The 252,973-nt window shown below is 46.3% G+C and overlaps 1 protein-coding gene across 1 annotated transcript; it reads left to right on the top strand.

The window, feature by feature from the left end:
* Positions 1-15,756: 15,756 nt before the first annotated feature.
* On the top strand, positions 15,757-218,765 carry NUP43 (nucleoporin 43). Its single transcript, XM_085612218.1, has 8 exons — positions 15,757-16,023; positions 63,479-63,601; positions 94,209-94,283; positions 94,720-94,900; positions 109,026-109,161; positions 178,872-179,023; positions 191,666-191,788; positions 218,255-218,765. Exons 1-8 carry the CDS (start codon positions 15,901-15,903, stop codon positions 218,470-218,472), a joined length of 1,131 nt encoding a protein of 376 aa, XP_085468344.1. The 5' UTR covers positions 15,757-15,900; the 3' UTR covers positions 218,473-218,765.
* Positions 218,766-252,973: the final 34,208 nt, after the last annotated feature.

The raw sequence follows: 252,973 nt of genomic DNA, 5'->3' as shown, positions 1-252,973 counted from the left end.
CCAAGTCAACATGGCAGTTACAAACTGCGCGCAGACTCTGCATTGGTAAGTCTGGGTTACCTTTTCAGGGCTACGTACGTGGGTGACACAATTAGTGCTGCCGGCCTACTTGTAGCATTTGGTTTACAGGCCCTGGAACACTCAGTGCACTTTACTAGGGACTAACAAGTAAATCAAACATCCAGTCATGGAAACACAAATCCATAACACAATTTACCTCAGGAGCACTTGCACTTTACTACTGATCAGCAGTGAGAAACGTGCGCAGAAACGCTAAGCCAGCACAAACAGAGTAAAAAACCCGGGAGGTCACAAAGCAAAAACTCAGGGGAAACACGCCAAAAGATGCCAAGCCTAACACCTGTTGTCCTGTAGTACCAAACCCAGAAGTGATTCTTTATCAGATACCATGGAATGCTCATTGGTATACTGTGATTGATTTGTGCCAAGCCTTCTTTTCAATTCCACTGCACCCGTATAGCCAATATCTTTTTGCTTTTGGGTTTGAAGACCGTGTCTTGGCATGGTGCCGAGTTCCTCAAGGATACATTGAAAGTCCGTCAATTTTCAATCAGATTTTGAAAAAGTGGTTAGAGACATAGGTAATGCCAGGAAATTCAGTCTTGGTTCAATACATTGATGACCTATTGGTGGCATCAAAAACAAGAGAGGCTTGTGTCACTGACACAATAGCTTTACTGAACCATTTGGCTGAAGGAGGACACAAGGTGTCCCCAGACAAATTACAATTTTATAAACAAGAAGTTGAATATCTTGGACATAAGATAGAGAAAGGAGTCAGAAAGGTGACACCAGAAAGAATAAAAGTGATTCGACAAATGAGTATGCCTAAAACTAAGAAAGAAGCGCAAATGTTTTTGGGAGTGGTTGGATATTGTCACCAAAGGATAAGTGGATTTTCACTACTGGTGAAACCATTAATAAGGTTGACACGAAAGGAGATGACAGATCCGATTGAGTGGGATGATGAAAGTGAAGAGGCGTTCATAAATCTGAAATGTTTGTGTCAGGCCCCAGCCTTAGGAATGCTAGACTGTACAAAATAATTTGCATTGTTTTGTTGTGAAAGAGAAGGGTGTGCACTTTCTGTGTTAACCCAGAGACATGGATTGTCTCGACGTCCTATAGCATACTTCTCTTCCGCTCTTGATCCTGTGGCTGCAGCATTACCTGGCTGTTTAAAAGCAGTAGCTGCTACTTGTGTTAGTTTGGAGCAAAGTGAATCAATTGTGATGGGACATTCCATCAAAGTGTATGTACCACATTCAGTCGAGATCCTTTTAACAAGGACTCGTTCTCAACATTTGACCCCTAGTCAGCTGACTAAGAATGAAAGAGTAATCTTTGGTGCTGAGAATGTAAGTGTAATAAGATGTACCATGGTGAATCCAGCAACCTTGTTGCCTGATTTCTATTGTGAACAAGTGAAAGAAGAAGTGGATCACGATTGTCTGGATGTGACAGAGATGTGTACCAAGCCCAGGCTTGACCTCCTTGACGTTCCCCTAGAAGACTCAGATTTTGTACTGTTTGTTGATGGGTCATGTTTGAGAAGAGAACATGGAGAGTTGATGTCTGGCTATGCTGTATGTACTGTGTCAGGTATTATAGAAGCTTCCTTTCTAAGAGGAGTCAAGTCCGCTCAAATTGCTGAGTTGTTTGCATTGACAAAGGCTTGCAAATTTGGGAAAAATTGAGAGTAACCATATTTACGGACACTCAATATGGTTTCGGGGTGGTACATGATTTTGACCAATTGTGGCTACAAAGGGAATTTCTGACTTCTTCAGGATCTCCTATACGAAATGGCAAAGATGTTAAAGAACTATTGCAGTGGTCAAATGTGCCGCACATAAGTCAGGAAATGATTATGTGACACTGGGTAATCGGTACGCTGACCAAGTGGCACAATTTTGTGCAAGAAATAAAATGTATTTGAACAAAGGGATGGAAAAGGAAGTTACCAACTGCCAACAAATGTTTTTCCATGCCTTTGAAACATGGGATGAAGTTAGACAATTACCGAATGAAGCAGACATGAAAGAAAAGGAACGTTGGATCAAAACAGGTTGCACAAAAAGGGCTGATGATGAAATATGGGTATGTCCAGATGGTAGACCAATAATGCCAGATAGCTTGTTGTCACAAATGGCTAGGGTGTATCATGGAGTTGCACACGTTGGGAGGGATGCCATGATCAGACAGTTCAGACAGATGTGATTTAATCCCAAGTTCAGGATAGTTGCAGAGAGCCTCTGCCAAAGATGTTTGACTTGCCAATTGCAAAACCCAGGAAGGGAAACAGTGGTTAGTTGGGGTAAAATTAGAAAAGCAGAGGGACCATTCACAAGATTGTAACTAGACTTCACCGAGTTGCCACCTTGCAACGGTTTGAAGTATGCCCTTTTCATTGTTTGTTTGTTTTCTCGATGGGTAGAAGCCTATCCCACGAGAAGAAACAACAGACTCACAGTTGCTGAACTATTGATAAGAGAGCTTATTCCAAGATTCGGATTTCCAGTCACTTTAGAATCAGATAGAAGACTTAAATTGATTTGTGAAGCTTTCAAAATTGAGCAGAAGTTACATTGTGCCTACCGACCAGAAGCCTCTGGAGTGGTCGAGCAGCTCAATGGGACAATAAAATCCAGGTTAGGAAAAGTGTGTGCATCCACTTCACTGAAATGGCCTCATGCTTTGCCCATTGTATTGATGAGTCTTAGGAGCATTCCTGACCAAAGAACAGTACTATGTCCGCAAGAAATCCTCATGGGAAGAGCAATGAGACAAGCATTTATACCGGGGAAAAAATTGATGAATATAACTGATGATTTAATATTGGACTATTGCAAAGGGCTGGCTGATCTAGTACGTTCTGTGTCTCACCAGGTTAGAGAAGATCCAAACGCAGCACAGCCAAATCAAGCTCATGATTTGTTTCCTGGAGACTGGGTCATGATAAACAAGCATACGAGGAAATCGTGCTTGGAACCCAGGTGGAAAGGACCTCATCAAGTCATATTGGTCACGACAACAGCAGTAAAGTGTGCTGGGATTCCGAACTGGATCCATGCAAGTCATACTCAAAGTGTCCCAAGTCCGCCTGATTGACCAAAGCAGCAACTGGTAGAACAAAGGAAATTGTGAAGTCGAAGAAATCAGAGAACCAGACTCTGAAGAACGCATTGACAATGAACAACCAAGTACAAGTCACGTAGAGTGGGCACCAGTTACTGGGACTTAAGAGACTGCTGTAAAGACCAGAAGAAAGCTTGAACTTGAAAGACCAGAACAAAGTACGCAAAATCCAGAAGAAACTGTTGCAGAAATCCCATATTCAGCCCAGTAAGCAATAGAGGAGAAGAACTCATTGTAGGAAACTTAGATCAGGTTCAGTTACAAGAAGAAAAAGAAGGATAGACTATTACTGAAAATTCAAATCCAGCCCAGTTAGAAAAAGAGACAGCATTAGCCAAAGAAAAGTTAGATCAGAGTCAGTCAGAAGAAGAAGAAAGGAGAGTAGAAAGTCAAGAACAGAAACAAACAGAAGAAGAAAAAGTAATGAATCCAGAACAAAACCAACAAAATGAAAGAGAAAATAAAAGAACACTTGAAATAGGTGAGGAAGGTGAAAGGGCAGTACAGACAAAGAGAGTTAGAAAAGAAGATTGCTGGCCAAGTGGAGTGAAAAGACTAAGATACATCCTGAGAAGAAAACCAGAGAAAAAATTAGAACAAATAGATGGGGTATCAAGTCAGGCTGAACAAGAACATACAAGAAGAAAATCATTAAGGTCATCAAAAAGAGTAAAGGTTCCAAGCAGAAAGTATAAGGCTCCAGAGTGGACATACATCATTCTTGAAGATTTTGAAAAGCTTGATCTAAATGAAGAACCAAAAAGTGGCACTTTTGAAGGGTCTGATTAAAGGGAATTGAGACCACCTTAAAGAAAGACTTTTCCTTTTACATAAAAGGTGGATTATATTGAAAAGATATTTAAACAAGGACCCTGAAGGTAAAGCTAATTAAAGTGGAAGGCCTTTTTGAAGTGTGGGATCACACAAAGATTTTATATATTTTATCTTAGAAGGAAACTAATTTTAGAATTAACTTTAGAAATTTAAAAAATGGCAGAAGTAAAAGTGACTGAACATCCGAAATCTAACCTAAAACAATGATGTGTTAAATGTTGTCTATGTAGTATTACAATATTAATATTGATGTGGTTGTTGTTAACACTTGTAATACCTGTCCTAATGATAACTAATAATAAGAATAACACAAATGTAAGTGCGAGAGTAAGTGTGGTTACTAAGAAAGCTACTACTACAGAATTAACACAAGCGGATAAAAGCATGTATTATCATGATAAATCAAATAGTGATTTGTCATTAAATGTATTCACTAAACTCCTCTATCACTATGTAGAGACAATGGATGTGAGTGATTGTTATGTTTGCATGAAACTTCCTAATTCCGTCTCAGAAGGTGTAACGTATCACCACCTTCCATTAACCTATGGTGTGTCTTGTAGTGTTGTAACTAGGTTGTTTTATGTTACTGGTAAGTTGCAATATTTCTATAGTAACAAGGATTTAGCCTTTTCTGAAATTCCTATTAAAAGAAATATGAATCCAGTACTTAGTGCTAGAAATGCAGAGTTTATGGGAGAATTATTTCTAACAACAAACCCCATAGACATAACATACGCACACAGAAATAATCTAACATGTCTTTTGCGTGATGAAGAAAAAGATTTTCTGAATTTAGTAGAAGAAAGAAGGCAGGATTTTCAAAAGAAAGCGGTTGAGCAAAGGTCTCATATACCTTCATGGGTTGTTTTAGAAGGGGAATATAGGAAAGGCGATGCTCATGCTGCAAAGTCCCTGGACTTGGAAAAAATTGGGAAATTCTGTCTTCATAGATTAAGAACCGAGTATAATAATATATTCATTGGTACTAGTAAATGTGAACATACCTTCCTAATAATGGGGGGATGGGGACTAAAAGTAGGAACTGATCCTCTATTTCCAGGAATTTACTATGTGTGCGGTAAAAATGCCTATTATAGGTTACCTGCACAATGGTATGGCAGTTGTTACATTGCCATTGTATTTCCAAAGGTATACCACATTACTAAGAACAATGAAATCAGTGATATAAGCAAAGGACTAACAAGAAATAGGAGAGCAAGTTTTACCGAAATAGTAGGTGATATATTTGGTGCATTGATACCGTCAGTTGAAGTCACCTTAAATTCTCATAAGTCTGTTGTCCACTGTCGTTGACCGTTTATCAACAGATACTGCTGGAGGATTTTTGATGATCAAATGGTGGCGATCAGATCTATGGTTTAACAAAATACACTTGCCTTTGATATACTTTTGGCAAAGGAGGGTGGAGTTTGTGGCATGTTGAAAGTTCAACACTGCTGTACATATATTCCGGATAAAAAGTAAAGGCATTGAGGGATATATCAAGAATATTTCGAAGATCCATAATGATTTAACCCAACTGGAGGTTGGCGTTTCATGGGAAGGATTTAGTAAAAGTCTTTCTAAATCAAGTAATTGGTTTTCCGCTTTTGGAAGTAGTTTATTAGGGAAAATAGTGATACCAATGATTTCAATAGCATTAGTGATATTAATGATAGTAATGACTTATAAATGTTGCAAGAGAAAATTGAAGACAAAGTCAATGGTTGAAATGAAGAACAAGAGAATGGGAAGAAAAAGAAAGTGGGAAGAGATTAAGTTAGAGGAAATGACAGACAATTTGTATGGAAGAAGGAAAGGGATGAACATAAAAGAAAGAAATAAAGAATGTGTAAAAACAAATCTAGACAGTAAGATCTGATTGGCAATTGGTAATGATGGGTATTTTATGATGGCTCAAAAATGCCATCAGATGGGGGATTGATGGAGCAAGGATTCAAAGAAAAGAAACTTGCTTGAATCAACCTCTCATTAACAAGTACTAACAAGTAGGAATAGAAACTTGAAAGAAATGTCATATGTACACGACATTAACATACAGTAAAAAGGTTATCTGCTTGCTTAATTCCCAAATAATAATGTGCCACGGAACTGAAATCCCACTTGAAACGAAAATCGCCTTGCGCATGTGCGAACTCGTCCCGCGTAAATAACCACTTGATCAACCCATGTGAGAGGAAAAGTCTCACGCATGCGCAAGGAGTTGCTAACTGTAGGTCAAGAAGTAGTGCATGCCTGGCATATGCTTGCCTGGATTTAAAAGAGCTGCCGCTGATAATGCTTTCGCTTCATGAAGAAGAAAATAACATGGGCTAGAGAAGAAGGGGGAGATAAACGGTGATAATAACATATTTGAGAAATTAACATCTGTTTATGGTTCTTTCGTCAATAGTGAACGATTTGGGCCTGATGTGCTAAGCCAAAAGAAAAGATGCCGGGTGAAACGTAACGCAAGTTGAGTCTGCGCACTAAGATCTGGGAATGACCTGCTGACCGGAACATTGACTGGCTGCCAAGAACCAAGGACGGATGCTTGGGAAAGTTCTTCAATTGTATCTATCTGCTTCGTGAATGCATGTGAAGAGAAGTGTTCTAAAAAATTGAATAAATTAAGTGGAAGGGTTTACTAAACAAAGAATTAGTGAGGAATTTTGGGAAGACCACATGAGGTGATGACAACTCCCCTGCCCCGGCCCAATCACAGTTCATGATTCACAGATATTTGCAGCCTTTGAGGGTAGGAAATGCAAAATTAAAGGGTATAACTTGAGTGACTTAAGATAGAGAGAGCTGCTACAAAGAGACATTGATGCTGAGTGAGGAGTGGGCGAGAACTGCTGCTGGGAACAACAGACTGAGAAGATTCAATGCTTAAGACAGCCTGATTAGATTGAAGATTTGCGGAAGAATATCGAGGAGGGAGAGAGTGTAAGAGAGGGATGCGCTCCGGTGCGTCGGGTTCTAGAGAAGTGTAGTAAGTATAATCCTATCCTGTACCTGTCCTATAGTCTTTGTCTCCTGACTCTTAAATCAGGCGACCTCCACCAATCCTTTTGGCCAGGGGTTGGGTTTCCCGTTTTCACCTAGGTAATTATCTTTCTATCTTAAATGTTTGCATATTTCTTGCAAAGGGTGAGTTATTGTGTCTTTTGTATCTTCATCTATCATTCCTAATGTGTTGGGATTGTTGAAAGTATGTGTGTATCTAAATGTTATTTGATAAATGAATTTTCTCTCCCATGAAAGTTGCTGGAGTTTGCACTGTGAATCTGAACAAATGAGCGTTCATTTTGAATGAGTTATTAGATAACATTTATTGAATCTTACTTGGAGTCTGTGACTATTTTTTATAAAAATTTATAAAATAGATTAATGAATTTGTTAATATCACCATCAACTACTCGACTAATGGTCCATTGACCAAAGGAAGAGTGTTGATCTGTGAAGATTAGTTAAGTATTGACTAATTCAGATCAAAGTGAAATAAAACTTGACCCCCAGCAAAACAGTCAGGAAAATCTGAAGGTGTATATGGGCCCATTGTGAATGATACGTGGATTGTGAAATGTTTATCCTGGCCTTTCACTGGATCAATACCATGCAGCCTACCACCTTTTGGTCTTAAATGACTGGTGGTATGGTAATACCAATGATCTGGTATATCTGATAGAAAAATGGCTGATGGGTGATATGTTGTCACCCAGATTGCTCTATAAGCTGAGAGAGCAACATAACCTGCCGCCAGCAACTCGAGTTATCTTTGGTGTGTGGGCTGACTTGCTGCGTTGGGTGGAGTGGTTGCGGCACTTGAGGGGGGAGACCCCTCTCTGGCAAAGCGGCCTTATGCCACAAGTAACCGCGTTAGTAGGATTTAAACAGTGGGAAGCTATAGGTATGTCTACCTTGGGCAACGTTCTACATGGCACCACGATGAAATCTTTTCAGGACCTCAGACATGAATATGACATGCCACATGCTCAATTTTACAAATATCTGCAGCTGAGACATGCCTTATTCCCATATATTGCTCACCTAGACTTCCTTCCCGAATTCAACCCTATCGAGGCCAATGTTTTTATGGGGTATTTAGGTGATCATAAAACCAAGAAGATCTACCAAACGCTAGTGACAAATCTTTCCACGACTCTAGATCCCCTCCGAGATACATGGCAGACGGACTTGGACCCTCGGACGGTGATGACTGGAGAGAAGCCCTGGAGTCCCCGAGATACGCTGCAATTGCATCCTGTCTCAGGCTTATTCAATTCAAGTATTTGCACTGCACTTATTTCACTAGATATTGGCTTTGGAGGGCTGGGCTGATAGACTCCCCCAGGTGCCTAAGATGTAATAGCGAGGAGGGTACACTACTGCATACAGTTTGGAGCTGTGATACACTGGGACGGTTTTGGAGGGGGGTTATTCGATGTTTATCTGAAGTGTTAGGCTGGTTATACCTCTTTCGTCTAGGCTAGTCCTTCTGCATATTACGGATGAAATTGGGGGCAACATCTATAAAAGACATTTACTGTTCTTGGGTCTTACCCTAGCTAAGACGGATATTGCAAGGGCATGGAAGGATCTGGCTCCACCCAATTGAGTGCTTGGCGGGCAGGCTGCGACTGGTGTATGGGGCAGGAACAACCCATTTTTAAAGCGTGAGGGTGCCCTCAGAAACACTTTAAAATATGGAAACGGTGGGCAGACTATAGGGGCCTTTTATTGGACCCACCTCCGCCACACCCTGTGGAAATAGAAAACGTATAGAGACGCACCTCAGGGCAGTAAGGCTGTTCAATTAAGATATGCTGTATGTAGATGGGCTTGAAGGGCATGACCGGGATTTTGTTTTGCAGTATGACACAGAGCTTTAAAATGTTTAGGGCTGTCGTTTACGGACCTGAATGGTTTATCTTTTTGTTTTACAACAGTTATATAACAGTCACCTGCTCAGCATTCAATATATGGACATTTGTATGCTTTAACAACTTTGTAATGCCTGCAATTACTGTATCTGTTGACTCAATAAAAAGAGTTTTAAAAAAAAACAAATTTTGCCTCCATTTCCTTTAAAAAGTATCCAGGAAGAAAATAAGTAGTTAAAATAATCTTAATAGTTTTCGTTTTTTATTTGTTAACTTAAGCAAAGATTTTGAAGAGGAAAAAGAGAAGATGTTGATGATTTCCAGTATTTTAACCTGTTTAAGCATGAAAATGTCTGCCAAGCTAGTAAAAAAAGTAGTCAGTTGGCAACCCTACCAAGTAGTATGATGGTCAAAATACCATTCAAGATCCTCCCGCACCCCAGTTAGAATCAATCCACCTGAGACATTAGTGAAACTTTCTTGGTGATGCCACTCCTATCTCTAATTTGCTTGTTGAATAAAATTTGGAGGCATGTTATGTACAAGACAGGTGCAGCTCGGTCCTTTGAAATAGGCTTAAGCAACTCCCTAGGTGTCATGTTAGTCATGCCGCGTAGGTCCGCAAAGATGTTTTTGGAATGTGGAAGTACAATTAATGATTTTCCTGGCATCAATAGCACTATCTGGACTGACAGGCATCCTTTGCTCAACATGTAGGAACTAATTGCTCTTTCTCTCTTCTCTCTTCTGTTCCTCCCACAGAGCAGGGACTTAGTACTGTCTCATTCGACTCTGGTTCTTTATCTGTTCTCTGGTGGATTATTTTTTAATGAAATTTTCACACCAAAACACAGAATCCTTCGAGATGATATCCATTGACTTATTTGCATTATGTACATTTGAGTCCTAAACAAATTTCACAATTAGATATACTTTACATTTTCACGGCACAGCAGCAAGCCCAGCATCAAACACAATTAGGGTTGTCACAAACACCAATATTTACATGCTACTGCTACTATCAGACTCACCATCCTGCTCCCTGCCAGTCTTCGTTGGATTTAACAATTCCCTACATCACTCTCTCCAGATCTCCGGGATTACAATGTACTCCTCTAGCTTTTCATCCCTACAACAGGCTTTCGTATGTAGTTCCTCCACCAGGGACCACTCTCCCACATCCCTCATCCAACTCACGAACGATGGAGCCAGGTCACCCATGCAGCAAATGTCCACCCTCCGTTTGGCCAACACCAACGCTAGACGTAATAATTTATTGGCCATTTTCTTATTCTTTCGTTGCGGTACCAGCCCCAAGAAACACTGATCTGGCGTAACCTCTAGTAAGATTCCCACCCCTTCACGGAGTCTTGCTACTATAGTAACCCAATACTGGTGGACTTCTGGGCATTCCTACGCTAGGTGTATGAACACTGAATGGGCCCTGTGACATCTAGGGCATTCATATGACCGGGTGGTGTCTATACGGTGTAGCCTCACAGGGGTCATATACACCCGCTGTAAAAAGTTATAGTGCAGTAGCTTAAGCAGGGCATTACAAGACACCTTACGTGTTAGAATACATATCCTCATCCAATCTTTATCCGTCAACGGTGCCTGTAGGTCCTCAATCCAGGCGTCCCATGCCCTATGGGCTAGAGACCCCAAATCCACCCTCATGGCCTTATACAACAATGACACCAGCCAACGTCGACCGCCACACGTTAGCAATATGTTTAGAGTCTCAGTGGTCCGGGGCATGTCTGGGTAAGTGGGCCATGTGACTTTGGCCAGCTCCAACAGGTCTGCGTATTGAAGATATTGCCCCTGCCCCAAATCAAACCTGTCGCACTCCTGCTCAAAGGTAAGGAAGGTGTCATTCACGTACAAGTCCGCCAAAACCATGCAGCCACCATCCCTCCAAGCCTGGAAAGACCTGCTCTCCACCATCCTTCACACTGAAACTAACTGCCAAATGGGCAACTCCGGGTGAAAGGGAGCCTGCCCCAACACTCGTTCCACAACTTTCTGTCACAGGAAGGCCGTTTGCCTAACCACATATGGTAGTTCTGCACTCACCCCAGCACCCTCCATCAAATCGCAGGTAGGTTCTCTGGTTGCACCCTGCCACCAAGTAAGCACTTTTCACAATTATCACCCTCATCCAACCATTCATTGCACAGCACGCTGAAGGTGCGCCACATAATAATGGAGATCAAACCTAGGCACCCCGAGCTCCCCCTCCTCATACCACTTGGAAAGCACCTGCCAAGCTACTCTGGAGCGCTTCCCCGCCCAAAACAGTGTTACCGACAGGGAGTTCAGCTGTCGAAACACCTTCGCAGGAATTGGGCTAAATGCATTCTGCAGGACATACAAACCTCTTGGCAGCATCACGATCTTTGTCACAGCTATTCTACCCATTAGGGACAGTAGTAGCGTATTCCAAAAGGTCACAGAGTGCCTCAGTGACTCAACTACCCTGGTTATATTCAGCTGAAGTAACTTCGCATTCCTGTGGGCCACCTGCACTCCTGGGTATCTAAAGTAGTCTGTCTCACAACCAGACTAGGCAGCTCCTCTGCCCTACACTCTCTCAGTCCTGCCAGGGGGAATGCCAAGGACTTACGCCTATTGATGCACAATCCTGAGTATACTGCAAAGTGGTCCAACAACAGCAGAAATTTCGGTATAGCCTCACGCTGGGACATAAGATAGAACAGCGCCTCATCCGAATACAACAAGATAAGGTGTGTACCATTCCTGATTTGTATGCCCCAACAACCTAGACCTTGTCTTGCCCATACCGCCATAGGCTCAATGGCCAGAGCAAAGAGAAGCGGCAACAGAGGGCATCCCTGCCGCGTACTTAGCCCCAGCAACCACTGCATTGACCTGGTATGGCCCAACCGCACATGTATCATGGGGTTCGTATATAATATTTTGACCCACCTACAAAAGCTTGGTCTAACCCCAATCTTCTGAGAATTTCCAACAGATATCCCGAGTCGACCGTGTCAAACGCATTTTCAAGGTCAACTGAGACCAGTGCCATCTCCTCAGGGGCTACCTGCGTCTCATGGACGTGCTCGGCCCAGGATAAAACTGCACTGGTCCTCCTGAACTTGGTAGCGAATGTGTGGTCTCAGTCGTGTGGCCAGCACTTTGCACAGAATTTTAAAATATGTGTTGATCATTGTCAATGGTCGGTATGCCGTCGGGTCCTGAACATCCCCACCCAGCTTCTGGATCATACAAATTTTACCCTCGCGCATCATAGGGGCCAATATTCCACTATCAAATGACTCATTAAATGTCTGCAACAATGGCTGAACCAACTTTGCTGAGTATGCCTGGTAATACTCGATTGGCAGCAAGTCACCCCCCGGAGCCTTGGCACTAGGGATGTCTGCTATTACCTCTGCCAACTCCTCTCCAGTAATCTGCACATCCAGCTCCGCCCTAACTTCTTCAGACAGTTTCCTCAGCTGGAGACCCTGCAAGAGGAATGTAAAGGTCAGCTCTGACCAAGGGGTCAGCCCCGTACACTTTCTCCCGGTGTTGCGGAAACAATTTCAGCATATCTACCCGAGTATAGACCAGCTCACCCGACTGGCTGCGGAGGCTAGTAATCAATGGGGGGCATGTTCCTTATGCAATATCCATGCCAATAATCGGCTGGACATGTCTTCCTCTGCATGCAGCCGTTGTCGATACTTAGTAAGCGTATACTTGTCCAGCCTATCCCACGTATCAGCAACCTGCTCACGCAGTGCACGCTCTCACTCCTGGGTATCATCTTGACCCTGCGGCCCTGACTGGAGCTCTGCCAGCAATTTCTCCCTATCCCGCAGCTCGGACTGCAATTGCTTCTGAATGCCATACGTCAATCCCATTGCCACCCCCCAGCCCATCGCCTTCATCGAGTCCCACTCATTGGCTCTATTACTTACAGTGCCCCAATTAAGAGATATGTACTCTGTCAATGTGTTCGAGATTGCCTCTCTCCCAACTTGATCTTCCAGTAACTGCCAGCTACAGGGGCCATGCACCCCGGCCGCCCACTGAACCGAACAGCACACTTGTACATGATTGGACAGAAAATGTGCCAAATGAGTAATCTCCACTGCCATAAACGCGGGGTACACAATCGCCAGCACCCTGTCTAACCGGCTATGTGTATTATGAGTGGTCGTGTAACAAGTAAATATTTTCTGAGTCATATGGTGATCTCTCCGAACAACCCGGAAGCCCAGGTCACTCATCAGCCTCTGCAATTGCTTGGTCATACGTGGCTTGGTACCCCTTTTGGGCGGACATCTGTCCAGCTCATGGTCCAGCACACAGTTAAAGTCTCCTAACCACAGCATTGAGATGTCCAAGTCTGCGGTGATCATATCCTGCAGGGCCACAAAAAAGTTTGGTTTATCAATATTGGGGGCATAAGTATTTAGTATACTAACGTCTCTACCATCCAGCTTGCCCCTTAATAACACATAGTGGCCCTCTACGTCTGCTTCGGTATACTGTAGAGTAAAGAAGGCACCGGGTGCCACCCAAATCAGAGCCCCCATAGCATAAGTAGAGTACGACGAGTGAAACACCTGACCCCTCCATTTTTTTGGCAGATGTGCAGCCCCAGCATCATCCAGATGCGTCTCTTGCAGGCATGCAAACTTTATGTTATGCCGCTTAAGGAATGAGAGGACTCTATGTCGCTTAGTGCAGGTGCCCAACCCCCTGACATTCCAACTGAGAATCTTTACATCGCGCACCATAGTTAGTCACTCGTACACACTGTCTGGCCGTGTAAGACTCATCACTCTCCTGCAATGACACGCCCTTCTTCGTAACACAACGTATGGTCACACAACAACAACTATCACATTTAAAAATCTGTCAAAAAGTTGGCTTTGCAGGAGAAACAGAAGGGGGATGGGAGCACACTGCTACCTCCCAGCACAGTTCGCCCCTTTGCATCCTGGTACATGCAGTTCAATTTAAATGCTTACTTGAAATTTTGCAGAGTGTCTCACCAAAGTTGGTGCAGGTTAGTGCTGTTAATCTCTAGACACATGTGTTTCTGGATTTCATCCTTCTTGCAGGAGAAACCCTTCCATAAAATATACTTTTTTTGCAGGAGGTTTATTCGGTGGAAAACAAGTTTTAGCGTGAAACTTCTCCAAGTTCGTTTACAGGAAACTTGATCTGCTGAAATATGTTGGAAAATTCACAAACTTTGCAACTACATACATTTCGCACAAACCTGCCACCAGAAAAGGAATTGCACACAGCCCTCGTGTCTATGTGGTGAGACAGACGAGAAGCTTGCAATGGAAGAACAGACATCATGTTGATAAACAGAGTTTTCTCAAAGGCTAGGAAAGAAGAGGGTCGTGACCCTCCAGAGTCCCTCGTGGATCCCTCAAAGATCATCATCACATTTAGGCAGCTGGAGTTTGAATGGAAGAACCAAGGAGGCAGTTAGTAGAGATGTCGGAAGCAACCAAGCTGCAGTTTATGCTAAGCCGGAACCCAATCCACAGTGGTGCGTTAACCGACTCATCTAACCATTCAGGTGCATCCGGAACGGAGAGGCCAGTGAATGACAGGCAGTGCAGCACATCTCCTCTAACTCCGTGCACACTAGACAATAGTGAAGCAAAATTTTAATTTTCTTGTTTAAGAGCAGTTTCTGTCCTTTAATATATATTAATAGAGCGGTGCTTTAAAACAGATTCCCCCACCAGCTCCAATTATGTTTTTAGGTCGAGCCTGGGCAGCGCATGCGCGGCTCTGCAAGCCATACTGTATTAATGTATGGATGTGAATCTCCGCCTGCTCCATGACGAGTTTTTTCATTGGCTTGTGTCATTGTCCATTGTAAACTGTGGCTTTTCATTAGTCAATATGCTTAGAAGTCCCTCCTTAGTACCATCTTTCCCATTTTGTAACCTCACGAGGACACCCCGTTATGTGTGTTGTTGCTCAGTAGGCTTTAATTACAGCCTCAGAGCACTTATTTCTTAAAGAGCTTTGTCCAGCCCGGTCTTGCCGGCAGGACACGCTCTCTTCCTAACGCATTTGCAATGCAATAGGTCTCACATTTGCGAGAGTTCAAGCTATTGGCATTGTAAATGACTGCCTTTTATTTAGCTGTTTTTGAATTTAAAAAAACACATGAATAAAAGTCATTGTCATTCACAATGCCAATATCTCAAAATCTCGTAAATGCTAGACCTATTGAATTGCAAATGCTTGTTTATTTGTTACACATCTCTATCCGCTTTCCCAGTGCTGGCACGTGTGGTAGAACGAATGTTATAGGAATGCTAGGATTTGATAATTAACGATGTAGGGGATAACGAGGAAAGAGATGTGCCGATATAGCTAGCAGGGTTAATTTATGGATCTAACAGTAAGATTTGTCGACTTTGAAGCCGGGGAACCAGGTTCGAGTTTCGGCGTCGGCTCAACAGCCTGCGATTCTGGGCAAATCACTTTATCTTCCCGTGCCTACCAACAATAAATGTATCCTTGTGGGAGGCAATTGATACTCATGTAAAGCGCTCCAAAACTACCAGGTCGTGTGCGCGAAATAAAAAGTGGCAAAAAAAAATGTCAACTTGGAAAATGCGATGATTTTAAATCTGACCCACGAAACCACCATGTACGATATTTTTGTAGAAAAGTGGGCGGGCAAAGCTGCCATCGCCCATGCTATTGGCTAATAAATACAGGGGGTTTGACCTGCTTATCGATCTTATTGGCTCACTGCTCTGTTGTTTCGTTTTGTCGGATTGGGTCATTGAGTATCTTCAGAATGAAACAGACCCGACTATTTATTGTTACGACTATCTGCACTAAAGCAAACCAATGTGAAGGCAGGAGCAGGGACCGGTGCGTGTGCAGACTGGTCCGTACGTCCTGTCACGTGACTTGGGCGCGCAGTTTGCCTACTTTTCTGACAGTCCCGCGCCCTGGCGGGTTGGTGTGGTTGTTAAACTCTGCTGGGGAGATGGAAGACTCGTTCAATGTGAAGTTTGTGTCCCAGAAAATCAGCAAGACTCGCTGGCGCCCCGTACCATCGGCATCCCTGCAGCAGCCGAAAGTGTTCGCCACCGGTTCATGGGACAACGAGGTACTGCTCATGCTTTTGTTATACTTTTGTGTATACGACCATGCCTCTTCTAGCAACATAAAAGCACAAGTTCCAGCACACAAACATCGTATGGCTACAAAGTTTGGAAGGGCTGAAAGTGGCACATACTGTCGTAAAACTTGACAGCTATGAACTCGGTCCACTGCCTCCCAACCTAATTTGCAACTCTGTAGTGGTGGCTAGCTCCTAATGGACCACTGCAGTGGTCGAAGTGGGGAAAAAAAAGTAGGGGAACTGTGGGCGGAGCATCAGGGGGCGGGAATATTCCGAGGATTGGGTCAGTGGGCGGAGTCAGAGGTGTGGCTAGAAAGAGCAAAACATCCCAATTTTTAGTATGTTTGGCATTTCACTGACGAGTTACAGCTTATAATGTTATTTAATGCAACCAATAGATACACGTTTATTTGAGGTTTAATAGATGAGTTATTGACATTAAAATACATTTGCAATTTGGGATACGTATTCAATCACAGAATGTCCCAAATACGCATATAGGTGGAATCATAAGCCATTTGTGTCCGAGCCATGCAGTTTCTTTCATTAGCACTTCTCCCTTTTTCTAACCAATTCTGAACATAACATTTGGCTTTAGATTCGATGACAGGAAGCCCCACGTGTTGGGGAGCACTGTTGATGACATCATTCTGTGCCCCACGGTCAATGCAAAATTGTATTCATGTGTTTTTACATGCTTCAAGCAACATGTCATGAAGCCAGCATTAGATGCCTCTTAGTTTCCTGTTATTGTATCTAGACCTAGCACTCTAAAACAACCCAGACCTGTTGGTTTTGCAGATGTTTTTAGCGGTATCAGATGAATGAGATACAACTATTTTATGAGTAGTTTGTGTAATTACCACTCAAGTTAGATAGCAATCAGAATTGCAAATGCATCAATTCTGAAATTATGAGACTCAAACATTGGTACAGTCAAAAATAGGTAGTGGTCCTCAGATTATTTCAATCAGTTATTTTCTCCCCTACAGGCTACTATCCTCTGCAATCACTATTAGACACCTTCCTCCTTTGTCTCTCCATTAGCACTGTAGGTGTCTAGGAATACCACCCACCAGACACTGCATGAGAGAAGTTCAAACATGAATGGCAAAATATCCTAGTTTGCAAATGTTTTCCACATAATTATAACTCTGCCGTGTTTGCCACATAAAGCACCATCTGCTTCATAAGCTGATGGTTTTACCTAAAAATTTGTTTGTATCTCAAATGGATCAAAACAACGTGACTTGTGTTGCTGTGAAGTGGAGGGCCCTTTACAAAGGTTGACTGGTCACGTTCTCAGGGCTGCTATTAATGAGGCGAAAGCTTTGCAGAGACTGTTAGTATGTGTAAAAATTTCAAAATAACAAAGTATCAGAAAATGTACCACATTAAGCTGCAGTCTTTCATTGCTGCATAATTTAGTCAACACTGGAACATAATTTTGCCCTCCATTACTGCGTAATTGCAGCAGCCCAAAAGCAGGCAGCACATGTTAAAAGTGATGGCTGCTTGAAGCAAAGAGACACCGTGAAGTTTGAGAACTTAGGGACATATTTACGGGAATGGTGGTGCAACGCATCAAGTTACTTTGCTGCCCTGCGTCACAGGGAAAGGGCAGAAATGCACCGTCTTTATCCAATACGGTGCATTCCTGCCTTTGCCAAGTGTGCTGGTGCCGTTTCGTCAGCCTAGCGCCAACGCAGGCACCCTTGCACCATGGTGCAAGGGTACCTCCGTTGCATGCAGCATTGTTTTTGTGCACAAAAGCAAACCTGAGAGGCTTTTTCCTCTTTGTATGTGTGCTGCACATATAGAAAGAGGAAAACAGGGAGAAATAAAGATGTTTCTCCTTGTTGTGCCTCCCTTGGGGAGGCGTAAGATTTTGAATCAGTCCCAGGTTTAAAAGTCCTTGTAAATCTGGGAATGCATAAAAAACGTGAGAGTTGAGTGGGAACACCCACTGCAACGCCTCCCTTGTGCAGAGTAAGTCAAAGCAGCAATGAGTGTTTTTTGCCTCAAACGTTGAGGACATGAAAACTGTGCTCTTAGTGTACACAGGTAAGCCTTTGGTGTACTCGTGGACAGCAAGGAAGGGCATAAGCAGGGCTCAGAAGATTAAGGGATTCTTGAGGAAAATCTGATCTGACTCACAGAAACCCACAGGGCTCCTCCACATTCATGTCAGCCAGCAAGCTGCTCAAACATCGACATTATGTATTCAAGTGTCCTGCTAACTATACCTTTTGAACTGTCTGGCTTGCTAACTCTCCTACCCACAAAAAACTTGAAAGAGCTCTTGAGGGCTGAAGGCAAAATTATATTTTCATTCGGGAAGTGAAGGATACATCCAACTTTATTTTTTGTGGTGACACAATCGTACATTAGTTAGGCTGTAATGCATTGCTAAAACAAAATCACAAACCTAAGAGGTCCCAAGGGCAAGACCTATTGGCTTTGCCAATGCTTGTTTAGATATCTCATTTACTAAATGGGGCACTTTTAGTTTGGTGCCAGACAGGGCCAAACTGGGAACCCAAAGCAGCCCTGGGAAATTTGTGTCCATCCCCTGCACAGTGTGATGCATGTGAACGCAGCAAGCAAGGCTGATGACTGCACAAGGGACACGGGGAGAGGGTGTTCTCTCCCCTAGAAAATTTTGGAAAAAATTACATAAATGGTGCATTCTACAACACATTGTATTATGTATTCCATTGTATTAGCTTTTAGAGAACAGTAAATGATGACCTTACGGTGCACCAGGATACGACAATCTTGTTGGGGCCCTTCAAGGATTCCCTCACTATCACCCTCCAACAGCGCCCCTCATCTCTCCACTGCCCCTCTCTCACATGTATTTAAATTGTTTGATAGTGCCTCTCATACCAGTGAGGGACTTGGAGCACTTTACATCATGCACACATACAGAGACAATTAATCATACGTGTGTAAATCAATGTTTAGAAAATGTTTACAACACAAAAAGGGCTACAAGGTGTTAGGATTCACATGCCATCAATTCTGGTTGGCATTTTTTTAAGATCTGGAACACAACCCGAGGTTTCAAAATGTAACACAGTAGTTGGATTTTCTAAAAAGAATGTATTTCTTCCCAAACAAACCAATTTTAGCAGTATTAGGATAATGAATGACTGGGGAAAAAACATAACTTCCAAACCCTCACCATGCAGTTTGCATGTAGCTCTCTGTGACAAAAGCAGCAACCCACTGAGCTTTGCCCATTAAATACAGTTCTGTGATTTGTATGGTACAGGTTCTTTGCAGCGGGCATTTTAACCCTCTTTGCTACAATGGATGGGTCAAAACTGGCAATAGACAATACTCCAATCTCTCTCCAACAGGAAGATCAACCACCAGAGATATAAATCTTGACTCTTGTATTGTTGCCTGAAATCTGCTGGGCTTACAAGGAATCCTGCAGTGATTTTTGCGTTTTTGAGAGTGAGAAGTGAGTCATTGTGCTGGACAGCCCTGCGGGTTTTGTTACTGGGGGTCGATTTTGCAGCCTCCAGTAATAAAACCAGATGCCCAGTACACCAGCCCGGCCTTGGAGCCAGGGCTTATTTGTTTTCACAGTCAGACCCTGGATGGGGCTCACAAGGGGCTCTGGTGTCACAGAAATGGACACCTCGGGCTGCTTTTATGTTATATCCTTGGAAAAGGGTAAACCGTATTTTCAAAAAGACCACATCCCTGAACATAGACAGAGAAGCAGTACACATTTTATAAAATATAATACGGAAAACAGCAGATAAGACATTAAACATTTTCCACATTTATTTTTAAAACGCGCCAAGGTTTGAGCACAGTCTGCCACGAATTCCAGTCCTCTTCCTTTCCGTGTGGTATTGTCAGTCTGGGTGCAGGGCCGGCTTTAGAGCTGGTGGCGCCCTGTGCGACAATGTTTGTTGGCGCCCCCCCAATGACCACCTCCACCACGGATTCTCTCACTAGCACCCTTTAACAGTGACCAAGTCTCCATAACCACAGTCTCTCAGATGCATTGAATTAGTTATATAGCGCCACTCATACCAGTGTAGGGTGTCCAAGCACTTTGTCTCTGTGTAATGTGTGTGTGATGCAATCAATCATACGTGTGTAAATCAGTGTATAGGAAATGTTACATAACCCAAAGGACTAAAAGTGTAGGAGTCACATGTCATCCATACTAGTATAGTTTAAGAGTTCTTGGTGTGGAGAAGCACAAACTCGGAGTCGAACAAGAAACAGCATAGTTGGGAGTTTTCTTTAATAACAAGAATCGATTTCTAGCCAAATTAAATCTTTTTGCAACATTAATCAATGTTCTAATAATGTATACTTTGCAGTGTGTATGCAGTTCTAGGAAGAAAGTTAGTAGCTCACTATTCTATATTAGGACTTTAAGTTATAAATTGCAAGTAACAAAAAAGATGTCTCTTTTGAAAGCAGTAACCTGCTGATCTGTTTACATCATACCCACTCTGTAATCTACTTGGTACACGTTCTTTGCAGCAGGCATATTAACCCTCTGCACTAACTTCACCGAAGTCAAAACCTCAACTATAGAAAATGCTCATCTCTCTCCAGGAAGATAATTAATCACACGAGTTTTATTGACATTTATGTGAGGCCTGGTAATTGTGGAGGAAAGAAACGCTGCAGCAGGTGCTTCAAAAGCACAATAAACTTTCAAACACGGCGCCCCCAGGAAGCCAGCACCCAGTGAGTGGGTCGCACCGCCCTAAAACCGGCCCTGTCTGGGTGAGCTCGAAAATAAAGGGCAGATGAGGTCAAGGGCGGGGCCGCCAATGCGTCCTAATGTGTCCATTGTATTGGTCACAGTGGGGGCAGGCGGGTGGCCTCCTCACTAAATGAGGTGTAAATCACTGCACAGCCCGGCCCATCAGAGGTAGCCGGGTTTTTGTGCTGATTGATTGCTCCTCCAGTGCACCACGGCTCCTACAGTGTTGCTGGGCAGGTCCCTGCCCACAGATACAGGGGGGAAGGGGGAGGGGGTCCTGGCAACTGCAGAGGTTTCCTCGCTATGCAGCACACCGGCCTGGATGATGCTGTAGTATTTCTTTTAAGCTCAGAGCATTCCTGCCGTCCCGGGACGCATTTTTGAAACGAAGAAGTAGGGGAACGGACTTGGTTAAATTAAATAAGTAGGGGCACGCCGTGCCCCTCCGTTCCCGCCCACTTCGACCACTGGACCACTGCCATACCTAGAGGACCTTGCTCTAGCCACCCCTTGCCTCCATATTCCAAGCACGCTTCTGAAGTACGCAGCTATATTTATTTTTTATTTATTTATTAAATGCATTTTTATAAAGCGCGGACTTTACCCGAAGGCTTCAGAGCGCTGTGCAATAGAACCAGTTACGTTACTTTTGAGAAATGTTACAAAATAGAATGTTACAAAAATGAACAGGAGACTAGAAAAGGTAGGGTGAAGGCAAGAACACAATATCAAACACAGCAAGCAAGGGTGAGGAATGTACAAGACAATATTACAAATTTACAATGATGAACGAACTTCCCAGTGGCGTCTGAGAATGAAGGTATTATTACAGAAAGTGTCTTTGGAAGAGAAGAGATTTGAGGTCAGCTTTGAAGATCCAGATAGAGGTGGTGGCACGGAGCAATGGAGGAAGCGAGTTCCAGATTCTCACCGCATTATCTGAGAACGATTGAGCCACCAATCTTTCCTTTTTGAAAGAGGGGGGCTCAAGCAGAAACAGGTCTCGAGCCTCCAGACATTTTCAGTTTATTCGCCAGGTAACGAGGGGAGGAAGTGTGCAAGGCTTTGTGGGTGATGCAGGCTGTTTTGTAAATAGATCTTGCCTCGATGGGAGCCATCGAAGAGAAGCCAGGATAGGAGTGATGTAGTCACTTAGTTTGGACCCTGAAATAAAGCGAGCTGCTGAATGGGGGACGGATTTGAGGGGGGAGAGGTGAGATTTGGGTAGGCCAGTCAGAAGAGAATTGCAGTAATCCAGTCTAGAGAGAACTAGCGATTGGACCAAGGTTTTTAGGTCTTTCTCCGGGAAGAACCGACAAATCCCCCACAGAAGGCACAGCTGGTAACGTGCGTTCTTGGAAATGGAGTTGATGTGGGAGATTAGGTTGAGACTTTTGTCAAGTATGATACCTAGTGATTTAGCGCTGTCGACGATGATGGGTTTATTGTTGAGTAAATTCAGCTGATCCATCCTGGATTGAACAGGAGGTGGGGAGAGATAGGTAGATAGGAGGAGGAATTCAGTTTTGGAGGGATTGAGAATGAGTTGGTGAACTAACATCCAGTTGTGAATTGAGTTGAGTAGTGAGAGATCTTGTGAGGAAGACACCTTGAGGTAGATTTGAGTGTCCTCTGCATAGAGATGGTAGTGGATCCCAGATTTACTTAGGAGGTTCCCTAATGGTTCCAGATAGCGATTAAACAAAGTGGGTGCAAGGATAGAACTTTAAGGGACGCCTTGACCAACCGCCAATGGAGACGAAAGACTGTTAGCTATCTTGATCATTTGGGTTCTGTCTGAGAGGAATGAGGCAAACCATGTAAGTACTGTACCTTCCACGCCCATTCTCTGTTGAGGAGTGTTAAGGAGGGTGTTGTGATTAACAGTGTCAAAGGCTGCAGAGAGGTTAAGAAGAATCAGAAGGCACGATTCCCCAGAATCGAGTATATGCAGCGCATCATCAATCACTTGCAGCAGGGCTGTTTCAGTGCTGCAATTTTGAATGAAGCCAGACTGGAACACATCAAGGAGATTATTGTCCATAATATGTAGGGAAAGTTGTTTCGCAATACATTTTTCTGTGATTTCTTTTGAAAGAAAAGAGAGGTTGGTGATGGGGTGGAAGTTGTTGAGGTCGTTCGCATCTGCGGAGGTTTTTTTTAGAAGAGGGGTAACCGGTCCTGTCCTGTTTTGAGGGCAGCTGGGAGGGAGCCTTGACTGAGGAAGAGATTAACTAGCTTGGTCCAGGTGGAGAGAGTATTGGTGTAGAAATCCATGGCGATGACACTAGGGATGGGGTCAGAACAATGGTTGGAAGGTTTGGTTTCGAGGATGCATTTGAGGAGGCGGCAAAGTTCTGCCAAGTGAGTAAGGATTTTCGCTCCTCAATGGGGGTGGGGTGAGTGACCTGATCCACCAGTGATTTGACCTTTTCATCAAAGGATATAGCGAATTCTGCTGATTTTCTTTGAAGAATCCTCAGGCGTGGTGGTTTGGGGAGAGCAGTTAGGGTTTTTGATGAGGTCAAAAAGTGTTTTGCGTCTGTTTTTGGCTGAGTCGAGGAGGGATCTGAAATGTGATGCTTTTTCATGGAAGATGTGCTTGTGGTATTTGGATCTTAGCGAACGTAAATGAGAGAGATTGGAGGTGGATGGAGATTGTCTCCAATGTTTCTCCAAGATTCTAAGGTTCTTCCTTTCATCATAGAGAGCTTTATTGAACCAAGGTGCTGAGGGGGTGGGTCTTTTCCTTTTGATTTGGAGTGGAGCGACTATCGATTTTGACTGCTAGGACTTGGAGGCAATGGGAGGTGAGATTGTTGACATCCATGTTAGGGTCTTGTCTAGGAAGTGAACGCATAGCAGAATCGCAGTGTGTCAAGATCCATGTTTTTAGTGTTGCGGAACCAGGTAGAAGCCCTTTTAGGTTGGCCGAGAGTTATAACGTGCGAAAGGTGAAAACGGAAGGGAATGAGGAAGTGGTCTGACCAGTCTACATGGATAGGGGGAGCAATAGTAAGCAGGTCTGCTTTAGAAATAACAAGGTCCAGAATTGAGCCCTTAGTGTGTAATTTCCGAGCTGTATTGGAAAAGATCATTGGCTGAGAGAAAGGTGGCAAGCTTGTTGGCAGCCAAGTCTTCCAAGCAGTCCCAGTGGAGATAGAAGTCACCCAGGAAGATCTGCCTGTCACTTTGAGAATATTGGTCACTGATGAAGTCGGTGAGTTGCTCCAAAAAGGAACAACAGTTACCGGGTGGGTGGTAGATGGCATGGAACCTGAAGGGTGAGCCGTGATGTACTTGAAGTTCTAGGGATAGGCATTAGAATATACGGAAGATGGTATGAAAGGCTTTAATTTGAAGGGAGTTTCAGAAGATGATAGCGACACCTCCCCCAATTTTGTCTGTTCTGTTGTTTCTGAGGATAGAGTAGTCGGTAGGTAGCAGAAGATCAAACCAAGTTTGAGAGGAGTCATTAAACCAGGTGAGGAAGAGTATGTCAAGATTGTAGTGGGCGATAGTGTCAGAGATTTCCAGTTTGTGTTTGTTTGCAGAGCCGCAGTTGTGTAGTAAACCATGCAGCTCTGAGAACTGTTTTGGTGATGGGGGTGTTTGGGCTGTGGATAGGGATAACATTCTTGTATGAGGGTGCCAGGGAAGAAGAAAACTGGTTAGTTCTGACAGAAGAGATTGTCTGAATAGTGAATTGAGTAGAATTTTTGCAGAGGAAAGTGGATGGGGATTGTTGTTGGTAGTCTTGTAGCTAGCCAGTAGGTTGCCGATGTCTGCGGAGGACACTGTGGTTGGCTTTATTGGGGCGCAGAAGCAAGGAACTCCTTGGGAGGTTGTTAGGGAAGGGGGGTATCCTAGCACTTAAAAGTGAGATGAACGCTTCAAGCTGGGAAATGGAAGCGATGAGAGAATCAAGCTTATTTTCCAGGGAGCAGAGGGCTGAGCATGGAGTGTTGGGTGGCGAGATGGTTAAGGGAGGGAGTGCAGTAGGTGAAGGAGGACAGGGAGAGTTGGGGCAACGGGGGGGGGTATTGGGGTGCAAGGGTAGAAGGTGGGGAAAGATGTGATAGAAAGGAGTGTAGGGTGTTAAAGTAATATTTTTACTGGTGTTTAGAGGGGAAGAGTAGAGATCACAAGTAGGAGGAGGAGACCGTTGAGGAGTAGAGAGGGAGGGCGGGAGGTGGAGGGGGGTCAAAGGAGGGCTGGAGATACGGAAAGATGAGAGGAGAAGGGGCTGTACAGGGAGGGGAAAAATGGGATTCTCCTCCTGTGGTAGGATCCCTCCCATTAGTCATAATTATGCAAGCAGGAATAATTGCGTAATTAACTGTAATTTCACTTCAAAGAGCAATGTGGAATTATCAAAATTACTCCGATTACTCCAGCGTAATTGAAATTGCGCCCTGGTCTACTTACCACCCATCGTACTACGCTTAATTAGAGTTGGGGAAATTGCCTTTTTTTTCCACCAGCGGTACATACGTTTGAAACTACATTCCTTGTTGCCATTTTAGTCTCCGGTGGTTTGGAATTGGGTGGGAATACGAATAAAATCCACCTCAAAACAAAAATTCCTCATTCTGGGCATTGGGGAATGCAAGGAATGAAGAACTCTTATGCTGCTTCCCTCTGTCAGGGACTAACCATTGTAATTGACTTGGTTGTTCCTTGGCAGTCTTCTTCAAAGTAAGTTCACCCTTAGGGGAGCTTGAGTGTGATGCCTACCTGCCAAGAAATCTCTGAAGGCAGACATTTATGCCACCATTTTAGGCCGCGACAGTTGGCGATTTTGAAAAATAAAAATGGGGGGGGGGGGGGGTATATTTTCTCCCATTGACTTTTATTGAGATAGAGACACTTTAATGTTGGTTTTAATCTGGACTTTCCAGACTGAATCATGTCTTGGCATGTATGCAGGTGCTGCATAAATTCCCTGTATGGAAAGTTGCTTTGGAGTGTACTGTGAGCCTGTGTTCAGTGTATTTACCATAATCTCTTCACTGCCCTAAGTATAAATAAAAACATCCAGAGGCGTTTCTAGGATTCCCCTATGAAAGATGTATATCCCTCAAGGTTCCTCTGCAGTCCTGAGTGCATTATACTTGTCCAGCATATCCCTAATGTGTTTCTTAAGGGTAGTTTGTAGATTCGTGTGTTTGTGCCTGCTAAAGGCAGAATTCCACATGTCCCTTAAGGCTGCCTTGCCCGCTGCCCAAAAGGTTTGCACAGCGGTCACCAAGCCTTTGTTCATGTCTAAATGGCCTCATAGGAGATAGCCAGAAACCATTTTTTTGTTTGGAAGCTTATGCCTGAAGAAGTTCGTCCATCGGTTTGATACTGGGGAGAAATGGCCTATTTACAAGGTCTAATCAATCCAGTAAGTTGTCTGATATACCACCTTCCAGTATGAAACGATCGGACGGTGTTAATTGGGCTCATTGGATGTAAGAAAAAGTTTATTCTAGTGCACAGTCGTGAACACTGTTTAGACTTTACCATTTCTATCATTTTGTCTTTAGAGATTCTGTTTATTTCCATTCTTTGTCTTATTCAGACTTTTTGGTTTACTTCATAGAGTGAGTTTTTTTAACATGCGTCAACTGTTAGAAATGCCTGCACCCTATGCACTGGTTTTATCATTACGAAAATTGAGCTGATGCATTTTGTTGTCTTACCGCTGGTTTTAATGTCAGCTAGTCCCATCATTGTTTTCAAAATATAAAATAAGAACTATTATCAGGTGCTAAAAAAATTCAGGTATCGGAACTTATTTCAGAAATGCATATTGCACTAGGTCTATCGAGAAAGAGGCCACACCAGTTTGTAGCATCAACTTTTGACAGCGGCGATAGCGGGAAGAAGTGGCCTTCAGCCTGTCACTATGTATGTTCCACCCTCGAACAAGCTGCAATAGGAAATAGTTAGCTTACTTTTTCATAACAAAAAAAGAGGTATGCTGTGCGAACCAGCTATGAAACACTAGGCTTGTGTATTCATACAGGTAAATAGCATAATTTTTAGAAATAGTTTGAGGGTGTTGAGACCATATCAACTCGGTTACAATATGTTTTTGCTGTTTTCATTTTCCATAACAAGCTTCACTGCAGTACTTTTCATAATCTCTGTGTTTACGAATCCTCATGTTTTAAGCAGCAGTTTAGAATTTTAAAATGCATTTTCTGCCTCTTAGTGCCAATCTTGAGGGTGATAGCCATTAATGACGGAGGGTTTGGTGTTCCACTGTGTCCCTGAACTCATCTTGTGGCACTGATTATTATTAGGAAACATTTCCTACGCAGTATTGCTCAATGGATTTTATATGGATTGCAGTCAAACTGGTTTTCTAATTCACATTGGCACATTGACTACGTCCTTGGTTGGGGAGGAGTGTTAGAAATCCGACGCAACTGTTCTGCGGGCGGGGGTGGTGGGTGTTATGGACGCATGTCTTGAAGATAAATTGCCAGCTGTCCACTTGACGATAGTCACCCACGATGTCAAACGGGTCGATGCATTTGTGTTTTTTAAAAGGGAAATTCCTGTTCACGATTGGGTCAAGCACCAGTGTCTCTCGAGCAATGTCTTTATAGACTCAGTTTCCTTAAGGATTCTTGAGAAGGCAGTCAAAAGGTCTAGCAGGTGCCCCAGCTGAAGCTCCACTTCAGTAAAGCACAAATGATCCAGACTTCTTGGACTTTGCAAGGGCAAGTATGTTTCCTCTTGTATTCTATGAAAAACACAATATGAAATCTTAAATAGAGGTGAATGAATTATTGATCTATTGTAGTGTAATCTGAGTCCATGGTTCTCCCTTTGTTAAATACCCTAAGTATGCAAATGCCCAAAATGCATAGCACCAATCGCAGACCTACACATGCACCCACACACCCACTGACAGATGTGCACAGACACTTACACCCACTCACAGATCAATAGTGCCGCTAACAGATCCACTCACAAACATGCACTCACACACCCACTCACAGAGCCACACAGGCACTCACAACCCCACAGAGCCACACAGTCACTAGCCCACCTACCCACACAGACTCCTAGCGCCACTCACACATACACTCACACACCTACACAGGTAGTCAGACACCCACGTAGGTAGTCAGTGTCACACTCCCATTCACAGGCCCACACAGCCACTCACCGGCCCATAGTGCCACTAACAGACCCACTCATAGACACATACAGCCACTCATAGACACAGCCACTCACATACCCACTCACTGACTGGTATCGCCACTCACAGACCCACACAGGCACTCATACATCCGCTCAGGCACTCGCGCACCTACTCATACACAGACAAGCAGTCACATACCCACTCACAGATCCATACATGCACTCTCACACCCATTCTCAAAAGTTACAGGCTACAGTTAGGAAATACAATTTTAAAAAACCTTGAGAATGCACGTAAAAACCAAAGGTTTAGGGACTTTATAGTTAGGAAATGGATTTAAACAAAGTTATAAATTCACTGAAAAACCCAAAGGTTACAGGGATGTTCTATTTAGGCTCAGATTTCACTCGGACAAAACCATAGAAATTCAGCAGTTATAGTTACCTGAGCTAATTATAACGTATGCACCCGAATGCACAGCTTATAACCTCCACATATTGCATCACTCATGACCTGGTCAGTGACATCACTGATGATATCCACAGAACCACTTGCACACCCCTAAACAAGTACTCACATTCCCAGTCGCTGATCCATAGAGCCTCTCACACATCCACTCACTTATAATTCCACTCATGCAAGCACTAATTAACCAATACAGCTATTCACACACCTACTCACTCACACACACCTACTCACTCACTCATAGTCACTCTTGTAGCCACTCACCCATACAGTTAACACATCCACTCACACATACATCTACAAAAACATGTACTCACTCAACTGTACACTCACTGACACAAGCACACACTCCCTCATATAGCCACTCACATTTACTCACTCACTCAGTCACTTACACATCCACTCATTCGCCCACCCCTACAGCTACTCGCACCCACCATCACTCACTTATCCAACCTCTCACATGCATACTCACCTACCCATACACCACTGACGCACACCAATAGAGCCACACACCCACCAATACAACCACTTGCCCACCCATAGAGCCACACGCATACCTACTCACACAGCCACTCACTTAATGTGTTACAAATAGTATCACTCAGTAGTACACATAGTATACTCTGAACTTTTGAAATATCTTTGTGTATATCTTTCACACTAATAATCCCTGGATGATGAGCCTATAAAACATCTCATACACCCACTCTCATACAAGTACTCACTCACTCCTCCATAGAGCTAGTCACATACTCACTCATACAGCCACTCATACAACCACTCACCCATACAGCTACTCATACAACCAGTCACTTACCTATACAGCCGCTCAAAAAATCACACTCCCCCCATACATCCTCTCAACACAGCCACTCACTCACCCATACAAGCACCTACACAACCACTTTCAAGCACATTCCGCTCACTCACCCATTCACACAGACAATTGCTCTACAGTACAGCTACTCACACCAACTCAGCAAACCAAACACCCACTCAAACAGCCATTCACTTATTCTTACGGCCACTTACACAATCACTCATACAGCCATTCAGTAACCCACCCATACAGTCACTTACACGCCCTTTTCACCCTCCCATATAGCCACTCACACAACCACCCACATAATGTATGTTAGAAATAGTATTACTCGTTAGTATTACTTCTAGTATACTAATTTAACTATTTTAGTACCTTTTTAATAATGATGTTTTCATAAACTCTTACAAAATACTTCAACCCACTGGGTGATGTCATCAGTGATGTCACTCACCATGTCATGAGTGGTGTAATATGTGAGGTCATAATTAAGTTTTGGGGTTATATGTCAAGCGAAGGGGGGGGGTAAGAAAAGGAGGCACAAAAAAGCAAATTTTCCCTTGCATTTTCTGGGGACTTATTTAGGCAGGGCTACAGCAAAAACTGCTGAACGGAATGACATCAAATTTAACAGGAAGCTAGATCTCGTTTTACAGATCATGCTGTATGTGAATAGGTGTAAATCCATTCAGTAGTTTTTGAAAAATTATGAATTAAAAATATTTATATATTTGGACAGTTGGGTCCACAACAGTCTCTCTATAGCGCCAATTTAAAAACAGAGCATCCAGATTGGCCCAGGGAGCTTTTTCCCCCCCGTGGGCCATCTAGCTTCTCTGATTGGCTGCCAGCAACATGAGAGAAATTTTGCTGGCAGCCATTACAGGAATTTGGGACTTAGTTCCCCAATCCTGAGGCCAAAATAAAACAAAAAGCCATTTTATAATTTGTATAAGGGGAGAGGGGCGTCAGTAGGGCCCCCTCGCAGTGCATTTAAACCCTGAGACCCCATCCCTCGGGGCTGTGGATATTTAAAGTTAGGGAAGGGTCCGTGCGTAGCCCTCATCCCGAGCCGTTTTAGTCCCGTGGATCTCATCCCTCTTGACATTTCCCATTACATAATTTAACTAAAAAGTCCTTGGGGACCACATCCCCCTACCCCCCCTCGCCCCACCCCCTCAGAGCTGTCATTTTAACTAAAGGGATAGGGGCACACAGACAACCTCCCAAGTCTAATGGCCCCTGGAACCCCATCCCCTAGATCCGACTCACTTGCTGTGGACCAGGAAGCCCACCCCCGGGGCACAGTGGTTTCCCTGCCCTCACTGGCACAGTGACATGTCTGGCAGAAGCATTTTCAAATCTCCTGCCAAACTGGAGCAAACACCAAAGTCTGCTCCTAGTGGACGGTAGCTTTAAAAATGCTCAAGCTAGCTGAGATCAAGCTTATGATCTGTTTCACTTCCCACACTGATGCTAGCAAGGAAACAGAGCAACAGATTGCTCCTGGTGAGGTAGCCGCATCAACAGTTGCTCCATTCGATTAAGAGCAATGCCGGAACCCGCACCTTATGGGAAACTGGCTCTGGGGGATCGTGCCCCAAGAATGCTTGGAAGGGGGACCACGTGGCCTCCTCCGCCCTCCCATATTTTGTATTTGGCTCTGGGGAATGTGGTCCCCGGGGGCCTAATAAAGCACAGGGAGTGGGGGCTGCAAGCTCTCCTCCCCAGTTTAATTGTATTTGGTTCCAGGGGATAGGGTCCCCGGAGCCTTTAAAGGCTTGGGGAGGAGGCCACGTGGTCCCCCGTCTCCTTTTTATTGAAACTAGCCCCAGAGTATGGGGTGACTAGGGCAATTAAGCATTGGGGAGGGGACTGCACTCTCACTCCACTTTATGCACTTGCACCTGTAAACTGCAATAAAGGATTTATTTATCTCTACATCGTGGTCCGTACCTGTTTGATTGCTGAAGGAGGAACCGATTACAGGATTGTGGTTAATATATAAATATATATGTATATATTGTTTTGGCCCAAGGAATGCGGTACCCGGGGCCCAAAGATCAACCGTACGCTGCACACGCCAAACGCAGTGCATGGTATGGGGTTGGCAGCCTGCTGGGGGATTGGCCACAGGCCAAGCCCTGTGGTCGACCCCCGCTATGCATGGCCAAAGGCTGTGCCCAAAATGAGGTTGGCTGCTTGCAGGAAGTTGGAATAAGGGCCTGGCTGCAACACAGGCCCTGCGTCTAACCACACACGACCAGAGGCTTGGGATTGCCTGCCTCCGGGTGGCTGCCTGCGCTTGCGGGTAGTTGGACGCAGTGCCTGGTTCCCTGCAGGCCAAATCCACCCCATGCGCTACGAAAGGCTGAGCGCAGCGTGGGGTTGGCTGCCTGCGGGGGGGATTGGCCACTAGGCCTGACTCCAAGCCAGGTCCAGTTGTCAACCCACTGCTGTGCACTGTTACAGGGCATGCGCAGTGTGGGGCTGGCTGCCTCCGTGGGGGGGGGGGGAGGGTTGCCACAGGGCCTGGCCCGGCGCTGCGGACATCCCCTGTGCTTGGCGGGGGGGGGGTTGGATTTACATATGGTAATAAAATATTACTTTACGTTAAAATACCTAGATATTCACTGAAAAAAAACAAAGGTTCATTTAACGTTATAGTTAGGTGTGATTTTTAAAAATCTGTTTTTGTATAATTTTTTTTAAAAAAAAGACAAACAATAAAACAAATGTAGAAATTCACTGAAAAAAAACAGATTTAAGTGACCTACTTAGGTGAATGTTTCAGTGACAACATTAATGTTTTGAGCTGACAAACGCAGAGAAATTCACCAGTTGTAGTTATGATTTGCGCCTTTCCTTGCACTTCTCATGATCTCACATATTGCATTGCTCATGACCTGTTCTGTGACATCTCAAATGACATAATTGATGACCTCATACAAGCTGCTTTTACATATGCTGCTCTATAAAAGAGTATGGCATAAGAGTCCTGAAAGGAAGTACAGAATAGATCATAATATAAAGCATCATTAATGCCACCATATGTACACCCCTTAGGTGACCCAAGCCATGTGCAACACTGACCCTGACCATACACTTGCTGGGTAGCAGAGTTCATGTTGGCTATTAACCAGAGATACAGGTAACTACTCCTGCACATGGTGTTCAATATGTATACGGCTTTTCAGAGAAAACCCAAGTTTCTCCGGATACTCTGTTACTAATGCCCTTCTACAGATAGCCTTTATCTGTATCAAACCCGTCAGTCATTAAACCTTCATTGAGAAACTAAGTTGGTATGACTAGATAGAAAGTCGGTAGTGTAAACTGTGTTTACTCTATTGAGAGCATTTACTCTGTACTACACTGTTAGCAGAGAGTGAAACTCTCATGGGAAATACACCACAGAGTATTACAAGAACTACTAAGAACAGTGTACACTGAATGCATAACTTGTCCAAGGAGAGACTCTTCACTTATAATAACCAAGGTGTGAAGGTGCTAATGATTATACTACCATCAGCCTTAAGACTGTGGTGAATACTTTACAGATAGCCTTTCTTCTGAAGCAAACCAAGCACATGTATGTACCTGGTGCATACAGACTATCATGTTATGTAGAAATTGTCATGCTGAGACGATTCTAATAACTCATGACTTACATTACTTAGTATGTAGTACGATGAATCTTCGACTTACTGGAAACTGTTTCTGTAGAACCCAAAAACTTTGCACTGTACTGGACACACGTTTTTAAACGTCACCTGCACACAGTTGATCTTCAAAACAAAGATTTAGAATGCGTTAAATACCGCTACACACCTATGATTCATTAGCACCACATGTGATTTGTAAACTCTTCAACGCATTCAAGGCAGGACTGGGAACCCAAATCAGCCCTGACAATTTTGTTGGACCAGCCCCTCAGGGGTGTGGAGGTGCTAGTTTGAAGCACTGCTGCTTTTGTTACTAGGGTACCATATTGCAGCAGTGCTGCAGAACCAGTCCCCAGTAAAAAAAAAAAAAGCAAGCATTTGCAATGCAATAGGTCTTGCATTTACACGTGTTTGAGCTATTAACATTGTAAATGACTGTCTTTTATTTTCGTTTTTAAAACCTAAATTAAAGGCATCGTCATTTACAATGCCGAAAGCTTAAACTCGCGTAAATGCGAGACCTATTGCATTGCAAATGCTTTTTTTGTGTGTATGTGTATATATGTGAGTGTGTGTGAGTGAGTGTGTGTGTGTGTGTGTGTGTACGTATGTGTGTGTGTGTGTGTGTATATATATATATATGTGTGTGTAGGAGAGTAGGGTCTGCTATCCTATGGTCACCCCAAATTTTTGCTTTTTGCTTCACTGGTTTTTGACATATTGAGGCTGTGGGCCTGCCAATCAGTCCCCCAGCCTGCTGTTCTCTCTACTAAATTAAAACTATGCACCCTAGGTGCATAACCAATTGGAAGTGGATCACCCTGTGAGCCCCTGTACCAGTGTACACTAGGTACCCAGGGCATTGGTGTATCTAAGGCCTGCCAGGGGCTGAAGCATGTATTATGCCACCCCAGGCTTGGCCTAACAAATTTGACACAACTGGCTGATCACTCAGCTGGGGTAAGTTGGTGTAACCACCTCTTACTTAGGTGTAGTATACCTATACCTAACCTTAAATGGGACACCTGGTAACCTATAAGTCACTCCTATGGCAGGCCTTAACAATCCTGAAGGCAGAGTGCTTGGTTCCATGTGAGATGGTGCTCTGGCATGAGCTGAGCCTGTCTGCAGTGGTCGGAACAACTTCCTTCTACTGTTTCCAGATATCGTCATACCATATACTCTTAAGTGCATTATGAACCTCGCGGTTAAATGCTAACTTTGGTTTGGCTTTATCAAAACATGTCGAGTAAGGTGTCATACGAATTAGAATACTAACCCCTCCCCAATTCTGGCGACGGGGTTAGCATTCCACCCTTCTAGAGGGACACGACATGTACAGTACCTGAAACCCGGGTAAAATCAGACATAGCCTCAGCTCCACAAAATGGATGCTGCCACCACAGACACAAGTCTGCCCTCCTGCTGCTGGGAGTCCTTCCAGCTTGGGAGGTGTGGACAAAGGGTTTCCTGCCAGGGGAGGTGCGTGCACCACCCCAGACAGGATTTTGTGTATTGGTCAGGTAGGGCTTGAAAGAAACCAGACATGCCTGAGGCTCACAAGGAGCCTCGGTGCATATGCCAGTTCAATCCGGTCCTGGGGCATACCAGTCCCGGGCCTGGGGCGAGCTGGACAAAGGATTGGGGGTGTAACCACCCCCCTTCCTGGTCCCACCCTTAGGGAGGGACCTAGCAGGTAGTCCGGCCCCTAGAATCCGCTTAAAGGTAGGAGCTGTGTCCTAAGACTTCAGACATCCTGGAATCAACTTGAAACTAAGAAGAAGACGGGAACTTCGACGCTCTGCCGCACAGAGGACTGAAGCCAATCTCCCCTGTGGTCAGGGAGTGACCACCTTGCTAACGCAAGCACCATCCAGCGAATCAACGTCTGCTTTGCCGCCGCCTCCCGCCGGAGCCCGAGCCCAGAGACTGACAAGACCTGGACCTCCAGACCTCTCACCGCCCGATCCACAGTCCCTGAGAAGAGGAGACCCGTGGAGGCACCGAGACACGTGGAGCCAGCCATCTTGAAAAGACCACGACAAGCTGCAAGCGCAACAACCGAGGCTCCCTCCAAGTTGTGCTTTGGGATCTGAGAAGCCCAATACCCGAGCAGCATCTGCACCAAAGGTGAGCCCTCCAGCATCTCCACGATCTGCGTGGGGCCCTTCTGCATTTTGCCACTCGACGCGCCTAACCGGTTGCTGGCCCGCTGGCTAGTGGCCATCTTGGCGACGAACTTCAAGAAATACACCGCTGGTCTGGTTGCTCCAGACTGGCCCTTGCTCCCCTCCAAAGGAGCAGTCCCTCTGACCTTGCTGGTCAGAACCATCAGCTTATTTAGTTTTCCACAACAATTGCTTTTGCCAAGGCTTGTTTGCTTCGATCAAGTCGCCGACAGCGAGAGCCTGCGTGGGACAGCTCGTGAACCGACTCCTGGACGTCGTCGACCTTCAGGGACCACGTGGCTGCAGAGACAAGCTACACCTTCCTTCCTGTTTGCACCCGACATCGCCTGGTACCCACCTGGTGCCATGCTGGTCACTGGCTAGTGACTGTGAACACTGTCCCCTCTGCTTACAGGTCTTCAACATCTCCGATCCACTCTTGGATCCACCGCATCTCTCCCGGACCGACCGCCTGCAGCATCTTTGTCTTCAGGCTCCATTGAACAGATAGAAGAAACCCGACGCACTTAGACGCCTATGCACCCGCTTCCTGTGGGTGAGGTAAAGCTGGCACTCCGGTGCCCAAGTGTAGAGAATCATCTCTAGTGTCTGTGTTTCCAATCTTGAGTTCATAGTCCATCCGGAAGATTCCTTTTGCAGTAACTTTGTACTTTTTACGCACCCATTGAAAACCTATGGGAGCTCGCGTGTGACTATTTGCTCTGCACACGCAACCCGTGGACCTCTTGGTCACTAACTGAAGTTAGCTCCTTGTAGGCCCAGCGATTCTAGAGGCCCTAGGCCTTTTCCCTTTTCTGTTCGTGGTACTTATACCACTATTTTAGTATATGGTTTGAGCGGCCACCAGGGCCTATCCATATAAAGTGCAACTTCTGTGTATTCTACTGTAATCTTGTTTAACGATTTGTGCTCCTGTGCTCATAAAGAGACTAGGGGTTACTTTGAGAAATAAATACATATATATTTTCAATATATATCTGTGTGGTGTCCTTTCATTGGTATAAAAGGGGGTTGCATTTGGTAAAACAGCTTGCTTAACACGCTTCACGAGTTTAGCCTCAAAGACTGCTTAACCTACGCTACCACTAGGGCAGCTAGTCCGAAAAGGTTGACTTACAACCACACCATAAGGGTTGCTTGGCATGGTACAAGGTGGTCACTTTAACTAGTGAACATCATATACCAGGCCAACTTCTCACATAAATGTTTTCAGTCACTGTCTTGAATTGTTCTGTGACCGGAGGTCATTCTACAAGATAGCATGTCCATCAAAAGTGTACGTTTTATTTGATTACTCTCTGTAGGCGATGTATGTGATCGTCGGACTATAAACATCATACTAGGTAACGTTAAACTAAGAATTGTATTCGCATTATGAGTTTGTAAATATTGAGTTAGGCTCAAGGTCGTTCTTCCGTCTAGTTCCTTCTTTCCTGTGGAGTGGACGTGAAGGAGCCTTGCTTTAGCTATCGTGTACTCTACTAGCGGGAAACTAAACAGAAAACAGGAGGCCGATGCCCTGCCAGGAAATCGGGGGAACGCCCAGACACTGACACAGAGCTTCAAATACCTGGATAGCAGCGGTCTTAACTTCACACTCCTAGGAAGCGGCTGCCAATAGTTAAAACATCCACACAGAAGCGGTCTGTACTGCACACACCACCTGACAGCGGCGTCTGTACTTTAAACAATGGGGCAGAAGCAGCCTGTAGTGCACTCCAGGCACCTGGCATCGGCAGCATGTAATGCAAACACCGGGATAAGAGCGACCTGTACTGCACACACCGGTCTGCAGGCAAATAAGAAACCTCTTGCCTCATGTTGCGCGTTCTTTCCCACAAGTGGTGCGTGCGCGCTGCAAGGAAGAAAAAAAATGAGGAGTGCAGCTGCCACCATGCGTGCCGCTGCTCGCTCCCGCAAGCAAAACGCTGAGGGAGTGTTCATTTGCCAAAAAGGTGGGACATGCGCCCGCCTTTAGCCATTTGCAGGCAACAAAATGACACAGGCAACAGCCAACCAAATGCGTTGGGGGAGTTAGACCCACACAAAGAAGGTTAGAGTGATTACAAGAAGCCTCAGGCTCGACCAAAAAACGACCCCCACGGCTGCAAAACTGGCCCTCACCCTTCCGACCCTGCACGCACTAGCTGGACGCAGGCTGGGCAAAATTAGGTAGAGAAGTAGTTACCCGCTACTATGTAAACTATAAAAAAAAAAAAAAAAAAGTAATCCTTGGTCAGCAGTGATGTCATAGAACATGGCTTGACTGGCTCTGCTAACTATAACTGTCGAATTTCCGTCTACTTTTTTTTATATTTTAAAATATTAATGTTGACACTGAGATATTTACTTTCTTATAACGTTGTTTATATATGTGTGTGTGTGTATATATGTATGTGTGTATACATTTGATGTGTGACCAAGGCCGCCATGTTTGGCCGAAAAGTGTAATGGCGGACGATTAAACTAGCATAACACAACTGCACGGGTTGTCTGCTTCAGTCTTTTGGAGTAACGAGATCGCGGGAGATTATTTTATATTCGCCAGGTTGTGTCCTTCCGGGATCAGTCCCTGAGTCAGGTGGTGGGTCTTACCGATAAACCCAAGGCCGGTTCGTCAATGTCCAGAATTGCAAAGAGTAAATTACGCACTCTCAGAGGTATGTTTGCTTAAACTGTTTTATTCCTTAACCGCTACGCGTTTCGACACCAGATGTGTCTTGATCACACCTGATCAAGATACATCTGGTGTCGAAACGCATAGCGGTTAAGGAATAAAACTTATAGTTTAAGCAAACTGACCTCTGAGAGTGCGTAATTTACTCTTTGCAATTCTGGATATATATATATAATATTAGTTTCAAAACTAGTTTAGCAGTCAATTCAGTTGATGCCAGGAAAGGTTTGGGGTGATCCGTCATGTGGGGACCCAGAAAAAGTGGGGCTCCAAAAACTCGTGCCCTAAGATAACTAACTCGCACCTTCGCCATGCACTGCTAACTACCCCACATATTACATCACTCTTGACATTTATTATATCAATGATATCCCTGCAACATTTGCAGTGAAATTGTTGATGGGAAAACTGTGCATAGTGGGGCGCGAGTTATAGTTACTTGAGAACTGTGAATTTGTATGGTTTTGTGTGTGTGTGTGTGTGTGTGTGTGTAATTTGAATCCAACTATAACTTCCCTGTTACCTTTGATTTTTTTCAGTGAATGTTTTTTTTTTCTTTAAATTCATGAAATCTCATAACTAGAACGTCCATTTAACCCTTTTTTTTTTTTTTAGTGTACACACACACACGTCGTTTTAGGGTGTAGTGGCAAAGGGTGGTAAGGGTAATTTTAGGATTTGGAGGGGTAGTACTAAAGGTAATTTTAGGGCTTAGGGGCGGGTAGTGGTATGTTCAGGTTAGGAGTAAAGTGTGAAATTGTGTTTGAGGGTTCCCCCAATTAAAATTTAAAAAAAAACTAGATTTAAGATTAAAATTAAAATCATAGTATATTGTGTGTGTGTATATTTATCGCCAGTGGCCTACATCATGTACTATTCTATATAGGGTTCTTCATAATTAATTTCATGTGGTGTTTGATAAAAACACTTCAAAAAAAGAGTACATGATCTCCCTTACGTAAGGGGTCAAAAACCAACTAGGAAAGAATGTTTAAATATTTTCCATACAAAAAAACACTTGCAATATTGTGTGCACTTGGAAAGAAGTTAGCATTATTAAAACAAAACAATATGCATTAATGCGATTATTGTATTAACCCCTTCCATGCCCATGACGGAACGGTTCCGTCATGAGCATCGGTTGCGCTGTGCTCATGACGGAACCGTTCCGTCATGGCCCCGCCCGCGCTTGAACCCTTCAGCACCGCGGGGGAATTCCCGCCGCGCTGAAGGGGTTAAATGCAGAAGGACAAACACTCTGCATATTCAATTGCCAAACTGCAAATAAAAGTAACTGAGTTATCAAGCTTATACTAAAGGCTTGTACATATTGGAAAGCACATTCTAAGAGGTCAAAGGAGCGCTTGCACATAGTATTTAAGCATCAGGCAGAAAGGCATCACAGGCCTCGAAAAATCATAAACTGTGACTAGACCTGCATATCTATTAACTTTAATAATCTACTCAACCTGACTGTAATGCTCTTGACCCATAAACTGGTCTCATTAAGTCATCCTAGGCTTATATTTTATTTTGCAGAGCCACCTTTTTAGGTCTCGGCTAGCGAAGGCTGCGCTTGCGCAGTCTCGCTCGCGAGATTTAATGACTTGGAGAAGAGGGGCTTGAAACCGCCCCTCTTCTCCCCTCTTCTCCATTGGCTGGCCTCTTGAATGCTGGCCAGCCATTGGAGAAGAGGTTTGTCTCTCCGAACAGGCCCCGTCCTTTTCGGATTCGGGGGCGTGTTTTTTGCTACTTTTCTCATTTTGGCTGCCCGGCCCCTTTTTTCGCTGGTGGGCGTGTTTGTTTTTTGTTTTTTTTGCATCCGAAGGTTCGGCCATTTCGTGCGCGGTGGGACTGGGAACGGAGCAGCTGATCCTTGTCTTGGTTCGATTATGTGGAAGCTTTCGTTAGAGAGCCCCCAGGTCATCCAGGTATTTCATCAGCCCTCCGAGGATCCGCTGCCTTTCTCCGAGGCATTTCTGCTTCGCCTCTGAGAAAGGCAGTTGTCTCTCTCTGATTCTGTTGTGTTTTCTTTTTTTTTTTTTTTTTTTTTTTTTTTTACTTTTGAGCGCGTGGCGCGCGCTTGTTTCCTTGTTTTAATTTACTTTCTCGTTGTTTCCTTTCCCATTTCTCTCTTCCCCTTTCTCTTTTACACTCTATTTTCTCCTTTTCCGTTTCAGGTGGCTTGCTTTTGATCCTGGCTGATGCATTGTGTGACCGTGGGCTCCATCCGCCATTTTTTAGCTTTCGTCTGTCCTAGCAGACGGAGCCCGAGGCTGGAACGGTGTGCGCTGGCGGGGCTGGGGGACTGCAGCTGAAGGGGGCTCGAAGAGAGGCTGAAATCAGAGGCGTCGGGGAAGCTGCACCTGGAGCTCGGTCAGCAGTGACTAGAGCGCCTTCGAAACGTGGAGCGACGGGAGGAGCGGCAGCTTGCAGCTGGACAGGAGACACTGAAGCCGGAAGGGCTGAGACAGGTGGTGGTGGAGCATCAAAGAGCACGACCTGGGATCCTGGAGCCCGACGGAGGCAGCCAGCACCGGAGCAGGATGAGGGACCTCTGGGTCTGCGCGCTCCTGCTGTTCGCATCCCTCCTGCCCGGCCCGGACCGCGGATCGCCCAAGAGCACTGAAGGTGAGGACCGCGCCGAGGGGTGGTGGTGTTTCAGGCCACTCCCGGGTCAGCGGAACCACACTTCGAGCACTGCCAGCCACCCGCAGCCTAGGGTGTAACGGGGGAGAGCCAGGGGTTTATAACTTTTTCGTGTTTGATGGTATCAAGGAATCGAGAGCCGTCCCTCTGCAGATACAGGTGCATGCTGCTTTGCTGTTAGGGTATAGACATATAGTTGAATCATTAAGTAGCCCCAACAGCCTAAGAAATGAACGGTGCCCACCTAGCATGGAGACATATATATTGTGTATATCGCAATATATGACGCTTCCCACGTTAATTTTTCAGTTTTTTTAACTTCACAAAGGGGTGTCTGTGGGGAAGCAGTGCTCTCGCGTCATTGATTTTTATCTGAAATAATCACAGGCGGTCGGAAGTTGAGGGCTCGCGCATACCACGCTGGGTCCACGTTTGCTGATCTGTGTCAGCACGTCGGCCTATTTGCCTTTGTGTACAACAGGCTGGGTCAGCAACTACTTCGGGTCTTGGTGGCAACATTCACCACGGGGACATATGACGCTTTGGATTGGTAGTTGTCCGGCTTTAGTTCAGAGGGCCAGCTGTGCGTGGGGTCTCGGGTGTCTCATTGGCTCTGAAGACATTTTGGCTCGGTTGGCGCTGTTGCGTGGGTGAAACGTTGCTTCGGTTGTAGCCGGTTGGCAGGCGAATAGTGTTTGTAGTTGGTGCTTGCTTGATGGTTTCTGCATACGCTTTAGGCTGTGTGTTTCTGCTTCACGGTGATGTCCATTTGCTGACTCCTCTCTGCTTAACTTCTCAGCGTAGGAGATACCAAAGTTTCCCAGGGTTTTTTTTTTAATGGCATAAGCCCTGTGGAGCGGCGTTGGGCGTTCTCTGCCCAGTCGAAGAGGTAATAAAACAGACCTAATAATATATTTTTCATACTGTAGTTGCCTTGACACGTCTGTTTTTCGGTGGCTGCTGTACCGGCTTCAGAGGTGAGAAACTAACTTGTGTGTGTGGCTCTGTGTGTGGGTGCAAATTGGCATTGCTCATGACATTATTTTTGTTTGTTTTTGTTTTTAAAACATTTAAAGAAACTGCATTGTTATTTACAATGTCAATAGCTTAATCACTCTCAAATGCAAGAGCTATTGCATTTGCACCCACAGACAGCCATCTACACACACACTGATTAAGCTATTGACATTGTAAATAACAATGCCGTTTCTTTACATGTTTTAAAAACAAAAACATAAACAAAAAAAAGTCATGAGCAATGCCAATAGCTCTAACTTTAATAATGCCGAGACCGTTGCATTGTAAATGCTTGTTCTTAATTATTGCGAGATCACCTTCCAATTTATGAGTTTAGCATTCTTGCTGTACAAAAAAGCCCATTTGGTTTGATCTAATAAACGTTTGCTCCAGCATAGTAAGGATCTAGCCCACATATAGGGCCACATGACCCCTGACTTGCCTCTTAGTTCAATAATGGCATTGTCATCAGGTCAAGGGCACAAATGTTTCTCATTTAATCTTTAAAAACTCTCCTTTAAATAAATCTATTACTAAAGCATGAGGTGGTTGTCCACTGTCATTTACAGACCGCAAATCTTCCATTGAAATGGCTAAAAACGTTCCCACTAACATGCAGTTTTACTTCTAAAACAATATAGTGTATAAACAATCTGTGGAAATTGGGTTTTAGAAAACATATTTGTCATTTGCACATCACAAGGTAAAGTGTTCCGATTTTGTTTTCGTCCTATTAAAATATATTTTTTTCACCACCCAGAGTTTCAAAACAAGGGCTTTCATAACTACTGAAATATATTTTGAAATGTTTGTACAGTTCACTTTTCAGCTATTTAAATGACACCCTAAAGCTTTTCATCTCACACGTTTTGTACAGTACATTTGTTAGACAGTACACTTTTAAAACATCCACAAACCTTGAATTCAGAGGGAAAAAAGTAAATGTAAACTGACCTCTGTCTCTGAACACAGAATAAAAATGACAATATAAAAACAACATTTAAAGGCATCTTTAATGCTCCTTCACTTGTCAGCGCGCCAAAAGAGGCGAGTAGGCCCTAAATATAGCTCGCCCTGATTAAATCTGACTCGCCAGAGCAAGTAGATTTGTTGAGGCCTCCATCACAATAGAAAAGTAAATTGAACTGTTAATCATTGCAGAGTATTGGTAGATATCCCAAAGACATTAAAACGTGTGCTGAGATGCTTTTTTTCATGTTAGAGGAACAAATGTAATTACCAGTGTTAAGAACTTTAAGAGCAGACAAAAGTAGAAACAGAAAACATTTGGTCGGTTAAAAAGTTACTGTCCGTTCCATCCCCAGGTCAATCAGCAAATGGAAAAACTAAAGGAAATGATGGACGGAGTGTTGAACATTGCAAGCACTCACCCCCAGTCAACTGATCTGGGTTTAATCCACCACCGTTCTTTTGCCCACTCTGCCACCCCAGTTCAGACATGGCCATATGCAAATCAGTCTGTCAGTCAGTTCGGGCTGGACTGTTCCTATGAGGCACAGGGTCAGACTGATTTGCATATGGCCATGTCTGAACTGGGGTGGCAGAGTGGGCTAAAGAACGGTGATGGATTAAACCCAGATCAGTTGACTGGGGGTGAGTGCTTACAATGTTCAACACTCCGTCCATCATTTCCTTTGGTTTTTGCTTTGTTCGCGATAAGTTGGCAGGGTATGCTCAGACGTGAGTCCCTTGCTCACTTTGCCACTGGATTCAAGCAAGCCTGGCTGAAGACGGCTGAAATGCCAGAAACCGGTCCTAGGAAGCTTGTTTCCGGTCCAGGGAAGACATGGCTTGGCAGTTCGGGCTGGACTGTTCCCATGAGGCACAGGGTCAGACTGATTTGCACATGCCCATGTCTGATCTGGGGTGGCAGAGTGGGCTAAAGAACGGTGATGGATTAAACCCAGATCAGTTGACTGGGGGTGAGTGCTTGCAATGTTCAACACTCCGTCCATCGTTTCCTTTGGTTTTTGCAATCAGCAAATGGGACAGGTATGTTTGTGGGCATGCTATAAAGATAATGCTACGCTCTCTTCACAGGCTAATTGACCTACAAATCTTTGCAATTTTCAGAACAAAGTAACAGCTTCTGCATCCCAGTGGAGGGCGTACTTTGGGAGCTAGTGAAGCAGGCCCTGTGAAAAGCTACCCCTAAACAAAATATGCACATTCATGCATGAAAATGTGCTTCAAAAACAAAGGCACCCCATAGCAACTACTGGTAAAAGTGACTGCAGAAACCACAAAATGCCTTACAGATGCCATACAAAGAGCAGTGGGTAGCATGCAAGGAGAAACTGCTTTCAAACTTGCGTTCTCATGAATTGTTTACAAGAAAGAAAGTTTACAAAAAGCGAGCAGTCGTGAAAGAATAGGAGCCTATCAGGGAGATTGTAAAAATGCTATGCTCTACTAGAGGCACTAACTCAAACCTAAAACAAATAAAGCCAACAAACAGTAGGCATGCAAATGTGAGTGACAAAAGGTAAAGCCAATGGTAAGCAATAGGCAGAATGCATTTCTATGCCAGCTTCCAGTATGTAACCAATATGTCTTTGCAACCAGACGGCTGCACTGTATGGTAGTTCTCTGTAAGCAGTGGATGAATACATGCCATCCAATCAAAAGCATGGTAAAGAAGAAGAACAATACAAATAAAATTGACAAGATAACCTACCACTTGGCAAGGAATTGAGTGAGCAAAAGCCCCTGTAAATACTGGTTTATTACACAATTGTTCTTTGACAGGTCAACAAAAAGTATTCAGTAGGTGAGAAATAAAAATGTAAAATAAGATTGCAATGCAGGATTATTACATATAGCAGTTAGCCGACTATTTTTCACTGGACTTTCATGCAGAGGACCACCGCTAAATCTGAACGAAAACCTAATTAAGAAGTTCATATTCAGATGTAGCATAAATGGCTGAGTTATAGGTCGAGTCTTGAAAATTGGTCTTAGACTTCCTTCTCAGATCTGTATAACCAGTGTGATCCATGGCTGAGTTGAAGCTCTGAATCACTCATGTTTCGTGTTGGCATATGTGCCTCTATTATCTGTATAATCTTTCCTATATTAACCGCCGATCGTGGCTGTTACCTTTCCTGAACATTACCAGTTTGTCTTTGAAAGTTTAAGCAAGACGTAGCTTCCCTAAGTAGCAGTTTGCACTTGGTCTGATTTGGATTCTTTTTGGGGTTTCAGCTGATTAAAACTGTGATGTCGGCACATAGCAGTGAGGTACATGACGCCGCCTTTAGTGATGAATAATAGTAGGCTGCATCCTGGAGGTAAAAATAATTTGTTGCAAATTGGGCAGAAAAGCATGAACAGTTGGGGCTTGATAGATGATAAATTAGTTAGTGGTACTGTCAGGCATTGCCGATGCTCAGGGGTGCAGAATTTCGTTTTATAAAATATCGATCTATGGAACCTGTGCTTTAGCAATCTACGTGTCTGCCCAAAAATTCCACTTGTCCGAATTTGTGACTTTCAGTGAGGTGGCAAATTATAACTGTGCTCGCAGTAGATTGGGGCTTTCATGAAATCTTCTGTTTTTTTTCTGGGGGTTATATTTGGTCAGTCTTTGAATTCTAGCATGGCTCTGATTATTCCACTTGGTAATTATGCCAAACTCTGGATATCCATTCATGTAATCTCTTTGAATATTCAGACTCTGCATATTTAGCAGCTGTGTTGATCAATTGCCTGGGTTAGAGCAGCTTTCTGACTATGCCAGACTTCAGATTGCAGTAGATGGGGAAAATGTTTTGGTTTTAATTGTGCCAGTGCACTGTTTTCCACTTTCTGAGCAAGCAACTTGCTCTGGCATTTACTTTCAAGCATTCAGTCAGTACCACAAAATGTTACTGTAATTGAACCCAGACTACACTTGTGGCCCAGTGCCTAGGTAGCCAGCTGAAGATCTGCAACACTGCTAACATTCTGACATCCTCTCCTTTGCCGCATTGTGTACATCCTGGGCAAATCACTTCATCTCACTACGACCCAGTTTTCTAACCCCTTTATCAATGATTGGACATTCATTCACATTAAGACTCTGGAAGGCGTTGTTAGATACTTAATATTATGGGCCCAATTCCTAAAGCTATTTACGCATGTCTGACATGTTTCCTCGAGTTGTGAAAGCAGTGCGCCTATTTAGAAAGTAAAATTTGTGCTGTTTTATGCCTGTTGCACATGGGGGAGACCTGTATGGGATGGTTTTTAAAGTAATATTATTTACAGTAACTTTCACTAGTGAAATATTAGTTTTTGTTTTGTCCTGCGTATAAGAAAATATGTAGTGACACAATAGTTTTTGTGGATGCTTAGGATGAGTGGGCATGCTGTTGAATGTTGATCGTGATCTCTATGGAGTGTGGTGAACTGAATGGTGGTGTTGTGTGTGCTGGGGAACGTCTGGCAGCTAAGGACAGTTGGAGGGCGAATGGAGTCCTAACAACAAATGTCAGGGTGAGACTGTAAACTAATGAGCGTAAACATGAAATAAAGAAATTGGCTCGTACCTGAATGGCTTAAGACTCTTAGTAGGAAGGCAGGTTCTTCACATAAAACACTCCCTCGCCCTCTTTCTCTATGTGACTTGACCTTGTATGTTGATGTTCTATTGGATTTAGTGAGCCATTATTAAGCTTGTTCCATGTTTCATCCTATGCATTAATTCTATTGGATTTAGTGAGCCATTATTAAGCTTGTTCCATGTTTCATCCTATGCATTATCAGTACTGTCAGCCCTGCCGCTATCACCTGACTATCCTTGCTATCACCAACCGTCATTCGCATATAGCGGATGCAACCTTAACCTGTTTAACAGTATCAGTTACTACACTCACTACATGCCTGAAGCAGGCATGTAGTGAGAGCTAGTAACAAGTTATCGTACAAAGTCATTGAATAAAGATAGAGCAAATGCTTAGATTGAGCCTGTACTCTTCTCCGGTAGCATTGAATCAGTCTAGAGCCCAAAAACATGGCAGTGAAGACAAACTGAAAGAAGATCAAAACTTGTAGTGCAGTCATCTGTTGTTTTCTTGGATATAAACAGGTGGAGCCCAGATATGTCAAATTCTTGAATGTGATGATTGGGCATTTAGGTTATTGTTGTGTTCTCATTCCTATGGTTTGTGGAATGTGCTGGTGGAACCTACGTGAGGTTGCAGTTGGAGGGTTCGGCGTCAGGCAGTTGGAGGGAGACCAATGAAGCTGTCAGATGTATCGGAGTGTGTCTGTGTGCTTATCAAAATAAAGGACTCCTCTACATCTCTTCTGAGCGTTCTTCCGTGTGAGACCTTCACACTTCATTTAGCGACGCGGATGGGATGAAAAATCTACATTCCACAGTGCGAGTGAGAGAAGGTGAGCGCTCGCGGAGAGGCAGTATGATGAACTTTTCAAATGGAGCCCCTGTGTATACTTCTTAGGAAGGGTGAACAATTTGTATGGAAAGAGGCTGAGTCTTCAGCTTTCAGCAATTTAAAAAATCTTATTGTTAATGCACCTGCATTACATGCCTTCATGGATGATGTCCAATCCATTGTCACAGTGGATGCTAGTGGAGTTAGTTTAGGCGCAGTTCTTACACAGTTAGTTGATGGTGTAGAATAGACAGTGAGTGGGCTTCGCCTCTAGATCCCTTTCTCCTACTGAACGCCACTATAATACCATTGAAAGGGAAGCCTTAGCCTGTGTTTGGGCGACCAAACACTTTGAAACCTTTCTATGGGGCAGGAAGTTTGTGTTAATCACTGATCATATGCCCCTTGTTTTTTTGTTGTCAAAGAACTATCATGACCAGGTCAGTCCTAGGCTAGTAAGGTTGCTGTCCAGGATGTTTTGAATTTAATTTTGTTATCATGCACATTCCTGGAGGGAAAAATGCTTGTGCTGATATCTTGTCAAGGTGTCCTTTGCATGAACTATGCACCAATCCTCTTGATGATGACCTAGAGTGTGTGGTTGGTCTGGTTGATGGGTTGGTTGTTTTGGAAGGAGTTATCAGCAAATCTGAATGGGTGGAATGTTCGAAGATGATCAATCACAAGAGCTGATTAAAAGCTTCATTACCAAGGTTTGGCCTGATGAAAAGGAACTTGTGTGAAGGGTTACGTCCCTTTCATAAGGTAAAAGATGAACTTGCCATTAAAAATGACACCATCTTGAGAGGAAATTTGTCTGTTCCTCCAGGGGAATTTAGGTCAATACTGATTAGTTTTGCCCATCAAGGCCATCTTGGCACGACTGGCACAAAGAAACGGTTGCGACTTTACTATCGGTGGCCAGGTATGGATGTTGCATTGGAGAGTTTTGTGGGACGTTGTGCCAGTTGTTTGTTGTAGATTACTTGTTAGCTTTTCTCTACTGCACAGCTCTGTTGGAGTTGGAATGTTGCATGACATCATGGAATGCCTGGGTGTCTCTCCAGAGGAGTTTGGCAGTTGGTGTACTCAGGCTGAGCTGAATGGAGCTTGCTCCTGGTGGGGCTAATCTTGTACTATCTAACTTCCTCCTGTTATCCTGACCACCTGTGATGGAACTAAGCTACCATTAAAGAAGTATCTTACATGAACTAATGGACTCCCGTACTTCTTTATAACATTTTGGCGACGATCTTAAGGACTGACGCGTGCACTAAGGAGTAAGGACTTCTAGGAACTAAGGAACCAAAAGAAAAGGAACTAAGGACTTTAAGGACTTTCAAGACGTCAATTGAAACGCAAAAGTAACGCCCTGGTCAGCCCCACCAGTGTCCTGTACCATCTGGACAGCCTGCAGCCTGGGCGTTTAGTCTACTGTCACTCATCTGTCTGCTGTCATCTGGAGCTTTCAACAGTGCCCAGCTACACACTTCTCACAAGCGCTACGAGTTTCTCTGTTTGACACTCTCTCCACAGACGACGTTACTTAGTGGTCTGGCTGTGAAGCTTGCTCGTGAGCAACCGTCAGAGCTGCAGAGGACTAGAAAGCATCCAGAAAGCGGCACCGTTGGTAAGCCTATGCGCATTCTTGGACAAGCTGTCCAGTGTCTCTGGGTGCTTTGCTTGCAGTACCGGCGTATTGTGGTGTGCTGTTGTGCTGCGGGGAGTATCTTTGACGGGCTGACGCGCATGTGTGGAGAAGCAATGACCGGTGCTGCGTTATACCGTTAGTGGGCACTTTACATGGTTGTTTTGGGATGTTTGGACATGGTCTTTGCTTCATGGCAGTTTGACCACTGCCTTCCAAATGCCCCACGAGCTTCACCTCGCGCATACACTCGACGCCTGCAGCCTTACCGTCATGCCTGCAATTTTTCTTCTGTGACGTCTTACTCCTTCCAGTGACTGTCTGCGGTGGACGCTTTGGTGTACGCTTCTGCCGTGAGCCTCTCTGCACAGCGTCAGGGTTGCGTGCCACCATCTTGTGTATGGCTCCGTGTTAGGGTTGCGACGCTATGCTGCTTGAACGGGTTGAGAGTCATCCGGCGTGGCGTTACCATGCCAACTGCATTTTGTTCGTGAACAAACCGAGGAAGAGAACTTTGCGGTCTTCGCGGCATTTTCATATTGTTGTCCTAATTGTCTACCAAGCAAAACTTACTTCAGGAATCAGGGCAACTGGTTGTTATGTCGTTGAAAGGACATGGAACATTAACCTTGAGGGAGTCTCTGTGCTACATCGCTGCTGATGTCGACGACCATATCGAGCTTCGTGGGAGGACTTCGGGTGAGAGATAGCTCACCAGAGTTTGTTTTTTTTCTCTTCCTTTTATTATAATAATTGTCATCTTAATGCATGTCAAATTTTAGGGTGACTGTTTTTATGGTCATGTTTTGTTTTTGGATCTAAAACTGTTGTATGGTGCTCACTTTTCAGTTCACAAGTTTGAGTGTGTACCCATTTATGGGGAGGTCTGGGGGGCGCTGTACCCAGTCATGAGGGGGTTGGTGGAGCAGTCCGTGCTCAAATTCAAGTTTTGTTTTTTGGGTGACGTATACTCTGCGATGTACCCTGGTACAAGGGTATTGTACCTGGCAATGGGGAGGTCAGTTGGTATGCTGTTGTACCTAATTTAGGAGAGGTTGTAGCTTTTCTTTAACTGGGTGTCTACCCTGTGGTGTCAGTTCCCAGGGTGATTGTCCTGTGGTGTACCCTACCTAGGGGATATTGTGTGTTCTGAAGGGTTTGTTTTGTAGTGTTCCTGTCTCTGTGGGCAGGTCTTGGGGGTAATCTATGCCTCTAATTTAGTTTTCGGTGTACTGGGGTTAGTACTCTGTGTACCCTTCTAGGTGTAAACTAGTTAGGGGTTGTGGTTTAGGTTTCGTTTGCAGGTTGTCAATGTCTCTAAGTTGTTGTCTGTGTACTTAGAGTGTACCCATTTCTTTGGGGAGGTTGTGGGGGTAGGCAATGCCTCTATTTTAGTTTTTTTTAGTTTTCTTGGGTTTGTGTACTCTATGGTGTACCCTATTTAGGGCAGGTTGGTTTTTTTCAAGGGTTAGTACTCTGTGTTTTTGGCGTGTTTGACTAATTTCCAGTGCTATCAATGGGTCTTCTTTTCTAGTTGACACTGTGTTCCAGTCGAAGTCCGCCTCCATGGAACTCGTGGCCAAGGGTTTCATGTTTGGAGGACTTGGAGTGTGCAGTTTTGTGTTTAGATCTTTGTTACTCTTGGTGAATCTTAAGAGTCAGCATGTTTTCTAGCCTAATTAGGGGAATTTTTGTGTCTTTCCAACATGTTTTCTCTCTAGTGTCTTTCTGGTTGTGGTTGCTCTCTTTGGGCTAACTAGAGTGATTCTAATCCTTGATGTTGTTTTCTTTCAAGGGTCTGTATTTACATCCACTTGGTTACAGGGTGTTTTCCCTGGGTGTACCCACTTTTGGGGAGGTTGGGTGGGTGTTTGTCTTTCTTGTTGCATTGTGTTTTTCATCTGTGCTTTGCATTATTTTCCCTAAGGGAGGGGGATGGGGCGTAAAGTGATGTTGTTTGTGATCTTTAACATATGTCTGTTCATGCCAGTCGTTTTGTGATACCTCGTGCATTACTCCCAAGGATAGGTGCACTTTATTGCTGCACCTTCTTGCCTAAGGTTTATGGGGTATCTTACTTTACTTCTTTTGTTCCCTAAGGGAAGAGGATGTGTTGTAGATTACTTGTTAGCTTTTCTCTACTGCACAGCTCTGTTGGAGTCGGAATGTTGCATGACATCATGGAATGCCTGGGTGTCTCTCCAGAGGAGTTTGGCAGTTGGTGTACTCCGGCTGAGCTGAATGGAGCTTGCTCCTGGTGGGGCTAATCTTGTACTATCTAACTTCCTCCTGTTATCCTGACCACCTGTGATGGAACTAAGCTACCATTAAAGAAGTATCTTACATGAACTAATGGACTCCCGTACTTTATAACATTGTTCCATGGCTGACAAAACTCTGAAGGCACGCACCACTCCCCTTCATCCCGTTATCTTTCCCAATGGTCCATGGGAGAAACTGGGAATTGACTTTATTGGTCCAGTGTACGATCTTGGAGCTAATATGAGATATGCTTTAGTTCTAGTTGATTATTATTCGAGATGGGTGAAATGTAGTTTTTTTGTCCGAACCTTCCACCTCTGCTGTGATTGAAATGCTTAATAATTTGTTTCGCAGGGAAGGCGTTCCCAAAGTTCTAGTCTCTGACAATGGGGTCCAATTGAAATCTCATTCCATGCAATCCTTTTTAAAAACCATGGGGTCAAGCATTTAACTGTGGCTCTTTATAGTCCCCAAGGGAATGGTATGGTGGGGAGAGCGAACAGGATGTTGAAGGAGACTATTCAGGTAGCTTCTGTGCAGGGGGAGTTGGGCTCTGAAGCTGTTCAAGAGAGATTGTGGAGTTATCACAATACCCCACATTCGTTAACTGGCATTTCACCTTTTGTCCTTTTAAAATGACGTTTTGGTTCTTCCAAATTGAGCCCCAACTGGGTCCTGGAGCAAACCAAGTGTGCCAATAGGATCCCTGATACTAAGCTTTTGTGTGACACAGTTGAAAAGGCTCAATTAAAGATGAAACTAAGCTATGACATAGAAAAGAAAGTAAAGGATGTTCAGCTTCAAGCTGGTGATCTGGTCAAGGTGAAGAGACCTATTGGTGCCAGAAAGCATAATTCTAAGTTTTATCCCACGACACGCATTGTTGGGTTTCTAAACATGTAGTCTTAGTGGAGAATGAGAAATGGTGGAGTAAGAGAAATGTAGTGTTGGTGAGGAATTATGTGCATGTGGGCTCTGACCTTGAAGTTGACATCGGGGAGAACTGTTCTTTCGATTTGGGTGTTCCTTACGTTCCTCTAACCAGTAAGCCATGTGAGACTATTCCTCATAGCACTGGTAGTGGGGATGCCACTTCTCAAGTGTGTGTAAATGAGAGTTGATCTTCAGGTGGGAGTGTACAAATTGACTCCAATCCGTTGGAAAGGGGAGGAAGTGTCTGCAATGGTACAGCTGCTCTTTCTAGTAGTGCAGTTGTTGTTCTAAGGGAAAATCAAAGAAATATACGCACTCCTTATTGATGGATTATGTTTTACAATGAGTTTGTTGTTGTTTTCTTCTGTTCACTATGTAGAGTTGTTTTTATGCCCGCATGTTTTTCCTTTTGTTAGACTGTATTCCTTTGTAGTTTCTTCTCTGTTGTTTTAAGGGGGAAGATGTTGTGTGTTCTCATTCCTATGGTTTGTGGAATGCGCTGGTGGAACCTATGTGAGGTTCCAGTTGGAGGGTTCGGCGTCGGGCAGTTTTCGGGAGACCACTGAAGCTGTCCGATGTATCAGAGTGTCTGTGTGCTTATCGAAATAAAGGACTCTTCTACATCTCTTCTGAGCATCCTTCCTTGTGAGACCTTCACACTTCAGTTATGTTTTGTCCTTGATGGAATAATAACCTTTTGAGAGCTAATACATCATTTTGATTACAAGCGGTCTCTCCCCCTTTTGTTATTTTGTGATTGAAAGGGTGTTTGCCATGTGAAGCTGATCATGTGACCCAACCTCATAGAGCAGCCTCTGTGACCTCACACATGGAATGCTGAGGCTGGTTTGGTCGGCTTCTTGGGCAGCCAATGTGTAGTTGGTGTGAGGAGCTGGAGGACGAAGGGTGGCTGGTAATCGGTCTTCTCATGTGTCTCTGAAGAGACCTTCATTCCAGAGACTGGGTACATCTTAATTTTCTAGCACTATCCAGGCCCCTCTCACGGTTAACCAGTGAGAGGTCGAGGCATTCTGGAGTCATGTCTCACCCAGTTGAACCAGCCTCCTGGGGCAGTGAATCCCCAGTGGTGAGAGTTGGACCTATGAAACTCGGGCCTCTGGGATGAGGGGGTAGGGAGCCACAGGATCCAAGGAGGTGGCGCTGTCTTTACAGGCTCCCTGCTGTGGACTGGCCTCATGTAGGATAGGTGAGTGAGTGAATGGCGACTAACTGTATTCTGAAAGAGACCTGGGTACAACTAACAGCATGGTGATGGAAAGATGGATTTTTTTCGATAGTGAAGGGTGAGATGTTTTCATGTGACACCTCTACCGCCCTTTGGGAAACTGCTACAGCAGCTGCTGGGGGCAAGCAAGGAGTCAAGGAGCCCATAGCTCAATTGAATTTCTGTTTTGGGGAAGGTTATGCTCAAAACTCGCACAGGTTCTTCGGGACACTTAAGAAGTTGAAAGTGAATACGCCCCCATGGGGTTCATCTATTGCATGCGTCTACCTAGGTGTGATACTTTAAGGGAAGGAAAGGTTTATTTAGTGTAGTCAGTCCCTGCCTCGACACTGAAGCCTCAACACCATAGGAGATGAAATGAGGAAGGTATTTGGTCGATATACAAATGAAGTTGTATGTTCATGTCACAAAAGGGGATGTAAATAAATACATTTTTTGAGGGGTACCTGAAATGATAGGACGTACGCGGTTAATTATAAACTTTCGAAAATCCTCCTTTGCGTGGGCATGTGGGTGGAGTCGCTCGTCGCCAAATGAAATGATGGGACGTACGCGGTTTTCAGGTAAATGATTTCTGAGTTTATTCTTCAACTCCACCCAACACACGGAGCGTCCTCCCAGGGCTGACAACTAACGGCAACCGAGTTACCGACATCGAATCCCCACCAGTGAACGCTCCATGCATCAGACTACATTCAAATGAACACAGGCTACTATTACATTCGTGAGCATCGCGCGCTAACCACGCGATGCTCCACATGTCCACCACTACAGCGTCCTAGGTGGTCAATAAGACCACACATGGACCAAAGTAAATGAAATACAGAACAAAGACAGTCGACCATCGCCGCATGCACCTGCCAGTAGCGTAATCTGTGCTCAAGGAATCCCAAGGAGGCAAAATGTTTCACCATGATGTAATCACACCATGCACAAAACACCAAAATGCAAGGCACTTTAAAGTAATGCATTCTGTTTTAGGAGGTACGGGGTAAGCAGGAGACTCGTGTCTAAGGTTTGCCAAGAATGGATAAAATTTATAGCGGTCATCTTAGTCATGTAGACCTGTGGCCTTTAATGTAAATCTGTTTAAAGTTCTGTGAACAAATGGAATATTGTACATCCATTCATTGTGTGGACATTTGAAGTAAGAATACTTTTACAAGTGGCAATCTGGTAAGTAGATAAATGTATTCAAAGTACTTGACACCCAGGGCCAGGCGCTCCCGCTGTATACCAGGATCTCCACCAACTGATTAGCATTGGTGGAATCCTGGCGCACATCGTTCTGCTCCCGATCATGTAATGAATTTTAACCATATACAAACAGCTCGAGTCACTCTTGTGCCATCAGAACGAGAGTCCTCTAAATATAAATGCACAATATTACAACTTCTCTCTTTCCACAACAATACAAGAGAAATTATGACAATGCAAAGTTAAACGAAAACCTGAAAAGAAAAACAAATGATGAATAAAAGTGAAATAATGTAACAACAAGAAAATATTTTTTTTTAAAGACATTACATAGTCGTTCTATTTGGCAGGCAATCTCCTTTGACGAGTACTCAAATCAACATGTGAAGAAGATGCCAACCTAGTCATATCAAGAGAAGTAGAATCCTGCAAAGTGGTTTGTGTATTAAAACACTGACCAGTAGATTTCGTAGAATCCTCTTGAGATGAAGGGTCATGCAACCAGTTTGACCAGTCACATTGTTCCACTTCCTGTTTGGATAACTTGAGTAAAGAGGTAACTTGTGAGTCTGAAAGCCGCACAAGGGATCTCTTGTTCCACCACCCCCTAGAACCAAGTAGTGCCGAGCCTTTGCTCACATTTCTGACTTGTACAGGAGAGGAAAACTTAGACATCCCCTAAATGACTTTTTTAAAATTTTTAACCCAATCATTTGGTTTCAAATCTGTTTTGTTTAAAATTTTCCCTTGATCATGAACAGATTTCATGTAACTTTGTTTTTCTAAAACTCCAGATACAAGATGTTTGTTAATAGGTGTACTCTTGACGTGTTTACTTTGCAACCAACTGGGACACAAAGTAGTGTGAACATTTCTACCTCTTAACAAAGAAAACGGAGGAAGACCAGTGGTGTTATGTGGCGAAATGTTATACGATCATAACTTGTCATCAAGAAAATCTTGAGCATCCCTCCCTGAGGAAAGAGCTGCTTGAATGGCATCCTTAACTAATCTATTTACTCTTTCCACCAGACCATTTGAAGATGGTGATTATAATGCAACTTTAAAATGATTAACATCCTTCTCTGCTAAAAATGCAGAAAATGTCTGAGAAATGAAATGTGAACCATTGTCTGTAACCACAACGGAAGGTGAACCTTCATTGGAAAACACTTTCCTCAAAATTTTTATTGCATTGGTGGAACTGGGATAATCACAAAACATATGATAAATCCATTTGGAATGATAATCAATCAATAAAATCAAAAACTTTAAGTCATGAGATAAAAGGTCATATGGACCTGAAAAGTCAACTCCAACCTTGTCCCAAGGTTTGTTCGGAAATGGAACAGGATGCAGAGGCGTATTCATGACTTTCCGTTTTTTATCTGACAAAAGGCATTCTGGACATTAATCAATATAAAAATTGACTTGGGCTTCTAAAGAAGGCCATCAATAATACAACTTAATGAGTTGCGAGGTTTTTGAAATACCTAGGTGACCATGATGTGCACATTTAATGATGTCCTCTCTTAAGCTTGATGGGGGAATTAAAACCTCATGTCTCATAACCATGCCATTGACCAAGGAGAGTTCAGAGGCAACCATTGAAAATGCTTTTAACTCATTGCAAAGTTTCCTGCTTTCAGGCCAACCCTTTACGATATATTGCATGACAAGTTTAAGAATATCGTCCTTGCTATAAGCTTCTAACCAAACTTGTTCAGAAATATTTGGGCATTCTCTAACAGCATCAAGTGCCGCTACAACACACTGTCTTCGACAGTTTCAACATCTTAATTATCTTGAAATGCCATGCGTGAAAGGCAATCGGCCCTGAAATTCTTTCCACCAGAAATATGCTTGATTGAAACATGAAATTCTTGTAATTTTAAAAGTAATCTGACCAATCTGGCTTAGGTCCTCCCAAGCCCATTGCCATTGAGTGAATGTGTAAGGGGTTTGTGGTCGGTGAATAATTCAAATTCACGCCCCCAAATGTAATTTCTAAATTTCTCAATTGCCCAAACGCAGGCGAGTGCCTCGCGTTCAATTGTACTGTAATGAGTCTCAGAAGACTTGAGCATTCTCGATGAAAATGCTACAGTGTGTTCCTTTCCAGCAACCCACTGACCAAGAACTGCACCCAACCCTGTGAGACTGGCATCCACCATAATGAAACATTTGGAATCCTCTTGAAAAGCATGAAGTGCGGGTGCTTCAACAAGGAGTTTTTTGGTTTGATCAAATGAAGAAGATACTTCATCAGACCAAAGAAACTTCGAACCCTTGCGCAATAAGGCACGCAAAGGCTCAACAGTTTGTGCATATCCCTTAACAAAACGAGCATAATACTCTGCTAATCCCAAACATGATCGAAGGGAATCTGTCTTAAGGAGAAACAGCATGACTGATGGCCTTAATGAGTGACGACTTTGGTTTGATTCCTTGAGATGGCAAAAGTATGACCCAAGTAATCTAACTGTTGTGTACCAAATTGAAATTTATCCGATCTAATGGTCATGCCTGCATCGTTCAATTTGCCTAAAACACAAGTAAGGTTTTTCAAATGTGTTTCCCAATCTTTAGCAAAAACTAAAATGTGGTCTTGATAGGCCTGGACCCCCGGCATGTCCTGAAAAAGATTGTCCATCATCGTCTGAAAAACACTAGCCGCGGAGGCCAGGCCAAAAGGAAGTCTAAGGTATTTGTAGACCCCAAAGGGTGTGACGAAAGTGGTGAAATCTTGTGAATCGTTTGTCAATTGAATCTGGTGATCAGCTGAGCGAAGGTCTATTATGGAGAAAAATTTGGCACCCCCTAAGCTGGCCAGAAGTTAATGAATTTTGGGAAGGGGATGACAATCAATTAGAATGTTTTTATTTAAGGTGCATACGTCCGCACATAGCCTGACCTAACCAGATTTTTTCTGGGCAATAACGATGGGGAAACCCATTCTGAAGAATCACATGGTGCAATGACCCCTTCATCACATAATTTCTTTAGTACTGACTTAAGTTCATCCCTGGCACTAAGGGGTAAAGAGCGGACCTTGTGTACAAAAGGTTGGGCATTAGGCTTAAGTTTTATTTGATGTTTAAATCCTTTGACAGTGCCTAACTTGTTGGAAAACAAATTGGGAAACGAGTCCACATTTTTTGTACATCGTGTGAATGATCAGTACTATTGATACAATTTTTAATGTGTGTTCTTCCTTTTCTGACCAACCAGCTGGGGAATAACCTTGAGGAGGATCGCCAAGTACAATGGGGTTGTCTGACCCAGTAACAAGGTGCAAACCCATTCCAGCCAGACCCTGCCAACCAACTATATTACGTCCTCTAACTGCGACATAGACTTTTGTATAGATAGACCTTCCTAGACATTTTGACCTTGAATTAAAGTAACCCATCATTTCAATATCGAATTCTCCGAATGGCTTTGGATTGATGTCAGTTTTGGTTAATTCAATGGAACCTTGCCATTTCTCAAGAAACATGACATCAGATAAAATAGTTATAGGCGAACCCGAATCTGCCATAATAGGGATCTCAATTTTCCCAAATAATTCAACACCTAATGGACCTTTGAGGTAGTGGGTATTAACAATTTAATTGCATTCAATTGAAACAATCATGTCATGAAATTGCTCTGTACAATCTTAAATAGACTCTGTAAATTCCACACTATTAACTCTGGTAGGTCTCTTAGCAGATCTACAAACACCTTGAAAGTGACCAATTTTTGTGCATAAAACACATTTATTTCCTGAGGCAGGACACATGGGATAGTTGCCAAGGTGTGATCTGCAACCACATCTGTAGCAAATTGTGGTCACTTTTTTAAAAGGTTGTTTAAATGATTTGTTCATGTTAACAGCGTTGATGGAGTTTCCAGAATCGGATGAAGTAGACTTGAAAGAGTTGATAAATTGATCTGTTGAAGGACTTTGGAAGTAACAATCGACCTCTCAATGCTTTTTGCAATGTCAATTGTATCTTGTAAAGAAGGTTTTCTACAGTTGAGAAGACGCTCCTTGTATTTGTCTGGAATGACAAGATAAAACAAGTTGATTACGGGTATAGATCTGCCTCAAACTCACAAGTTGACGCGAGGACTCGTAAGGCTGCAATGTATTCATCCACTGATTCATCCTCGCGTTGTTTTCTTCTATGAAAGTTAGGTCTTTCAAGCATAATGTATGGTTCTTGATCATAATGTCTTGCGAGGCGAGATAAAGCTTCTTTGTAAGGATTCCAATGATCTGTATCCCTAGCTTCACCAGGAGGAGTGGGAAACTTTGGTAAGTTTTCAAACACATGTAGTCCTAAACCTCCATAAAGAATTGCAACCTTGCGATCAGGAGAAGTTTACAGCATCTATGGCAACAATATGGTTTTCAAAAGCTTTAACCCATTGACGCCAAGGAATACTGGGTTTGCCAGGATGTTGTAAAAATGGAGGAGGTTGAGCAAATTGTTAAGTAGCCATAACGTTTAGAGAATAAGCAATAAATAAGAGTAGCTGTGTGGGTGGAAGTCTCTGGATTTCTGGTGCTACAGCTTTAAATGCCCATAGTTTATAGGTGGCACATTCCTCGTAAATGGCTACACCCAAGAGCCATTGTGGAAATAGGTATATAGAAGGATGGAGGATTGTGCCCTCTTAATATGTCAAAATGAGTCCGGATAAATTGTCAAACGTCTTCTTGTGTTGTTCGTGCTTGGTTTTTATTAGACTTTTTTTTCGTGAAAAAGAGAAACAGACTGTTGAAAGTCTGTTTCTCTTTTTCACGAAAAAAAAGTCTAATAAAAACCAAGCACGAACAACACAAGAAGACGTTTGACAATTTATCCGGACTCATTTTGACATATTAAGAGGGCACAATCCTCCATCCTTCTATAATAAGCAATAAATAACAATAAAGAGCAAGTGATTTGTACATAAAAATTATTGTAAATGCAATTTTACCAACTAATATCATGAAGGTGAGCCTATCACTGAAAATGAAGGATCCAATGTGAGTAAACAGTAAAATAATAGATAAATAAGGTGAGGCTATCGCCGTGTGAAGGCTCAATGAACAGTCATTTTGTAAATGATGAATAAGGTGAGCCTATCACTGTGTAATAATAGTCAAATGGCTGAATAAATTCTGTAAATAATGAAGACTAAAAGGTGTGCCCGTCACCGTTTAAGTAAACAGGCTGGATCACACCTGTGTCAGAATCAGCTGTGAAATTGGCAAGGAGCGTCTGTGGGACCCAGAAGTGTTGCCGCTTTAACTCTATGGATTGAATGTTGTATGGCCACTTTAAGTTGTAAGCAGGTTAAGCCTTGATTATGGACAACTGGAGAGGTCTCTAGCACAAGCGCATCGTTGCCCTTTTAAATTAAAATGACTTTGGCAGTCGCGCGGCATAACCTCCTCCTTAGGCAAAGTGCGGCGTGGGAAAGATATTGCGCCTGAGCAGATAACTTCAAATGAGGTGGCGCAACATACCACAATCCCCAATGTAAGCCGCTAAAATATACAAACGATCGTCAAGGTGATCCACGCTGGGATGCAGTCAGGTTGCTCGTGTCTTCCCTTCGTGAAAGACAACCCTCGTGTGGAGAGTGCAGGTCACCGAAACCAGGAAAAAGCGGAGGTCAGCTGGTGGGTGTCAGATGCGCAGGTGGATTCCCGATCGTCGCCAAATGAAGTAAGAATGCTTTTACAAGTGGCAATCTGGTAAGTAGAGAAATTTATTCAAAGTACTTGACACCCACAGCCAGGTGCTCCCGCTGTATACCAGGATCTCCAACTGATTAACGTTGGTGGAATTCTGGCACACGTCGTTCTGCGCCCGATCATAGAATGAATTTTAACCATATACAAACAGCTCTAGCTGATGGCGCGAGAGTGCTCCAAATATAAATGCACAATATTACAACATTGCTTTGCAAGCAAAGAAACTACATATGTAATGATGCATATGTGTATCAAGGACGACATTACCTGTTCCCGGGCCAGATATATTAGAGCGTGAAGTGGAGGTACTTGAAACTAAACAAACGTGGGGTAAATACTAATTGGGGCCAGCAATATGATCCTTAGTTAAAGCTGGGCCTGGTACCCAGTTACCCTGACACTTAAATGCGGTCATCAACCTGTCAAGCATTCAGGTCACTGATCCCCAGTCCGCTGAGAGAGAGAACCGCTTTCCTGTTTACTTTATACAGCAGCAATATCCACAATAGGATATCGACAAGGGAGGCGTACCCTGAAGTGGTGCCAGTAAGGGGTTACACCTATGCTACATGTTCATATTATCTTTGCCTCGTTTGTTACTCCCCCGCCCACATCAATTGCATGGCGTAGATCAAAGCTAACGTTTTATCTAGGCCACATAACTAGTTGGCCACAAACTACTGCTAGAAGAAAAGGCAGCCGCAAGAAGTAACGACGGCAACACAGTTGGAGCACTAAACTTCGGCTTGGTTTTGAATACATTTTGGTTTCTCTTGTACATATGAAAGTCCCAGCTCAACATGCACCACTCGTCATCCAAAGCTGCGTCTATTGAGTCACCGTCCTTTGTTAGTATCCCCGCATGACTTACACACTTTGTTTCTTGGATCTTACTACTACCCAGGCCCGTACATACTGGTTCATTGTCCCTCCTTATCTTTTTCTGGACCCCCTGAGACTTTCATGTTCTTTCATTTTATGTTGTTGTATTTCCAGTGCTCACTAACCAGTAACTAGTGTTCATAGATGATAAATAGATTAATGGGTATGATATTTTTAAATCTACCTGTCTAAATGACATGGGTATGCAGAAATCAGCAAGTCCTGTAAAGTAACCCACCTGCCCTACCTTCTTAAATGAATTATTTGGGTCAGCACAGACCCATAGATAGACTTTTATTTTGTTGTAATGAAACTGGCAAACAAACTGAATGACAGCCCAGGCTGAGGTGCCAAAACAACTAGGGAACAGGAAACAAGGACCCCTGCATTGACATTGCTTACCTAGGAAAAGCGGATGACTATTCTGTTGCATGCGCGCAAGGGTAACACGCTGTTTATATTTGTACATGTTTGCTCCATTGACATTTAGTAGACACGAGCTGACACAACCTTGTGTCGCACATGTCTTATTTCATGATAGGCCTTCCGTTTGTGAATGAGCTCCTTTGCTCGTAGGAGGTGGTTATATTGATTCAAGCGGGGTGGAGAGTGTATATATTCTTATGGGGTGGCTGTTTTGTGAGATTCAACTACTGGCCTCCTACTTGACAACTTGTGTTGCTGCACTAGTAAACGCGGAACTTAAGAACTGGACCATTCCGTGTGTAAAGGTTAATTTGTGTGTGCTCTCTTTCCCCTTTTGCTACATTGGCAACAATTGTTGGGGTGGGCTTTAAGTTTCCCCCTTACCGAATCCAAGCATGGATTCTAGTCTTGGGTGCTAAACTAGTCACAGCCCTCTACATTTGCCATAGTAATGGGATACTTTTCAGATGGCCGAGTTGCTGAGCACGAGAGTACCAGCAGCCTTACTCCTGCGCATGGTCATGTATCGGCTTAAAGTCTATTGGGCAACATAGACCACCTTTTCATCTTGAAAATTGATCTTCTAGTAGCTGTTGCTTGCAGTTCTAACTAGTGATGACAACTGCAACAGTGTTTTTCACCTTTTTGTGGAGAGTAAGTGCACCAGCCTTTTGCAGGTGTAACTTTCACTTTTATTCCAGTGATTTTATGTATTGTGCATTAACAATTTTCTAAATGGCTTTGGTTGAAACACGATTAAAAGCACTTGATTGAAACCTCTTTCTGGTCGTAACAGTGTATGGGTAACTCCAATGTTGCATTGGGCAACCTAGAAAGGTAGCAGTGTGTACACAATCTGAGAAGTTGTGAACATAAACCAGTGTAGAATGTAGCCTCAGCTTAATTATGTATAATGAATGCGTCAAATGTTTGTGCGCCAGTTTCCTTTAACGCTTGAGGTCCCTATTCAACATAAATTGTCCTACCATCGTGTTTCTACAACTCCAAATTAAACATAAAATTACCTTCTATAGTTCTGTTATCTGTAAATCGCCACTAGTTTGGTTTTATCACCTCAACATCAGCACTGGCGTTCGACCTTAACCGGTTCTACTATGGTCTGGGTTCTTATCTAGGACCATGAGTGCACGTGTTTGTTGACGTCTTTGTCTGCCAGCTTACTTTAGCTCTGTCTGTACATCTGTGAATCTATTCAAAAGCTTTTATTGATGGGGAATTCAAATGGCTACTCATTGAATGTTTATATTTCCTGACAACCTTACATAATAGCCATTTTTTTATGGCGAGCCTGGGCTGCTTATGCGCTGCTCTGCGAGGCATGCTGTATTAGAGTATAGACTTGAAGCTCCGCCCATATTTTTTATTGGTTTGTCATTGTCCTTTGTAAATTCTGTCTTCTAATTAGTTAATAGGCTTGTTAGTCCCTCCTTAGTATCGTCTTGTCTTCATTTGTAACCTCCCATAAGGACTGACCCTTTTACTTCTGTTACACTATGTCTTATTTAGTCTGTAAGCACTATTTTCCTTAACATGCTTTCCTGCAACATTCAGCACGCCATGCTCTTTCACTTTCCAAGCAGCCCAGGACAATAGCGGCCGCTTCTTCGAAATGAAATGGGTCTTGCAATTACAAGAATTTCAGCTATTGGCATTGTACATGACAATACATTTTATTAATGTGTTAATTATCAAAACAGATAAATAAGTCATTTTCATTTACAATGTCAATAGCTTAAACTCTCGCAAATGCGAGACCTATTGAATTGCAAATGGTTATTCTTTCCTTAGTGTTTGCACTACCAGTGAGAGAATCTCTGGAAATCCCCTTTAGTCAGCAGTGGGTCATTGATGGCACCCTAGGATTACAATGGTGGTTTGAAAACCCAAGGGTGTTTGGAGGGCTAGGGAAACTCCCTGGGATTCCAGTTCACCATTTCTGTGCAAATGTTGCCGTAGCAGTGAGTGGAATGAGATCCTGTGGGTTCCACAGGTGCCAGAGATCTCTAGAGGTGCGGCTCGGTGAAGAGAGAGGTGTACAAGGTGGCGCTTGCACAGCTTTGCCAATATCTGCCACAGCTACTATTTTGGTGCCATGGGCGACTGCCCCTCTAATCTACTGCTACTCCTAGTGGCCGTGAAGGGTGGTGGGTTAGCGGGGAAGCAGTGCTTTTAGCCCGGTCTAAATCAAGGCCCAGGGTTAAAAACCATTAGATTGAAAGATTCATGAAGATTCTCCGTCGCCATATGAGTGACACATTGGAGGGATTTTTTTTTTTCTGCTTCTGTCATTTGACCTAACTGTTTTCTCGTTCCCAGGAGAATAAAGTTTCTGTTTGGTCTACTGGCGAATTTGAAGGCGTGGGACCAGATGGGCTGTATGAAGGTGATCATCAGCTACTGTGCGACATTGCACACGATGGCGATGTCTTGGACATGCAGGTAATGCAGTGTGAGTAGCAGCAGGGCAGACCTCACCCATTCTCCTCTCTTGCTGTTTATTTTTCAGATTGTTTTACACTTTTATAGAGCATAGCCAAGGTCATGGAAGCCTCTGCTCTGTGCAAACTGATTACACAAATAGTTATCTTAAAACTGCAAACACATAATTTCTTCCATCAATAATCTTTATCTGTTCATGACCAGAGAAGATCAAAAACTAGAAATTGTATTTAGTTAACTCCTACTTTATTTGTCTGAATTTTCCAAGTTTCTTCATTTATGATTTTCCAGGAATGTACCCTTTTTTGGTGTCAAATGTAAAGTAGCAATTAATATTTTACCTTTATGTTTGGGGAAATGATACTCTTCCTCTACAATACTTACAGGGTTTCTGTGCTATATTAAGTAGCCGAATAAAAAAATAATTGTTTTTTTGTTATACCTAGATCTTTCAATTTTATTGGGCGGTTACAGCACTTGAGCCAGCACTTCCAATATTTGTGTTCATGTGAAAGTTGACAGATTAGGAGCTCTGAAAATTTGAGGCCTCTGTAAAAGTGCAGGCTATGCACACTGCTTACCAATATGCGGACAGTCAGCTTCTGCTATCGGGAAGGTAGTTGTAAATCAGCAGACTCGCAAGCAAAATCATAAGGAAAAATTATTTTTGTTCCCTCATTTACAAACCTAAAATATAGCAGATTTTCTTTCCTGCGGTGAAGAAGGGGTTTTGTTAATAGAGTAAAAACAAAGGAGGTTTTGGTGATGACATGCCAAAATGTATCCATCCACTGTTGATGTCCCAGCCTGTGTTGTTGCAACCAGTCTGCATGGCCATTATGCTGGAAGACTTGGAGCCAGCATGAGGTTATCCAAAGACCTATTTTTATAAATGAATAATTACAGACAGCCAAGCTAATTGTTTACATCTATAGTTACTTCTAAAAAGCATTTAAAAACGTAGCCTTTGGCTCAGCATCAGTTTACGTGGGGCCATATTTCACATTGGGCAAAAATGTAGTTTTACCTGTGAGGGAAGAGAAGTTGTAATTCTTGTAAAGGAATGAGACCATGTAATTTTGCAGAACATAGTTGCCTGGCAGTGAAAGGTACAGGAAATCTTTGGGCCTAATTGGTAAGGGTGTGGCAGTATTTCTGACAAAGGTATTTTAGTACATAACCTACATTTATCCTGAATTTTATTTATATTTTAAATTAATTGCAAGTAGTTTGTGTTTCGTCTTTAATGTGGTAGCTGCATGTGCTTTGTGTGGTGTCATGCTAGAATGCATGAAAATCTGTGAAATAGGTGAAGAGAGCCACAAAGTAAGATTTGAAGATTGGGTAGATTGCACCATGCCTCTGGTGGTACATTTGTTCCTAAGTAACCCATTTAGCCTATTGCTGATTAATGCCAATTTACCTGGCTCTGTTCTGCCTTGTATTTCTTTGGAAAGCGCTGTTTGCTACCTTCTGCAGCCCCGAAGTGCTTTCATGGAGACTGGGCAATGAGGTAATTTGTAAAGGTTTGTTGCAGAAGATCTTAATGTTACGGGCTCTTGTCCTTGTAATATCCATGCATTGGATAGCTTCGAAGCAGTTGGTGACCTTGCTGGGTGAGTATTCATAATGGTGAGAAGGTGCTTGGATACAAGTGGCCTCCTACCCCAAAAAGTATTGCAAGGCCTTGAAGAGACAGCCAGGTGAGCAAAGTGCCAGCTCCTAGGTAGAGAAGAATCTGTGTATTTTCAAGTCATTCTGGAAATTCAGGAACTATTTGAAGCCAAAGTAGGAGGGCATTCAGGTGGGATGGACTTTAGCATGGGACAAAATACCCAGTATTCAGCTTTTTTGTTGGCAGGATAGAACAATCAGTGAGTTTTCTTATGCGGTATACCTCTGTATTGCATACTACAGTGTTTCAAGGTGTATTCTTTGTTTGGGAGCTAGTAGCTGACCTTTTGTGACCGATGTGTGCTTAGAGCAGAGTATCTGAGTTAAAGTCTTTGGACTCTGTTGTCAAAAGAGGGCCAGCGAACAGTTTTGTATTGTAAGTCAATTTTTATAGCCCTTCTTATCCTTAAGTTGTTGCAGACTGGTAGCCCTCTCTGGGTTGTCTGAGTGAAAGTATATCTGTCATTCGGCTAATTTGTAGAGTATATGTCCTGCTTAAGGACCAGAGCTTTAGTTTTATCTTTTGTTGCTACTTCTGTGAAATGAATTTGAAGCAAAAGAGTGGGAAAGAAGCACTTGAGCGTAAGATAGTCATGCAAGTGTATACTTAACATTTGATACTGCAACCTAGAACTAGTGCTACAGCTGTGTCCAGCAGCAAAAGTAGACCGTTCAGGGAAAACATGGGAAGTTTAATATATTTTCATTACTGTTTGGTCTTAGCATGGTTAACATACTAGGAGTTCTAGAGTGAATACAGATTTCCCCGTGGTCTGTTTGAAGCAGCAGTTTAATTGCATTTCATTTTTATTGGGCCTTAGCAGGGAAAACCTAGTGAGAGTAGTACAGTATATTGTACCTTTTTCCTGTTGGTTGGACACAAGAGGAATACACAGTTTAGGATTGTAACTTTTTATTGATTTCAGAAAGGGGGAATAAGGAACATCCATTGGCCGGCGAGGAATAAGCAGTAAAGTATTGATTTAGGTTACATCGCCCTGCACCTACGTCCATTGGCTGGTGCGGTAGTCCTGAGATCAAACAGAAAGCGAGGGAATGGGGGTGCAGGAGGGGAAAAATGGGAGGGAAAACATAATCCAGATTCACATCAAACCCTAAACAGGAAACAACGTGTGCTCATGTTGCTAAAATGTAGACTCACTCTTTCTTTTCCCCTAGGTCCTCTGGGGGTGTAATCTGCAGTATTCGTAGGTTTATGGGCAGGTTAGTTGAAATTCTCCCGAGACGTGTGTAATACAGGTGCCCCATCTTTTGTCAAATTTGGGTAATGTGTGGCTAACCGTAACTGTCAATTTCTCCATCCCTAATGGGTCCCAAAGTCTGTGGAGCCAATCCGCGTGGGTCGTAACCACATCAGTGCCTCCCCCTTAGACAACAGGACTGGCTTCGCAGCACACAGCGCCAGTGTAATAGCTTTAGCTCGTTCGGAATGTAGTGGATAAGTTAAGGCGTTGGGCAACCCCAGTAGGACGTAGGCCGAAAAGCGGGGTATTTCGGTGTTGAACTTTGTGTCAATATCAGTCTGGTCTTCTGTCCAATACCTATGGAGTTTGGGGCAGTGCCACAGTAAGTGGGTGAGTGTGCCTGAATGTGCGCAGTGCCTACAACACCCATCCGGCTTCCCCCTCTGCCACTGAGCCAAGCGGGCCTGGGTATAATACCAGTAGTGTGCCAACTTAAATAGAGTTTTTTTGCCTGCTGCATTTGTGGCGGATGTACGTACTCGGTGTAGTATGTCTAGCCACTCCTTGTCAGTGAAGCTGCGTTCGCATTCCCGCTCCCATCTCTTTCGAGCTTGAGTGCGTAGCTGTGTAGGCAGTGTATTTAAAAAGGAGTATATATCTGACAAAATTGGAGTCGTCTTTACAAGTGAAAAGCCAGCGTTCAAACAACGTTAGTCTTCTGTTAGCATGTGGCTTAACCGTAGGTAGAGACACCCAGTGTCGGACCACTAAGTAATGCCAATGTTCCTAGTCCGGGAGCCCAAAATCCTGTCGGAGGGCCTTCAAATCCAACAGGCCTTGTGCATCAAACGGGTTCCCAATCCGCTTACATTGTGCTTCCTGCCAGGACGCAAACGCTTTCTCTGACATTGCCGGCGGGAAATCCAGATTCCCTATGATTGGCGTAAGTGGCGATATACATGTGGAAAGCTGGTAGGATGAGTACACTTTGTCCAAAACCTCAACAGTTGCTCTAACCACCGGCGAGATTTATACGCCTGGCGGGCGATGTTTACGCTGTAGCCACGGAATCTTCCAAATATGGATGCCCGCTACTGCTTGGTCCGGGAAGCACCAGTGTTTTTCGGTCATCAGACGCTGCCATTTGACTATATATCGTAGTTGAGCGCCTGAAAATATTTCTTCAGGTTTGGTATTCCCAGTCCCCTCTTGGCCAACGGCAGGTATGTGCGCTCCTTCACCATCTGAGCCCTCTTACCCACCCATATGAAGGCCTCCAGTGCATCCTGCAATTTCCTCAAGATAGCTGGGGGAGGCGGCAACGGCATCACCTGCATCAGATACAGAATTTTATTAACCGGGTAATTTTCACGGCCACGAGGGGGCCCTCCCACCATGATTGAATGAGGGCTCTCACGGTATGCAACAGAGCCTCGTAGTTAAGGGTGATCGAACTTTCTATTGTGGGCAGTATTTGAATGCCAAGGTATTGGATACCCTGCTGTGACCACTGAAAGGGAAATATGGCTTCTGAGTGGGCTTATTCCGCTTGTGGGATAGTGATGTTCAGGGCTTGTGTTTTGGCTGTGTTCACCTTAAAGCCAGAGACCTCCCCAAACCGAGCCAGCTCCTCTAGATGGGGAGGCAAGGAGCCACGCGGATTAGTGACAGTCAATAAGACGTCGTCTGCGTACAGGGCTATTTTGTGAGATTGGCCCCCCCCATCCAAACGCCCTCTATCTGCGGGTGACGGATGCGTTCCGCCAGGGGCTCCATGTAGAGTGCAAATAGAAGGGGCAAAAGAGGGCAGCCCTGGCGCGTCCCCCTTGCAACCGGAAAGATCAGGGATTGCATGTTATTTACCCTTACCCGCGCTTTGGGATCCGCATAACCCGCCCCGACGCAACGCTGGAAACTAGGTCCGAAGCCCACCGTTTTCAGCACCCCATGTAAGAAGGGCCAATGGTTGCGGTTGAAGGCCTTTTCGGCGTTGATGGACAGAAACCACGACGGGACACGAGAACGCAGAGTCTTATCCAATAGATGGAAAAGCCGCTTAGTATTGTCGCTGCAGGTTCGACCCGGTATAAAGCCAGACTGGGAGGGCTCTTTCAAGCCAGGCATGTGCCTACCCAGTCTCCCTGCCAAGATCCCAGTGAATATCTTGGCGTCGACGTTCAAGAGGTAAATGGGGCGGTAGGAGATGCAGAGTTGGGGGTCTTTCCCCGGCTTTGGTAACACCGTGATGACCGCCATGCGCATTGATTCTGAAAGTTCCCCCGATTCGCTAAATAAGTTATAAAGGAGAGTCCAAATGGGGGCTAGAAGGGGTGCGTATTGCTTGTAAAAAGCAGCTATAAACACGTCTTGCCCTGGCGCTTTCTCTTCTTGCAAACGACATATCTCATCTAACACCTCCCTCTCAGTGATATCCTTCTCCAATTGTTAAGCATGAAAGGGCAGTAGTTTTGTGACAGGAGCCTGTTCGATGTATAAATGGGCAAGCATCTGTGGGACTGTCCCCCGCTGTGTATAGTTGTGCATAAAAGTGGCCGAATTCCGCTACTATATCTTCATCCTTCGTGAGATGGCGTCCGCTGCTATCTATGACCGCCTGTACACGTCTAGAGTGCACCTGCGCCCTCAGCCTATGTGCCAATAGTTTCCCTGCCTTGCTGCCCCCTGCATAATACTTCTGCTGTGTTCGCAGCAAGGCATACGCAGCTGCATCCATATCTAGCGCCCTAAGCTGTTTCTGCGCTACATTTTAATTGCTGCCTATTTTTGTGTGGCTACACGTCGGTGCACATCCTCCAGCTCTTTCACACTGGCTTCGAGAGCAGCTCGCTTCGAGGCTCGGTCCCTGTTAAGCCTGGCCGCTATCGCAATGTATGTCCCTCTAATGACCGCCTTAAGGGTTTCCCAAAGCGTCGTAATAGCAGTGTCTGGTGTGTTGTTGATGGAGATGTATTTCACTATGGCCTTCTCTACCTCCTTTGCCGTAGCATCATAAGTTAGTAGTTTTGTTGGTCTGATGTGCAGTCGGAAGGTGAATATCTAGCTGACTCGGGGCATGGTCAGATATGGCTGCCACGTCAATCGCGGCCCCAACGACTCTCGGGCATAAAGGGGCCGGGACCAGGAAGTAATCTATTCTAGTGTGAGATTGGTGGGCCGCAAAGGAGTAGGACCGTGACTGTGGATTCAATGCCTGCCACATATCAGTATGCCCTGCCGCTGCAATCCAGCTTACCCCCTGTGGAGAGAACATCCCTGTAGGCAGTGAACGTGAAGTGGACCCGTCTACAGCCGCGTCCATAACCAGATTAAAATCGCCCCCTATTACCAGGTTAGGGTCTGGAGACGTCAGTACTTCCCCTAGTGCCTGGCGAATAAAGGGTTCCTGCTTTTCATTGGGAGCATAGAGGGTAGCTATAGTGAATGTATGGTGAGCCAAAGACACCCTCAAGGACAACAGCCGTCCGGGAATCTCGGATTGTACCCCTTCAACCCTCCCTTGAAAGTGTGTGGCCACGAGGATCCTACTCCTGCTTTCTTCCCCAGTCCCGGGGACCAATACTGGCGATCAAACCATCTCGACCGCATTCTGTGAGAATCCTGCTTTAACGGGTGTGTCTCTTTCACATCGGGCCGTCCTAAGCTGGTTGAGAATTGCTGTTCTTATGGCTGTTAAGTTGAGACCTCGAACATTCAAACTAAGTACCTTCACCATGATGCATTAAGGACAGGGCTGCTGTATGAGCTCCCAACCACCCCTGCATAACCCCTACCCCCAACCCAAATACACAGTGAGCCTGTCTGAGGAAGAATGGAGCACAAAAACATTAAAAAAAATAACAAGAACAAAAGCACCGAGTGGTGCACAACTTGCGATTGTGTAGAGAGGGTCCATGTCGCTGGTCGTCCGCGGGAGAGGGGTGAAGGGGTGGAAAATCACTGCCCCTGCCGCTACCGGTCAAGTAGAAAGGCACACATGTGCCCCAGGAGGGGCACCCGCCCCTTTCCCTTAAGGCTGAGTGGAGTGCCGCTAGTCGTCCTCTCGGTCTGGGGACTGGTGGTGTTCCGAAAGTTGCCGTAGTAAGTCTGAGTGTTCTTTGATGCTTTCAGTTTCCGTGGGCTTCGAGAGCTGCAACAGGGGAGAGTTCCTGATACGGCGCTGCTTTTGGGTGTCCGCAGTTGATAGTTGTGAGCTAGTGCGCGGTGTGGAAAAATTCTGATCCAGACCTAGAATGTCTACGGCCTCCAAGGGTGTCCGTATCACTCGCGTCTCCCTTTGCCATGCGTATAGTAGCCGGAATGGGTGGCCCCATCTGTACCTCACTCCTTTGTCCCTCAGGAATGCTGTTACAGGTCGCCTCTGGAGTGTAATGAGAGACAAGTCCTGGTACAAGTGGACCTTGTGACCTTCAAAGAGAACATGTGGTTGGTCCCGCACTGCTGCCATAATTGGCTCCTTTTTGAGTATAGTTATGGAGACACATCAGAATGTCCTGTGGTGCACCTGGGGAGTTAGAGGACCGCCCGCCCTGTGCGTTCGATCCAGAAGAAGGTCTTTCCCCTCCAGAGCCGGCATAATGTGTTGGAAGAGGCGCAGAACATAGTCATCTAGGCGTCCTGCGTCTGCCTGAAAAGGCACCCCTATAATGCGGACGTTAGACCTACGTGACCTGGTTTCCAAGTCCTCCAGATGCAGGTTGAGGTCCGCGTTGTGGTCATTAAGTTCCAAGATCTTCCTGCGACACTCCTCCATCCCTTCTTCTCTGGAGTCTGCGGTGAGCTCCACCAGGTCTACCCTCTGCTCTAGTTCTCCCAGGTCATGTCGCAAATCTTTAATTTTAGTTGCCATATCGTTTCGGAGGGCCACGTTGTTGCTTCACAGCGTGCTGATAAGTGCTTCCATGAAGCCCCTAGTGATTGATGCCTCCTCATCCGCCTCGGGGTGTGGCGGTGAGCCTGCTCCACTTGCGTCCTGGAGGGTCGCCGTAGTCCCGGTTTCTTGGTAGACCCCTTACTCAGGGGATCTTTGATGGTGGCAGTGTCCTTCTTTGACCGTGATGTGACCATGGTGGGTCGGGGGAGGCACCACAGGTGTCTCACTCCAGGCGATCCCGGTGCAGGAAAGGACCACCCAGAAGGCCGTGGCCGGCAGCCTCCCAGATACAAAGGTGAAGTCCCTCTACTCTTATTTCCCACCGGGAGGGCCCAGAAGTAATAACCACACCCGCCGGTGGTCGCGGTCCCGCGGTCCACCCCCCGCGGGGTCAGTAGTTAGTGGCTCTACAACGTAATGCCACTATGTCCAACAAGGGTCTACCTCCTCAAGGGTCTTCCTCGGGCTGTTCACCGTCATCCACTTTGACCGGGGGCTTAGGCGCGGTTTCCAATCGGGGTGGCTCGGCTTCTACCATCACCAGTCCCCCTCAGTCAGCCTGTTGCAGCCAGGTTTGGGGGAGATATGCCGATCAAATTCGCCGAGGCCCCCGGGAGTCCCAGGTGACACCGCTCACCCAGTGTCTTCACCCACTACATTCAAGGCACTGCTGGAGGAGGGGACTGCTCACCGGTCTCTGGCGTGGAGGTTCATCCGCCCCTGACGCTCGCAGGCACTGTCGGCGGCTCCGCGCAGTCCCCCGTGCTCAGGGCCCCGACAACAAAGCCCGGTCCGAAGTGGCAATGCTGTCCGGATCTCAGCCTGGAGAAGGGCACACACCCGCAACTTCTGCTGCTTTCCTGGGCCCCAGCTGATCTGCTCGATTAGCCGCTCCCTGAACTCGGCGAGCTTGGAGCTCAAGCGGTCGCCATTTTATCTTCACCTCGCTGGCAGCGTGGGTGCGGGTTTTACTCTGTGGCGGCCCCAGCCTCCACCGCTGGGGTCGCCGAACACGGGGGCCTCTTCCACGACCTTTGGCCCACTGTGCCACAAATTGGAGGCAGCAACTCCCCCGGGAACCGCCAAAGAGTAATCCGGCAAGGCGGAGCTCCGTGACTTTGCTACCGCACGGGCACTAACTTGGACACGCCCCCCCCCCCCCACCTCCCCCCCGGAATACACAGTTTAGTTTTACTTTCATCGTAACCAGGTGCCACCAGACACATTTCAGAACATACTTTTAGGTGAAAATGTGTGCCGCACACCACAGCACATTTTTTAAAAGTTTACCACCGCTCCCTGTGGCACGTTCTTCCAAACACAAATGGGCCAGAATAGCAGTCAGTCAAAAATAGTTCAGCTTGCGAAAGCACAGTTGCAAGAAAGTCCCCATCTGGACTGACGCATTGGATTCAAAGCTGGATTATCGATCTTGTAATGGCTTCAGTTGGTGTTGGCTAGGTTTGTAGTGAATGACTGTTGGGTGAGCTTTCTCAAGTGCTTTATCTGATTCAGGTGTAGGACCTCCCCAGACATCTGTTTAATAGGGAACTCCTAAGAGAAGGTCTTGTAAAGTATGACATTCTTACAATTAGCATGTCATTCTAATAAATCCTTAGGCAAACAAATAAGCATGAGTACTCCGAATTGCTTTATACCGATTTTTTTTTAAAAAAAAGGAAAAAAAAATAGCAATACTCACATACCCATGTGGCTGGATTTGCTGGAATCAAAATGGCAATCTTAAAATTCTACACGAGAGCAGTTTGAAATTACTTGTCTCTAGTTTTATTCGTGCAGCAGGGGTACTTGTGTAGAGAAATGCTAATTAAATTTAGTGCTTGAATCAAGTAGGGGAATAATAATTAAATAGTAGTAAAGAAGTAAAAAGTGTACCACACGTCCTAACTGTTTTCTGTGTGGATGATGACACTGTGCACAAGCAAAATGCTGTCTAGCTAAAACATGGGCTGAACCATTGCTTATACTTTAAAGTGTTGGTAGGAAGCAAAATGGGACTGAGAGTTGAACAGACCAGTAGATGAATATTGGTGGCCTAATTCCCCTATATGTATGTGTAATGGTAATGGTCCAGTTCTAGGCAGTCGCCGGAAACGCGTTGACCGTCCATGCTCGCACTTATGGTGTACTAAAATAAAGTACTTTTTTTTATTTTTTTATTTTTTGTTTGAAAAACCTTTATTCATTTAAGTCGGGGACACAGCTATTCAGCCGACAACCCGGAGGTACGGCAGCTTTAGAAGCGCAACACAAGCGAACGTCCACATTTCACTGATAGGAGAATCAAAAGGTTTTGTTTTAAATAAACACAAACCCAAACACAAGCAAGGCGATAAGTACTTAAAGCACAAAAAGGGTTCCCATCAGGGGGAGCGAGCCCCATTTCGTCCATCAGACACAGGTCTATAGTAAGAGAAAGGAGGGGAAGGCAGAGACCCAAGAAGGCAAACACATACCAGCAAAGAATACAAAGCCGGAAAGAATGCTAAGGGGAGAGCTGCTCCTCAGGCGGGTCCGGGTCTGGGGGCAGGCATATGCCCCCTCTGTACTGGTTCCATCGCCCCCATACGGTGTGCCATTTCCGGGGGCGCCCTCGAGCACAATACACTGTCTTCTCCCTAAACATGCTCCAATCCATGTTTTCCATCCACGCTGTCAATGTAGGAGGCCTAGTAGAGCCCCACAGGCGAGCGATGTCGCGCTTAGCTACCATGTTCCCTAGGGTCACCCACTGAGTCTGTGCCGCGTCGTGGTCAGTAGGACCCCAAACATTCAGGAGACAACACTGCGCCTCCGGCTGCATGACGATGCCCGTCACCTCCCCCATCACATCGTGGATTCGCTTCCAGAACTCCATGATCGCACCGCATTCCCAAATAATATGTAGGAAGGTGCCCACCATACCACAGCCTCTCTTACATAAGCCCTCCTCAGAGAAACCCATATGGACCAGCCTAGGCCCTGTCACGTAAACTCTATGGAGTATTTTAAGCTGCACCAGCCGCAGGCGCGCAGGGATCGCGACCTCTTTGGGAGAAGAAACTGCATACTGCCAATCCTCATCATCTAATTCGAGGCCATCCCTAGTCCATTGATCGCGCAACCCTAGAAGAAGATCTGCCCGAACATTAATTAGTTTCTTATAAATGAGAGAGATCGTACTCTCTGGCATATGGCCACCCAGGATCCGGTCCTCTAATGGAGAGGACTCAGGCACCGTCTCCCCCTCTACAAGGACTGACCGCAAGGCGTGACACACTTGAGCGTATCGGAAGAACTCCGTGCTCCCTAGCTCATATTCCTTCTGCAGCTCCTCGAATGACTTCACCCTACCCTTAACCAAAAGGTCTCCAACCCTGGATATACCGATCAGGTCCCATTTCTCAAACCCTGTTGTATGCCAAAGCTTGCCCAGAATATCGTAGTCAAACAACGGGGTGGCAAGGGTAAGCTTACCCTTCCAGCCCAGTGAGTCCGTCTCCACCTTCCACATGTGCACGGCCACCCTGGTGGGCCCCGTAAGGGTTAAGTCCAACGACTTCGAGTACAACGCTCTGTGGTAATTACCCCCGCGCAGCAACCACCGGTCCATGACGTAGCGGGGCTCAGCGCCGGACCATAGACACCATGGTTAATCGCGCTCAACTGAGTGGCCCAATAGTAACGTCGAATGTCTGGAAGCGCGATACCCCGTCATACCACAGAAGCGTCAACTTAGCAATCGCTATGTGCGGTCGCCCTTCCCACAATAGCGCGCGCTGGAGGCTTTCGACCTCTCGGAAATAACTGGCCGGGACCAAGTCAAGGGTATTCTGCAAGGCATAGAGGAAACGGGGAAGAGACATCATTTTAAACAGGGCGGCGCGGCCAAGGAGGGAAAGTGGCAACCGCCGCCAGCCCGCCACGTCCCGCCGCAACCGTGCCAAGGGAGGGAGCAAGTTTCTCTCGTATCGTAAAGTGGGGTCAGTGGAAATATAGATCCCTAAATACAAAAAGCCCTGCCGGGCGATCTGGATCGAGCAGTTGCGCGGGACGGGCGTGACATCACCACACAGGACATACAAGTATGACTTTCCCCAATTAATAACAAGACCAGAATTCCTACCGAAAGAAGTCAAGACGTCACAAACCACTATGAGAGATTTCTTAGGCGAGGTGAGGTATAACAAAATATCGTTGGCGTAAAGCGAAATACGGTCCTCGTGGTCAGGCGACCATCGAATCCCACGTATATCCGGGTGCCATCGTATCCACGCCGCCAGCGGTTCGAGAGCAAGGGCGAACAACAACGGCTACATGGGACAGCCCTGCCGGGTGCCCCTCCCAAGCTCGAACGGTGTCGACGCCCGCCCGTTCACCACGACGCTAGCAAGGGGCCCCTCATAAAGCAACCTCACCCAGCCTACACAGCCAGGCCCGAAGCCGAACTTGGCTAGCACAGCCCACAGGTACGCCCACTCCACCGTTTTGAAAGCCATTGTGGCATCGAGGGCCGCCACAATGGCCGGCTCTCGCATCGTGCCCGTCCTAGCAATCACTCCATGAAGGCGTCTAAGATTCAGTGCAGTGTTACGGTGCGGAATAAAGCCCGACTGGTCCGGGTGGATCAAATCTCCAAGCACCCGGACCAGGCGGTTAGCAAGGATCTTGGCAAGGATTTTCGGCTCGGCGTTGAGAAGTGATATCGGCCGATAGGAACCACACTTATCCCGGGGCTTACCGTCTTTGTGTATTACCACAATCGTCGCCATTCGTTGATCGAGCGGAAGAAACCCATTCACTCGCGCCTCCACGAACATGGCGCGCAGGTGAGGAGCAAACTTATCCGGACGAAGCTTATACAACTCAATCGGCAAACCATTTGGGCCCGAGGCCTTACCCGATCGCAACGCACGGATAGCACACGCTACGTCAACAGTTATATCTCCATCGAGGTCATCCCTATCTATGGCAGAAAGGCAGGGCAGAGCAATAGCACGCAGAAGGTCGCAGGAGTCCTCAGTCGGCCTATCCGAAACAGAGGTGTATACCGTACGAAAATAGTCCGAGAAACACTGGACTATATCGTCGGGGTCAGCGACAACCTCTCCCCCATCCATCGACAACTCCGGCACCACTCGATTAACACGCTCTTTTTTATCCAACCACGCCAGCAGTTTCCCGGCCTTATCACCAACATCGTACAATCGACCCTGCTGCTCCCTACTGAGGGTCTTGGCAGCGTTCGTCACCAGATCCCTGTATTCCAATGGCTTCAAGCTCAAATTATGCAGTGTGGCCGCTGCAACCTCCTCCTACAAGGCCACGTCTAAAGCCGCAATCTCGTCCTCAACTTGTGTCACCTCGGCGTCTCTCCGCCGCTTGGCGGCCACTACCAAGGAAAGGGCCTCCCCTCTCAATACAGTCTTAAAAGCTTCCCACAAGGACACCGCAGATTCAACTGAACCCTGATTATCTTGAAAATAGTGGTCAACTGTCTTCAGCAACGCACTGCGCAGCTTGGGGTCACGAAAGTACCAGGGGTTAATGGGAGCCACCCTGCCCCCCACTACCCGGCCAATATCCAGACGGGCCCACACTGGCGAGTGATCGGATATACCGCGTGCCATGTGCCTAGCCTCAGATACCAATGAGGCGTGCGCAGCCAGAGTGAGCAAGTAATTAATCCGAGAGAGACTACCGTGGGCCCCGGAGTGAAAGGTATATTGTCTCTGAGTGGGGTGCCGTAGCCTCCAACAGTCTACCAGGCCAAAGGTATCTATAAAGTCGGGAAGCCACTTCTGGGCCCCCCCCCCGGTGTCCCTGGGCGGGTACCTATCGAACAATCCAGATCCAACCGCATTGAAGTCTCCTCCCACCACCAGCATCCCCTCAGGGAGTTCCAACAAGGCCTTGCCCAGATCAGCAAACGTGGAGGCCTGCAGGGCAGGAGGGACAAACAGAAACCAATACCAACGTTCTGCCCTCCCACCTCCCCGCCACAGCCACAAAGCGCCCCCTATCATCAGCAATGGTGGAGTCAACCTCGAATGGTAGGGAAGCTCTAACAAGTATGCCCGCACCCCTGGAGCCCGAGGAGAACCCCGAGTGAGCAATGAATTTATAACCCTTTCTATTAAGTGCATAACACGTATTCCCTATAAGGTGGGTCTCCTGCAAGAGGACCACATCTGGCGATGTCCGTTTCAAGAATTGTAGGACTATCCCCCGTTTAATGCGATCCCCTAAGCCATTAACATTCCAGCTAATTATATTTAAGCCCCTACCCCCCCATCCCCAAACACAAGGAGACCTCCACCCCCCCCCCCCCCCCCCCCCCCCGGAGAACCACAACCGGACAATACTGACAACAATTACTACGCCTTGCAAGAAAAAAAACCCCAACAACAACCCCAACATCCCAAATCCCCCCCCCCTCCCTGCACCCCTGCGTCAGCTTGCAAAGCCCCCCCAACTTGCAGTGTGCCTGTCGCCCTATCAAAAACAAATCTACAAAAAGTACCCCAAGGGAGGAAAGAGCTCCCATCTTCCCCCCGCCGCCCTCCCATTACTGCAGTAGGGTGTTAGTCACTGTCTGGGGCTGAGTCAAAACAGACCAACACCGGAGGTATCACTCCTGTCCATCCCGGTCGCCTTCCGCTCCAACCACACGGTCCCCGCCGGGCTGTCGCCGAGGGAGCGCATCCAACCAGTCCCCTGCCATGTCCGGCGATTCGAAGAAGAAAGTCCGATCCTCATACACCACACGTAACCTGGCGGGGAAAAGCATGGCGTATTTCAGGTCCATCTCCCTAAGCCGCCTCTTCACCCCCAGGAAACTCTGCCTTTGCTTCTGCACCATCTGGGTGAAGTCAGGATAAAAGCTCACAGAGGCATTCTTAAAAGGCACCGGGCCTGTCACCCTCGATGCTTGCAGGATAGCGTCTCGATCTCGAAAATGAAAGATCCGGGCGACAATCGGTCGCGGGGGGGCTCCCACCTTAGGCCTTCCGCCAGGCACTCGGTGAGCCCGCTCAACCGCAAAAAACTTGCCGAGGCCCTTAGGCGCAAGATGGTTCACCACCAAGTCCTCGATGAGTAAATCCACGGAGAGCTCCTCCGAAGTTTCCGGGACCCCAATAAGGCGCACATTGTTGCGCCGGGCCCGACCTTCAAAGTCTTCGAGCCGGCGGGCGGAGAGGTCATTCGCGGTCCGTAACTTACGAACCTCAACCTGGAGTTCCGAGACCTCATCCGCGAGGCCAGTGGTCTTGAGATCCAGGGACTTGACCCGCTCATTGGTTTTACCCAGGTCCGCGCGAATCAAGTTGACATCAACCAAAATCGTGTCCACCTTGTGCGCCAGGGTCTCGAACTGTCGCCCAATCGATGATTGCATCCCCTCAATCGCCCCCATGATATCCTGCAATGATAACTCCGAGGCTGGGAATGGATCGGCCTTCTGTACTTCCAGCGACTGTCCCGATCCACCAGGCGACCGCTTCTGCTGGGCATAGCGATCCATATTGTTGGATTGGGTATAGCCTCCCCGCCTGGTAGCCTTAGACTTCGGCTTGTCTACCTCCGATTTGGCCGACATCTCGAACAGCAGGGCGATCAGTTACAAAAGACGTCCCTCGCTCAGCCAGAGGAATCAGAGTCAACCAGAACTTCAACAGCCAGCCAGGGTCGGGTGCAGGTCTTCCAGATATCAGGGGATCGGCATGAAGCACTCCCGGGCCAGAGCAAGCAAAGGGCGAGAAAGCGAAAGTGAAAGTGCAGCGGCACCCGTCCGCCAGTTCACACCTTCCAAGGCCGCTGTTGTTCAATTAGTGGCCGGGCATCCTGCCAGCGCGAGCCCCTGGCATCCTTCGGAGGTAGGCCGCAATCTTCCGCAATGCACAACTTCGGTTCCCGGTGGGCGATCTTAGCCCGGACAACGTCAATCGCCCCAGCTGTGACTCATCTGCAGGATTCCGTGCATGAAGGACAGGATAATTGCAGGAGGGGGCGAGGGTCGCGGGAGCTCAGGGCTCACGCGGCCATCTTGGTCAAGCGCTAGGCTCCTCCCCCCAATAAAGTACTTTTTTTTTTTTTTTTTTTTTTTTAAAAGACCTTTATTGTTGTGATTGCCAATACACAGCTTTGGCCTACAACCCCTCGGGCCGGCCGCGTAGTTGCATACATGTACGTTGTCTCATCTTAACACAGCCCATTGCCGTCAACCCGGGGGTACAGCGGCGCTAGCAGGTGCATTAGTATCACCAGTTAGGGAAGGAGAATGCAGGCCTCATTTTTCAGTGTGCAGCCATAAACAAGCGGAGAACCCCCAATGGCGCCAGCGCCTAACGATCAACTAATCCCCCCCCTCCCCCCCCAAACTCCCTAAAACCATTCACCACTCGAACCGCATAAACACTCCGTACCCATGGGCGCCCGCGGCACCCGCTTTCAGCACCAGGAGCAACAACATCGTGTGAGTCCTATATAGCCCCTGCGTCATCCTGCTCGACGGCAGGCGGCTCGCAAATGCCACCCCTAAAGTCATTCCATTTGGACCATACTCCCCCCCCCCCCCCCCCCCCCCCCCCATTTCCTGGGGCACCCTCTTGCCATATATACAGTCTTTTCTCGCAGCATGCACCAGTCCATGTCACCTTGCCAGTCCGAGAGTTTTGGTGGAGTAGGGCTTCCCCAGAGTCTGGCAATGTTCCTTTTTGCCACCATTTGACCAAGCGTCGCCCAAAGCCTTCCCTTCGGTGGCAGGTCCGTTGGCTCCCATATGTTAAGGAGACACCTCTTGGCCTCCGGGCGAATTTCCACCTCCCATACCTCTTCCATCCACTTTACCACCCTTCTCCAATAACGTTGAATCTGAGGGCAGTCCCACAACACATGGAAAAAGGTACCCGTACCCCCACATCCCCTCCTACAAAGAACTGTGTCCGCCCTACCCATTTTGTGTAGCCTAGTACAGGAGAAATAAATTCTGTGTAAAAGCTTGAGTTGGATCAGGCGCAGCCGGGCAGATATCGCGACCTAATAAAGTACTTTTTAATCGAAAAAATACTTGCGGACTCTCTGTGCTGTGGAGACTCTGGCTGAATGGTGAGAACTGTGAGGAGTTCTGTCCGAAGATAGAGAGATATATATATCTCCATATATCCAAGCTCCAAAGTTGCCCATTGCAACAAGAAGCACTCGGGTCAATGCGGTGTTGAGAAACCTTTTAATGGTATGGGCAGCCACAGACGTCGATCACTGCAGGCAGCTTCACCTAAAGCCTGACGCGTTTCGAAAATGAATTTTCTTCCTCAGAGGCATCTCAGGATCAAAGGGTGCAGGTACGGCAATCTCAGAGTCATTCATGCGTTATGCCACGCCCTAAATAGGCATTCCAATTGGCAGCTGTGCCATGCATGCTGGGATATGTAGTTGCCAATATTACTCCTGAATGGCTACACCCCAATTTCTGCCAATATTAAGCTCTTCATGAGCTTCGAAGTCCGGTGCTGTCCTCAATCCACGCAATGGCCCCGTATTACCGGCTCAATTATTTTCTTGCCGGTCGCGGCCCTCGTTGTGAGGTGGTGCATTCTTCGCGGCAGGGCGGCCGCGTAATATCCAAGCTCCAAAGTTGCCCATTGCAACAAGAAGCACTCGGGTCAATGCGGTGTTGAGAAAGCTGCTGGCAGTGATCGACGTCTGTGGCTGCCCATTCCAATAAAGGTTTCTCAACACCGCATTGACCCGAGGGCTTCTTGAAATTTCGATCTCGAAAATGAAAGATCCGGGCGACAATCAGTCGCGGGGGGGCTCCCACCTTAGGCCTTCCGCCAGGCACTCGGTGAGCCCGCTCCAAAGTTGCCCATTGCAACAAGAAGCACTCGGGTCAATGCTGTGTTGAGAAACCTTTATTGGTATGGGCAGCCACAGACGTCGATCACTGCCCGCAGCTTTCTCAACACCGCATTGACCCGAGTGCTTCTTGTTGCAATGGGCAACTTTGGAGCTTGGATATTACGCGGCCGCCCTGCCGCGAAGAATGCACCACCTCACAACGAGGGCCGCGACCGGCAAGAAAGTAATTGAGCCGGTAATGCGGGGCCATTGCGTGGATTGAGGACAGCACCGGACTTCGAAGCTCATGAAGAGCTTAATATTGGCAGAAATTGGGGTGTAGCCATTCAGGAGTAATATTGGCAACTACATATCCCAGCATGCATGGCACAGCTGCCAATTGGACTGCCTATTTAGGGCGTGGCATAACGCATGAATGACTCTGAGATTGCCGTACCTGCACCCTTTGATCCTGAGATGCCTCTGAGGAAGAAAATTCATTTTCGAAACGCGTCAGGCTTTAGGTGAAGCTGCCTGCAGTGATCGACGTCTGTGGCTGCCCATACCAATAAAGGTTTCTCAACACCGCATTGACCCGAGTGCTTCTTGGACCTCTACTTAAAAAGGATAATGTGGACAAGTTGATAGCCAGAACTTAGATGACATGCTGTAGACACAGTGTTTGATATCTACAAAGTAATTGGTTGTAACACTTTTTTATTCCATAGCACCAGTGAAAAACATGTTTCTAAAGGGAGCTTCCTCTACCCAGCACTATTTTTCTTGTAATGAAACCGCCATATTGTGGCTTCTGGTGTTTTGCGACAATCCAACATCAGTTTAAACATGGTCAAAACAAATGCAGCGTGAAGCAAAAATATAACATTTTCAACATAAAAGTAGCAGAATTTTAATATGGTATAGTGAGGCCAAGAACATTTTGGAAACCAAGCTGTTACAAAATGTATACTATTTACCTGATGCAGTGTAAATATGGCTGCCACTATTTCACTCACCCAGCTCAGACAACAAATGTACTCCTTTCTGTTGTGCTATATAGTAGCGTAGCGAGAGAAGCACACTGTTTACAAATCACTATAGCTAGAGTGGACATAATTGTATCCATGGACAAGGTAGCGCCTGTTAGTTCTTATTCTAAAACTAGACTTTAAAATATTCTTACACATTGGGGAACCAGCCTCCTACCTACTCACACGGGTTGGCTGCATCGCATGTAGTACATTCTCGGTATGGAGAGGATATCCCTTTCCCTTGTTGACAATAGTGCTTCCTTCCCCATCCTCTGGGAACCCTTTCTATCCCTGCTATCTACCGAATTTAACAAAATCACCTACCCTAAATATCTGAGGTTACTGCGCCTTTCTGCACGGACACAAGAAGGCCCTCAGGGCACATAATACATGTGGTGGACCTTTTATAGCTGAACATGGGGGTGGGAGTAGAAGCTGTTAACTTAATGATACAATAGCTCCCCCACATTGCGGGAGGTCTGGACAAACATTTCGTATTGCAGATGTTGTATTGGTTGAATGTATAAAATTCAATAAAGGAACTTCAACCCAAAACCAGACTTTTATGTGCATCCAACAATTGGTAAGGGTTAGGCACAGGGAATATCTGTGTTTAAAGAGTGCATATTTTTTTATCCATACCTACAACTCGACTTGTTTGTTCGAATAAGAACGGTTTCTGGACGTCATTTCGATATCGCCAATGGTAGCAGCTGTATTGTCTTGCTGGTCTCACGGCGCTCCTGGTTCTGTTTGTGCGACCGCTGGCCTCTACAGACCTGCCAACTCGCGGGGTACCACTGTGTGTAACAAGATATGTGCTCCCATAGTCAGTCTCCTTGTGAAGAGCAGATATGATATGGTGGCACGGAAGACGAGCTGGAAACGCCTGCATCCAGCGGGTTCCCAGCTGAACTTTGGGGGTTACAAACAGCTGATGCCCAAAATGGGGTGTGAAAATACCCAATGGCATTGGCAATAGCCTTAACAGACTTTTGTCCTTGGACGGGGAAGGAGGTGGATTGGGGGGGGGGGTGCAGTAGACTGATGCAGGAGGGCCTCAGGCAGTTCTCGACATAAGGCCCTGCATGTCCAAGGCCACGTCCCCTTTTCACATGGTGAATTGTCTTTTCAAGATGGCAGGTCTGCATCTGAGGTAGCAGGGCAGCATGATGTGAAGTGCAGCAAGATGGGGTTGTAGTTGCCCCTTTTTATGCACCTCAGTAAATGGGTTCACACATCTGTTCATGAGGGTGGCAACAATGTCCTGACCTGGTGTGCCACCGCTGGTTGGTACACTGCTGCTGTGCGTAGAAGGGAATTTATAATGAATACTTTTTCTCTCCCCAAGAATATGGCACTGGCTGCACTGCCCTTATAGCATTATGAATTCCTGTACTGTCAGGCTGTGCAGTAAGACTACAGATCGAGTCCAAAGTTAGTCTGAGCAAAGCTTGGCTAGGCCATCCACTCCTGCTTTTCTTTACACGCTGGTGGTTGCAGTATTACTTTTGATTTAATGGGGGGAAAAACACCAGCCTGAATGCAAGGGAAAAGTCCTGATCTACCACTGCAAGAGAAGTCTTCTTTGTGGAAAGAAGTGTGCACTAGTCTTGTGCATTCATGTGTTTATTTTGTGGTGCAATTTAGTTTCAGTATCTCCAGTATATACATACCATGAGATTGGTCTCCGTAACTATGGTGGGTATGACTGAGCTTACTCTCTCAGCTGTAACATTTTGAATTGGAGGAAAAAAAGCACAATGTTCACATTGAAAAAATAATAATTGGGCAGACCTTGCATAACATCTCCACAACTGCCTTTATGTCTCTTAACAGTGCTCCCATTTGTTGAGAGAGGTTTTAAGCTGCTCTTCTTCCGGACGAGCAGTGTTGTAAAGCTTTGTTTACGCTCTGGTACTTGCTTTGTTTTCTCCGACATGGATGCAGTACACAGACTAGGTTTAATTAAAAAATAAGGCTGAGTGATGGAGCAGTGCTTTCCAAATCATAACCATGTAATTGATGAGGTCAGGCAAGCACTGCATCGCTATGCACTTTTCGTTTGCACAAGTTCAACAACCATAACTTTTGGTAAAATCACTCGATAACTTTGCCAAGGTCCTCTGAACAGAAGGAAGTACTTCTCTAATGCTCCTCCTTGACGAAGCGTGAATTAGTAGCTTATTATGCTTCCGCTGCTTCTGTGTGAAGAGTGCAGTGATGCCTTCAAATGCATGGTTTATAGATTATGCTTCAAACAACACTTCTGAATTGATACCCATCAAGTGTTTATCTGTGATGTGGAGCTGCTTTCAGCGTTTGGACATTCTCATTCAGGTCATGTCCCAGAGTGCTTCATCACTGCTCTTTGAGTTTGCCCTCTTAGTTACGTCTGTGGTCTCTTGAGATACTTCTGCCTGCTACTTTACACAGATTGATGCTTCATGGTGCCAGGCTACCCTACCCTCTGAGCTGTTTGCCTGGCAGAGACATATATTAGAATTACAGAGGTAGCCACAAGTCTTTTTTTTATATCAAATTCTGTTTATTGGATTTTTCTTTGAGATTGATACAGAAATGCAGTACACATGCAACAGTTGTCAAAAAGAAGCTGAGTTACAGATCTCACATGTAGGCTACAACTTGTTCACGAGGTCTGTGGCATAGAAATCTTATAAATTGTTACAATCATAACCTGTTGCATTTAGTATTCCGCAACTGTCTGTCAATCCACCCTCTGAAGAGAGTAACATGAAAAGGAAACTTAACATACCTAAAAAACTAACACAACCGTGATGTCATGGTGCACATAATAATGAGGTGGTCATGAGGGTTGGGCTACTGGGCCCCTACTAAGGTGACCTCCGAGCTGCCTGTTGCCAACTGTGCTGCTCTAGAATTAGATATGGAACAGGTTGAGGGCCCTAAGCCGTTGGGTGCAAGCCTTCAGTGGAAGCTCCTCCGACAAGTAGCTCACCAGCGGGGACCATATATATTCGAAGACTTTTCTGGTGTCGTCTACTATGTCGGCCATGCGCTCCAGCGCCAATGCCCTCCACAGCCTCGCGTGCTATTGTGTTAAAGATGTTGCCTCTTGTTTTTTTCCAAGCAACAGCAACTGCCATTTTAGCTGCCCCCAGGCAAAGCCACATAACAGACCTATCTCTGTTTGGCGTTTCAGGGTTGGGTCTCTCACTCCCAGCAAGGTGTGTTCCAGGGATTTAGGAATTGGGTAGCAGAGAATGAGTTTAATTTGCGACATTTCTTTCCAAAAAGGCTCTATGGAGGGACAGTCCCACCAGATGTGTCAAATAACCCAGCAGACCACATCCCCACCAACACCTATTCGAAGTGTTGGGGAAGATCTTATGAATTTTCTGAGGGTATAGGTACCAATCATACATGATCTTATAGTGCGCCTCCCTTAGGTACATCCAGCGGTTAAATTTCACTATATCCTTACTTAAATGCTCCCACTGATTGTCCGCTAGAGGGATATCCAAAAGTGCATCCCAAAAGTGTTTATAACTGGGAGTCGATCTGGGGCTCAGAGCTTGTATGAGAGCATACAGAAAGGAAGTGCATCCCTTGGAGGTGGACCCAGATTGGGCAAACTTCTCTGTGGGGAGCAGGACGGTTGCTGTACCCAATGTTTAAGCTGCAAATAATGGTATTCTTCCTTGGCAGCAAAACACAAGATGATGGACGGAATGTTGCACATTGGCAAAACATTCACCCCATTCTTCTTTGGCAGTCTCCGCAAATTGTTTCTTACATTCTCGGAAGGTGAGAAGTTCGCCCTTATCAAATAAATGAGAAATGATGTGACAACCTCCCTCCAAGCCTGGAAGGGTCCCTCTCGTAGGGCAGGGGGGAAGGCGGCATTAAAATGTATGGTCGTGTAGAGGGAGGGTAAGGTAGTGAGCTATAACCTCCTAGTAAGAACATCCCATACCCGTAATGTGGTGGATGTGGGTGTGCTGATGTAAGCGTTGGGCAGTCTGTCATGTTCTGGCTTCCATAAAAGGTCCCAAATGGTGCGACCAGTTATCTGTCTGTCTATAGGAAGCCAGTGCTTCTCTGAGGCCCACAGCAACCCTTCTGTGATTACGTGCAGTTGAGCCGCTCTATAGTATTCCTGAAAATCCGGCAGCGCCAGGCCCCCTTCCTTGCGTGGCCGCGTGAGCAGGCGGTGGGGCAATCGAGCCCTTTTCCCCAACCAGATAAATTTAGTAAGCATTTGTCGCAACGCCCAAAAGAAACCCTCTGCTACTGGAATGGGCAACCCCTGAAAGAGGTAAAGCTAGTGGGGGATTGTAATCATCTTGATGGCATTAATCCTGCCCAGCCAGGAAATGTATGCAGCACTCCATTTACCCAGGTAAATCTTTAACTGGCGTACAAGGGGATGGAAGTTGGCCTTGTAGAGATCTGAGATACGGGGGTGAGCTTGACACCCAAATAGGTGAACTCCTTAGTTGTGGAGCTAAAGGGTGACTCGCCCACTACCCGCCGCCACTCCTCTTTAGATAGGGACATATACAATAGAAAGGACTTGGCAGATTAATCTTAAACCCCCCCGCCTGCTCCAACAGCATGAGCTCCTCTTGGATAGCCGGGAGAAAGATCAATTGGTCTGTGACCGGGAGAAGCATGTCGTCGGCAAAGAGCGATATCTTGTGACCATCTCTGCCAAATCGTATCCCCCCCCCCCCCCCCCCCCCCCCCCGAATGTCTGGGTTTCCTCTAATTTTATGTGCCAGGGGTTCTATGCTCCAGGCAAAAAGGAGGGGGGACAATGGACATCCCTGCCTCGTCCCGCGCGCCAAGCCAAAGGAGGGGGGGAACCACGCCATTGACCAGGACCCGGGAGCTAGGAGAGTGATAATTGGTGCGAATCATCCCTATGAAGGTCTCATTAAATCCAAAGCGCTGGAGCACTTGGAATTAAAACGCCCACACTACGCGGTCAAATGCTTTCTCCGCGTCTAGCGAGAGAACAGCCGCTGGGATTTTTTTCTTCCGGACCTTCTCAATTAAATGGCTAATGCGCCGCAAATTATCGTGAGTCTGCCGGCCCTTTATAAAGCCTGATTAGTCCGGGTCAATAAGGCCGGGGAGCTCAAATTCGAGACGAGTAGCTAGGATTTTGGCGTTAATCTTGGCGTCTAGGTTCAGAAGAGCTATCTGGCGATAAGAGGAACAGGCTGTGGGGTCCTTACCGGGTCTGGGAATCCCTGCCACAATCGCCTCACCCATGGAGGGGGTGACCTGCTGCGTAGAGGCAATGACGTTAAATAAAATAGTTAAAAAGGGCACTATCTCCGGTGTGAAGGTACGGTAGAAATGTGCCTAAAAGCTGCCTGGCCTCGGTGCTTTTTGGAGTTTAAGTGCGTCAATCGCCTTCTGCGCTTCCTCTGAATTTATGGCTTTCGCCAAGTCCTCATTGGTATTAGCCGGGACCTGTGGGAGGTTTAAGGGATCCAAGTACCCCATTTGGTCTTCCGCCCTTGGGAGTCCCGAAGAATAAAGAGTACGGTAAAATTTCTCGAAGGTCTGCGCTTTCCCCTCCACTGCCCTATGTGAGGCGCACGCATCATCTACGATACGTTTTATGTATTCCCTTTCCTGTTTGGCCCTTAGTTGACGTGCGAGCAGGGACACCACTTTGTTCCCTACCTCATACCCCCTGGTCTGTAGGCGTAGGATGATTCTTTCCGCCCTGTTAGTATATATGGCCTGTAACTTCCCTTTGAGGGCTGTGACTTTCCTCAGCGCCTGGACCGAGGGGCTAGCCTTATGAGCCTGCTCTGCAGACAGTAAACCCCGTTCTAACATGAGGGGCTCCTCGCGCTGCTGCGTTCTCAGGTTAGTAGCCAACTCGATGCATTTACTTCGGACTACCGCTTTAAGTGCATCCCAGGTAGTGGCATGGGAAGTAGTCTCCGGGTCATTCTGCTCAATGAATTACTTAGTAGTTTTCCTGAGGTCATCACGTAGAAGTCTATCCCTGCAGAGGAAGTTGGGGAAATACCAGCGCGCATGTTTTGGACGTGGGTTCGGCCAGTTAAGTGTCATCTCTAGGGGGGGCATGGTCAGACAGGTATATCGGGTGAAAGTGTGTTTGCAGCACCGAGGGTAGCAGAGACTGGCTCATAAAGATGTGATTAATGCGGGAGTATGTTCTGTGGGAGTGGGAGAAGGAGTAATCACAAACAGTAGGATTCGGATCTCTCCATAGTTCACCAAACCCAGGAGTTGTGACTTGAGTGCCTTGCCAAAAACCCCTCCCGACGCCCTATGTGGATGAGTCGTGTGCAGCCCATGATCCCTGACGAGGTTGAAGTTTCCCAAGAGCAGTATGTTCCCCTGTGCAAAGCTATCCAAAGCCATAAGGAAGGAGAGAATAAAGTCCTGTTGGCCCATATTAGGTGCATAGATAACTGCAAATGTACACTGCCGGCCCCTTAGGTCCCCCCGATCCATAACGTACCTCCCTGCTTTGTCAGCTTTGGTGTCCTGTGCCTGAAACGGGACCCCCACGTGGAAAAGTAGATCCACCCCATTTTGTTTTGAGGCGTGAGAGGATTTAAATACAAGAGGCTAAGCTTTATGGTGCAAACGATGTTCCTTTTATTTTTTTTGAGGTGCGTCTCTTGAAGGGCCGCCACTTGGACATTATGGTCAAGCAAGTATTTCCAAAAGCGTTGTTGCTTGTTACGGGAATTTAAACCCCAAACATTCCAGGTTATCGTCCTGACAGGCAATAGGTATCTGGATGGGACTTTGCCCCCCTCGCGAGGACCTCTGCATGTAATGAGCTCCCGAACCCTCCTCCCGCTCCCCCCCCAGCACATAAACAATATAAAAAAAGCCCCATGACATCTAACTAAATTAGCAAAACAGAACAACCAATAAGATTGAGTGTGGAGAGTCCCCCTCCCAGAGGGGAACCTCCTTACCAGGACAGACTCTAGGAACGTAACCATTCCCGTTCCCCCAGCCCCTACAACATCAACTGGTAAAGCATATGCTGTGTGAAATTATACAGCCAGTTAGTGACTATCATTTTGCTAAACACCCCTGCATGAGCTATTCAAGTCTTAGTCCCGGTGGCATTGCATGTGTCCAGGAGAGTGCAAGTCCTCAGCTCCAACCACCCCCCCTTTGGAATCTCCCTACCACAGTACAGACGGGTCGCTCCACACACCACTCACAACAAGTGTAGCTCGCCCATGTGGCTCTGGGGGCCCAGCCCCTAATCCAGGGCCACATAAAATGACCAGACCCGTGCTTGCCCCACAGACTTGTGAATTGCAAGTCCACCGTTCCATCTATCTCTCCATACCAACATCTGGCTGCCCCCAAGCGGCGGGAAGGGGGGGTGGGTTAGAGTATCTTGTCTGCTGAAGAAAGCTTGATTGCAGGATCCACTGGTCGTGAAGCTCAATCCGGAATTTAGTTGGTCCTGAGGCCCACTCTCCTCCACTGGCTGCCCCCCAGTTGCTCTCGCTGCTTTTCCCCTTCTGTGGCCTTTGAAGTTGCAGCACCATTAGGCATAGGAGCCGTGATTCCCCGGGTGTCCGCCGCCTCCGTCAACTCTGCGCAGTGCACATGTTTGTTTTCCCATTTGAGGCAATCCCAAACGGGTAAGTCCACCTGTACTTTACCTTCCTCTCTCTGAGGCAGTTGGTGATCGGGCGGAACTGCTGTCGGCGGGCAAGAGTGGCCTGTGCCTCATCTTAGAAGAGCGTACACGAGGCATTCTGAAAAGAGACTTTATCAGTGTTTTCTAGCTTTTTGTAGGACCAATTCTTTGATTTTAAAGGAGCTGAACTTTGCCAGAACGTCTCGGGGTCTCCTGCCAAACCCAGGAAGTCGCAGTCCCACATGGTGTACTCTTTCCACCTGGATTTCGGGGCCGCGTTCCCCCACAACTGAGGAGAAGAGGCCCACCATGAAGGCCCCTCGCAGTCTTCCTCCAGGCCACGGACTCGGATATTATCACGGCGGGACCTGTTTTCTAAATCCTCACACTTGAGCAAGGTGGCACGCAGCTGTCCCCTTAGGTCCGTGGAGCCGTCTTCCAGGGGCTGAATGTGATCCGTCAGTTCCTGCACTTTTGCCTCGAGGTCAAGCGTTCTGGTGCCAACCGAGTCTACATCTGCCTGTAGGGTCGTCGTTTTCTCCCTCATTTCCGCCCGAAATGCATCAAGGAGGTGTCCATGTCAGATTGTATGTCTGCTCTGAGGTCCTTTTTAAATTCTCGGAGAGAAGCCAGCAGGTCCTCCCTGGTGAGTGCCATTGCTCCTGTGGGTTGCGTCCTCACTGGACGACTCCGCTGCAGCAAAGTAGTTGGAGACCTTAATGTTGGGGTCCTTTTTCGGTGGCATAGGTGGATGCTTTTCTTAGTCTGCTCTTGGCCGCCCCTGCTACAGCGCAGAACCAGGCCGTGCGCTCATCGGACACCCAAGGGCCCAACTCTGTGTTGCAAGTTCTTGCGGGTATACCCCTGGAGCTGATTGTCAGGGCTACCAGAGCTGGTCAGAGGGTTCACTTGGTGATGACAACCTGTGGGTTAATGTTGGGTCATTGCTAGAAAGGTGGCGGCCTCTGGCGGTACTCTCCCCAAACCGTGGTCTCCGTGCTGTATGTAATGGGGAAAGGGGCCAGTAGAGTAGCACTGATAGGGCTGCCGGAGCACTCCGATGAGTATCCTTAGTGGTTGGCGGCCATTCTGGGGTGAGGCAACCAGTGCCCAGAATCTCGCATAAGAGTTGGCCTCAGGGCCCCTCCAATGTATGCCGTTCACGCTGGGAACTCACAGTAAAGCTTATGGAAGGGTGACCCAGTCCCCCGCTGCTCCTCTTCTCCCAGATGCTGCATTGATCAAGCTGTTATCCTGGCGGCCATCGTAAAGCCATGCGCCTCATAGTTGAGGCTGCTGAATGGCTCCTATTCGGTCATCCTTGTGGTCCCCCCTGTAATGGCAGTCTCAAATCGACCGCCAGGCACCCCCCTCCCCCTACGCCCCCCCTCCCCCCACCCTGGCTGGTGTGAACTCCTGCGAGGGAAAGAAAGAGGGGGCAATGTCTCGGGGGGGGCTTAGCACCTCCCGCGGCCTCATGCAGTGGTTCCGAATGCAGCCACCAGTCTCCCGTCTTGGCCCCCTGGACTAATCAGGGGTCCCCTTCTGCTGTGCTCACCTGATGATACCAAAGGGGGGATGATGGACAGAGCATTTGAGCAAATCAAACACTCGCCCCCAGTCAACTGATCTGGGTTTAATCCATCATCATTCTTTAGCTCACTCCACCACCCCAGTTCAGACATGGCCATATGCAAATCGGTCTGACCCTGTGCCTCATGGGAACAGTCCAGCCCAAGTCTTCCCTGGACCGGAAACAAGCATCATGGGACCGGTTTCGGGTTCATAACCCTCATCAGCCAGGCTATCTTGAATCCAGTGGCAAAGTGAGCAAGGGACCCACGTCTGGGCATACCCTGCCAACTTAGGGCGAATACCAAAGGGGATGATGGACAGAGCGTTTGAGCAAATCAAACACTCACCCCCCCAGTCAACTGATCTGGGTTTAATCCATCATCATTCTTTAGCTCACTCCACCACCCCAGTTCAGACATGGCTCACCTGATGGCCTCGGTGGGGGGGGGGCTGGGGGGCTCCACTGCCAGGACCTCCGCAGTCCGCTGGGAAAGGCCGCACAATCTTCGGTAGCCCGGTGTCTGGCAGTCACAGCCTCATGCACGCTCACCTCAACGCCGCAGGGGCTCAGCTCGGCCAATCTGACATCCCGCAGTTTTTAGGTCTCGCCTGACCCAGCGCATGCGCTGGTCTGGCGAGACTTATTGAGAGGGCTCCAAAAAGTGCTACCAGGCCAGCCTAGAGCTACAGTGCATGTGCGCGGGCGCGCGCGCCGCACTTTACCACGATTACTTTCACTTTCGCGGCCACACGGCCGATTGGCATAGCCAATAGGTCTCGCTTTTGGGACCTTATAAGTATTTAGTTATGCAACTGTTGCATGGCTAAACACTTATAAGGACCCGAAGGCGAGACCTATTGGCTATGCCAATGCTTGTTCTATATGCAGGCTCCGGAGGGATCCCGGGGACCCCCCACTGGTCGTCCAATGCGCCTCCGTCCCGCTATATCAAGTGGTAGCGCTCAAAGAGACTCCATCGGAGCCAACAGTGCACCGTGCACCTCAATCGATCCCCCGGGGTTCAGCTGCACGGCGCAACGGCCCGTCTGATGGGAAGGGCTGCCATTTTGTGGAGTACGCCCCTGGGCGGCCTCAGTCCATTGAGGGTCAGTCGCTGCCCCCCGTGGGCTCTCCTGGGCTCGAAACCAATGCACAGCAGTTCCCCCACGCCTGGTTGCTCCGTGGGGTAGTTAGGGTTCGCTGCAAAACGCCCCGGGCCCTATAAATTACGGGGCTTGGGACGGGGCCGGTCCGAGTAGTGTCCGATTGGCCATGATGGCTGGCCACGCCCCACCCAGCCTTTTTTTATATGCTTTTTTTATTTTAGCTAAATGTTCTTTCACTGATGCAGTAGGCACATCTTGCAAGGAAATGGAAGCCTTAACGAGACTTGTGATCTTTAAGGAACTAACCGTTTCAATGTTTGCAGATAATCGCTGAAATCATTACCACTATACCACATTGACCACCCAATACCGTTGTGGAACTTGTTCCGTGCTAGTTAGGGTTACCAGATGACTGTGCTGCTTGGGACACCATAATGTTCTCCTGAGCATTCATTTAACGATGTTTGCAGTCTTGGCTCATCCCAATTGAACTATGTGAACTAAAATTCTGGATTACAGTGGGGTGAAAGGAAATGCAAGACTGCAACATGGTGTCTCTTTTGAAGTTCACCTGTGGTAGCCTTTGAAATTGTTGAACAGTTTTGAGATCAGTTTGCTTTTGCTAGTGTGTTCCAGTCTGTTTTTTTCAGCTGATGATGCTGGAGTTGCTAGAACGTGTTGTTTTCCTTTTTATAAGTGTGTGCCTGTTGGTCAAGGCATAGCTGCAACTTTTGGCTGGTAGAGGTGGCAGTGGGTAACCTACATGTCTTATGCCCAGTTGAACTCTATGAAGATGTAAGAATCTCTTTAGCCAATTTCTGCTTCACTGAATTTAGGTTTTATGATTTTGTTTTTCTTGTTGGTGAGAGGGAAATAAACCAACACTGTCTGGGTAAATCAGGCTTGATGTCCATGTCCTGAGATATTTTGGTAAAATAAGGGTACATTTGATTAACACTATGATTGCCACTTACTCTATATTGTCTGGGTGCCGGGCTTTGAGTCCTGGAGTTTCATTTTCAGGCTAATGCATTCTGCGATTTGTCATACCATTCATCACAAATGACAGCCACACTAGCCGCAGGTGCAACATGAGTGGATTGATGTGTGAATGAATTAATTCCTTAAAAGGCCAGATCTGTTGGCTTTGCCAGTGGTTGTTTCTTTCTGGTTGCAAGCTGGATGTGCTTGTCATTAAAGGATTTCACATCCTGCTTAATTTTGCACAACGCGCAGTTAGTGGCTGCTTTCCTGAAGAGAATGGTATCCAACAGACATGCATTCTATAAACAAGCCCTGTTGTAGCATGGGAAGTCTATAAAAAACACTGACTTTCTGGTAAAGAGGTTCTGGTTAATGAATGATTCTTTTCACATAAGTAGACTCCAAGCAAGTTCGTGCTACACATTGCAACACCATCTCTTGCTCATTCTCTTGCACACACAACAAAATAATCCACATGAACATTTCTGCGAATTGCTGCCCTTTCCCTCCCTCTTATCTTATTTTGTCCTCAACCGCCATATTACTCGTAACCATTGTCGATAGATAATAATTTGTGTTTATCTGGTTCATTAAGGTTGATTTAAGATTGCTGAAGTAACTAATACTTTGTTTTCTTTTTCATTCAAAGTTTTTGGACCAGGAAAGAATTGTAACTGCCTCATCAACAGGAAGTGTAACAATCTTTCGACATCAGAACAATCAGGTGATTAGTGTGAATGTGTGACATTGTGCGAAGTATTGGTAAGGAGGGCTCCAAATGTAACATCAGTTTAGTGGGTTTACTAGGCCTTACAGCTGTGGTCTGTTTTGAAACCTATTCTTTTTGCGCAAAATGTTTGCCTCTGTGCAGACTCTAAGATTCAGTTCCCTTTGATATTATGATTGTTTTTGTGATGTAGACACCTACCTTGTGGATAGACCGTATGCCACAAATTCAGGCTCCAGAAAGTGATTACACATTTAAAAAAATGACTGCGACCCAGAATGACGGTGATCAAAAGTAAAGTGCTCTAACCATTTTATGTTGTATTATGTTTTCACAGCGGATGGCCAAATAGAGGTCCAATAGCATCCTCTTTTTTTGTGTGTTCTTGATTGAATGTTCTTGTGGTGTAATTGCTCCGTTTATGTCCTCCTAGACTTTATCAATAAACCAGAAGTGGAAGCGGGCTCATCATCACATGGGCTCCGATAGCCCTGCATATGGAAGTGCTCCATGCACAGGCATTGCCTGCAACAACCCGGAAATAGTTACAGTGGGAGAAGATGGTAGAATCAACCTTTTCAGAGCAGACAACAAAGAAGCCTTGCGCACTGTAGGTAAGGTGTTTCTTGACTAGATATATTTCTTGATTAAAATTGCCCCACCTTAAGCCCAAAAAATGGTCATCTACCCTTTCATGATTTGTATGCTCTCTTGGCTTTCCCAATTTAAAATGGCATGCATTTGAATACCTAAAGCTTCGTGAATGATGTCATCAATTCAAAGGACCATCCCTTACTCCTCTGTTTACTTTTGTAGTAAATTTCTCCTTCAGTTAAGATGGAATCAAGCCGACATAGCAGTACCGAAAACAAAGCAAAGTGGCGATTAAAACAAAATAGTGAGATGCATGCTGCTGCCAAAAGAGGTGGGCCCTTAGACTAATCTGACCTGTAGCTACGGCAAACCGCACAGCTTTCCAGAGTATAGTATGAAATGTTAATCTGGAAATGTGTAGTTGAATTTATATGGAATTTATTATACCTCGCTGTTGTGTAAAAGGTCAAATGGCCCCACAAAAACCACCAGCAAAGCTCCATAATGATTTAGAAACCCTGACATCTGTGGGAGCCTGTGCAGTCTAAAGGATGGGAGTTACATCTCATTTTACTTCTTGCTGTTGCTGAAAGTCTCTTTCCCTTGACGCTGAAGTTTTGTTTGGCAGGCATTTGTCTTGGCTCATCACATTGATATACAATGATGAAGCGTTGCTGAACAAAAGTACATCTGTGGCAGAATTTCTGACCCTCAAGGCTTTGGTTCTTAAAACAAAGGGTGTGAGGTAGTATCTACATATTTGGGTGAAGTTGTTTACAAACTGGAGTAAATTGAGGTACTGCACACTTATCTAATCCGGGTTTGTAGTATGAAAAACAATTGTATAGTCTGTTTCTCCAGTATTGGATCTTTCATACCATTCCTGTTGTTGTAGTGGGAGTCCCATGCTATACTTATAAAAGCAGTTGTTAATATTACCATAGGCTACAATGCAGTGAACAGCCACTGCAATAGCCTATCTAATTTATTTTGTAAAAAGAACCAAACTTAAGTAGCAACCAATCCGGTGACAGCACCCTGTAGAACACTCCCAAGAGAGGCTAGGTTCCTGAGATATTCTACCGCACATCGTGTGACGGGAAGTTTCCGTGAGGTCTGCTCAGTTTCTTCAGTTTATCAAATATCTTCTTAAAATGTTGGATCCTTCAAAGAAAGGTCTCTTCAGTTCGTATGGAACATGCGGTAAGAAGAGACTGCATGCTGTAGACCCCCTTAAGAACTGTATCTACTGTCTCTACCCCCAGCATAAGGTTAAGGACTGCAAGATTTGTAGAACCTTCTCAACCAAAACCCTTAAAGATCGAGAGAGTAGGTTGTTAGTTTGGCTACAGAGACTGAAAAATAAGTCTGATGTCGTTTCTGAGGATGAGGAGAGCTTTTTTGTGGGACTCTGCTGAAGGAGGGTCCCAAGATGACTGCCAACATGGTTGAAGTGTTGGCAGCCAATCAGAGCTCTGCATTTCCCTGCACAAGCTCGTAATTATTTGCGAATTAGCTGCAATAGTAGATGGACAAATTCGGGTTTTTTAAATCTCTCAAGCTACTGAACGGATTTACAATGAATAACAAAGCACAATCTGTGTACAAAAAGCCAGCTTTCTGCCACATTTGGTGTTATTCCGGTCAACAGTTTGGGCTGTAGTCTTGTTTTAAACTCCTATGTGAATTAACATGAGAAACCTATTTTTTTGGACCCACCACCCTTTTTCTTGGTTCGCTTGATACATCACTCCCAAAACTTTTCATGCACAACTAGAATCGCTGGGGTGATATATCAAGCGGGGGCTGAGGGGGAAAAAAAGGCGTCAAAAGTGTTTTTTTCTATGTTAATTTCCATAGATTTTAGACATGACTGCATTCCAAACCGCTGGCTTGAATTACACCACATTTGGCATAAAGGTAGCTCTTGATCTAGAAAGAACCCTTTTGTAATTTGGTGTAATTCTGTTGAGTAGTTTGGAAAATTTTAAAGAAACCTCAAATTTGTATATCTAGGGACGCGAAAGCTCGGCGAACCCTCCCGATTTCATGCTAGGATCTGATTGGCTGCCAACACTTAAACTAGGAAGTGTTAATGGCCATCCTGGGATTCGGCTTTAGCTGAGTCTCTGAAGAAAGGTTAAAAAAAGGAGGGAAAAATAGAGGGAAATAAAACTAGCAGAAAAAGGCAAAAGAAAGGGCAGAAAATCCTCAAAGAGCAAAACAGAGGGTAGAGAAATAAGCAGAAAGGCAAAACAGAGGGTAGAGACCTGAGCAGAAAAGGCAAGGGAGCAAAATCGAGAGCACTCGCGCACCCACTCGGAGACTCGCTCACCTAACCACTCAGACTCACGCACTCGCAAACCCTCTTTAACTTGCGCACTCATACACTTAGGCTTATGCACACATTCACCAACCCACTCGAGAGTCATGCACTCACAGACCCACTCAGACTCAATCACTCACAGACCCGCACTCCGACTTACACACCCACTTACTTCCACACCCACTTACTTACACACCCACTAAGACTGCCACTTGCTCATAGTTAGGGAATTACATTTAAAAACATAGTCACTAAAAAAACAGGTTACAGGGACGTTATAATTGGGAAATAGAATTTTTTTTAAACTTAGAAGTTCACTGAAAAAACAAAGATTACAGGGACGTTGTAGTTGGGCTCAGATTTCACTTGTACAAAATCATAGACATTCAGCAGTTTTAGTTTGACCGAATTATAACTTATGCCCCTGTGATGCACTGCTTATCACTCATCATAGTCAGTGATGACATCATGCCCACAACCTCTCACAGACCCACACAACCACTCACACATAGTTATTCAAACAACCACTCGCTCACTCACTTACATACACATCCATACAACCACTCACCCGCTCACTCACCCATGCAACCAGTCACACACACTCACTCTCCAATATAGACACTCACACACCAACTCACTTAAACACCCACTCACTTACATCCACTTACATAACCAGTCACTTACCCATACGGCCACTTACAGACTAAGTCACCCATGCAACCTCTCACACAACCAGTTTCAGACCCAATGGCACTAAAGTATTAGTCCTCTGAAAGCCAGAACGATCAAAATGTTATAATCAAACTCTAGAAGGAAAATGTCTTTCGACCTACATGGTCTTGGTCCCAGCTCTCCTTGTCCTGTTTTCATCGTCCATTTAAATACCGCTGTTCATGCTCATTAAAGGGCATTTAGGGAGGCGGGGGGGAAGGGAATCCATTATACATGTCGTCATAAACACCACAGTATCCATTAAGATATCTGGCACAGTTAGACTGCACCAAACGAATAATCTTCACATTTGCACATCATGATTTCACTCTGGCCATTGGAAGATTTAAAATCCTATTGTTGTCTGTTTCATTGTTGCCTCAGTAGCCTTCCACCATTTGCAGAATATTTATATGTATGTGTGTCTGCAGTGTTACTGCCGTTGTGAAGGAAAATAACAATGTTGTCCATGTGCACTGTAGAAACCACTGCATTTTCAGTTGTGTTAAAAGCTCTTGATGGGTCCTACATGTGATGTTGAAAAGTAGCAGCAGAAAGTTATGTATCAAATAAGTTTATGCTCTCATAGCTGCATGCTGAGTACTTCAAATCCTTGTTCTGCAGGAGAAGGTATACTTTAATGAACCCTGAAATTGATGACATTGCTTTAGCACATAATCCTCAACATCAAAGTAACGTTGGGACAGAAATATTAATCCTTGCACATGAATCGCACAACTTGTATTAGGTTATATGATCTGCTTCACTCTATACCTGCTTTTGTTCTGCCCCCATAAATTCTCTAGGGATTTGTAGTGCTAGCGGCACAATGGTTGCAACCTCCAGCTGTATTCTCTAAAATATTTATTCATGGCTGTTTTATAAAGTTCTTGTTTTGTTTTTTAAAAAAAATTTTTTTTACTTGTTTGTACTTTAAGGGACGCGATTGTCCAAATAAAGTAAATTGCCGATTTATAAAGTTCTGACCTAACTCACATGAGTTTCAGAGCACTGTACATATAATGAAATATGGAACTCTAGTTAAAATGTCAAGTCATTAATAGATGTTTGGTCATAGAATACAAGACTACAGCTCTGAGCGATAGCGTTGACTGTACCTTATGTTTCTACTCCCAATGAAGTTTACAATAGATATGTACTTTTTCTATTTAGAGTAGCTTCAAAAGAGAGCTCTATGCTTGGAAGAAATAATTTATCTGGTTCCCCATAAATGAAACTAAGCTTTTATGTTTTAATGTGTTTATTAGCTTTTTCAAAATATAAACACAATACAGGGACATGAGCAAAGCATTACTATAGAACGTACAAGTCACCTGTAATCTGTTAACCACAGAAAGTATATTAACCATACAGCACACACTGTAAGCATAACAGGTGCCCTTCGTAAGGTGGAAGTCCACTCTACCTTTGTCTCAACCCAAAAACGTAAAACCCTCCCCCAGTGCGGTAAACTCTGACTCCAGAAACAAGTCCATAATCCGCTATAGCAACAACGTACATTAATCAACCAGAGATGTTGCTTGTTCGTTCCATAAATCCAAAAGGTGCAACACTCTTTGTTATTTGGGCTGGGTTATTTAATTAAACTCAGTCGAGAGCAATGTTAGTTAAGGTCGCCAAACTTTCTGAAAGGAATCTGTGGTCGTTTGTAGATTGGCTAAAATGCGTTCCCTCCCCAAAATATACCAAAGCCTGTGCAACCACCCTAGGTGTGTGGGGAGAATGGAGGAACCCCAGTGGGACAGTATATTTAGCAACGCTGCCCCTAATGCTAGCCCCATCTGGCGGCCTTTCATGCTTTTAAGCGAGAATGTGATCAGGTTGGGGAGGCCTAAGATAACAAACTGTGAGCCTTGGGATCTGCGTATCAAACAGCTCATCTATGACATCCAAGATTTTAGACCAATAATTGGCCAGCAACGGGCAGTCCCAAATATGTGCAATAGTGTGCCCTCATTATCACAACCTCACGCCAGCATGTGGGGCTCCTTTGTGGGTTGCCTCTGTGCAATTGGGCTTGCGTGAGATACCAGTAGGTAACAATTTTTGTGGCGTTTTCTACGCTGGCCACGTTACGCGCTGTGTGCTTCGCCCTGTAATAGATCCCCTCCCAGTCTTTCTGCATAAGTGCCCCACCTAGCTCTCTCCCGCCTCCTCCGACTCGGTGTGGTCCGTTGTTGCGGGCACGGTCTAATCCTATTGTACATGTCTGTTATCAGCCCTTTGTCTGAGGTTTTGGTAATTAGCCATTTTTTGTATTTGGTCAATAGGCGGGACCCCTGTTCTCTGATCTCCTTTTGGAGTACCCAATGCCTGAGTTGCAAATATCTCAGTCTTTCGGTTTCAGGAATCCCGTATTAATATTTCAGTTGAGTGAAAGGGAGTATGCCCGTTAGGTGAAATAGATGGCCCACCGAGCGGCATGGGGTGTCTCTCCACGCTGAAAAGGCCTTATCAGGTATCCCGGGTGAGAATTCGGGATTTCCAAAGAGGTGTCAGGGAAGACGGGAAAGTAGTCGGCTTCTTTGCTGTCGCCACCCCATCCCAGACCGACAGCACTGATTTAGTGATTGGGGACCCCCATCAAGCCTCTAGGTCGTTGGGCTTTCTTTAAAAAAGGGACCTTCCATAAAGTGATCACCGCCAGTGCCCTGTCTTGGAAGAGCCATCTTTTTTCCGAATCTGGCCTTGCCCACTCGACTAAATGCCGCAGATATCCTGGATTCCCAACCCACCTGCTTCGGCCTCATATATCCCAGCGCTTTACTCATTCTAGGTCTCTTTCGGGCTCAGACAAACTGATTAATATCTTATTGAAGCGAGGCAATCACTCCTGGGGGAGGCAGCGCCGGCAGAGTTTGGAACTGATATAGTGTCTTAGGCAAGAGGGACACTTTAACCGCCGCTATTCTCCCCAGCAGCGAGAGGTGGTGTTTACTTCAGGCGCCCAATCTTTTTTTGCTTGTTGTGTCAGCTTGGCATAGTTTGAGTAAGTCGTTTGTCGCACAGACTCTGCTAAATCCAGGCCCAAGTATGGGATAGAATCCACCATCCGGATTCCAGTGAGCCATCCCTCCTAAGGGTCAAGTGCTTGGGATGCTGGACTCAGTTCAGTATCAGGGATTTCCTCACATTGACCCGGTAGCCTGACACACAACCAAAGGCGTCCAGCTCCTCTAGAAAGGCAGGGAGGGAATCCCTAGGCTCCGTCAGTGCTGCGATCACATCATCAGCGTAGAGCAGAGTTTTTCAATCTGTGGGGCGCGCCCCCCCAGGGGGGCGCGTCACCATCTCAGGGGGGGGGGGGGCGCGCACTCCAGTTAGGAATTTACCTTTGTTGGGCCTTTACTGTCCCGATGCCTGGCAAGTCTTCACCCATTTCAAATGGGAATTCTTTATTGGCGAGCTCCGGTAACAGAGGGCTGGAGGGGGGAGGGAAGGGAACTAGATGAGGCACAACTTGCGCTTTTGTCCTGTAAAGAGCTAACAGTTAACCTTCCCAGGCGGGGGTTAATTAGTAGAGCTGAAATACTTGGGCTGCCGTGGGAGGCAGTGTCTTCTCTGCTAAAACTGAAAGCAAATCGTTTGCGTGCAATTTCATATCGGAGGAGACTTCTTGCCTCTCACTGCAGCTGAATGTGTTACCTTCTTTCAGTTTTAGGAGAGGAGACATCCTGCCTCCCACTGCAGCTGACGCATTTCAGCTCTAAAAGTTTAACCCCGCCCTGGGAGGGTTAGCTCTTAGCAGAAAGGAGACAAAGGGGCAGATTTACAAGCCCCTTGCCCCTCTTTTACGCCACCGTTGCGTCACTTTTGTGACGCAGCGGCGGCGCAAAACCAGCGCCATGCTGCGGGGTATTTACAACGTGACGCATCTGGGAGATGTCATGTTGTAAAGCCCTGCACCAGAAGTAGCTGTTCCTGCGCAGGGGGGCGGGGCGTGTTCCGTCGCAGGAACGCCTCTTAAAAGTAGCTGAGTAAAATCTACAAGATTTCACTCAGTTACTTTTGAGCCCATGCTGCGTCAAAACCCGGCGTAAGGATTGATGCAGCATTGTGAAGATATGGCACCCCAGAGCCTTGCTCGAGCTGCGTCGTGCTTGCGACGCAACTCCAGCAATGCGCTGCCTTTACGGCACAGATGAGTCGCGCATCTGTCCGTTTTTTGCCCCATGGTGCGCCGCATTGTAAATGCGGCGCATCCATGGTGCCGGAGCCGTGACGCACAATAACTGGCGCATCCCTGCTGATATGCAGGGATGCGTCAGTTATTGTAACTCTGCCCCAAAGTTTCTTTTAAATTTACGCAGGCAGGCGGCGCAACGCCCACAGGGCTTCAAGTTACCAAAAGAAAAATGGCAGTCAGCCATGTGTTTTTTAAACAGCCTGCAAATTGCTGGTCTTGACACTAAATATGCTTATAAATAAATAAGTATATATACATTTGAAATGTGACTTTTCTGTCTTTGTTCCATTTTATTATCAGTCATTGACAATTCATGCAGCTATAGAACACAATTTAATGTGCTACTATTTATATTTGCTGTTCAAAGTATGCACAGACAAGTGCTGACAATACAGCTTTAGGTGACTGTTTATTTTTTGTACTGCATGGGACATCAAATTAATGAGCTGGCAACCCTAATCATAAAACTGAAAGTTTGTTGCAATATCAGCACATTTATTTCCTCCACCCTGATCCCTGGTTATGCCATAATAGCAATAGTTCAACATATCTGAAACCCTACGCTGCCGTCCATAACCTGCTGAGTTACTTCAAGTGTCTGGGAATGCACCATGCATTCAGACAACTCAGTCCTCCTTCTCGCCCTTCACTTTCATGCTCACCCTGCACTCAGTGATCACCATGCACTGACACTGATCACCATGCACTCACCCTGATGACTCCTCACCCTGAACTCCGTAATCAATCTGCACTCACAATGCACTTGTGCTGTTCACCCTGTACCTCACCCTGCAGTCACACAAGCACACTACTCACCCTGCACTCATGCAACACTTCACTCACATGTCCGCCTTACTGCTCAATTTGAAAACTCGCTCAAATAAGACCATCACTAACCATACATTCATTTGTCCCACTCTGCACTTACATCCACACCCAAATTCATATGGTCACCTCACTCACCTTACCCTACTCTCACACTGTTGCATGTCTCACCCTGCACTCACATGGGTACTCATGCCACCCACACAGCGCAGAGGTTTAATGTGCCTGCTACAAAGAACGTGTGCCATCCAGATCAAAGAACTGAGTGTGGGTAAACTGAGTAGTGCTATAAAAAAAATTACATGTTTGCCAGAAAGGTGCTATAGCGAGATGGGGTGCATTGCTGGTGAGCGGTTCTGAGGAAATTCATGCAGAAGGAGGAAATGAGGGAGGGGCGCCAAAACAGACCGTTGCACTGTGGGTGACCAGTGCTAGGGCCATCCCTGGATGGGAGTGTTAGCCCCCCACACCGAAGTTCGGGTCTAGTTGCGCCCCTGTACACAAGTATGGGCATGTCGTGCTCCAAGGTTTTCGTCCTAAATTACAAAAGGACAAATTTACATGCACTGCAATCCAGCCTTACAGGGGGTTCCTTGATAGAGGCAGCTCTGTTTTTGCCCTGATTGCCTGGAATAATTCCTAAACAGATTCTTGTAAATACTGTTTTGTTTCATTTCGTTTTAATGTGATTGATGTGAGAGAGTCTATTACTATTTGCAGAGAAATGTTTTTGTTTCATGTAACAACCATAAAGTGTATTTTAGATCAAACAAGTCCTCACATATGAGAAATTGGAGAATATCCCAGAGTTATTCGTTGTAAAATTAGTGGGCTGCTGCTTTGTTACAACAGTGAAAACGCACATCACTATCTCTGAATATTAGATGTAAACACTTTTAGAATTTCGACCATAGCGCCTGTGCACCGTTAGTAGCCTGGCTAAAGAGGGTATGGCAGAGCTGAAAGTGAATCATTTAATCTCAAAGCTGTTCTGAACAGGGGCCCCCAAAATGGTACTGGCCCAGGGCACCCAAACTCCTTAATATGTCCCTGCCACCCACAAAGTCTGTCAAACGATATTGCTCTGAAGTAAAATAGGCAACCTCATTAATTTATTATCAGTTATATATTTTTTTAAACATAAGCCCGACGTGTCCTAAACCCCCACTGCTTCAGGTAAGCAACTTATCGTAACACTAAGGAATTCTCAATTAGGTGTTCTTTCAGCACCCTCTCTGTGGACTTTCACCTTTCTCTTCAGATCTATAACTGGTTGGTGGGCAATTATCCCATTATAATGCTGTCTAAAACATTTGTTAATGGTTTCTAGAGAAGAATTGTTTCTCGTGTACTAGCTCTGAGCTAGGGAGTGCTCAAAAAGTCTGATAACACGGTCTTCCTTACAGTCGCTGTTTTGGCTGAAAATGTCTGCAGAGTATTCAGCTTTGAGAGAAACTGCTATCAAAACTCTTGCCTTTCAGCTCGTCCTATTTATGTGAGATTCGGTTCTCAGCACTTGGGGTATTAAAGACTAAGTACCGTTCAAGACTGGATATGGAGCACAACCTGTGGATGGCAGTAGCAAAAATCCATCCAGAGATTGACAGTCTATGTGGATAAAAACCGGCACGCCCGTCACATTTATGTTGGTGGTGTTATTAATCTATGTCCTGTATAAAGCAAAGCATTCTAGTAAAAAGAATTTGCACACATTTTATCTTGGAAAATTGTGTTTTGAGCTGTGTAATAAGCCTTTGTCATTCCTCCACACCCATTCACATACCTGCAGTTTACTAAACACTCTTATTGTGTTGAACATTATTTGCCGGATATGGCCTGTGATATGCGCGTGGCAGTCGATTATGTAGTGTACCAGATTCCAGAAATTTCTGTCAGGTGGTGGGGGGGCCCAACATCTAAAAAACAACTGGGGGGGCTCAACCTACAAACGTTTGATGACCTCTGGCGTAGAGGCTAATAGAATGTGTCTGTCTCCCCACCCCCCCCAACGGAATCCCCTTTATGCTGGGGTTGTCCCTGGCCCTCTGTGCCAAAGGCTCAATATAGAGGGCAAAGAGCAAGGGGGACAATGGACCGCTCTGCCTTGTGCCCCTCTGAATGGCGAATGGGCTCGAGGAAACACCATTCACTCGTATAGTGGCCATAGGATGAGTGTAGCAACAACTTACCTACTCCCTGAATCTCTCGTCAAGGCCTACCTTTGCCATCGTATGACTCAGGAACCCCCATTTCACCCGTTCGAGCGCTTTTTCAGCGTTGACCGTCAGTAGGAGGGCCTCCATGTGCGTCTGGTGGGCTTTGTCTAATAGGTGGAGTACCCTCTTGGTGTTGTCCGCCCTCTGGCGGGATTGAATGAATCCCTCCTGATCTGGCTCTATCAGACTCAGTATACAAGGGCCCAATCGAGCAGCAAGGATTCCTGTAAAAAGTTTAAAGTCGACGTTAAGTAAAGATATGGGGCGATGTGAACCGCCACATTGTCTATCTTTACCTGGCTTAGGCAACAGCACTATCGCCGTTGCCAGCATTGATGCAGGGATCGGGTTTGCGCTCCCAAATGAGTTAAACAGCCTCGTTAGGACCCGGGCTAAGATGTGACAGAATTTCTTGTAAAAAAGTGCGGAGAACCAGTCCGTGCCTGGGAACTTGAGCATCTTGAGGCGTGAAATCGCGGCGATGACTTCCTCAACTCCAACACGAGCATCCAGAGCTGATGCCTGGGCCGGGGTGAGCGCAGACATGGTAAAAGATTGCAGGTAATCCAGGATAGCGGACTCTGAGGTGGTATCTGCTGTGTATAAGTTCTCGTAGAAGTCCCTAAACATATGGGCTATCTCTTGGTCATCAATGACCTCCCTATGTCCTGTCCCCTTCAGTTTTCGGTCTCTGAGCCCGCAGCCTGTTAGCTAAGTCTTCCCAGGATGCCCAAGTACCCCTCCCTTAAAGCTGATTGAGTAAATCCGTGTATGAGTGCAAGTGAAGTAGTTCCCAGAGCGTCAAGGACCCCTTGGATAAAAGCAGTGTGTGTACCGGACCCTCCTCCCTCCCCACCCTAACCCCAACAAACAGAACAAGAACAATCCCATACAGTTGTCCAGAAGCCGCGGTGAACCTCCGAGTCCCCTTGGTGAAACAGTTTGTAGGGTACATCCTGCGGTCATCAACGTTCGACCCCCGCCACCCCCCAGCAAACTTTAGATCACTTATCAGGAGTAAGGAAACCTTGACTACGAAGGTGCATAGTTACTGGTCGGAAGGCCCTGCGCTTTTGCAACATGATCGCCGCCAGGTCTTGGTATAAAGCGATGTTGTGCTCTCCATAGAGGAGTGGTTGCGCTCCATGGCTTTCCTCAAAATGAGTTCTTTGAGAAGTCTGGGAGGAAAGCCAGTATATCTGGCGGCGGTGCCGGGGCCTTTCTTTGCAAGCCGACTCTGTGTGCCCTATCAATTTTTATCGGAAAGTCCTGCGATTCTTGCAAAACGTGGCGAAATAGGCCCTGGAGATATGTAGTAATGTCTGTACCTTCTTCTTTAGAGGGGACGCCTTTCACGCGGATATTATTTCTATGGGAGCGTTTTTCCAAATCTTCCGCGTGTGCTTGGATGTCTATTTGTTGAGCTGGAAGGCAAATCATCTCTTGCTTCAAGTGCTCCACTTCCATTCGAATCTTCCTTGTCTTCCAGTGAGGCCACCCTTTCTTCAATTGCGTCCATACCTCGTCGTACTTCCTTAATCTCATTGGAGAACTCCTTTCTGAGATCTTGGAAATCATCACGCAGAGTTGCAAATAATTTGCCCAGGAATGCTCGTGTGACTGGTTCCTCCATGAATTCTGGTGCACTTCCTTCCGCCGCAGGCGGAGAATTGTTGTCACCTTCCCCCCTCGCTTCTGAGATCTTGGAAAACATGTTCTTCACGTTCCTATCTTTCTTGGTGCGTGTCTGGGACATGTCTGGTCTACGGCCTGGCATGGGTAGCAGTGGCATGAGGGTGTTTACCAGGAGCAGGGCTGGCAAGTTGAGCGGTTGGTATGGCGGCGGGCACTCAGTAGTGAGCGGTGGCACGTAGGCAGTGGTCCCTATAACCCCGTTCTCTATGACCGCTGCGGCCCCTCCAGGCAGCCGCGTGAAGGTGTTTAGTGCTCCGTGACTTAGGCGGCGCGGTGGGGGGCTGCCCTATTCGCTGCTGCAATCCAGCGGCACCACCATTTTGCCCGCCTGTTGGTCAACGCCTCTACAGTGCAGTCTGTCGGCCAACTTAGCTCCCGAGCATGCAGGCCCCCAACAGCCACGTCCCTTGTAGACCTCCTCAAGGTCTCGGTTGCACCCCTATAGTAGTGATCCGCCGGCCTGCAGTGTTAATGTTCGCTACATTGCGCTGGTCCTGTGGCGCAGCTCTGCACTTGGGACGACCGAGGGCACCTGGACCCCAATGCCCCTCCAGTCCATGTCGCCACCGCTGAGTGTACTTCTGCATATATCGTGGAGGGGGCGCGTTGAGTCAGGGTAGGGGTCTCACTAGTGCCATCAGATGCTTCTGGGCCCATCAGCGTGGTCTCGCAGCTTCACCCGTGTAGGTCGTAGTGGGTGGCGTGCACAGCCTGGCCTCCCAGCCACGGGGCACTTCCAGTATGGGCCTATCCGGTCCCGATGAGCCTCACTCTCCTTGCCCACAGTGGTTCCACTATCGGGGCAGGCCTGGTGCTTCAGCTGTTCTCCGCGCTCGCGGTTCCCAGGGGTGTCGTCCCTGCCACCAGACCCCCCTGTATCCAATTAGGGCTGCAGATCTGGAGCCGAGGTTCGCCGCCCGGCGGACCATACGAGCGGGCGGGGGGGAAAGTTCTTCAGCGTCGCTCACCTTCAGTGCCCAGGGACCCCCTGGCTGGCTGCTTTGGTATCAGTGTTGTGTTTGCATATTGTGTCCCTGCGCGGACACCGTAGTTCCGCCCCATGTTGTCCCAGCTGATACGTCGTATCAGCTGTGACGTGATCAGCTGCCATCTGTCGTTGACAGTCGACCACTTAACCCATCGGGTGTTTCTTCTACTCCGCCTCCGGAGTATGTGTTGGCGTATACTAAATAAAGTACATCTTCAACTAACCTCTTCGAGGTGTGTATTCAACAATCGGGCGCATGGGAATGGGCCCGGGCACCCCGTCCGTCAGGCCCCGCTCGGGCCTTCGATCACCTGCGCTCCGCTATGTCGGTGCTCTCCGTCACCCATGCGCTCTTCAGAGTAAGCGCTGTACCTCTGCTATAGGCCTTGAAGGTCCGCCGTGGAAAGCGCCTCAGAGCCTCGGGTCTCCCAACTCAGAGGCCTCCGATGCTGCTGTGCAGTGCGCAGCTCCGCCACCTCGCTTATGCCGCCATCTTGGATCGCCAGGGCCGAGCAGATTGGCAGTGCTTCTGGAGACGTTCCCCCGTGCGCAGCTCGTTGCTATGCACCCCCAGAGGCTCTCGCTGATCTGTGATACACAATCAGGGCCCCTGACACTCTGCAGCAGTGCTGGGAAGATGGCGGGTGGCCGATGGGGACGGGGAGACTTTCAGGACACGTCTTACCCGCTCGCCATCTTGGCCACGCCCCAGAAAACCAAGATTTTAACCATTTGGTTGTATGTACTTTTAAATTTGAAAGGAATCTGAATTCGAGCAGATTTTTGTGTGGGAAAACAGGCAGTTTATAAGCATCAAAAACGGCTATGGTAAGATCTGTGGTATAACACATCCACTCCTGCCGCCTAGTTCCTGTGGACACGGGTGATTTTTGTGGTCCCTCTACAACCTAGATTCCCAGACATCTGCTTACTGTCACGTTCTATCAGTTTACTCTCGCACCCCTGGTCTAGAATTTATAATTCCTGAAATCCTCAGTTAATGCTTTATGACTGACTATGATGTAGTCAAATATTCAACTTAAATACTAGTAGTACTGTTGCAAGTATTTCAAGGGGCCTAGACATCCTGAAGGAAGTATTGTGTGTAGCTGTTATCGTTATTGCTCACAACTTGCACATTCTCATATATTTTTCTATCACTTTTTGTTTATAACAGACCACGCAGACAGTAGCACCCTCCATGCAGTGACATTTCTTCGCACTACTGAGATTTTAACAGTAAATTCGATTGGTCAACTAAAACTGTGGGATTTTCGGCAGCAGGGTACAGAGCCATCTCAAATATTTTCAGTGTAAGTATCTAGATTCCAGAAATCTGGGTTCAAGCTCCAATTTTGATCTTTTGTGAAATGTGTTCTGCAGTCCTAAGTGACTAGTCTGGATTTAAGGGGAAACACATCTTTTAGTACATTAAAATACCTTAACTTATTTCATCTATGCCCTTATGAATCAAGTTTTCAACATTATAACATCAATAAAGTCCCTGAGATATCTGGGTTAAATATCTTTCTTTTTGCATTCATTTATTTCCTCTTCAGTCCAAGGATAATTTGTTTCTTAGTTTTCAGAGATGTCCCACATGCCCTGCTTAAAAGTTTCGCCTTTGTCCTTATTAAAACTCCTCCTTAGACCCTTAGTCTTTGGCACATTTATGCCCTGTTTTCCCCCAACTATGTTATCGATAAATATGTGGCAGTTGATTTCTTATGTGTTATTGAGTTAATGTGTCATCCACTCCAAAGCCAGGACATCTAGAACCTGTGCCATCATGTTAGATTGGTGAATACGTTTGTTTTCTTCCAATGATTATCCATTACCTATAACATGATGGCTATCCATTTGTTAGTATGTTGTCATTGCTCTGTAAAAATGTGTTTGAACTTTAGTTCTAGGTCTCAGATCCCTTAGCAAATCGATTTTGGGTCTGGTGTCTTTGGGTAACTAAGTATGCTTTTTAATGTACTTGGAATCTCTTTCAAGTAGGTTTACAGTTTAATGCAGGCTCTCCAGAAAATGGATATCTATCTCTCTCACTCGTACATCTTGTGGACTAGATCAGATATTGTTTGCTGTATTTGCCATTCTGAACTGTAACCATATTAAAAAAGAAATATCTTTCCCTCTTCAAAGTCTGCTTGACTGTCTCCTCCATACTCTGCTTCCTCATATGATCCATCTACTCTCTTCTCAAGATGCTCTTCAGGAGCTCCCCACCACCCAATTCTCAAACACAGGGCCTCCTTTGATCTCTCAGCCATAAATGTCTTCTCACTGGAAACATTGGATTTGTTACCTATTGTCCATTCTAAACCTTTAAATGTGCTGGAAGTTTGACTAAGACAGTGCTAGCTGATTAGATGTTTATCATATAAAACGACCAGAATTTAAGTTGTATTTTTTTCTATCCTTTTTTATAAACCATATCCAAAATAAATAAAATAATGTGTAGCAAATGTTTACATCCATCCTGCTGACATGGACAATTTTTAGTCTATCTTAGACCATATCTTTTCCAATTGTATTGTATGCTATTGCATGATTACACCTGGGCCGGTTGAGAAAAATGTATGTCTAATGCCATGTAACTTTGAGAAAGCATACTAAATTCTAAACGTTTAAAGTGTGCATTCAGACGTGTAATTGACTTGCATGTATGCAGTATTCTGCGCCCAAAGTTTAGTTCACTGGTCTTGACTAACACTCCCCAAGAAATTCAGTCATCTAAGATACAGTTAGGAAGCTTATTGTATATCACTGTGATTGTTCCCTGCTAGAAATAGAAATCCGTTTTATGCTCAGTCACCAGAGTAACCAGAGGAAGGCAACCATTTTTGAATTTCTTTAGGATTGAACTTCACCCTCCTAGCTTAAACATCTTATGGGTAATTCTAGAAATATTTTGTACTTCGCATCTGTATTTGCAATGGCTCCCATTAACCTCACACCCAGCTGTAGCTTACACCCACCACTGCAATGGAACATTTCTTGTATGTGTTACTGTCAGTGCTGTTTCTGTTCTCTCCAATTGCAGCTTCAGTTTACCATAATTTTCAGTGTAAGGTGCTCCCTGGCCTCCTGTGGTACAGCGCAAATTCAGTGTCTTGTCATCTTTGGATTCTTCACTCTTCACTGTAACCTGGACTGTGACTAACTTATGCCTTACAACCAATCTCTGGATCAGCATATCCTTGCTAGGAAAAAAAAGAGGAGACCTGGAAGGGCTACATATAAGTTAGTGTTAATTGTATCTGAAAGAGACTATTGGTTATAGATTCCTTACCTTAGAATTACCCCCAGGCGTCAGACTGCATCCGGAGAATTTTTCTTCAGCAATACCCCTGAGCGTCGGTAGATGGTGTCGGTCGACTCCACAACTGTCGTAGTGGTCATCGGAATGACGATGCGGTGCCCCTGGGGGCTGACGTCAGTTCTTTCTTTCTTCCGCACCAGCCTAGCGCAGATCCGGAGAGAGCTTGCCCCTTAGTCAATTTTTGACTTGACTTTTTCCCGACTTTTGTCGACGTCTTTTTTTCTGAGTCTTTGCCTCCTGGAGTGCCACCCGCTGGACTGGATTGTTACTCCTGTCACAAGCTGATGTCCTAGACGGATCCGCACTTCGTGTGCCTCTGGTCCCTAGAGTGCGACCACGACCTGAAGTCCTGCTCCGACTGTCGGGCCATTAAGCCGAAGTCTTTGCGAGAGCGTTCCCGAAAGATTTTGGAGACCCCGCAGTCGGCTCCGTGTCGCTCCCGGTCTCGCTTGAGAGGAAGGTCTTGAGACCTGTTGCAGAGCCACCACACCGCGTCCAAGTCTTCGCAATCCTCGGGTAAGTCGAAGCACAAGAAGAAGGCGAAGAAGCACCGTTGGCTCTTCACCTTCTACCTGTTGGTTGGTTGGCTGGCGCGACGTGGGACCCAGAGCGTTGTCGCTCAAAGGCTCCGTCTCTGGCGCCTGACTCTGGGGCGACTCAGCGCCTCCCCACGTTTCCTGGGAGCTGGGGCGTCCCCTGCCCAGTTTCGAATGTTCTATGAGGTCCTCCACCGTGTGTTTGGGCAGCCGGACTCCGCTGGTGCGCCTTCGGGCCCTGTGGAGCCGGTTGGGGGCCCTGTTCCTTTAATGCCGGCGGCCCTGGCGCCACAGGGTCCTTATGGATCCAGGCCTGGATCCGGATCAACGCCGTTTGACCTTTCCTGGCGACGACACCCCTAACAGTGCCACCGGCCGTCGCCGTTCCCATCCTCCCTGAGATGGACCCAGAGCCAAATCGACATCTGCCAACGTAGAATCCAACGCCGGAGGGTACTTTTGTTCCCTTGTTCGTATCAGATGTTCCCTGTCGCCCTGAGGGTGGTGATGAGGACTGGGATGGGTCGCTGGACCCTTTAACAGACCAGCAGGAGGAACCGGATGGCAGAGAGGAACTGGGTGACTCCAGTGGTCTGGATACTTCCCCAGACCTTGACATGCTTTCTCCCCTACCATGGCTACGGAGGAGGGAGCGTCCTATCCAGTGGTGGTGCATAGGGCAGCCGAGGTTTAGCGCCTGGAGGTGGCAGTCGGAACTAACCTCCTGACAGAGGTGCTTCAGCCGGCGGCAACTTACTCTGAACCCCACTTGCCCTTCAATGAAGCCCTTACAGACGTCCTTCGGGCACTTGGTCCAAACCCAGCACAGAGGCTCCTGTGAAACGGACGATCGCCCGCCGCCACCGCCCGTCTCTGGGCGATCCCATCTTCCTTACCCAACACCCTTTCCCCGAGAGCTTGGTGGTCCCAGCCTCTTCTTCTACAGGCACATTCACTTCTGCACCCCTGGATAGGGAATCCAAGAAGCTGGATCATCTTAGGAAGTGCTTGCTCTCTTCCTCCAACTTAGCGCTGCAATCCGTGAATGCCGCATGCCTCTTGGTCCACTATACCCATACAGTCTAGGATACGGTTGCGCAAGTGCTGCCTCAGTGCTCAGGAGGCCCAGGCCATTCTCGCCCAGGCAGTGGCGGATGGGAGAGATGCAGCAAAATTCACAATCCACTGTGGACTGCATACCACTGACTCTCAGGGTTGAACGATTGCCACGTCGGTAGCCCTTCGGCACTACTCCTAATTGAGGAAGTCTGTTTTTTTGGGGGATGTCCAGTCAACCTTGCTGGACATGCCCTTCGATGGCAACTGCCTTTTTGGTGACAAGGCAGACTATGCTGGAGCGCTTCAAGTTTTCTCGAGCTTCGGCCAGATCCTTGGGGCTTGCTGCGTCCTCCCGCCCACCACAGTCTGCTTTTCGTAGCTTTGGAAGGAGCACCCCACCACATCAACGCAGTCCAGCTACCACCCCACGCGAGCTGCCCAGCCTCTGTGTGGCCGCGCACATGAGACCCAGCAACGTGGGTCTGGGAACCAGGGGGCAGGCCAGTCCACCCCCCCCCCTCCCTCTTCCCTACAGCAGCCTCCAAACACTCCTAGTGTGACCTTTCAGGCCCATCAGCGGCCAGTGGGTGGCAGAATCTGCCATCACCTCCCCCACTGGCAATTTATCATGTCAGACAAGTGGGTTTTGCATATGCTCCCAAGGGGCTTCTCCCTCCCCTTCAAGACTACCCCTCCCTCCACGCCACCTTCTTTTGATGCATGTCGGAGGATCATTTGGCACTTCTCTGCCATGATGTCTCAGCTCTCTTGCTAAGGGAGCTATCAAGAGGGTTCATGTGCCAAAAGTAGGTCGTTGTTGCTATTCCCTCTACTTTCTGGTGCGCAAGAAGGATAAAGGCCTGCGTCCTATCCTAGACCTCGGGGCCCTCAGCTGCTTCCTCTGGAAGGAGAAGTTCAAAATGCTAACCATGGCTCAGGTCCTCTCTGCCCTCGACCCTGGAGACTGGATGGTGGCTTTGGACTTGCAGGACACTTGTTTTCACATGCCCGTCCTTCCAGCCCACAGATGTTACCTGTGGTTCACAGTAGGCCATGAGCATTTTTACTTCACCGGGCTCCACTTCGGCCTTACAAGTGCCCCTCGGGTGTTCACGAAAGTGATGGCGGTGGTCGCAGCTCATCTGCGCAGATCAGGGGTTCCATTCTTCCCCTATCTCGACGACTGGCTGTTGAAGGCGGGCTCGCCCCATGCTGTTACACCCCACCTCCAGACTACGGCAGACTCATGTAGTTGCTGGGGTTCACTATCTACCTGCCGAAGTTACACCCGACTCCCTCTGTCACTCCTTCATCGGAGCTGTTCAGGACACAGTGCCGTTTCGGGCCTATCCTCCCGAGCAGCGAGTCTGGGATATTCTGGCTATGATGCCGATGTTTCAGCCTCTACCCCAGATTTCGGTGATAATGACCCTGAGGTTACTGGACCTCATGGCCTCCTGCATCCTGCTAGTAGATCATGCCAGATGGCATATGCGGGCTCTGCAGTGGGACCTGAAGTTCCAGTGGGCGCAGCATCAGGGGAGTCTTTCCGACTATGTCCAGATCTCAGAGGGAACTACGCTACAATACAGTGGTGGTTAACGAACCAAGATTGGGTCAGAGGCAGATCCCTCTGCCTTCCCCAACATGAACTCAGTGGTGACCGATGCATCACTCCTGGGAAGGGGTGGCCACTTGGGAGAGGTGGAGATCAGAGGAGTCTGGTCTCAGGCGGAGTCTGGGCTTCACATCAACTTGTTGGAGTTCCGAGCAGTGCCGGTGTTCAGACAACACCACCGCCATGTGGTACTGCAACAAACCAGGCGGGTGGGGTCGTGGACCCTTTGTCAAGAGGCCCTTCGCCCTTGGACATGGCTGGAACATCAGGGCATGACCCTGGTGGTTCGACACCTGGCAGGTTCTCTGAAAGCCAGAGCAGACAAACTCAGCCGCCGGTGTCTGCTGGATCACGAATGGCATCTTCACTCAGAGGTGGTGCAAAGTCTCTTTCAGCAGTGGGGAGAGCCTTGGTTAGAAGTGTTCGATACCGAAGAGAACTCTCAATGTCAGCAGGTATGCGCATTGGAGTTTCCAAGGCGGCACTTGGCTACAATTTTCGTCACGGGTGGTGTTGCTGCCTCCTGTACACCTTTCCACCGGTACCACTTCAGTGCTGATGAAGATCAAGTGTGACTGGACCAAAGTCATTCTTGTGGTACTGGACTGGGCACAAAGAGTCTGGTACCCCGAGCTCCTGAGCATGACCATCGATCCTCTGATCAGACTGCCCCTTCAGGAGGATTTTCTGTCACAGCAGCAGGGGACGGTCCTCCACCTGAACCTGTCCAGCCTCCACCTCCTTGCATGGAGATTGAGCGGCGGCAGTTGATAGATTTTCACCTTTCTCCCGAAATCTGTAATGTCATCTTGGCAGCCAGGTGTCCCTTAACTAAGACGGTATACGCTTGTCGATGGAACAAGTTTGTGGCATGGTGCACAGCAAAGGCTGTGGATCCTCTTTCTGCTCCTCTCTGAGGTTCTTTTGTTCCTTCTTTCTTTGGCTCAGCAGGGCTCTGCTCTGGGCACTCTCAAAGGCTATGTGGCAGCCATTTCTGCTTTTCTTTGGCTACCAGATCAGTCTTCTTTGTTCAAGTTCCCTATTGTAAGTAGGTTCTTTAAAGGCATTATTTATCTCTTTCCCACTCCTTTTATAATGCCTCAGTGAGACTTGAACCTTGTTTTGACTTACCTTATTTGTGCTCCCTTCGAGGCTCTTCACAATTGTCTTCTTAGGCTTCTCACTCTTAAGACTGCCTTTCTTGTTGCCATCACCTCTTCTCGCTGAGTCGCTCGAGCGGGTGTTCAATGACCGTTAACTCCACGCCTGACTCTATCTGACCCCAAGATGGCGGCTCGCACCTCTTTCGAGCAGTTGACTGGCGGATGTCCTGACGTAATGCTTGTAATCTGGGGCACGGACTGTCAGCTAGCACCCTCTAAGCAAGGAGGCTTGTGAAATCCTGCGCCTCCCGGATGTATATATGCCCACACTCAGCCCAGCAGTACTCAGCCTGGCCGGACCAGCTAGTCTGGTCTATTGAAGCAAAATTAGGTCGAAATGGACGTTTCTGGGGAAATATGACACCAATTTTCTTCTAATGGCCACCATGAGTGGGCCCCTTTCCAAAGCACTCCTTCTCCCCTTGTTGGGGAGGGATCCAGCATTTATGCCCTGGAGTCTGAGACCCCTCTGGGAGAGTCCACAGCGACAAGGGAGTCTCACACAGCGGTGGCCTGGGTTCTTACCCCATTACCGCTGGGAGCACAGCACCGTACACCGTGACCGGCGCGCTTGATGGTACCTTTTGGACTATACCCCCTTAGGCGGAAATTATAACCAATCTGTATGTACTGCGGTGCCCGAGCAACCTTTGGCCGATGACCAGTGGAGCTGTCCCACGCAGCTATAGAGGAGTTTGGCTCCGTTTCACCCCTCGGCCGTCACCTACCCAGCCGGACGTCGCACACTGTTTTTCCTAGTCTCCCCGTTGTGTATCCTATACCCTTCCCCTCCTCCCCTCCCCCCCCATTGTTCTCCTCTACCTCCCCTATTCCTTCCCTCTCTCCCCTATTCTTCTCTCCCCTTGCCTATTTTTTCCTCATGTTCATGCTGTGCTCTTGTACTCCAGTAATTCCTGCAACTAAGCTCCAGTAACTTATGTAACTTTGTAACCATGTTCTGAAACAATGTTTATTCCTCATGTAAAGTGCTCTGTGACCTCCAGGTCTAGTCAGCGCTATATAAAACTCAATAAATAAAATAAAGAGTGAGTGAGCTTCAGGCTCTTCTAAGCCCCCTTTCTTCTCGGTCCATCAGGACAAAGTGGTGCTTCGTACGAGGCCCTCGTTTCTGCCTAAAGTTGTCACTCAGTTTCACATCGGACAGCATATTACACTGCCCACCTTTTTCCTGCCTCCGCACCCTTCCAAGGAGGAGGAGAGACTTACCGTCTGGACCAGACATGTGTGTTTTTCTACCTTAACTGCACGAAAGATTTTAGGGTGGACGATCAACTCTTCGTTGGCTATGTGGGTGCCAAGAAAGGTCGGACTGCAAAAACTACCATCTCTCGATGGGTCGTCCTTTGTAGCAAAATTTGTTACACTTTGTCTAAAAAAGAGCTTCCAGTGGGGCTGCGAGCTCATTCCACTAGAGCTACAGCTGCAACTACTGCTTTGTCTTTTGGAGTTCCACTCATTGACATCTGCCAGGCGGCCACGTGGGCTTCTATGCACACATTCACCAGACATTACTACCTGTATAGTCCAGTCTGAAGAGACTGCTTCTTTGCCCGTTCTGTCCTCCAGGATTTTCTGATGTGAACTTGGTTCGCAGACCCTCCTCGGGTTGGTATTGCTGGGGTATCTATTCTAAGGTAATGAATCTATAACTAATAGTCTCTTCCAGATGAACAAGTTACTTAACTTCGGTAATGATGTATCTGTAAGAGACCTGTATTAGTTACAGAATCCTTACCGCCACACCCATCCTCCCCGCTCTGCGAACTGGCTTCTAGGGATAGGTACTCCCTTGCATGGCGCACCAGTGATCAGTGTCTTTCATGGCTCTGCGTTTCTGGCGTGGAAAGTCGTGTCAGTACTGATGTCTGCGCGCAGGGGTGGCATCTAAGTAGGCACCGCAACATCATCCCGGCCACCACGACGCCGACGACGTATGTAGGGTCGAAAGATGCCACCTACCAATGCGCAGGGGTATTGCTGAAGAAAAATTATCCGCAGCCAGTCTGACACCTGGGTGTAATTCTATGATGAGGAATCTAGAACTAACATATGTCTCTTACAGATACATTGTTACCGAAGGTAAGTAACTTGTTCTGACCTTTCTTTCTAATTTTTAATTGGTATGTTTGTGTTTCCAACCACATTAAACCACCTATATTAAAGCAACATGTGCATTGAGAAAAATTGTTGTTGCAAGCATTTCAATCAATATAAATCTATTACAATATATGGGGCAACTCTCGTAGACGGACGTTATAAGTCCCACCACCCTGATTATTCATCTTTGTCATTTTAAATTCTTAAACTCTGCCCCCCACACCCCAAAATGGCCCTTCACGGGGACCCCCCCCAAGTGACTAAGTCATCTGTAACTCATCTTGTTGGGTAAGCTTCATATGTTGTCAGCCATCCATTGCCCCTTCCACTCAATCTTTCTTCCAATGCCTAATATCAGGGGGCTTGAGAAGCCACCCAGTGTATGGCAATGCATTGTCTCACCAGGACCATTCCCAGGGCAATCAGTCTAACTTTTTTTTTTTTCTGTTGCGAAACAATAAACACATTTTTATAGGACCCTCCAAGTCCAGCTCTGCAGCTTGGGCTAAGGCTTGTATCACTTCCTCCCCAGAAGCCCACAATCAGGCCTCCTATGTCATATGAAGAAAGACTGTGGCCTAGCAGTTTACACCTTTAAAAGTTTTTTAGGCCTCATGATCGTTCTGTGTAATTAGTGAAACTGTATAAGTTGTAAGCTTCCATAAAGACACCCAGCAATCTCTTCAGTACTGTGGAGGGCCTAATAGAGCTCAACTGGGAGCCCTATCTGCTCCGAGTGTCCTACCGCCCGTCTCTTCCTCCAGCACCTCTACAAGTTCCTCTAATTCCAGTAGACATAGCTGTGCCATTGTTTGGCAGTGTATTGATAGATCTGTTGCCTGCAGGTACTAATTTAGGCCTGACTCTGACACAACCTGGGGCTGGGCAAATCCCATCAGCAGGTATTCTGTTCAAGCTTAGATTATTTGGTAACTAGCCATGATTACCCCAGCCCCCCTACACAGTCAGTCAAATTTGCTTTATTCGACGATTGTCATAAAAGCATACAAAATTTAGATATAAATACAAAAAGGAAAAACATGTTAAGATAGTTTAAAAAGAATAAATAATATTACAACATAATTCATAATTCAAGGGTTTAGACAATCTGCCCACCCAACAATTTACTCCTTATCACCCAGGCCCTCCCAAGGAATTTAGCAACAGCTATATAAATACATGGAATTTCAGTCGAACGTAAAATTCTAACTGCTACTTTAGCATTCCTAGTGCCCAGCTGTCGACACATTGGTTTTATCCAAGCCCGTCGCGGGATTACATATGATGGGCATTGAAACAAAAGATGGTTAATTGATTCGGTAGATGCCAAACAACCCGGACAGTTAAGTAGGTTTCCCGAAGACCATCTAGATGTAAATTCTCTAACTGGAAGACTACCAACTCTAAATTGGAAGTAAAGCTTCCTATCCAAAGAATTAGTAATATCATCCCAGAAAGTTGCCTGGGAAATAGAGTCCTTAAAATCGAGAAATACACCTGTTACTGAAAGTGGGGCTGTACTTCTATAAACTCGAATAGCCACCATTTCCCAATATAAGACCTTCAATACTTGTTTTGACGGAAACCTGGCATTTTCTGGGTCCTCCCACAGATCTTTTAGACCCAACTCTTTAAGCATCTCATCCTATGGAGCTACTTAACTTTGTGGAAGGTATCGATCTTAATTACGTCCATAAGGCCAAGAGCAAAGAGCCCAAGTTCCGGAGTAACCCATAATCGACGCCAGTATAAAACTGGGCGAAACGAGGCAATTAATGCTATTGGTCTCATTCCTAGATCATAAAACAAAGCGCACAGGGGAGTACTCTGTGGTAATCTAGTTAGATTACGTAAAAATCTATTTTCTGAAGTAGACATTTTATGTAGATTCTCAAATCCCCAAAGCTCAACTCCATAGAGCGCTGCACCAACCACTTTTCCATCGTACACACGGACTACCGGGTCGATTGGTTTCGTCAAAGATTTAGTGTGTTCTTTACTCAGCGCACCAGAGAGTTGAGAATGTTTTAAGAGTTGCCAGTTCTACCTGCTTCTTCCAGCGTAGGTCATGTTGGATACAAATACCTAAATAAATAAAATCTTGAACTTGATCGAGTGGCAGATTATTCATGAATATCTTACCCTTGAAAGATTTGGACTGATTAAAAGACCTACATTTTTAGATTTTAAAACATTTATTTCTAGCCCACGAGCTGAACAAACGTCCTCAAAAATACTTAAAGATTTCTGGAGGCCGCTCTGGGTTTTAGCTATAATCAAGCTATCGTCGGCAAACATTAAAATAGGAATTTTAGCACCTGCCAATATAGGGGCATCTACGCTTGCATCAATTAACAATTTAGCCACATCATTGATGTACATAGAAAATAAAGTTGGCACAAGAACACAGCCTTGTCTAACCCCCTTCTGTATAGGGAACTGAGTGGTCACTTGTCCTACACCGCCCCACCTGATTTGTGCAAAATTGTCCAAATGGAGTCTAATAATTAGAGAGAGTAATGAAGATGGCATACCCATTTTGTCTAGGACAGCCCATAGAGCTACCCGAGGGACAAGATCAAACGCTGCCCTTGGATCAATAAAGGCAGCATATAGGCTGCCCCCTCCTAAAAGTATGGTCTTCCAGTGGAGCATAGCAAAATGCAACACCTGGTCGATGGTACTTATTCGAGCTCTAAATCCTGCTTGCAAATGGAAAAGGGTTAGATGTTCAGAGGCCCAGTCCAACACTTTATTCAAAATCAACCTAACCAAGATTTTTTGTGTGGTATCCATCAAACTAATTGGTCGATAGTTACCAGGGAGGGACTTATTCCCTTTCTTAAACACCGGAATAATTTCGGCGCATTTCCAGGAAATGGGTATCGGGGCGCCTCTAGCAATCAGATTAGCTAAAACTAATATATACTTTCCCCAGGATTTACTATTACTAAAATATTGGCTTGAACTCCATCCATACCAGGCGCCCTGCCTGGGACCATAAGTTTTAGAGCATTGTCGACATCACCCAAAGTAAAAGCTTCCTCATAAAACACAAGTTGGAACTCGGGGGTACTGCTCAGACGCTCTCCTATGGCATAAAGGGACTCGAAATATTCAACCCATGCTTCTTGCGATACCCAATTTTGGGGTTTGTCAGGATTACCCCCACTCCCCTCTTAAAAACTGCCCAGAAGCGTCTAGAATCATGTTGGGCACCTGCTTCCCTAAGTTCCTGCCATCTTTGGTCATCCCACGCTCGTTTGGATTTTAGTACTACTTCCTTATAGGCATACCTTGCAGAGCGAACACAGGAACTTGCGCCACTTTTAAGGGCATACCCAGGTTCAAACGAGCCTCTCTACACTCTGGGGTGTACCAGCGTGGAGAAGAATCGCGCTTATTCATGTTTGGTTTACATGGCCTCACAAAAATATCTCTGAGTTTTAGGAAAATGGATTCGTGGATCATTATCCCAGTCGTGCGGGATAGATCTAGGGCACTCTTTTTATACTCTGCCCCTAATTCCTCTGTAGCAAGATTTAGGCTGCTTGAAATAAAATTAAGATCTTATTTACTTTGGGCTATTTTCGCCCATCTAACATGGCGCATATCATTCGCAATGACTGTATCTTGTTGAATCTGAGCAGACCAGTCATGGCAGTCAATAGGGTTCACCCAAAACAAAAGTGACAAAGAAAGAGGATTATGATCACTCTCCAGTCTATCGATAACCATCATGCCTCTCAGGTCTGCCCACAAATCAAGGGATATTAAAATATAATCGATTCTACTGGCACGTAGGCCACTCTTAAAAGTATTGGACCCTACTTTGTCTTGCTCAGACCTGCCATTTGTTGCTCGAAGCCCCTTATTTAAACAAAGGGCATTAATCTGAATTGTCACTTCAGACCAACGATTGACAGGCTCAAGGTCTAATTTTGGTATACCCCATAGACGGTCTTCCTCATCCGAAACACTCCAGTTGGCGCCAAATAGGGGTTCAAATGTAGTGTTGAAATCTCCTCCAACAATTACCTGGGAGTGCTGAGAATAAAGAAGCACAAGTTCCTCGAGACAAACTATGGTATCAGACTTCTTGCCACCAGTGCTTCTAGCATAAACATTATAAATGTCTAATGATTTCCCATTTTTAAACTTGACATTAAGGAGCTGGATATCCGGATGTAAAGTAGAGAACTCCTTGACCGTAGTGCCAAGGACCTGCTTAATCCAAACAGTAAGACCGCCTGAAGGGCGCCCTTTTTTACCCTTCTCTGCCAAGACATTAAAATTCAAGAACTCCGGAAAATACTGGGCCTCGAGAAGCCAAGTCTCCTGGAATAAACAAACATCATAGAGATTGATAAACGATGCCCAATCAGGGTCGTTAGTCTTTGATTTTAGACCTGCAATATTCCAAGATAAGAGCGTCCCATACTCTGGATGAATTACACTACCTTCCTGTTGGACCTCCGGGATACTATACGATTGGGGTGTCCTCTCCAATTCCATTGAAAAACCATGAGATTCGATGCTATCAATGGTACCTTGCTCAAACAATATTTAGGGTTTTGGCAGTCGCCAAGGGGCAAACTACAGAGTCATCTACAGCACTTTTACTGCACAGTCAGTCATTTTGTTCTAAACACCAGTCACCCATAGACTGAGTGTAAGGAGCGTCTGCCCATGATAACCGAAAGGGAGTAGACCTAGTTTGTATTGCAGAACAATCCGGGGAGCAGCTCCTAAACTCAAGATTAATCAAATTCCCTGCAATACTAGCATCAGTGAAGCCTACCTCTATATAATCCACCTCACTTCCACCCTGTGAGATCCTTCTAACTCCAGCAATGTCAGCTCTGATCACCGAGCGACAGCCCCTCACGTGTCTGATCCAGTGTATTACTTTATTAGACAGGGATTCACTGGTTTCATAGTCAGACCCAGAATGCAATCTAGGGACATTCACCATGTATATTTTGTGTGGGTGAGGCGTACAAGTATTTGGTTCGTGTTCTAAATCTCCTTGAGTGCTACCCCCAGGGTAAGTTCCAGGTCTCGCATTATCAGAAGGTGGGCTTCCTTCTTGCTTCTTGGCCGGGTAATTACCTACGGGTACTCTACTATCACGTCCTACATTTCTCGGGGCACGATCAAAAGATTGATCAGCCCTCGACAATTTTAAGAGTCTAGACTGTTTACTTAATGAGTTTTGCTCTTTAGTTAAGTTATTCCTACTAATATTAGGGGACTCACTATGCCTGTCTGCCACTGTTGATAGCACTTTATTCAGACCCCCACCATGCATGGATACCTTGTTAGCAGGGTGAGTACCAGAGCCCAGGTTAGTTTCTTCAAGCTTCTTAACAATAACAGTTAGGATTTCGATTTTACTTTGCATAGACTCTATCAAGGAACAAAGATTTTTCACCACAATCGGTAGAGATTTCAAATCACTAGCACTTGTTTCTAAAGCTAGAAGACCATCAGTAGAATTTGTAGTACAACTACCCTCTGATACAATCGCCTCCGGAGTTAAGACTGAGGGAACTGAAAGGGGCAGTGCAGGATTAAAAGTATCAGTACCAATTTCTCCCAAAATTGAGAACCTATTGTTACAAACAATTTTTGCCAATTGGTTAGCCACAGGAAAAATGGCATTTGGGGAAAGAGAGACATGCTCCTCATCAGAAATAATGTCTGGAGCCCTACAAGCAGACTCTTTACTGGACACCCCTGCACTCTGGTCCTCACCACTTTTTTTTAGTGAGAAACATGTCCGGAACAACAACCGAACCTCTGGTAGCCTCCCTCCTCCCGCCTGCAGTAGACGTAGAAGGGGTATTAAGCAGCTCCCCACACTCCTCAATTATATTGTCAATACGGTCCATCACACAGTTTCCACCTGCATGCAAGCGTTTTTTCTTAGCTTTGTTCTTCCTCAATTTGCTCTTCCCAGGTGCAATGCTAGTTAGCTCAGAGTCACCCTCCAGGTCTTGAAATGTTCCCAGTCAATACACACAGCACTTTCGTGGCTCAATGTCGGGGGGGGGTAGCCCGGCCCGACCCTGGTCGACCCCTGACGGCCACAGATGGCCCGCCCTTTGCCCGGGCTTAGCCCGGCCCTGCCCGCGCGCTGTTCCCGCGACGCGAGAGGTGAGCTTACATTTAAAGCGCCTCCAGGCGCGTGAGCTACGTTTCCGGGTTCCGCCTTCCGGCGCTTAGGAGCCTGGGAAATGGAGCTCCCTCCGCACGGCGGCCGCAGTGGTTGAAAATGCGGCGGCGGGAGGAGGGAGAGAGGGCAACAGCAAACAGGACGGCTACAGGAGAACACAGGTAGGTACTAGGTCCCAAAGATGGCCACGGACCAGCTTAGGCGCCCGCTCCACCGGAGGTGAGCTGAGATTTAAAGCGCCTTCAGGCGCGTGAGCTACGTTTCCGGGTTCCGCCTTCCGGCGCTTAGGAGCCTGGGAAATGGTGTTCCCTCCGCACGGCGGCCGCGGTGTTTGAAAATGCGGCGGGAGGGAGAGGGGGCAACAGCAAACAGGACGGCCACAGGAGAACACAGGTAGGTACTAGGTCCCCGCTACACACCCACCCCATGTTAGGACAGTATTGTTGTATGGAGTTTTTCCATTTTTAGCAACCACTTCCGCAGTCTCCCAGATGTTTCCCTCCCGAAATAGCCTCTGCTTGCATTGTGTGTGTTTGTGTTTTACCAGTCTGGACCATGTGTCCTCGTCCTGCCTGGTTAGCTCAATGAGCTGTTGACACCTGTGTGGTTGTCCACTTGTGCCTGTTCTAAGTCGTTTAGTTTCCGCTCCATTTGCCACCAAAAACCTGTGTCATAATAAGGGCCACTATAATTATGTGACAGACGCGGGCCAAATTATGCGTCGGGGTTGAGTAAATTATGCAGCAAGAAAGGTCACCTTATGCAGACATTTTGTGATGATATTACTTACGTTATAATTTTTAAGCATTTAACACTGTCTGGGCATTAGTTGTGCCTTATTAGTAACAGTTTGACACCCAACTAGAACAATAAGTTACAGAAGGGTGACCGGTCAACCTGTGCAAAGGGTCTTCCACTATATGACAACACTTGTCGCTGCATTTTTACTACTTTTTTAACCAGTTGAGCCACAAACAATAATTATTTTTTTTATCTGCATTTTATGCAGCAGCTGATAGATTATGCGGCTAATCTACAATTATGTGAAAATTGCTGGGCCGCATAATTCCAGTGACTCAGGTCATAATACTCCTCTCAGAGCTACTTTGTATGCCTCCCTCTCCGTTGCCCTGCTGTCTGTTTTTTTTCTTTTCAGGAGAATCCTGCTTCAACAATGTGGTTACTATAGTGGCATTTTGGTCCTAACCCACCCAGCTATTGTGAGGCGTAGTGGTCCGATAAATATCGGTTTGGCAACAGTGTTTTTGTAGGTTTATATCCTCACTCTGAACCACTATTTGGAGCATAAGTGTTCACCAGGCAGGTATCAAACCTAACCAGTCCTTGAACAACGATCAAGTATCTATCTTGGGGTCTGAATGTACAATCGTCTTAGCAAATGGGAACCTAGCCACTATCCAGGTCACCACCCATCTTGCATAATGAGAGAATATGGCTGTGAACATGTTCTCCCCTCCAACTCTTTCCCAGTTTCACCACTTCAGATTTGAGCTGGTGTGTTTTCTGCAACATGACAAATTGTGCTTTATATCTGTGCTGACGGGAATAGGCTCTAACATTTGGGGCAGCCATTAAGACCCCGGGCATTTTATGTTATTGGCCCCATAGCTATGATCTCAATTGATGTGTAGAGCAAGCTGCAGTTGGGTTGGCCTTGGCTAACAGCCCCTGCTTCTGCAGCTCTTGCCAAGATACTTTTGGCGCCCCCTGTCTCGGCAATCCACAATGGACCCTGCAGTTGTTCATACATATGAGAACAAAACCTAATGTTCGAGGCATATGAGCTGCAGATCACACACTTAGGATAAGATCGCCATCTGGTGTTGGGCTCGGATGATTGCAGGTTGATGTTGTCTTCGGAAGAAGCCTTTTGGTCACGAGATAGGTGACTCCTCCTCTGGACAACAGTGCGCATGGGCATCCGCTCCATCCTCAGATTGTTTTTTTCCGCCATTGGGTTCGGATGACCTTTCCACTCCGGCTGAAAACTTCTGAAAATCCAGCTTTCGAAACCAACAACCTCTACAACTCTACGTCGAAATCCAATCGGACCGGTTCCGGATACGGCTCATGGAAAGGACACCTTTTAAAAAATGCCCCCAATGTGGAGCAAAGTTCCCCCACAGTGACCACCACGAGGTCTGCAACCTGTGCCTCTCGCCGGAACATAACGAATCCAACTGTCCAGCCTGCGCCGCATTCCGTTCCAAGAAAACCATCCGGGACCGAAGAGCTCGATGCCATATCATGGCCAGACCAGCTCCAGAACCAGAGGACATCTTTGCCCAGGATGTCCCGGAAGACGATTCCGAAGAACTCCAAATCGTATCCGAAGCGGACGATTCTGATGACCTCATCACTCCGGGGCACCAGTACCCCTACCCCAACCCCCCCAAAAAAGACATTGGTCAAGACTCCACCTGCTGGCCCCAGTCGCGACCGAAAATCGTCTTCAGAAGCCCCGCCTTCGGGCCCGGCTCCGAAGAAATATAAGCCTGCAGGTGGCTCGGGCTCGAGCAAACCACATGTTATTGTGCCCACAATACCTTCGGCACCGAAGACTCAACTCTCGGCACCGAAGCAGGCTCCGAGACCATCGAGGTCGAAATCTCCACCGGCACCAAAACGTTCTTCGGCACCGAAATCTCCGCCGGCACCGAAAAGTTCTTCGGCACCAAAACCATCCTCGGGACCGAAAAAAGTCCACAGAGACTCTACCGATCACCCAAAACATAGATCGGAACCGAAAAAGTCGGCACCAAAGCCACTTTCGCACAATGAAGAACTTTTTCGCCCGGATCCCACGCAAAAAAGGATTTACATCAATCCAAAAAACGGACATGTCACCGCTGTGCCATACAAGAAAAGGAAGCTGGATACAACACCTCCTCCAGCTCCCATAAAGAAGAAGGACTTTGCCACCTCACCCATTCGTCCTTCCTCTCCTATATCACCTCTCATCCCACCCACTCTGCCCCCACCTCCTCCTCCTCTACCATCTCCTTCACATACACCACCTCCACAGGATGATGATGATGATTTAGGGGGAGGGGGAGACCCGGATGACCTTAATGATCCTAATGATCCTTTCACACTCCCGGATACGGCACCCTTAGATGACTGGGCATTCCCTTTACCTGACATCCCTGATCCCACTACATACCCCTCCAAACCCTCCCCACCTGATGACCACCTAGGGTTTGGGCAGCTGATAAACAGGGCGGCACTGTCCCATGGCGTCACCATGCACTCAGATACACCTGAAGAGGATTTTCTTCTCGACACATTTGAGCAGTCGCAAAAAACAGTTCAGATCTTGCCCATGATTAAAGGGGTCATAAAACACGCCACTGAGGTTTTTAAAGACCCTGTTGGAGCTAGGGTTCTTAGCCCCCGAACTGAAAAGAAATATAGACCGGCCCCACAAGATCCCGCGTACATTAAGGCACAGCTCCCTCTAGACTCTTTTTAGTCGTTTCAAACGCACGAAAGTGGGCTAACTCCCAAACAGGAGACACACCGCCCCAGACAAAGAGTCCAAGCTATTAGAGGCCTCAGGCAAAAGGGTGGTAGCACAAGCTGCTAACCATTGGCGTATTGCCAATACACAAGCCCTATTAGCTCGATATGATAGGGCTCATTATGATCAACTAGAAGATCTTTTGCAACACCTGCCAGATCAGTATAAATCCCAGGCCAATGACCTCATCCAGGAGGGAAAACTGATATCTAATGCATCAATCAAATGTGCATTAGACGCAGCGGACACTGCCTCTAGGGCGGTTAACACAAGCATACTACTTAGACGCCACGCATAGCTACGTATTTCAGGCTTCAAGCCGGAAGTACAAACAACCATTCTTGCTCAACCATTCAACCAAGAACAACTATTTGGACCCGCAGTAGACACTGCACTAGAGAAAATGAAGAAAGATAACCAGACTGCTAAATCAATGGGAGCATTACAGTCTCCACAACCCCGAGGCTCCTTTTGACGCTCCTTTTACAGGGGAGCCTCCAAAAATGTGGGAACAGACACCTCTTCCACCTTCAAAACCTCCGCACAAACATCCCCTAACAGAGGATATTTTAGAGGAGGATATAGGGGAAACAATACCAAGGGCCGAGGACGGGGCAATACCAACACCTGCACCTCTCCAGCCACTAAACAGTGACTTGCCCCCACTCCCCCCAGACCATTCCACTCCAGTCGGGGGAAGACTCCAACAGTTGCTACCTGTCTGGAATTCCATCACAACAGACAAGTGGGTAAGACAAATTATCCAGTTTGGTTACTGCCTCGAACTCACAAACACCCCCCCACACATACCACCCAAACACCGTCCAATGTCTCCACACCATCTTACACTCCTCAAACAGGAAATTCGGTCCTTGCTTCAAAAACACGCAATAGAACTAGTTCCACTCCAACATCAGGGTAACGAAGTATATTCTCTATACTTCCTAATTCCCAAAAAGGACGAGACTTTAAGACCCATACTCTACCTCAGACTACTAAACCAGTACATACACTCAGATCACTTCCATATGATCACTCTCCAACAAGTCCTCCCACTCCTTCAACAAGGCGACTTCCTTGCCACATTGGACCTCAAGGAGCATACTTTCACATCCCCATGCATCCCGCTCACAGGAAGTATCTAAGATTTGTGGTAGACGGACAGCACTATCAGTTTACAGTCCTCCCATTCGGAGTAACAACTGCACCCAGGGTATTCACCAAATGCTTAGCAGTAGTGGCAGCGCATCTCGGGAGATAACAAATCCATGTCTTCCCGTATCTCGACGATTGGCTCATAAAAGCCAATACTCTCGACAAATGCGTTCTCCACACTCACCGCACTATTCAAACCCTACACGACTTGGGATTTACCATCAACTATCCCAAATCTCAACTACAACCCTCCCACATACATCAATATCTGGGAGCTACCATAAATACGTCCAAGGCCATAGCTTATCCCAGCACAGCCAGGATAGCCAACATACAAAACCTAATCTTAAAATTTCAAACTCAAAACTCTCTTCCAGCAAGAGTGTTTATGCAACTGTTAGGCATGATGGCGTCGTGCATCTCCATCGTACCCCACGCACGACTCCAAATGCGTCCCTTGCAAGAATGTCTAGCACAACAGTGGAACCAGGCTCACGGACAACTTACCGATCTGGTGTTGGTGGACAGTCGCTCACTTGATTCACTGAAATGGTGGAACACCATTAACCTGTCCAAAGGGCGACCGTTCTTAGAGCCTCTTCCACAAGTAGTGCTGACCACCGACGCATCTCTCACAGGGTGGGGAGCCCACCTCCTCCAACACACCACTCAGGGCAGATGGACCACTCAACAAAAACGGCTCCATATCAATCACCTAGAACTCCTAGCGGTGTTCCTAGCACTGAAATCCTTTCAAGTACATCTAAAGAACAAAACTGTCCTCATCCGCACAGACAACATGACGACAATGTATTACATACAGAAGCAGGGGGGACACATTCTCTCCAACTTTCCCAACTCGCACAGAACATCTGGAGATGGGCAATTCCCCAAAACATGTACCTGCTAGCGGAACACCTTCCAGGGGTTCACAACCAGGTTGACGATCTCCTAAGTCGTCAGACACAGCAAATCCACGAATGGGAATTACACCCCAAAGTCCTATTCCCATTCTTCCAAAAATGGGGCCAACCAGACATAGACCTGTTCGCCACACACGAAAATGCAAAATGCCCAATCTTCGCCGCCAGGTTTCCACACCCACAGTCGAAGGGCAATGCAATATGGATGAACTGGTCAGGCAGATTTGCGTACGCTTTTCCGCCTCTCCCACTCATTCCATTTGTGGTGCGCAAGCTCAAACAACAGTCGCTAAAACTGATCCTAGTAGCTCCCACTTGGGCACGTCAACCCTGGTTCACGACACTCCTGGAACTATCGCTAGTTCCACATCAAAAATTGCGCCTTTCACCCGCCCTATTAACCCAGAACCATGGAGAAATCAGACACCCAGATCCACAGCAACTGAACTTGGCAATCTGGCTCCTGAAGTCTTAGAGTTCGGTTACCTCAACCTCACACCAGACTGTATGAATATCATAAAAGAAGCTAGAAGACCTACTACTAGGGCGTGTTATGCTGCAAAATGGAAAGGATTTGCCATTTACTGCACTAACAATGATATACGTCCACTGGATGCTTCCATCCAAAACATTATTTGCTATTTACTACACTTGCAAAGATGCAATTTAGCGTATTCCGCCATACGTCTACACCTAGCAGCCTACTTACAAAATAGACAACACCTGTCCCTCTTTAAGGTACCAGCCACCAAAGCCTTTATGGAAGGTCTCAAAAGGATTATTCCTCCAAGATTACCACCTTCCCCAGTGTGGAATCTAAATATTGTTCTAACAAGACTCATGGGTCCTACATTTGAACCCATGCATAAATGCGAACTGCAGTTCCTAACATCGAAAGTGGCTTTCCTTATCGCAATCACATCCTGCGAAGGGTAAGTGAAATACAAGCCTTAACTCTTGAAGAACCATTCCTACAACTACATCGTAACAAAGTGGTTCTTAGGACAAACCCAAAATTCCTACCTAAAGTCATTTCCCCTTTCCATCTTAACCAATCAGTCGAACTACCAGTCTTCTTCCCTAATCCAGACTCAGTAGCTGAGAGGGCCCTTCATACCTTAGATGTTAAAAGAGCCTTGCTTTATTACATCGACAGAACCAAACCTTTTCGCAAAACCAAACAGATGTTTGTTGCTTTCACTCCACCACATAAAGGCAACCCCATTTCCAAATCGGGTATAGCCAGGTGGATAGTTGAATGTATCCAAATATGTTACCAAAAAGCTAAACGCACTCTTACAGTTCCCCCTAGGGCGCACTCCACGCGTAAAATAGGGGCTTCCATGGCATTCTTAGGGAACATTCCCTTAGAAGACATTTGCAAAGCAGCCACATGGTCTACCACACACACCTTCACTAAACATTACTGTGTTGATGTGCAATCCAAACAACAACCTTCAGTAGGCCAAGCTGTCCTAAAAACTCCATTCCAAACTTCTGCAACAGATACAGGTGACCACCGCTAGGGGAGACACTGCTATATAGTCTATCCTAAGTGTGTGATCTGCAGCTCATATGCCTCGAACGGAATATGCTACTTACCAGTATGCATCTGTTCTTTGCATGTAGAGCTGCAGAGCCACACACGCCCACCCGCCTCCCCGGGACCTGTATCTGTTCCAGTATTGTCTTAATTAGACACTACACATGGACATCCTTTCTCTTTCTTCTTATACACTCCATTTCCCATCATGGCGAAAAACAATCTGAGGATGGAGTGGATGCCCATGCGCACTGTTGTCCAGAGGAAGAGTCACCTATCTCGTGACCAGAAGGCTTCTTCCGAAGACAACAACAACCTGCAATCATCCGAGCCCAACACCAGATGGCGATCTTATCCTAAGTGTGTGGCTCTGCAGCTCTACATGCCAAGAACAGATGCATACTGGTAAGTAGCATATTCCTTACTCCAGAACAAACATAGCACCTGCCCCCCACACCCATTTCCACCCAGGCCCGCACATCGTTCGGTTTGTCAAAGACGTAGCTCTTGCCATGAGCAATAACTTACAGGCGTGCTGGGAGGAGAAACATGTACTGGAGATTCCTAGCTCTAGGTTTTTGTTTTTCGTCATCACAAGTTTCCCTCTATGCTTGAACCTTCCAGGTGTAGTCAGGGTAGATTGCTGCAATGTGGTTTTTGAAGGTGCGCTGTGCTACCATTCTAGATGCTTTCAAAATACAATAACAATCTTCTGTAATTATGGTGTGCTCTATTCAGGGTCTAGGGAGAACTTCCGTGGGGATCTAGTCATCAAAGCCCTGTGAGCTGTCTCAACATTAATCCTATTCGACAGGCCTATAGATTTGAGCTCACAACGAATCCAATCTTCCAGAAGGATTCTACGGTGTCATCCTCCACAAAAACACTAAAAAGCGAAAACGTTTGCACCTGAAGTGGCTTTCTACATCTTCCACTCTTTCATCTGAGATCCTTGTTGTTGAAGTTAGTTTATCTATTTGATCTTTCAGTGTTTTAACATACAATACTGTACCGTCCCCTGTGTGGACCCTTCTACACCTTGCGCAGGTCTGCGTGCCGCAGGTTGACAGCTGTAGACTGTTCCCTTGCTTCCATTCTAGGGTTGTTTGTTTGCGTCAAGCAGCCCAAAAAGGGCAGAACCCAAACCGGCCACACACAGCAGGTTTGGCTGTAGAGGGCAGTTCCATCAGACTTCTATTGTATTCTCACGGCCAGAAGGCACCAGGTTTAAAATTATTAATGGGTCCCCTTGGGGCCGAACACTTACGTTGGGGCAGCCGTATTCTGTGCCGATGCCTCATCTCTGCGCGACAGTGTTTAGCATAAGCTACACAGTTGCGTCCTCCCTGTAGGCCATCACAGCCTACTCCGTCTTAACGCTGTTTCTTCTTGGGGGAGAGATGGCACAAATCGGCATCTCCAAAGCTGTAGGGCAGGGAAAGATGGTCTCCACTCCACAAGCTCCATAACCACAAAGGCGGGAAACCTCTGAACATGCCGCCGCTCAGGGTCTATCGAGGCCACTCCTTAACTCTGAGACAGGCAGCCGATGCATCGTTTCTTCATTCCCTTGGGTCGTGCCCACCCCATGGGAATTACTGTGCTGGGCCTGCACTGATTATCTAGAAGTGCCTCACCTTCTCAAATGTGGCCGTCTAACCTCCGTATGCTTATCCCATCGAAAGCGTTTAGGTCAGGGTCACTTGTCTTTTGTAATCTAGTCACTGTTAGTCCGGTATCCGCTGTATTTCAAAGGATTAAAAGTGGGTCAGTCGGAGCTATTGGCTTTCACATACGATCCTCCGTGTTGCTTGGTCATGTCTCTTGAGAACTTTTCTTGGGGTTCCTCGGGTAGTCATGTGTAGTGTCCTGTGTGGATGTAGTTTAACTGGGTTACCAAGTTACTCTTTTCTTATGGGACACTTTACTCTCTTTGGGTATCGAATGGAGAGCAGTTGGACATTATTCTGGGATGTGGAAAGGGTAGAGACTCTGATTCAGTATAACAGTTTTACACTCCACAACATAAATGTCCATAGTTCTTTAGGGAGCCAAGTCAGCGGTCCAAGGAAGACATGGCTTGGCAGTTCGGGCTGGACTGTTCCCATGAGGCACAGGGTCAGACTGATTTGCATATGGCCATGTCTGAACTGGGGTGGCAGAATGAGCTAAAGAATGATGATGGATTAAACCCAGATCAGTTGACTGAGTGAGTGCTTGCAATGTTCCACAGTCCGTCCATCATCCCCTTTGGTTTTCCTCAGTTTCTCTACACCTGCATTGCCATACTTGGTTTACTGGAGCCTTTCTGCAGGAGGGGCTTGGACTAACCGGAAAGTGCTGAACAGCGCCAGCGGAGTCCCGCAGCGCAGGATGCTTCCGGACATGCCTCTACGTGAAGACTGGGCCCATCTTCGCCAGTCATCGGCCGGAAGAGGCTGAGCTGGGCTACATCTTTTGGTTTTTCCAGCAGAAGGTACTGTTTTTATAATTCATACTATTGTATAACCCTTACTAGCAATCCTAACCCCGCTTTGCTTTTTACCTGGTCCTCAGGCCAACTTACCTGTATTCATTCAGCCACTCTGCATCGACCTGGGTAAGAAGAAAACATTTTGGTTGTTCCCCAGTCCCTCCGCCCGCCGCCAATTCTACCTCAGTTGACCGTATGCTTGGTGTGCTGTTAGTGTCATACACACTAAACTTGCACTCACTGAGAGGAGACTTTCATTAAATCTGGGCTGTGCTTCGGTCTGTAACCGGACCGTTGAGCTCGTCCTCAATCAACCTTAGCCCTCCACTCATTTCAACAGCATCTAATATCTCACTTTGCCAAGCAACCACTCCTAATAGTATCCTGAAGGAGCCATGTATTGTCCCAAGAGGAAACTGTGTGTTCGAGGCATGTGTGGCTGTAGATGCACATGCTTTGCATCCTCCTGCCATCTAGTGTTGGGTCCGGATGTGTCCAAGTTGTTTTTCTCAAAGATCTCTCTTGAGTCCCGAGGTAAGGTGAGTCCTCCTCTTACTAATAGTGCGCAGGGGCATTGTGTCCATTGTTAGATTGTTTTCTTTCTGCCATCGGGTTCGGACCTGTATTACAGCACTGTGGTTTAAGACTGTTTCTGGGCTCCTTTAAGAGCTTAATCCACTCTACCCTCTTCGGTGTTGTTTTTGAATGCGTTTCCATCGCTTGCATATCGAAATTTGGAAAGCTTTCACTCGTCAGGTCTCAACACTTTGATCGCGGCCTTCGTACCTGCCTGTCCAGGCTATATTACACTCCTTCGGATCCATCAAGGATACTCTGCTGATGGAACGGACTCCATTTAGATTTTGCTCCCGGTGCCATTCCAACTACCCGCAGACTGACCTTCACAATGTTTGAAATCTGTGCTTATCCCTCGAGCACAAACAAGAAGATTGTGAGGATGTCGGTCATTTCAAGTGCGGGACTGCCTGGCACAACACAGGCATGACATCGAACACACTCCCGATGTCTTCGGTCGACAACATATCGAACCAGGAGAGGAAGATTTCAAAGCTTCAGCTGCCGATGAGGAAGGGGCCTTTTCAGTTCAAGATTCAAACTCCGACTTGGAGATCAATTTAGAGTCTCATGATATTTTGGGTCAAGGTGCCGTAAGCAGTCTAATCCCTCACCTGACCACACCAAAACCTTTGTTTCCTATGAAACAAAAGGCTTCCGGGCTGCCACTGCCATTTGGCCATTTTAAACCCCAAGAATCAACTTCAGCTGTCCGACCTCCAGCTCAGCACCGAAAGCACATAAGAAGCCCTCCGGCTCCGCATTGAGCCGAGATCACATCTCTTTAGCTCCCTCTGCTCGGTTGCGAAAGTGAAAATAGGTTTAGTTCTGAAACCTTTGGCTATGAAACAGAAATGAAATTGTCTCCTGCTACAATCCAGGAGCTAGTTCGGATGTGAATCTGAAGAGCCACCCACAGGTAAGCCCTTAAGTCCCCTAAGGAAAGAGTTGGGACACTTCAGGGCTGCCTCCCAGAGGGGAGGATACTCCCATGTCCTTTGACCAGTTTTGCGCCAGAGCAGGAGCCAATGGCTCCTTTAACTGGTGCTAACTGGAGTATGCAAAGAGGGCACCAAATTTGCCATTCAAAGCAGTCTGGTGGTACTGGCAAGCGCCCCAAACACAATATACTAAGGTCTGTCTGGTAGGTGGTTACACGTCGCTGTGACGGGAAACCTATTCTACCTTCCCTTGCTTGAGCTCAGCAGCTGGAGACCAGAATCGTGTCTGTGGTCGCCAGCAACACTAGCTTGCTGTTAGCCCCTGGAAGGTTGGTACAGGGAATACAGGGGTTCTCCCTAAGGGAGCCCACCACTACATGAGATCCTACATCCTACCCCTTGATCGGTGTTGGGGGTAGGATTTCTACTTGGTTGATACCAACATGACCAGTTTTGGTGCAGCCAATATGTAGTAAGACATCTCCTAATTAATTGATGTCCACTATATGTATTAAATGGATGACCACACTTACAAAGCCCGGAGAATATACTCCGGGGTTTTAGGGGGTGTCCTGCTCATGTAGGGCACCCTCACACTTGTAACCTAGCACCCTGCCCTCAGGACTTAAAGGCCTGCCTTAGGGGTGACTAATAGGTTTAAAGTACAGTGATCTATGATATAAGGAAATGTATCTGGTGAGTGGTGCTAGCATCAGCTCACACATGCTGTAAGGGCAGGCCTGTAGTCACCGTTTGAGTGGTCTCTCATAGTGGCATAATACATGCTGCAGCCCATGGGAGACCCCTGCTGTACCTATGTCCTGGTTACCTTAGTACCATATACTAGGGTACACCAGTAGCCAATTGGGAAGGCATCAAAGTACTTACCGTAGTCAAATTCGGGGAGGAAGCGCAGTGATTGGGGTCCTGAATGGCAGGATCCCTGTCAGACTAGTCATAAAACGGAGCAACACCAGGAAAAGGATCCTACCTCCCTACACTGATGCTCTAGCCTCCCTGTACAAGTCCATTCATTTGGGTGCCAGAATTTCAGCATATGTAGCGTACAATTCTACCGGGAACCCATCTGTTCCTGGTGTCATCCCTTTGCTATATGCTTCATTGCCGCTCTTACTTCTGGAAATGTCATTTCCTCTTCAGGAGACACTGTAGGGAGTCTTGAGAGGGGGGGGTTGGGAGGGAGGTAGTCTTGGATCTGTCTCTCCAGCCAAAGCCACGCTCTCATAGGGTTGAGTAGTAGGCGTAGAATTCTAGATTGATTTTGGATTGCTTATGCAGACCAATTATTTGATTGGTCTCAAGCTCAACTATTACTGTGCCCCGTTTAGCAGGATTTGCAAGTCATGCTAAAAGCTTACACATACGGTCACGTTCTGTGTGGGACTTGAGCATATAGTTCCTGTAATTAAAGCAGAGACGTTCCACCTGCTCAGCCACCTTCTCCCTGGCTTCGAGCAGAGCTGGTCTGTGCAAGGTCCGAGGAGTCCGTTCTATTTTGACTCAGAAAAACATTTGCCTCAATTTTACTTTAAACGCATCCAACTCAATACTCTGTGAAGTCGCAATGTCTGAGTTATCCTGAAAGAATTGGGTAACACTCTAGCCTATGAGGTTTCTGTAGACTGGTCTCCTTGGGATTCTTGTTTCAATCTCCAGTGGGTGCAAAGAATACCAATTCAGATGCAATAAAACTGAGTTGTGGATAGATATTGTCCAATGAGGTATTCTTTATGCACTAGGCTATGTACTTCTAGTGTGCAAAGGCAGGTATCCAGTGGCACATGATGGTATTGGCACACGATAGTATAAGGAGGATAAAAAGGAATAGTCCCTTGTGTGTGGTGAGTAAGCCAAGAGTAGCTTAATCCCCATTGCCTGCCACGTGGAAGAGGGGCGGGCTGTTGTCATAACCGGAGAGTAGTCTACTGGTGGATGGGAGCAATCCAGTGCTGAAGCTGCTGTACAATTGAAATCCCTCCCACTCCCAGCCATCCAAAAAGGACAACCCCTGCCAGCTGTCCCCCTAGCTAACGCGGAGTAGCTTGTATAGCAGGCCTGACCTCTCCATCGTCTGTGTAGGGCTGCCCCTCCTAGGTTATCAACTAAGTCTCCTGAAGGAATGCTATTTGAGCCTCTCATCTGGCCAAATAGGAAAAGACTTTACATTGTTATGGATATTGTGTATATCTCCCTCACATTCCAAGAAATTATCTTGTGTTGCGAGGTTGAACTTTGCATGATCGTAATTGAGGTTTTCGAGCTTTTCTGGAGATCGTGTACAGTGGTCTGTCCTTTCTCTTTCACTTTGAAAGTCATTATGTTGCTCTGGTACGCGATAATTAAAAGTTCTCAACTTGTACAATAATTTAAACTAGAGTGGGTGAACCCACTAACCTACAGAAGAGGGGATTACAGGCATTTGGACAGGCCCACAGTCTTCTGGATCCTTCCTCTTTTTGTGCCAATAATCCTCTCCCTGGCCTTTCGGGACCCCAGGTATGCAAAACGGGGGAGAGTATAAACCACAATCTTTTGTTAACTCCCGAAGGTTCGTATCCATCGAAATCCCTCCATAGTTGGCAATCTCTCTCGCATTTCTCAGTCGGGATATCCGAAAGAGTCCTTTCCGTTGTGGTGACTTATTCAGAAAGCCGTCGGTTATCGACCCTTTAACATTCTGAATTCGGCTCCCAGTGCATCAATCTTCATTTCCAGGGCTTCCCTAGACGAAGTGATTGCCTGGAGAGGGTCCTGCAGTGTGGGGCCCTCCAAGGCTCTCTGTTCAGTAGCCTAGTATTTGACCTGGACCTCCGAGCTCGCTGTTTTTAACATTTAGGAGGGGCCCGCGTATGGATCTTTCTAGTGGTTTCACCTATTGTGACAGTGTATGCACTTTGCTCTTACTTCTGATTCTCAGGTCTGAGGTGTGGTCTCTCTCTTGGGGTAGGGTCCCCCAGGGGAATCTGCTCCTTTTTGTGGTAGAACCTGTTTAAGAACCACCAGGCACTAGGGCGTTCCCATCTGTAGGTGAGATCAAGTGTGCAGCCTTACTCCCCTGCATATAATCTTCGCAGCAGAGCATCTCTTCAGCAGTTGTCAGGGCGGATAAGGAGGTGAGGGGGAAGTGAGTCCTGGAACATACTGCAATTGATGCGTCGGGTCCTCTCATGTATGATGGTACGCTTTGTCTCAGGCCTGCCTTCATGACCTGCCTGCTTAAACCATCCAGAGCAGGCAGGAGTGCAACAATGGTCCTGGTGTATTTCTTGCATACTATATTTTCTTCGTATCCCACCTCCGCTCTCAGTCAGAGAGCACAAAGGAAGGACCATGTCCCAGAGCTCCTAATTGTGGGGGGAGCAATTGTAAGGATCCCATCTCAGGCTGTCTCCTTGTCTGTGGCCCACATTTGAGTGTTTGACTGCCGGCTAGTGTTTTGGCTCCCAAATGGGTTCTCCCTTCTCCAGTCACCCAGGAGCTAAGCCCCAGTCACCTTAGCTATGGAGTGCCTGGGGGGGATCCCTGATAATCAGTCAAATATACACCTGACGGAATCAGAGGTTATATGGTCTTCTCCTCCTTACAATAGCTATATCTATTGAGGGGAGATTCCATCCCCGCCGGGATCCCGTTGGCTGCTCTGAGCATGGACTACTGGGTCAGGAGATCTGGTGTACTTTTCTCCGTTTGGGTGCTGTCTGTCGCTCTCTCCCCGCTGCGAATTGTGTAGTACCTTGCTGAGTACCTTTTGCTACTGCTCCACTTGGCCCAGGTTCAGCAATACGAGCTGGATCTCCGAGCGAGGGTCTGTGCTGTAGGGTGCTGGGAGAAGGCTTGGCCGCTATGTGTTTGTAGCTCCTTGCCTGGAGGTATGCTAGGCTGCTTCGAAGTCTCCCACGGCCCAGCTCCTAATAGGCCTCGAATTTATTTGGCAAGGCCAGTTCTGCCAATTAAAGTGTTTTGTGCCTTTAAAATTATCCCTGCTATGCAACATGTTCTTTCCCAGAAGCTCTGAACGGGGCACCGCTACTGCCGGGGCCTTTAGAGCTGGAGGTGATGGGGCTCTTCAGGTGGTGGGGCTAATGCGCATCTGCCTTCCCCGGAGGCACATTCCATGTTCTCCCCCACAGTCCCCACTCCTCCTGTTTACGTCCTGCCTTCACAGGGGCATGCTCGGTGCTGGTCCTGTGTCCCGCACGGGAGATGAACACACTGGAGTGGGTATTTGTCATAGGGAGCCGCTGGGAGGCAAAATCGCAGTGTCCCAGCTTCTTGCCATCTAGGGGCACTGTTCTATCACCGTTCTCGCCCTTCTCTTCTGTTACCACGAGGAGTTGTCACGAGCTAGCTCCCAGCATTGCAACCGCTTCAGGGTAGGCCGCTAGCGCAGCCTGCGCCCGGCAGTCCAGCAGAATGGGGTCACATATTGTTGGGGGGGGGGGTAGTAGTAATCTCAGCAAAGATATTAAGGAGTCCTGAAATTAGGAAGCACAGGATATAGGACAGGATTTTGCCAGGCATCTGCATAGCTCTGCACTACCCTTCTGCTCGTGCCGCCATCCTGGCCGTGCCCCAAAGCAATCGGAATCTTGTGTTTAAAAATATATATATTAAAAAAATAGGAGCTGCAATTGTTAGCAGAAAGAAACAAAGCATTGTTACCAGCATTACAAGAATGGAAAAGATTGCTGTTTCAACCATCGTAACTTTCAGTGATTATATACGTAGATTGCAGAAGACTTTATAAACATGCACTCTTAGCCAGGAAAATAAATCTATGAAGTTGGAGGCATGGGGCCGTCTTTGAAGCTGCCAGTAGGGTAAAAGATAATCAAGCCTTTTCGGAGGTTATTAACAGGCCCTTTTTTAAATTGTAGGTGTCCTGTCTTTAAAAGTGGTGATGCTGCTACATGTTTGGAAAAACTATTTAAGCGCTATGTATGCGGGAAACAATGGGAATTCCTATTCTGAAGGATAAGGGTAGGGTCACTATGATCCCTTACACTTAGAATGGTGGGACGTTTGAGCCCATCCTAGAAAAAATAGTTGCTGCTATTAATAAATGTGCCAACTCGAAAGCTCTGGGCCCTGATGGGGTATCCTCAGATCTATTTAGGGCCAGTAAAGATTTTTTTTAAGGTCCCCTACTGACTAACATTCTAAAGGCAACTTGCAGAACAGGGAAATTGGGTTTGTGGTCCCAGTCATCGATCGTCCACATCGTTATCGGATGCATTGGTCAAGGTTTTGGGAAACGTTATTTTGGCTAGGCTGGAGGTGTGGGCTGAAGAACATGACACCTTGACAGATATCCAGTATGGATTTCGGAGATAAATAGGCACTGTTGAACAATGCCTTTTCCTTATTTATTTCGAAATATGCAGTTGTTTAAAGGGGCTTCTTCTTGTTAGGCTTTAAAGATCTGTCGAGTGGTTTCAACTGTGACTCACATATAGTAAATTCTGGCATGAGATAGAACACATAAGGTGGACAAAAACATGATTAACATCATTAGAGATATCTACACCTGGACCACTGACCAAGTTAGATTTGGGGTGGAGGGTGAGTGCACAGAGGATTTCCCAATAGCCATGGGTGTGAGGCAGGACTGTGTCCTTCCTCTTCACCTTTTATATTAACAATTTGATGAAAGTGTTATTGGAGGTGGGCAGGGACATGCCCCAGGTTGGCAGTGATCCAGTCGACTCGCTACTTTATACGAACAACATGGTTTTGATGGCCCACACACCTAATGCGTTTCAGTTCTCTATGGATAAATTAGCATCTTCTATCAGGGACGTGGACCTAAAGTTCAATGATTTGTAATGATGTGTGGGACATCCATTCCATTGAAGGAAAGGTTTTAGTATTCCAGTTATAACCTTAAAACACATGCGTTCTCTTATTTGGGTGTTACTTTTAATTCCTGGATGTGACCAGTTTACAAAGTCAATGATCGCTTTTTAGGTCTCGCCTAGCAGCACGCATGTGCTGCTCTGCGAGACTTATTGTAAGGGCTTTCAAAAGCTCACCACACGCGGGTAACCGCAAGCAATAGGCCACAAGCGTGGCCTATTGCTTGCGGTTACCTGCACGGGCGCCATATGTTTTGAATTATCGTACCCAGACACTGGCGCGCTAATTCAAAACATATGGCCTCACTACGCGCCCCCCACATACACATCATGACGGCTGGGTACTTAAGGACTTTTCCACCCAGTGCTCCGGTTACAATGCAGTGAACGGATGTACTTTGAAGTCAAGGTAGTTTATTGCTGTTTCTTTTCGAGCCTGGTTGCAACGCGACATCGCGGTAGTTAAAGTTCATATTCTTCAACATAGTTCTGTCACTTTTTTTAGGAATCCATCAATCCCGAGGCTGTGTGTGCCTCAATGACTTTTTCTTAAAAGGTACACAGTCTTCTGTTTATATTTTAGACCTCTCTAAACTGAGTACCTCATAGTTGGGAGTGGTGGTACATAATTGGTCCCTTTTTTTTTTTTTTTTTCTTTTTTTTTTGTATTTGATATACAGTCATTTGGAACCTTGGAAATAATTTTGGCCCATATAATTCTACGAAGTGATTGAAAGATTCACACATCTAAATGGAGAATTTTTGTGTATAAATACATTGCCTCTTTATTGTTCATGGCGCCACCCCAGCATCACTCGGCGCCACCCCAGCATCACTCGGCGCCACCCCAGCATCACTCGGCGCCACCCCAGCATCACTCGGCGCCACCCCAGCATCACTCGGCATTGCCTTTGCACTTGTACATCACCACATCATCAACACTCGGCATTGCCTTTGCACTTGTACATCACCACATCATCAACACTCGGCATTGCCTTTGCACTTGTACATCACCACATCATCAACACTCGGCATTGCCTTTGCACTTGTACATCACCACATCATCAACACTCGGCAAGAACTGAGTATCATTCAGCATCACCTCAGCCTGCTCTCAGAATCTGGCATCTGTTGATTCTCCCCTTGCGTCTGGCCGCTGCTAGTGTTATAATACAGGTACTAGTTCCCAACCTTCACCCTCCGATTGTTTATGCCCCCTCATAAAAAAGCTATAACAAACAACCATTGGACTAGGCAGAAACAAGTTGCCAGCATTGCAAGAACAAAAGAAAACTGAGAATTTTTTGTTGTAAATATTTTTTTAATATGGTCGTTCAGTTGTACATTATGCCTTCTTGGTCATATATTGGTAACAAAAATGCTTCTGACACTTTTTTATTAAAACTTTTCAGCATGCTGCACAGCAGACACACTTCTCTACAGCACAGCTTAAAGACATTGGTAAAGTCAACAGCTCTGGCTAAAGACTTATAAGGCCCCAAAGGCGAGACCTATTTGGCTATGCCAATGCTTGTTTTTCCTTTCTCATCGAAACTGGTCTCCACCTTTAAAGAATATCGCACAAAGTGTATACCAACAGCAACATATGGGTCCAGTCTCTGGGGATACTTGAATGTAAATAAATTAATTATGCAAGAAAATGAATGTCATGAGTGACTGTAGTCTGTGCCTATACGCTGTATGTCTGCATTATGCTGTTCTGAATTTGCCACACATAGATCATATTAGAGTAAAACCTCTGCTTTTGTGCAGTGGCATATGGACTAAACAAGAGGCTTTCTTAAACGAGAGTCACATTACTTTGACCTGGAACCTGTTAGATGTTAGGCAGAGTTCAAACACCTATGTCTTCAGTTGTTTGAGCATGAGAGGTCATCAAGAATTGAGAATTGGCCTTAAAACTAGCTTTGAAGCATACTAAAAATTGACTCCCGAGAGGTGACTCCAAACCTAATCATCTTCAATTCTCAATATCCTGTGTCGATATAGCTTTGAAGCATACTAAGAATTGACTCCCGAGAGGTGACTCCAAACCTAATCATCTTCAATTCTCAATATCCTGTGTCGATATATATCAATCGACTGGCGGTCGCCAGTAGATAGTTATAGTTAGGACCGAGTTCCCATACGAAATCTGAAAATTCTATTTTGAATAACTTTGGCGCCGGTTGACTTATCTTCGTGAATTTTTCCAAACTAATGGGGCGCTCCGCTCAGCTCCTACCCTGAAAGTCTCGGGGTGATTCGTCAAGCGGGGGCTGAGAAAGGGGGGTCCCAAAACGCATTTTCCCCATGTATTTTCCCATAGGACCTTTAGTCGAAGGTACAGCCCGAACGGCTGAACAGAATTACTTGAAATTTGGCAAAGAGGTGGTCCTCAGTTCAGACTGGTGCCTTTTGCTTAAATGGTGTAAATCCGTTCAGTAGTTCCTGAGAAAATCAAAAGTAAAATCACATGCATATCTGGGCGGAGCCTAACCACACATCTCATCGTGAGATCTGATTGGCTGTCAGCACTTCATCCAAGAAGTGTTGGCAGCCATCTTGGGACCAATATACATGATAGCACCTCATTAAAAGTCATTGCAGTTAATAGAAGGTTTTAAGACTTTAGTTACATTATAATTCATTTGTTGATGGTACCATACTCATTTTAGGAATTGTGGTGTGTTCGAAGGTGATTTTACCATGTGAAAAAGCCTTCTGTTGTGATATCATGAATCATGTTTGAGAGAACTATTTTCTCATGCTTTTCCCACAGAGGTTTGGAAGGTGATCTATAAGCTAAACTGAGAGCATATTTTCTGTAAATTCACATTATCTTTCTCAGTCATGTGAGAATGAAGTCTGACATTCTCAGTAAAACATGTACATCCAACAAGGGCAGAGACTGTCAGTTGATTCCTTTGTGTTCTGCTGCAGCTTCCCAGAGTGTTCTAAAGAACAACTAGAGCGCTAACAGTCCTACTTATGACAAACGTATGGCACACCTGAAGCCATCTTGGTTGGAAAAAACTGGTAACACTTAAAACATTTAATTTAAAAAGGAACAAAATGAGGGGGTTCATTTTGCCATAGAAATTATGATTGGTGCTGCAGAAAGAAAAATTAGGGCACATTTTGACTTCTCAAATCCTCTTCTATTTCATAAAAAGATTCTGACATGCAGACTGAAACATGCACTTTGAATACCAGCAGCAGACTTCCCTGGTGAGCAGTAGCTTTACTACAGTGATCTAATAAGCAACTAGAGTGCTAACATTCTGAATTCATGGCAAATGTGTTACACATCTGAATGCCTTCTTGATGGAACCAAAGTAAAAAACTGAAATTATTTCCTACTGAGGAGACTGCAGTAAATGAGGAAATTAGGAAACTTCATAACAAATAAATCTCCCAAGATGGCCACCAGAGACAAAAGAGCCCAAATGTAGCCCAATGACAGAAGTGTGCATAACACTTTTTTTATTTTTTGTGTTTTTGCAGTTTTATATAGTGCAGACTTGTCCGGTATTGGAGTGCTTTACATGAGCATTGGTTACATCACACAAGATCAAATTCATTTTGGTTGTAGACATGGGGAGACTAAGTGATTTGACCAGAATCACAGAATGTTGAGCTGAAGCAGAAACTCCAACCTGGTTCCCCAGTTGCAAAGTCTGCAGCTCTGTAAGTAACACCACATCCTCTCGCCAAGGTACAACATTTAATCAAGTGGTCAACTGGATAAAAAAAAAAAGATTACAAATAATTTGAAAGTGCTTTGTCGCTATTTGAAAACTCAGAAAATATGTCCTCATTTTAGTTTTTTAGAGCACTAACCATAATTTTGATACAAAAAGACCCTCTCATATATGTAATTTCTAAAGGAAATATTCTAGGTATTACAGTTTTGATCACATCAAGATGAGGTCGGGTGTTCCACACTTTTGTAATAAATATAGAATGTTAGCAATCTAGTTGTTCATTGGGATACTGTTGAGAGGCAGAGGCCAGGGGCACGGACTCTGAAAATTGAAGGCAGGTAGGAGAGTGCAGAGGCAACAATTTTATCACACTAGGCAGGAAGGGCAGTGGCAGCACAACAGACTACGGAGGGCAGTGGAAAGGGGGGCAGGGGCAACAATCCAACAATACAGGACTGGCAAGAGAGGCTGTGGCAATATAATAGACCATTGTGGGCAGAAGGAAGAGGCAGTGGTAGTGCAATCATACATGCCAAAAGACCCGTTTCAGCCAGGAAACGTCCAATGTTTTTAAGCTCAAATGGGCTTTATTTGATCTGTCTCCTGTCTACAATCTCCTCTTTTTCAATGTAACTCAAAGGGGAAAATCAATACCCCAGTTTGTTTTCAAAATCTCCCTCTTACCAAGTTCAAAATGTTCGCAAGTATGGTACATTGGATCATGGTAGGCAGGAGGAATTGGGGTAGGAACATGGACTCGGATAACAGAGGACAGGAGGGACATGGAGATGTGCACCAAACTGACCCTACAGGGCAGGCATCAGGGTTTTCAGCAGCACAATACACCACACAGCGCATGCGGGACGGGAGTGCAGCACAACAATCCATAGAAAGCAATAGGGAGGGGACAGGACCATGCACATGTACAACAGAGAACAGAGGGGAAAGACGCAATGGTAGCTAGCTGACCATAATGGACAGACAGGAGAAAAAGCTGCAGCATAACAGACCATAAAGGGCAGGAGGGACGGATCAGGGGCATTACAATGGAACAGACAAGCCAGGAGGGAGGGAATAGGGGTCTGCACATGGAAACAGAGGGCTGGGGGCAAGGGGGCAGGGCAGGAGCAGCAAGATGACCATGGAGGTCAGGCAGGATGGGCACTAGAAACAAGACACCATGGAGAGCAACAATGAGACTATGATGGCATACACACAGACCATGGAAGGAAGATGCTAGGGGGAGCTGGGGGCCCTCACAACAGACCCGCGCGGGGCAGGCAGGAGGAGCAGTTGCAGCACAACAGACCAGGGAGGGCAGAAGGGTGTGGTAGTAAATTGGACCATGGAGGACAGGAGGAAGGGGATAGGGGCATGGCATGTGGACAGGCGGGCTGGAGGTGGCAGGGACAGGTTACAGTCATCTGACAATGCTAGGCAGGTGGGAGGAGAGTGGTAACTCAACAGAACACTCAGAGTAGATAGGAGTGGCAGGTCCATGGAACATGGTGGGCAAAAAGGATGGAGCGGGGGCATGCACAAAGACATCGGAGGGCAGGGGGAAGGAGAATAGGGGCAGCAAGCTAAGGACAGAGGCTAAGCAGGAGGTCAATGATGGACCATAGAATTGGGCAATGGAGGGCAGGAAGAGTGGACTGTTACATCGTGCTAAATGGAGGGCAGTGGCAGCACATCAGACCATGCATGGCAGGAGGGAGGAGGCTAGTCCATGGATTCAGACAACAGAGGATAGGGAGTAGGTGGATGGGGCAGCAAGCTAACTGTACAGAGAAGGTGGGTATTAGGAACTTTATTGTTTTTAAAATGTGTGTCTGTGAGAACTACTTACAATATGAACAAGTATGCAGCATAATCTCACTTTTATTCAGGAAGAAGAGGACGTTTGTGACTGTGACTCAGGGCTCACTTGGCAGAAACACCCCATGACCCTCCACCCCCATCGCAAAATGTAATGCCCGTGAAAAGGGTAGGTGGACGCAGTGTTATATAGAACATAGTCCTGAGAGCACGATTGAAAATGAAAACTAGATATAGTATATGGTATAAACTATGCCCCAAAAAGTGTGATATAAGATGAACCGGGCGTGAAATATAATATGCAATACATTGTGCGCAATGACAGATTCATTGGAGAGCGCGAGATAGCACAGGCACTAGCGCGTGCTATGCGATATGCGCCTTGGAGTGTAATATGCACCGGGCAGTGTTGTGTAACCTAACTAGTCTCTAAAGTTGTAATATAAAATATGTGCTGGGGAGTGTAACGTTGCATAGGCATTGTGACAAAGCTATGGATCCCAGATTGTAATATGTATGGCATAGCGCTATGCGTTATAACATAGGCATCGAGGAAGGCACGTTAGATGGGGCAATATAACCCGTGCGAAGACAAGTGTGGCATTACATATTCATGGGTTGGTGTTACAGTGCACATGGGCTAGAGAGTGTCATAGCATACGCACTAGCTGGTGGAATACAACACAGAGGTGTGAGGCACTGGTGGGTGTAACACAGCATTGGGCTCAGCCCGGAGCACGCTGTGACTCTCAAGTGAGGTTCGTCTCCTTTCCAGAGTAAAATAAAAAGTATTACACATCCGGCGGTGGATGTGTATTTTATTAACCGTGAGGGGGGTTTCTTGCATAGTTTGGTCGAATTTTTGTCGAATCCCCTTTGAATGGCTTGGTGTGCGTGTATATTAAATGTGCTCGTGAATAGCTACCCATGTTTGTATAAATAAACGACAAGGGTGTCTACTTGGAGAGTACCCACCGGCGGGGGCGCCGGGATTAGGCACGGTAGGGCTTCAGACACGTCGGAGCTTCACTAGCGGTGTACATACATTCCATGTGGATTCATTCTATGCATAATCGCCTTTTAATGAATATCACGCAAATCGTCATGGTGATAGGTACATATGGTTTGTCCAGCATGTCTTAGGTGTTTCTATAAATATATATTTTTTTAAAATAACAAAAAGCAAAGGCCGGCCCCGGGGGATGGGGTCCCCGGGGCCATAAGTGGCCTGAGGAGGGGGGCAACGCAGCCCCCTCCTAAAGTATTTTTTTTTTTTAAAAAAGGCCATGACCTGGGGATTGGGGTCCCCGGGGCCGATTAAGGCCTTGGGAGGGCCAAATTAATTTTTTTAAACAAAAAAAATTAGGGTGCAGGCCTTGGGGGATGGGGTCCCCAGGGCCAGTAAATTATAAAAAGAAGGGGGGCCACACAGCCCCCCTTCTTAAAAAAACAAAATAAATAAAAGACCGGAGGCCACGCCCCCTCCTTGCAGCACTCTGCAAACGCGCCCCCTGGCCAGTTGTAAGTTGGGGAATTAATTCCCCTTGAATACTGAGGGTCCCTGAGGGCCAACTAGCCCAACAGGTATCTCCAGTATGCGCCAGGGAGCTGCGTTGCAGACAGGTGTTCTGAGGCCATGCCCCTTTTTACACCTCTATGCAACGCAGCTCTGTGGCGCTTACTGGAGGTACCTATAGGCTAGTTTGACTCTAGGGACCCTTAGGATTGAAGGGGACTTAATCTCTCAACTTAGAACGGCCACAGGGCGCGTTTACACAGTGGTAAAGGGAGGGGACGGGGCCTGAGGTGACGTGTGCAAACATGCTCTGTGGCGCGTTTTTAAGTTGGGGAAATAATTCCATTTCAATCCTGAGGGACCCTGGGGTCTAACTAGCCCACCAGGTGCTTCCAGTAAGCGCCACTGCTCTGCGTTGCAGAGAGGTGGTGCAGGCCGTGCCCCTTTTTACACCTCTCTGCAATGGCGCTTACTGGACGTACCTAGTGGGCTATTTTGCCCCTAGGGATCCTCAGGATTCAAGGGGACTTAATCTCTCAACTTAAACGGCCACAGGTCGTGTTTACACAGTGGGGAAGGGAGGGTACGGGACTTGAGGTGACGTGTGCAAACACGCCCTATGGTGCGTTTTAAGTTGGGGAAATAATTCCCCTTCAATCCTGAGGGCCCACTAGCCCACCAGCTGCTTCCAGTAAGCGCCACTGAGCTGCGTTGCACTTTTTACACCTCTCTGCAACACAGCTCTGTGGCGCTTACTGGAGGTAGCTAGTGGGCTAGTTGGACCCTAGGGACCCTCAGGATTCAAGGGGACTTAATCTCCCAACTTAAAACCGCCACAGGGCGTGTTTACACAGTGGGGAAGTGAGGGGACCGGGCCTGAGGTGACGTGTGCAAACACACCCTGTGGCACGTTTTAAGAGGTAGTTTTAATCCCCTGCCCTATTATATACTAGGGGCTTACAGAGGAGGTCATGCTGATCACAGGGGGACCCCAACACATAGTGTTCCCTAGTGTATGTAGGTGTTTTCACTGTATTCTGAGTGTCTTTTAACATAGCACTGGCTCTAGGACTGGTTAGTCAGACTCAGTTACCACCAGTATCCGTCTGAAAAAGTTGAGGGTACAGGATGATTTTGCAACAAGGCTTCTTTCTGCTCTTCTGTTTGTTCTTTCTGCACGTTATCCTTCTTCCTGCACTTTTCTTCGTCTTTGAGGACTTCTGTTGCTTCTTTCTGCATTTCTTTTTTTTCTTTCTGTGCGTTTTTTTTCTTTCTTCACATGTCCTATATCTGTAGGCATAGTTAAAAATTAGCATTTAAAAAATCTTTGAAATTCACTAAAAAAAAACATAGGTTTCAGGCACGTTATAGTTAGGAATTAGCATTTAAAAAACCTTAGAAATTCACTGAAGAAACCATAGGTTTCAGGGGCATTGTAGTTAGCTGGACTTTTCACTCGTATAAAACCATTGAAATTCCCCCGTTATAGTTAGTTCAGCTAACTATAACTCGCGCGCCCGCAATGCACTGCTGATGACGTCACATATTACATCACTCATGACATGGTCAGTGACATCACGCATGACCTCTCAAATGACATCACTGATGACATCATCCTTGTGATAGAGTGGCAGACCTCCTCTCCCCTAATATAACCTTTGATACACACATTCAAAAATAGAAACTAAAATTTTCAAAACAATGGACATACCAATATCAGTTACAAGAACCTATTCAGTAATTCTAAGATCCACATACACTCATTCACCAACAGTCCTATATAGTCACTCATACATGTACTCACTCATCATATGTACTCACACACCTATACATCCTGTTACACAATGCCACTCATCCATAGTTACTTACACACACAGTCACTTATGCTAATAAAGAATCAAACATCCATTTACTTGCATATACAGTTCTCCAGTATTGGGGTGTCTTTCATAGATTCACATGCTTGAATATTCCCCGTCGTCGGAGTGGGAGTCCCACGGTAAATAATATAGCAATATATACAGTCATAATATATATATATACATAAGTAATCATATAAAACAGAGATATAAGTAAGTGATAAACATCAAGAATGTCCCTATATGAAATCTCCATAGAGATACATGGAAAGAGAAAAAAGACATTCGCAGTCTATCTCTGTCATTATGTTAGTCCGAACTACGGCCAATCAGGCGTCAGCTCCTCTCCAGAACCTTCTCCTCAGAGCTCCTCACCTCAGATTTTCTACTGCACGTCGTGTGAAAGGGAGTCTCCCTGAGCTCTGCTCAGTTTTTTCTCTTCAGGATGACTTCAAGTAAGAAGTCTTTGTTTAGACCTTGTTCTTTTGTGGAAAGCTACGTTATTCTCAGAAGATCCACACAGTAAGTGTATTTACTGTCTTTACCCTAACCATGAGGTGGGTGAATGTAAATTCTGTAGAATTTTCTACAAAAACTCTGAAAGACAGGGAAGGCCGTCTCTTGTTGTGGCCCCAGAGACTTAAGGATAAAGATGAAGTAATTTTCTGAGGTAGAAAACTTTACTTCTGGCCGTTCCCACACAGCCTCAAAACGCAGTAGTGTACAGGAGTTACCTGCTCCTTTCCATAAAAAGAAGAAAATGTCTCTGACTATGACATCTGCCACTTCTTCTTCATTGAATACTGCTGTGTCGCCCACGAGACATAGTTCTCAGGCTAGTGAGGTTTTCAACTTTCCAGTTTTCAAAATGATTCCGTCGACGAGGGCTCCGTCGACGAGGGCTCCGTCGACGAGGGCTCCGTCGACGAGGGCTCCGTCGACGAGGGCTCCGTCGACGAGGGCTCCGTCGACGAGGGCTCCGCCGACGAGGGCTCCGCCGACGATGGTCCCGTCGGCAATGATTCTTTCGATGGTGGTTCCGTCGACGATGGTTCCGTCGACGATTCCGTCTACGAAGATGTCTTCAATAGCCTTCTATGCCTCAGAGCCCGTCGACTGCAGTCTCATCAGTGAAAATAAGGGTTTAAAAAAGACTACTTCTGCACAGAGGTCATTAAAAATCCAAATCTCTTCCACATATACAGCGACTACTTCGTCCTTTGCTGCTGTTCCTTTATTACCATTACCACCGAGTACTTGACAAGATATGTCAGGTGAGGTTATATCGGTGGAGGATTCCCGCCTTCCTTCACCATTGTTTTACCACTGACTCTGATCAAGATTCAGAAGAAGGCTTAGCTGAATCGGTTGGGACGGCACACAGTCCCTTAGATTTAGTAATAAGATGCCAGGAACAATTTTATCAGGAAGAAATTCCTACGGAAGACAAACTGCGACGCTACCATTGTCACTGATAACTAATCTGCAACTCATGTTGGATGACTATAGTCTGAGGTCTTTCCTTTATCACCACAAGTGTCTGTGGTTCAGCTTACTCCAGTGGTGCCAACAACTATATCGGAACCGGTACCGGCTCCAATACTTTCTGTGGTAATACCTGCAGTACCGCTGAGACATTCTTCAACTCGGACAGTACCTCCTCATGATACTGAAGAAGAAGAAATTCCTCAGGACAGGGAGGATGGTGAGATTCTCGATGATGGTGGCAATGCTGATGATGAATATGATGGTATGGCGGAGTGGGATAACTATCATGCCCAAACACCATCTCCCTCTCCGGTGCTACCTGGTGGCTCACCACCGGTTGATATGCAAGTTCCACCAGTTAAGGGATAGGACAGCACAAAAGTTCAAATTAACGAAGGATTATTTCCTGTACGATTTCAAAAATCAGCCTGTTAAACAAACACATACAATCCCTATAATCGAATTTATTTGGGAGGAAGGCAAAAAGATTATGAAGGCCTCAAATAGTTTTCCGGCATGGGTGCCTAGATTGGAGAAAAGGTACAAATCACCATTAGGAGCACCAGCGTGCCTCACTGGTCAAGCGAAGCCAGATTCTGTAGTCACACAGGCAGCGCATCGCCGGGCTAGAAACCCTGCATCTACGATCACTGCACCACCTGATCGTGCTGGATGTTGTTTGGATGCCTTAGGGTGAAAATTCTCTTTGTTGGCTTCCACCATGGTGAGAACGGCTAATGCTTTAGCCATCCTGGGTCGTTAGGACCGTCAAGTATGGGCGGATATGTCAATACTAGTTGAGCAACTGCCGGAACCGTCAAAGACCATGGCATATGACGAAGAGGCTTTATTCGGAGATCATGTGGATGAAGCTCTCCAATCGATAAAGAAAGATACAGACACTGCTCGCTCTCTGGGCACATTGCAATTTCGAAAACAGCCCTTTCGGGTTGCACGCGGACGCGGCACCTCCTCTAATTTTCGAAGAGGAAACAATCCATATCGACCTTATACCAGGGTTCAAACCGATATTCCTCTAACCAACAGCAAACTTCTCGACAGCAGTCTTCCAAGACTTAGAGGAAAATCCTCTTACAAGGGTTCCACTCCTAAGAAACATGACTTGTATCAGTCCCAGAAAATTGGAGGTCGAATCTATCGGTGCTATTTTCAATGGTCCTCCATACGAGGAACCGTTGGGTTTTGGAAATTATAGAAAGAGGTCACACTTTGGAGTTCATCGAATTCCCTCCACCCACACCACCTACCGGACTACCACCGGCTCATAGCAAAGAACTGTTACAACAAGTTCCACTTCTATAACACAAGGGAGCCATAGGAGTAGTACCAAGATCTCAAGAGGGAAAGGATTTATTCCCGATTCTTCCTTATCACCAAAAGGAAGGGGGAATGGAAGCCCATTCTAGATCTGAGGGCTCTCAGCAGGTATCTAAAGAAACAATCTTTTCGTAGGCGAACGCTTGTAGAGATCTTGCGATTATTTTCACAAGGAGATTTCATGGAAACAATCGCTCTCCAAGATGCATATTTACATATCTCCATACTACGACAATATCGGAAATTTCTTCATTTTCGAGTGGGTCGAGAGGATTTTCCAGTTCAAAGTATTACCATTCGGACTACGCTCGGCCCCTCGAGTGTTTACAAGGGTGCTAGCCCCTGTGGTAGCGTCCTACGTTTCCAGGGTGTTCAGATCTTTCCATATTTGGACGACTATCTCCCAAAGATCACAATCGAAAGTTCAATTTCTACAACACACACATCTTTGCCAGGAGGTGTTTTCGCACCTTAGGGCTCTCCATAAATACCACAAGGTCCCATCTATAGCCTTCTCATCGCACGGATTTTCTGGGAGCAATTTTAGACACAGTGTCAGCAAGGGCACTTCTCTCCCAAGACCGTCTTCAAAAACTTCTCCGACTGGTAACCCTTATCAGATCAAAAAGATCCGTTTCTGTAAGAATATTGAAGTCATTTCTGAAAATGGCGTCATCAGGCATTGCATTGATCCCTCATTACAGATTACAGACACGCCCCATCCAAGGAGAACTGGATGACCAATAACGCCAGGTTACAGGTTCTTTAAACGATGTTGTAAACGTCACAGATCGGATGAGGTTGGCGCTAAAGTGGTGGACACAACCGTTAAATCTAACGGAAGGCATTTCTTTTCTGACAAGGGTACCAGACATGACAATAACAGACGCCTCTCTGGAAGGATGGGGTGCTCATTTGGAGGATTTATCAATAAAAGGAAAATGGTCAATATGTCAAAGAACCTGGCACTTCAACAGGTTGGGACTCATGGCTATATATTTCTGGCTCTCAAAGCTTTTCATCCTTTAATCCAAGGAGAGTCAGTCCTGATACAGACAGACAATACAACCTGCATGCACTATGTAAACAAGCAGGGCAGAACAAAATCTCCGAAACTGTCTCGACTAGCTCAGTCGATTTGGGAGTGGTCTGTCAACCATCGCATCACGATTGCAGCAGTTCATCGACCGGGGGTATCCAATATCCTGGCGGTTTCCCTGAGCAGGTCCATTATTGACCCACGAATGGGAGTTGCATCTACCAACTCTAGAGAGGATATTTCAACGATGGGGTCGCCCACAGCTGGATCTCTTTGCCACACTAGAGAACCGGAAATGCCGAGATTACGCAAGCTGGCATCCCCACAAAGGATCTCTGGGCAATGCCTTTTTTTTGATGAACTGGTACAATCTGTTTGACTACGTTTTTTCTTCCCCCAATCCCACTCATACCTCGGGTTTCTGTGGAAGATGCGGAGGCAACCTTGCCATCTACTTCTATAGCCCCCCGTTGGCCTCGGCAGGCATGGTTCTCAGAACTACTCCTACTGTCTCAATGCGAACCAATCTTTCTACATCCTCGTGCAGATCTACTCACGATGGACAAGGGGAAAATTTGTCATCCGAATCCCTCCTCAATCAGCTTGGAACCTGAGCACTGTGAATTTGCCCATTTAGACATTCCACAGGACTGTAGAGACATTTTGGCTCAGGCGAGGGCTCCTTCTACGGTGAAAACGTTCAAATTAAAGTGGAAAAGGTTCTCCACTGATGTGCATCTAATGGGGTGCACCCGTTTCACTCCACACCAGAACAATTGTTACCGTTCTTCTTGCATTTAGCCAACTCCGGATTCTCTCATGCAACCTTTAGGGGTTTTTTTCTGGCGGCAATTCCCGTTTCCATCAGGATGGTTCAACTTCCCTTTGTTCTTCAAGCATTATCCATCAATTCTTCTAGGGTTATTTTGCAAATTTCCTCCTGTTAGACGCCCTCCTCCATTGTGGCATCTGAACATCGTATTGGCTCAACTAATGAGACCACCGTTTGAACCTATTCACAAGGTTGAGTTGAAGTATCTAACATGGAAGGTGGCTCTTCTTCGGGCGCTAACGTCTTCACATCGCGTCCGTGACATTCATGCATTTACCATAAATCCACCTTTTGCCTACAGTTCAAACCAGATTCTGTAGTATTGCGTGCAAATCCAACCTTCTTGCCGAAGGTGCCTTCAGACTTTCATATTAACGAACCAGTGATTTTAAGAACTTTCTTTGCTAATCCGCAACCTCCTGCGGAGCAGAGATTACATTCCCTGGATGTGAAACGATGTTTAACATTTCTACCTCAGCAGAACGGCTGCTTTACGAAAGACTGATCAACTATTCATAGCTTTTGGACGCTTTCACAAGGGTCGTCCAGAGACGAAACCAACTATTGCACGTTGAGTTTCAGCTGCCATCGTCTTCTGCCATCAAAAGGCAAACAAGCCATTGCAGTCACCAGTGAGGGCTCACTCCACCAGAGCAATGTCTCCCTCAACTGCTTTATTTGCTGGAGTGCCTTTGCATCAGATCTGCAGAGCAGCTACGTGGTCGACCAGACACACGTTTACAAGACACTATTGCTTGACAACTTTAAACGAGGAGGATGCTGCAGTTGGGCAGGCAGTGCTTCGCAATCTTTTTAAATAAGATGAGCCTCTTCCTTCCCTCCTCCATATTGTTTCCATTTATAATTGACATAATGATATATTTATACTGTTACAGTTATTCAGTACTGTCATATGCATAAGAAGATTGTCATTACAATTTCGAAGCTGTGTGATCATGGAAACAATGATGATTGTTACTGCTAGCTATTCTATATTCAAGCATGTGAATCTATGAAAGACACCCCAATACTGGAGAAGAACAATTGTTACTTACCTGTAAACAGGTGGTTCTCCAGTATTGGTGTCTTTCATAGATTCACATGCGACCCTCCCTCCTCCCTTCAGAGGCTCTCTTCTCCTCATACACTCTAAAAGTCACTTTGGTGCTACGAAAATCTGAGGTGAGGAGCTCTGAGGAGAAGGTTCTGGAGAGGAGCTGACGCCTGATTGGCCGTAGTTCGGACTAACATAATGACAGAGAGACTGCGAATGTCTTTTTTCTCTTTCCATGTATCTCTATGGAGATTTCATATAGGGACATTCTTGATGTTTATCACTTACTTATATCTCTGTTTTATATGATTACTTATGTATATATATATATTATGACTGTATATATTGCTATATTATTTACCGTGGGACTCCCACTCCGACGACGGGGAATATTCAAGCATGTGAGTCTATGAAAGACACCAATACTGGAGAACCACCTGTTTACAGGTAAGTAACAATTGTTCTTATACACACACCACCACACTTACTTCTACAGAAACTTACACATACTTAGTCTTTTAAACAATCACTTATAGAAACACATACTTATTCATACAGGAACTCTTTCAATGTCTCACTCTCACATATACTCACTTATATACACCAATAGTCACATATACTAGTTTACAACATATGTAGTTACTCATAAAGACACTATTGAGACAGTCATTCACTCACTAACACACCCATGCACACACTCATCCACCCATACAGTCCTGCACACATGCTGTCTTCAACACATACAAACAGTGAGTCACTCATTCATGCAACTATGCGCTATGTAATACTCCCCACCGAACCATACAGACACTCATATTGATACTCAAAAAAACAACTAATAACCTATGTAGACACTCATGTAGCTACTCACCAACCCATGCAGCCACTTATACACAGTGAGAGACTGATACAGATATTTACATATTTAAACATTACTCACTAAGCCATTTATTCACTAAGATACACTTAATCAGTCAGTTATACAATCAATTTTTCAAAAACAAATCATCCATTTAGACACTTATATACCCATTTATTCTTCCATCGACCTTGAGATATACATATATAAAACATATGTAATTTTCAGAAAAACACACATTCACTGGATGATGTCCTCAGTGATGTCCTCAGTGATGTCCTCAGTGATGTCCTCAGTGATGTCCTCAGTGATGTCCTCAGTGATGTCCTCAGTGATGTCCTCAGTGATGTCCTCCGTGATGTCCTCCGTGATGTCCTCCGTGATGTCCTCCGTGATGTCCTCCGTGATGTCCTCCGTGATGTCCTCAGTGATGTCCTCAGTGATGTCCTCAGTGATGTCCTCAGTGATGTCCTCAGTGATGTCCTCAGTGATGTCATGAGTGATGTCACTGACCATGTCATGAGTGATGTAATATGTGACATCATCAGCAGTGCATTGCGGGCGCGCGAGTTATGGTTAGCTGAACTAACTATAACGAGGGAATTTCAATGGTTTTATACGAGTGGAAAGTCCAGCTAACTAACGCCCCTGAAACCTATGGTTTATTCAGTGAATTTCTAAGGTTTTTTAAATACTAATTCCTAACTATAACGTGCCTGAAACCTATGGTTTTTTCAGTGTGTGTGTATGTATGTGTATGTGTGTGTGTGTGTATATATATATATATATATATATATATATATATGTGTGTGTATGTGTATATATGTGTATATTTATGTGTGTATATATATATATATATATATATATCTATAAAAAAAATCTACTGGCGGTTGCCAGTAGATGGTTATAGTTAGGTTCGTGTTTCCATAGGAAATCCGCAACATTCTATTTGGAATAACTTTGGCACCGATTGACGAATCTTCGCGAAATTTTCAAAATAGGTGGGGCGCTCCGCTCCTTCCCTGAAAGTCTCGGGGGGGATTCGGCAAGCAGGGGCTGAGAAAAAGGGGGGGTCCCAAAACGCGTTTTCCCCATGCATTTTTCCATAGGACCTTTAGTCCAAGCTACAGCCCGAACGGCTGAAAAGAATTACTTGAAATTTGGTAGAGGGGTAGTCCTCAGGTCAGGGATGTGCCTTTTGCAGGTCTGGTGTAAATCTGTTCAGTATTTCCTGAGAAAATAGCATTTAAAAGCATATATATATCTATAAGCGCGCACCGTGCGCGTACGGTAAAACTTACCGTACGTGCACGCTGCCGTGCGCGAGCGCGATTCTGATTAGTTGTTAGATCTTAGTAAACATTCGAATCGGTCGAAACCAGGAAGTGTCGGCTGCCATTTTGTCTCTCGCAGTCTGAGGGGGTGAAAAATAAAGGTGGATAACGTGAAAAGGGGGCAGGGTGGACAGTTCCTGACCCCGCAGCCTTTGTCAGGGGGTCCCAGAAGGACCCCCATGGGCCAAAATTTCCTTTAAATTTTTTTGCGAAAAATCGCGGAGTACGCGTAGCGTGCGTGTACGGTAGAAACGGAAAAATTCCGCGAACTGCGTAACGTGGGCGCGCGGTGCGCGAAGTGCACCGCGCGCCCACAGCGCGCACAGTGAAAAACCTTAAAAAAAAAAAAAAAAAAACATAACTTAGTATTTAAAAAACCGTACAAATTCACTGAAAAAACCATAGGTTTCACACACGTTATAGTTAGGAATTAGCATTTAAAAAACCTTGCAAATTCACTTAAAAAACCATAGGTTTTACACATGTTATAGTTAGCTGGACATTTCACTCGTGAAAAACCATTGAAATTCCCCCGTTATAGTTAGTGCAGGCAACTATAACTCACGCGACCGCAATCCTCTGCTGATGACGTCAGATATTACATCACTGATGACATGTGTCTTTCTGAAAAAAAAATATTTGTAATATATGTATAGCTAAAAATTAATGGAAGAAGACATGGGTAAATAAGTGTCTAAATACAGTGATGTAATATCTGACGTCATCAGCAGAGGATTGCGGTCGCATGAGTTATAGTTGCCTGCACTAACTATAACAGGGGAATTTCAATGGGTTTTCACGAGTGAAATGTCCAGCTAACTATAACATGTGTGAAACCTATGGTTTTTTAAGTGAATATATATATATATATGTATGTTATTTATAGAAATTTTCAATTTAATAAAAGCAAGAACACATATTCATCCTTTGGTACATAGTACAGAATACATAGCAGCAATGCATAACAACATTATCAAATTCAGGTATAGTCCAGCAACTCACAGTGGAATAGCAAATCATACATCAATGTCAAGAGGGCATTTACAAACTTTATTTAGCAGGTGGGTGCGTTAATACATAAACAGTAAAAGGACCCCAAATGTTAGAGGCATGGAGGGTTGTGGCAGCTCCTCCCCATAGCACACCAATTGATCACGACAATATGGGATGTCTTTAAGCCATTGTGTCATCTGCGGTGCAGGTCTACCATCCCAGTGAATTGAAACCCTACGTCTCGCCAACAGCAGCCCTATTGCAGCCAGCTTACGATTACAAGATTTAAGCATTATGCCTCCCAGGAGGCATAATGTCCGATCACAAGCCACAGGCTCACCAATCATTTCCCCCAGAGCCCTCGTAACCTTATCCCAGAAGTCCGACACCTTTGGACAGCTCCAGGCCAGGTGACAGAAGTCAGCATTATCCGCCCCACAACACCGACGGCAGGGCGAGTCCCTGAGCCCATATTTATGGAGCTGCACCGGCGTATAATACATTTGATGGAGAGATCTATAATGAATTAACCGCAAGTTTCCATTGGCTGCATATTGACCCGTTAGCCTACAACATGACTCGCATTCCTCTTCTGTCAGTGACTGTTAATACATCATTCCATCGTCCCATTGACCCCATAGCAAGTCGTCTCATCAGCCTGCGAGGCATTGTACAACCTGGTGATTAATTTAGTTATAAGTTGCGAGGTGTACAGTATCTATAACGCTGTCAGAGTAGGGGGCTCGTCAGGAAACCCAGGGTACAATGCTCGAGCTGCAGCTCTCAATCGACTGTATACAAACGTCGCCATAGCAGGCCTAGATTCTTCCCCCACAAATGTCTGAAGGTCAAATTTGCGAGCAGGGTAAACATCACCCGTAGTGTATATTCCTGCTCCATGCAAGACTGTGAGTGAGCCCGGCTCACTAGACACTGATATCACCTCATGGTGCAAAAGTGGCATGGACGGCGCATATAATGGCAATCTCGCGGCACGTTTTACTGTATCTATTTCGCCTTTTTCACAATAATCGCCTTCAGCGGTACTGGTCGCACCGCCCCAGCCTCAACCGCTACATGTGGTGTGTATGGCGGTGCAGCCTGCCAGTAAAAGGCATACTGCGCTTGGGCACATAGGTAATATAAGTGCATATCAGGCACTCTAAAGCCTCCCATTTCATAAAGTCCTGTCAGGACCTCCCATCTAACGCGCGGTTTTTTTTCCTCTCCCCAAACCAGCGTAGTCAATAAGCCGCGGAGTGTGTTAAAAAAATGTGACTTTAATATTAGGGGTATGGTGGTGAATAGGTATAAATATTTAGGTAGAACTATCATTTTAATCAGGGCCATTCGATCCACGAACGTCAATGGTAGACCTATCCATCGAGTGACCTGTTCCTCAAGCCGGGTAATTGCAGTGCCATAGTTTTCGCTAAGAACGCATTGCGGGTCCCTGTGAACCCACACTCCTAAATATTTAACAGGGTCCTCACTCCACATCAAAGGGAATCCTAGCTCAAATCGCTGTGTGGATGTCGTCTGAGAGAACACCACCGATTTATTCCAATTTATCCCCAAACCGGAGTGCTAAACCTTATATATTCCCTAATGAGTTGTTGTAGGTACACTGCCGGTTCTCGCACATATAAAACCATGTAATCGGCGTACATGGAAACTGCCAATGGTCTCTGATGAAAGCGTAATGCCACCTCGGCGTGACGCTGTCTCAGTATACAAGCCAAAGGCTCCAGCACCATCGCAAAAAGTATAGGCGACAGTGGACAGCCCTGCCTCGTTCCGACGCCAAATTGGAAACGGTTCGGATGCCCTCCCACTCACTCGGGCCACAGGATTGTCATACAATAACTTAATCCAGTTAGTGTAAATGTAGGGTACCCCCATACGATGCAACACCACTATCATATACCGACAGGAGATGGAATCAAATGCCTTCGCGGCGTCTAATAGGACCGCTGCAGCAGGCAATGTGGGCTCCAGAAGATGTAAGACTGCAAAGAGTGTTCGCAAGTTATGGGCTGTGGATCTCTCAGGGAAAAAACCCGACTGGTCCGACAGCACCATGACAGGCAATAACTGCAACCTCGTCGCTAGGACCTTTGCGAGTATTTTAACGTTCGTATTCATTAAGGACAGTGGTCGATAGGACTCACATTTGTTAGATTCCTTCCCCGGTTTCAATACGGTTACAATCAGTGCGCCACGCAGTGTGCCTGGTAGAGTCTGCTGTTCATAGGCATCCTCAAACATAGCATGCAGTTGTGGCACCAGTATATCAACATATTCCTTATAAAACTCCGTTGGGAGCCCATCCGTGCCTGTAGCTTTGACATTGGGTAAAGCAAGGATCGCATCACGGAGTTCGCCAGGCGTTATAGGGTGCATTAAAAAATCTTGTTGCCTTTTTGACAACCACACCAGGGCAATATCCTCCAGATAGTGTGCTATTTCGTCTTCATCCGCCGTCTGCCTAGCTTTATACATATCTGTATAATACTGTACAAAGGTTGTAAGGATGGATGCCCGCACTGTCGCAATGCCTATTATCCCCGTCCACAATAGCGTGTACCATACTGTTTTTTGCCCAAGGCCCTTTGAGTTTGTTTGCTAGAGCCTTGCCCGGCCTTCCGCCCTCACCATAGTTTCTGGCCTCCCAACGGCGTGACAAATGTTTGACCTCCGAGTCCGCTAAGTCATTATATTCAGTAACTTTAGATCTAATTGTCGCCAAGATCTGGTTATCAAATGTCGCTTCATATTGACTTTCTAGCTCCATCAGGTCTTGTTCTAGTCGCTTCATAGATCCCCGTAGCGATTTAAGTACCCCTGCTTGCAATCCTATACACACACACCTCGGATTGTAACTTTGAACGCTTCCCATTGCGTACTTATTTGTCCACGGAGCCAGTGTTTTCATCAAAGTAATTTACAATGGTATCCCTTACCCCCTCCTGGAACACCTGATCCTGCAGGGCTATGGCCTGCAGCCTCCATTGGAATTGGGGTGGCGTGTATGTAGGAATAATCATTTGAAACGAGGATGGGGAGTGATCGGAAAGTGTTCTGGGTAAATGATGTACTGTAGTGATCAGCGAGTTCACCTCATCCATAACCAACCAATAGTCTAGTCTCGACCAGGAGTGATGCGAATAATAATGACATGTGCCCTCCCTCTGCCCTGGGTGCCTCAGCCTCCAAACGTCTATTAGGGATAACTCCTGCATACCATTTTTAACGGCCTGTGCGGCCTTCTTAACTACAGGCTCCACCATGGAGTGACTGTCTAATTTCAGGTCTAAAACCACATTCAGACCCCCCCCCCCCCCCCCCCCCACACACAAACAATAGGAGCCGGTTGCAACCGATAGACTCTGTTAGACTCTGTTCCAGACTTCATCAAAGAACCCAGGGTCATCGACATTAGGACTGTATAAATTAAAGAAGAGTCATCAGCATGCCACATAGCCTCCCTTGGACAATAATGTATCTACCATTATCATCTATGTCCACGTGTTAGGAAGGGATAGCCTTTTTGTTTTTTTTTTGTTTTTTGGTCCTCATTTGCCTCTTAAAACACCATTTCGCTTTTACTCTTTTTATCCAGCCGAAATGCTCATAACCTCATAATGCTGACTTAAGTAATCTGGGGAGGAAAAGAGCCACATATACACGGACCCTGGATTGGTGGCTCTCACACCCCAAAAAACACCCAATATACACAGATTCTTTGTCGGAGGGAAAAAAGAAAACCCACCACATCGTAACAGGTGCTTTCAGCCGAGGGCAAGAGAGGCTTAATCATAGGACTCCCAATCCAATTAATTAGTTGGTTGATTCCACCAACATAATAAAGGTACCCAGAACCCATGCCTTCGTCCTCCCTCGACTGACATATCCAAATTGGCCACTCTCTTCACGGATGATCTCCAGTCCTCATACCTTGGTGGAAATTTTGATACCCAGAGTTTACAAATTTCTCTACGGGCTAGCAAAATTGTATAAAAAATCAAATCTGCATTGTTTTTACTCGTTACTACCGGAGCATCTAAAAGCCCAAAAATGATTAGTAAAGCGCTTACCTCGATTTGGATCTTCAAAGAATCAGATAGCGCTTTACTTACGGCACCCCAAAACGCTTGGATCTTTGGGCAGAGTAGAAACTTATGTAGATCATCTTCCTTCATGCTGCCACACTTCGGACATGCCACCTCTCCTCCTTTCCCAAACTTGGATAACTTTTGACGGGACCAGTATGCTCTGTGGATGGTGAAAAGATGATTCCTTCTCGGGTGTGCAGGTCTTACTATTTTGTATAAAGTAGACATAGATACTTGCCATTGTTCTTCCAACATAGCAGACGGCAAGCATCTTCCCCACAGCTCAACTGGTAAAAGGAAATTTCCGTCCTCCATGTCCACCATCAGCCAGTACCAGAGTGCAATTTCCTTTTTTGGGCTCTGATTGGAGATTAATTTCTCCTCAAATTCATTATACTTCCCAATCTCTGTAGTTGAAGCTTGGAACCAGCTCCGAATCTGAAGGTACTTAAACCTAGACAATCTTTGATCAGCTTCCTGATTACAATAATCCCAAGATTTCAACTGACCTTCCTGTAAAAGATGATTCCAAGCAGCTATGCCGGCTTCCCTCAAGGGAATAGCTAACACATCTTTAGACCATTCAGGAGAGCCCGGAGAGTCCCAGATAGGGGCAAAATAGCTAAAGTATGGCAGTTTAACAGCTTTCCTAACCCTATACCATGTTTCAGCCATACCTCGTAAGATCTTCAATCTAACTTTCTTAAAAAATTTTGGGTTGGCATATTTGAACATGAAACCATCTTCCGTCAAATTTTGACTCCTCAGCTGGACCTCAAATAATGCACCTAAGTCAGATTTAGGGAGTATAGCCATAAGCATCCTTCCATTTTTGAGCAGGAAGGACCATGAGTAAAAGAGCAGATCTGGTAGCGCCAAGCCCCCCCTTTTCCAGTCTCCTTCTCAATTTCTTCCAAGAGATCCTTGGCCCCTTGGAAGCCCAAATAAACTAACCAATCTGACTCTGGAGTTTTAAAAACCAGGATTTGCAAAAAGGAAGAGGGATAGCCTCAAAGAGAAAAGTAAACTTTGGAAGAATTACCATCTTTATTAGATTGACCCGGCCAAACACCGCAGAGGAAGGTGAGCCCAATTTTTCAACAGGGTAAGAACTTCTTTTTTAACCTAATCAAAATTAACTTTCGTGAGATTCATAATATCATGTGTAATTTTTACCCCTAGGTATCATCTCATTAGTGCACCTTACTGCACTAGCTCCCAAATTCCAGGCCCTAATCTCAGTTTTCTGTTCGTTAATTTTGTAACCTGAGATTTTGCCAAAGTCGGTAGTAATTCTTAAAATCGACTCAAGAGCTTTCTGTGTGTCCCTAGTAAAAATCACAATATCGTCTGCGTACAGGCCAATCTTTTTAGTCCATCCTTTGTATTCAAAAGGTAAAATTTCTAGAGATCCTCATAATCTTCTAGCCAATGGCTCAATATATAAATAGAATAAGAGGGGGGACAGGGGACAACCTTGTCTAGTTCCCCCTGAGATCTGGATCAGGTCTGTCAGGGCCCCATTGACTCCGACTCTAGCAGTCGGAGTAGCATAGATACCTTCCAAGGTTCTGCTAATATTAGGGCCGAGATTTAGCGATTTAGATACTGCTTTTAAAAAGACCCAGTTAACGCGATCAAAAGCTTTAGCAGCATCGAGTGCTATGACCGCCAGAGGGAGCTCATAGGTGGTGGCCAAATCTATTGCGCCTATAAGGTTGAACGTTAGATCTTTAAGCGTTCGACCACGAATAAACCCCTTTTGATCCTCATGTACAACCAATGGAATAACCCCGTTCAGCCTTTCTGCGATAATTTTCGCAAACAGCTTATAATCACAGTTTAAAAGAGATATTGGCCTATATGTATCACAATATTTAGGTGATTTACCCGGCTTCAGGATTAGGGCAATAGTGGCCTCTTTCCATGAATCTGGAAAGCCCACTCCGGATAAAAATATTCCATTAAACATACGTAACAGTATTGGTGTTAATACTTCCGCCAAGACCTTATAAACTTCATGCGGCAGACCGTCTGGCCCAGGAGCTTTCCCTTTCTTACCCTCTTTTAAAACCCTTTGGATTTCCAATATACTTGTACTACTATTCAGAACCTCACTTTTGTCCATAGGTAGTTGGTCGCTCAAATCTTGAGCCAACCAGCTAGCTGCTTCTTCTTGAGTGACCAGTAAGTCTTCCTGGTAAACTTCCCCATAATACTTTTGGAAGGCCCGTTCTATAGCCTGATTTTCAGAAAATAGAACCCCAGATTGTTCACACCTGATCTCCTTAATTGTGTTCCTAACTTGATTGTTCTTGACTTTCCAAGCTAATAGTTTACCGGATCACTCTCCATATTCAAAATGTGCCAAACGACTAGTATCCCACCTTTCTTTTAACCTCCCCTGGACAATTGTTGAGAGAGTTTCTTTAGGGTCTCAATTTCAGTCAATCCGAGATCTTGTTGTCCCAGATTACTTACTGAAATCAGGTCATTTTCAAGGTAACGAATCTGCTGTTCCAAATTTGAGATCTCCTGATGGTATGATCTTCTCCTGGCTGCTGCAAGGGTACCTAGTCTGCCTCTTAAAAATGCCTTGTATGCATCCCACACCATGCCTATCGAAGAGGAGCCCAGGTTAATATAAAAAAACTCAGCTGTCTCAGAAGTTAACATTTCAAGATATTGTGGGTCTAGCAGGATGGAACGGTCTAATGCCCATCTAGATTGAGAACACGGTTGACCCAACTTAATTCGAAGTAGTATAGCTGAGTGGTCTGAAAGATGTACCCCTATATGGTGAATATCTAGTACTGCATCCCTTAGTTTATTATCCACTAGGACATAATCAATCCTAGAGGGGTGCCTGTATTTTTTATTATGGAATGTAAAACTTCTATATAGGCCCGCTTTCTCTCGCCAAACATCCGAAAGACCTAGTTGTTTTTTCAAATGATGCACCATTGCCGACATTTTAGGATTAACTGCCGACTTACTGGTCGATCTATCCAACTTGTGTTCAATTACAGTATTAAAATCTCCCGCCATTATAATCGGGTCAGAAATGTTTAATAGCTCAGCATATAGGGCTTCCAGAGGTCCTGTGACATCTTGATTGGGGCCATAATAGCCCACCAACGTATAATTATGGCCATAAATCTTCACCCTTACTATTAACCACCTGCCTGAAACCGCAGATATCTTGCCTTCTATCATGATGTTTGTTCCCTTTTTAATCAGAATGGCGACACCCTTTGTTACCGCTGTTTGCTTTGATACAACTGCCCGAGAAATCCATTTTTTAGCTGCAAGAAATCTAGTAGCTTCTGCCTCCGTCAAGTGGGTCTCCTGCAGAATAAGAATTTGTGCTTGGCAATCTCTCAAATATTAAAGAATTTTTTCTCGTCTGGCTCTACCCCTTAACCCGTTGACATTCCAAGAGTATTTTTATCTCATTCATTGCTTTCTTGACCACCATCTATGAGCTCGATTCTAATTGCACAGAAAATAGAGGTTGAAATTCTGGTACGGCAAATGAGGATACATTTTTTTTTTCCTCCCAATTCTGCTCCCCACCCCGTGCCCCCCGACCGCAAGGAAAACCCTTCCCTGACTTATCAAATTAGGGGAACCCTATGGGTGCCCTTTGTCCGGAGTAACCTAGTATTATACATGTAAATAATCTGTATTTAAAAAAAACTTTTTTTTAAATTTATTTTTATATATAGGAGGACAAGAAGAGAAAAAAGGAGTTTTTCAAGAGGGAAAGACAGTAGGAAAGGTACCTTTCGTATCGGGGCCCTGACTACAGAGATTCAATAAAGTTGTCTACTTCTTCTACACAGCGGAAGGAATGCATTTTATTGTTTAGCATTACCTTCAGCATTGCTGGAAATTTCAATTGCACAGATGCCCCAAGCTTCTTTAAAGGGTCAATTCTTTTGCCTAACTCCCATTGCCTATTGGAAGTCTCACTCGAGACGTCTGATCTGACCTCAAAGCTTACTCCATCAATCTGCAATGTTTTTTTTGTCAATGCACGAGAGAGAATTTTCTCCTTTAGGGAAAAAGTCAGAAAATTAACCAAAATTCTTCTTGGCTTAGGCCTGTTTGAGTTAAGTCTGTAAGGGTCTCTATGGATCCTCTGGATATCTCTACTAATCTCTTCCTCTGTCTCTTCCAAAAGTAACTCCCTTTTAATTAAATGCACTAGGAATAGTTTAATATAGTCTCCTTCCTTGCCCTCTGGAATTTTCAAAAACTTCAGATTGTTTCTCCTTTGAAAGTTTTCCAATCTCTCGAGCCTCTCCCGTTGTTCCTTATCTCTTCTTTTCGATGACTCTATCTCTGCTGAGTTGCCCACCAGTGTTTCCTTAAGGACCTTTACTTCCCCTTCAAGGAGCCCTGTTCTCAAATTTAACTCGTCAAATTTCTTCTCCAGGTTATCACAGATATCTCGAATAACTTTTTGGTTATTTTCTGAGATTTCAAAGCGAGTTTTTAATTCGGTCGTAAGGCTTTTAAGCAGCGAGGTAATAGCTAGATCATCATTGCTTAAGAGTTTTGGAGAAGATGGCGTCTCCTCATTGGGAAGGTTATTAGTGGTTGCCATTTCCACAAAACTCGAGGGGACAGGAAAGGGGTCAGAGGGTTCAGGATCTATTTCTAAGACCCGATAGCGATTTAAATCTGCAGCTTCTGGCAAGCCCTCCTGTCGTGGTTTTCGTGATCTTCTCCTCGGGATGGCACTGATGCTAGGTATGGGTCCCCCTCCCATCCGTCCCCAGCCCGGAGAATGCGAAATACCCTCGGACTAGGGAGACGGGTGAGCGAGGGAAAACGGGATAGGAACAGCCGAGAGAGGGAGACCTGGAAGAAAGAAGCAGTGGGTGAGAAGAGGAGCGAGGACCCCTGCACCCCTCCCAAGCACCCCCTTGGAGTGTTAAGGCCCTAGTACCTGGCTCTCCTGTCTCTCCGAGACCGAGGGTCGTTGAGCTGACCAGGGAGGCTTCGTGGTTCACCACGACGAGTCTTCACCAAGGTTTTGGGGGTGGCGCTACCACTTCAACGCTCGGAACTCCGTGAGCGGAGGAGCGCCAATCAGGGTATGGTCTCTTCCCTCCCTTCACGAAGCGTGGGCCTGGCGGGTTCCGCTCGTGTCCTTCCCGACAGTCTGGGGAGACACGACCAGACACCAGTGGAGAGAGAACGGGAGATCCCGTCGGAGATGTCCGCGCTTCCACTCTATGCTCCCTGATCCACCGGGAGCAGAGGAGCGCACTCCGAGGGACGAAAACGCCCGGAACTCCGAGGGCTGATTTGGAGAGTCGTTCGCCTGGGAATCCGAGGGTGGAGCTGGGTTTGAGGTGTGCCCGGAAATCCGTGGGCCGAGGGGGAACTCCGGGGTTCCGACGAGGGGATGGCTGTGAGGGTTCAGGCGAGCCGGGGGACTGGTCTGTTGGCGTTGGCGAGGTCTCCGGTGAGAACGGAGATACTCACCGAGCGTTGCGGGCTTCGGCAACGTCACTGGCACCGGATGGAGGAAGCTCCGAGGGCCTCTGGAAGGTCCGACGATCCGCAGATGCTGGCGGGCTGGAAACCGCGAAGCTGTCGCTCTGGGGGCCGTTGCAATGATTATGGGAATCATAGGCAACGCCCCCGTGGTGGCTGTGGGCTTTTATGCGCGGAGGGGAGGTGACATGATCGCGCGGCCGCCGCGCCTCTGGGGCTTGTAGTCCTTCGCGCTGACGCCGGCGATCACGGATCATGACACCTCTATATTGATATCTTTATCCTGTTCAGAGGCAGAAAGCAGTAACTGAGTACTATTGTTCGTTTTAATTTGATTGCCCTGCTCCGCGTTAGAGTCCGTCCCAGCACTAAATGTTGTAAGTGTTGAAAGGGGGTCACCCAAAACCGTGGATTTTGGAAAGATTTTAAAGTAAGTCCTAAGTGAAGGGGTAACCCTAATCTTTCGTTCTAAATTGGATCTCTTTTTAATTCTATTTCTTGCCCCCGTCTCTTTAACTTTGGGCTCCTGTCTTAATGTGGACCCATTAATAGAATTTATATTGTCCGGTACCTTATGCACTCCAGCTATTTTTAAATTAGAGTCTGCTTTTATATTACAGATATTATTTGGGGTCGCCTCAAATGGAGCTGTAACCACAAGATCCACTGCACCCGTACTTCTTAAAGTGTACCTGGAAACCTTCTTGACCCCCTCGGGTTCCTCTATCCCTTTTCTCCCCCCTCTTCTTAACTTGGAGCTCATACAGCTTAGCTCAGAAGGCAAGGATTTCTTTGAGCGAGCACTGGAGGATAACGGAGTTAGGGACCCTACCTTACTTGTAAGTTCGTGCTGGAGACACCGAAGTAACAGACACTGGTCCAAGCCTCTTTTCCGGTCCAGTTTCTTTGACGAGGAAATCCTGAGTGGAAAACAGGGGACTGGTGCTGCTCTGCCCGTCGCCAACTCCTCTCCCCCGGAAGGAAATCCGAGAGGCGGCACGCCTACCCCTGTGGAGCTCCAGCGCCGCTCTAGACCACGTCTGTTCCCCCGCCGTAATGGAAAAATGATGTGGAGCGCAGTGCTATCGGCAAGCGGGGGAAGACGACAAACAATACTCTGATCAAAGGTAAGCGGCCAATAAAGAGGATTTCTCTCCGCTTACCCGACTCCCTACCCACTCCTCGTCCTCCTCGTTATAATAGCGTGCGTATACAGATGCTAAACATTCCCCTGGCTCCTAAGACTCCGGGCGCACGCGACCTGCCTCCTTAGCTGGCCGCCATGTTTTCCCATCTAGCCCAAAGGCTAGGAAGGGATAGCCTTTTCGTATTAAAATCATTATACCTCTCGCATAGGAGGAATAGGAGGATGCCCATTTTGCCTCCACCCATTTTGTGGCCACTTTATCAGCCGCCTGCTTAGTCAAATGCTTTTCCTGTAGGAACGCCACCTGCACATTATGTCTATCCAGGTAGGCTAGCACCTGCCTTGTTTTTCTCGGATTGTTAAGGCCCCTGACGTTCCACGTCATCCATGTAAGTTTACCTACCCCAGTCGTCATTTACTCCAATTACAGTTGGTGCATCACACCGTGTCACTGTATGCAAGCAGTATTCCACACTCTGGCTGCTACAATGTTTTCTAAGTCGCATAATAGTGCAATAAAACAAACACCCAACCAACGCCCACACCCACTTGGGCATCCCAATTATGCCCAGCAGCCCCATTATAAGAAACTCCATGCACAAACCCCCCCCCCACCCACCACCATAAGCAGATCGCCTGCTCATACCCTAGTAACAAATGTAGAACCGCTTGGGGTGTACCCTTAAGGTCACTGGCAGCCCAGGTACCCCCTTGTTGCTATGGAGGAGTCCGAGCCATACCTATTTTTCCCCCTCAGCATAGCAGATTATAACATGGTGCACCAAAACAAGTGTACAGAAAAAACTCATGAGCCCGAAGCTTAAATGCAACACCCAATAGATGCAGCGTTGACCACCATTGTCCGGCAGAAAGCTGCAACATGATGAAATACACCCCACATCCCAGCCCATATCATGCACAATACCATCAAGTCCTATATCAGATGCAGCAATGTGAGGGTAATATAAGCTCGCGCATCAAGTTACGGACTGCACAACTTATATCGCAACACAATTCCAATAAATACTTTCTCTCGAACCTTCGGTTCATCCTCTTGCATACATAGGGGTCCCCAACGGGGCTAGAGCACGAGCGGCCAGTGATGTTGGGTCAATAACGTTCTCAAAAAAACATGTCACAAACCCTTAAGACCGTGGTCGCTACATAGTGCAGGCCCAGACCCCTGCCATATGTCAAAAACACATATAATGGCATTGTGTACATTACATTTGCCGACTCTTACTCCAGAATACTGTAGACAACAGCAACAGAGGCAGTCCACAAACCACTTACAGCCTCTTCAATCCTCATTGTCCGCGTCGCCACCCTGTGCCATCGTCGTGGCTTTGCACTCTAGTTGTTTGACGAAGAGCATAGCATCCTTTGGAGGCATAAAGATTCTATGTTTGCTGCCATGCTGAATCTTGAGCCGGGCCGGGTAGAGCATCGCATATTGAACTTTCAGCGCCTGCAGTCTTTTTTACCGGCTGGAACTCCCGCCTGGCTTGCTGTACCACTGTCGTGAAATCCGGGAATAGCTGAACCTCTGTACCTTGATATTTCGTAGTGCCCATTTCCCTTGCCATCCTGAGCGCCACATTGCGATCTCTATAATTGAGGAATTTCGCGATTATCAGACCGGGGGGAACCCCCGGAACTGGGCGCGGCGCAAGGGATCGGTGTGCCCTCTCAACCACCAGCATGTTGGAGAAACTCTCCGCACCAAACGGCGTCTTAAGCATGTCCTCAATGTACAGCTCCATTTTCACTATGTTCGTGGACTCTGGTATCCCAATAATACACAGATTGTTGCGTCTGGACCTGGCTTCCAAGTCCTCATTCTTCGCATTAATCACCGAAATTAGCTTCGCCATCTGCGCACAGGATTTGGTGATGTCTTCAACCTTGTCCTCGGTGTTTGAAATGCGCTGTTCCGCTTCAGTTAGGCGTGCCCCATGCTTATTCAGTTTGGACGCCATGTTGTCCATGCGAAGATTGAGCGTATCTATTTTATTATCAATGGTATGTAAACTTTGCTGCATTGCAAACATCATCCATTCGAGTTTACCGATGCCATTGGCCTCAACCTCAGTCTCTGTGTCCAACGTGGCCTGTGCAGTTGACTTTAAGGCGTTTCGATTTAAATGACAACTTGGATTGCACCTGCTTATCTAGCTTGCCCATTGTGCTAGTAGATGCAGTAAAGGTAGTTGGTGACGATTGGTGTCCACGTCTATGCGTTATATCAGCCTCCGTTCTGTTACGCAGAGCAGCATGAAGGAGATGGCATATGTGGAGGGGCCGCTTGTGTTGGGAGCTGAGCAAGTCAGGCTGACTCACATACAGTAGATATCCAAGGCGTTGTGGTCACCAACGGTCAAAGGAAGATTGAGCTCCTTTCCACTATAGCTCCTGAGTCCACCGCTAAACTGGCAGTCGACCGCGCGTGGCACCCACTCTGCACAGAAATGCCCCTGGAATCAAAATGGCGGCCAGTGTACCAATAGCCCAGGCATCAAGCAGAGCACCCCTAGCAGACAGTACGCGTCCCACGAACAGGAATGCAGAGCAGTGCTCACAGCAGCTGTGCAGGAGTCCAGCTTGAAAGCCAGCATCCACAGCATGCGCCACTCGCGGGCCAGTGCTTTAAAATGGCGGGCTCAAAACAGTGCAGTGTTCATCATATGCAGGAGGCCCAATCCGCATCTCAGCGCAAGTCTGTGCCTCTCCACAACGCACAGGGCGAGAAATCTATGTCGATCCACAAGGGAGCACGACAAGCAGCGCCGATGAAAGGCGCCGCCTCACCGCAGCCGGGGCCCCGCGGCAACACAACATCCAGCGCCGGCAGCAGGGATCTCCTGCACTAGAGCCACACTGCCGCGTACTCACCCGGGTAATGTAGGCCGCTTCGGTAGTGCCAGTGTCGCCAACCGCTCCGCGTACCACTGATCCTCACATTCATCAAAGTCCTTCGCGCTCCCGATCGGAGAAGCACTACTCCACCGTCCACATTCCAGCAGCGCGTCTCGCTGGTTTACCGTTGCGATCACAAGGCGTGCGCCGCCATTCTTGCCCAGAGACCCGGGCACGATCCTTCCAGTAACAGCTTGCAGGGCGATCAGACAGTCGTTTTCCGCACAATAATCTACTGCCCACGATCAGGGGAATCTATTGCGCTGCATTTCGGTACTGGATTCATCCGAGAGATAGAGGATATTTATCGGATTTCGACCCTGACCAGCAGAGCTGCACTAGTGTGCGGCCATCTTGCTGCGAGCTCGCTAGCGACCCCCCCCCCGTGTCGATATCTTTAACACGTTTCAGGCTTAATATAGTTTACCGCATTGCTGCCTTGCTTTATATGAATGATTGGTGAAACACCTTAGCTAAATGTCCTTGTGATAATCACTCACCACAGGGTATGCTATATTTTCCATTGTTATGTAGTTTTTATAAAGAACCTAGGTTACTATATTTATGACCCATTCTTAGGCAAGTCAAACAATGTTAGACAAATATTATAGGGTATTGTAATTGTTGTAAAAAAGATTAAAGCCAGCCTAAAAAATCTGTCATCTTATTTATGGCATACTTTACGAATTAGGATATCTATGGGGATTAGGGGTCGGATTAAATGTAATAGACAAGGATGTGACAGTTCAGTTTTTTATTTTTTTTATTCAATTGTATGTATTTACGATTTATATTTTATAAATGCAAGTTGTGCCTGTGTGTATCGATCATCTTACTTACGAAATGCCTCATGAATTAGGGAATTCTAGGGGACCAATGGTTTGATTATGTGTAACAGATAAGATAGTGACAACGGTTTAACTGTAATGAATTGTTTTGTTATGGTCTTTATGATCGTTTAGTATATATGTAACCTGTGCTTGGAATTATACTTAGAAAAATTGAATACACTTATTGTGCACAGGATCACATAATATTTTTTACTACGGTTTTGCAACATAGGGAACAACTCAATTTGTGATTCTAAATAGTCTGACCACTATTGTGGTCTGATAGTTGACTTCTTGCCTCCCAATGCTTGACGCTCTTGCAACGGACTGCACTCAATGGTTGTAAAACTACAGGTATAAGAATACCAGCTGTGCTTTTTTGGGGAAATCCTAAATTTGAGGCATGTGTGCTTTAGATACATATGCTTTGCATATTCCTGCCATCTAGTTTTGGGTTCGGATGCTTGCAAGTTGTTTTTCTTCGCAGAAGTCTTTCCTAGTCACGAGGTAAGGTGACTCGTTCTTTCGGTGATGGTGCGCTTGATCATCGATTCCATTGTTAAATTGGTTTTTTTCCTCCATCCTGTTCGGATGTATATTGATGCGCTCTGGTTCGAAACAGTTTTTTAGGATTCCCCTCGATGTGCAATCCTCTCTACCTCAACGGTATTGTCTCCGTACGCGTTCGCACTTCTCCGTGTATTGTTTTGACATCGGAATCGACCTTCTATAGGAAAGCTTTTTGGACGGTTTTCAAGGCCTAACTGCGCTCGGTTAGCTCTTCGTTAATGGATCAGACTCTGTTTAAAATCTGTCCTCTGTGCCACGCGGAGTATCCACACACTGACTCACTTGAAGTGTGTAATATGTGCTTGTCACCCGATCACAAATAAGAAAATTGTGACGCTTGCAGGTATTTTCGATCGAAGAAAACTCTTCACGACCGTCTGGCTCGACGTTGAGAGCTGCAGCGTCAAAGTATCCATGACAGGCCGGACATCTTCGGTGAAGACTCCGGAAAAGAAGATATTGAGGAGGAAGAAGCGTTCTACGAACAAGACTCGGGCTTGGAACGCGAGATCGATCTCGACGCCGAAGAAATGCCGCAGGGACAAGGTGACGTGAATACCGAAGACCCATTGCCCCCACAAGCTATCTTCAAAAAACATAAGGCTTCGACACCACCTCTGCCTTCTGGCCAAGGTCTGCACCGTGACGACATTTCAGACGCCTTGCCACCGAAACCACCAGTCAAGCCTTCCGGTCCAGTACAGGGTCTTCAAAAACCCTCTTCGGAACCGAAAGCCTCTGGTTCCAAGCATAAACCCGGCTCTCAGCCGAAACATCATTCGAAGCTGAAACCTGCCCCGAAAGGCCAGCCTCCATTGGCACCGAAACATAGAGACCCCTTCGGATCCAAAATTGGACATTATTCCATAAACACCTGATCCGAAGCACAAGAGACTGCATATGAACCCTGACACTGGTCATATTCACATTAAACCACCTATGAACAGCAAGCTTCAAGAAGAGGACATTTCTTACAAAATCCCTGTGAAGAATAAAAACTGTGGCTACAAGTCCTTTTCATTTTCCATCACCCCCACCACCTCCGTCACCACCTGAGAATCCTTTGCAGGTTACTCCTCAAGATTCTTCTCAATCTCATCATGACGATGATTAAGATGATGATGATGATGATGAGGGGGGGGATAAATATTCCAATTGACTCATGGACAGATAACACAGTAGAGTCCCCAGGTGACACTGATCCAGACTTGTACCCAGCCAAACCATCTCCTCCAGACGACAATGCATCACACCATGAAGTCATTGCCTGGAGCTTACCAGCAATCCCCCAAACATTCCACCACAATCTCACAAGTTATCTTCAGAACACATACACTTGCTAAAACAAGAGGTCCAGTCCCTTACTAAAAGGGCCAATAAAACCAGTTCCTATACAGTTCCAAGGCTCAGGGGTTTACTCTCTGTATTTTCTCATCCCCAAAAAGGACGGTTCCCTAAGACCTATTTTAGATCTGAGGGAGCTAAACGGCTACATACTGTTAGAGCGTACATGGTGACACTTTAACAGGTGCTCCCGCTTTTACAAAGCGCAGACTTTGTGTTCTCTAGATTTAAAAGACGCATATTTTCATGTTCCATTTCATCCAGCTCATCGCAAATACCTGAGATTTGTGATGGCAGGCAAGCATTACCAATTCAAAGTACTTCCCTTTGGAGTGACTACAGCACCCAGAGTTTTTACCAAATATCTGGAAGTGGTCGCTGCTTATTTCAGAAGACAACAAATTTACGTCTTCCTCTATCTAGACTTCTGGATCTTCAAAGCCAGCACTTACCAGAACTGTCTGCAACACACACAGATCACAATAGATCTACTAAATCAACTAGGTTTCACCATCAATGCACAAAAATCTCACCTGCATCCATCACTGATGCAGTCTTATCTAGGAGCTACTCTAGACACAGTCAAAGCTCTAGCGTCTCCCAATGTAGCCAGAATACTCAATATTCAAGCTACCATTCTACGGTTTCAACCCAACCAAGCATTACCAGCCAGAGTGTTCATGCAACTACTGTGAATGATGGCGACCTGCATCACAATTGTACCCCATGCGAGGCTTCACATGCGCCGCCTACAAGAATGTTTAGCACGTTAGTGGAATCAATCACAGGGTCTACTGACCGATCTAGTGTTGGTAGACGGCCACACCCATCACTCTCTGCAGTGTTGGAACCCACAAAACTTATCAGTAGACTGGCCTTTCATCGACCCTGTTCTACAAATCGTGCTCATGGCAGACTCATCTCTAATAGGTTGGGGGGGGCTCATCCAAAAAATTACACAATACAAGGCATGTAGAATAACAAGCTCAGAACTCTCCACATCTAGAGCTCTTAGCTGTTTTCCTAGCACTAAAAGCTTCAGACTCTGCTCATGGCCAAAACTGTCTTAGTCCGAACAGACAATATAACATCAATGTATTATCTGCAGAAACAACGGGGACACACTCTCCAACACTTAACTCTCGTTTAAGCCATTTGGAATTGGGCGATTCATCACAAGAGCTATCTTCTGGCAGAACATCTCCCAGGAGTAAACCATTAAATTGCCGATCTCCTCATCAGGAGAAAACAAATTCACGAGTGGGAACTTCACCCCCAAGTTCTCCTTCCTTACTTCCAACAGTGGGGGTTTCCACAAATAGACCTATTTGCCACAGCCGAAAACGCAAAATGCCCAAACTTCGGCTCCAGGTACCCACACCTGCTATCGAAGGGCAATGCCCTATGGAATAACTGGTCAGGGGCATTTGCCTATGCTTTTCTGCCTCTCCTTCTCATTCCGTGGGTGGTTCGGAAACTCAGGCAAACATCTCTCACACTAATTCTGGTAGCTCCCACATGGGCTTGTCAACCATGGAACACCACTCTGTTGGAGCTGTCCCTAGTTCCACATCAAAAACTGCACCTAAGCTCCAGTCTCCTCACACAGATCCATGGAGAAATCAGACATCAATATCCCAAAAAACTGAATTTAGCGATCTGGCTCCTGAAGTCAGAGTTTGGTTATTTAAATTTACCAACAGACTGTATGAATATTCTAAAAGCAGCAATCAAGCCTACCACCAGGGCTTGTTATGCAGCAAAATGGAAAGGTTTGCTGTATATTGCAATAACAATCAATCCTTTAGATGCTTCTGTACAAAATATTATTTGTTACTTGTTATACCTGCAACAAACCGGTCTGGCTAACATGTCCATTTATTTGCACCTTGCAGCAGTAGCTGCGTTCTTACAAAATAGACATTTGTCACTATTCTCTGTCCCAGTAATCAAGGCCTTCATGGAAGGCTTAAAAAGGGTGATTCCACCTAGGATTCCCCCCTGCACCAGTATAGAATCTCAACATTGTTCTCACAAGGCTCACGGGCCCACCTTTTGAAATTACACAAGTACCCTTTACAGTTCCTCTCATAGAAGGTTGCATTGCTCATTGCTATTACATAACTGAGGAGAGTTGGTGAGCTACAGGCATTAACGTTAGAAGAACCTTTCTTTCAACTAAATAAAGATAGGGTAGTTATCCGTACCAAACCAAAATTCCTTCCCAAGGTGGTTTCTGCTTTTCATATGAACTAATCAGTTGAGTTACCAATTTTCTTTCCTCAACCAGATTCTGTGGCAGAACGTGCTCTTCACACGCTTGATGTTAAAAGAGCTTTACTATACTACTTGGATAGAACAAAAGACTTTCGCAAAACAGTTTGTTGCATTTGCTCCACTCCACAAGGGCAATCCTATCTCAGTCTGGTATTGCCAGATGGATCGTGAAATGCATTAAAACCTGCTATATTAAAGCTAAAAGAACTTTAGCCATTTCCCCTACAGTGCATTCCACTCACAAAATAAGGGCTTCAATGGTCTTTTTAGGTAACATCCTATAGCTGCCATATGTAAGGCAGCTTCATGGTCTACACCATACACATTTCCCAAACACTATTGTGTAGATGTGTTAGCACGTCAACAGGCTAATGTAGGCCAAGCAGTACTAAAACACTGTTGCAAACAACTGCAACATCTACAGGTTAGCAACCGCTTTAGGAGTATACTGCTTTATAGTCGATGCAAAGCATGTGTATCTACAGCACACATGCCTCGAACGGATAATGTTACTTACCCAGTAAGCTTCTGTTCTTGGCATGTACAGCTGCAGATTCACATGGGTCCCCCTGGCTACCTGTAGTTGTTGCAGTTCTTAATTATACATTTATACACATGGACATCTGTGTACTACACTTACTCAATTCTCACCCTCTTGTTGGAAACTAACAATGGAATCAATGATCATGCGCATTATGACCGAAAGGAGGAGTCACCTTACCTTGTGACTAGGAAAGACTTATTCAAAGACAAACAACTTGCAAACATCCAGACCCAACACTAGATGGCAGGAGTATGCAAAGCATGTGAATCTACAGCTCTACATGCCAAGAACAGATGCTTAATTGGTAAGTGACATTATCCTTATCACACGCCACGACTGCCGCCACTCCATTAATCCACAAACTTGTGCCACCTGGTGCTAGCCTACCGCAGCCACCTGTTTTTCTGCTGTACTTCAATACTATTCAATCTGTTCCCAGCAGTCCTCATCTAGTCCTCCTCATCCTAAAGGGCTGGTCAGATGTAAAACTAGGAACTGGGGGATAAAGGCGCTTAGCCTGCTTTTAATTTTTTTCCCCTGCCATCCAGTTGCCATTTAATATTCTGGGGAAGTACAAAGTAGCTAGTGCTTACTTAGCAAATGGGGCAGGGTGCTGTCGCCCACTAAGCAGCAGAGATCCTGAAAAGGAAGCCCACTCTGGCGATTCAAAGGACCATGTCTTCCCTCAACCTGCTGGTTCTGCCCTCCCTTTTCTTTTTCACTCACTTGACCAGCACTTTCACTGTGCTTATTTTCATGCATGATTGTTGTTCAAGAAAATGTGTTGTTAAATGGCTTTAGATTGAGTAATATTTTTATGAAATCACTTAAACTATTGTTTTTTTATAAGGTTTACTTCCTGATATGTCACAATTCGCTTTTTACAATTTGTCCTAAACAGGTCGGGAGAGAGAGTTCCACTTCATTGTATTGACAGGCACCCAAATCAACAACACATTGTAACCACTGGTGGTCAGGATGGCATGCTAAGTGTTTGGGATTTAAGGCAAGCTGCTATGCCACTATCCCTGCTCAAAGCTCATGAAGCTGAAAGTAAGTACTTTGACGTGTTATTTTTATTTTATTTTTTTAAATATCTTTTTGCAAAATGTTTATCTTTCAAGTTGCAGTTTAGCTGCTTCTGCTCGTTCTAGCTTCTTTCAGGCTAGGCTGACAATGCTTCATTTCCATTTATGGGATTTAGGTGACTTTCCACGGACCAGTCCTTCCAACTCACATCCTTGAATGATTGTCACTGTGTAGTGGCCTCGTGGCACCTCTGGGGTGGCTTTGACTTAGTTGCTCATTAGAACAGTAATTTTGCAGCCTATGACTTGGTCACCAGCACTGCAACGTACACATGACTGCAGAGGGAATATTGAGAACTCGAGCATTGCTGTAGGCTGGACCAAGGACTGTTTAGGAAAATGTACCCAATAGAATGGAAAAATGGGCTTAAACTTAGGTCATGGTGAAATATTGGGGTACTGAGGAAGATGGAATGTTCCGATGCAGGTTCAGATACAAGGCTAGAATACAGGAAAATAAAAAGGAACTATGGTCGGCAGTGTCATGGCTTTAAAACAAAAATAAAGCAGAGAATTGCTGTTGGGCCACTGACCATTTCTACAAAGTTATTCGCCTTTCTTGAAGTAAAATTCTGCATTAAGCTACTGTTAATGTTTTGAAGCTAATGGTACATAAAGTACAACAGCAAGGTTATAGTTTCGGATTTCTATTTGGCTTCAATATTCCTCTTCCATCCACTCCAGTGCGCCCATTGACCCCTTTACCCACAGTGTCTTCAACCTCAAAACCAACCCAATCGGCACGAAACTCGCCAGCATCATCGACACCTCTGTCTCCACAGCAGCCTTCAGGGACAGATGGAAACACACAATGTTCAGATACCTCCTAAAAAAAACCCTCAGCCGACCCTAGTGACATAAAATATCGACTGATCTCCCTGGTTCCCTACCCAGTGAAAGTACTCAAAGCCATCAATCAAAAACTCACCGAATACCTGGAACAAAATTACCTCTTTGAGCCCTCACAATCAGGAGTCCGTGCCAGCCACAGCACTGAGACCACGCTGATCGCAGCCGCAGACATCAGGGTTCTCGTAGACTACGCAGTGGCAGTAGCCCTGATACTCCTAGATCCCTCTGTAGAGTTTGACACCATTTCCCACTATGCCTCCATCCACAGACTCTACAACATCGGCATTCAGCAGAACGCCCTCAAGTGCATCACCTCTTTCTTTACAGGATGCACATAGAGCATCTGGCTACCTCCCTTCACCTCCAAACCCAAGGACATCATTTGTGGCGTACTCCAAGGATCATCCGTCATCCCCACCTTGTTCAACAACTACATGACCCTTCCCCCTCCCAGATGTCGTCCGATAACGTGGTCTCAACATAATTTACGCTGACAACACTCAACTAATCCTCTTGCTCACCGAAGACCCCTCCAATGCCAAAACCAACTTCTGCGACGCCATGACCAACATAGCCAACTAGATGAGAGACAAACTGTCTTAAACTTAACTCTGACAAGACAGAAGTACTGATCTTCGGGAAAAACACTTTAGTTTGTGAGCACAGCTGGTGGCTAGCAGAACTCAGACCAACACCCACACCAACAGACCATGTGCGGGACCTAGGCATCATCGTCCACAGCGAACTGACCATGAAAGTAAACGGTCTTCTCCTCCTGCTTCGACACCCTTTACATGCTCCTCAATCTTCAGCTGGATCCCAGTCAACACCAGAATGACCGTCTGGCACTCTTCACCAGCCGCCTTAACTATGTTATGTTAATTGTTATGTTAATTGGCTTGTATAGCGCATGAATCACCCCGGGGGTGGAGGGTGGTCTCTCGGCACTTGCGGAGTTGCAAAGGAGGTGCAGTGATGTGTTATTCCAAAAAGAGAGCAGTTTTCAGCGTCTTTCTGAATTTCAGGTAATCCGGGCATTGTCTTAAAGGCAGGGGGAGTTGGTTCCATATTAGGGGCGCCTGATAGGAGAAGGCTTTACCTCCTGTATGTATTCTTTTTACCCTGGGGATCTGAAGCAGGGATTTAGATTGATATCTCAGGTCCCTTGTAGGGTTATATTGGTGGAGCCTCTCCGCCAAGTAAGGGGGACCGTTGCCCCACAATGCCTTGTGCGTCAGGCAGCAAAGCTTGAACTTCACTCGTTTCCGCACAGGTAGCCAGTGTAGTTGTAACAGTGGGAGCGAGGCTGACCTGTAGGGTGCGTTAGCAACTAAGCGAGCTGCAGTATTTTGTACCACTTGCAAGCGGTTTAGGGCGGCCTCATTGGCAGCAACCAGAAGGGCGTTGCAATAGTCCATTCTCTTCCAGGGGATCCTTATCAATAGTCATAAGCACTGAATATACCCGCCCATGTGCGGGGACCCCGGAAATAACAAAAATTATATATGAAGACCATATATATACAGCTCTGTATATGTATACACATATATTATTTTTTCCAAGCAAATGCAGCCCCCATAGAAGGCTAAACAATGTATATACAATTATCCAATAATGCATCATAGGTATAAAAATACACCTAAATCTTTTTTTTATTATTATTTTTTTTTTTTAATGAGGTAACGCACTCATAACAAAGGAAAAAAGAGCACTGTGCAAAACACAGAACCGTCAAACATTGTTAGCCTGCAGGCTGCATTGCAATACAATACCATAGAGACTCAAAAGCCTTGTACAGGTAAAAACTGGCACCGTGCCTTTAAGGCAGCCCTGACTCCAATATCCCATCATGCCTCAGGGGTGACAGTTAGGTCAGTTGTTCTTTCCGGCTCCTTCTGTCAGGACCCTGGAGTTCAGCTCTTCTTTTTTGACTTTTCAGTCAAGAATTGGTTACTTTTCTAGTAATTTTGTTGGCTTCCTCTGGAATACTCTATCAGGGAAGCGTTTATCTGTGGTTTTCTGACTAAATTTAACAACTTTTTCTGTCAGAAAAATGCCTTCTTTATTCATGCAGTTTCCATCCTGTGGCAAAAAGAAGGCCCCTTCAGACCATCACGAGGTGTGTATTGTCTGCCTCCCAGAGTCTCACTCTCCTGCATCCTGCCGTCACTGCAAGGACCTTTCAAAGAGGACTTTGAAAGAGAGAGAGAGAATTAGACTTTATGGCCTTTCGGAGCGGTCGACGTCGAAGCAGCTGGTCCCTGTCTGTTCTCCATCGGCGTCGGGCTCGGCGTCGAAGACTCCAGCGGCGGGATCGTCGCTGAGAGGTGAGGAGTCCAGGGGGAGTCATGCTTCCAAACGAAAGTCCACGTCGACGCTCGATCCAGCGGCGAAGCGCATTTGTTCGTCGTCTGCTACTTCGACGTCAAGAAAACATCCTTCGACGTCGAAAGAGGCTCATCGTCGATCAACGTCGAGAAAACACCGTTCGACGTCAAGACATCGCTCAACGTCAAAATCGACGCCAAGAGAGAAGTCGACGTCGCAGGAACACCACAGGCGTTCGACGTCGAAATCAACGTTGACGCTGAGGCAAAGATCGGTGTCAAAAGATCCTGCAAGATCCTCGACGTCGAGACATGATTCGCCGTGAAGAGAAAGGCGATCCTCTTCGAAGGTGCTGTCGAGGCACAGATCATCGTCGCATCAGTCGATGTCGAGGCGGGTGCCTCCGTCGGAGTCTGTCGAGGCGGGTGCCTCCGTCGTCTAAGTTCTCCAGACAGGAGAAGATGGTGACGTCGAGGCCAGATTCCCAGTTGGGTTCTAGACCTCCGTCCAGGACAAGCCCTCCGTTGACGACCAGGCTCTCGACGTCGAGGCAGGACACCTCGCCGGTGATCCATTCGGCATCCAAGTCCAGGTCTCCAGTGATAGGCCTATCACCGTCGAGACGGTCCCCCGAGGTGGGATACCAGGAGACGTCACACATTCGTCTGACGCTCAGGAAAGTATCAAGACGCAAGTCTCCTCATAGGGTGATATATACCACATCGGAGCACGATTCATCGCGTCCGATCTCCATTTCCCCTTCAGCCTCTCAGGATTCAAGATCAAGATCCGGATCACCAGAACTGTTGGGTGTCTCTCCAGTTCCTCCGGTGGAGCATACATCTCAAGATGAGGGCCATGCTCTACCTCAGAGCCCCGTCAGGGAAATGCCTCCGAATCCTTCCATGATTCAGGCGGTTAAGGAGTCCTTAACAAGACTAAGGACTCTGGATCAAACATTACGACCAGCAAGATCCCATTCTCGAGGAAGAGAATTGCGAGGGCGCTCACGCTCGCCCAGAAGGCGATCCAGGTCTACCTCTCAGAGGAGAGAATCAATCGGATCGGGGAGAAGGCGACAGAGGTCTCCTTCATCTTCCTTGTCAAGCCATTCGTCCAGTAGGGATTACTCACCTACACTCACAGATACTCCACCATCTAGAGTGTCGCCAGTGGACGATATCACCACTTTTCAGGATGTGCTCTGCAGAGGGGCGACTAAGTTGAACATTCCCTTGCCTGTTCAAGAAACCACCTCTTCGGTCATCTTCGAGACCCTTCATGAGAGAGCGGTGTCTCGTCCAGTGTTGCCTCTAGTGCCGGGGTTGATTAAACCAGTAATGGACATCTTCCTAACGCCAGCGTCTATCAAATCCGCGCCGGCGCGGATTCTTAAAAAATACCTGCTAGCCCCCGAGGATCCTCTGTTTCTTAAGGCGGACCCTCCACCGGACTCAGTGATTACAGCTGCTGCCATAAAGACGCATTCAGTGGCATCATCATCCACAGTGCCGCCGGATAAAGACAGTAAATCGCAAGAATCTTGGGGCAGAAGAGTATGTGGCTCGGCGGCCTCGAGTCTGAAAGTGGCTAGTGCCTCAGCGCTTCTGGGGCGCTACGACAGATCACTATGGGATTCCCTGCAGCGATTTATAGAAAAAGTGCCTTCTGAAGACAGAAAGGACTTCGAAGAGATCCTGCACGAGGGCAGTCTCGTTTCAAACCAAGTGATCAGCGTGGCAGCGGATGGGGCAACGTTGGCAGCGCACTCATATGCTCACGGGATTTCCGCCAGAAGGTCCTCTTGGCTGAGGCTGACAGCTTTGAAACCGGAAGCACAGGCAAGGATTCTGAATCTGCCCTTCTCGGGTAGTTCGCTTTTCAGTTCTCATGCGGACGTTGAGATGGCTCGGATGAAGTCAGAGCTCGACACCATGAAAGTCGCGGGCTTAGAGAAACGGAAAGAATTCCGTCGCCGCAGGGGAACCGACAGGCGTAGCTACCAGCAGAGGGTTCAAACCCCTCACTGGCAGAAAAAACAGGATCAACAAGGGCAAAAGAAACGGCAATTTCAGTCCCGTAGATCATCCAGGGGACGTGGAAATAACCGCCAGGCCGGTGGTGGAAACAAGGCTCAAGGAAAGCAATGAGAGCCTGCTTCCTCCAATGCCGTCCACCGCTCCGGTGGGAGGAAGTATTGCACACCATCTCCCAGAGTGGCAATCCATCACAAAGGACAAATGGGTTCTGAATATACTGCGACATGGATACTCGCTTCGTTTCCGGAGTCCTCCTCCCTCGATCCACCCGGTACAGCGACCCTGTTGCTCAAATCCGCAATAGAAAAAGTCCCCAGGGCGCAGAGAGGAAGAGGAGGCTACTCCAGATATTTTCTGATCCAAAAAAGAAATGCAAAAGCAGAGTTCAGACCCATTTTGGACTTACGGACACTAAACAAGCATATCAAAAGGGAAAAGTTTTGCATGCTTGCGCTTCACCAGATATATCCGCATCTCCGGCAAGTAGATTGGATGTGCTCGCTGGATCTGCAAGACGCGTATTTTCATGTTCCCATACTACAGTCTCATCGGAAATTTCTAAGGTTCATGGTAGGGACCTCTCACTACCAATTCAAGGTCCTACCATTCGGCCTGAAATCGGCCCCTCGAGTATTTACAAAATGCATGGCAGTAGTAGCGGCTGCACTGAGGCGCGCAGGAGTCTTCGTCTATCCCTATCTCGACGATTGGCTGATAAAAGGACCATCGCCTCAGTGTGCACTCACAGCTGGGACGCTGCCTGACCCTGTGTCACAGATTGGGGCTCAGGGTGAACTTCAAGAAATCCAACTTCACACCAACCCAAAGGATACACTACCTTGGTGCAACTATAGACTCCGCAGTAGGAAAAGTGTTTCCTTCGGAGGAGAGACGGTCATCCCTGATCTACAAAGGAAAACAGATTATGACCAACAAGCTCTCTACAGCGTGACAGATTTCGTCTCTGCTGGGGGCCATGGCATCCTGCATATTCCTGGTGCCCAATGCCAGGTTGAGGATGCGTCCTCCAACAAGATCTGTAAGACAAATGGGACCAAAGGAATTCACTGTGGGAGGAACCAGTCTCTTTCCTCAGCGGCCAGGCAATCAATCAAGTGGTGGTTGAAACCACTCAATCTACAGGTGGGGCTTCAGTTTCATCAAGAACCCCCATCTCAGACGTTGATCACCGACGCATCCCTGGAGGGTTGGGGTGCGCATCTGGGATCCCTACAGACTCAAGGACGGTGGTCAAGCAGCGAAAGGTTGTACCACATCAACATGCTAGAACTCAGGGCAGTCCACTTAGCCCTCAAAGCATTCCTGCCAGCTATCAGGACGAGTCCCATTCTAGTACAAACGGACAATACCACCACAATGTACTACCTGAATAAACAGGGGGGTACTCGATCCAGGACGCTCTCGCTGGAGGCTCAGTCCCTGTGGCACTGGACCCTAGCAAGAAACATTTCAATAAAGGCGGTGCACCTGCCAGGAGAGCTCAACGTAAAAGCGGACTTGCTCAGTCGTCATTTTCAAGATCCAGATGACTGGGTACTCAACGACGAGGTACTAGAGGGCATCTTCAAGGAGTGGGGACGTCCGCAAATAGATCTCTTCGCGGACTAACACAACGCGAAATGCCGAGGCTTCGCCTCAAGATACCATCGACCAGGATCCATAGGGAATGCCCTTTTGATCGATTGGTCAATGACATTTGTGTACGCCTTTCCGCCACTCCCGCTGATCCCCAAGGTGGTGACCAAGCTGCAACACTCGTCTGCCAAGATGATCCTTATAGCACCGGACTGGCCGAGGCAGTGGTGGTACACGATCTCCTCCACATGTCGATCCGACCTCACAAGCGCCTGCCGTGCAGACCGGACTTGTTAACCAAGATGCAGGGGAAGATTTACCATCCCAGTCTTCCCTCGCTGAGCTTAACAGCATGGCTCCTGAAGTCCTCCAGTATGGCCATTTAAACTTTCCTCAGGAGTGTATGACCATACTGAAGGAGGCTAGGAGGCCTTCTACAAGACACTCTTATTTCTGTAAGTGGAAGAGGTTTTGTGTATGGTGTATGCAACATCAGTATAACCCTACAAAATGTCAGGAGGAAGTGATTTTGCCTTATCTCCTTCACTTAGCCAGACTGGGGTTGAAATTTTCTTCCATTAAGGTTCACCTAGCTGCCATTACAGCATATAGGTGCTCCCCTTCGCAGCAGTCATTCTTCAAGCTGCAGGTGGTTATGGATTTTTTGCAGGGGCTCAAAAAGGTTTACCCCCCCAGTAAGGCCTCCCTCGCCTTCTTGGGAGCTGAACCTGGTTCTATCAACTTATGAGTTCACCTTTCGAGCCCATACATAAAGCTACTTTGCAGCACCTTACGTGGAAAACAGCTTTTTTGATAGCTATCACTTCAGCACGTAGGGTGAGCGAAATACAGGCCCTCTGTTCTAAAGAGCCCTATACTATTTTTCATCTGAACAGGGTAGTGATTAGAACTCATCCATCTTTTTTACCGAAGGTGGTGTCAGATTTACATGTTAACCAGACTATCTCCTTACCTACCTTTTTTTTCCCAACCCCTCATCGCCAGCTGAGAGGGCGTTGCACTCTTTAGATGTCAAGCGCGTTCTAAAGTTCTACCTAGATAGGACTAAGGCTGTCAGGAAGGCTGACCACTTATTTGTTAACTATGGTGCTGTCCGCACAGGTTTTGCTGCATCTAAGCGTTCCATTGCTAGGTGGATTGTGTCAGCCATAAAATTGGCTTATCAGCTAGCGCAGAAGCCACTGGCCGCTCGGCCTAAAGCGCACTCCACAAGAGGGAAGGCGGCTACTGCTGCTTTTCTCAATAATGTCCCACTCTCCGAGATCTGCAAGGCAGCCACTTAGAGATCTGTCCACACATTTACGAGACATTGTCTGGATTCAGACACCAGAGCAGACACTCAAGTAGGGCAAGCCTCCTTGAGGAATCTGTTCAAGAACTGAATTTGTCAATGGTTTGTTTCTCCATGTATAGTGCAGTTCTCAGTTGCCTGCAGGTGAAAGGTGGGCTTGCTATTCTATTCAGTGCTTATGACTATTGATGAGGATCCCCTGGAAGAGAAGGATAAGTTACTTACCTGTAATCCTAGTTCTCTTCCAGGGGTATCCTCATCAAAGTCATAAGCAACCCACCCGCCTCCCCAGGCAATTCTGAGTTTTGTATTATTTAACATGGAGGAAATATATCTTTGTATGTAGGACTACAGTCCCGCAAAGAGCAACTGACCCAACTGTCACCCCTGAGGCATGATGGGATATTGGAGTCAGGGCTGCCTTAAAGGCACAGTGCCAGTTTTTACCTGTACAAAGCTTTTCAGTCTCTATGGTATTGTATTGCAATGCAGCCTGCAGGCTAACAATGTTTGGTTCTGTGTTTTACACAGTGCTCTTTTTTTCCTTTGTTATGAGTGTGTTACCTCATTTTAAAAAAAAAAAAAGAGAGATTTGGGTGTATTTTTATACCTATGATGCATTATTGGATAATTGTATATACATTGTTTAGCCTTCAATGGGGGCTGCGTTTGCTTGGAATAATTATATATGTGTATACATATACAGAGCTGTGTATATATATATATATATATATATATATGGTCTTCATATATAATTTTTGTTATTTCCTGGGTCCCCGCACATGGGCGGGAATATTCAGTGCTTATGACTTTGATGAGGATACCCCTGGAAGAGAACTAGGATTACAGGTAAGTAACTTATCCGTTTGCTCAATATCAGGGCCAGTACGAGAGTCTTACGAAAGGAGTCCGGGAGATGGGGGAGGGCTCTTCTCAGGAGGCCCAGCGCCTGGAAACATGCACTGACTGTGTGGGAAACATGATCTTTCACTGTCAGAGCTTGGTCGAGACGTACCCCTAAGTGTTTTTGCTGTGGTTTTTGGGGCGGGAGCAGTACCCAATTTATTGGGCCACCAAGTGGGTGTCCACAGAAGGGGAGCTTCTCCGAAGATGATAATTTCCGTTTTGCTGGCATTCAGTTGCAGAAAGTTGCTGCTCATCCACTGGGAGATGGCCAGCATGCCAGAGGAAAAGGAGGCTGGGCTGTCTGAGATGACTTATCGAAGGAAAAGATGAGTTGGGTGTCATCCGCATAAGATATTTGGACGAACCCGTGGTGTCTCAGTAGTGTGGCCAAGGGGGCCACGTAGATGTTGAACAAGGTAGGGCTCAAACATGAGCCCTGTGGCACACCCTTGATCAGTTGGCAACTATGGCAACGCTCTTCACGCCAGCATTTCCACCCAGCTCCTCAGAAGACTTCAGACCATACAGTATGCGACAGCAGGACTCATCCTGGACCTCCTTAAACACAACAACGCCCCAACCTCCGAAACCTTCACTGGCTTCCCATCCAGAAGAGCTGCAAGTTCAACATTTTCACGCACGCCTACAAAGCTCTACACGATCAAGGACCATCCTAAAGCAGCTATCGACTGAACTTCCCCACTTACACGCAAGACACCTGCGCTCCTCACTGGCCTGTGCTTCGCAGCCGCAGGGGGAGGGGCGCTCGTTCTCCTACATCACTACCAAAACCTGGATTGACCTGCCCCTCCACTGCCAAACACTTCCCGACCTGGCGGATTTCAGAAAGAAACCCAAGCCTTGGCTTTTCGGCGGAGACATGGTACCCTTAGCTCCCAGATACCCCTGGGGGTGACAGTGCTGCGTTATACAAATGCTGATTGATTGAATGTGAGCTTTGAACTAAAACTATTGGTTCATGTTTTATTAGCCCTCTCCTTTCTTGTTACTCAGAAAATATCAAGTGTCAAATTGCTTATTGTTTCCAACTTACCCTAATGTTACATTTTGTAAAAAATGTTGTGCTCACATCCTCACTAGCATCATGAAATATGCAAGGCATGCAGTCTGACTGCTTTCATGGGGGACTGGCAGGCATGGACTACTGGCCCTAAACTGTGGTGGTTGGGGCACTATCCACCCTACTGTGCCTCCAAAAACTGGGGCATGCACACCCTTTCCCAAATTGACTAGGGGGAGAGAGTGAGCAATCAAAGTCTTCTCCAGGAGGTAGTGTGTGGACAAGAGACTCTGAACTGTACAGTCAAAGTACTTTACTATCACCACAGTACAAACTACTGCATATAGATATAAGGTACCACTACAAGTTTAAACTATCTCCCCTATTTCAAAGTAGTATGCGCTCCAGGGTGGCTGGAGAGGTGATCAGCCCACAAGTACAGTTTAGGCAAGACTGGGCACCGGTGCATGTTTAACAATGCTGCCACTGCGTTCTCAACCTGTAGGTCAGTTCAAACAGTTCTTAGCCCAAAGAATCTCACGGATAAGGACCACTTTCTGTTGCGGTTTAACTTCATTTGTGCTATCGTCTCGGTCTATTGAGGCCGGTTTCCACATTAACCTATTGAGCAGAAACGAGGCTTGGCTGGCACTGGAGAGTGTGCGTGTCTGCTTACACCAACAGCATCTTTGGCATCGCTCAACCGCAGCGGTGGCCTCACACTTTTCACTTGGGCCACTGAAGGTCAGGTCAGACGGTGGTTGCTTGTCTGCAGCAGCTGCAGCCTCCACAATGATGTAGATACCCTGCTTTGGTTATGATGGCTCCTTTGAATTTGCACCTCACTTCGGCAGCTGCAGCAACAGTTCTTCGTGCTCCTGAGGAATCGGACCGGATGTTGCGTGCGGCAAAGTTTTTTATCTTCAGTTTACCACAAGGACCATGCTTCTAGGCAGACCCAGAGCTTCTCCAGCAAGTTGTGCTGACCATCTGATGTGCCGTGCGTCTGCGAGTCATACAGACCCCAGCCCTGGTCTCACATCAGCTCTTTGAGTACTCTGATGAGAAATCCCTTGTTCATGAAGAACTTGAATAAGGAACAAAGTAATGGTGGGTTTGGTTCTGCTTTCAGATTTCTTTTCCAGACAAAGATCTTTGACTTCAGGTTGTGGAACCTAGTTAGCTCCCTTTTTGATGTGAGTGTTTGGCTGCAGTGCAGATCCAGCCTTTGAGCAGGGGATCGCTCTCACAGCATGGAGTGATGATTCTGGTTCCAAGCAGGAGTGTCCAAAGTATTGGCACAATGAAGTCTGAAGACTCTACTACTGACTTTCAGCAGCCTTACCGGAGAGACAGTCATGGAAATACAAAAGGGATGGTCCGGCCTAGAAACGTCCTCACCTTTATCAAAATATGCTAGCCCATCCCATCAATCCACTAAATGCTAGCGCTCAGGAAAATCTAATCTGTAATCCATTTTGAAATGGTCCTTCTACAACTTCTAAGGGTGGGCCTGTCTCTGTCCTCCCTCACTTGAGTGAGTCACCACCCTCAAACTGCAGGAATGTAAACCATATAATTCCACTGTCTAACTGAAGGTATATTCATCCTCCATCTTGTGCCTTGATCCAGAACGGATCCCATTGGTCCCAGTAAACATACTCACTTTGAACCAGTGTCTCAGTCAAGTATGTGACTCCCATACACTATGTATACACATTCTCTACACACACACACGCTCTTGCTCACTCTCACTCACTGAATGTCAGTGCAGTGTTGTGGATGCCACATTGAGGCAGAAGCTTTACCTTAGTGGGGCTGGTGGCACATTCCCTTCAGACGAAGGCAAAAGGTACAGGCTGGAGTTGTCATAAAAACTGTGATTCTGCTACCACCGCTTCTTGTTAACATCCCTGAATAAGGACTAAGGACATTAGTCCTATGTCGACAAAAGAGGGCATGTATGGTATGCCCTTCCAGTTCATAAAGGTATTAGGATCTTGACATTACTAGGGCAGGCCTAGGCTGCAGTGCACAGGCTAGATCACTATCTAGGTTGGGCCTGTAAAAAGTTAGAATACTACTTTAAAATACAGCTAGGTCACTCTGGGCAACGGTATATTCCTGTATACCATGCAGGGGACATTACTGTACCTGCTAATGCTCAACTATTTTTAAGTAGTCCCAAACAGTCCACATATCTCTAGCGCCGTTGAATTTATTTGGTTTGGCTATATAAAAAATAATCTACACAAAGGGGTCTTTCATGCAAACTTTAGCTTTCTTACTAGTGAGTTGAGTGGTACTGTAACATGCAAGCTATTTAGTGTTATGGGTGAAATTAACTTGATATGGCTGGGACAGATCTCTGTCTCTGCTGGTATCCCTTCTTGTGCAAGCCTACTATTCCACAGGCTTGCAAATGTACTAACAGTGAAAATAACTTAACCTGATGTGATATATAATAATTATTAAACAATGCAACAATTGATTGTGCTCTTTTAATGTAAATATATATTTTAATGTAAATATGTATTTTATCATTTTACATAGTGTGGGAAGTCCATTTCCATCCTTCGAATCCCAATCATCTCTTCACCTGTTCTGAAGATGGATCACTTTGGCACTGGGATGCATCTAGTGATGTATCTGAAAAACCATCTTTCCTACAAACAGGTATGTTACGAGGCTTATTGTTACTCAAGAAAGCAGTCTTGCTACAAAAGGTGGTTATTTTGATCACCCAACTAAACAGCATTCGTATTTTATTTCAAACATAAGCCTACATGCATAGTCAAATGAAAGCACAACATTTACATAATTTTGACTTGAAGTCTTCAGAGTGCTGCAATATTTGAGTTTTGCACCTGTTGTGATTTTCATTATGTCCGGTATGACATTAATTCCCAAAAATTACCATTGAAGCAGACTTGAACTCTTATGCTACATAGTAAAGCTGGGGTAAATGTGAATGGCGGTAATGAAAATATGTGCACGTCCATCTGGAATCTGTTTCACAAAATATTTTACTTTGAGTGTACAAAAAGTAAAAAGAAAGGCAATCATAAGCTGTAAAACTGTACAATGATCTGAAAACTTCTGGAAAGATCAGAGAGGGGTCATGTAGAGATTTAAAAAATGCCAGGTGTCCTTGTAAAAACCTATGGGATTCCTCATGTTAACAGTGAGTTAATTTCACCTTTTGAGAAAGAGCTAAGGAAGTTCTAAACCATTTGATACGAAATGCTTCCTGTAAAAATGTGAGTTATTAGTTGAAGTGTGGGACTACCCACGTCAAGTAATAATAAAAATCATTGTCAAGCTGAATCTTAAAAGCCACTAAATCAACCTGAACACATTCCCCTGATGGCTATGGGCAGAGCAGACAGGCTTAACATGGGGCCAAAAAAGCACAAATTGGCAATGATGATCAATGACTGCGATACTCTGGGATCCAGGTGCAGTTTGAGGCTGACCACGATGGAGCGCAGGTCTGATACACCAGCCAAGGTCATCGTGGTCAAAGATTTTACCTTCTAACTGAGTCCTTTTAACTCCCAGTCTACACAGAGAGTACACCTCCAAAGCTGCTCGGGAGAGGCACGTAGAGGCACGTAGAGACTCGCAGGGTGTCTGGCAGACGCCCACAGCAAGGTCCAGTCCAGGTTTTTTTGCCACTGGTCAGTTGCAGGAAAGGCCTCTTGTAGCTTGTTGTATCCCTGGAGCTTGAACAGGTAGGCATAGACCATGAGCAATGATCCCAAATTTAGGTTGTTGGTACCACTTTGGGGGGGGGCGCTAGGTGTTCTCAAGTGATTTTTTTGCAAGGCATAGATGCCTAGAGATGGAAAATATGTGATCGCTTTGCATTTTGTTTGATAATTTTGGATTAGCAACCATAGGTGGAAAAAATTCATCGTTTTCATATTTTTGATAAATAACATCCAAATTCATCATTTTATGTGGAAAAATACATCTAGTTCTACTAGATTGGTTAAATTAAATATTTTAAAATAATTATGATTATTAATTTGAATAATAACATGGTCCTTAAAATAATAATAAAACTTCATTGTATTCCTCATATATTGATATAGATTATTTGCATAATTTTCACGTGCAATTTGAAATAGTAGTTGTTACATCTTACATAGGCAATGGATGTAATGAGTAAACAAACACAATGTTATCATTCACATTCGTCGTCATCTGAATAGGTTTCATCGTTCTGTGTCTGTTTGATTTTCACAGGCGGGAAGTCTGCACAGGTCTGTGCACTTGAGGTCATTTAGACAGCAGACACATGTGGGGAGTTAGCAGTTCCTAATGCAGTTGCAAACTAGTAGATCTCACACAACCTGAGGTGCAGCTGCCCCTCCATCCAGTCCACTACCAATTGAACTGCTCCCTCGTGTTTTTCCACCTTCCACCCTCTCCCAATTAGACTAGGTGTCTGTGATATTCAGAAGACATCTCTTGCTTATGACGGCTTGATAATTTGCACGTTCTGCATGTTTAGTCAGACAGTCCCTGCATGGTGGAATTTGAAGACGGTCTATCTCAACCTTCTTTGCACAGAATAGGTGATATCTCAAGTCATTCATGTGATGAACCCGAAGATTTGGGTGCATACAGCAAAAACAAGAATTACTTCAATTCGTCTATTTCTTCCGAGAGATCCCACTAGTCTCCAAGCTATGAAAATGTTTCCTGTGTATATCTTTTAGGAGACAGGATATTGAATGCCCATAATTTTCCATTTCCCGCATATGCACTTACTGTCTGACATCCGGTAAACGTACAGAGTTGAAGCTATTTTCCCAATGTCAAGGACTCTCATGCATATTTCAGTACCACATTTCTGAAAACAATTTAGCCATGATTCTTTCATGGAATGCCAAACACATAGTAAACACATCGGTCTCATTTGAGCACATCATTACTGCCTCATAACCCTCATTAGCAGCGAATGCAACAAGAAACAACCATCTGCTTTTTTTTGTGCACTGTTGAGATCGAGCACTTCGTGGCTTGTAGCATTTATCTTCACAATTCGCATACAGTGTTTTTATTCTCAAGTTTACAAAATACTCTGGTATCCTCCATTCATTTACAAGAAATGCGATCTGGAAGTGCAGGTGTTCGGCGGTGCTGAGGGTGTCGGCGGTGCTGGTCGAGACTCAGTGTTCCTCTGGACGATGGCGATTCCTCCTCCTGTTCCGTTGGTGCGGTCTCTGTGGGTGATCTTGTAGCAGTCGGGGATGGCTATGGTGATATCAGGTGCCGAGGAGGTGTTCATCCAGGTCTCAGTCAGTAAGGCGAAGTCTGGGTCGGTAGAGTAGGTCCCGGAGTTCGACGGCGTGTTAGCGGGCGGAATGGGTGTTGAGCAAAATGCATCTGAGGTGGTTGCGTCTTTTCTCGGTGGGTGGATTGGCGGATCGGATGCTGGTGAAGCTGCAGTTCTGGCAAGACAAGGGTCCTTGTGTGCGTTTCGGGGCGGCCAGGAAGCAGGTGTGTGATCGTCGGGTGTTGAGTGCGTGGAAGGTAGCGAGGTCCGGCGTCGTGGCGTTGGCGGGGGCCAAGGGGTCTGGCACTGGGCGCAGACGGGTGCAGACGGGCTTGTCTTAGGCTGCCATATAAGGAGAGGTGGGAGGGAGGAGCAGCTGGGAGGCGGGAGTGGGGCGGCAAATGGGCGACCAGGGGGGCGGGGACGCAGCGGCGGGAACAGGGGCACGGGGGAAAACTAAGGAAAGCACAAGGCAGCAAAACAACACAACCAAAATAGACAAGGCAGCAATACAGAATTAGACAAGGGAGCAAAATACGGCAGTACCGGACTACTGAGGCCGAGGGGCCTTGAACCTGTGGCTGCGGCGGTGAGAGGCAGCAGAGGCACACAGACTCACTGGTGGAGCTGTGCAGCGAGGGGGAGCGACCTGCCTGAAGACAGGGTCAAGGGTCGCTCTCCTCACTGCGCAGCGGCCGCCATATAAGGGGAGGTGGGAGGGAGGAGCAGCTGCGAGGCGGGAGTGGGGCAGCGAATGGGCGACCAGGGGGGCGGGGACGCAGCGGCGGGAACGGGAGCACAGAGGAAAACACGGGGGAAAACTAAGGAAAGTACAAGGTAGCAAAACACAACCAAAATAGACAAGGCAACAATACAGAATTAGACAAAGGAGCAAAATAAAACAAACAGAGCAAAATGCGGCAGTAGCACACTACCGAGACAGAGGGGCCTTGAACCTGTGGCAGCGGCAGTGACAGGCAGCCGAGGCGCACAGACTCACTGGTGGAGCTGTGCGGCGAGAGGGAGCGACCTGCCTGAAGACAAGGTCAAGATCAGGCCAAATGCTTGTTTTTCTCAGCCCCCGCTTGATGCATCACCCTCAAACTTTACAGGAAGGAGCGGAGTCAGAAACATTTATTTTATTTGTATTTATTTGTTTACGTTTATTGAAGATTATTAAACTGTACCAAAGTTATTACCAAACCACAAAATGCTTTTCCTGTGGTCCTAACTATAAATACCCAGTGGCTATATATGTTTTACTTACCTTATTACACTTTCCATGTGTGGTAAAGTCATGCTTGTTAAAGGCTGCATGGAAAAGATATTTGTTGTAATGTCAGACTTTTGGTGCCTATAGATCCCTTTAAACCTGTTCTGGGACCATTACCCACTCCAGCAGACTCTCACTCCAGCCCCTGTCCTACGCTAGCCCACCCCTTGCCAGTGCTGATGTTGCCAGTTTTGAAATTAGATCTAATTCTGATGTCCAACCGTGAACTGACTTTGGCCTGATCTTGACCAGTGTTGCACCACAAAATCACTACAACACAACCACTTGTTTGATGGTGATGGAGTTGACAATGGTGATCTTCTCTTTCATTATAATAACACTGTCTGTATGGATTTACAAGAGGCCGATGGTCACTCTAGATACCTCCTCTGATATGAGAGATTAGGTTCAACATTTGGACCACTTAACGAAAAGTGTGTCATTTGCAGTTATGGCCTGCTTGGCAACTAATAATAATAAATGAGTTTTGTTAAGCGCACAGCTACCCCAAAAGGGGTGTCCCGGCGCTGAAGTAGACCAGGGCAAGTCAAGAGGCGAAGATCTAGGCGGAGCGACTAAACAACTAGGTTTTTAAAGACCTGCGGAACTCCAAATCAGACTGTATCAAGCGGAGCTCAAGCGGTAGATTATTCCAGTATTGAGTAGCTCCCACTTCAAAGGATTTGCCTCTCATTCTATATTTTACAAAACGAGGGATGACAAGTAGATGCTTATTATTTGAGCGGAGAGATCTGGTTTGATGATAGAGATGAAGTCTTTATTAAATATAATGGGCCTTTACCTATACTGACTCGGTAGGCTAAGGTCAAAGCCTTGAATTTGATACGTTTGGCAATGGATAACCAATGAAGTTGTCGCAGATATGGAGTAATGTGAGGACGCAGAGGAGCCCCGCAAATCAGCCGAGCTGCCGCATTTTGAACTGCCTGCAGTCTACGCATCAGACCCAGTGAAAGACCCAGGTACAGCCCATTGGCATAATCCAAATTGGATGTTATCAATGCATGAACCACCGTTTTACGAGTAGTATTGTGGAGAGGGTTAATACATTTTTTAATGATTTTAATTTTGCCGAAACAAGCGGCCGCCACCGTTTGAACCTGTGTAGACAAGGACATATGCTTGTCCCATCTAACACCTAGGTTCTTAATTGAGTCCTTGGGAAGGGGAGCAGAGCCCAATTCATCCGGCCACCACTGACTCGAAGAGAGGGTACAGGGTTGATTAAAAAAAAACAAGCTCTCAGTCTTGTCAGCATTGAGTTTTAAAAAATTCTGATCCTTCTAGCTCGCAATACTTTTCAAACAGTCTTTTAATGGATCGAAAGTGGCGGTGTGAACATCCCGAAAGGTAAACAAAAGCTGGGTATCATCTGCATAGGATATCATTTTGATCCCAGTATTTGCAGTCATTTCCGCCAGTGGGGTCAAACAGACATTAAAAAGAAGCGGGCTCAGGGCAGAACCCTGAGGCACACCCCACTTAAAGGGTTTAATAGGAGAGGTGAAAGGATGCGTCTGAACTTGTAGTTTACGATCAGATAAAAAAGATGATATCCACTTCAACACAACACCCTGGATGCCAATATCTCTAAGCCGATTCAGAAGAATAGGATGGGAGACGGTGTCAAATGCTGCAGATAGATCTAGCAGCACCAACACCGCCCAGCGTATTGCATCAGCCATCTCAATCAATGCTGTTTCTGTGCTATAGCCGGGACGGAAGCCAGATTGCGAGTCATGAAGGAGACTATTAGTCTCAACATAGCCAGCCAATTGTTGATAAACCAGTTTCTCCAAGACCTTAGCCGGAGTAGGAAGCAACGAGATGGGTCTATAGTTACTGGTAATTTCGGGATCTGCATTTGCTTTTTTTAGAATAGGTAGAAGAAAAGCATGCTTCCAGACTGCAGGATAGATGCCCTGTCTAAGTGAAGAATTCCAAATATCATTCAAATAAGGATTAAGAAGTTCTGCTAAAGCGCTATATTGTTTAGCTGGCCATGGATCACTCGGCGAGCCAGATTTACACTTCTGCAGTTCAAGAAGAGACGCATCAATGGAAACCTCAGCAAATTCTGATAGGACAGAAGGGGGTAGATCTCGAATCGTGATCCCCAGGTAGCAGGGGCGTCTCCCGATGTTCAGGGAAGGAGGCATAGATCAAAGCTATTTTTTCCTCAAAAAACTCAGACTATGACAAATCTTCTGTGATGGGGGATGAGTGAGGGAAAGAGCTGACGGATCAGTAAAAGATTTCACTATTTTAAAAATTTCTCTGAGTTTTTAGCGCTGTGAATGCGATTGGCAAGAAAGTCTTTTATGTCCAATAAGAAGTTTACGATACTCTTTTTGAGTGCTGCACGATAATCTGCTTTACTAGCCGTGGAATAACTAAGTCTCCAGCTGCGCTCTAATCTTTTGCATTCCGATTTCTTGGATCTGAGCTCCTCTGAGAACCAGGGAGCGGAAGGAAGAAATATGTGTGACTTTATTGCTTTCAAAGGAGCAAGAAAATCAAGTGCATCAACTATCCACTTATTTAGGTTTAAAATGCTATTTTCAAGATCCGTGGAAGGGCAGGGCTTAGAATTCATGAGCTGTTGAATTAGATGATTTGGAGAGGCTGTTCTCCAGTTTCTGCTATACTCTTTAGGAATCGTAGTGATTCTTCCAATGCCAGTCATCTGAAATGAAAAAGGATCAAGTAATGATCTGACCGAGGTACAGGCAATGGAGAGTCAACAGTAATCCCAGAAAAATTAGTAAAAATCAAATTCAGAATGTGGCCAGCCTTGTGAGTTGTATGGGATACATGTTGTAATAAATTACAACCAGCTAGTGTGGAAATGAAGTTGGAGCTATAGGGGCAGAGGAGATTATCCACATGTAAATTCATGTCCCCAAGCACCATAAAGTTAGAATGGCGTATACTGGCTTGAGAGATGTAGTCAGCTAAAATAGGAATTTGATTGAGACTGGCATTAGGAGGTCTATAGAGGAACAAGCCAGAACAAGATAAGGAAGCTGAAAGTTTAATACAGAAAGAGAGGCCTTCAATGGAGTCCAGCTGATCAAGATTTCTAGCTACCAACTACCAATTCGTTTTGTAGATGATGGCTACTCTCCCACCCAATTTCCCTTTTTGTCTATTGGCGCAAATTATGCCATAGTTGTCTGGAATGGCTAAAATCAGCTTAGGATTGGTATCCTCCCGCAGCCATGTCTCTGTCAAAAATAGCAGATCCCAATTGTTATCATTTATAGATAGGAAAATATCCAGAGCATGCTTTGTTAATGATCTACAATTTATCAGCCCGGCTTTTAATTTCACCGTCACAGGAGCAGGAAAAAGGTCCTGAGAGCTAGAGGTATTAGTGGCATAAATCGAAAATCCACAAACCGAGCAAGGATTTACCTGCCAAGGATCCTGTAATGTCAGGCAGGACAAATGAGGGCAGGAGGGGGGTCGATACGCCATCAGCTCTAAGCTGCTGTATACATATCTTCGATTGCTGGAAAAAAGGGCAGCATTTCTGGCCCTGGCCTCCGTCCGGCCGAGGACGAGCGCAGGCGGGCTTGCCTTAGGCGCGCGCCCGCTGCGCGTCCGGGCTTCGTGCATTAAGTACGCTGAAGTGCGGAAACACTAGAGCGCCAACTTCCAAAATGGCGTCCCTGCAATCGACTATGAAATCGGCTATACCCCTTGCAATTGGCAGGCAATAACAAGTAAAAAGAATTCTAATGAGAGCTTCCTACAACTTTTAAAAACAGGTCTGCAACCAACCAACCAGTGTGCAAATGAGCAAAGGTAGCAGCAAGGAGAATGCGTGTGCTTCTTAATATTTTTTGTATGCGGTCCAAAGAATGTCAATGTGCAAATGGGCATGGATAGCAGCAGGAATAAGAGCAAAGCGCAATTAACAAGCCCCCAGTCCACTGCGCGTCCGGGCAGCGTGCATTAAGTACGCTGAAGTGCGGAAACACTAGAGCGCCAACTTTCAAAATGGCGTCCCTGCAATCGACTAGGAAGTTGGCTATACCCCTCGCAATTGGCAGGCAATAACAAGTAAGTAAAAAGAAATCTAATGAAAGTTTCCTGCAACTTTTAAAAACCGGTCTGCAATCAACCAGTGTGCAAATGAGCAAAGGGAGCGGCAAGGAGAATGCGTGTGCTTCTTAAAAATTTTTAAATGCGGGTATGCGGTCCAAAGAATGTCAATGTGCAAATAGGTAAGGATAGCAGCATTAATAAGAGCAAAGCTCAATTAACAAGCCCCCAGTCCCTGGTGAGGTAATGAATGTACTATTTCCCTCTGTTGTGACCAAAACTAATGTTCTCACAAATTCTACAGCCAGGGCCTGCCACATCTGAGCTCTTGCTCCCTTTCAACGTGACCCTCGTGGGTGCTTTGATAGGAACTAGGTCAACACCATGTTCCTGCCCACCTGTGACTTGCCAAATGGCAAGAAACAACCCGAATCTCGACCCTGTCTTTTTTTCACTAAGCATTCTGCTCCAGTGAGTGTAGTGGTCCAGGCATCTACCAGCGACATTAACCTCAATTCTTTCCCTACGACTACTACAGATTGTAGATCTAAGAGAATGAAGATTGTGGTTTTTGGAAACAATTAATCTTTCTTCTGCCAGCCTGGTCCTCAGATCAGTCAATGCAGTAGGTTTGCTGGGCCGCTATAGGCATGCCCTTTTGGACTTAGCCAATGAAATCTTGCTAGCGGTCCCAGAAGACATTAGGGCCTCTCTGGCTCAGATGATCTATGATGGACAGGATGCAGCCAAGTGATTTGTGCAGATTAGTTTTTTCAAAGTTAGAATTGTTGTGAATTTGTTTTGCAGGCTTCCCCTGAGATGTTCTTTTCAAATGAGGCTCCGTCCTCTTCAAAACATGGACATACAGTGGCTGGAAATATGAAATGCATTTGCACACATCCCAGACTGTAACACAAATATGATGGGTCTAATTGACCGATAATGTATTCAGCTTGTTTATTAAATTAGGTAACCTGCTATGGGTAGAACAGATGATTAATAATTACTGGAAGAAGTCTATTTGTAAAATATGTGCTAGATGGAGGGGTGACCAATGCAATGCTGTAAATTTACTTACCTAATCGTTACTAATGATAACTGCCAATAAAAATGTTTTTAAAAAGTATGTGATTTGTGCTGGTCTAGACACTATTGACTGTCTGGGGAAGGCAGTTGACACCAGCATTGTGCTCTGCTTCCACGCCTGGATGTGTTCCACAGGATGTTCTGGTAGTGTGCAAGCTTCTGTCATGGCTATGCCCTTTGATGGCTCACATCTCTGTTGAAAAAGCTGGTTCTGCCTGTGAGCGTTGTAAGGAGAGTAGACCTCCACCAAACATTTTCAGCATCAGTTTAAGAAATTTAGTTTTTTTTCAGGGGTTTAGCATTTACTAGGAGACCTAGTCCACCCAGTTCACCACAGCTGCAGCAACTGCATCTAAGCCACCTTAGCTTGCCCTTATCACACCCAGCCTGTGTAGGAGAATAGCATTCCGAGGATGGTGTTCCATCACTTTCAACAGATAGTACTACAGATCGTTCAGCACGTTTACGCCCAACCCTTTCTGTCTGCCCAACTACATTTTACCCCCCACATCTGATCTACTTTTGGATGAGCACCTTTCCATTTTGCTGCAGAAGGTGCAAGTGTTGCTCTCCAAGGGTGCTATCGAGAGAGGGGAGGGTTGTTGCTCTTTTATACTTGTCCTGAATAAAGACCAAGACCTCCAACTTGTATTGGAGTTCAAGTGCCTTCTTACAGAAGGACAAGTTCAGTAAGCTTATGTTGGTCCAGATCCTTGCCACTCTGGACCTACGAGACCGGATGCTGGCTTTGGAACTGCAGGATGCATTTTTCATATACTAGCTCTGTGGTCAGCCAGTAGGATTTCCAATTTGCAGTGCTCCCCTTTTGCTTCACCAGAAATTTATGACGGCATTCACAGAAAACGCTTAAAGGTTGGGGGATACCAGTCTTACTTTACTATTACGATTTGCTGTTAATGGCTGCCTCGCCACAGTCGGTCATGAATAGCCTTCATACGAAAGCGTACCACTTGGTATTTTTAAGGTTCGTGAGCAGAAGTTTCACTGGGCTCCTTCTCCAGAGGTTGCCATTCATTGGGGCTATCCTGGATATTGTGCTGTTCAAGGCCTTACCTCCAGCACAGTGAGTTCGGGACATTTGGGCTATGATCCTGATGTTTCAGCCTTGTTCGTGGATCTCGTGGGAAACGGTAGTCCATGCCCTTAACTCTAGGCTGGATTACGGCAATTTTCTGTACCTGGGCTCAAAACAAGCTTTAAAACAAAGACTTCAAGTGGTACAGAACGCAGCTGCCATATTATTGTGCCAGGTGCCAACATTTTCAGCAGTCACTAACTTTCTTTGTGGCCTTCATTGGCTGACGGCTGGGAATCGTATAAAATTCAAAGCCCTCTGCTACATGTTCAAAATCAAAACTGGAGTGGCCCCCATATACTTACAAAAGCTAGTACAGCATTACCAACCTCTGTGGCTTCTGCGCTCCACCCATCAGATGAGGTTATCAGTCCCGAAATTCAAACTCTCCTGCATGTGCGGCCAGTCCTTCTCTTATTTAGGACCTACCTTGTGGAAACTTTTTACTGGTCTCACTATGTGAGGAAACTGACTATGGCCTATTTCGGAAAAACTTGAAGTCTTGGTTCTTCAATTCTCAGACCCTTCTGCTAGTTCTCTGCTCTTCTATCTGGCCGGTGGCGGGAAATCCCCTCGGGTAGCTGTGTGCCTTACAAATCCAATTCAATAAGGTGAAAGGAGCTCTGAAGCTTCTGCAATGCGATTTGAAGTTCCAGTGGGCACAGCATTGTTGAAACCTGGCATATGTCATCCACTCGTCCAGTGGCAGGCCTCTCTCCCTTCCCCACTCAGTGCTGACGGTGGTGACTGACGTATCACTACGGAGTTGAGGTCATCAGGGCTAGGTGGAGATCATTGTTGAATGTGCTGTGTCAGAGGTGTTGCACTCTGTTCTCAGGGGGAAACCTGTCTACATATCAATCTGTAAGAGCAATGGGCCATTTGTCTGGCATTGAAGGTCTTGCGCCATCCTTGAAACAGACTGGTGCAGGTTCTCATGGACAAAACCATTGCCATGTGGTACTTCAACAAGCGGGGCATAGTGGAGTTCTGGGTCCTCTGCCAGGAAGCCCAGCGCCCTTGGAGCCGGTGGGAGCATCAGGACATTTCTCTAATCGTGCCCCACCTGGTGGGATCCTTGAATGCTAGAGCAAACTAGTTCAGTCAGTGGCATCTGGCAGATCACAAATCGTAGCTACATACCAAGGTGTCACAGTTGTAGTACTGACTAGATCTTTTCCACACGTCAAATGCACCAGGTTTTGCACGTTGGAGTTTCCATGAAGGGACTCACTAGGACAGTGGTTCTTAAACTGTGGTCTGGGGGACCATTGTGTGTTCGCAAAGCCTACTCCGTGTCCATGACATATTGGAAAATTGAACAATATTGTCAGATTAATAAAGTGTATATCAATTAAGAAGAACAATGTAAAATTTAACATTTTAAAACATTGTCAATGTGAAGGAATTTGGAATTTAAAGTCCAAAAATGTGGGTGGTGTCCTCGGATTGATTCATGGTAGAAATCAAAGTGCATTAAACCAAATATTGTGTGGACAATGGATGGCCTCACTTGAATTTAGGAAAGTCCCAACCTTCCCATTAATTTGTAATTGTTTTAAATGTTTGTGAATTCAATAAAATATGTAATAATTTGTGTATTTGTTTGATCAGTGCTTGTTTCAGTATTGTTTTGCAGTGCAAGCCATTAAAAATGCTTCGGCCACGTTCCCGCCTACCAGTAATGACTCATTTTTGGGGGGGGGGGGGGGGGGGTTTGGGGGGTTGGGGGGGCTGGGTTCCGGGGGTTGGGGGGGCTGGGTTCCAGTAATTCAGTGGGGGTTCCTGGGTTCCAGTAATGATTAGGTGGGGGTCCACAGAAGTCAAAAGGTTAAGAACCACTGCACTAGGAGATTTATTCCGTCTGGAATGGAACACAGGACTCCTGCACGCTTTCCCTCACCTGACCCTAGCTCTGAAAAAGGACCGGAACAACTTGGCCCATCCTAGTGGCCTGGGATTTGGCCAGGAGATTGTGATAACCGGAACTTCAGGTTATGAGTCTTTTATTCACCTGAATCAGCACAGCCTATAGGTCCGTGCATGGAGATTGAGCTGTTGCATGTATTTGTAAAGTGCACCATCAACTGCACACAATTGCTGTGGCAATTAACTGCATTTGATCTGCCACCTAAAGTCGATATCATTCTTGCAGCCAGGTGGCTTTTCACGAAGTACATTTACGCCAAGTACTGAGACAATTTGTGGCTAGCTGCAGAGTCCACAAGACTGTTCCCCTACAAGCCAAACTGTTCGTTCCCCTGTTCGTTATGTGTATTGGCCCCTGCAAAGCCTTATTGTAGGCAGTATTATAGGTGTTGGGAGGGAAACGTTCTCTGTACGGTAAAGGACATGTACCCCTGCCTGGAATGCCCACCTGTACCTTTGTCTGGATCCCTAATGCAGATTTGTAAAAAAATTTTAAATGTATTTTTAACAAAGGCGGACACTGATCATCCATGTGCACCATGACCTAGGCCTGTCTCTCGGTTTGGGGACTTGTTGGACCGGAAGGGGCTCCCAAAGTGCTACCCTCCTAGTTGGGGGAAGGCGACCGCCTTTACCAGGAGTTAGGCAGCATGAGCACGATGGTGACAGTATACCATGTAGTGATCAGTAGTAGTGAACAGGATCTTTTTACCTTGTGTCACTGGAGTGAGGCCTACAGACTCGCTAACTTTTTCAAACGTTCAGCTGCTGTGTGCCTACATCAGGTAGATTTAGAGTGCTGCATATTGCATGAGCAGTGACTCTGCATTAGTTGTGTGTGCTCCTGGGAAGGGTACAGTATAAGGATGGACCAGTACTTTGCAGAACATGTGTGGTTTGTACATGTGCGGTTTGTACATGTGCTGGGTGTATGTAAGCCTGAGAGGAATACATTACTTGAGTGTGTGCTAGCAGTGCATGTGTTTTGAAAAAGCACACCCCGGTTACAGATAGAAAAGCTTCAGTGAGAACTAGTGTGCACAGATAGTGTGTGATCAGTATTGAACAAAGTGTGCTCTGAATATACACTGAGTAAATGTGCCTGCAATGGTACACTCCATGGAGGACCTTGGGTTCTATTTTGGGAAGCCCAGGCATACCTGGTAAAGAAATGGAGAGGAATCCCTGTGACAGATTTGTGTATTGCTGCACTCCTGTGAGTTGGGTGGGGGACAAACTTTATACTCAAGACAGCTCTTTGATTCAGTGATAGGTCACAAGGAAGGGGTCTGGGTACATCTCAGGAAGGGAGATGGAGCTGATAAGAGAATCAGAAAGAGAAGGGCTGGGGGTCTTGGATTAACCCTTTGATGCACATTTCACTGTGGCTGAAATCCAGGTATAAACTGGTCACTCCCATGAATTTTGTTGTGGACAATCCGCTTCAGAGTTGGGCCTGCTGTGTGACAGACTTCTTTCATGAAGGAAGATGAAAAGTAGTGTTCACTTCAAACAAAGCAGAACTCCAACATAAAATTCAAAGAAAGACCCAGACCCTAAATTACATTCAGTGTCTGGGAAAGGGCTATAAGAGGAGTTTGAGTCCCCAAAAATGTGTCATCTGCCAAGTAGCTGCACGGGTTATGTGAGGAGGGAAAGCTCTGCAAGACTTCTGCCTGTAATCAGGACTAGGGGCCAAGGCCTGCTAGTCCCTGCTGGTGAGGGACCAGTGTACCCTGAGGCTGAAAGGGTGGGTTGGGGTGGGGGGGTTCAGTGCGGAGTCCTACTGTGAGGACCTCATGTGCTAGGTGTGAGGATTCTGCTCACCCCCGATCATCCATCACTCGTGTGCAGTACTGTTTTTGGTGACCCCTGTATGCCAGGAGAGGTCTGCTGTAGACTGGGCTGTATATTGAGCGATGTGCGGGTCTTGCTGCACATGGTATCGCTGCGTAGAGGTGAGACTGTATGCCAGAGGGGGCCACCGTTAGAGTATCATTTCTAGGAGTGTCAATACTTGACTGTCGTGGTCAGAGTGCTGAGGCTGGAAGAGCCTTTACCCGTATTGCCACGTACCGCGGCAACCGCATATGCCTGGGGGGGGCTGCCAGTACCAGTGTTGCCAAAGGATGTTGGCCTGTGCCCGAAGGAGAGATTGAGGCTACGACTTGCAGGTTGAACCCGACTCCTTGGACAACAACACATCTTCACTGGCAGTGTCAACTTACTGCTTCTTCGCAAACAGGGAGCAGCTCCAACATCCGAAAGATGTCTGGCATCACCGTTCAAGAGTGATTCTGTGCTGTCGCTGCCTGACCTCTCTCAAATGAGCAGGACCCTCGGTGCGTATTTGAAGGCACCCGCTGCATTGCTGAACTATTTGCTGCGAGAGCCAGTAAAACAAGAACTGGGCCTGTTCAGACAAAGTTCTGAGAAAGGTCAGTAGGGAGAACTCTTGAGTATGGCTGAGTAGTTTGCATTCCCTGATGCAGCCACCAGTGAATGTGGAATAACCCTGAGCACGTTGCATGAAGGAGAGTGGGACTTGGGATTTGCCTGAGAAATACTAGAGCCCAGACTTCAAGGGGATTGTTGTTGCATTTGAATATCGCATTTTATTGCCTGAGTACAGTTAGAAAAAAATACAACTTTTTCTTATAAAACAAGTATTTGGCTGGACATTGCTTTATTGTTTTTACTGTTTGCATTTTCAGTTATGAGTAATGTTCACTGCCCTGTATCTACCTCCCCCTGCCCCCTAGGCCTTGATTGTTTGACCACAGGTACCCCAGACAGTCAAGTGCAGAAGGGGTACTTAGCCCAGTTGAGCGTGGTCCATAGTAGATCAGGACATCAGGAGTAAAAGGTCTCAACTACTCAAGTTGGGCACAGTAACCCCTGCATACCCTGTGGCCTTCTGAAAGTGGTTCTGACAAAGTTATGTCTGCCCTTTCGGCTTTTCTACATTTGCCAGACCAGCCATACTTGTTTAAATGACCTTTTTTTTTAATGCATTTCCTTGAAGGTTTGACACCTCCCAAACTGTTTGATGCTTCATTGGGACCTTAACTTGGTCTTTTCTTTTCTCATGTGTACATCCTTTGAGCCAGCAAGTTCAGGTACTGTTGGTACAATCCACTACACCATCGTTTTTCAGGACAAACGGGCGCAGAGAGCTCAGGTGGCCTTTTTACATGAAGTTCTCAATACCTTTAATGTTCAGCAATCCATCACTGTACCAGCATTCTTTGCCCCTCCTCACCCCTCGAAAGAGGAGAGGCTTGATTCTGGACCCCAATAGGGCTTTAAGGTTTTACATTGATAGTACCAAGGACCGTTGCATGGACAATCCGCTTTTTGTGGGTTCTCTGGGGTGAAGAAAGCGAAAGCGATGCAGAAGAGGACCTTGTCAAGATGGCTAGTCCTGTGCATTAAGATATCCTCCACATGGGCCAAGAAGCAACCTTGGAAGGTCTGAGAGCCCTTTCCACAGAGACCAAGACTGCTACTACTGTGTTGGCACGCAGAATGCCTGTCTTTGACAGCTTTTATACCATAGGGGTTTGGTGTTTTTATTTCACCTTTTACTTTCACTGTTAGTTTTTAACATACAAAAAGACATTGAATTCATGCCATTGGAAAAGGACATACATATGCATTCAACAATACATCAAATAAATACAAAATACTTGACGATTAGTAAATACATGACAAAAAACATTAATGACACCAAATAACCAAAAAATGACCAGTCCTCAAGTTGGAAAAGAAACTGTAACGATGCAGACTTATTTATGATTTACATTACTGCCACCCGCTACAAACAGCTAGTCGACAATAAAAATACAACAGTTGCTACCTGTGGTAAGGCTCTTTCTTGTGGATATGCTTTCTAACCGCAGATTCCTCACTGCCTTCCCACCTCCCTGTTCTTTAGAGTGGCCTCTTTTTAAACATCTTAAAGGATCCCAAGTTGGGAATTGGCTCACTGGTACCAACAGTTGTTCCACACTTTGCGTCCAAGGGTGCGGAGGGAGCAAAGAAACTGACATCTGGCATGGGTGGCGCTTATGTGGCTCCATGCTATCACTTCTGGGGCTGTACAGAGCCGGCCTGTCATTGCACTACCTAGTCAGTCATGCACAGAAGCGTTGCTGAGAGTTTCTGGATCCATTCTGGCAGCTGGAATGTATTCTAAGGTGAAGAGTGTGCAGTTAGATCAAGCATCCACCAGAAAGAGCATTACCAAATGTTAGTAATTTTCATTTTGCACATATGCCAACTTTGCTTCAGTGAATTACTGAAAATGTAATTAAGTATTGTTAAGTCATTGTAGAATGCACTCTGTGGGTGGTTCAACAGCAGATCTTTATCGTTTGTAGGTTTTTCTTTCCTTACTTTAACTCGGCAACAGGAATGTATGCAGGGAGTTGTAGTTTTGTTTAATTTCCATTGGACAAATTTGATTAAAGTATTCAATTACGATATGTCGAAGATGTGTTGGAATGGGAGAGAGGAGTCTCAGGGAAACAATTGTAGGTAAGATGTGTTTAATAGCCCAATGTTGGGACAGGCTAAGCGTTTCCACGCTTAGCCCTTCTGTCATCTGACATGTCTACACACATACTTTTGTGACAAAATACATTTGCATCCTCAACAAAACAACCACACACCTTCTTGTGGGAAAACTGTTGCTAGTTTATTCATATTCTGTTATGCAGTACACAGGTAAGGTTAACTTACGGGTGATCATACGAGTGCAGTGCCGTTTAGGACTAACCGCTGACACCCATCCTGAACCAACCTCCAGCCACCGGGTATTGCATTGCTATCTTATTATTCATCCGGTGCTGATTTTTTCACATTGGGGCTGCGGCCCTATTTATTTTACTGGTTGCTGCACCCGTGCCACCACAAAGCGAGGTAAGGCAATCACCCAGCTGTCAGGATACCAACAGTCCCTTACGGGATGAAGGGGTCACAGCCGCGTTCTACTCATGGCCGCCTATGGCCTGAGGATCTCATATTTAGCAGCCCCATCTCCCCCTGAGGGGGTAATGATAGCTTTTTGCATTAGGATTGCCTGTAAGACCCGCCATGGCTCAGGATGCCCTACTGCAACCCTGAGTCTCCCACCTGTGTAGCTCTAGGGTAAATTTATCGCTACTAAATGGCTTTAGAAATAAGTAGATACTAATGATGATGGCCTTTTCTCCTTTGGTGATGTCGCCCCTTCAGTCATAACTTGCATACTCCTCCATCGCCTGTCATTTGCATGTTATAATTTGCTGCAAGGATGCAATAGCAACCCTTGTAACTGACCCCCCCCCCCCCCCCCCTTTTCTTTTTTTGTTATTGCCTACGGGTAGCTACAGCTTTAGGCTTCTGAAGTACTGCTGACCTTGAGTCGAGCAGAACACTATGAGAATTGAACGTCTCTCTACCTGTGCGGGCTGTTGGCATGCTATTATTGCAGACTTTCCTTATATGTTCCCGTCTGCCCACTTGTGGTATAGTTGTCACTCCGAAACTGTACAATGTCAGTTGGAGCTCCTTTGTATACCTTTTGGAGCCCCTAGTTGAGCCGTGACCTTGCAGCCTAGACTGTTATTACCTTCTATTGCGCTAGTGCAGTTAAATTGATGCTAATTACAGCTTAGCATAGCATGTCGGTTCCGTCCGCTGGGGTGGCATGGTCGCTCTGATTTGCTCCTTTTTCTTTTCTGTTAAGCCCGCTTGAAGCAACTACAACCCAAAATGATGCTCTTTACTAAGCAGATAAAGCTCCTACTGTCAAAGATGGGACACCCTCTTGCAGGGCTAGACCTCCCCTATGTGGCTTGTCTTATGTGTTAATCTGTGCAGAACACTTGCAATTCTGTACTTCCTCCTCTGTGACTAGGCCCCATATCCCTTGGTTATTCAAAAGTGTAGAGGGGGGGCACCTACAGGCAGCAGCCTGCGGGCACATTCATTACACCTAGCTTATTTGTTGCGCCAATAAGTTGACCCTCTTCCTTTGCCCATCACTGCTTTTTTTTGTTTTTTGGGCCAGCTATCGTCTTTTAGGATTGTAACTTGTTACTGCCTTTAAGTATGAAACAAGTCTACCTACAATGTGTGTTGCTATTCATCGCATGGCTGCAGATACCTGCTGATTGTCTTTTTTTTGTTTCATTTTTTTTTTTCACTGCTGTCAGCATGGTGCCCTCGTGGGGTTGAATGATGGGTTCATGGGAAGTACTGGACTGTTCCCATGAGGCACAGGGTCAGACTGATTTGCATATGGCCATGTCTGAACTGGGGTGGTGGAGTGAGCTAAAGAATGATGATGGATTAAACCCAGATCAGTTGACTGGGGGTGAGTGTTTGATTTGCTCAAACGCTCCATCCATAATCCCCTTTGGTATCGCTTTGTTCGCCCTAAATTGGCAGGGTATTCCCAGACGTGGGTCCCTTGCTCACTTTGCCACTGGATTCAAGATAGCCTGTCTGAGGGTTATGAACCCAAAACCGGTCCCAGGATGCTTGTTTCCGGTCCAGGGAAGACATGGCTTGGCAGTTTGGGCTGGACTGTTCCCATGAGGCACAGGGTCAGACTGATTTGCATATGGCAATGTCTGAACTGGGGTGGTGGAGTGAGCTAAAGAATGATGATGGATTAAACCCAGATCAGTTGACTGGGGGTGAGTGTTTGATTTGCCCAAACGCTCCATCCATCATCCCCTTTGGTATTGGTTCATGGGAAGTACCGCCATATCTCGCCACCTGCCATTGTTAATTGATGGGCTCTGGATTATTGAAGCCTCAAAGTGTGACTGCCATATCTGGAGTGTCAAATTATGTGGTTGCTTGCCTACACCTATGGTGTGCTACTGCTCGCTTTCATTCTGAGACCATGAATCCTTTTTGGCCTGCAGTGCGGACCTGGCTAAATGCGTGTAAGAAGCTGGCCTGGTATATGATGGCCACTAATATAAGTGGGCAGCTTGCCGCAGTCCAGACAACCCTTATGGTGATTTGAGAAGTCTTAAACGACGTTGGCAGCTCTGGAAGTGGTAGCTGTGGAGAGCAACCTTCAGGGTTAGACCAGGAGTGTAAAGCAGCTTGTTTTACCAGAATACAATCTTATAGTATAGATTAAATGAAAGAACCACACCAAGTATTTATAAAAATATGTATTTCTTATATAATTCTCGAACACGTTTAGATATCTCTTACCCGGAGGTCATCACAATGCACACAATACTTTGCAAAGAAACACAGTAAATAGCACAGAATACACAGTGAGCCCCAGAGGAGACCAACCCATATACTAAGAAAGTGGTATAAGAACCACGACTCTGGTCAAGACAATATTGAGAGGATGTAGAAGTGCTGGGGACCCAAGGAACCGCCCAAGGTGAGTGACTAGGAAACCCACGGAGAGCGTGTGCAGTGTGGGAACACGACCACATGCTCCGTACAACTGTATGTGTAAGTCACGGTTGGATTTTTAAAGATTAAAGACCCTTCCCAGTGTACTCTGAAAACACCCCGTGGAAGACCGAAGGTTGGAGAGCCACCCCACCTGTGGGTACCCTAGTACCTACGTTATCCACACAAGGGAAGCGGGGTGCATACGTGTGAAGTGGTGTCGGAATCCGCCGTCCAATCCACTTGAGGACTTCAGGAAAGTGCTGCTGCTGAATAAGGAGAAAGTGACCGGTGGAATCTGAAGGTGGATTGTAGATGAGATACCTGCAAGCAGAGGGGACAGAGTTTGTCACTCAGGAGTGACCAGCAGACTTGGAGGACGAATGCCCTCCAATATCTGGTGTTGCAGGAAGGGTGACGATGACCTTGACTCTGCAGCTGTGAGGACCAGGCAGTGCTGAGGAGGACCAGGAGCCGTGCACAAGCTGTCCCACGGAGGATGTGGAGTGCTGAGGGGTCGTGACCTGCGGGAGCACCAACAAGCCTTGGCAAATGCAACCAACACAGTAAGTGAAGAAGGAGCAACATCGGGACCAGCAAGATCCAGGGGACTCACCAAAAGCAGGGGAGTCAGGGCAAGACCCGAGCAATCGGGGGAGCCCAAATGAAACAAGTGGGACCCTCAAATGGACCCACAGGCCGGAGGCAGGGGATTTGCGAGAGGACCTCAAGCAGCTCACCAAAAGATGCAGGCCACAATGCACAGGGTGCGCTGGGGCAGAAGTTTCCGGTCACTGGAGGTGCTTGAGGTTGGTGCTACTTGGAGCCGGAAGAACTTCTTTGAAGGAAGCCAACAAGCCTTTGCAACAGCAAGTTGACGCGGTGCACAGGGGTTCGGTTATTGCAATCCCCAAGAGGGATACTGGCCTCAAACTTGGTGAGAGGGCAGGGCAGGCCTCGGGAGCTGTGGAAAACCACCACCACCTATGTTGCAGACCCTATGGAGTCTGGTGGAGCTCAGGATCAGCAGACCGGTCGACTTAGTTGCAGTGCTTGCGAATGCAGGGAAGTGACTCCTTCACGCCAAGAGAGATTCCTTCAGGTGTCTTTGATGCCCACAGGCCTTGGAAGATTCCTGTATGGTGCACACGCACAGGCGATGCAGCAGACTTGAAGGGAGATTAAGTTGAGCCCTAGCAAAGTCCGGAGTGCCCAGATGGTAGAAGAAGTGGTGTCTGATCTGAATCTTGTCCCACGACGAACCTAGGGACCTACACCCAGGTAAACCCTAAAGTACCCTAGGGAAAGGGTTGGGACGATTCAGGGGACCTTCCCAGGGGAGGGTCTGGACAGGGGGGAGACTACTCCCATGTCCTTTGTCTAGTTTCACGCCAGAGTGGTAGCCAGCAGCTCCCAGGACTGGTTTGAACTGGACTATACACGGGGACACCAAATGTGCCCCTCATGCAGACTGAGTGACGCTGGCAAGTGCACCTACCCTACCCCAATATACTAAATCCTGTCAGAGGTGGTCACACCTCCCTGTGACAGGATGGCTTTTGTTCTGCCTTCCTTTACTCGAGCTTGGCTCAGTAGCAGGAGGGCAGAATTGTGTCTCTGGTAGGCAGCAACCATTTTGTGCTGTCCAGGTCAAGAAGGCTGGTACCGGGAACCCTGGGAGCCTAACGGAGGGCTCTTCCAGTGCTTGGAATCATACCTCTCACATCGTTTACAGTGTGGGGGTATGATTCCAACATGTTTGATACCAAACATGATGGGATTCTTTGTAGCCAATTTCGAGATGGTCATCGTGTAATTACACATTGCCCATCTATATAATATATGCTGCTTCACTTACAAACAGGAGAATGGACTCCGTAGGCTTTGGGGGTGTCCTACTCATGCAGGGGCACCCTCACACTTAGAACCAAGCACCCTGTCTTCAGGATTGATAAGGCCTGCTATGGGGTGACTTATAGGTTTTAAGTGCAGTGACCCTAGATATATGAAACCTATATCTTTAGTAAGTGATGCTAGCACCAGCTTACACAGGCTGCAATGGCAGGCCTGTAGTTCAATTTTGAATGGTCTCCCATGGGTGGCATAGTACATGCTTCAGCCCATGGGGGACCTCTGGGGAACCTATGCCCTGGGTACTTTAGTCCAATCTTGGGATGTATCTAAGTACTTAACATAACAATTTAGGGAGAAAGCAGATAGACTGGGGTCCTGATTAGCAGTATCCCAGTCAGACTAGTCAAATACAGCTTAGCACCAGGCAAAAAGTGGGAGTAACCATAGAAGCAGATCCTACTTTCCGACAATGCGATTCGTAGATTCACCAATTTGCATGCCCTCCAGTTATGATGGCGTGCATTTTCATTGATCAATTTCTGTATCTTTGGCACTAATCACTCCGGTTCTGTTCACTGGTCAGCGCGGTGTCCGTGAAGACGGCGCCACGCTTTGGGGGGCAGAGCCCTGTGGTGACTCACTGGAGAGCGCCTTGAGTGTTGCGCCCAGCTCTGCAGTGCCAATGCCGCCCAGCTAGGGGCTCCCTGCTCTTTATCCGGGGCTAATCTTATCATTTCTATAAGGAATTTGCAATCGCTTGTGTTTGCAAAATAAAACAAGCATTGGCATAGCAAATAGGTCTCGCCTTTGGGACATTAGAAGTGGTTAGCCATGCAACAGTTGATGTTGCACCAAGGATATTGTGCTGCATAATTAAATACTTATAAGGTCCCAAAAGCGAGACCTATTTACTATGCCAATGCTTGTTTTGTGAAAAAGCAATTATACCGTTTTTGTTTTGTGTGTTTGTGGTTTATATGACGGGGGGAAAAAAGTAACTTTGCAATTATGCTTGAACGTTGCCAATGGAGGAGTTGTTTCTGTTACCCAAATTACCGTGGACATATGGTTTGTCAACATTACCAGAGCCGAGAGCTCACCATGGGATAATATTTTAAAGCTTGGCTGCCTGATATCTGGCAACACAGACCCACATTACTCTTATCTGAATTCCAGGGCTAGACACTTCAAACAAGAAAGCAGCAATTTATAAAAAAAGAAGCGCAAGGCTATGTTTTGGTGCACGTGTGTATGTGCCCGTGCTTAAGTAGAACCCGTAAAGGTTCTGAGTACAACCAGAGCCATGAAAACAGCATCCTCTATTTTAAAAGGTACAAAAGCTTCACTCAATCGCCCAGCAGCTGCTTACGCAGCATCGACGACCCTGTTCTTTGTTGTACAATATGTTGATTAATTTGTATTTTCTTTACATAAAAGAGTTTACAGGCTAATAGTTTGCAGAACAATCCTAAGTGACGTTTCCTGTTGGCCTTAAGCTCTTCAAATAAAACCAAGCCGGTGCCCCTTGAGGAGTGCTGCATTTCCATAAAAGTGTGTGGGTTCTGCCAGGACATCGGTGTTCTGCAGCCCTTTAAAGCAGCTCAGTGCAAAATGCTTTCCTGATAATACTAATTGCCTTATTTGGACACAAAAGAAAGTTATTTTGAAAAAATATATGAATGTTTATTTGTGTTGCTATAATCTTTTATTTCCGTTGATGCCATAGACAGGAGATTTCCACTAGCATGTACTGAAGAGGATATGGCATAATGGCAATCTTTATGTACTTTGGTGCTGGGGAGCAAGGTTCTAGTCCATTATCTTCTGAAAACAAGGTGCCCACGCATTTCAAATAGATTCCAGTGTAAAATGACCATATGCTACAGCAACACTGACGAGCATCTTAACTGCAAGCCCTGTTTCCGTTTGTTAGAGGATGGCAAGCATTGGATTCACTGCAGCTTACAACCGAATGCAAATTGTAGAAAAGTTAGTGATCGTGAAGTGAAAGCAGCTGCGCACTCGTGTGAAATCTGACAAATTGCACATTGCGCGCTGCTGCTCGTAACCGCAAGCCGTAGGCCTTTTCACACGGAAAGTCCAGAGCAATTCCAAGAGGTCGTTTTACTAGAGCAGCGCATGCGCTGCTCTAGGCTCGACCTAAAAATGATCTCTGGTTTCCCCTATTTGTGGAAGATGTCTTCTTATTTGCAATGCAATAGGTCTCGCATTTACGCGAGTTAGATAAATGGCCATTTTAGACTGCTTAAACAGGGGCGACTGGTCCACTTTTTAAGTTTTAGATGTAGACTTATTTATGGAAATTCTTTAATAGTAAATGGCAAACTATTTATTGCACATTATACATGTCTTTATAAAAAAAAAAAGCTTGTGTGGTTATTCATGTTTTTAAAATAGGAGTTGCATTGTTTTCCCTGGCTGGTGTTTTTTTTTTTTAATGGTTGATACATTTTTCAAAACATCAATTTTGATTTTAATTACTCTCTTTATACCGCTCAAGCGATTCCAAACAAACAAAATAATGGACACTTTTATTTTACATTTTATTAATATAATTAAAGACACAATATTACACATTATCTGGCACTTTAAAAAGAGCCTGCTTATCTCTGGCAGATTTTGTTTAATTTCAAACTAGATTAAACATGTGTTGATAAAGTTGCAAAACACGGCCAATCCATTGAAATGGATGCACTGGAGTTTCAATATATTTGGCATAAGAGTCGCTTCGCTGGGTAAATTGGCAACTCACTATCTTTTGGCTGGCGTCCTGTTTTTTGTCAGTTGAGGTGAGCGAGTATTTGCTTGGTTTTGCATGAAACTCCTATAAGAGAAGTCAGTGTTTCTTTTTAAACTTTAGAGTTCCACTCTGCCAACAGAACACAGCGAAAGACAACTCCGGCCATATTTTTAAAATACTCTTTAAATCGCGCACTGTTAGATCGTGAGAGTAGTTTTCCAAATTCGAAAAGACTTAAAGGAATATGCTGTTTGATATTCAACAGCGCTTTTTGCCCCCGTCTCCTCTCTTCTGTAAAATAATTGTTTCGTCCTCCTCGAAAGGTAACAATATCTAAAGGAAAAGACGAGAACGCGTTTGAAACCTTTGCCAAAAATATGAAAACCGTGGAAGGCTGCGGCGGGAAGCCGCTCGGCTGAGGTGTTTCTTCTGCGCGAAGAAGTGAGACAGAAGGTTTAGGGGGCCCAGGTCTTTCCGCTGCGGATCCCAATACATCGACTGCTTTTGAGAGGCGAGCTGTGGCTCTCCGAGCATCGTCCACGTGTCCTCTTAGCGCAGCTCTTGCCCAATGTGTGTTTTTAAACCAAAAACTGCTATATCGTAGGAGGTTATGAATGAAAATGGGTCTGGTGAGGAATCTGCGGCGGTGACACAACTAAATAAATCATTTTACATCTCTGCTAAGTCCCAGCCGGTTCCCAGGCCCTTGGCAGAAATTTGGGAGGCGGTCAAGCTGGGATCCTGTGCGTGCTGACTGGCAGAGCCGTGGACACCTGGGGGCGGTGGAGCAGAGCGAGCGAGGAACCCCGACAAAGCTCTTCAAAATGGCGCAGGAGACGAAGGGGAGCAGCAGCAATGACGGGCTCCTTTCTGCTTCTACGTGCTCTCCTGGAGACTTAAGAGGAAGGGGCTTCCAGCCCCCACCAATGAGACCTCACGGCACGCAATAAAATAACGATTATTATACTTTTCGGCCTGCAAAAATTCATGCAGCACACGTTTTTCACGTGAGCGCAGAATTGAACAATTCTGCACGATTTATTTTCGAGCTACGTTTTTTTAGTACGCTCAACAATGCAACACATTTGGCAAACTATTGAGCTGTGCTCGTAGTACGTGAACCGGGCCACAAACTGGTTTGCTAAAACAAGTCGTGGCCACTTCTGTCGAATGGCAGAGTTCAGCACTGTTTACAGAGACACACTGCGTTTTTCTGTGGCCCGCGCAGATGCGCAGCCAGAATACAAGCTCTTTACGTGGAATAAATGTGAAAAAGCAGCCGAGGCGATACCATGAGTGTAATGAGCCACGTTTGGAAGGTCGCATCCCGAGGTGTAATTAGAAACCGATGGCCCCATAAAGCTCGCTCTGCGGAATGAATCAAGCGATGAACTAATTAGAAACAGATGGTCCCTCTAAAGATAAGAAATTGCTTCACGACAGCCGTGAAGCAGACGATCCAGTCCGGATGGGCCTGATGAAAAAGGAGAAAAGGCGGCAACCAAAAAGGCTCAGTTCCAATCAGAGGCCAGCGTTTTACATAAACGACGCGAGCCAATGGAATTGAGGGGCGGGGCTTAAAGTCACCTTCTGAAATCTCCTCATCCACAATATGTCTCACAGAGCGAGCAGCGCATGAGCGTACAACGCTAGGCGAGACCTAAAAATACTACCCTGGGCATGAGGAAACACTAAGGGACTTTTCTTCGAGTGTCCCGCTGTGGGTGACGTGGCCATCCGCCTTGGTTTTTATGTTGATCTATGATCAAACCAATATTTTGATTTTCTTTACATTTTTATTAAGTATTCAAGTATGATAATTTATAAAAGCTATGCCCCGGACTCTGGTGTATGATCTCCCTCTTGAGTAACCCTTCTCACATCAACCACATGAATTGTGGCGATGGTCAAGAAAGCTGTTTCAAAACCTGTCTCTGGAGTAACAGCATATGCCATGACTTTATTGGGCAGTTGTCAAGTATTATTCTATGAACGTTTATTTTTTTTCTGTCTAATGCGGACTCTCGAACATTTCCGTGTGGAATAAATCGTAGTAGTTCTGACATTAGAGTTGAGCACGTCTCTCTGGTAATAGTGCCGTCATTGACATGTCTATTTGTTCAAAGTGACCTCAACAAATTACGATTGAGCCTTGCATTCTGTATTGACTTTTTACCACTGACCATTCACTTTCTTTAACATAAACGGAAAATAAAGAGTAAACTTAAAAGCATGGTTTGCATCTTTCATGCATTGTTGTAATTGCTGTACAGCACTTAGACAGCGTCACACCTTAGGAGACCATTAAATTAAGAAACCAAGTGTTTAATAAACTCCATATTAATACATTTCCTTTTGGTTATTTGCAGGTGGAAGGAATGCTACACACACATCTCGGAGGAGTATGCAGCAACCTAATACTAATCAACCTTCAATCAGTGCTTGGAACAGTAATGAGCGCATAGAGACCACAAATCTTTTGCCAAATCAGTCACTATCTGTTAATAGCTTGGATGTTTTAGGGCAGTGTTTAGTATGTGGGACTGATACAGAGGCAATTTATGTTACTAGGCAGCTTCTTTCTTAAGCTGTACATGCCCTTCATGTTTTCTAATTTGATGGTTTAGCACCGATTACAGATATGAAGAAAAAAGGTTAAACTTCATGTCAGGATTCTTTTTTTTTTTAAATCATACTTTTGGGAATGAAACACTTGGTTCTGTAAATAAAAGTAATCAAAGATGCATTATTGGTAACATTTTCCAGATTAAATATTTATATTTTAATTTCTTGGTTTCATGTATGCGCTGCAATGTGTTTTACATCATTCTGTACAAATTTACTGCGGAATTAGTAAATATTTACCCTCTTAGCACCATAGTTGCATTCTCATTTGGTTTTGTTTACTTCATAACCAAAAATAAGTGACAGGTGTGATTTCTGGTTGTTAGCCAGAGGCGTTCCAATCCCCAGGGTAGAGTTTGACCCAATACTATCCCAACTTGAAATTTGTAATGTGAACAAACTTACTTTAACCCCTTGGGTAATGAGGCTCTTCTCACCTTAGTGCTGAGATCTTTTTTGATGTTTGGGGCTTTCCACAATAAAGCCTTTAAGATTTTTTCTTCCACAAACTATCCAGGTCAAATTTGCAGCTTTTTTTGATTTCCTGCATGTTGGGGATTTCAAATGTGCCCAGGGTTTGTGGTTTACCCTGGAGGGGAACCAATCATACAGGCAATTTGTCATGTGGGTAATCAGTCCAAGTAGATCCCTCGACTTAACGATTCTTATCCAAGCTCTCAACACACTGCAGCTGGCTCTCCATACTCATGGCTGGCAAAAAGAGAACTGAAGACAGCTTGTGAGGCAAGCAAATTACGAATCCGCGGGAATAGTCCAAACACAAGATGGCGGCACACTGTGGACGTGCATGTAGAGTGGCTATCTGTGCGTCCGTGCACCAAAATTTCCTTGCAAGGCTTCGTTCATTGTATGACGTGACAGCAACGGCTCAACAGCAGGCCTTTCATGCGACCACAAGAACGGTAAGTGGTGTGCAAACAATTTAAAGTAGAGTAGGCAAACTCTGTCAACCGAACTGGCAATTACACTGCTTGGCTTTCACTAAACACTGGATTTGCAATCGGCTAACACATAACAAATAAATAAAGGACATACCGATGGTGTGTTCACGCAGGGCTGAACAGTGGTGCCTGTACCGCAAAAGACTAACTCATTCCACAAATGAAAGGCAGAGAAGAGTGATGATACAGCGTGCAGACATCACAAACAAATTGAAACCTTTAGTCGACTGAAGAGCATAGACTCGTACTAATTCTCAATTAGAAATAACTCCAAGGTTTCACAGCATAAACTGACATGTCCAGGCTTGTGCTGACCGGTATGTAGAGCCACAAACACAGCAGGCAGGGTCCCAGGGGTCAGTGGCAGCCATTGCCATGTGTGTACCGGTACACAAGCTCAGAACAATTATCCTCATGGAAAAATAAAGATTAGTAGAGCAATGAAGCATGTCGAGGGCGGGCTGTCTGCTGACAGGTGCTCAAAATCACAGAAGCAGGAACTCTCAATACATTAAACAAATGAAGTACAAGCAGGCTTGGGCTATCCGGTGTAAAGGACACTGGTGGGGCTGGCACGCCTTGTACTTCAAACTGGTGTTTATCTTGGTTTCAGTAGGTTTCCGTTAGAGATTTCTTGTTTGAGTCCTTTTTAAAGCACGCAGAATTTCATATCCCATCCTCGCCAATAATCTGTAGTGGATAGGTCCACAGCCAGGATGTAGTTTTAAGTAGATTGAGTTCAGTTACAGGTAGTTGAGTTGTAGAGATGCAGCCCTACCAGGAGCAGTCTGCCTGCTGCTCAGCCCATACTCCAACTGATATACTCAAGCATCCAGGCACCCAAACATTCCATTCAAGACACTCACACCAACATTCCATGCAACACATTCACACTGGCTGAGCAGCTAGGGAGAAAGTAACCAGATAAATACAATCCAGGTTACAGCACCGGTGCACCACTTTTTCCCCATATTAAAAGTGAGGCCGGTGGCGCAAGGGGCTTGTAATTAAGCCCCAAAAGTCTTATCCAATGGGTAGTCCATGCTTCTCTTACCTGACACACCTACCACCTTGGACACTATGTCTGGGTACAGGGTAGGCTCACAACCTGGTCTCTATATGCTATGTCTCATTTATGGGGGATTTGGTGTAGGGCAGAGCAGCAAATCACCTTGCTGCACTGCCATACGTCAAAATGAAAGGGCAGGAGTGCACCTATTTGATCCCATACAGTGCATTCCTGTCATTTTCCCCCTGCACTGGCGCCATTTTGGCAGCTTAGTGGCAATGCAGGCACCATGGTGCAAGGGTGCCTGTGTTGGCAGGATTGTTTTTACGCATTGAGGCATGTTTCTCTTATGTGTGCTGCAGAATGCAGCACACATAGGAAGTGGAATAAACGAGAAATATAGGCATTTCTCCTCGTTACACCTCACCTCGGGAGGCCTAAGGTGTTGGATCATCCCCAGGTTTACAAGGTCTTGTAAATCTGGGGAAGCTTTAAAATGCATGGTTGTGGTGTAGGAACACTCATTGCAATGCCCATGGAATACCCCTCTAGCATCTAGTCTTTGCTTGCTGCAAGTCCTGCGCTGCTAAGTGGTGCCACCCCAGTCTTGGCCCTTGGAAGTGGGTATAAAGTGCTGCTACAACCAGAACCCGTGACTTTTCATTGGTACCAGCGCATCTTTGCCTTAGCGTGAGTTGTGTGGAGCAAACCCAGTAATTCGCCTTCAGAACCGGTGCATCGCCTTCAGAATCAACACATTGTCTAGTGCTGGAGCAGCAGCCGTGTATCGAATTTGGAACCAGCGCCTCACACTCTAAACTAACTTATCGCCTCAGTTGCATGGAGAAATTTGACGCATCTCATCCACTGCGTGGCTCAACACCGGCAGATCTATTCAGCTGCTCCTCTCATATTTGTTGATGACAACACATCATGGATCAAGATACTTTGGTTCAGTGGGTTCAAGTGGGTCACTGGATCTGGCCTGCACTCCATCACGATCGGCCTGAACTTTTGACTTGGCCCCAGTCCAGTGTAACTAGATATCCCATTTAAGCGCTTATTGCTTCTAAGTGCTATTTTACATTTATTCTTTGCAAATTCTTATCTCGACTTATACTTGTTGGATGTTTGTCATTTTGGTCTTGTTTTACTTAATAAAAATAAGCTCTGTTTTTATAACCTGGTGTGGTCTTTTTGTGGTGTTTTCACTGTTACAGTTTGGACTGCTGCATAAATACTTTACACATTGCCTCTTAAGTTAAGCCTGACTGCTCTGTGCCAAGCAACCAGAGGGTGAGCACAGGATAATTTAGGGTGTGTTGTGCCCTACGCTAACTAGGATTGTAGTTCCTGCTTGGACACAGGGCATACCTCCACCAACCAGAAACCCAATTTCTAATAGTGGGATTGGGGATTTGTAGAGGGTGATCTCATTGAAGTCAAGGAAGAACAATTTTATGGATGCTGGGGAAGTTGCTACTATCCTCTCCTTGGTGCTCACAGGTTGGCTATGTCTGCCCTGGTCTGTATTCAATCAATGGTACTCCCTCTAACAGTATAAAAGTTTGCTATTGGATCAGTATTTCCAAACTCTTCCATTGTTAACGATGGCAGCTTAGTCCTAGCAGGCAAAGACTCAGTGCATACAGCAACACCCCCTGATGTTGGCACCTCTGGTGCGGATCAGCCACTGAGGCTAGTAGCCCATTGGCCACGTGCACCCACACCCCTAAATCTAGGATTTAAGGGCTACCCCTGACACCAGAATCTCAGTTCTGATGGGTACTGCAACAAAAGATACAAGAAGAGGCCAGAGTCTGCAACAGGAGCTGCACAAACCAAAGGGGTGATACTCTGCACCTGTGGCAACCTTCCTGGAACTGCACAACTGCAACTGGTCCTGGACCAAAGCTCGGTTCCCCAGACACATTTGAGACCCAAAGGCAACTCTAGGCTCCCCTGAACTAGTCCCCTGCACACCTCAGGAAAAAAACAATGTACCCGAACAAAATAATCCGTGGCCATGGGACTCTCTGAAGGATTGGCCAAAGTTAGATGACCAGTACATTGTGGGACTTGTAGTCCTGACCTCCACCAAGTTTCAGGCGGCTACTGTTTTCCCCCCGGCTTCTGGGCATTGAAATAACTTTCTGCTGAGCTTACAGCTGCCAAGGCTTGTTGGTCACCAGTTCGGCAACCACCCCATTTACTCTACGCTGCACTTCGAGGGAACTCTGCAAAACCACCATCTGACATCATCATGGGGTTTGTTGTTGACTTTTTCTCCACCAGCATTGTGTAAGTGGTAAAATCAGCTCCCATGCGGTTCCCACTTCAGCATCAAGGACAGCCAGGACAACTATGCACATGGGCTTCTCGGGCGAGTTAATATCGAACTGACTGTTGTGTCTTGGTCCTGAGACCTGCATCACCTTTACCCTCCTTGGGTTTCATGCAACTTGACCTGTAAGTGACCGATTGTCACTAGTGCTTTTTCCTATTGACCCCAATGATAATGTTTTGCACTGATTTAACTTTGCTTCAAAAATCCATAACTCCAGTTATACTCATCCGATTTACTTTGTTTTGGAGTCTAAATTCATAGAAAATCTGCTTTATTTTTTTATAAATTGGTGTCTGATTTCTTTTGAGTCGTGTCAATTACTTATCGTCCATGTTTACATAGCTGCCAAGGTTTCAGATTCCTATGAGTGACATTTTCATAATTTAAATGTAATTAGGAGTGACATTTCAACAACTATGAGTGACACTTTCTCATGAGTTAAATCAAGCAAGGATGATGTGGGAAACATATGAATATCAGACATTACAACTATTTGAGCGTCAAGAAGGCCTTTAGAATCATGTGTTCAAACATGCATAGATAAGCTAAACGGGCGCAGTGCAACAGGTTTGCCACCCGGCTGTGGAGATCGCCACCCACGGCGCTTTCAGGCGAGTTGCACAGTGGCTCTAACCAACCGCCCCCCCAACGAGTTGTGCACTAATGTAGCAGCTGAAAAAACTGAACAGAGCAGACAGTGACTGCAGTGCATGGTTCTATCCAGTACGGGAGCAGGCAACTCGATTAGACCATGCGCGCCACATATTTTATTTATTATAAACACAGCCATTCGCAACTGCTATTATACTGGACTCGGGCACAAATCATTCTTTCGAGGGCGGCGAGCCGGCGCCTCTGCAATTGTTGGGTCAGCCCCGTGGCCGCAACCACTCCTCACGCTGCATGTTTCTGGCTCAGCCCTGAACACATACACACTGCCTCAGTCCCCAGCGCCGCCGGTGGGGTCAGGTCGCAGGATACCGCAAGCACTGTAGCAGTGAGCTCTCTGCAATATATTGCCAGCGGCAGCAGTGTGTACCAGCAGTTATACAAAGAGCTGGTGTCTGGGTTGGGTCCATCGTGGGATGCTGCCATGTGGTGCGAGCTGCACTGCCGTTCCCCCAGCAGCAATTAGTGCAGTCCATGAAAGTTTTATGAGAACTGATCCCCACTCGCCCCGCAGGAGGCAAGAGCTGGCCTGCCTGTAAATTTATTTGCGCACAATGTCTCAGTAGCCATCCTGATGTCCGTGAATGCTAATGCCACACGGTGTCTGGTGCCAGAGTGTTACATTGTATCACTGTTCAGCTCTAGCAACTGAGCTAGAGCCCCTAAGCATACCGGGAGCAGTGCACACCGCACACTGCCACTGTATGGTGCATTATTATATAGCAGCACTCCGGTTTGACACCTGAGGTGATGCTATAATGCGTGACTTTGCTTTCCAATGCGGTCCGCCACACTGAAATGCTTTAGTCTAACGCCTGATGCTTGGTACGACTGTGTTGTTACTCTAAAATGCTTAACGCAGGTTCTTCTAGTAAAGCCTGACTGCTCTTTGCCAATCTAACAGCGCTGAGCTGAGGATTTATTATTGTGAATCCAAGGACCATCTTTGGGGAATTGTAAGAGTATTGCATGGTGAAGAATAACCAGCATCACTTCATAATACTCCAACCTTCCTACACCGGTTTACAAAAAAAACACAAGGCCTCCTAAATGGAGCAATGGCAGACAAGGTTTTCTTCACGGATTTGAAGACATGCTGGACAGCCTAAAACAAATAAAGCTAGCAAATAGAAAGCCAGAAAATGTGAGTTACAAACCAAGCCAATGGTTAATAATTCCCAGGGAAGTTTTCAGAATGCCCACAAAAAGTGTTACGCAACCAGACAGCTGTACTGTCTGGTAGGCCTCACCTGAAAAGGGAACCACCTAGTGGATGATTTGATGCCCACTGTCAGGAAGCTAGAAAGAGCCTTAACAGGATTTGTCATAGGCTGAAAAATGATGACCGTACCTTGCTTTCCCATGCCCCAAAATGATTAAAAATAGCAGTAGGAGTATCCTGCTCCAGAAGAAAACAGATTACTTTATAGCTTGTTTGGAGGTAATGAAGTAAGTGCTTGAAGCCGGAAACTAAAGGTAACTTTGGGATGTAGTAAATAGGATATTTGGTGCCTCCCTGTGATTTCTGAGAGTGTTATTTCAGAAGAAACGTGGAAGAATTATAGCCAAGAGTTATATAAAACAAATTCTGAAATGAATGCCTTTCAAGGAAGAAGGATGTTATCAGCCCGAAGCTGGGCTCTTTCAATTATTGGATGTCTGACCTACAGTAAAGTATCCCAGGCAGAAGGTCCTGACTGCCAACCAGCTAGACCTTTAATAACGGATGCCATCTAGTGGGGTCTCTATTTTAAGCACTTGTTAGGGCAAAGCCTACCAGACAGCACAGTTTTCTGGTTGCGAAAGACGTCTTGGGGACATGCGGAAAGCTTACCTAGGTGATGCAGTATGCCCATTGCTTACCATTGGCTTTGCCATTTGTCATTCACATTTGCTTGCATTCTATTTGCTACCTTTTATCGGTTTAACCCGTGCAACTTGTGCTTGTTCCACCGTTGAAACATAGTCAGTTTTTCACCTTTCTAATTGGCAGCTCCTGTTCTTCCGCGAGTGCTGGGTCTCCAGGAACTATTTTTATATTTTCAAGGAACCACTAAATTAAAATGAATGTAATTTCTAGCTGTCTCCCAGATGTGCTTTCTCCTTACCCCACCCACTGATGCTCCATGTTGCTTTCCCGTCCAAGTGGTTCTTTGTCCCTCATATGTGTCCATGCTCACAAAAAAACAGGTTTTTGCAAGGTTTTTTTTTCCTTTTTGTTTACTGATCCAATTCAGATATGAAAATAAAACCCAAAAAACAATTGCTTCACTGGCTTTATTTTGTTCCCATTTAGTGATTGTGATCTGTCCAATACAAATTATTCTTAATTTAATCCAGAGTTTCACATTTTACTGGATATGTTGTATAACATTTCACGCTCAGGATTGCGCAGCCCTGTGTCAGCTTCCCCCGACAATTGAACTCCAGTGGCGGGGAGGGGGGGGGGGGGGGGAGTATAATGGGTTAAAAAAAAAAAAGCCGTCTCTCCTCTGTTGCGCTTCTTCCTGGCGAGTCCCGGAAGGAGGAAGCACAGAGCCTCCCAGGAATCCCCTAAGCTTTGGTCTGAGTGGTGTGGATCAGCAGCCTGTGCATGTTCTTCACCAGGCTGTACAGTACAGCCTGGTGGGGGACATGCGAAGTGCGCATGACTGGCCGGCCAAGCAGCCATGCCCACTAAATTGCAAACCACTACTCCACCTGTGCAACCAGCCCCGCCCTAACCCAGCAACACCGCTACAAAAAATAAAATAACGACATTATTATATTTGAATTTTTCTCCTTTTTTTACTGCTCTGAGACCAGTAGGGTGACGCTGCTCTGCCTTAGAGGAGGAGTCGTCTCTGTTGAATACATTATTTATATCTCTGTAAAAAAACTCTCTTGCTCTGATCAAGCAGTACTCAAGCCATTTCCCAGATTCCTCCTCCTCAGTTGCGTCAACAGCAGAACGCTGTTTTTGCGTTGGGCAATGAAGTTTTTTTTGTCTGCCCAGCTGTTCCTGTGCCACCATGAGGAGGATTCTTGGTTGCAGCACACAGATGTTCCTTTGTCTTTTCAACATTTTTGGCCTGCATTATACCACTAAAAAATCAACCAGTTTTCCCTTCTCAAGAAATAAATTATGACACACAAGACTGAGCTCTACGCACAGCTTTCGCACCTTAATTAACCTACTGAACACACACAGACACTGATTGACCCAGCCCACTGCCTGTTCTGTGGAAGTCTCAGAGGTCATGCGACATCAATGGACTCATGCATCCAGAGCCAAATGAATGCAAGAACAAGCATGTGCAATTCAATCGGTCTCGCCTTTGGGACCTGATAAATATTTAGCCATGCGGCACAATATTGCATATTACTTCAATGTAGCTTCGCTATGGACTGTGTGGCAGTGATCATGGCTCTGGCAGTAGATTAGGCAGCAGACAAGTGAACGAGGTATTTGAGCTTCTAGGAGTGGGTTGAAGATAAATGCATGAAATTATTGATGCATTTTAATTAAATGTGTAAACAAAGTGGAGCAGACAAATAAGTTTGTGGAAATTAAAATGCATGTCTGTTATTTGCTGTCATCAGCTTTTGAGGTTTTAACCCCTGGTAGTTGACATAGTGGCAAACTATCACCACCTGTAATTTAGTTCCCCAACTCTCCAGCAGTAGCAACATTAGCGAACTATGTGTATCTGCAGATAATGTCGCTGTTGAGTATATCTTCAAAAAACACATTGCGCACTTTCATGTACCTTCTGCATAAATGCCAACCAATACCAGTTACAGTACCTGTGTCAGGGTGAGGGGTTACAGTAAAGCTGCCCTTGCTGGGAGTGTTAGGGGTTACAGTAAAGTAACCTGTGCATAAACCCTGACCGCTTCTTCCCTGTGAGACTAACACAGGCTGTTGTCGGCAGAGCTCCTACTGTCAGTCTTGTGGAGTCTGGAGCTGGGGCTGAGATGGAAGGGAAGGGAAACAAGCAAAAAACAGAATCTGCCGGAAGCGTTTAAGTCTGGGAGAGGCAGAGAGATAGGAAAGTGCAAGACTACTGGGAGAGTAAATGGATCAGGCAGCCCCAAGATAGCTGAGAGAGCAGACGGCCAGGAGGCAGCCGGGCCACAAAAGATAGGAAAAAGCAGCTGCTGGCAGGAGCAGTTACTCAGCTGTTCTGCTCCATGAATGGATCTGCACTTGGCCCGAACTTGGAGCCCAAGCTAGAGAGCTGCTGAGTGACCCTGCACCTCATGCATCAGCAGTTAGAGCGGGAGAACGTCTGGCTGTACTACCTGGAAAGGGCCATGGAGCTGCAGAAAGATGGCAGGTTGGGAGGGAGAGCAGCCAGAGTCAAACAATTGAATTGACCTATGCATATGCAGTCAATGAAAGGTGCAAGCTGCTAAGGATGAGACAACATTTAAAAGGCTGTTTCGTTAAAGGTAGGTTGTTCTGTGAAGTGGTTCTGAAACCACTATACCGGATGGATACCAGACACAGAGAGCTGTCTGTGTGTTAAGGTGCACACACGGGTGGGTGTACGTGGACTGCTGAGGCTCACTGGTGCGTTTTCCGAGGCTCACATCTGCTCTCCTTGCCTCTGCGATGATGATGCTCCCTGTGCTTGGATGGTAGCAGCCGCATCCAGTGTGTGCGAGCTGAGGCAGTCTATTACAAGCCAGCACAGAAAGCAGCTGCCAGACAAGATAGATTGAGGCTCCTTTATTTGCACAATAAACACAAAACTAATGGAGCGGACAACCAAAGAAGCAGCGACGGGTGGAATGTGACGTGATCACAGAACAATGACATTGGAAATAACAAGATGCGAGGGGCAGGAGGTGTTGGGAGAAGGCGTGGTGAGATAAAGTGAACTTCAAGTAGTGCCGTGTTGAAGGACTGGGCTATTCTTAAGACCCAGCGGTGCCAGGGAACAACACCTGAAACCTTTGTGGGTTACCTGTTCTGGCGTACTAAACACAGAGACACGGGACACTTCCAGCGACGTCAGAGATCAGCGTTTATTTACTGCAGGGATACAGAGGTCACAAGAAGTACACAACGTGTAGGTTCTCGGAGACTGCTTCAAATTCGTAGAAGTGGGTCGGTCCTTTTATACAGGTTTTTGCCATAGCGCAGTATGGCGAACAAAGGTTACAACTCAGTTCCCACAATAAACTTCAAAAGGGTTGCGTTCATGTTTCAGGAGGCCGGAACATAATTACAACAGTCTTGCCAGTTCCCAACTGTAAAAACATATTTCCTCCGCAATAAACACGTTCCATCCTAACCATAAACACATTAAGAGGAAGGACGAAAAACAGATGCAAGGAAAGGACAAGGATGCACAACAGGTTAGAAAAGAGTGTTTGGGGCAATAAAGGAAACTTGATAGAGGGGTCAAAGACCTCGTGTCTAATGTATGCATGTCTGAAACTATAGACCGGCGCGGCAAGATGAGCCTCGAGCGGGGCCATCTGCCTTAGTCGTGTCGTTTCCCTCGTCGTAAAAGTCACCTCAAAGAAACACGTGTCCTTCGTGTAAGCTTGAGAGTCCCAGGGTCACGGAGCGGACAAGAAGCCCGTTCGCTGGCTACCTGAGGGCAAGAAACAAAATGGATGCTGTATCTAAAATGGAACCCGAGGATTCAGATGAACGAACCCAAAAATGAGACGAACCATACGTGGCTGCATAGCGAAACTGCGTACACCCATTATACTCGTCATTTGCGGTTCGTAGATACCAAACTCATCCATATTCGCTACCACTCAAAAGTGCGGTCCCGTCTTATACGGAACCTCAGACCCTCCTTTTGCCCTCATGTAGGAAAGCACTAGTCAAGATCTGAATCTATGTCAATATTCATCAGATCGTTCAGCTGCTGCTGGAACATCATCCTATTCATCAACGTCTCCTTGGTAACAGATGGCCGCCTTATACACGTCGCAGCACATAGGCCACATAAGGCAGGACCACACTGTACACAAAGACAACACGTGAACAGAAACGTTACAACAGCCCCCACGATCATTAGAACCTTCCAACCCCAGGTTGACATTAGGCCCCAAAACCATCCTAGGAGCGTCCAATTACCTTCGTCCACGTGTATGGACTCGGAAATCTTGTGCAACTTTGAGATGGCTTGGTAAACAGTTGGAGCATTGTCAGGAATAAAAATGCAACAACTCGAATGGATAATTTTACACACACCCCCTCTGTCCGCAAGAACAACATCTAGAACCATACGGTTCTGCAACGTCATGAGTCTATCCGCCTGTAGTTCGGCTGTTAGATTACCAAGGGCATTTGCAGTAATATTAGCAGTCGACTCAACTACACGGGTCAACTGTCTTAGGTTCCTACTATTAACCATAGGTCCCCAAAACGGCAAGAAACCCTTAAAGAAGTCTCCTGCTTCTTGACCAGCAGTGTCCTCTTTACTAATAACGCCTCTCACGACTCTAGTTCTGTGGTAGTCTGAAGCAACTGTGAAAGTCGGAGGTAAAAGATTCGCAATATAACAGGTACCCGAAAAGTCGCGGGGTAACCATGTATATGCGCGTTCATAACATACAAAATAGGTGCCCTTAGCAGTCAGAAAAACAGGGGAGGAGAGCATGGGTAGAACATACGTATCAGTGCAAGCACTATTCCCAAGTTGTGCTCTCGGATTTCGACCCAAACCTTTCAAGCAGAAGTTACCAAGGTGCGGTACAATCCATATCAGGGACGAGCTCTTAAGCTGTCTATCACCCACTGACGTACTATACTCAGTCTCACTCAGATCCTTATAGGCCTGCACTTCTTCATCTGGAATGAGTGATGCATCAAAAACATCTCTATCCAGATCTGCTATGGCTATCGCCAAAGGCTTGTGGTACGGCCCAGGACCAGAATTGACAGACCGTGGCTCTCGACTGGGGTAGGAATCTAGTGCACTACGGAACATAGTTTGGAATGCTCGAGCTGAACCCTGGGAGCTGTAAGGAAGGACCAAATACGGAATACCCCTATCCATAGTGTGTGGCATTAAACCACATACCCAACAATTGGTAGTATTCACCACCAACTGATGCTGATGTAGAAGTTGAACAAAGGAATTATTCATGAATTCCGCACGTCTAACCTGCTCATGCTGAGGCAAAGGATGAAAGGAATGTGGGGAGACAGTGGTGAGGGAACTTAGGTTAGGAGAAAAGGTAGGTGAAACAGAAGGCAAGAACAACGGTACTCCAAAATACACTCCACCCACCAATAGCATAGATAAGGTCAGAAACAGTAGAAACACCTGAAACAAAAAACATTTTGTTCGTACAACCCTCCATAACTCTAATCTCTGTGCCGACACCCTTTCTTCTTCCAACAGCTTAGAGAATGCCATCCTCTACAAACCGTCCGTGACGTACTTGACGCACTTCGTTCTGAGTAGCGATTATCAATCCCCAGGAGTTCCCAGAGATCGACAAAAGTAACCGACCTAGCGTCAGAAACCTGCTAAACAGAAAGAAGTACCCGCACGGCCCTACGGTAACCCGGATGAAGAGGTTTCCTCGAAACGTTCAAATTTATTACAAATCTCTTAGCAGTGGAAAGGCACATAAAAACTTAAAAAGAAAGGATGTAATTGTCCATAAAATTCGTAACGTCAAAAACCACCGTACTTATTAATTTTTATTAGTCCTTGAACGAAGAAAGTATCGACTTCTTCCAGGTCGAGTTTGCTCTACAAACAATTGTTCAGCTGGCGCAACAGGATTCGATGAAGTGGACAACGAGTCAGACCTTGGGTTTTCTGCTACTGATGACTCCACATATGGGTTTGGCAGTGACGAATCCTCATCCACAAGTTGAGCGTCACTGAACGGGACAAAGTGCAAAGGAGTCTCAGTTTCTGTGGCCGAAATCCCAGTCCTCACCCAACCATCAGTTGGTAAGGGGATCGGTACCTTCTTTGTGTGGCTGGCATGGACCCAGTTTTTCCGGCCCTCCAGTCGAACCGCTGTCCTCGTCGTCAACAAAACTTGAAAGGGTCCAACGAATCTTGGCTCCAAGTTACGTTTCCGACCAAAATTTCGGGTAACCACCCAGTCCCCTGGCCGGAGCTGGTGTCCAGAACCCTCTGTCTGCGCCGGTAGAGCTTCAAAGACCTGTTGATGGATTAACCGTAGTTTAGTGGTCAAATCATGCAGATAATCAATCAACATTGGATACTCAAGACTATCAAAAGCCCTAGGCCTCGGGACTCCCCAAATATTCGCAGGGCGACCGAACACAATCTCATATGGGCTAAGCCCTACTCGAGAGTGTACGGTTGCTCTGGTCGATAGGAGAGCCAGAGGCAAGGCATCAGGCCATGACAGACCAGTCGTAGCTTGAATCTTAGCGAGTTTCAGCTTCAGGGTACCATTGTACCCTTCAACCAAACCCGCTGCCTGAGGATGATTAGCACTGTGGAATTTCTGCCGAATTCCAAGGCCCTTACACACACTCTGCATCACACTTCCCACAAACTCGCTTCCATTATCCGACCACACAATCCGTGGCATTCCGTACCTAGGAAAGTACTCCTTCAGCAGGATTTTTGCTGTGGACAGGGCAGTATTATCCTTAAGTGGATAGGCCTCAATCCATCTGGAGAACGCGCAAACCACAACCAAAACATACTTCAGGTTATTGCATCTCTCCATATGGATAAAATCCAACTGGATAACTTCGAAGGGACAAGCAGGAGGAGCGAAATGACCAGGCGGAGTAGGGGTACCTTTTCCGGGATTGTGCATCAAACACACCATACAATTCTTAACCACTCTTTCGGCACACTTAGCAATACCCTCATTCCTCCATACAGGGGACAAGAACTTACATATTCCTTTCGCACTAATATGTGACAACCCATGAGCCATCGTCACAACAGCTAATACATACGCATCTGGTAACATCCACCTCTGACATTCCGTCAGGTCAACCCAACATCCATGCATATCCAATTTTCCTGTACTTTCTTTCCACTTGGTCTTTTCAGCTTCAGTAGCTTCGTTCTGAATTGCTTTCACACTCTCAACAGTATTCTCACACATACCAGTCTCCGTCGGCCACTTCACTGAACTCGTGGCATACATTCTAATCGCAAGATTCTTAGCCGTTTCCTTAGCAATCTCATCCGCAAACGCATTACCACGACCAACATCATCCGTCACTTTCCGATGTGCACTACATTTAACGATCGCCACTTGTTTAGGCAATGTAAGTGCATCCAAAAGATCATTCACGAGCTGCCCGTGTTGGATCTTCGTACCATGCGATGTCATAAATCCTCTTTCTCTCCACAATCTTCCAAAATTATGCGCAACACCAAATGCGTACTGACTGTCAGTAAACACATTCACTCGCTTTCCCTTCGACAAAACACACGCTCTTGTCAATGCAATTAACTCTGCCACTTGTGCTGAATTCTGATTCAATCTCGCAGTTTCCACAACCGTGCTCAAAGTCACTACAGCGTACGCAGTCGTCACATCGCCATTCGGCAATTTGAAGCAAGAACCATCCACATACAAAGTACCATCGGGATCTGCCATGGGAGTGTTTTTCAGGTCCATACGACCTTTTGTTTCTTCCTCAGTCCGTAAATAACAATCATGTGGCGGCACATCATCTGATTCCATATTAATCGGCAACAATGTCGCCGGATTCAGTACATTACAACGTTTGATCTGTATATGACTTGCCAAAAGGGTCAGCTCGTACCCAGACAACCTTGCACTCGTCAGATGTTGAGTCTTTGTCCGATTCAAAAGCATATCAACTGCATGCGGAACCATTACTACGAGCATATTATCCATGACCAGACCTGCGGACTGCCGAATAGACGCCGCCGCTGCCGCTGTCGCCCTCAAGCAACTCGGCAACGCTCTAGCTACCGGGTCTAAGGTCGAGGAAAAATATGCACACGGACGCTGTTTTCCACCGAATTGTTGCGTTAAAACACTCAACGCACAACCGTCCCTCTCGTGGACGTACAATGTGAAAGGCTTACTGTAATCAGGAGTACCTAACACAGGAGCCGAACACAACGCATCACGTAGTTCAGAAAAACTTTTCCGACACTCCTCCGTCCATGGCAAAGGAGTCGAAACGTCCTTGCACGTGAGAGCTACCAATGGCTTTGCTAACAGTGAAAAGTTCGGGATCCACTGTCTGCAGTATGACGTGATACCTAGAAAGGCACGCACATCTCTCTGAGTTGTCGGCACAGTCATTCGAGCAATTGCTGCAATTCTTTCAGGGGTCAACCTTCTTCCTGCCTTTGACAATAAGTGACCTAGATAGGTTACTTCTTGACAACAATATTGCAGTTTGGAAGGTGACACTTTATGATGTAAAGCACAGAGATGCTGTAACAGTGACACTGTAGCAGTTCTACAAAGCTGTTCGGTGTCAGCAGCGATCAACAGATCGTCAACGTACTGAATCAAGGCGGCACCAGCCGGTAACACAAACGCATCAAGTTGACTCTTAATAGCTTGGCTGTAGATTGATGGACTCTCACAGTAGCCCTGTGGTGCGCGTTTGAACCTGAAGCTGCGACCACCTAATGAGAAACCGAACAAGTCTCTGCTTTCCTCAGCAATCGGAATGCTAAAGAACGCATTCTTCAGATCGATGACCGAGAACCATGACGCAGTGGCTGGAATCCGAGTCAGTAAAGCCGTAATATCAGGCACCACAGGAAACTGCGGGACAACAATTTTTTTTACCTCCCGTAAGTCAATAACTAGACGGTACACAGGAGGCTTGGAGGGATCCGTCCGTTTCAGAATGGGCAACACGGGACTATTGCACACATTACCCCGTGTCTCCTCAATAACATCTTTACCGATCAAGTCGTAAATGATCGCTAATAGTGCCCTTTCACCATCAAGGGAAATACGATACTGGGGTATGCGTGGCAAGCGCGCACCAACTTTCAGTTGAACAACATAAGATGGTATATCCAACAGGCCCACGTCATTGGGACCTGTCGCCCACAAGGAGTCCGGAAGAGATCTCAATTCCGGTGGGAGCTTGTCGATCGATAAATACATAGGGGAAATCACGCTCTTACCCAACGTAAGCTCCACACCCGTAGGAGAACAGTACAAAGTCGCATGTAACCTTTTCAACAAATCCAGACCCAAAAGATTCTCACCACAACCGGTAGTCAAAATCAAAGGAGCTTCTAGCTCATGAGACCCAATTGTAAGGGGCAAAGGGCTAGAAACTGGATTGCTAACGGGGGCGCCAGAAAATCCAACGGAAACATTCGTTAAGCCAGACAAAGGCGCGCCAGGGAGTTTCGAATGCATGATGGAACTTTTTGCTGCACCAGTGTCCAACAGAAAAGGCTCAACGACGCCCAAAGTGGCTACTGCAACATAAGGCCCTCTCTGATCAACCGGAACTGATACTTCTCCCTTCCTTTGTCTATGGCTGTCCTAGTAGATACCATCCGTATCAACATCACACTCGACATAACAGTCATCCACATGATACTGTGCAGACCGACCGGACGATGGTTCGCGCCTATCGAAACAATTTTGCGAGTCCGAAGACGTGGCAAAACGTTCGGCCTGATTCTGGGTAACTCCACGACCTCTACCACGGGAAGCCTGTTGAGGGCCACTACGTCCTCCTCGAGCCGACACACCATTGTTCCTATCACGGAGAACCGGACAATCAAACTTCAGATGGCCCTCCCCACGACAATATGCGCATTGATTATATCCCAGCACAAAACGAGGTGCGGGGGAAGCATTTCGCGTCTGCGATCTGGAGAACTGTGATTGTGATCTGTTTTGCTGTTGTGTATCACTGAAATGCGAACGCGGAGGATAGGCTTGCTGCAATAAGACCTTAGTTTTAAGATCCTTCGTTTTCTTATCTGCACGCTCACTTTCCTCCTTTTCTCTGTTTTCGTAATATTGGGCCGTGGCCAATATTTGGGCAGTGGTAGAAACAGCCCACGAACTCTCAGAATTTTTCAACTTGTTGCTAAGGTCGGGCAGCAAGTTCGATACAAACTTATCAACAAACAGCCGCTGACCACCCTCAGATCCCATGTCCTGACCACTATGATCAACAAACGCTTCCTCGAATCTCGTAAAGAAATCAGAAACGCTTTCATCCCTCTTTTGCTTGCATGCTGATAATTTGTCCCAATTGACGCGCATCGCTGGCATAAGCGTTTTCATGAGGGTAATTATCCTCTGAGGCAAAGCCACAATAAGCTGTTCAGGTTTAGCCCCACCGACCTGCTGGGCATCTGCCGCCGTAAGGGCAGCCCAGTCACCGCCTAACTCGGCTGCGTGATTCTCGTGACGAATTTTTGCCCAAATCGGCTGAGGCACCACATTGCCAAACAACATATCAATATCGGCTAGGTTCATAACAGTAGCATCCACCAATTGGGACAGCTCCTTATAATAACCTGCAGGATTCTTACGGGGATCGGGCAAAGATTGCTTCACTTGTAAAACTTCCGATCGTTTCCAAGGGAGGTGTATCCACACTCTCTGGAAACGGCCTGGGACAGGAGGGTTAGCAGCAGGATCACCTGGCATCCATACCGGGGGAACTTCCCGCATAGGATATTGACCAGGTTGTGCCATCCATTCTGCAGTCTCGTCCTTAAACAACGCACGAGGTTGCACTGCACATCGAAAGGATAACAAGCGCTCTAAAGCCTCTCGAACTTTGTCGCCTACGATTACACCCGAGGCAAACCGATGCTGTAGCTCAGAAACCTCTGACGGTACATTATCTGTCACATCATCGTCCCACTCCTCCTTCAACGATTTACACAGTTCTTCAAACACGAATCGTTGCGTGGGCACATTAAACTGGGAGAACGTTTCAAACACTACACGTGAGGTGTATTTAACAGGATTACGAATCCATCTACGTGCCGTTTTCACCAATGATTCACGTTCCCTACCATCAGGAAGCTGACTGCGCCTTTGAGCGACATCTGAAAGAGTCGAGCCAAGTATCGGCCCAAAAAGCGGAGAATAAAGAGAAGCAACAGCAGTCAAGAGACGACTACGAACAGAAGGAGAAGAGGAAGAAGATGCGGGCGCAGCAACAATAGGGGTGGAAACAGTAGAAGTAGACGCAGCAGCAGGAGCAGCGGGAACAACAGGCTGAGGAGGGACTTGGAAAGGCGCAGTAGGGAGAGAAGCCGGAACAAGAGGATGTACGATCTGTGGCCCAAGGGGATTCGGGAGTACGAGAGGAACGGCGGGCTGACCAGCAGCCGCCAAAACAGCGGGTGGAGGAAGAGGTGGACGCACGGGACCCATAACATCGGGAGCATAGGGAGGTGGCGATTTCATTAGATAAGACAAGAGCGGATCCTCCATCGCTTCTTCTCCTGTCTTATCGATATTAGAAGGTAGCACCGGATAACACTTATCCACTGCCATATGGTGTAGCCGAGCACTAACTTCCTGCTCTTTCTCATCTTTGTCTAATTGATATTGTTCTGCATTTCGCATCACTGCAATAACACCTTCTCTTTTATTTTTCTTATTCTGTTTGATTTCTTTCTGCTTGGCCTCTTTCCGCCATAACCGGAAGGAATCAAACATGGCCGGCCTAGCTTTCTTTTTAAACAATTTAGCTTCCAAATTATCTAAAACGGCAGTCTCGAAACTACCATGAGATGGCCAACTGAGGACGCCATCCTTTTTAGTGTAGCGGACCCAATATTCATTATATACGATAGGACCCACGCCATGACGACTATAGAGCTCGTAAATCGGAGTTCCAACCGGAGGTATCGGACATGAATCCTCCAGCCGGGAATCCATGCTGCAACATTTGAGAAACCCAAACAAAGTACTACGGCCAGGCATCGTGCACACTAACCGAGTTTACAAACTTCAAGGGTTATCGAATCACGATGTCCTCACAAAAATGCAAGACCCTCGGTTTTGGCAATTGCAATCATCAAATAAAACCCAACAACTAAGAACCACAAATGCTATGGAACCATGCGAACAACAAAGCAACACTGGGAGCGACCCACAAATACTTAACTGAGAGAACAATGGCGTCACCAGGAAGGCCCGTCGATCGTCTCACCGTACAAAGGACTACGCCAGGCGCCAAAACAGGTCGACAGTCAGGGCATCGGTCCGTCGCAGCCGTCAGGAGGCGGGGATCTTCGCGGGAAAAGACGTCGGGCCACTTATTTCGACAACTGGATCGATGAAGCGGGGTGCACCTTCCCTCGGTGATTTCACACGAAGTTCCTCACGATCGTCGGGCTTGGACCGGTACCGTTGATGTCGCCCCACGTTGGGCGCCAACTGAAGGACTGGGCTATTCTTAAGACCCAGCGGTGCCAGGGAACAACACCTGAAACCTTCGTGGGTTACCTGTTCTGGCGTACTAAACACAGAGACACGGGACACTTCCAGCGACGTCAGAGATCAGCGTTTATTTACTGCAGGGATACAGAGGTCACAAGAAGTACACAACGTGTAGGTTCTCGGAGACTGCTTCAAATTCGTAGAAGTGGGTCGGTCCTTTTATACAGGTTTTTGCCATAGCGCAGTATGGCGAACAAAGGTTACAACTCAGTTCCCACAATAAACTTCAAAAGGGTTGCGTTCATGTTTCAGGAGGCCGGAACATAATTACAACAGTCTTGCCAGTTCCCAACTGTAAAAACATATTTCCTCCGCAATAAACACGTTCCATCCTAACCATAAACACATTAAGAGGAAGGACGAAAAACAGATGCAAGGAAAGGACAAGGATGCACAACAGGTTAGAAAAGAGTGTTGGGGGCAATAAAGGAAACTTGATAGAGGGGTCAAAGACCTCGTGTCTAATGTATGCATGGCTGAAACAATAGACCGGCGCGGCAAGATGAGCCTCGAGCGGGGCCATCTGCCTTAGTCGTGTCGTTTCCCTCGTCGTAAAAGTCACCTCAAAGAAACACGTGTCCTTCGTGTAAGCTTGAGAGTCCCAGGGTCACGGAGCGGACAAGAAGCCCGTTCGCTGGCTACCTGAGGGCAAGAAACAAAATGGATGCTGTATCTAAAATGGAACCCGAGGATTCAGATGAACGAACCCAAAAATGAGACGAACCATACGTGGCTGCATAGCGAAACTGCGTACACCCATTATACTCGTCATTTGCGGTTCGTAGATACCAAACTCATCCATATTCGCTACCACTCAAAAGTGCGGTCCCGTCTTATACGGAACCTCAGAGTGCCAGTGAGGAGAAGGTGGGAAGAAAATGTAGTGCACTCAAACAAAACGTATGGCCCATAGTAAAAGGATAAATGTAGAAAGAGCAGTCACCAGGGTGGGAACAAAACAGCCACAAGTTGGGACAAATGTACACTATTCACTGATGAAAACTATGGACTTTGTAAAGGCAGACCAAGCAACCAATGAAAAGTGGTGGGTGTGTGGTAGGCATGTTCAAAACCCACAGAGGGAATACAGCATGCTTCGCAGAGCAGCGCACATGCGCTGCCTCTAGGCTTGACCTAAAAAACAGGTAAGTGGGACGCTTTAATCAATTTGAGCCATAGTCGCACCACTGGGTAGCATTCAGGTCAATTTTTTGCTCACTGGGCCACAACAGACAAAAACCTCCATTGTGCAAACCCCGATTGGTCCTGCTTCAATAGGAGCAACCTAGCCCCAACTGCCAGATAAGCCCAGTTGAAATACTGTGTCGCATAATGAGGATTTATTTCTGATAAAAATCCTATTAACCCCTTCGGTGCCCGCCCCTTTCCCCGCCCTGTGCCGGCCGTTACATTAGCGGGCGGGGTTTGTGACGGGCTGGACTCATCATGGGCACAGCGCCACCGCGGCCCATGACGAGTCCAGCTCGTCACGGGCACCGAAGAGGTTAAGGGAGTGCAGGACCAACACAAATGAACTGAATGTGAGAGGCTGTTGTCTGCAACATCATATTTTGGGCTTTTTTTTAAGCATAAGGATGCAGTCACAATAAAAGAAATAGAACAATTGGCATTTAGCTTAATAAAGTGCAATTGTTCTTAATATTTGGACATTTCCATTGCAAAAATTATGCACACTTCACCCAAGCTCACAGAGGCCCCTCTAAACAGGATGCAAACAACCCCAGACTCCTTTTTGCACCTCGTCGGTGAGATGCAACTTGAGTCCAATGGCACAGTGAGCACGGGACCAGTATCCAGTGCTTTAGATGGGTAGATACAGTCCAGTACTAAGTACCTGCACCTATTTCATTTGAAAGCGGCAGTACTTGCACTTATCATCACTGTTGCAATCCAGTTAAGGAGAGGGGACCAGTGGGACTTCTCAGGAGCAGAAATGTACTCTAAATAGTGAGTAGCTGCACTTCCATATTACTATTTAAAGCACTGTTCATGCCTGTGCATATGTGTCACATTTAAGACATGGGGGGGGGAATAGAAAACCTACCCAGAATCTGGTAGAACACTGAGAAGGTGGGAAGCTCCAAACCACACCCAGGGACAAGAGACGCTCTGTGGTGCACGACACAGCTATGTAACTAAATGGGTTTGTTTAACAAAGTAGCAATCTCATCTGAGTCAAACCAAGCACATTTCTAATTTCTTCACATCTCCTAAATCATGGGCTACAATAAACAAAATGTGCAGAACCAACAAGTAAAAATAAGATCAGAAGACAGTTGTTGTCTTTCCTATCAGACACAGAACAAGGAAACAGGGAGGAGAGAGAGAGAATCCCCTTGTGAGAGTGCACCGTCTGTGCATGGCAGGGACCCCGCTAATAGACCGCCATTAAAGCCATCGCGCCATGCTGGTATCGGCAGAGAGGCTGAGGTGGGAATTGGGGCTGGAAGACAGCTCACCCTGTGAGCGCTGCCGCCCCACTAAGTGCGCTCTCTGCAGGTGGGGCACAAACGCAGGGAAGTTGAGAAATAGGGAGCGAATAGGAGCGGGGTCAGATGTATGTGAGGTGGAGGGCAGAAAAAGATGAATGAGCACAGAGGGTAAACAAATATAATTGCTCCTCTGCTCTTTATCCTGACCCTGTGAGCAGTGAACAATTTCAGAGCCACCACAAGCTGCCAAGGTCACGCCTTCACATGAAACAGTCAACAGGGTAAGGCCGTAAACTCATTAGAGGAACTACCATTTAGCTATGACGCATTGTCACATGATAAACTTGTCTTGTCACTTGAAGCATGGCGAGTAAAGTCTAGTGATACGTTTGAACATATTGCGAAGAGAAGGAGTGGTTAAGAGTTGCATGTAGACATCAGGAAGGCCAGAGCGTGGCAATTTATTGATGTTTCTGTGATGAGCAAGCTCTGCTTATCAGTAAATACAGGACACAAGTCCTAATTGAAGATTTACAGCCCTGTTTACAGAAGAGATGGTAAACTACAAACGCTCATAAAGACCAGCACAAAACTAAGGAAACGCATTGAGAGCAGAGAAAGCACGGCGGCCATGAAGCAGGCACCGCGCTGGGCAAGGGAATCAAAACGAGCACACGTTATGAGAAGTGCTGTTTGAAAATCAAAGCAAGCAGTGTTTTGGGAGGGGGAGGTGGTCGGGGGAGATGGCACAGGCAAATGCAGAAAGACGCACACTTTTTTTTGGTAGCGGGTGCAAGGAATATCAAAGTATATATGTGCATGTTTGTTTTTTCAAATATATTCTTTTGATGGAATGTAACCATGTTGTACCTTGCACCCGCTACCACGTTTTTGCTGGCACTGCTATACCAACAAATGGCGACTCAAACTTGTATCCCCTAAGGGAGAGGATGTGGTGTAGCGGTCAGAGCTGTTGACTTGTCGCGTCTTGGCGTCTGCTCAACATCCTGTGATTCTGGGCAGATTTCTTAATTTCCCCTGAGCGCCTGCATAGTCGCGCTATATAAATCTAATTTAAATTAAGCAAAAAAAGCAATTGACTGCACTGAAAATGAAGCATAATGAAAATTAAACAAAAGAAAAAAGGAGCGGAGACCTCTGGGGAGGCAGAGGGAGATTAAGTGAGGACACAGAAAATGAAGCCGACCCCAAGATTCATGCAGGAAGGAAACAAAACAGAACACTTATCCAGCAGAGGCAGGCCAACAAAAAAAAAAGAGTACTCTAAAAGAATAAATTACCTGATGAGTAAGAGAACATGTAACGGTCAGTCCTAATGGGAGGATACAAAAGTCAAGTCAGACACTACCTCTCTAGGGAATCCCACTCGGGAGAAAATTACCATCAGTGCCCGTCCCACCACGGGGGCCGTCACTGTTCTCAGAGATATGGCTTTCGGGTACTGGGTGGCATGGTTCTCCAAGACCAGGATCAACCTGTTGCCCATGGCTGTCTTGGGATCTAGTGGCCCCACAATGTCAATACCCACCTGTTCAAAGGGGGTGCTGACCACAGGGAATGGCTGGAGAGGAGCCTTTTGCTTCCTCCCACTCTTTCCACTTGCCTGGCAAGTCTGACATGTTCTGCAATGAGTGTCTGAACTCTTGCGCATTTGGGGGCAATAAAAGTGGGTGACAAGCCTCTCAAAGGTCTTGTCCTGCCCCAAATGTCCTGCCAACGGCACATCATGAGCCAGCCCCAGTAGGAAGGCTCTGAAGTGCTGGGGTACCACCAGCACACGGGCTGATCCAGGCTCTGCAACCTTAGGCTCACTATACAGGAGACCATTCTCCCAGTAGATCCAATGTGATCCAGACTGATCACCTGCTGCCTGGTTTGCAGCCTCCTGCCGCAAACCCACAAGAGAAGGGCATTCCTTCTGCTCCTTGCAGAACTCTTCCCTGGAGGTTCCTCCTTCTTGCTGCCAATGGGTCAGCTCAGGCAGGTCCCCCAGTTCAGCTACCTGTTTCCCTGTAGACTCCAGGGCATCCCCCTCAGGGTCTGCCTCCTCCTGGACCGTGGGAAGTTCGGGGGCCAGTTTCCCGTGCCCCCTGCCTCTTATCTTTAAGGGAGGCACCTGGGCCTCCCTCTCAGGCTCCAGGTCCTCTTGAGCACCCCTACTGGCTGCCATGGACTGTGTGGTCACACACGCCCAGACAGGCTGAACCAACATCTCCAAATGAGCGCTTCGCTCCACCTTAGCCCAAGGTGAGCTCTCCAAATCGTTCCCTAACAAACAGTCAACAGGCATGGCTGGCCTCACAGCTACTTGAAGAGTACCAGAGACCCCCCCCCCCCCAGACTCAAAGGAAACCTGAGCCACCTTGCAGTGGCCCTCTGTGTTGTCTGTGGCAACAACTGGGTAAAATGCATTGGGGACAACCTGCTCTTGAGATACCAGGTGACACTTGACAGCTGTCACACTGGCTCCTGTGTCTCTTAGAGCCTCCACTCTATGGCCATTGATGGTCACCCACTGCCTGTACTTCTTAGTGTTATCGGGCAGTTGGGTCCTGGGGATCACCTCACAGTCCCCTAAAGAGACAAGGGACATCTCTGCGGGACCCCACCCACCTTGGACACCTCTCTCCTCCCCCAGGGCTACACTCGCCATCAGCCGGGGTGGAGCACCAGTGGGTGCTGTCTTTCCAAACTATGGGCACCGGGGATCATTAGACTTATGGCCCATTTCTCCATACTGGTAACACTTCAGGGGTCCCCTAGGAACAGGGCTACCTGTTTGGGCCCGTGCTTCTTCTCAGGGGGAGGCTAGGAACCTTTCCCTTGGTTCACTTGGGAATTACTTTAGGGCCCTCTCTATGGAATTCCATCTGTTTACGCTTGTACCCCCCACCCCTCTGCTGGGAACCCTACCCACTCTTGGCTGAGTCTCCCACGTGACCCTTGTGGACCCGGGTGCTCACCCAGCGGTCCGCTTCCTCAGCAAGCTTCCTAGGGTTAGTCAGCCTGCTATCAATCAGGTGCTGACGTAGCTCTGGAAAACAATTACTTGACAAGTGCTCCCATGCAATTATATTAAAGAGCCCCTCAAAATCATTCACTTTGCTACCCTTCACCCAACCATCCAATGCTCTGCAAAAGAAAGTTACATACTCTACCCAGGTGCTTGACTCCACCTTCTTGCAATTTCTAAACCTCTGTCCATACAAAACTACTAGCGCAGGGTTTAAGCTTTGTGGTATGCGATGGCGCCCACAGTGTGTACGTAGAAGTAAAAGGCTACAAAATGGAACTGTGCAAATAGGACGAGGGGAAAACAAACCCTAAACCCCTCAAGTAGACCGAAGTCTAAAAAGAGTAAACACAGAATGCCTATGCACACGTCAGCAAATAGTACTGTATCAATACAGATAGTAGTGGAGAGAACAGAAATTCAGACAACACTTCTTGAGTCCAACAAAGTATATCTTTTTTGGTTTAATATGGTTCCGTTGCCCAGCCAACACACCAGATTAGGGCCATTCCTTTTGGTGAATTTACTAGAGCAAGACGTAATTGTAGTGAAGACAGAGAATTCCACTCCTGCTTGGATTTCATGATGAACCGATTTAAGTTTCGAGGCTACCAACATACTACCTTAGTGAGGGCAGAGAAACTTATTTTGGGTCTTCCAAGAACAGATACACTCAGGCCTAAAAAAACTGATAACAAACACGCTCAACCCATCAGGATTGTTACTAACAACAATCAGAAAACTGATTTCTTGACCAAAAGTATGAATAAACATTGGAACACACTTAGAGCAGACAAAACCATTGAAACTCTCACTTCGAATAGACCCCTGGTCACTTTCAGGAAGGGTACAACTTTGAGATCCATCCTGAGCCCGACCATACCGAGAAAAGCTGGGATGAGTGATTGGCTCACCACACGCACACTTGTTTTTCATAAATGTGGATGCTGTGGGGTGTGTAGGTGGGCTGCTGAACATATGAAAACATTCTCAGGGCCAGATGGGAAGGAATACACTATCAGACAGAACATCAATTGCTCTACGCGTTTTGTAATATATATAATTACTTGCGTATGTCAAAAACAGTATGTAGGTAGTACAATCAGGTTGCTGAAAGAACGCATTAGTGAACATGCGAGGGCGCTAAAACAGAATGATAGCAGATACCCTCTGGCGGTCCATGCCAACAGCTGTGCTGCTCAGGGCCAGTATAAACAATTCACGTTCTTTGGTATTGAACATACTCTGCCGCACCCTAGGGGTGGAGATAGAGAACTAGCATTACGGCGTTCTGAAGCTACTTGGATCATGCACTTAAATGCGGTGGAGCGGGGTCTTAATACAGACCATGAGCTTCAATTCTTCCTAGGTAGCTAAACTGCTGAGTGGTTGAACGTTTTAATGATGATATGGGTTTTTTTGTCTGGAAGGCCGCTTCTACTCGTTCCTTTGCATTTCCAGCTGTTTCAACTTTTTATGCTATGAATGACACATGGGATTTATAATAACTATGTATCATGTACTATTAGTATGGTATTAACTACTTGTCGCGCACACAAGATTTCTCGAGATGACTGTTTTTTTCTCTGACCTAGTGACTTATTTACTAAACTTGCACTTTGTTGAAATCGTGAATGCCCATTCTTTTTTTTTTTTTTTTTTTTTTTTTTTTTTTTTTTTTTGAAAAAAGTTTTATTGTGCAGAGAAAAGGTTACAAGCACGGGCCTACAACCGCCAGGGCCGGCCGCTAGTAGTTAAAGTGGTCAAACAGATCAAAAAATAATGACTGGCCCACAGGGGCTCCGCTATATCACAGTAGATCAGACTGCACATAAGGGAAGTCAGGATACACACTTTTAATATAAATAACAACAAAAATAAAGAAAAACAAAAAGCAAGGCGAAACGACTTGAAATGGGCGTCGAACCACAGCCGGGGGAGTCCACACCCGACCACCCGAGGGCGGTCAATAAAAGAAGGCCTGAGAGGGAGGGGGGGGCCACGGGAGAACCAAATCTGTATTCCGAAGTACGAGATAAGCAAGGAACCCTCAAGGATCAGGGGGACGAGGCAACCCCAGACGTATCCACCAGGGGGGGAGCACAGATAGACCCGCGATACACGTTCCACTGCCCCCAAATTCTACCCCAAGCCCCCGGTTTACCACGAGCCACATACAGTTTTCTCCCTGAACATGCACCAGTCCATGTTCTCCTTCCATACGGACACGGTGGGAGGCCGTTGGGAACCCCAAAGCTGCGCTATATCTCTCTTTGCGATCATGTTCCCCAAGGCCGCCCACCGAGCCTGAGCCGCATTATAGTCATTGGGCTCCCATACATTCAGAACACAGCGACGCACCTCCGGCAGCAGAGCGACCCCGGTGACTCGTCTCATAATATCATGCACCTGGCGCCAATATTCCGCCACCTCGCGGCATTCCCATAGAATGTGGAGAAAGGTGGCACTGAGCCCGCAGCCACGTTTACAGAGTCCGTCGTCAGAGAACCCCATCGAGACCAAGCGGGGGCCCGTCACATATACACGATGGAGAATCTTAAGCTGGACCAGACGGAGACGGGCCGGGATGGCCACCTCCTTAGGGGATGACAGTGCAGTCTGCCAGTCCTCGTCGTCCAACTCCACCCCATCGCCCGTCCATGCCTCCCGAAGACGCACCAAGAGGTCAGCCCGATTGTTTATCAGTTTTTTGTAAATCAAGGAGATAGTACTGTCGGGGACGTGACCATCGAGTATGCGGTCCTCGAGAGGCGAAGAAGCAGGGACCGTGGTCCCCTCCCCAAAGACCGAGAGCAGGGCGTGCCGAACCTGTGCATAACGGAAGAACTCTCTTTCACTAAGCTCGTGCTCGCTCTGGAGCACCGCGAAGGATTTAACCGCACCTTTAACCCACAGGTCCCCCACTCTGCTGATGCCGATCGTGTCCCAGCGCTCGAAGCCTTTCGTTGTCCAGAGGCTTCCCAAGCGTTCTGAGGCGAATAAAGGAGTGGCACACGTTAAACGCTCACTCCAGCCCATCGCTACGTTCGCCGCCTTCCACACACGTACCGCAATCCTAGTAGGGCCCGTAAGGGTCCTACCAGCGGATCGAGAGTAAAGCGCTCTGTTATAGTTACCGCCGGGAAGCAGGAATTTATCCATCTCATATGCCGGGTTCAAACCAGGAGTGTACGTAGCATGGTTAATGGCAGACAGCTGGGAGGCCCAATAGTACCGTCTAATATCAGGAAGCGCGATGCCCCCGTCATACCAGGGGAGAGTCAGCTTTGCCAAAGCGATACGCGCTCGCCCGTCCCAAACTAGTCTCCTCTGCAAACTCTCCACTTCCCTAAAGTAGGCCGCCGGAATGACATCGAAGGAGTTCTGGAGTGCATAAAGAAATCTGGGAAGGGACATCATTTTAAACAGCGCCGCGCGACCAAGTGGAGACAAGGGCAACTTACACCACCGAGCCGTATCCGCCCTCAAACGCCGGAGTGGAGACAGGAGATTCTGCTCATAGCGGACCGCCGGATCCAACGAAACGTACACCCCCAGGTATTTAAAGCCGGACTGAGATATTTGGAGCGGAAGCCGAGGCGGCAAGAGAGGAAGGCCACCAGAGATAGGATACACACAAGATTTGGACCAATTAATTATCAGACCCGAATTTTTCACGAAGGAAGTAAGGACATCAAAGAGAACATTGAGCGACTTCTGCGGAGAGGTGAGATACAAGAGAATATCATCCGCGTACAATGAGACCCGATCCTCGAAGCCCGGGGCCCACCGGAGCCCCCTAATCGAGGGCTCCCTACGGAGCCAGGCAGCGAGCGGTTCCAAGGCGAGAGCAAAGAGCAGCGAGGACAACGGGCATCCCTGCCTAGTTCCCCTCCCGAGAGCGAAAGGCCGAGAAACCCGCCCATTGACAACAACCTGAGCCATTGGTCCAGCATAAAGGAGCTTCACCCAGCTAAGGAACCCCTCCCCAAAACCAAACTTCGCCAAGACGGCCCAAAGGAATGGCCACTCAATGGTATCAAAGGCCATCGTGGCGTCTAAGGAAACCAATATGGCCGGTTCAGAGAAGTACTCCGCCCTAGCGAGGACGCCGTGCAGACGCCGTAAGTTGAGAGCGGTATTACGATGTGGGATGAAGCCGCATTGATCCGGATGTATCAAGTCACATATAACGCTCAGCAAGCGATTAGCGAGGACCTTAGCAAGGATTTTGGGTTCGGCATTTAGTAGGGAAATAGGCCTATATGAGGCACAGCGGTCACGTGGCTTACCATCCTTGGGAATCACCACTATAGTAGCCAGACGCTGGTCGTCGGGAAGGGAACCCCTCTCGAGCGACTCCTGAAACATATGACGGAGGAAAGGCGCGATTTTATCCGGGCGTAATTTATACAGTTCAATCGGCAGGCCGTTGGGGCCCATAGCCTTGCCCGAGCGAAGGGAGCGAATCGCAGTAGCAATCTCGTCGACAGACAAAGGGGCATCCATCAGCTCGCGGTCCTCGACGGATAAGCCGGGCAGGGCAATATCCCGCAGCAGAAGACGAGAGTCGTCCTCCTCTCTATCAGACACCGGGGAGTACACAGCCCGGAGGTGGTCAGCAAAACACTCCACAATCTCACCAGGTTCAGTCACACACACTCCATCCGAAGCCCGAAGCTCCGGGACCACACGATTCACTCTCTCCTTCTTGTCCAACCAGGCAATCAGCTTACCCGCCTTGTCTCCGGCATCATACAACCTACCCTGCTGCTCCCTATACATGGTCTTGGCAGCGTCAGTAACAAGAGACTTATATTCAAACTGCTTCAGGCTGAGGGCATGCAGCCCATCCGGAGTGACACCCGCCTCCAAGGCTGCCTCCAGCCCCGATATTTCAGTCTCCAGCGTCACCACCGCCTCTCTCTTAACCCTCTTAGCCTCCACTATCTGGGACAGGGCATGCCCGCGGAGCACTGCTTTAAAAGCTTCCCACAGGGATACCAAGGACAACACCGACCCCTCATTCTCAAGAAAATATTGATCAATCGACTTAATCAGGCTATCACGGATCTTGGGGTCTCGCAGGTACCAAGGGTTAATAGGAGCGATCCGCCCAGCGGACCGCGTCCCAGTGTCTAAAAGCAACCACAGTGGGGAATGATCAGAGATACCCCGGGCCAGGTGTTTAACCTCTCGAATCCGAGCAGCCTGGGCCGCGGGCATAAGGAAATAATCCAATCTGGAGAGACTCCCATGGGCCCCAGAATGAAATGTGTACTGACACTGTGTCGGATGCATTAACCTCCAACAATCCACCAGACCGAAGGTCTCCAGGAGTCCGCCGAGCCACGCCTGGGCAGCAGGGAGGGCCCTGGGCGGGTGGCGATCCAGGTCACCCGAGACAACCGAATTAAAGTCCCCACCCATAAGCAAAAGACTGTCAGGAAGCCCAAGCAGCATACGACCCAAGTCTGAGAAGGTGGAGTTCTGGAGGCCCGGGGGAACATAGACCGAGATCAAGGAAAGGGACTGCCCCTCCCACCTCCCTGTCAGAGCCACATAGCGCCCTCTATCGTCTAGGACTACCCTGGGGATCTCTAACGGAAGTGAAGATCGCAGGAGAATGCCTACCCCTCTCGAACCAGTGGTGAAACCAGAATGGACCACGAGTCGGTATCCCCCCTGTTCATGGCATGACAAACATTACCAACCAGATGCGTCTCCTGTAAGAACACCACATCAGGAGTCAGACGACGCAAATATTGCAGCACAACACCCCGTTTGATACGGTCCCCCAATCCATTGACGTTCCAAGACATCAATCTCAACCCGTCCCCCCCCATCCCCTCCAGTAGATCAAAGGTCCCCTAGCAAATAGCGCAACACCCGAAACTGAACCATAGCCAATACTTCGCCTTGAAAACAAAAAACACAAATCCAAACAACCCCACCCACCCACCAACCCCCCCCCCGAATCCAACACCCCCCACCCTGCACCCCTGCGGTCCAAAAAACCACCCCAACTTGCAGTGTGCCTGTCGCCCTACAAACCCCATTCTACGAAAAGACCCCGGAGGAGGAAAGGAACCCGTCCCCGCCCGCCCCCCACACAGATCATAATGAAACAAAATGCACAAAAGAAGTAGAACCCAGCCGAACAGTACAACATGGCAAAGTCAAGGACCAAAAGTCACTCCGAAGGAGACCCGCCACCCTCGGTACCGGCAGAGGGCCCAGTCCGGTCACCCCGGTCCGGCCGCGAATCCAGCCAGTCACTAACAGTCGCAGGAGAGTCAAAAAAGGTAGTCCGATCTTCATATTCCACTCGGAGCCTTGCAGGAAAAAGCATAGAGTACTTGAGACCGAGGTCCCGGAGACGACGCTTCACCCCCTGGAAGCCCATCCGCTGTTTCTGGACAAGTTGGGTGAAGTCCGGGAAAAAGTTAATGGACGAGTTCTCATATCGGACCGGGCCATTGACCCGTGAGGCCTGCAGAATCGCATCTCGGTCTCTGTAATGAAAAAGTTTCGCTACAATAGGCCTCGGGGGGGCCCCCGGTCGCGGCCGACCACCTGGAACTCGATGGGCCTGCTCCACGGCGAAGAACTTACTCAGGCCAGCGGGGGCAAGCTGTTCGAGGATGAGCTCCTCAACCATGAGATCAACCGGGCGGTTGTCGGAGGTCTCGAACGCCTATGACGCGGATGTTATTGCGTCGAGCCCATCCCTCGAAGTCCTCCAGCCGCCGGGCCATCAGATCGTTGGCCGACTTGAGATCGCCGAGAGTAGTCTGCAGGTCCGACACGTCCGTACCAAGGGAGGACGTCCGCACATCCAGCGATTGAACCCTCTCGTTGGTCTTAGAGAGATCCGCCCGGATTAGCGTAACATCAATGGCCACCGTGTCGATTTTACGGGCCAAGGCCTCGTACTGCGTAGCGATGGTCTCCCTGATGCCATTAATGGCGCCCATGATGTCCTGTAGGGACAGATCCGGAGAAACGGACGGGCCACCACTGGCATCATCCGGGGGGACACTGGCCGTCCCAGGGGATCCTTTACCCTGAGTGTAGCGGTCCATGTTGTTCGTCTGGACCGGTCCCCCACGTAGGGATGTCTTGGTCTTACGCCTCTCGGGGTCTCCCTTGCCTCCCATGAGAACCACGTTCGCCGAAGGGGACCACCGAGGAAGCGTCGAGGGGGCACAGGCCAAGCAGACGCGGGCCGCACCAGAGGCCGCAATGTGGCGAAGCGAAGGGACCACCGTCGATGGGCACACTGGTAGCAGGCGAAGACACAGGCATCAAGCGAAGGCAAAGTGAAAGCCCAGTCGCACCAAGCAAGTCCACTGTCCAGCCCCTCAGAGATCCAAAAGTGAAACCGAAAGTGATGTGACGGCCACTGGCACAGCCCCGCTGCCGTTGTTGTTCAACTACGCCCCGGCTCCACAGATCACCTTCGCATCGGGCACAGCCATCGGTTGGGCCTCAAAAGTTCAAACCACCATAACTCAGGATTGCCAGGTTCGATTTGATTTCCGAAAGGAGTTTAGTGTTCATCCAGCATTCGTCTCCCAGATTCCATCGACCAAGTCAGGATAAAGTCAGGATAAATTCCGAGGAGCAGCGAGGGTCCGGGGAGCCCTGTGCTCACGCGACCATCTTGGATGCGCGCTAGGCTCCTCCCCCTGTGAATGCCCATTCTTGGCGTGCTCTTAACATGTACAGTATTGCGAGTTGCTATAACAATTTGAAGTTGCACCCTGTCGCATACTATTACCTTTCTTGGTGTGCTCTTAAGATGTTCAATATTGTGAATTGCTATAACAATTTGAAGATGCACCCGATCTCATTCCACTTGCTCTCTTCTCTAACTAGCCTTGACTGGCTTCTGTGCTGTTCACTTCAATTTTAGCAGGCTCCTATTTCCTTTGTGTCCTACTCCTATCCTATCTCCTTCTTTAGTCTCTGTTCTCCTCCTTAACTGTTTTTCGCAAGGGCTTGCATGCTATGTTCCTCTCCCCGCTGGTGTATACCACCGAGTGACCAATCCGTTCGTATTTTCAGGGGGACGCTACTTACTCTGGTGGATTGACCACGTAATAGTATTTGATTAATTTTGACATTGGATTCGCAGCCTATAGTTTTTCACTATGTTTAACTCTCCACTATTAAGTTACAATTTTTTCGTTGCATCAGAGTAGACATTTTGATCCGGGAAAACATTACTCGTTATTTCCCTCGTGTTTTGACGCTTTGACTCTGGTGTATTTAATATCAGAGTTAGCGGTGTACTTTTTCTTTACTTCCGGTGTTTTCAGCTGACTTTGGGCTTACGGTCTAGTTGTCTGCTCTTGAGTCACGTTATAACGTCCACTGCAGCCATTTCCGGCTCGCTGACTAACCAGAATCCCATTGCACACTGTGGCGTACTCGTCTTACAGGTAATTGTGGCTTTTTACGGGTTTTTACTGTTTACATGTCGGGGGATTTCATTACTATTTGAAGTTTATAATCAGAGACTTTAAAGTAATGATGGCTACAACCGTTATTGTCATTGATCGGCAGTTACGTGAATTATGCTGGTTTTACTAGTGCCATTTACCTGGTTGGTTACTCGTGTTTTAGGCACATATTAGTTAACGTGAGACGAACTTGCCGTGTTAACCTTGACCTATCGTAGTTAATTTCTTATCGTGGCATTCTAAATAGTTACAGTACAGAAGTCCCTGGAGGCATATCTGCTTTGAATGTTCATATTTTTGATTTGTTCTTTGCGGTTACGTAATTAGGATATTTGGTCTGAGACTATGTGAAGAAATAATTGTTTGCTCACAGTGCTGACGAGTATCGTTAATTCTCTTATAGGTCCTTACTCTGTTGGGGTACTTACCCGTTTATTCGTAGTCGGATTGTGTACTCACTTATTTTTCCCTCGCAGCCGGGACGGAATTGTAACCGGCGGAGAGGTGAGCTGGTTGCCTTCGCACTTTTATTCTTTCTGACACCCTGATAACTGTGTTCATGTTACTAATTTGGGTCCATACTCTTTTCCATATGATTCAGATCCTTCACATTTTCATTGCTCGCCTGATGGTAAGATTCAGCTGTCTCTTTTCCTTAACAACCCTGAATTTGTTGGGATTGTGTTTCACCTTACTCTTCTCCCATTCACTTCTATTCTCTGGTATTTCCCTCTTTTTTTCTTCTTTCGTACCATCTATCAAGGTGATCATACTGGATCCTCTTTCATTTTCAGATCATGGCTCTAGAAAAGTTTACTCTAGTGGTTTTAACTTTTAATACTATCCTTGCACATGAAAGATTGAGATCTTATTACTTATTGGCCATATTTAACCTTAACTACGTTCAAGTATTGTTTCTCCCTAGCTTGATGTTAAGTTTAGAATGTATACACGTGTATAGGCTCTTCCTTGAAAATTAGTAGATTGTTACCCCCCAAAAAATTTTGATGCACTTCTATATCATACGCCCACGTGGCGTCACTGTTTTGGCTTTACTATTCCACGTAGGAGCTTTTCTGCTGATCTTTCATGTAACAAATTTTGCGTTCTCATGGGTC

The sequence above is a fragment of the Triturus cristatus genome, chromosome 6, assembly GCF_964204655.1.
Source record: "Triturus cristatus chromosome 6, aTriCri1.1, whole genome shotgun sequence".
In the NCBI taxonomy this organism is placed as follows: Eukaryota; Metazoa; Chordata; class Amphibia; order Caudata; family Salamandridae; genus Triturus; species Triturus cristatus.
The sequence above is the reverse complement of the archived record's forward strand: the minus strand, read 5'-3'. Positions and strand labels throughout refer to the sequence as shown.

Bases quoted from the DNA above. Each gene is read 5' to 3' on its own strand.
- NUP43 (XM_085612218.1), top strand. From the start codon at position 15,901: ATGGAAGACTCGTTCAATGTGAAGTTTGTGTCCCAGAAAATCAGCAAG. The intron at 94,901-109,025 runs GTAAGGTGTTTC...TGTTTATAACAG, and splicing joins AGAAGCCTTGCGCACTGTAG to ACCACGCAGACAGTAGCACC. The intron at 109,162-178,871 runs GTAAGTATCTAG...TGTCCTAAACAG, and splicing joins CCATCTCAAATATTTTCAGT to GTCGGGAGAGAGAGTTCCAC.